The 288,358-nt window shown below is 40.2% G+C and overlaps 11 protein-coding genes across 15 annotated transcripts; 8 read left to right on the top strand and 3 right to left on the bottom strand.

Annotated features, from left to right (window-relative positions):
• The first annotated feature begins 742 nt into the window (after positions 1–742).
• On the top strand, positions 743–34,848 carry fryb (furry homolog b (Drosophila)). Its single transcript, XM_053331107.1, has 65 exons — positions 743–877; positions 2,054–2,107; positions 2,248–2,387; positions 2,843–2,933; positions 3,663–3,742; positions 3,845–3,925; positions 5,504–5,672; positions 6,021–6,113; positions 6,213–6,311; positions 8,746–8,847; positions 9,424–9,527; positions 9,896–10,004; positions 10,629–10,715; positions 11,368–11,539; positions 11,625–11,757; positions 11,898–12,005; positions 12,174–12,300; positions 12,837–13,006; positions 13,093–13,246; positions 13,494–13,580; positions 13,711–13,970; positions 14,182–14,371; positions 14,679–14,803; positions 15,584–15,641; positions 16,027–16,118; positions 16,420–16,592; positions 16,744–16,904; positions 16,993–17,103; positions 17,295–17,449; positions 17,659–17,758; positions 17,889–18,060; positions 18,600–18,856; positions 18,944–19,090; positions 19,302–19,470; positions 19,609–19,699; positions 19,857–19,927; positions 21,136–21,286; positions 22,013–22,116; positions 23,216–23,307; positions 23,439–23,532; positions 23,702–23,921; positions 24,220–24,341; positions 24,648–24,835; positions 25,703–25,797; positions 25,931–26,129; positions 26,217–26,438; positions 26,791–26,989; positions 27,112–27,209; positions 27,344–27,514; positions 27,873–28,013; positions 28,117–28,302; positions 28,433–28,597; positions 28,967–29,041; positions 29,192–29,362; positions 29,576–29,584; positions 29,966–30,171; positions 30,419–30,548; positions 30,635–30,849; positions 31,928–32,132; positions 32,289–32,438; positions 32,555–32,653; positions 32,778–32,861; positions 33,482–33,592; positions 33,996–34,231; positions 34,590–34,848. Exons 1-65 carry the CDS (start codon positions 758–760, stop codon positions 34,846–34,848), a joined length of 9,009 nt encoding a protein of 3,002 aa, XP_053187082.1. The 5' UTR covers positions 743–757.
• A 3,353-nt stretch (positions 34,849–38,201) lies between these two features.
• Positions 38,202–39,637, bottom strand: zar1l (zygote arrest 1-like). Its single transcript, XM_053330999.1, has 4 exons — positions 39,050–39,637; positions 38,837–38,929; positions 38,671–38,745; positions 38,202–38,345 (listed from the first exon to the last, which is right to left on the bottom strand). Exons 1-4 carry the CDS (start codon positions 39,635–39,637, stop codon positions 38,202–38,204), a joined length of 900 nt encoding a protein of 299 aa, XP_053186974.1.
• Positions 39,638–41,285: 1,648 nt separating this feature from the next.
• On the top strand, positions 41,286–77,171 carry pds5b (PDS5 cohesin associated factor B). Of its 3 annotated transcripts, XM_053330995.1 has the most exons (36): positions 41,322–41,346; positions 47,429–47,500; positions 53,601–53,728; positions 54,136–54,339; positions 55,195–55,281; positions 57,421–57,518; positions 58,519–58,645; positions 59,073–59,153; positions 59,867–60,007; positions 60,922–61,037; positions 61,409–61,503; positions 62,406–62,551; positions 63,209–63,360; positions 65,825–65,938; positions 66,058–66,139; positions 66,249–66,297; positions 66,443–66,582; positions 66,900–67,015; positions 67,104–67,209; positions 67,641–67,801; positions 67,981–68,104; positions 68,543–68,701; positions 68,864–68,932; positions 69,175–69,311; positions 69,550–69,673; positions 69,838–70,042; positions 70,759–70,873; positions 71,023–71,155; positions 71,257–71,376; positions 71,760–71,822; positions 71,928–72,073; positions 72,484–72,556; positions 73,699–74,120; positions 74,215–74,295; positions 76,080–76,179; positions 76,287–77,171. In XM_053330995.1, the coding sequence occupies exons 3-36, from the start codon at positions 53,621–53,623 to the stop codon at positions 76,317–76,319; spliced, it is 4,227 nt and encodes a 1,408-aa protein (XP_053186970.1). In that variant the 5' UTR covers positions 41,322–41,346; positions 47,429–47,500; positions 53,601–53,620; the 3' UTR covers positions 76,320–77,171. The 3 variants fall into 3 exon arrangements, with proteins under 3 accessions (XP_053186969.1, XP_053186970.1, XP_053186971.1); XM_053330994.1 differs by lacking the exon at positions 47,429–47,500 and having other exon boundaries at positions 41,286–41,346; XM_053330996.1 differs by lacking the exon at positions 47,429–47,500 and having other exon boundaries at positions 41,328–41,346; positions 53,605–53,728.
• Positions 77,172–79,849: 2,678 nt separating this feature from the next.
• On the top strand, positions 79,850–88,935 carry kl (klotho). The gene is made up of 13 exons (XM_053331579.1): positions 79,850–80,663; positions 81,629–82,059; positions 82,179–82,258; positions 82,372–82,534; positions 83,178–83,283; positions 83,781–83,930; positions 84,282–84,511; positions 85,102–85,297; positions 85,775–85,953; positions 86,050–86,157; positions 86,621–86,726; positions 86,931–87,057; positions 87,861–88,935. The coding sequence occupies exons 1-13, from the start codon at positions 79,947–79,949 to the stop codon at positions 88,193–88,195; spliced, it is 2,928 nt and encodes a 975-aa protein (XP_053187554.1). The 5' UTR covers positions 79,850–79,946; the 3' UTR covers positions 88,196–88,935.
• Positions 88,936–89,123: 188 nt separating this feature from the next.
• rfc3 (replication factor C (activator 1) 3) lies at positions 89,124–92,980 on the bottom strand. Its single transcript, XM_053331651.1, has 9 exons — positions 92,736–92,980; positions 91,344–91,481; positions 90,921–90,988; positions 90,632–90,729; positions 90,251–90,432; positions 90,023–90,159; positions 89,826–89,924; positions 89,676–89,745; positions 89,124–89,584 (listed from the first exon to the last, which is right to left on the bottom strand). Exons 1-9 carry the CDS (start codon positions 92,820–92,822, stop codon positions 89,393–89,395), a joined length of 1,071 nt encoding a protein of 356 aa, XP_053187626.1. The 5' UTR covers positions 92,823–92,980; the 3' UTR covers positions 89,124–89,392.
• A 30,087-nt stretch (positions 92,981–123,067) lies between these two features.
• stard13a (StAR-related lipid transfer (START) domain containing 13a) lies at positions 123,068–148,066 on the top strand. The gene is made up of 14 exons (XM_053331680.1): positions 123,068–123,189; positions 136,470–136,541; positions 137,537–137,618; positions 139,135–139,198; positions 139,949–141,264; positions 141,589–141,759; positions 142,507–142,666; positions 142,865–143,063; positions 143,380–143,593; positions 144,021–144,135; positions 144,801–145,052; positions 145,496–145,713; positions 146,016–146,192; positions 146,281–148,066. The coding sequence occupies exons 4-14, from the start codon at positions 139,166–139,168 to the stop codon at positions 146,396–146,398; spliced, it is 2,973 nt and encodes a 990-aa protein (XP_053187655.1). The 5' UTR covers positions 123,068–123,189; positions 136,470–136,541; positions 137,537–137,618; positions 139,135–139,165; the 3' UTR covers positions 146,399–148,066.
• A 9,155-nt stretch (positions 148,067–157,221) lies between these two features.
• LOC128370836 (neurobeachin-like) lies at positions 157,222–250,735 on the top strand. 3 transcript variants are annotated; one of them, XM_053331004.1, is made up of 62 exons: positions 157,222–157,545; positions 186,572–186,803; positions 189,119–189,219; positions 191,801–191,896; positions 192,158–192,279; positions 195,749–195,875; positions 197,230–197,349; positions 199,218–199,364; positions 204,057–204,254; positions 205,221–205,354; positions 206,101–206,209; positions 209,488–209,640; positions 211,409–211,577; positions 216,248–216,327; positions 216,828–216,890; positions 217,278–217,375; positions 217,987–218,079; positions 220,227–220,335; positions 220,479–220,560; positions 220,766–220,889; positions 221,013–221,205; positions 223,001–223,687; positions 223,921–224,370; positions 224,488–224,705; positions 224,957–225,110; positions 225,680–225,703; positions 226,144–226,227; positions 226,948–227,128; positions 227,784–227,908; positions 228,033–228,101; positions 228,210–228,378; positions 228,697–229,082; positions 229,669–229,805; positions 231,329–231,483; positions 232,462–232,588; positions 233,777–233,896; positions 235,282–235,415; positions 236,091–236,152; positions 237,665–237,729; positions 238,214–238,322; positions 238,555–238,721; positions 239,812–239,936; positions 240,054–240,203; positions 240,297–240,329; positions 240,666–240,802; positions 241,039–241,156; positions 241,912–242,014; positions 242,106–242,221; positions 243,598–243,710; positions 244,006–244,146; positions 244,267–244,386; positions 244,780–244,932; positions 245,075–245,239; positions 246,138–246,227; positions 247,078–247,270; positions 248,224–248,295; positions 248,559–248,714; positions 248,979–249,149; positions 249,326–249,427; positions 249,874–250,070; positions 250,220–250,371; positions 250,645–250,735. In XM_053331004.1, the coding sequence occupies exons 1-62, from the start codon at positions 157,222–157,224 to the stop codon at positions 250,733–250,735; spliced, it is 9,195 nt and encodes a 3,064-aa protein (XP_053186979.1). The 3 variants fall into 3 exon arrangements, with proteins under 3 accessions (XP_053186979.1, XP_053186980.1, XP_053186981.1); XM_053331005.1 differs by lacking the exon at positions 240,297–240,329; XM_053331006.1 differs by lacking the exons at positions 225,680–225,703; positions 226,144–226,227; positions 240,297–240,329 and having other exon boundaries at positions 227,784–227,950; positions 228,036–228,101.
• Positions 250,736–254,206: 3,471 nt separating this feature from the next.
• Positions 254,207–261,545, bottom strand: LOC128371607 (serine-rich and transmembrane domain-containing protein 1). Its single transcript, XM_053331962.1, has 2 exons — positions 261,467–261,545; positions 254,207–254,645 (listed from the first exon to the last, which is right to left on the bottom strand). The coding sequence occupies exon 2, from the start codon at positions 254,638–254,640 to the stop codon at positions 254,299–254,301; it is 342 nt and encodes a 113-aa protein (XP_053187937.1). The 5' UTR covers positions 254,641–254,645; positions 261,467–261,545; the 3' UTR covers positions 254,207–254,298.
• Positions 261,546–269,810: 8,265 nt separating this feature from the next.
• Positions 269,811–273,438, top strand: ccna1 (cyclin A1). Its single transcript, XM_053331586.1, has 9 exons — positions 269,811–269,983; positions 271,267–271,425; positions 271,542–271,761; positions 271,848–271,963; positions 272,128–272,354; positions 272,500–272,704; positions 272,827–272,940; positions 273,052–273,185; positions 273,387–273,438. The coding sequence occupies exons 1-9, from the start codon at positions 269,981–269,983 to the stop codon at positions 273,436–273,438; spliced, it is 1,230 nt and encodes a 409-aa protein (XP_053187561.1). The 5' UTR covers positions 269,811–269,980.
• A 1,531-nt stretch (positions 273,439–274,969) lies between these two features.
• Positions 274,970–280,420, top strand: sparta (spartin a). Its single transcript, XM_053331106.1, has 7 exons — positions 274,970–275,743; positions 277,198–277,392; positions 277,902–278,058; positions 278,288–278,482; positions 278,776–278,937; positions 279,282–279,372; positions 280,177–280,420. Exons 1-7 carry the CDS (start codon positions 274,970–274,972, stop codon positions 280,418–280,420), a joined length of 1,818 nt encoding a protein of 605 aa, XP_053187081.1.
• Positions 280,421–281,591: 1,171 nt separating this feature from the next.
• Positions 281,592–286,342, top strand: ccdc169 (coiled-coil domain containing 169). The gene is made up of 8 exons (XM_053331105.1): positions 281,592–281,668; positions 281,759–281,841; positions 282,041–282,151; positions 282,841–282,881; positions 283,910–284,008; positions 284,524–284,577; positions 285,087–285,160; positions 286,144–286,342. The coding sequence occupies exons 1-8, from the start codon at positions 281,592–281,594 to the stop codon at positions 286,340–286,342; spliced, it is 738 nt and encodes a 245-aa protein (XP_053187080.1).
• Positions 286,343–288,358: the final 2,016 nt, after the last annotated feature.

The following is a 288,358-nucleotide window of genomic DNA, read 5'->3' as shown; positions in this document are numbered from 1 at the left end:
ACAATCACACAAGCCTCCTTTGTTGGCTACTATTGCAGGCATTGCTAAAAGCCTGTGTGTAGGTGTATGCTTGGGTTTTTCCATAAACTGTATTGCTTGACTATGATTCACTGTCATTAGCAATAGTTCATACTGTCTGACTGTGTTGAAATATGCTGTCTCTTAAAGCGCTGAGTTTGTTGTATTTTAAGGACATGTTAGAGACGAAACAGGAAATGCCCCAGCCCAATATATCTCTCTGTCTTCCACTTATGCCCCCTATGCACTCCACCCAACCTCTGTCTATTTTTAACTCTGTTTTTTTATCATCATGACGTCTTAGGAGAATTAATAGTGCCCAGTCGCCCTAATGATGTAATCAGGGTGAGGAAATGAAAACATGTACAAAGCAGTCATTGCGTGTGTGTGTGTGTGTGTGTGCGCGTGTGTGCGTGTGTGTGTGTGCCTGGATAGTTTACCCAGGCAAACTTGGACACATGGTCTACTTGATTTAGTCATGGCGGAGGAGTTTTAACTTAACAGACAGCTGGAGAGAAAACAGAGTGACGTGATTCTGATGTGGATAAATTCTGTTCATTTTTATACATCACAGCATCACAATCACAGAAGTAGGTGTAGCAGCTGTTTTGTAGAAAAAACATACACAACCCCTGACTGACTGACCTGTCTTGACCCCTTCTCAGCCTCTCCAGTGGGACTGAAGCCACCCATCCCGCCAGTCAGTGGAACTTTGGGAGAGAGGAAGGGTCCTGTCGTCATGGCGCCCGTCAACGTGGACCCTGAGAGTAAGCCGGGCGAGTTCGTCCTAAAGAGCCTGTTCGCCAACTTCACCTTGCTTTCCGAACGCAAGATTCGCATCATCATGGCCGAACCGCTGGTGAGTGACGATTTCTCATCTGGTTTTGTCTCTATTTTTCCATCCGTTCTCTCTCAGGTTGCATCATTTAGGTCATTTCAGACATTTTATCTGACCTGTGTTGTCCAGAGTGCCTTTTTATGACAGTATATGCTGACTTTGGTTTTATTATGCAGAGGAATTGATACCTTCAATGTGCCTCTCTGCAAAATAGTATATACTCAGCATCATTACTCAGCATCATAGCTTATTCATGATATAATCTAATTTACAACAGGCATAACACTTTTTCAGTAACTTTTTCTCTCCAGGCATACGGTGAACAGAGCATATCCCAGCTTGCTTTTTATTCTGTAATGCCACAGAGCTAATTATTCCAAAGACTCTGTTCTCCTAAATTTGAAAACTCTTAAAAAAGCACTAGCTGCTAGCTTGGTTAGCACAGTGCATCTATAGTCTATGATGGATTGTGGTAATGCTGAAAATCTGGCTTAAAACCATTAAAACAAAATGTACTTACTGATAAAACTGACCAGCTGACTTCTTAGTGGGTCTTTTCATACACATCCTAAAGCATACACTGCTGTATCATCTAGTTAACTCTTATTTATTATTTAATTTACAGAATGAACATTGTGCTGTATTGAAGAAGACTTGTGATTTAGACCATAAACTCAGTAGAAAAGTGTTAAGTAATAAATCAAGTGCAGTATAGGGTCATTTTCTCATACAATTTTATACAATCTGATTTCTTTTTGCTGGCCATTAGAAAGAATGCAGGTTTAAGTCACTTCTACATTGGATTCAATTTTGTGATCTGTAGCTACCTACCCATCCAAGCTGCTTGGATTCAAACAGATGAAGACATGTGTGGCCATGTACATGTCTTGGATTCACATATTTGCATTTTGTTGCCTACAGGAGCAGGTGTAACCAAATACTGTATGCGTCATGCACTGCAACCTAACCATCAAGTTTCTTATATTACATTTTAGTTTTACTGACAACGCGTGACATAAACTGATAGAAATCCATATGTCAGAGCACAATCCATAGTGATAGTTTTTATATGTTTTATGAAAGGATCATATCATGGTTGATTCATAAAGAACCTAGTATAATATTAAATGTTCAAAATGTCTCCCTGATCTTGTGTCTTCTAAATATTTCCCCTCTGTCTTCTCTCATATGTAACAGGAGAAGCCGCTTAACAAATCTCTACAGAGAGGAGAGGACCCACAGTTCGACCAGGTGTGTGTATCTGACATGGACACATCATCGCCAATATGTGATGCCCCTTTTTTCTCTGTCATCCAAATCTATTATATTTTTGGGGAAGGGGATTAACCTCTCATTCCTTGCTTTCTCTCTTGCTCACTGCTCTGGTGCAGTTGATCAGCACTATGAGTTCTTTAGCAGAGTACTGCCTGCCATCTATCCTGAAGACTCTGTTCGACTGGTACAAGAGGCAGAACGGCCTGGAAGACGAGTCCCATGAATATCGACCCCGGGCCAACACCAAGTCTAAAAAGTGAGAGCACAAACCACACACCCTGTCAATTTAGAGCTTTTTTGGCATCCATCTGAGAGGTTGAAATAGATTTATGAGACAGAAGATGTTTATTTACATAGAGCCCTCTGATCTTGCCACACTTACAGTAGCAAAATTAGTATATAATAAGTATAAAACTTGAATTCCATTGACAAAATTCACAATTAAACTGCACATCACGACACTTAATCGAGAACTGATAACATTGTCCTCTGTGCAGAAGCTAAACAGTTACATAGTGGGCCAGATGGTGCCTACAATTAATTTATTAACAGAAATTCAATAAAAGCAATATCTCATGTGTGACACATATGTGAGCCAATTACAAAGGCAAGAGCAAGAGTGTGCACCTGGGGCCTCACACAGTATCCACACTGCTGACTCTGATCATGACAAATAATGCCTGTCTGTCTATCTCTGTCTGTCTGGCTCAGTGATGAGCAACAAAAGGACTACTTACTGGAGCGGCGGGATCTAGCAATAGACTTCATCTTCTCTCTAGTGCTTATAGAAGTTTTGAAACAGGTGAGTCTCAACTGTGTTTTTATCTCCTCATATGTATTAGCATGAGTGCATTTAACTTTTAAAAGAGGAACATGTGTCCTCAGTATCAGTATTTAAAACAAAGAGCCATAGATAATTTAATCTTTCAATACAGATGCCTGAACAACAATGCAATGGAGTTTAAACAATCACAGGAAGTTAAACTGTTAAAATGTTTTTCTATGATTAACAACACACTTGATATCAGTCATCCAGATGCAGTGTTCCCCAGCCCAGTCATTTGAAACCACAGCTAAATTGAAGCAAATATCATCTACTTGTGTTTGATCTAGTCATGGATTAAAGAAAATACAATTCAGCTTCCCAGCGTGTTGTGTATGGGCAAAATAGGAATGAAGAGCACCTTTTATTAGGAAATATTGCTTGTTTTTTTATACTCTCAACTTTACAATAACTATACCCCCCCCTTCATCCCTGCAACTCAAAACAAAGGGAAAAAACAGACAAGGCAAAACAAGCAAAAAACAAACAAACAGGTGAAAAAACAAGCACTTGATTATGAAAGACAAAAAAAATGCTAAAAGCTAGGCTTGACTGGGGAGTATCTGAAGGTATAGTTTTTCTTAAAAATTGTATATTTGGTTTTTGTATTCAAACTCAGCTCAGTTAAACTGTACCTAATTGTTTTGATTAAATGATAATTGTTAATTGTTATTAAAAGTTTTTACTTAACTTTTTCTTCCATCCCAGATCCCCCTTCATCCTCTTTTGGATGGACTCATCCAAGAAGTTATAAACCTGGCCTTCAAGCACTTCAGATATAAGGAAGGGTAAGAATGATGACATGTTATAACTTAAGTAATTTTCTATTATACGATACAGCACTATACATGGTAAATATTATAATTTTTTGTCTTTACTGGTTTTTTTAGGTATCTTGGACCCAACACAGGCAATATGCACATAGTGGCTGACCTCTATGCTGAGGTAGTGGGAGTCGTGGCTCAGTCCAGGTACACAAATGAATGTTTATACTGCATGTGTGTTTGTGAGTGCGTACACATTATTTGTTTGTATATCTAAAGTAAGTCAATTGTATCTGTTGTCATTCACATAGCATGGATTATTTGGTGTAAATTTGGCTGATTTCCAGTTTGTCACAGAAGTGAATTCTTGTAGAAACACGTTATCTGAAGCTCAGTCAATATAAAGTAATTTTGACAGAAAAAACATAATGACTTACAGGCTTTTAAAATAAATGAATGCTACAACTGCTTTTATTTCAGATGTGACTGCGGTTATAAATGTTTAAACATTTATTTCTGAATAAAATGATTATCTTGCAGTGAAGATAGAATTCTAATCCAGGTCATGTGGCATCTGCGGGCTGATTGGTCAGGGTGGAAAATTGAATGTGTAGTTACAGTAGCTACCTGTCCTCCCATTGACCCCATTTTCAGCAGCAACAGCAATTACAAACTCTGGCCCACTATTTCCATCAGCAGAAAAAGAAACAAATGTTTGTTCTTTCCAGTAGTTGTGAGTTTTGTGTGTGTGTGTGTGTGTGTGTGTGTGTGTGTGTGATGGCAACTGAGGATAATGACACTCCAGATGGTGATGATGGTCCTCTGTCTGTGTAATGTTGTGTTTGATGAGAGATGAGCACTGTTACCATTTTCCAGGAGGTTATTACTGTGATGGAGGATGTGTGGGTTCACTGGGCAGCTCAAACACACACACACACACACACACACACACACACACACACACACACACACACACACACACACACACACACACCCACACATACCAGCTGAGCCATGACATCATTTATCACAGCCATTGATCTGATAATGGGTCAAAGTCAATACTCAGAGATACTAAATCTAGTTTAGAAAATGTGGACTCTCCTGTCTTTTGAATGGTGTTTTTTTCCCTCTTGATTTAATTTTCTTGTTGACTTCTAACTTTCTTTAAGGGCGCTAATATTTGGTCAATAAAGTAACTTTTTCAGCAGTATTTATGTGTAGTACACACAGGGATATGAAAGAGTTGAACATCACATGCATAAACATTCTGAGCACATACTTTATTCTCGACACTATCTGCATTTATCTGTGTCTTATTTAAACACCCAGTGTTTAACAGAAGGTTGATGACTGTTTCACTTATTCAACTGCTGTGGCAAACCCTAAAAAAATGCAGACACATACGAACAAGTGCACGCGCACAAACACACACACATTCCCTCCACATCACCCCTCCAGATGCCATTCTAAATATAGACCAGCAGAGCACTGTTGGTAAAATCTATGTGCTTCATGGGTACATCCACAATCACACACACAAGAATAGACACATACTGTACAAGGAAACAGATGAACAGAGAAGTGAGAGATATCAAGAATTTCTTCTTTTTTTTAAAAAAAAAGGTTATCTAGTTATCTAGTTATCTCTATATCATGACACAATATTAAAAAGTAATTCCATTAAGCATGCTACTGCTCAGCTGAGTCCTGGATATGAAAACATTCATTAAAACTCAGGAGAATAGCACAACTCTTCACATCTGTTAACCATTTTTTATGCAGGTTCCCAGCAGTGAGGAAGAAGTTCATCTCTGAGCTGAAGGAGCTGAGACAGAAAGAGCAGAGCCCCTATGTCATCCAGTCCACCATCAGCCTCATCATGGGACTCAAGTTCTTCCGCATTAAAATGTACCCGGTGGAAGACTTTGAAGCCTCCTTCCAGTTCATGCAGGTAGACATTATCTGTCATTTGTATGTCAACAACAATAAAGGGAGTGGTGTAGGATTCTCAGGGAGACAGACAAACTCTTTTTCTACATATGTTCATGTCCGGAAACAGTTTGTTGCAATCATAGAGTCATCTTATTGTCTACCGAGAAGTTACACAGAAGTAATTAGGGGTTAAGTGCATTATTTATTACCCCTTTGATGGTGATTGCTGTCGTGAGAATGTTCCTTATTTCCATCCCTCATTATGAATCAGGTATTCGAACCCGTGACTTTGCATTCACTAAAAGATCATGAATATAAATTCTTTCTCTCGCTGCCTCTGATGTTCTCTCTCTCCTGTCTTCTTCAGGAATGTGCACAGTATTTCTTGGAAGTGAAGGATAAAGACATTAAACACTCATTAGCCGGGCTCTTTGTGGAGATACTTGTACCTGTTGCTGCTGTAAGTGCATTTCAATTTAATGCTCAGTCTAAGTAATGTAAACTAAAGGAAAATATAAAGAGACCTAACTTTCACATGATCATCTATCCTCCCTACCAGACTGTGAAGAATGAGGTGAATGTACCGTGTCTACGAAATTTTGTAGAGAGTTTGTACGATACCACGCTGGACCTGTCCTCTAGGAAGAAACACTCTTTGGTAAGTTTGGTAGGAATAAAAGGAAACCTTTATTCTGTGTTCTACACTGCTCATCTCTCTTCATTTCCTCTCCATTATCAGCAATTGGTGAAAGCACTTACTGTAACTCTCCAACATATGGGCTTTTATCTTCATGGGAACGAGACTGGAGTGCAGTGAGCAGTACACAGGATAGTTCTGAGGACCTATCAGATGGGCAGTATTTGCCCACAACAGGGAAGCAGGGAGGGGGAATCTCCAAATTAGATGCAGTATATCTCCCTTATTAAGGTAGTGGTGGTACACAAACATGCATTCAATAAAACAACACTGCTTAATTGTCAGGTCTGGTACAAAAACATCTCTTTACCATGGCCTGAAAGTTTTAACAATGAATATAAAGGAAATGACAGAACCAGTTCTGAGAGAAAACTCTGTTAGTACCCGTTTCTTCTTTAATCCTTTCTTTCAAGTCATTGTAATTTAACTTCATGTGTTTTCAGAAGCCTGTTTTAGTGGTTTAATCTTTCTTGTTTCAAGATGCAAACAGTAATTTTCTAGAAGATTCTTGGAACAAGTTGGTTTAAATTGAAATATTGTTATTAGACTCTCAGCTTATCCACAGATTTTAAGAAGAATATCAGATAAAAAAAAAGAAAGAACATTTCTTGGTTAAATTGAGATTTTTTTTGTAGTCCTTGAGAGCTGTGCTAAGCAATGCTGTTTCCCCGGTACACCTTTTGTTTCCACGGCTGGCTGACTCAATCACTGAATAATAGAAGATGACATTAGGGTGCTGTGTTGCATTATTGCTGGTTGCTGTTGATGTGCAATGGGTTCCTCTGGCTGAGACTGTTCTCAGTGCTGCAAACGTGTCACTCAACCAGTAGGGATGCCTCCTCTGACAAATTCCCCTAATACTGCAAGTCACCCATACAATCAAGACTGAGGCTTCACTAAAGACTTGACACACCTCCCTGCAAACATACATTTTTTTCACTTTTTTCAAGCAAACAATGCACAGGCATTCACACGAGTAGACAAAAAGCTGCAATGTCAGAGCAGAATGGACAGACATGAGAGGAATGACAGTAATGTGGTGCATAATTGTTATTCTTTTACATTCTGAGTGCCTTAGTTAGAGGAGACACTGACATGGGAGACAGAAAGATAACAAATACCCACTTTGATAAGGAGTGACAGGTAACCGATGCATTCCTCAAACCTACAATGTCTAAAACCATTCACGACAAGGGTGTACCTAAACTCACACTCATCATTAGTGACACGTTCATGTTCAAGAATGATCTGCATGCAGAGTGTAAAGGGCCCTTCACACGTCACAGTAGACACCAAGTTCCATTCTTGTATGTGAACCTTGTGCTGACAGCTTTGATATATTTGTCTCTTTTATAAACTTGTAAAGATGTTGATGCTACTTTAGTATTTTCTATTAAATAAAAGTGAAAAATGTTTTCCCAAGTGTTGCATTTTCCCTGAAATGGGTTCAACTTTATTTAATTGTCTCATGAAATCCATTAGCAAAGCAAACGTGCAGTTCGCTGTTCTTGTATTAGCTCTTTAAAATGTACTTGATTCCAGAGAGGAGGATGGCGACTCATAAACAACTGGTTAATGAGTAATTGATATGGCCTGAAATAATTGGAACATGATTGTGATTGATGAAGAGCTCAGGAATTTCAGCTTGAACTCAGCGATTCTCAGATTTATTTTGATTACCCCTCTTTAAAAGGGACATATCATGCTTCTTTTAATTTTCTGTTATTTTTATATTGTTATTATGTCAGATGGCTGTAATAAACATGGTCAAAGTAGCGGTGAACAAGGTGAATGTATGTAAAAATGCTCCCTGGAAATCAAAAGCCCGAGCTTCAGCCTACTATGAACACTCAACTTCCCCATCGAAATGACATCCGATTGTTTGTTCCTGTCCACAAACGGCGCCAGTGTGCTGCTGACATTGTCGACTAACATATTTCGGAACAGATTTTAGCTCGAACATGTACAGATATACTTGAGAAGTTTATTTATTTGAGTGAAAAACGGGAAAAAGAAGCAAAACCCTAATGTTGAGTTGGCCAATCGGAGCAGAGTGGGCTCATCGGGAGGGGGGCCTTAAATAGACAGGAGCTAAAACAGCCTGCTACAGACAGTGGCTGAACTGAGGAGCTGCCTAAAGAGCCTTGTTCTTCCAGTAAAGCCTCAGAATAGAAACCTAGACCTGTAAATGTGCATGATACATCTTCATTAAAAGACTGTATATCTTATGAGCAGTAAGTAACTAAAAAAAAAAACTGTTTCAGAATAACAAACGGTACAGTCAAACCTGGTAAGGATAACATTCAATGAACGATGAACTTTGGTTATCCTGGAACTTAATCACTGTTGTTGCCTGTTGTAAATGTCTCCCATCTGTCTTCTCTCCCCTCCCCAGGCGCTCTATCCTCTGGTGACCTGCCTGCTGTGTGTCAGTCAGAAACAGTTCTTCCTTAGCCGCTGGCACATTTTCCTCAACAACTGCCTCTCAAACCTCAAGGTCAGTCTTTCTGTCTATAAAATGCAAATGTAAGACTTACGGTAGTCGGGTGTATTTGCATGGATCACAAGGAGTGTCTGGGACCAGCCAGATTATGTCTCTGTTGTTGATTGATGGGCGCACTCATACAATCGCTATGCAGTCTGCAATAAATTTTTGCCCAGGGGGAATGATTTTGCCAAAGAGTACACGCGCACAACACAGAACCTCACACAACAAACTCTAGCACTACCAGCAACAATAAAATCCTCCATCAGTATGTATTGCCTTGAGGGAAACGCTGCAAGTAAAGAATGCAGTGATTAATGTGGGCTCATAAAGACTTCTATTTAAAGTTTGATTCATCATGATGTAATCACTGGAAAACAACGTATGTACATGTCCATAAGGTACAGTATGTGAGGAATGCCTGGAGGGGTAGTGTTGCTTTTCTCTCAAAAGTCTTGTTTGCCTTATAGGTTCAAAGTTAAACTGTGCAAAGCATTTTTTTGTCAGGTGGAGGTATGTGAGAAACTGTACCTGATGAAACACAGCTGTTTAGAATTCATTTTGTTCTGCACGTGTGTGTGAATGCAGAATAAAGATCCCAAGATGGCACGTGTGGCTCTGGAATCACTGTACCGCCTGCTCTGGGTTTACATGATCCGAATAAAGTGCGAGAGCAACACTGGAACACAAAGGTAACAGCAACATGAGTTATAATATGTTAAAATTGTACCATTCATTTGTCATTATCAAAATATATTTATTTTCAATTATCATGAACAAATGACAATACATAGAAAATTCTGCCAGGAAATATTTTAGCTGTACACACACACACACACACACACACACACACACACACACACACACACACACACCTGGAAAGTGCTGAATCTCTCTTTCTATTGTGATATTGTTTTTGTTTTGTAATTTGGTTTGGTAATTGTGCTTGTTTGTTAAAGTTGATGTAGTAATAATTTGTTATTGTATTGTTGTAGGTGACACAATGATTTTACTCAGGCATTAAACTCATGTCTCAACACTCCCTCTGTTCTTTTCACAGTCGTCTGACGTCAATCACCTCCACGCTTTTCCCCAAAGGGAGTCGTAGTGTTGTGCCCAGAGACATGCCCCTTAATATTTTTGTCAAGATTATCCAGTTTATTGCACAGGTGTGTATGACACTCGCATAAATACACTAACATGCTCACTGCTTTAAGATAAACACATAAGAAATGAAGTGGGGTCTGTTTTGTAAACTTTGTGCAAAGCCAACAATTTGCCAATATTTATTCTGTGCTTGTCTCTGCTATCACTGAGAATAACAAACACTTATTAATTCAAAATTCCTATTTGACACAATTGCAGAAACTGGTCAAAAGCTTAAAAAAATATTATTTTAATACATGCTCCCATAGTTGCTCTGATAATACAGGATTACTAAGAATGGAATTGGAACATTTCACCAGTATCCATTAACAAAATTGATTACATTTCATCTAGAGGCTGTATGAGAGGGAGATGTTTTAAAACTCACTGAAACATTGTCAAAGTGTACAGATTCATGGCTCTTTAACAGCATGTTTGGCATTCAGAATTCATTTTAATGCCTCTTGACCTCAGTGTAAATAACCCAGATATCGATACATAAGAATTATCTCCATTTTCTCATTTTTTCTTTATATAAGCAGTAACATGATTAAAAATGCCCATTATTGCATTATTTATGACAGCAGACTGCCTCACACTGCATTAACTGAAAACCTGTCACACTGGCATGTTTGTCCTCTGTTCAGGAGAGACTGGATTTCGCTATGAAAGAGATCATATTTGACCTGCTGAGTGTTGGGAAACCCGCCAAAGCCTTCAGTCTCAACCCAGAGGTAAGGAAAGTATACACAGCCATTCAGTCATGTGCACACAATTAGTGTATTTTTTGGGCGTGTTACAAGGATGAGCATTCCAGGGTTTTTTTTTTTCTCTCAGTGAGCGAGGCAGGTAAAGAACAGTATGCTCTCTGCTGGAGCCTTGAAATGAAATGCACCAGTGGACTGAATAAACAACATTTCAGATGTTGTTAAGTGGTGTAGTTAGGGTTTATCTTCTGCAATGTGATAACTGCATTCTGGTTATAGGAACAATAACAAATCAAAACAGACATTATAAACAATCAACCAATATTGTGAGTGTGCTCTGGATCATTTTACATTAAGCTGTGTATCAGTTTACAATTAAGGCATTAGGATTGTGAGACCATAGAAATCATTCATCACACATGTATAATTGTTGTAGTTTAGATTGTTTAGCTACTAAAATTACAGATAGTATAAGATCACTTCTAATTAAGAAAAGTAATTCCTTTTTTGAGTAGCAATTAATGTTTTTATCATCCAAAATAAACATTTATATAGGATGGAATCTGTCATCTATCTTCAAACATATGCATTTACTCAAACTATAACAAATTAGCCATTTCTCTTGATAAACAGACTTTGTGGCATAGAGTGAAATTGCTGCACTTTATCTGTGTCCCAGCGTATGAACATAGGTCTGCGGGCATTCCTGGTCATAGCTGATGCTCTGCAACAGAAGGACGGCGAGCCTCCAATGCCCAACACAGGAGCCACTCTACCCTCTGGAAACTCTCTTAAGAAGAAGAAAACTTATCTCAGCAAGACTCTTACTGAAGAGGAGGCCAAACTAATAGGTCTGTGTGTGTCTGCAGGCATAAGAGCTACTTTAATTTGTATGTCGTCTCTAACTCTGTGTTATCATCTCTCTTTTCTCCACAGGCATGTCCTTGTACTACTCTCAGGTGCGAAAGGCTCTGGACAACATCCTCAGACACTTGGACAAGGAAGTGGGTCGTTGCATGATGCTCACCAGCGTCCAGATGTTCAACAAAGAACCAGAGGACATGATCACGTATGTAAAGAGCAGCAACTGTTTTCCCAGTCTTAAGGCTGTTTTGGTGACTAAGGCCTGACAAATGATCACTTTTAAAAATATTTTCAAGTACATTGTCTTCTGAATAAGTGTTTAACTTCCTACTCCATCTTTGACAGTGGTGAGAGGAAGCCTAAAATCGACCTGTTCAGGACATGTGTGGCTGCCATTCCTCGTATCCTTCCTGATGGCATGTCCAAACCTGAGCTCATTGACCTGCTCTCACGGTGAGTCAGAGACTGTCATGTTATAACATGCTAATAATAATTCTTTTCATCTTTTTATACATTTTGAACTGTGTTGGAGTCAGTTAAGTCGTACAACTTAATTTGGTTTTTTATATTTGTCAGCGATGTTCATACAGCTTTGTTCATATGTTGTCATCTATTCCTCAGACTTACGGTGCACATGGATGATGAACTTCGTCTAATTTCCCAGAACTCCTTGCAGAGCCTGTTACTTGATTTCTCAGACTGGAGGGAAGACGTTTTGTTTGGTTATACACATTTCCTTTTGCGTGAGGTAAACCTGACCGACCCACATTATTATCTATTTTCAATTATTTAGAATCACATTAATCACTTCTTTCATGCAGTTCAAATTGACTCATGTAAATACACAACTGTCTCCCTCAAAGCAGGTTGCTACCACATCCCTTTGTGTGCTTCTTTTTATGTGCATATAAATTGTTTTAACTAAAAGACATAACACATTACCTCTAGTTATCTCTCTCCATGGTTAATGATATAAATATATTGATGTAGCTTATCCTTGAAAATGAACATTTCTGCTACAGGAAGCAGGAGTCACAGTCTTAATTCTCTTCTTAGTGGTTTCAATTCAGCCAGACTTGATTGTTGCTTGTGATTTGCCTGTCTTGTTTTTACATGTGATTATGTTTTTGATAACCTGTCTGCAAGTCAAGTTTCCCTTAGGGGACAATAAAAGCAACTGAACTGAACTGAACTGAGGAGCCAAAGATGTTTTCCTATCTGAATTAACAGCATGTACCAGCAGTTGCAGCTGTTCTATAAGTGTTCTTCTCCACAATCTTCCAGGTCCAAGACACCCATCAAGGTTTGCAGGATGCATCTGTGAAGCTTCTGCTGCAGCTGCTCACACAGTGGAGGTTAGCTCTGCAGCTCCAGGGGAAGGTGCGAGGTGGAGTTGAGGTTTGCAGAGTTTATCTACATGTTAAATTACATGTCAAACAAGATGAAATGCAGATGTATTTGTTTTTCTTTGGATTCTAAAATTATTTTTTACTAACGTCTCTTCCCTGTTTGTCTGCTGTCTTCATCAGGCCAGTCCCAGGCTCCCAGAGCGTAGCCCTCATTGCTCTGTTCTCCATGCAGTCGAGGGCTTGGCTCTGCTGCTCCTCTGCTCGTGTCAGATCAGCACGAGGAAGCTGGCAGTCGGTGTGTTAAGAGAAATACGCTGCCTCTTCACAGCTCTAGGACACGCTGAGGTACAGCACAAGAAACTATTCATCAGCTTCTCTCACTTTTTTTTCTGACAAAGCAGAGTTAAAGGAAAATGTTACCAAAGAGAAACAGGCATTTGGTTGGGGGAAAGATGGAAATATGAAAACAGCGGGACAGAAGGAAAGCAATCTGACCGTGATTAGTGATACAGCATATGCAGCCTGTGAATTCTCTCACATTGTATGACGCGGTTATAAAAATAGCTGCCTCTATAAATGTCTTCCCCTCCAGGACGATGACAAACCCATGATAGAGGTCATGGACCAGCTGAGCCCAGCTGTAATGGACAGTTTTGTTCATGTGGCTGTCTCTGACTCGGTAAGTGTATTTGGGATGAGAGTGTATTATTTGGTTTTATACTCCACAGCACAGAACATCTGATCATTTATTTATAATACACCCTTCCACATCACTCTTTAAATTCATCTTCTCCTCCTCCCTCCCTCAGTCCACCTTACCGCTCAGCCACCATGTTGACCTCCAGTGGCTGGTGGAGTGGACAGCTCGACTGGTGAGCAGCTCCTATGACGTCAAGAGCCCGAGCCACGTCTGGATCTTTGCCCAGTGCTTAAAGGACCCCTGGGTGCTCTGTCTGCACATCTTCTTGCGGCAAGAGCATCTGCCCAAACACTGCCCCACCGCTCTGGGATACGCCTGGCCCTACGTTTTCACACGGCTACAGTTGCTACTGCCACTGGTTGACCCCAAGTACATGAACACACAATCATTTATTGTATTTTTTTAGGCATTTAAATGTTAATTGAATAACCAAAATAACACCCAAAACCAAAGACTGCCCTAAAAATGTTTATGGCAATAGAACTGATCATGGATCTCCTTCAACAAATGATACAAGTCAATGAAAGGTTAACATATCTGACCACCTACACCTTCTCCTTCGTCACCTGTGTTTCTACAGCAGCCCAGTGAACGCCAAGAAGACCAGCACGGCCGGCTCCAGTGACAGCTACATCTCTCTGTGGCGCAACTATCTGATCTTGTGTCTGGGTGTGGCTAAGCCAAGCATCATGTCACCCGGCCACCTCAGAGCTTCCACACCAGAAATAACTGCCACCACACCCGATGGCAGCATCACCTATGACAACAAGGTGTTTTTTGTTGTGTGAAAGTATAGTTCCTATCAGATCTGAGGAACTAGAAATGTACTGTATGGGATGAGTTAATAGTTTCCAGATTGTTAAGTGTTGGAATGGCACAAATAGTCAGGGAAAATATTCAGAGATATACAGATTCATATTGACACTGTCATAGCATGAAGTCTGTCTGATATCAAGATTTTTGTAAATTTTGGATCAGTGGAAGGTTGTTAAATGTTGCCCACGGGTATAAACATTTGATGTTTATATATGTGTTCATCTTTGTTAATTTGTGTTTTTGTATTTTATTATCACACAGGTGATAGGCACTCCCTCAGTAGCTTGGCTTTTAAAACAGCTGGTCCCTCTGATGAGAGCTGAGAGTCTGGAGATCACAGAGTCTCTGGTGTTGGGCTTTGGATGCACAAATGCTCTCGTCTTCAGGTAATGGAACAGAATCATACATAAATGCAACATTACACATAGCTCACATCATGAAAGTCAGACTTAGGTCAAGTTTTAAATATTGTTATAACCAATTATGAGTGCCACATAATCCTCAGATGAATGTTCAAGAATAATAACAGAGTTGTTCTTTGACGTAAGCTTTTGCTTTGATAGAAAATAATCACATAAAACTTGAATGACAACAGGGTATATTTGAATTACAATAGAAAATGGATGATGTGCTAGATTTGGTCCTTATCGCTAACATAAGAAAGACGTGGTTCATTAGTCATTTTACGCTCCCCTCTCAAATTACTTATTCCCATCTATCTGCACATTCTCTTCATAACTGAGATGAGTCGCATGCCTCTCTGACATCCTGTGAAGAAAAACAAAACAGAGTCACTGATGTTGGAAAGGAATTCTTAGAGGGACGGAGATGTATCGCATTTTTCAAAGGACAGAGGTTCCATTGTCCATGGGAGAGAGCAACTATTTTTAACCTTAAATGTTTTCTAAAAGGACACTCATTGTTATTAAAGAGATTAAGGTCTCCCCAGACAAATTTCTCTAACATTACTGTATTTGAGGATTAGTCGCTTTAGGACACATGACATTTGGGTTGCACAAGATAGATGTCCGTTACAAACCATTCTGTTCTCTTATATCAGACTCTTATGTCATCCATCTACAAGGAAAGATGATCGGTCTTATTCAGCAATGAAGCAATCAGTTGATGTTTTTTTTTTAACCCCTTCTTATCTGGTGTTTATACAGGGAGCTGGTAGAAGAACTCCATCCGTTGATGAAGGAAGCACTGGAACGTAGGCCTGAGGTAACACTAACACATACAGTAGATAGTAGAAACTGATAGTAACACTGAAACAGGATCAGATTAACTTTATTGATTCCAGACAGGAAATCTGGAAAATATACTATATTTAATATAGATTCAGTATAATGTTACTCCAGATACACTAGTTAATATTGTGTAAAGGTGTATGGTGTTACATAGTTATTATTATTTATTATTTGAATGTTAATCTAAAAAACTCCTAATGAAAATGCTAAGGTTATATGGATATAAACAAAACATATATATATATATTTAAGTATTAACACTGTTTGAATTACAACAGTAGAATTTACTTAGTCTATTTGAGACATTGTGTTTCAGTATAGCAGTAAGCTGAAGACCTGTTTGTGTCGATTGCTTTCAGAACAAGAAACGCAGAGAGAGGAGGGATCTTCTCCGACTGCAGCTGCTGAGGATCTTTGAACTGCTGGCAAATGCAGGAGTTATCAGTGACAGGTAGAACACACATTTATTCAACATTGTGCCCTGTAGTTCTTTTGGTTTTGATCTTCTCTGTACTATATACAGCAACTACTTCTGCTGTTTGGGCTTATGCATTATAACAAATAAATAAATTGTGCTTTTGCTTGTAGATATATATGTATGTTTGTTGAGGGAGCTACAATCCATCAGTCATTTTATTGTTGAAACTTTCTCTCACTAGCCTCCTTTTGTAATTTCTCACCTGCTGATGAAACATGATCTCTGTGATTACTAAAGTTAGATTTCCTTCTCCTCCTCTGTTCCTCCTCTGTAGCACTAATGGAGCACTGGAGCGTGATTCCCTGGCATTGGGTGCCTTGTTCCTTGAGTATGTGGACCTAACCCGGATGCTTCTGGAGGCTGAGAATGAGAAGGAGCTGGATGTGCTAAAAGATATCAGAGCCCACTTCAGTGGGATGGTGGCCAATCTTATCCAGTGTGTTCCAGGTAAATCTTTTTATTACTTTTTTATGATACTATTTTTTTAATAATATATTGGTCTCAGAACAAATGTTCATATATTATAATGTATGTAAATGTCTGTCTACTATTTTGACCATCCATGTCTCTCTCTCACCCTCACACTTAATATGCACAGTGCACCACAGGCGCTTCCTCTTCCCTCAGCAGTCACTGAGACACCATCTCTTCATCCTCTTCAGCCAATGGGCCGGACCCTTCAGTGTCATGTTTACGCCGCTTGATCGTTACAGCGACCGCAACCACCAGATCACTCGGTACCAGTACTGTGCTCTCAAGGTAAGCAGTGCCCACTGTTTTGTTTTTTTCCTTTTATTGCATTCTACAGAAACATTAGTGATGACTCTACTTAACCCTTGTCCCCTAGGCCATGTCAGCAGTTTTGTGCTGTGGTCCGGTTTTTGACAATGTGGGACTCTCTACTGATGGCTATCTCTACAAATGGCTTGATAACATCTTGGCATGCCATGACATACGGGTAGGTCAACTTTGTCAACTGTTATGTTTACCTTTTTTGTACAGTAGCTGAAGCAGAAGTTCAAATTGTTGAATATAAATATAAAGAAGGCTTTTTCACTTAGCACAGGAAGTTATTTGAATCTTATTTTTCTTGTATTTTGTTCTACTGTTTTCTGTTTTCTAATTGTGTTTAAAACGTCATTGCCCTAGGTGCACCGTCTGGGGTGTGAGGTGGTGATCCTGCTCTTAGAACTGAACCCAGACCAAATCAACTTGTTCAGCTGGGCTGTGGACCGCTGCTTCACTGGATCGTATCAGCTGGCGTCTGGCTGCTTCAAGGCCATCGCCACTGTCTGTGGTAACAGGTAGGGAACAGGGAATAAATACATTGTCACATCATTATTATTACTAAAATAATATATTGAGAATTGCTTATGCAGAATGCTGAAAATGTTTTTTAACAATTAAAATGTGATACTGTTCCCTTTGCTTGTGTCCAAATGTCAGTTAACATTTATTTAGTTAGTTGTCTTTGTAAACAGCAACTAATGACCATTTCACCTTTTTTTGCCAGAAATTACCCATGTGACCTAGTGACATTGCTCAATTTGGTGCTGTTCAAGGCTTCAGACACCAGCAGGGAAATATATGAGATTTCCATGCAGTTGATGCAGGTACATACACATATACAGCACACAGAAGACAAAAGTGCAGTTCCAATGATGAATATTTATTCTTCAAAAAGATAACGCAAGCAGTGACAATGCATTTTGAATGTAAAGAATAAATAATATATATGTGCAGGTCCTGGAGTCTAAGCTGTGTGCGTACTCTAAGCGAATGGTGGAGCAAAAGCCTGGTAACATTCTGTATGGCACACATGGCCCCCTGCCTCCCCTGTACAGCGTCAACTTGTCTCAACTCTCCATCCAGCTGGCCAGCATGTACCCGGAGCTCACTCTGCCTCTCTTCTCGGGTAAATACTGAGGGTGAATCTGTACACAGTTTATGCAGTCAGTTTGTTTATCAGCATAATAGAAAGAAATATCCATACAAGAAAAGTGAAAACAAGAAATAGAAGTACTTCATCACAGAATGCAGGAAACAGTGCCAAGACTAAACTCCCATTATGTGTGTTTTGTGGAAAGTGGTATATCCTAACTGCTGATCCAGATATAATAGTAGCTCCAACACCCACTCCACACTATCATGCTTTAACAGCAAACACTGGATATCAAATTAAGGAAGCAGATGTGCTCTCAGAATGCTGTTATTTTGTGACATTGGTGTCAGCTGTGCTTCAAGAGTACCCATTAACCCGCTGAAACACACAAGATGATCTCCAAAGAAGCTTAATCTCTTTGAACCATCTACAGCCAAAACCCCCAAAAGATCATTTTTCTCCCTGAGACAGTTTTCTCCCTGAGACTGGATTTTTTATTTTACTTAACACCTTTAAAGAATGCTAAGCACATAATTGATTTGATTTCCTCTGACTTTGTTTTGCCTGAACAGAAGTGAGCCAGCGTTTCCCAACCACCCACTCAAACGGCAGACAGATCATGCTGTCCTACCTGCTACCGTGGCTCAATAACATTGAGCTAGTGGACACAGGGCTACTCCCCCCTGCTTCCAGCCCCTGCACACCAGAGGAAGAACCTCGCGGGCAGGCACACAGCATGGGTTTGTGCCCAAGTCTGAGGGGTAACGGCTGGGGCTCCCTGCAGGCGACCTCACTGGTGCTCAACAACCTCATGTTCATGACTGCTAAGGTGGGAAGCAAAGTTTGTGCATGTTATGTGAAATTACTCTTTCTTTCCCAATGAACTTCAACTGGATTTTCCTTGTTGCATCATCAGTATGGAGATGAGGTTCCTGGTCCAGAAATTGAGAGTGCCTGGAACGCTCTGGTGTCCCATGAGAGGTGGAGCAACAATTTACGAATCACTCTGCAGTTCCTTATTAGCCTGTGTGGGGTCAGCAGTGATACCACACTACTGCCTTATGTAAGTGTGGTCTGCACACATCGACACACTGCTCTATAGTCATAAACATGGAAACTGAAAGCCATTTTACTCTAGAATTGAAAGTAAAGTAATGTCACATACAGTATAAAGATATTTACAAAAATACATTTTATGCAAATGTTATAAAAAATATGCAGAGATAATATGAAGTGTACAGTATCTCTGATTGGTGTTATATGTGTCTGTTTAGATCAAGAAGGTGGTGATCTACCTGTGTCGCAACAACACAATCCAGACTATGGAGGAGCTTCTGTTTGAGCTGCAGCAGACTGACCCAGTCAACCCTGTGGTCTTGCACTGTGACAACCCTCCTTTTTACCGTTTTGCTGCCAGCAACAAAGCATCCACCTCACAGACAGGTAGAAGGAGAAGTCCCTGTTATAATCTATGGTTTAATCCCAACATTGACTTTTGGCTTAAATTTGTCAACTTTTTACAGATGTATGGTTGACTGTTCTGTATTTCTGAAGATTATCTCTAAAATGTCTCATGTGTAGGCACCACCTCCAGCAGTAACACTGTGGTAGCTGGTCAGGACAACCTCATAGACACAGATGAGAACAAGCTGGTTAGAGAGAGTGAAGAGCGGTCAGTATTTATACATTTTTATATTTGTGTTGTCTAGGGTTTGGAAAAAAATATATTTATATGCACATTTTTCAGTCCTGGAATAAGTCTAGAGCATGTAAGTTTGTATGTAAGTCTATATCTTTGACTTGTAATGTCATGTGTTTTGTCTCACCAGGGCCAGGGCTCACAATAGATTGGAGTCTCGCTACAGCAACAGCTCTGGAGGCTCCTACGAAGATGAAAAGAGTAAGTTGTCTTGCTTCTCATGAGAATGAATGCACAAACTTGCTTGACTTGTACAATGTGTACTCACACACACAGCCCAGAGGGATTCACAGCCATCTGTTATTTGGAAAGAGCTCCAGGACACAGACTCTATCTGTCAGTTCACAATGTTCACCACATAAACTTAAGATAATTGTCACTAATTCCCTCTATATAGTCATAAATGGTCAGAATGAGTTTTAGAGTGACTAAAACAAAGCCTGTGCACATATGCAATACTGTTACTGTACACTGAACATGCTATTTGGACTCAAGCCAAGGCCCACCACTGTCCCTTATTGACACAGATACAACCTCGACCACAGTGATGGTCTATCTTTAGCAAGCATCTGTGTTAGGGTGTTAGGGGGATTCCAGGCGTGAGTCTGCTGCTCTTGTCCTCATGTGACTAAGCAGGGACACATACAGCCATGTACAAGAGTGGGTCTTTTTCTCAAAAAGTGGACTGATACTGATATTTTACTCATGTGAAGCCATGATAATGACACATTATTTTATGTTATTAAGTACTAGTTTTTTTAGGAAAAGTTTTGGGACATTTTGGCAAATCTGCTCTATTGCCGAGAGTTAGATGAGAAAATTGATACCTCTCGTAGATGAGAGTGGCATCAATTTTGGCAAGAAAGCAAGTAAGTGTGTTTCTGAAAATGTCAAACTTTTAATTTAAGCTGCATATGTAACATAACAATTCATACAGGTAGTTCAAAGACTATCTTTGACATAATACAATATCTTTACTTTAATTATTTGCCATTACTGTAAGTACGTTTTAATTCTGATTCCCTTATTCCAATTCTCATGTCTACATAAAAAGGAGCTTTATGCTTGTACTAACCTAATGAAAATAAAACATAATATTGTATTAGTAAAGTGTGTTTAAATATGATAGTGTCAACAGCTACTAACATGCTGAAGAACAGCATTTTTGTTGAAATAACTAGACTGTGATGAATCTCATGTTCTGAACACCACAGGTTTTTAATCAGCTGTTTTGGAATAGTTAAGTTGGTAAATAATCAGTCACATGAGCTGTTTTGGGACTTTTTTGTACTAACAGTCTATGGTCGGAATATTTTAAATAGATATCATCAAGGTTTAGAGATAGATGTAATTGATATATGTTTGGTCAGATTTAAGTATGTATTTATTGACTATTATTTGTTTTATAGATGACCCACTCCCACCATATGCCGGTTGGCTGTTGGGTGTCCTGGAGACCAACCATCCTCAACCGTTACCCATGCCTGTTAACGGAGGCTGCTGGGCTCCTCTGGTTGACTACCTGCCTGAAACCATCACACCTAGAGGACCACTGCACAGGTACACACAAACAGACTCACAGTAGGAACAGTGATGTAGTTCTTGCTATCAGCAGTGGAGCCACAGAATCAGCAAAGCAAGGTATTCTCTCACACACACCCATCACACCTACTCACAGATGGTCTGATAAACCTCAGCACGGAATGAAACCGAGCCAGCTTACTCAGTGTCTGTAACAGATTATTAGAAGAGTGTTTCTATTTTGGATTCTCTGTCTCTCTCAACACCTTAAAAAACATTATTTAAATGAGATGATATAAATCTGTCTTGGAAGTACTGGTTATATTAATGATGCACTATAGAAGAGCAGTCTCTTATATAACATTAATGGGATTCTATGTTCAGACAAATACAGTTTCTTAAGTCAGGGATGTAATGTGTCTGCAGGTCTCACAATTCCAGAAAGATATATACAAAAACAGTTTCTTATATAAGACTAAAATTAATTGCGAAAAACCATTTTTTCCACAAAACTTCAATACATTTAAGAAAAGTAAAACCAGTCAGGGCACAAGTTTTCTTTTGAGTGTACTTGTCTTATTATTAACTGATTTTATTAAAGTGGGGATTCATCTACAATTGCATCTTCATACTTAATTATCAGACAACAGAACCAGCCACTGAAAAGGGTTCAGATCTGACTGGTATTACTCCTCCTGGACACTCTAGCAGGTGTTGTTGATTGTATTGTGCACTCACTACATTTGTGTGTCTGTTGATCCTCAGGTGTAACATTGCAGTGATCTTCATGACTGAAATGGTGGTGGACCACAGCGTGAGAGAAGACTGGGCTTTACATCTGCCCCTGCTACTACATGCCCTCTTCTTGGGTAGGGGTTAACAACACACACACACACATTCCACATAATTACATTTTTAATATACCTCTAGCTTGTAACTGATTAATCGTAAAAACTGGCAGAGGAAAAAAACACAGCCTATCATGTGAATTTTGACCAGCTGCATGTCATATTAAATCTTGGGGAGTATGACATACCTTTGTGAAAAACTGGAGTAGCTGACTGATCAACTGTTGTTGAAGTTCTCCAGTAAGACTTATCTCCCATTGAGAGAGCATGACCTGGAGTTAAAGGAACTTCAACGAAATAGATAAGATCTAACATAATCTTTAAATATCTTTTCAAGAAGGGTGTTAAAACACAAACATACATAAAAAATAGTCTTAAGGCGTGTATTTATTTTTTCTGTGACGTCCAATAAGCTCATTGCGTGACAGCTTGAGGTTTTATCTCCACCCAAACACAGACGTGCAGTTCAGGACAAAGCGTTCTTTTGTGTCACTGCAGACAGAGACATTCCCCAGGGCCTGCATTACAATTTTATTATCTAACAAGCGGACACATACCTACCCTGCCAGCTGTGCAGAAATGTATTATTAATTTACTCTGCATATCCAACATACTAACCCTAACCCTGAGGCTCATAATCATCCAAGCAGCTAGAGTCACTGTGTGTATGACGCTGTTGAACAATCCACATTGTGTTTTTTTTAATGTTTTTTACTGGTGGTGTATAAATGCACTATTCATAGTAACATGTGTAGTGTTCATACAAAACAGGAGATACTATCTCTTTGGTTGGGGGTTGTCCTGACAACCACTGAAACACATCAAGCTGATGCACAATTAGACATTTAAGAGGCTGTACATTTATGAGCACACCAACAATATCTAGAAATATTAAAATTTTAATATATCTTTATCATTATAAGTAATCCATTCTTCAAAAAATGACAAAGTTGTATTTATAGCAGGACAGTTACATATGCAGATAAATGTCAGTGTCATTACAAGCTAGAGCAGACATTTATTTGCATCTGCACCTGCCTGTTACTACACAGTATTCTCTGTGTTGGAGTTTGTGTCTAATCCTGTCCTTGTCTTACTGGATATGTATTTTACTGCCCAGGTCTGGACCACTACAGACCAGAGGTCTATGAACACAGCAAACGTCTCCTTCTCCACCTTCTCATTGCCCTCTCCTGCAACAACAACTTCCAGGTTAGAGTGAGGTTCTTGTTATTTATGCCATTTGAGCCTGAATTAAAAGTGGATTCATACTGTACATCCATCAACAGGGCTTTGGCCAGTATACCCTAGCCACTGAACGTGCCTCTTTTTTGTGTTTCCAGGTGATAGCCTCAGTACTGATGCTGACCAGAGAAATCCGTGACAACAAGACTCTTACCATTAAATCCAGCTACCACACAGAGTATCAACAGTCACGTAAGTAGGAAATACACTAATGTGATCCTAATCACTAATGTAAACTAGTGATCCTGTGACATAGTAAAACAATTATAAACTTGCTGGAAGAGTACAGTACATAATAATATGGTACAGCTGCAGTGCAGTATATTCATAGTAGATTTAATTCTGTATTCTCCGTCATCAGATGCACCTGACTTCCTGCGAGAGTGGCAGGCATCTCCAGTGGTGGATTCCGGCCTTAGCTCCACCTCCAACTCTTCCTCTGCCAGTCTGGGTGGCGGCAGCACTGCGGGCAGTGTTGGAAATTTGCCCCTCGTAACACCTGATGACCTGGAGGACCTTGAAGATACACCCAATGAGACTGACGAGAAGACAAACAAACTCATTGAGTTCCTCTCCACCAGGTATGCAGACCTCTGGTGATGTTTTGGGGAGTTGTAGTGGCATTGCTGCTGGATTTTAGTATATAAATGCTCAAGCAGGTGTGTGTTTGTGAAGTGCATGGAAGTGTGTGTGTGTGTGTGTGTGTGTGTGTGTGTGTGTGTGTGTGTGTGTGTGTGTGTGTGTGTGTGTGTGTGTGTGTGTGTGTGTGCGTGTGTGTGTATGTGTGTAGTGCACATATTTAAGTGCTGGTGTAACATGTATGTGGTGCTACTGGTGGTGGGTATACAGTGCTTGGAGTACTGTCTTGTTGTTGCTCAGAGCGTTTGGGCCGCTGTGGGTGCACGAGGACATCTCACCAAAGAACCCCAACTCCAAGAGTGCAGAGCAGCTCTCCAACTTCCTACGCCACGTTGTGTCTGTCTTCAAGGAGTCCAAGTCAGGTGAGAAATCTCTCATGTTTACTATTTTATTTTATATTAAAAGTGTAGCATTTCTGAGAATCCAGATACTATTTAAAATATTTGTTTAAAGTCCACTTCTGTGTTGCACTACAAAACAATTCACATAAATTCAACACATTGGACAAAAATGCACAGTGAATTGTGTAGGCAAACGTGGACTGCACATCTTCTGAACAACAATGTCATTTGTTAAAACTAATATCTGTAATCTCCAGAAATGCAGTAGTGACATGCTGATGGTTTGAGTGTATTTTTATGTGTCTTTGTACCTATTTGTTTATACAGACTTCCACCTGGAGCAGCAGCTGAGTGATGTGGCCTTACAGACGGCTCTATGCAGCTCCTCACGTCATTATGCTGGACGCTCTTTCCAGATCTTCAGAGCCCTCAAACAGCCAATCAACAACCATGCTGTCTCTGACCTGGTCTCACGTTTGGTTGAGGTGGTGGGAGAACACGGAGACGAGGTGCAGGTAAGAGACAATGGGCCAGATGCAAGAACATGATCGTATTTTTTTCTTAAATTTGTCGTGAGGTGAACCTTTACAAGTGTGCCACGTCGGATTCACCAGACACTCATATCAACATGAAAGTGTTAGTGGTGGAATTAAAGATCCTGAGAAAGCCAAAGAATGAGGATAAAATGAACCGTGCTGTGAACGCTATCTCAGCTGTTGGGTGCACCGTCACAGAAATAAAAACAGAAATGATTTAACATGAATTAGATGCCAAAAACATCTCGCTAGGGTCATCAGCCAGGGAGCTAAACTATAACCTCAATCACCAATATTTCAATTAAATAAATGAAAACAAATGTGAGTTCCCCCAAAAGACATGATATCGTAGGCACACTGCCATTGGACTAGTAGACAGCATAACGTCATCATGTTTTATTGCTTTGGAGAAAGACAGGTTGGTTGTACGTGACAGGTACGACAGGTCTGCACCACTCGTAAATTTTGCTCGAACCTAAGAGGAAATCTACAAGTGAGGTAGGGTCTAGTGAGGAGCCGTTCATTTTCTCGTATTTGAGGCGGGATCAACGAATGTCGATCAAATGCTTCTGTACGCTACTGGACAAACTTACAGCCAATCATATCAACGACAGACGATGACATATTCAGAGCCTGTAGGGAGCAGCACGAACACTTTTATTGGAAAATCGTGAACTTGCTTTCCAATTTATTTAGCACACAATCTATTGCTGCTTTGAACGGTTTTCTTTTGTCTTGGCCATGCTAACTTTCTGAGTGAAGTAGAATCTCACTCGAATGAGAGCATGGGTACACCCAGGCTAGGTGATGATGCTTGTTCGATTAAACAATTTGTCTCTGTTTCAGGGCTATGTGATGGAGGTGCTATTGACACTGGAGTCAGTGGTGGTGAATCTTGCAGAATGTCTAAAAAACAGCGACCTTATGGCAGCTCTAACCAGGTAGGGCTGTGCTCTTTTTCTGTGAATATTCAGAATTTAGGCAGCATGTATATTCATAAAACTCATTCCTAGTAGTTTGATTCCAAGGAAATCGTAAACAACTATAACCATTTTTGCTGGGTCTGATTGATAGGACATCTTCACCAGACTTTGTGACTAGTGACAAACTGATGAACAGAAAGAGCACAGGTCAGTTGAACTTCCCCGGTCCAGGATTTGGTGGTCTGTCATCACAACGCCACCAGCGCTCCTACTCGGTCCCCAAGAAGTTTGGCGAGTGTGGCTACCAGTCGAGCGATCCTCCTCGCAGTGCAACTCTGGATCGCATACAGGCAAGACAGGAAGATTCATGCTGAGTTGCTTGAAGCGACTTGTTGGAAGAGAGCACATCTCACTAATACGTTATATTTAATCTACAGGCCTGCAACAATCATGGCCTCTCGCGAACAGGAAGAACCTCGGGGTCCTGCACATCATCAACCAATCGCATTGATCCCAGTGTTCTCTCGGATCCTGCTCATGTTTCCCATCCTTCCACAATACTGGCCACAGTCTTCTGGGTGGCAGTTTCACTCATGGAGTCAGACTTTGAGTTTGAATATCAGATGTCACTTCGCCTTGTTCACAAGCTCCTGTCAAAGGTAGAGGAGATGAAACTTACTGTTTGTAGCGGGGAACTGTATGGAATTGTAGAAAGTCAAACTAGAAACATATGAGTCTAATAGCCCTGTTAGCTACAAGCCAAACCATCCTAAGAGCCTTGCTCTTGTGCTAGTATGGATGATAATGGTGCAGTTTATTATATTTTTAAATATACAATATACAATACAAGGGAATGCTTAGAACAGCTAGTAGCACTGTGAAGTATTAGCAATGATTAATGCTACATGAGTTTATCTGCTAGCCTTTCTTAAAGAAAATATAAGAGAATGCATTTCAGGAGGACACCACTGTTTTCCAGCATCAATTAAAGCAAAAAACTTTCTTTCCTAGGTGCCCTTAGACAGAGCAGAGAACCGTGAGCGCCTGGAGAAGCTGCAAGCTCAGCTGAGGTGGAGTGGTTTCTCTGGGATTCAGCAGCTTTTGTTGAAGGGTTTCACCTCCCAAGCGACCTCTGACCTCACCCTGCAGCTCTTCTGCCAACTTACTCCAGTCTCCCGCGTGCCTGTCGTCGACAGCTCACAGTCTATAGGTTGGAACTGGGGGTCACATTAATCCTCATCCTGTAGTGTTTTATCATATTTTTTTTAACTCATTCACTGACAAAGTTATTTATATTGAAGTGTTGATGTTTCGCTTCCCCTCTCCCTGCAGGATTCCCTCTAAATGTGCTGTGTCTGCTGCCTCACCTAGTTCAGCACTTTGGCCATCCAACTCAGTTTTGTAAGGAGAGCGCTGAGAGGATCGCACAGGTACTATTCAGTTCTTCTCCTAAGCTTCACTTTAGTAGCTTACTTGAATCAGACTTTATTAGACAACAAAGCAAGCTTGAGAAATTCACATTCTGCCTCTTCCTCTCTCTCATCGCATCCTTTCCTGCTCTCAGGTGTGTTTAGTGGAGAAGAACACAAAGCTGTCCCATTTGGCCCATGTGATGACTCTCTATAAAACACGTTCCTACACACGTGACCCTTTCTCCTGGGTCAGTGTGGTTTGTCGCTACCTTCATGAGGCTTTCTCCGACATCACACTCAACATGGTGACCTATATGGCTGAGGTATGGGCTGATGATTATGCATACTTATTTCTAGGTTTACATGGTTAGCTTTGCCAGAGGGTTGATATAAGGATACTAAACCAAATATTGGGCACAAGTTGACACTGTTTCTATGATACTTGCCATGAATTTGTAGTTTGAAGTCAAGGACAGTACTGCAAGTGGTTTATTTGTCTGTCCAAGTTCATGTTGATATTTTGCTCAAAGATGGCACTGTTCAGTCATCTAGCAGCTGGTTAAAGGATGAGCCGGTCACCGAGAGTCTAGTGTAACTTTTGTAACTTTACACCCGTTGACATTTACCCTAAGCAAGGCTGCATTCTTTGTCGCTCAGTAATTGTCACTCTTTATCTCCTAGCTGCTGGAAAAGGGCCTTCCCAGTATGCAGCAGTCTCTACTTCAGATCATCTACTGTCTGCTCAGCCACATGGACCTGACTGCTGTACAAGTGAAACAGTTCAATGCTGATGTTACAAAAACCATTGAGAAGTTTGTCCAGGTAAGTATCCAAAAAAAGCTTATTCCACTGCTGTGTGTTAATATGAGGCAAAGTGTTGACTGCTATGTCTCTTATACTGTACGTTTGACATGTGATTCAACAGACAGTACACTGGAAAGATGCCTTAAACATCTTAAAGCTGGTGGTATCACGCTCTGCCAGCCTAGTCCATCCAGTGTACGGCCACACACAGGGTGACCTTTCCAACCTAGAGGTCAGCAGGGTGTGGGACGGTTCAGCCAAAGCTCTCCCTGGTAAAACACTGGACTTCACCTTTGACATCTCTGAGGTGAGGAAGAAACTGCTGCTGAAGCTCTTCAAAGTGCCCAACACCCATTTACAGAGGACTACATGTCATAAATGTTATTCAAACTATTCAAACATTTACATTTGGGCGTGCCTCTGCTTTTCCTTGTCAGACCCCAGTGATTGGGCGCCGGTTTGACGAGCTTCAGGGTTCAGGGGGTAGAGAGGGCAAGGCCAGAGCCATGGCTGTAACCCGCAGTACTTCTTCCACCTCCTCTGGATCCAACTCCAACACCATCCTGGTGCCCGTCAGCTGGAGACGACCACAGTCATCTCAGGTAGAGTTAGACCCTACCATTAAGGTAACTTCATATCAAACTATTTGATCTGTCATATTTGTTGTAATATTATGGCAACCAAAAATGCCTCTACTTGATATATCCAATTACATGCCGGCTCACACCCTTCTTTTTTTGACATCAAAGTCATATTTCTCTGCAGATACTTGCCTTCTTGAATACGATTCACAGTTGTCATGTTTACATGTAAATGCAACATTTATAGAAGACCTGCATTCAACTGATTTATGCTTATGATTAATTCTGAAGCAATTAAAAATGAACGAGCCAAGTTAAAGGAAATTTGAGTTTATGTCAATTCCCTCTTGGATTAATACTCTTTTATTTATTGTCATCTTGCTCCTGTAGAAAAGAACCAGAGAGAAGCTGGTGAATGTTCTGTCTCTATGCGGACAAGAAGTTGGACTCACTAAGAACCCATCTGTAAGCTACCACCTGTCTCTTGTTTACTACCTGTAACGTGTGCTTGTTTACAGTGAACAAAAATCTACAATAGGTCACTCTTCTTTTCTTTTTATAATGATGCTCAAATCTATCATTCATTAAATACCTATTTTTGTTCCTTCTCATCAGGTGATCTTCTCATCATGTGGTGACCTGGACATGATGGAGGTACGGGAGAGTGGGGTGTCATCAGAGGAGGGCGGAACCAGAGAGGACACGCTAGATGACACCGCCAGTGAGCAGCAATTCAGGGTTTTCCGAGACTTTGACTTCTTGGATGTAGAGCTGGAGGACGGAGAGGTGAGATTGTTTCACTGTTGTTGGATTCCAATATTGTCAGTTTATTGATTTATAGCACTCTCATTCCTTCCCTTTTTACTTTTAACACAAGTTTAATTTGATCTGCATGCCTTTCGTCAACATCAATATATTTGAAATGTATTTCTCTGCCTGTCCTCGTTGTCTCTCTCTCTGTCTAACACTGTGTCTCTCTTTCTCCCCCTTGCTGCCTAGGAGCTCCAGGTAAGGTCTCTCACAATTAGCACTTACGTTAGCTTTTATCGGCGCTGTGGTGTTGCTGGCTTCTTTTTTTCTGACTAAAAATCAAAAAACAGGAATATTGTGCTTCCTTTGGCTCACAGCTTGGTTACAGAACAACATTTCTGACAAATATGCTGTTTGGCATAATGGAGATAAATTATATAGTAAAATGTTTATGGGATAAAGATTATCATATTGAATGCAAACTGCCTTTTCAGCATATTTTTATGCCATGAATAACAGTTCGCTCTTAGACAGCAGCCATTCATTATCTTGACAGTAAACATGAATGTTCTCACAGCAGTGAAATTCACTGCTACAATTATCTCTGCCTTCCAATATGTATGTGTGTGTTTTATCTAGGGTGAGACCGTCGATAACTTTAACTGGGGCGTGCGTCGGCGATCACTGGACAGCACAGAGCTGGGCGACCTGTTGGAGGAGAGTCAGCATTCAGGCAGCACCCCCAGTCTGGGTCATGAGGATCCCCACGATTCAGACGAGTCCTCAGAGGAAGAGGAGTCTTCCACCAGCCAGAGCCTCTCTCACTCTCAGCTTGTGCGTAGCCTTAACTGTCTGATCAATACAACATTAACATCAGCTGCAGCCTGACAACCTTTCATTTGAGAAATTTGTCGTTGTAATGACCTAATTTGACAGAATAAGTCAATCAAAATTTTAAATTCTATTCTGTGCACGTGTGTGTGTGTGTGTGTATATATATGTATATATTTATATATATATTTATATATATATATTTATGTACGCAGTTGTAACTGTGATTTTCCTGGTTTGCTTCATTTTTCAGACTAACCCCTCTCCATCTGAAGAGACCAATCACACTGATTCTCTGTCTACTTCTTACGACACATCTGCCGACCCACAATCTTTCAATGCCACCACGCCGAGTCAGGGAGCACTCCATGACGATCACAGTGGCTTACATGTGAGGAGTAATACACACACACATACACACATAGTTTAACAGATATATTTTTTACCATCTCTAACTTATCATCTCTGTCCCTTCAGATGAGAGTGTGTGGTGAAGATGAGGACACTCAGGCTCAGGATGACGAACTGTCACTCAGCGCCAACGACCTCCCTCACGGCTCAGACTGTGGTGAGAGCTTCACATTAGAGTTGCCGGGGCAACCTCAGGATCAGCTGGCCAATCTGGACCACAGGCTCAACGCAGACTACTGCCAACCCCCACTGGACTTTCTAGACCCCAACTGCCTGCCCAGGTGAATGTGACAGAACAGGAAACTTTTTATAAACTGGCAGATTGACTGACAATGGGGGATAAATCTGTGCTTAATTGCACTCTATGTGTTTGGAAAATCTAGTGTTTGTGTATACATTGTGTGCCTGACAATAGGCTGAAACCTTGAAGCAACCAAATCACTAAATAGAAACACTGCGGCGTACATGGGTTATGTAAAGTTGCATGCAAATTAACAGTATTTGTCATGCCCTATAATCTGTGTATGATGTCATATTCCTGCTTGTTACAGTCAGTGTCTGAATTAGGTATGAGATAATGTAACCATTTCATGTCACAATTATCCTGTCCAAAATAATTATGATTAACTCTTGAAATGGCATTAACACATACTGGAATCACCTTACCTTATATTTTATTAAGAAACAAATATTTCATAGCATCGTAGGACACATATCCTTTTTCATGAAAAATAAACAAGGACAGATTCAGACTCTTGCTAACACCCAGCAGGTAATCACACTGAGAGGAATAAAATCCATTATGAAAACGGATGTACCTACTCTAAGCATTCACATTCTGAGCCTTAAGCCATCATGACAAATGATTGGATCAAGGCTCCCCCTTGTGGCAAATGGCAATTCAAAATAATGAAGGACATCAATTGGATGGCACGTTGGCGAGCTAGACAGCTTTTTCAAGTTAATTGTCAGGATATTCATGATTATCACAATAATTAAAATTCCCCATATTTAAAGTATCTTGTGTGGTTTTATCCCAGTATAAGATCAAATTTTACATCTTTTCATCTCTAGTCTGAATATTGTTTTTTTTTGTTTTTTTATTGCTGCAGTTTGTATTTGGCATATATTGTGTATTGTGTATGCATCAAATTTTCTGACCCCTGTAACTCATATATTTGGCTAGCTTTAAAAAACAACCAAACACAAACCATACAAACACGACCATATAACCACATCTACCACATCTACATGGCACAGAGTCTATTGCATTATCCACCTCATATTTTTTTTATTTTTTATGAAGGTATCAAAACCTTTTTTTGTGCCCCCATTTCTTTCCCATTTCCATGGCGACAGCTTACGTGATGATGTAGATGACTTGGAAGACCTTGGTTTTCCTCCTCCCCCCTCTCCATTTTTCTCCGCCATCTTGGCAGCGTTCCAACCCACAGTGTGTGATGATGCTGAGGAGGCGTGGCGTTGTCATATCAACCAGCTTGTGACAGACTCAGATGGGTCCTGCGCCGTCTACACTTTCCAAGTCTTCTCATCTCTCTTTAAGGTAAATCACAATGATTTGTTGAAATCATTCTTAATTCCATCACACAGAGCATGTAAACTTTTTTCTCATTTAGACTCTTCATTCATTATTTTACATGATTTACATGTATGTGTTTGCAACAGTACAACAATTCCCCAAACTTTCCTCCTTTCACAGAACATCCAGGGTAAATTCTGCACTCTGACGACTGATGTTGCTACTTACCTCGGAGAGGGCCTAAGAGGCATCGGATCAAAATTTCTCAGATCTTCACAGATGCTCACCACATGCTCAGATTGTCCAACAATCTACATCGATGCCGACACTGTGAGTATTGTTGCCAAACATACAGTAATTGAATTGGGGACAGCTGATGTTGATCAAGTTAATTTAATTGCCTTGAACTAACATTTTCACCTCGTCCTTCTCCTTGTCTTTTCCAGATCATGTCTTATGGTCTTCTCGAAAAGATGAAGTTCAGTGCACTGGAGCTGCAGGAGTATCTGGATACCTACAACACCAAAGAGGACGCAGCTGTATCGGTAAGTCACCCTGTATACGTACATGACTGAGTTAATTATTTCAATTTTTTTTATGCAAATTACATGACTGACAACATTTTCATCAACCCTCCTCTTTTTCACTCCTTCATTTTTTTTCCTTCAGTGGCTGAGGAACTGTAAGGACACATTTCCCAGGTGCCCCGGTGACAGTGTGGTTACCTGTCAGCCTGGAGACTCAGAAGAGAAGGTACGGGCACCTTGTTTACAAGTTACTCACTGAAGTCCAGAGTTTACAGGCAAACACACTGAACATCTGAGTAACTTCTTCATCTGTGCTTCATATCTCTGACTTATCTTTTTGCTTCTCTATAGTTTTGTCACACTGAAATGTTTGCTCTCTTTGCACGTTTTGCTGTGTGTTACCTTTTTTACAATAGCCACAAAGGACTAATGTGAAATTTGAAGTGGCTGTATTTTTATACACAGCTGTTGACTAATTCTCTGTAGACTGACCGTGATTAGTCATGGTTTATACTGTGCTGTGCATGTGTTTGACGCTCTGCTTTCCTCTCACCTTACTCTGACGCCCTAACATGCTCTCTCGCTGTCTAGCAAATGGAGTCTCTTGCAGTAAGTTCTCTCAAACGTTTCTTCTCTTCACTGTCTTAGATCTCTCTTTAATCAACTTCAGTAATTTACTTTCCACAAGACAATCAGCTAGTCTTGTTATTTTGCGTTTGTATTCCTTTGCATGTGTGTGTGTGTATGTATCGTGTGCACTGTTCAGAGTACATGACCTTGCCATTGTGTCAGTGTGTCCTCTGCTGCTGATGAATCTGAACCTGTTTCTATATTAATGTCTTCTAGCAACTGGAGCTTTGTCAGAGGCTCTACAAGCTGCACTTCCAGCTTCTTCTACTCTTCCAGTCCTACTGCTCGCTCATTGGTCAAGTTCACGCCATCAGCTCTGTGCCTGAGGTAAGCCAAATCATAATACATAAAGAAAATAAGATTCACCAAGTAATACATGTAAATTGTAATTTGTAGACAGAATCAAATGAATTATATGCAGATGTTGTGGATGTTTTTCTGCTTGACTGTTGGTTGTCAAAAATGTGATACTTTCATGTTTATTGTGATTTTCACTGTGTACAACAAAAGCCAAATACTGGATTTTAGGTCAATACCAATCTTTGGGAGTGAAAAAAATCACTCTATTATTTTTTTTTTTTTAAACTTTAAGAAAATGCCACTGACCAGGTACAAAAAACACTGGTAAAGTAAATCTTAAGTATTGAACTGAGTGCAAATGTTCCATCTGTGATTACATAAAAGCTCACACATGCACTCAACCACCATCTGTTTCGCTCCCACCTAATAGCTGCTGAACATGTCTCGAGAGCTTACTGATCTGAAGACCAGCCTGCAGGCGGCGGAGGCGGCTGTAGCCACTGACCTGGAACACAAACACTTGGCTCACACTCATGCGCATGCCACTCAGGTGGCAGCCATGGTTGTGCCCAGCTTCCCCACCTCAGAGGCAGCAGTGAAGGCCATACTGGAATGCCTTAAGAACCACGAGTTTACCAAAGCTGTGCGCTATATTCAGGAGTGCAGGTGAGTAACATCTCTGTCTACAAAGCTGAATGCTACACTTGATAAAGGTTAGCAGATGTCCCTGTTACTTTTTCTTTCAGAATTGTATTCTTAGTATGATGGGGAGAACTCTGAGACATCAATTGTGTGTTTATCAAAATAAACTGTTGCTTTATACTCTATAGCTGCAACTCTGACTGCTGTTATCAGAAATCAATAAAGTCCAACACTGTACCTCATCAAAAACCAGCATATGACCAGAAGGCACACATGTACAACATACAGTATTTTACGCACATGCACCCATAGCATAGTGCTCTGTTCATATCCACCTGTCATATTGACGTCAGTACACCTGCTTTTATTTATCTTGTTTCAGGAGGCAATGGCCCAGTGGAGTGTTTGGTGGCAGTTCAGAAAGCGAGGTCCAGACGCTGCTCAATGTATACTTCCGCCACCAGACGCTGGGCCAGACAGGCACCATCGCTCTGGTTGGTTCCCGCCAGGACCTCACTCTGATCTGCTCCAAGCTGCTGGAACTCAACGGGGAGATCCGCGACATGATCCGCCGCGCCCAGGGGTACCGGGTCGTCACAACCTACCTCCCCGACTCCAGCGCCTCCGGGACAAGTCTCTGACAGGACCTCTGGAGCCCCCCACCCCCTCCATCCCCACCCTTACCTCCCCTGCCGCTACAGCCCATGACCCTTCCAAAACCCCCTCCACATCCTTCACTGCAGGTGAATCAGTCTGCTCTTACAGAGGAGGCCCAGCACCCACATACATGGCCGCTGCCTCCTCCTGTATGTCTGCTGCCCCGCCTGCAGAGCTCCAGACATATTCCTGGCTACCACCCTGCACAACACTAGTCCCCACACCACATTTAGACCCAAACCTTTCTCTGCTCTCATCCTCATCCACTGCAGATTCTGATACGTCTTCACTTGATTTTCCCAAACCCCCAAACCTGTTCTCATTGCATAGCTGCTCAAACACACCAGGCCAACCAGATTTTACACTGCCGCACACACAAGAGCCAGGGAGGAGATATCTTGATGAGAACACTAACGTTTATTATCCTTTCAGAGGACACTCATCACATAGTTCACCACTGTTACATTTACACAGCAGCAAACACCTAAAATCATCTCTTACATCTAACACGCTCCCCACCGTAGCCTCAGAACCCACCCTGCTCACATACTCTGACACAAACGCGTCACCCATTGCCCCTCAGGGCTCCCATCTACCCCATTTCCCCCGTTCTCCATACAAGCACTTAAGCCCATCCCCAATTCAACACACGGGCCACGACACAGTGTTAACTCATGCCCCTGCACGCTCCTCATCCCTTCTCCCCATTCCTCCGCCTCCCCCACCCTATCCCGCCAACCCAGGAGAGGCCGCAGCGTGGGGTTGTTGCTGCACCCTCGGTGGTGCAGCTGCGCCCTTATCTCGCTACCTGGGGAAGGTGGGGCATGCTGCCCTGCCCCTACTGAAAGTAGGGGGGCTCCTGAATGATGAACCCTCAGATGTACAGACCTGAGATGTGAAACTTTTACCTTGCCAGAGGACTTTTAGAGCTTCAACCTCTGTGAAATTGACATATTTACTGAAAACTGTAGACTCAAAGAACAGTGACTCACTTTCCAGACATGATGGGATGTGTCACTGAATCCACTGGATACTACATATTGCTGCCTGCTGTTAAAGATGACCTGATGCGATCCCGTAAGGGCGCCAGCTTTGCTTTACGGCTACACGTTGTTAAATTGATGTGCTCCTAATTTAAGTTCTGCTTAAAGGTTGTCAATCAGCATCTACTCTGCTCTGCACCTGAGGACCTGTGAAGGCTTGTAGCTTGGATTTCTAACAAGCAAAAACCTGATTGAACTTGACTGACTGTTGCTGCCTCCTTCAGGATGGACCTAGTTTGCTGGTCGTATCACCAGAGACTGTGAGGAAACTGCCTGTGACACTGCGTGACATCACTGGTTAGGTTTTCGCTCTTGCACTAAATGGAGTTTTGATAATAGATTTTTAAAAATGTTACAGAAAAGGAGGTTGTGTTACTGTTTGTTTTGTTACAGTAAGAGAAAAGGCTGTCACTTTCTCTGAGAAGAAGCCAAAAGCTGGAGTAAATTTTCTCTCCTGTTGTGTCTACTGTTTTGAGATCGCCTCTGGAGGAAATTGTGCAATGCATGACCCAGTTGAATACTTTCTACTGTACTAGCATCCCTTTTGCTCCCTAAAAAGTCTGACCTCTGCAGACTGACTGAAAGACTGATGGACAAAGAGCAAATGCAGGATATTTAAGCCTAATTCCTTATGCTGCCATTTCTGTTTATATTCTGTATCAGTGAACAAGCTTGTCTTCTGACTGCTGTTGTAAACATCGGTAGACTAATCATGCCATTATCTGTGCGCAGCGTACACTCCTGTGGCTAGTTGTAGCATCTTTAGTGGGTGTATACACTGTATAAATCTCACTGTCCTACACTGTAACACGTTGACTTTATGCGTTCACATGCCAAGAGGACGGTGCATGCATACACAAATATTATGTCTCTGTCTCTATACTGTTAATGATTATGGGCACACAATCATTGTAGCATATGTTTGTGTGTGGTTTGTAGTTACCTTACACGTAAGGGAAATGCTGACATTCAGCACTCATTGTTGATGTTCAAAACAAAACTTGTGCTACTACTGAAGTCCAACCCCTCCTGTCATCAGCCCTTTTTTGTGACACCCCCCACCCTTATTTCCCTTCTAGCAGTTACTCGCCCTTTGCTGTACAAATCTTTTTCCTATTTATATCTGATCTGCCATAAGTCACTCATTCAACTTAGGTTTTATATTGATGTTTGTTCTCCTAAATCAAACTGCCATGCATGCATCTTCTGTGTACTGTATGGAGTGTCTGAAATATTTATTAACAGAGTCATATTTTATCTGAAAGATATGTTTGTATGAGGTACAAAAGGGAGCTTTAAGCTCATGCGGGTATGTTTTTGTTTTTTAGTTTCCTGTGTGTGGGAGAACGTGTGTGCATGCCAAACAAGAAATTGCACATTTTTAAAGCTTTTTAGATGAAGACTGTAGTTGTTTTTTTTCACCTTGTAAATACTTTTACAGCCTTTGTGAAGTTGTTTTGAGTTGATGCTCTGTACAAGTTGGTGTCAAAGTAAAAAGACATATCAAAATTATTTTTCTCTGCATTTCATTTATGCAGCTCCTCACGTCACATTTTTCATTTATAAGTACAACTGTAGTGATGGAAGTAGAGGTGCAATGATTGGGCAATGAATAGTTGATCAATAGAAAAATAGTCAACTATTTTTTAAATTGTTGAGTCATTTTTAGGAAAGAAAATTCCCAGCTTCTCAAATGTGAATATTTTCTGGTTTATTTGTTTTTCTTTGATAAGCTAAAGATTTTGTTTACTATGTACTGGTCAGTCACCTAACTATAAAACATATGCCTCAGCACTTATTTTGATTTTTATTGGCACTCAAATGATCCTACATCATTTCTGTATGAAAACCATTTGCCATTTTTTTATTACTTAAGATACTGCTGAGAGCTGCATGACAAAACCAACTACATTCAAGAGATTCTAAGAGTTTGTGCACAGTTCAAGGCTGCAAATTTAATTTGACACTTCCTCTTAATGTACAAGAATTTCTCAAGTTTTAAGATGCAATATTTTTATTTCTTTTTACAAAAATAATTTCATGTTAAGCACCAGGATTAATGAGGGAAACAAAGGCAGCCTTTTTGAGAAGCTGCTTCAAATAAACGACCCAGGCAGAGACTCAGCTACTCACTGACAGGAGAATAGATTAATCCCTCTAAATCAGTTACTTGAGGCAGCTCCATTTGTGACATGTACAGGAACTATACGTCTGCTGGCATGGATTCAATGACAAGCCTGTGGATCTACATGAAAAACTGGTGATTCCAGACCAGAGTGAACATGCAGGGCAGCTCAGATGATGTATTTGAAGCTGTAGGTGGCGTCACAGGACAGCCTCATTCCCTTGCAACGACAACACAGGTCCTGGCGGTGAGGCCTCCTCATGTTGACGTGTCTCTGCTTCTTCTCACAGTTGCAGCAAGTCTGAGAGCAGCCCTGAGACAGAGCGGAGGTGGAAGGAAGAGACAGGAAAGTGAATGAGAGAAGCAAGAGCAGAACAAGTCAGTCTGGGAATATTTATGATCCCTGTTGAAAGATGTTCAAGTTTTAAGAAACTGAAAAATCTTTAAGAGTTTTATCCAGTTTACCTGAGAACTAAATCATGCACCTCTAACAGGTTTTAATCTTTGGGGACATTTTAAAATAAGATTCTCCAACCTATGAGGCATATAATAATATAATAATGTGGAGCTCAATACTAAACCCAAGTATTCCAATGATATTACAGCATTTCATCTTTGAACAAGACAAGAAACTGTACCTTGCAGAGGATGGACTCCACTCTGTACGGGTTAAACCCCACCTGACACTTCCGGCAGAGCTGCTTGTAGTACACCTGTCGATTAGTTCAATAGTTTTATATGCAGACTTTACCAGACACAAATGAGTGCATGTTAAATTATATATTGGCTCAGTAAATAACAGACCTTGCTGGTTCCGGATATGCACCATACATAAGCACTCTCCCACCGGATGTTGCACTTTTTGCAGTGGAAAAAGCCGTACCTCTGCTCCAGGAACTAATGACAAAACAGAAAATCAAATTTTTCAAGGATCATTTGTGCGCAGAGACATACTGTAGCACACACATTGTGATGAGTACATGCAAGCAGTCATCCATGTTCCAAACACAGACTCACCTGAAAGTTGGAGCCCTTGCAGGACTGATGCGCACCTGTTTGGGAGTCTTTCCCTGTATCCCCGCCGCTTCGATCAGCCTCAGCCTCAGCCTCCCTGTCAGACTCCGCATGTCCTGCGGCTTCAGTCTCTCCCTCACTTCCATCATCATCGCACAGTTTCTTGAGGGGGATCCTGCGGTCAAACATCGGCGAGTAGATGGAAACGGGCCTCAGGAAGCGCAGGTTGCTCACCGGCGGTGTGCTGCACGGCGCCGCCATCCAGTCCTGCTTCAACAGATCCGGGCTCTTGGGAGACTTCGAGGGGACATGCTGGTCGCCCTCAGGACAGAACAGCGTTTTGGGACCCAGTGAGCACTGGACGATTTGATCCACTTTGGCGTTTACTTGTACGCCGCACTCTTTGGTGTTTGCTCTCTTGAGTGGAGCTTGCAAACCGGGGTTGACTTGGGACAGGATGGCCTTGCATAGCTCGAGGTAGTTGAGGCCTTGGGGGGTCATGAACCGGCCCTCTCTCTTTCCCCAGCTGCCGCCATGAGCTGGGGGGCCGCAGACGTTGTACAGTGGAAACGTGGATAGGAACCCCTCCATCCTGGAGCCATGAAACCAGTCCAAGAGCCCCTACTGTGATTTATAAATCATTACATGTGGCCATAGTTGCAGTCTTGCATCACTAATTGGTTAATTGACAACAGGGGCGCACATGCAGGCTCTATTCCAGTTGCCATATAGCCTACAAAAATATTTCGTATCCTGAAACTTCAGCTACAACAAGTTTAAAAAGACATAGCCTATTGTCTTCAAAAAAAGCACACAGCAAGCTATTATACACAATATAACGCATTCAGAGGTATGGTGGAATTGCTTTGAAATTCAGATTTAGATTAAGATTCAATATTCATTTAACAGCTTTTATTAATATGTTTATTGCATTGTTTTATTGTAATGTCTGCATCTAAAAACTAAATTTAGCTTAAATGTACTTACCCAAACTCTCATTCTCACTGAGATAGGCCTAGATAATAGGCAAAGGGTCCATGCCAAAATCTAAATGTCTATATTTGAAAAAACACACACATAATGTATCAGTTCCTCGCTAGTTTTCTGCAGTAGAGGCTTATGATTTAGATTTGAAGGGTGTAAACATTATATTGGAGCTCCCCCTATGGCTCATGTTCGCCAGAGACCCATCATATAGGCCTAGCCTACTAGCTGGTCATTAAACATAAGAAAGCCCCTGATATTTAATGCTTGTATTCCCTTTAGTTGGATGCTCTCTAAACCCCTTTAATAAGGTTTTTGTGGAAGTTTGAAGTCATGGATTTTTCAGGATAGTCTGTGAAAGCAGTCAAAACACCGAAAAATAGCAAGTGTAAGCAAAGTTAATTCGCCTATAGGCTAAAATGCATGAGGAACATATATTCTATTACGGAAATGTGTCATGATATGAATTAATACATAAACAGGCCAAAGAAGAATGAATAGTTCCACAGTAGTCTAAAATATGTTTAAGTGTAAACGTTTTCATAGGAAAATAGAAGTGCCCCACTTGATGAAAAGCCTTAACAGGCAGGGACACCTTTTAAAATATGAATTGCACTATTCAGAAGAAGTGGGCTAAATCTGAGGAAATATGCATGTAAGCAAAATGACAACATTATGTTTTATTACGACTCATTAATGAGATCATTTTTTGCGCACCCACATTTGAAATACGTCTGTTGCTGCGTTCCAGTGCTGTCGGAATACTGAAACGTCAATTTCAAAGTAGACGAACTGAACAAGACTTTGACCTACTGTCAAAAATAATACTAATGTAAGGATCTCCATATTCTCTAGAAACACTATTGTGTCCTTATTCCATTTCCTGTTCAAATTTTAGGATAATCTAACTTTCGCAACTTTGTACATGAATATAGAACCAAAATTAGGACAATTTATTTTCTCCTTATTTTGCACCTCCACGTCGCTACTCATTGCTGGGTGAAAAATAATTTAATTTAAGGGAACTAATATTTTATTGATACTGTGCTTTCGTTTTAATATTTAGTAATATTTCTAGACAAACCCTTTTTATATCAAACAAAATGCTTCGGTATTGAATAATATCGAAAGTGGTGTACGACAGCACTTGAAGGCTCATTAGGCCTGCTAGGACTCGTCTATAGGTGGCGCTGCGCTCTCACTGATGGTTTCAACCCATGGGCACTGAATCTATACATATTGGCGCCATTTTGGAGCTAGGAGGGGGAAGAGAGCTGCAGAGGAGGACGCAATTGATCACAATTCACCCTTAACAGGTAAGAAATTGCATAAATAAACGAGCCAATTTGATTGAAACGTTGCAATATTTCCAGGCTCTGCTGCGAACAATGAGATGTGAGCGGGGATGTGTCCGCGGAGCAGCCGGGTTCACAGCGGTAACCGGGGGTTCGTTGCCCGCCTCGTTCGCCTCTGTTCTCGGCACCCGTGTCCGATTCACAGCGCTGGTTGACCTGGTCCTGCGGCGCTAAATGGTTAGCTAATGAAATACTAGCCCGATTTTTGGACTTAATGTCCCGCCGGCATGAGCAAACTACGACTTTAAGTGGTCGTATGACTGGGCTCGGGGCATCAGTGCCGATATAAGGGCAGTTAGCCGGGTGTTTTGTTCGGTGCAGCATTAGTATCTGTCCGCCCTCTGTCACTGAGATTGCTGCTGCTAATGCGTTAGCTCGGCAAGCTAACAGCAGCTAACTAGATTAGCCGCGGTCCACATTACAGCAACAAGGCAGCCTGGCTGTAGTACAGTCCCCGGCCTTCACATGCTGCTGTACCATAACAATAAAGCGCCCTTATCCTTCAAATATTTTCTCTCTATGTCCTCAAACTCACGTTAAAGCTCCGCTGGAAATCATTTCAACATAATAGTAACCCGGTGGCTGCTCCCATGCTAGGAATGATTTGTGTGTTGGACTTTTTTGTGATTGCAGAAACAGTGTTTTATAGCGTAAATGGCTTATTTAGAGGTTGATCGGTTACATAATTGATACATCTATTGGTATACACTACCTTTTCTCATGAGAAGTCAGTGTGAGAGATGATAGGAGCATACCTGGTCTCATGCACCCTTATTGTTATTACTATAGCAAACAACAAAAGGGGTTAAACAATGAAGGAGCGGCTGTTAAAAAAGAAAACAAAGACTAAGATGGTTATTTTAAGAAGTGCACCTTATTGACTGCATGCACCTCCAGGGTGCTGCGGTGGATTTGTTTTGACAAGTGTCAGCCTGTGATAATTGAATGGTGTCATCATCAACGCTGCGGATTGGTCAATGCATCACAGGTTGTAAGAAGTCTGAGTTATCTGATAATAGGGGCACATGAAATAAAGTGTGTTCGTTGTAATACAGTTGTTTTATTTGGAGTTTGTTATCATATAACATTTCATATTTGTATTTTCAGGGCAAGTTTCATATACATTCATGTAGGGGTTTTCAGAACCGGGCTGATTGCCAAGTAGTTGTGCACATAAAATGATTTTGCTTCAGTGTTGTTGTGATGCATAACAGTCAGATATATACACACAATTTAAAAATCCGAAATGATACAAAAAAAGAGAAAAGATAAAATAAATAGAAGAGAAGGAGATTAAATGTACTAAATAGTGAGCAGTAGTAAAACGGTATATATAGTATAATAATAATGATGCTAACATTAATAATAATCATGATGATAATGATAATAGAAGGTGCATTAGTGCAACATGCCATATTATATCAGATATAACAGATGTACTAATGTAGGATTATGGGGTTTTTATGTTAATGTAATGTATAATGTCTGTGGAAGGATAGAGTCCGTGTCAGTGGGGGTCCCAGGGCTTGTTGATGAGGAAGGCTGCAGATGTGAAGAAACTGTTCTCTCTTGCCAAAGGGGGGCATTTCAAAAAGTTTGTTTGGGGTGAGAGGGGTCAGTCATGATCATTCCTGCTTACCTCAGTGTCTCGGAGGTGTGCAGGTCCTGGGGGGACAGCGGGTTGGTGCTGATCACTACGCTGCAGTATGACCATGTCTTTGGCAGTAGCAGCAGCATCAATGTGGATGTTGATGCTGATGGTGATGACGATAATGAGAAAGAGGTGAAGATAGACTCAATGATTGTAGTGTAGAAGAGTATCTTCATTGGCTTTGGCAGGTTTGAATTTCTTTAGCTGCTGTAGGAAATAGATCCTGATCTGATGTTCAACTCCCATTTGACATCCTGGCTGATGATGGTTCCCAGCAAGCACAAGGACTCCACAGAGTTGATTGGGGAGTCACACATGGTGATCATAGGGGGTGGGTGGGGCTGCATTCCTTCTGAAATCCATAAATATCTGTCTGTGCACTGCGCAAAGTTCTTTAGTCCATATCATGCCACCAGATGGTCAGTCTCCCACCTGTAGGCGGTCTCATCCTCACCAGAGATGAGCCCCATGAGTGTGTGGTCTCATCTACGAACTTCAGGAGGTTGACAGACTGAAGAATAGAGGTGCAGCTGGTCGTTTACCAGAAGAAGAATAGAGGGTTAATGACACAGCCTTGAGGGGAACTGGTGCTGATAATGGCGTAGCATCCGTGACGTCATCCATTGGTTTGTTCTCCTGTTCTGAAGCTTCGAGTTTGGCATTTTGACCATTGTCATCTTGGATTTTTGGACGCACGGTTGACCATATTTGATGAGTTGGTGGAGTTAACCCTAATGCTAGCCACTAGTTTGAGTAGCAAAGTCTAGTCTATGGTCAACTGTAATAATGCTGATGCTAATATTTGCTTGTGAAAAATAGGCTTCAAACTATTAAAACCAAAATATAGTTAGTAGAAAGAACATCAAGACTTCTTTAGGGGGTCAAAAAACACACCGAAACATTGACAACTCCAGTGCCCTAAAGCATACTCTACTTTATCGTCTATTTTACTCTAATTGGGACCATGATTTACAAAGTGAATATCATGCTGTAAACTTGAAACTAGCAACTGAGACCATAAACTCATTAGGAAAGTGTTTTCCCGAAGTAATCAATCAAGTGAGAAGTGGGGTCATTCTCTCAGACTTCCATACAATCAGACTTATTTTTGAAGCCAGTGGTGTTGCCTCCTGTTGGCCATAAGAGGTAATGCAGGTTTAAATCCTTATCGCATTGGCCTCACTTTTCAGGCCCATAGTCTGAAAGTCAGAGACATAGTTCCCCATTTTTACACTACTTCCTGTCAGACAGGAAGCTGGTGATTCACCTGCAGGTGAAGTCAGACATGTGCAGATGGGAGAGCTTGTCCTCCAGCAGAGCCTGGACAGTGGTGTTAAAGGTGGAGCTGAAATTCGCAAACAGGATGATCGTGTAGATTCCTGTTCAGGTCAAGTTGAGGGCCATGTTTACCGTGTCATCCATATACCTGCTGGCTCTGTAAGCAAACTGCAGACTTTCTTAATAGTCACTGTGATGGTTATTAAGGTCAAACTTCATCACCACACAGGTCAGGGTAACAGGTCTGTAGTTGTTAAGTCATGTGGTCTTTGGTTTTATGGAGACAGTGATAATGGTGAAGGTCTCGAGGCAGGCTTGAACATGGAGTGTCTCCAGTGAGGTTAAAAATGTGTCTGAACACTGGAGATAGCTGTCAAACACAGTGCTACAGGGTGGAGGTAGACACAGAGACTAGACTGTTTGCTTTGCGGGGGTTCTGTATCTCGAACAACCTGTGAATGTTCCTTTCCAGGATTGAGGGGAGGAGGGGGCCTCTGAGGTGGGCAGTTGTGGAGAGGCCTGGGCTGCTGTTGAGGTGGGGGAGGAGCTGTTGTCTGGAGCTGCTGGATGAAGTCATAGGGGATGGTATCAGGACTGTCCTATTGTCTTTCAAATCATCAGTTGCTCTGGTTGCTGGCCAGTGGAGTGAGGGGCTTTTGGTTTGTAGTTGGTGCATGTATTGATTTATGGTAGCCACTTTTGCTACATTTCTGGTCAGAGTTGGTTTTATATTATTTATTTGTCACCCTTTTTAGATGCAATCCAGATTGTAGTTCTTCACGGTGATTCCGCTATGATTGCATAGGCCTGGCAACAAGGACATCTGCCAGACTAAAAGCATGATTTTAGGTATAAAATAATACCAGATTGCCATCCATTTGAGCAGCGCTGTCCGATACGGGAGTCAAATTCTGTGACATAGCCTGGGAAACTCTTGGTAGCGTTGCGCCGTTAAGTTATAGGGCAGTGCTTAATGCGTGTGTGGTTTGAGCGAGCGGTAAAGAAAAAAGAAACTGAGCAGAAATATGAATGGAGAAGCGGAAAAGGTTAGCAGGAAGTTGTCAGTCTGGCAGTAAATTCAAAATACAGACTACAGTGTGTCAGGTAGAAGAAAGAAGAAAAGTCTCGTCTGTTGTTTCTTGCTGGAAAAGTGAAGGGGGTTAGCCTAACCTGACCAGGATCACTTAAGGTGGACCGACCTTTAATGTGGACCAGCTATTCTCATTTTAGTGTCTCAGCTGCTCAGAAACGGAGAAATGTCTGGCTATTGAGTCTCTCCTAAGTCAACCCAGGGGAAACACTGCCTTGAACTGTATTTTTCCCGACTCAAAGGAAAACTGAGCAAAATCATGTACGGTCAGATTCTTACTCTACATATCCACAGCAGTAGTCTTAGGTATTTTCTCTGTGGTTGTTTGCTTGTGTTGAATGGATGCAGAATAGGAAACATTCCTGCGCTCGGTGCCCACTGCATCATAACCGTAAACATGTGATTCAGCAGTTTTGTCAGTTTGTGAATAAAATGTCTTATGGTTCCCTCTGCACTGTGGTTTCCTTGGAGGTTTACTCCAACCATGTAGTCTCATTCTCATTCCCCCGCTTCTCTGCTTCATTGTTGTTTCTGGCCGACCTTCTCAGAGTTAGATCGAGGCTTACTCCATTCAGAAAATTTCGTCTAGATTCAAGTTTCAGGAGCTTTTATTGTCACATGCACAGCAACACAGTGGCAACATTAAAGATAGTGACATTTGGCTGCTTTGAGCTAAAGTTACAATTTGAGTATATGTTAAATATTTGCTTTTTTTTTGAAAGGAGAGAGAAATCTATTATTTATAATTGCACACTGGTGCATATGTGCAGTATTGCACGTAAATGATAAATTAGGTTTCCGTCTGGGGAAAACTTAACTCTTCTCCTGTTTAGCCTCCCTCACTTTGTGTTTGAGTGCCCGTATGGAGGTTGTTGAGTTCACCATTACCACCAGCTGGCGTCCAGTCCTCTCTGTGTTTGCCGACGGATCTTCTCTTCTCCTTTTATCGCCCACAGGGTTGAAAACCAAGGACGGCTGTGTCAAGGTACGATTTTAGGCTTGGAGGACTGTTCTGTGTATTCGTATTTCTGCCGGCAGCTGTGTTAGAGGGTCCCAGTGGGGAGAGCAGCAGCAGTGGACAGATAGAAAACCATCAGTTGGGCGGGATGAATGTGTTTGACTGTGATAAACAAGTAATGAGTTAAAAGAAGGCCATGTTCAAGAGTTTAGTGTAGGGTAAAGCTTGCCTGTGTGAAATTATTTGCTGCCGCCTCTTATTCAAAGTTAAATATTCCCTAGTGGATGGTATTCAGACAGACCCCCCCCACCCCACACACTCATACACATACACACACACTGACACACTCACACACTACCCCTCCTGGTGAGAAATACTCTACTCTGATTGGCAGAGCTCTCACTGTGTCAGCGTGGTAGACCATGAGAGGGATGGACTCATCTTTGGCAGCAGCTGTGGGGTGGAAAAGAAGGTCAGGAACGAGCAATTTGGCAGCTGGCCAGTGTCCAGTGTGTGTGTGTGCGCATTTGTCTTTCTTATGGTGTGTGTGTGTGTGGTGTGCGCGTGTGTTTATAAAAGCTCAAGTACAGCTGCAGAAAATTGTTTGGTCGTGATTCAAAACTCAGAATTGCGGTTTGGCTTCTGAGTCTAACCCAACAAGTACTTTAGTGGGGCTGCGCAGACCTACTGACTCACACTGTTTCATAATGATCAATTCTCCTTCAGTTATAAACGCAACATGAATGGTGAGAAGTGACAAACAGATCAGTGGTTACAGTTGTGTTGACAGCATCGACATAACTGTTTTATTATCTCTGAGGCTGACCACAAAACACAAAGAAAAGTAGGGAAAAAAGGCTTGCATGTAACTCAGGTGCTCAGAAGCTCTGCTGTTTATAACCGCTGTTTAATCTGGAACCGGTTCTCAACTGGAACAGGTTCCTGGTTCCCATTCCCGGGCAGCAGGCTGGAGCAAGTGATTCCACTCAGGAAAGAGATTGCTTGGAGATCAAGCCAACTTTCCTCAGTAACCCAATACTGCCATCTACTGTCTGCTGCCCTCTAGAAACAGGAGAAGGACATTCAGGCTACACAGCTCACCCTGACTCTGACAGCCTGAACAGATTACTGCCTACAGGTCAGTGCCTTCAGTGTAGGTTACAGCAACTACACACAACCTCAGTGTGTGACCATGCCTGCCTAATTAAATTTAAATGTGGTCAAATAAATTACATTGCTCATTTTCTTAAAAAAATATAACTTATTAAGTAAGTCAAAAAGTAATGTTTGAATAAATTACTGTACTCCTATTCAAAATGGAATAAGCTTGAACCAAATATAAAAATTGCACATAAAATCAACAATACTTCTGCAGAAAAATTAGCATGTCTGCTTTCTCTGGGAGGATCCTTGAACTCTCTGGGCTAATGGTGTCTCCAGCTGTGGAGAACTCCCTCTCAGACGGGGTGGAGGACGTCTGAACACACAAATAGGTTTGGGCAAGATCTGACAAAAGGGTTAGTGTGTGTCTCTTTTATGCCTCCACCAGAGCAGGGTCAGCTGATACAGGGATGGGAGGCAGGTCTCTGTAGAGCTGGACTTCTTGCTCCACTCCCTCACTGATGAACTGGGTGGTCCTTTGGATTGTCTGCTGCAGCTTGCGGTCATCCTTCAAGGCTGTCTTGTGTTGCTGTAAGGGTGGAGTCTGACATTAAATGGAACATAAATAAGTAGTTTAGTTTAATGGTTTGATTGAAGTTTCATATTTTAATCCGTGCCATATGATCATTATAATGAACTGAGTTTCCTTAGTCTTCTTCCTCCTCCACTTCTTCCTCTTCTTCTTCTTCATCACACCATCTCTGTGTCTCCTGCTCTGGGGGCCATCACTGTTACCTCTAATTTAAAAAAGGAAAAAGGAAGACACATCCATCAACAATTTGGGGAACATATGACTGAATATGAACTACTTTAAGTGTCTGCCTTATTTGTAGAGAATTAATAAATGTCAGTCATGATATCTGGTACCCGTGGAGACATCAGTCCAAATCTTCACCATCATGTTCCTCGGGAATGTGGAGTCCCCCTCAAGCACTGAGTAATGGCCCTCCAACTTCTGTAGGATGGGAAGAATCTGACCACAGGTTGGATTTGTGTCACTTGAGACACAGAGGGTGGATGTGTGCAGCACATGCATACAAACTCCTCTGCCTTCCCAAAGTCATCAGTGTCCATTTACTCCACCAGTCTGTAATAGTAAATAATTATAACCATCAAGTTTTAAATCAGCCATATTGAATTAGTCACATAAATCTCCCCTGTACTTGTCATTCTCATGTCGTACTCAGAAATCCTACAAGTCAAAACCAGTTCAACTTTAATGATTTTACATTTTAGGTCTGATTCAGGTGATTCTCAAAATGACAGACTACATGTAGCCACAAGTACTGTCAAAAGAGCCAAATTGAGTGTAATATACCTTCTTTATTGATACGGTTCTCAAAATGACTTCAGTTATAAAAAATGTAGCCCTTCTGTTATTTTGAGCGGTCACTGGTTAGACTGTAAAAATATGTTTTAGATCTGGAACTAAAAAAGCTAACTTGACTTGGTGCATTTTGAAGTCTCTATAGCGTTAGCCTTAATATTGCTAATGTATTAATTAATGCATGTTTTGTGACGATGAGCTGAACTTTTTTTAATGTGTCTACGTCTTTTAACAAAGTCGTGATTAGCTTTTAGTTGTTCAAAGCAATGTTTGGGTGGGTGAATATTACAGGAGAGGAGTCGTCTTATTAAACTCTTTAACACCAAGCCAGTGTATTTTCGCTGCGGGCGCAGCAACTTTCTTTGCCATCTTATTTGCTGGGGTTGGTGACGGCCCAGGAATTGGGTTGCTTTCTTTGGTAACAGTCAGAACATTTTTAATGAGGTAACGATCCATCGCAGCATCCAGCTTCACTGCAGGTTCAGGATTTCACGTGTGTGTGTGTGTGTGTGTGTGTGTGTGTGTGTGTGTGTGTGTGTGTGTGTGTGTGTGTGTGTGTGTGTGTGTGTGTGTGTGTGTGTGTGTGTGTGTGTGTGTGTGTGTGTGTGTGTGTGTGTGTGTGTGTGTGTGTGTGAAATGGAAATAAAGTAATGGCTTTATGTAGGATCAGGATATTGGCCTAAATTGATAAATATAAAATTATCGTTGTTGAGTTCTTTTGGGGTAATTTTTACCTCTCTAACAGTTCTTGGGGGCATTGTGTGATTTCTTGGGGTTGTTTTGCCTCCTTAAGTTCTGATGCTGACTGGAACTACAAGACTCATTAAATATGGATAGCGGCAGAGTAGGGGTGTGTCCAAAAAATCGATCCATCAATTAATATCGATTTTCTATTTAAAAATTCGATATCGATTTTTACAACTTTGTCTTGTATTTGAACTGACATGCTCATCCATAAACTTTATGTGCATTTTTTGAAAATCATTGGTTACATGATGACAACATAATTCAAAATGACATAATTTAAAATGCCACTGGTCTTAAGGGTAAATACACATAGATGCTATCATGCTAGATCCCAGTGTTAGATCAGACTCATGATTTAACTTGACTCTTGAAGAATTTGGTGTCCACACATGATTGCGTGTTAAAAATATTGTCTGACTTACAAAACAGAAACTCTGGGAACATAAAATTGAATCGATATTAAATCGAATCGAATCGAGACCCTGTGAATCGGAATTGAATCGATTCAGGATATCATTGACAATACCCAGCCCTACATCAGAGCTGGATAACAATTTGGTAAACAGAGAGGCACAGTACTCAAATATCTGTTAAAAAAAAGTGAAGACAGAAAAAACCTCTACATCCCATTAAACCCATGAGTTTTGAATTTGTCTGAGCTGTTTTTAACTTTCAGTGGTGAGCCGCCAAAAGTAGTAAATACTTTTTTCCCCACATGTTTACCCAGAAGAGATCATCCAAATCCCTGATGGTAAACAGCACCAGCTCAGTATTCAATAGTTTTTCTGTGTGATGCACCTTCATCAGCCTCACACAAACTTACTAACTCAGTTTTGGAGAGGTCAGCGTGTAACACCTCCGCTCATCAAAGTTCTGCATGTAAGTCACAAAGAACCTGGTACATCAGTCATTGTTCTGCTATAATGAACTAGTTTCACTGGTCTCATTTCACAACTGATGATGTGTAAACTGGCAGCTTTTTATGATAGAATAATGACTTTGAATCCTCTTTAATTTGTTATTGGATCTAATCATGTTTAGATTTCAGCATTTGTACCTAATAGCTGTAAATAACTAAAACTAGGGCTGAGCGATATGGGAATAAATCCTGATACAATAATTTTTTTCATATCAGTCGATATCGATACATATCACAATATAAATCAAATTACTATTTTTGTCGAGCTTAAATGTTCCGTTACTCATAAGTGAGTTGTGAAGACATCAGAAGGTTATTTTTGATTTAAATATAATGTATTTTCTGTCAGAAGTTGAACATGACAGATGTACAGAAGAAAACATCTGAAACAGTTGTATAAACAGGCAGTGTTGGGCAATTACTTATAGTTACTCATTACTTCTACCAAAAAGTACTGAGTTACATCAATGTCAAAGTAAAAGTAACTATTACGTTACTTTTTTGTGTTGGGTGTTTCATTAGGTTTGAATTACTTGCTGCTGATGTGGAGAGGGTCTTTTGTCCGGTGCGCAAGTTGCAAGTGACACAGACATTTTTCCCTTTCACCTCTACAAATGTGAAATGAAAGGCGCTATATAAATACACATTGTTGTTGTTGTTGTTGTTGTTGTTGTTATTATAATAATTATAATGCCTATTTGTCCAATTGGTGAAGGCCACCTTCAAACTCACCCAAGTCGTCATTGTTATGATTACAACCCAGTTAATGAGAGGGGGGGATGTGCGATAGCCACTGTGCACGTGTGTGTGCTCTTTTCTCAGGCCCTTCCTTTCAACTATGTCTTCAGCATTTGAACCTTGATCTGTCGTTGGTCATTTTCAGTCAGCTGGTCGCTCGAGTTCTCGCTTATGATCTCCGTTCACGGTCCCTCACTGCTGCAGCCCAAACAATAGCACGTGTGCTGTGTGTGCTTCAACCTGACTTGACTGGCTCTATTCCAGCATGATTGGTTCGGTGCGGCGCTACTTGATTGGCTATTCTTATGTCTGTCAAAACATGTACGAATGAATTCTATCCAAATTGTATCACTCGTGTCTCATATTTCTATCGAGGAAAAGTTATTTTGCGAAAACACAATTTGGATATTTTATATTGTGAGAAGGTAGAAACAGTCTTTAGTGTTGGGCCTGATTAATTGGCTCAGGAGCTACTTACACCCAAATACTGATTTAGAAGTGATAAGTTGACCAGCTTAATCAGAGCTGAAAAGATTAATCAATTAGTTGATTTAAGAGAAAATTAACCAACAGCAATTTTGAAGAGGTTAAAGTTGAAAGTTTAATAATGTTTTAAGCTAAACTGCCAAAATGTTAGAATGGTTCTTTTAAACCCCCTTAGAAAAGCAATTTGAAGATGCCACACTGTGCTGTAGAAAATCATATTGTAATTTTCAGATATTTGATAGACCCAATGATTAATGAAGAAGCTTTGGCTGGCTTTAAAATCTTTGAAAATTGCTAAATTCTATTTTCACAAGTAATTAACATTAATATTAGCTTGTCTTAAACTATTATTAGTCGCTAAATTATTAGTTATGTTAAAATAAATTTGCAGCACGTAAATGTGTCCTACAGACACTGACATGAAAAGGTGATACATTAAAGTAGAGGATAGTTGGCTTTATTAGCTGTTTCCAGCCACAACAGTGTGAGGCTGGACATTAGGCTGGAAGAACATACTGTTTTGGTTAATTTTCTAGTAATTAATTGGTCAGAAAACATTGAAATATTGTCGGCAGGCATGGGCCTGTATGAGATTCTGCCGGTATGATAACCTTAGGTAAAAATATCACGGTTTCACAGTATTATGATTACAGCTCTAAAATGTGATATTTTGAAATGTCTGTATTTAAAAACAAAAAAAGAAAAACTTTTCCATTTAACTTCAATTTTTAAACAATATATAGAACATGATGGAACATTAGTAAATATGTATTTAAAATAAAAAATAACTGAATTATTTCTAAATAAAAAAAAAAAAAAAAAATTAAAAAATAAGTGCAGTCCTTTTTAACTGAGGTTAAACCTGCAACTCGAGTCACGACATAAATTAATTTCTTTTAGTGAAAACAACACAAAACGCAAATAAATGCAATCACTTAACCTGTGGCTCAAGATCAGAACATAAATAATTTCAAAAAGTAAAAACACTTCTAAGATAAAGATAAATAAATGCAGGCAGGAGCTTAAAACTGAATCTCAACAGTTTTTGTAGACTTGCTCACTATCTTATTGGATGTCTTGCCTCCTCACGCTGCCACGGTCCACAAGTGAAGAACCCTCGACCTGTAGCCTTGCTGTAATGATTTATATCTATCATTCCCTGCTATGTTTCAAATCAAGATTTTTATTTTTAAATACCACATGCCCAGCTTTTCATTGTGCAGAGTTTATTGTATATTCATTAAGTGTGAGTCAGGCTTTAGTTTTGTGTGAAAATACAGGAGTGGAAGTTATATTCCTGTCCGGATGCGTATCTGCCCTTAATATCTTTTTAATAGTCAAAAAAACAGCAGCCGAAGTGAGACAGGCCAGTTAGCAGCTGTTGCCACAAAACAGCATAAAGTGCAACATGACTGATTTGGCCATGAGCAGTACACTAAATTGAAAGTCAAAGCACATTTGGCATCATGTGAATGCCCTAAACATGAATTGGGTGTAATCCTTGTCAGGCTAGTGGCTGCGGTAATGAAATGTGGAACACAATAGTAGCAGCAGCTCACAGTGAGAGAGTCAGCCCGCTCTCTGAATGCAGCAATTTCATCCTAGACTCAGCTTGTAGAAAGCTATTACTGTGCTGTGAATACCTTGCTGAATATTTCAGAGGTTGCTCTATTGCAGACCTTTTTTCTGAAGCTTTGAAGTATTAAAAAGATTTGCCTTGGGTTCCAAATAGTGAACAATGTGCTGCTTCTTGCTTTTTTTTTTATTGAGGTATTGCAATCCTTCAAGATTCTTTCTGTTCTGTCTGTGTCACTTTGTTTCCCCCCACTCTTACCAACTTATATTCCTCTCTTTCCTCAGGCAGTGAAGAGCTAAAGAGGATGGCTCACTCTAAAGCTCGAGCCGCAGATGGGAAGGTGACCTACCCTCCGGGGGTCAAGGAGATATCTGATAAAATCTCCAAAGAGGAAATGGTCCGCAGGCTCAAGGTCAGTCCCTTTATGTCATTCTGCCTCACGTGCATCATCTCTGTTTACTGAGTTGCGAGGTGTCAAGCTTGTCTATATGATCATGGACAGGTAATATCATTATTACTTTTGAAAAACAGACAAGATGTGTGTTTAGTATTGGAAATCAGTAATAGTAGATATTTTTGGTTTTCTTGATTGATATCGCTCTTTTGTAATACTCTGGAATTCATTAGGGAATAAAAACCATGCCAGCCTTCATTAAAATGTATTATAATATTTTTGCAGTCAATAAACATTTATAAACATTTGACCAATAATGGTGGTATAGCATTATTTGACTTTTTTCCTGGTGTAACCAAACACATTTTTCTACCCAACCATTCAGCAAACACATTCAATATTCCCTCATGTCACCCCTCTTTCAGATGGTGGTGAAGACCTTCATGGACATGGACCAGGACTCTGAGGAAGAGAAGGAGCTGTACCTGAACTTGGCACTCCATCTGGCCTCAGACTTCTTCCTCAAACACCCAGACAAGGACGTACGTCTGCTAGTGGCATGCTGTCTGGCAGACATATTCAGGATTTACGCTCCAGAGGCGCCTTACACCTCTCCAGATAAACTCAAGGTAAAGTGATGAAGAATTTGTTTGGGCAGGTGAAAAAATATCAGTCCACTCCACCAGAATTACTCACTGACTGTTTGCTTTCAGAACCCTGTGGCATCAGTCACTTAACATAGACTGATGCAGCATTTGACTGAAAACTTGACATAACTCATACTAAGGTCTAGACGGTATATCAGTATTCATTCATTTAAAGGTATGCATTTTTGTAATACCTTTGGCAAACCATATTTTGCTATTATACTATTCAATGTGCTTATAAAAAAAAAAAAAAAAAGTTAAACTGTATGACAGAATTATTGATATAAACTTGATATATGTTGAAAGAAAGATTTAAAATTGTAGCTACCACAAACAAATGCAGTCTGAGGAAAGTACCTGTGCCTCATACACACATGAAAAGCAGCCATGTGAGCGTGCGTGGCGAATACCTAACACTATGTCCAGTGTGACACAGCAGTATACCACCAAGATGTTGTGAATAATATTGTGATTTGATATTTTTGCCACATGATCCCAGCCCTGGCTCACACCTTTGTCCAAATACTGGCAGGTTTATAGCCATTAGACACAAGTCCCGCTCTATATACAACCCTTTACTTCTTCTGGTGTATTGAAATGATATGTTTTGATGTTTGTTTTGTATTGGGTTTCTATCAATTTGCAAGTCATTATGAACATTTTGGCTGAAAATATTTCTAGCTGTGTTGTGGTGGTGGTTGTTGTTGTTGTTATTGTTGGTTGTTGTTTGCTGTATTTTTAACTTTGTTATGCTGCCGTAAGCAGACCTGAGTTTTGCTAATGACTGCAGCTGTTTGTGCGGAGCATTCACCATCTGCCTGTCTTTCTTGTCTCCAGGACATTTTCATGTTCATCACCAGACAGCTCAAAGGACTCGAGGACACCAAAAGCGCCCAGTTCAACAGATACTTCTACCTGCTTGAGGTGTGTGTGTGACTGTGTTTGTTTGTGTATTATTGGGGGCGGGTTTGACGTGCAGTAGCATTTCATTGAATCAGAATCCAATAAATCTAATTAGGTTTAGCTTTAAAATGTTTAAAGTACAATTATAAACGACTAAAACTCAAATATATGTTAATAACCTGTAGCTACAAGTGAAAATGAGATGAGCAGCAGGAAATATAAAGTGTTGATTTGAAGCTATCTGACACATTGAAATGGCAGCTGTAGTTCACACTTTATTTTTAGTGTAGATGGTGTAGGATTGTCAGTAGGTCTCTCCACTGCTTTGCTGAAATATTTTAACAAGTTTTTAGATGTATTGCCATGAAACCTTCATATTTTCCAGTGGATGAATCCCTCTGACTTGAGTGATCCAGAGATATAATTTGGGGTTTGGACTGAGTGAAATATCTCAACAACATGATTGCCATGAAATTTGGTATAAACATTCATGTTCCCATCAGGATGAAATGTAATAACTTTAATGATCTCCTTTTAATGACTTTTCATACTGCTCTACCATCAGGTCAAATTTGAATTCGCACAGTGTTTTATTTTATGATCTGACATTGATGATGTAACCAGTGGGAGTGATAGTGGGCCTAAATGAGAAGCTTACTACCCAGATGTTTTCTACATTGTTCAATGCAAATAAAAAGAGTGAGAAAAGATAAAAGGCACGATAAAAGTTTTTTTTTTTTTTTTCTGGCGTTTGGGCTTATGCCAACCACCTTTTGGAACCCAATTAGTGGTTACGTTTATATGCACATAGCGAGCTCAATCTTTAACCTGGAGGAAGCCATTAGGTTTTGGGCTAGATGCGGTTTGTAAAGGGTAACAGTTCCCTCAGTATTGTTTAGGATCCTTCTTAAACAATGTTAGTCTGATGACATTCAGCTTGTGTGTTTCGAGCTGTGCTTTAGATTCATCATCATTTGACACAGGAAGCAATTTTCTATGAAAAGAAAGGAACACGTTGAGTCAAAGTGAAAGTAAATACATTTTGTTTGCAAGTAAATTTCCTACTAATTTAAGTTGGTGATTTAAAAGCCAGCATTATAAACAGGAGATAATGGGACAATAGGAAGCAACTGGGAGATTTAAATTGCTTTTCACTTCATGACACAACAGAAATACAGATTATAGCTAACATTGGCCATGAAGCAGTATAGAAAAGCCCTTTTCAGACATGCACTATGTAACATTCTGATTTCATCTGTTAAAGCGATGGCTGTTTGTCAATCAGACATAAGTGTCTTTTTTGTTAATGTTCTAAAAAGGTTCATTCAGACATGACATCTCATATTCATCCCATTCAAGCATTTTCATATCCGTTTCATCATTTAATGTTATTCAGTATTAAATTCTGCTGTCTATTTTTATAACATCTGACAGAGTACAAGCATCAAATGACACGATGTTAAGTCGGAGTGAGAGTCCTAGTTGGATTATTGTTGTGGCCGATTTATAGAATCTCCTCAATAACTTAAAATAGTCTTTTCCACTTTGTGCCATGGTTTATTAATATGATTGTATTTTCTTTGTGGATTAGAGATGGAGACTGAGACATTAAATGTATTCCTATGATTTAAGAAGACAGAAGAAGCCGCACATTTAACCCCCACCCCCTCACTCTGTGGATGTTTGACCCTGCGCTGCTTTACACAAATCTGACTGCACTCAATTTAGACTTGTGCCATGTTGACAGCAAATGTTACAAGTGCTGACCTAGTAAAGACTAGCTGTCATGACTTATAGGCAAAAGTGACTCGAGCATGTATTAAGATGAGATGGACATGTAGAATTGCCATCACAGTAGCGTAAAGAGGTGTAAGATAAAGTTGTTAATGTAAGGAGGAATGGAAACCTCAACCGATCTCAAATAACATGTGGAAAGCATTTACAAAATCTGCCTGTAAAAAGACTTGCTTACTCTTCATTCTATGCCAGACAAAATCTTTGAAAACAACAAAAAGCAACTACGTTTAATTTGGTTTTTAGAGCATATTCAAGTCAAATTTATAAGCAAAACATGGCTTTCTTCTTTCAGCTTTCCAGTATGCTTCTACACTGTAAATGGCACTGTCACTAATGTCCTGCCTCCTCTCTCTCTTTCTTTAGAACATAGCGTGGGTGAAGTCGTACAATATTTGCTTTGAGCTTGAAGACAGCAATGAGATTTTCACCCAGCTTTACAGAACGCTATTCCAGGTCATCAAGTAAGTCCACAGATCAATGCCCACCCGCAGCGTTTTGTATTTGTGTGTCCATATTCATCATGGTGTCTGTCCTTGTGTGAGTTTGTGTAGCTGGCTTTTATGTCAGCTGCAGCAGTCCTAATGTCAGAGCTGATCCCTCGAAGCCATCTCTATCACCTCAATATGTCTCTGCTGCTACATCATCAAACAGCACAGTAGCAGTCCGGGTGTTTCTGTTGCCCTCCCTCTTCTGTCTTTCCTCTAAACCCTCTTCTCCATTTCACTCTGCTGAACACAACCTTGAGGGCTGAATTCTGCAGTACAGAATTTGGCTTTTTGCCATTGGAGCAAAATATATGTGTGTGTGTGTGTGTGTGTGTGTGTGTGTGTGTGTGTGTGTGTGTGTGTGTGTGTGTGTGTGTGTGTGTGTGTGTGTGTGTGTGTGTGTGTGTGTGTGTGTGTGTGTGTGTGTGTGTGTGTGTGTGTGTGTGATGCTTTTGTTTTGTTTTTATGTAAGAAGAATCGAAAAAGCTTAGCTATTCATTTGAATGTTCAGCTAGCTGTGAGTTGTAAGGGGGAATGCATACTGATGTTTTTGTGTGTGTGTGTATAAGTGACACCTCCAGTGAATGGGAGGTAATGAGACTAGTGATGCCTGGCAGTTTTGAGGATAGCAGTCACTGAGATACAAATCTAGGTAATAAGCTTCACCTCCCGCTGTAATGCAGATCACACCCACCCTCTGTGTGATCAGAGTGTTGCAGTCAGTTTCCAAAATGAGAGATCCACCAAGTTAAAAACGCAAATACCTACAAAATGCTGTCTGCCAGTAAAGTCAATCCCAGGCATGTTGCACCAAAAAAATCACTTCCTGAGTAGAAGTGGTGAGGCTCAGTCTAAAATTGTCCAAATGAAAGAAGTTGCTGCATCATTTGGAACCAATGTGAAATATTAAGTCCATAATGAAATTATGCAATGATGCCATTCTTGACCTTTGACCTTCCTCACCTTGTTTCCATAGCAACGGTCACAACCAGAAGGTGCACATGCACATGGTGGACCTGATGAGCTCCATCATCTGTGAGGGGGACACTGTATCACAGGAGCTGCTGGACACCGTTTTGGTCAACCTGGTGCCAGCACACAAAGTAAGTGACCGCAATGTGATTGTGACCAAACAGATATAAACATTTACTTTCATAGACACACACACACACACACACACACACACACACACACACACACACACACACACACACACACACACACACACACAAATAGCCATATCATGAATGTTGGAGCTGCTACAAGTAAAACAAACTGAAGTGAGTTGATATTGTCAGTGGACTGAGGCCAGCATTATTTTCTATCCCCTGTAATTCAATGAGACCCCTGCAGGTGAGAAGAGGTAAAGCAGCATAAAGAGTTTGTATAGAAGTATCTGTGGATGTCTGTGCCTTCTACGAGCCTGCTGACGGGGTTCTTCTGAGTGGAGAAAAAAAAGAGGACTTCTTTTTCGCATGTTGGGTCTTTGCTCTTTGACTTTATTCACCAATTGTTTTCTCGTCTTTCCAGAATTTGAATAAACAAGCATACGACCTGGCCAAAGCTCTGCTGAAGAGGACCGCTCAGGCTATTGAGCCATACATCACCAATGTAAGATTAGGTCTTTGACACACTATTGTTTATCTTATGTCTCAAGCTTGAAAATGGCTGTGTTTTTATTGAGTATGATATACTGAATTTACACCTTTTTATGTCTTTAGCTGGATGGAGCTTTCTGCCTTAAACACCTGATACCTAGCAGTTTTGTACCTCCTGTAATAATCATAAAATCAGGAATTCTACTTCCCACTTTCTAGAGCTGTTGTCTGTAAATCTGCATACTGCAGCGTTAAAGCTCGTATCATGTAGCCTAATGGGAAGAGCATGACACTAAAACTGCCAAGGTATTTAAACCATGGCCAGCCATGCTAGAAATGTCTTGGCACTGCAACTGGCTCACATCTGAGCAAATGATGAAGCAAATTGATATGTTGAATCAGCTGTTGAACATAAAACATTCGATGCATCCCTATATTTGTTCTGAGGCAATTTAAGTGTGTAAGTCAATATATAACTGGGACTAGTAAGCTGTAATTGGAGAAGGATTTTATTCAAAGATGTCACTGCTAATAAATGAACTTGTGGTCTTTTGTTGCCAGTCCTAACTTTCTCCTTTCTCCATTCAGCTAATTTAATGTGTTAAGATGCAACATCACACACAGAGGCCAGGAAAACAAAGCTGTATGTCACAGAAAAGTCCCAGTTTGAGGATCTGTTTTTGTTATCAGTAACTATTATTCCTCCCTCTCTGTTGTCTTTGTCAGTTCTTCAACCAGGTGCTGATGCTGGGAAAGACGTCAGTCAGCGATCTGTCGGAGCACGTTTTTGACCTCATCTTGGAGCTTTATAACATAGACAGCCACCTGCTGCTCTCAGTGCTGCCGCAGCTCGAGTTTAAACTCAAGGTACAGAGACATTAAATCAAAGCATTAATAACCTGGACTGATTTGTTGATCAGAATATATAACTTGAGTATTTTCCTTGGCAATTTGGGGTCATAGTACTACAATTTTATAGCAATTATTCTTTAAAGTGTGCCTATTTTGAGTCATAATTTTTGTCTCATCGTGTTGTTAGTATGTATGTTTTTACTATATGCACTGCAGCATATGAGGACATTATCAAGATACATTATGTTATTATTGTTATTAGATTTGTTTCATTGTAGTTGTAAAGATGGAGGGAGCAGCAAAGCTTGTGTTAATATTAGTCATGTGATTTCTATCAACACACCAGTCTAAAAAGTTCTCTGACCCATTACCCACAGAATTATACATTTTTACCTTCTCTGCAGGTTTTGTTGATTCATATTAGAAAGATAAAGCAGTCAGCCAGTCAGCATAATGTTGCCTCTGCAGTGTCTCATAAAGGCATCCTGCTGACGGATAACGCTCATTAACTGTTCAGAGTGAGTGTGGGTCACTGCTGTCTCCTCAAAATAATAGCTTCGATAAAATCTCTCCCCCACAGACGACACACTCCGTCTCTCTCCCACCGTCGCGCTTTTCATCTTTATCTCTTCTCGTCGGTTTCTCTCTCCCAACTGCTTTTCTTCCTCTTTTCATCCTCGCTCCTCCTCTCTCTCTCTACCTCTTGTCTTCCTTTGTCTCTAGCTCTCATTGTACCCACTGTTTCCTCTTCTCTGCGTCTCATTCTCAAACAAGATTCATACCAAAGAAACTGCCGCCTTCCTGTGTTATGAAAATGGTGATGTTGCCAATGCAGTTAATCTAAACGACTTGGCACGTTGGTCCATTCGACACAGCCAAATCCTGTGAATCATTTCTCTCTCTGTTCCTCTTTGCCTCCGTCTCTGCAGAGTAATGATAATGATGAGAGGCTGCAGGTGGTGAAGCTGCTGGCTAAGATGTTTGGAGCCAAGGACTCTGAGCTGGCTGCACAGAACAAACCACTATGGCAGTGTTACCTCGGCAGGTGGGCTTCAGTGTTGTGACCGTGGCATCCATAGATCCTTAAAATAATGAGAAAAAAAATCTTAAAATACCCCAACTTCATACTCTCAGAGGGATAAAAATGTGTGTGGATCTATGTGTGTTTCTTATTGTTGGTTGTTCATCCTTGGATTCATATATGAGTGAAGTTGATGTTGATGTATGTTTGAGTTTGAGTAGTTTCAGAAATTATTATTTAGATTTGAAATAAGTATGTTTTATGATTCCTTTCTTGCTGTATGAAATCTATATTGATGAAAAAGTCTTAAACTTGGCATATGTATGTTTTTACCTTGATGGATGTGAGCCTGTCACCTTAAAGAGTTGCTGATGTAAATGCTTCCTCCCCTAAAGGTTTAATGACATCCATGTGCCTATCAGACTTGAGTGTGTGAAGTTCGCCAGTCATTGTCTCATGAACCACCCAGACTTGGCCAAAGACCTCACAGGTGAGTCAAGTGAAATGTTCTTTTTTTGTACTTTTAAACAGATAAAGTTGTTTTTGCCACTACATGGAGGTAATGGGACGCTGTTTTCCTCTATGAGAGGTTCTGAGAAGTTCTGCCTCTTTGTCTGATATGTTTTACACACCAGAATGATTTGAATATACCTTATTGAAAAAAGGCACTTTATGGTTACACTGAAAAACATTTTTATGCAGTATGGTTAGTGTGTGTGGTGAAGGCAGTCCAGTTGTGGGGCAAACAACAATTGAAAATGTGCTGATATAGATTTTCTTTTGCCTAAGATGACTTTTAAATGTCAGTATAATTTAAGTTCCTATAGTGAGGGGGGGGGGGGGGGGAGCCTATAATGCACTGCTCACTTGTATAACACTCATACACTTACAAGCTCCTTATAATGCTTATTATTGTTCCTTTGTTGCTTTTATTTCGATTCAGTGAGAAGCAGTTAGGGTTAGTATTTGAATATTTTCATGGGGAAAATATGGATACCAGAGTCCAAAGTGACACTCACTCACTTCAATGAAAATTGCTTGGTTGGCACATAAGTTTGCCTCTGTGCTGTGCGGCCCACTGCACATGCACATCAGCGATTCTCCTGATGGGCCCACAGACTTAACATTAAGAATGAAAGTCACATTTCTAGGTCCATGAAAATTTGAACAATACTATATTCAAAATGTATAATACAAACTATAATAATTAGTGTAGTTTACACTTTGAACCTTCCTGTGAAAGTATTCAGGGACATCTCTTAAAGTGGTAGTCAGTGGGGGGGGAGGGGGGACTTTGTGACTCCGGGATAAATTGGCAGCTCTCCTACTACATCCATACTTAAAGGTGTCAGGGTTCACATCGCACTCACTCGTTCCTGTTTTCTTTCCTAGAATTTTTGAGGGTCAGATCACATGACCCAGAGGAGGCCATCCGCCATGATGTCATCGTCTCTATAGTAACTGCTGCAAAGAAAGACTTATCTCTAGTCAATGATGCATTGCTCAACTTTGTTAAGGAGAGGACTTTGGACAAAAGAGTAAGTGGGCAGATGTTTTTGTGTGTTTGCAAGTCACAGTACTGTTCTCATTGATTTTTAGTAAGTTGTATGTAGGCCGGAGTATCATAAATATGTGGGGTAAAATATCACTCTGTATGTATACATCACTACTAAGATAAGAGATTCCCTTACAAACCTAAATTTTAATTTTCCTAGTTGTAGGTGTCATGTTGGATTTAAAGTGTTAGTCCAAGTCCCCTTTCGGAGTGTTTTATCTAATTTGTGTTGAGACTGTGCTTTAAGTGGCCAAAATGTCGGCACATCACTGACATGATACGTCATTGTCCACAACAGCTCTTTATTTTTAAGTTTGCTTTAGCTTTCTGCGCCTGAGTTTCCTCTTTAGGATTGCTCATCTCTCTACCTATCTATCCTACTTTTGATACCAAAGCAACATGTGTGGTGTGTTTAGCTAACCTAGCTTATTTTGGGAAGTGGGCTTATTGTTCCTAGACGACTTCTGTATGTTTGTTTAGAAATAACTTCATTGCTGTGATGTGAACGCTTCTTAGTACATTTTCAATCAGTAAAGCTTACCGACAATCATCTCATCAAGTTCTCATTTAAATAGATGTCATGACTGAGAATGTCTCTTCTTTTATCTTTTCCTGTCCTCCTTCATCCTCGGCCTATCAGTGGCGTGTACGCAAGGAGGCCATGATGGGCCTGGCATCCATTTACAGGAAGTACTCGCTGCAGGGAGAGGGAGGGAGGGAGGCCTCCAAACAGATTTCCTGGATCAAAGACAAGCTGCTTCATATCTACTACCAGAACAGCATTGATGACAGGTTTGTGTGCATGTTTTCTTGTCTGTTTATATTGAAAACTACAAAATCAAATGAATTTCAAAAAGTGTTTATTTACAGCATCAAAATTAGCTTCTTAACAATGCTGATTGCTTGAACAAACATTTTCTGTTGGCAATGAACCTTAGATTTCTGCACTTCATTTTAATCCATAGATAATCAACTGAATATAGATAATTACATCACATTGATACATTGTAGAGCTGACTTTGGCAACCAAACACTTTTCTGCCATCTCAAACAGTAAAATCAGGTTTTCAATTCAGTCTTTTAGAATCCATAGAGGACTTTTTTTTTTTGTAGACTCAAATCATTTGTTTCTGCAGTGTGACAATTATGTAGGGAAGAATACCATAGAAGAGATACAAATTCATCCACCTACAGTAGCCTCGGGGCACCATAATGCAAAACAGCTGTTTTCATAAGCAAGTGAAATATGTGGGACTGTTTTCTTATCATTTGAGCAGTCAGACTCAGCCCCCTGCAGCATCACTCTCTTCACTTTTAACTGGAAAATGTGTTATTGTTTTCCACCTACACACTCACAACACGGAGCGCCTGCGGTACCTCTCTGGAGGTTGTTTAAAGTAATTCTACAAAATGTCATTTGCTGAAATAGAAGTAAATGAGCCATGCTGAGGCCCAACAACAAAAATGACAACATACATGCATACAAAAACCCCTCCACAAACATCACAGTGTCAGATCTAACTTCAGAAGAGTCATGTTAGTGTTGCCATTATACTGACATTATGACTTTGATATGAGACTTGCGTAAATATTACAGTGCAGACACTGCAATTATACCACGACAAAAACCTAAAACTTCAGGAAAAGTCATGGAATCAAGCAGAATTTTAGCAGCTTGCAAGTTACGGTAAAGTTAGCGTTAGCAGTGTGTGAATGTTGTTTGTGTATAGAGACGTTTGCCACTTTGGTAAGAAGTTGGCTCGACACAAAATATATCACACAAGTTTGACTTACTTGAGGGCAAGTAATTATGTTCTCTATCAGATTCGCTAGCCTGTCTCTCTTTGAATTCCTTGATCATGTCAGCATGTCTGTTGCGAAATGCTTGGCCAAGTTGGACATGTTGGCTCTCTTGGTCTGCGTGGGTTTAAAACATCTTTTACAGATGGGCTTTGTGGTGTCCATTACCTTGCCCTTACTGCCGCCTAATGTAAGCACAATTATTCAATATTTATAGTCTGCTTTGTCAACAAGCCATGGACAGCCGGCAAGAGCAGTTATACTAGCAGCCCCACCTCTCTTGCTGTCACCATGAAAACTGCTGCATGCATATGAGTGAACCACCCCAACCCCAAAAAAAACGGTTGGCACACCCACTGTGTTTGCAGCGAGTGTGCTGCACACATGCACTGCCCGACTGTTGCACATCGACACAACTTATAGGAAGTGCAGCTCTTATTAAAACAGTAATTCTTAAAGCACCGGTAATAATAAAATAGGTTAAAGTACCATTTTTAATGGCAGACTATAGTGATGTCTTCTTAATATCGATATAACATACAACACTTGTCTGTGTAGTTATCGTTTGAATTACTGCTGCAGAGGAGCTGCTCAGCTGCCAACAGGAAAAGTGTGTGTGTGTGTGTGTGTGTGTGTGTGTGTGTGTGTGTGTGTGTGTGTGTGTGTGTGTGTGTGTGTGTGTGTGTGTGTGTGTGTGTGTGTGTGTGTGTGTGTGTGTGTGTGTGTGTGTGTGTGTGTGTGTAAATGAAGCAGGGCAGCATGACATTATTCAGTCATGACCAGCAAATTCTCCCTCATGGCTCCAGCAGATCCATACAATTTTATTTACTTTTTTAAATTTAAGACAATATAAAGCCGTGCTTCCCTTTTTTTTATGAAATGTATTACATTTTGGGATATTGACCTATTTACTAAATTTAACAAAACTCTGATATACAGTATGTGGTTAAAAATTGTGAGGTACAGTAATCTCATTAGTTTAGGGGCATTTCATGGCACTTTTGTTCTTAGGTGTCATCATTTCTGACCATGGTGTAGATAATCCTATAATCCTACAAATGTAATGGTGGGCTAATGACTGCCAGCAGTCTCAGTTTAGACTCACAGGCCGTACCCACACTAGGTGATCCATACCATGCCCAAGCAGGTTTGATTAGTGTGATCACACTGTACCGTGGGTTCAGTTGGACTCAGGACAGTGTGTATGATCGCTAACCGTGACGTCAATGATGCGACTGTCCCATTAAATCACTGCGTTGCATAATTGATAAGGCTCTATAAGGCATGTTTTAGGGCTGTGTGTCACCACGCCCAAAACGATTCCAAATAAGTCACAAAGTAAGTAAAAGTGAGTACGCCCTTAAAGAGGTGAAATAAACATTCAAGGTTAGTTTACTTTGATATTCTTCATTTTTACCATTTTTTCCCCCTTACATTTTCCTCTGCTTTTCCACAGGTTGCTGGTGGAGCGGGTCTTTGCACAGTACATGGTTCCTCACAACCTGGAAACCACTGAGAGAATGAAGTGTCTTTACTACCTGTATGCCACCCTGGACACAAACGCTGTCAAGTAAGTCATCCTCATTTTAACCACACAAGATTAAGGGTGGCAAAACAGGACTTGCCATTTTCAAAAGTTGTTTCCCCTCTCCATCCTTTCTTTGCTTCTTTCTTCTTTGTGCCTCTCAGAGCTCTGAATGAGATGTGGAAGTGTCAGAATCTGCTCAGACACAATGTCAAAGACCTGCTGGACCTAATCAAAAAACCCAAGGTAATGCTGACTGAAGCACAAACAAAATGAAAGGAGTTTGAATTACTCTACCCTTGTCCTGTGTTTCTAAACTATTATTTATGTTGTGTCATTTATGTATTTGTTGTAGTCTGAAGCTTCCAGCAAGGCAGTATTCGCCAAAGTCATGGTGATCACAAGTAAGGAACATCACATTTTAAATTGATTTCAAAAAACTTTCCAATGAAATTTCTCTAAAAAAAAAAAAAAAGATGACCTTACCACTCAGGTTTCACATCTATTCCATGCAGACATCAGCTTTTAATTAATTCTGTGTGTCTACAGGGAACCTGCCGGACCCGGGCAAAGCTCAGGACTTTGTGAAGAAGCTGGCTCAGGTCCTGGAGGATGACGAGAGGATCAGAGATCAGTTGGAAACCTTGGTCAGCCCCAGCTGCTCCTGCAAGCAGGCTGAAGTCTGTGTGGTGGGTATCGATGTTTCTATTTTAACTGATGCCCTTGAAGTCACGGTATCCTGAAATGTGTTGGACTCAATGGACAAATTGTACCTTTTGAATAAAAGCATTGGTGGGAAATGGCTCGAGATGTGCTTGTTGCATGTTGCTTTGTTTTTTATAGCTGGTTTTAAGCACTGGATTGTTACAGTTGATGAAAATTGTGAATCTTTTCAGTAGTTACTTATCTGAAATATTTAAAATATTTTTGTTTAAGAAATATTTCAGCCTTGTAGACCTTGTGATTTATTTATTTATTTTTCATTATTTGTTTGCCACCTTTACAGCGAGACATCACCAAAAAGCTTGGCAGCCCCAAACAACCCAGCAATCCGTTTCTGGAAATGGTCAAATTCCTGCTGGAGAGAATTGCTCCAGTTCACATCGATACAGAGTCCATCAGGTAGGTGTGGGTGTGGGTGGGTGTGTGTGTGTGTGGGCCCATAACACAATTTGACCGTTTTCTATCATTCTCTATCATTGTGTTCCAGTGCTTTGATAAAACAGGTGAACAAATCTATAGACGGAACAGCTGACGATGAGGAGGAGGGGGTTCCCACTGAGGAGGCCATCAGAGCAGGACTGGAGCTGCTGAAGGTAAAACCCCAGTGAGAAACTCAGCTGGAATATCTGTAATCTATTTGTAAATGTAAGAATGAAATCAGGAAATGTCATTTCATTATCTAAATTATAGTCTCATCAATTGCTGCCTACAACTCTAATCTGTGAATTAAATAGACTATTCTCCTCTTTTCTAGTTGAGTTAAATGATTGTGAAATGACAGACAAGATAAAAATGAACATTCAGTGATGGATAATGTTCCTCCCACAGTTTTGCCCTGTAGGTGGGGCTGAGTGATACAAACACATTTGTCACATTCATAATGATGGTGTCAAAACGTCTCTCATCCTTCCAGCAATGTTTATGTTTCGTCAGCTCTAGAGTTTGCTTTATTAATCAGTGCTGAATGTTATTTATGAGATGTTATTCAGCTGTTTGACTGCCCCCCCCCCTCCCTCACACACAGGTACTGTCGTTCACACACCCGGTGTCGTTCCACTCTGCAGAGACGTTCGAGTCTCTGTTGGGTTGTCTGAAGATGGATGATGAGAAGGTGGCCGAGGCTGCGCTGCAGATCTTCAAGAACACAGGAAGCAAGATGGAAGAGAGTTTCCCTCACATCAAATCGTATGTGTAGTTGTCTGATTGCCGTATTAATTTGTACTTGATCTTACAGGAGAATGTATAAATATGTGTGTTTAATCACAGGTAGAAGTCACTGTGTTCTTCATATTTCTGTCTGAAGCTGAACTCTTTGTGACTTATGACAGTGTTTTTAATGCTGTTCTCCTGCCTGCTCCCCCTAGTGTTTTGCTGCCGGTACTGCAAGCCAAAGCCAAGAGAGGCCCCCCTCGCCAGGCCAAGTATGCCATCCACTGTATCAACGCCATGTTCACCAACAGAGACACACACTTCGCCCAAATCTTTGAGGTCAGTCATGTTTTACACACTTGTGAAATGGTACAAAAAAATCATATGTATCTCCATGTTTTACACTTTGCAATGGCTTTATGTCTGTTATGTTTAAAGGATTTGGACATCAGATTAGATTGATGAATGTGCCTCAGATATGTTTTAAAAAAAAAAAAAGCCTGAGGTGAGCTTAATATACACTTCCAGTGCATTTAGTGCACCATGGCCATAGATCTTAGATGAACAACTTTGTTGCAGAAATAGTGAAACTCATTATTTGAATCTTACTATTTCACTAAAACATGAATGAAGACGCCTGGTTCTCCCAAAATTGAACAAATTGACAGATATAATGTGATGTCCATGTGTCTGAGATGTTTGTCTTCCTTCAGCTAACTGTGTGTGTGTGTGTGTGTGTGTGTGTGTGTGTGTGTGTGTGTGTGTGTGTGTCTCCAGCCTCTACACAAAGGCCTCGACCCTGCTAACTTGGAGCAGCTCATCACTCCTTTGACCACCCTGGGCCACCTGGCTCAGCTGGCCCCAGAACAGTTTGCTGCACCTCTCAAATCACTAGTCGCCAACTTCATAGTGAAAGATCTGCTCATGAACGACAGGGTACATGCATCATATATATACAGCATATAAACATCACATATACCAGGCTCATCTTTATACTATGAAACAATATTAACCACAGTTTTAGGGTCAATATTTTTGCTGTCAATCTATTCATATATCATGAAATGAGGCTTGCAGTTTGATTTGTGTTGTCTTTAGATTCCAGGCAAGAAGACAACCAAACTTTGGGTTCCTGATGATGAAGTGTCCCCCGAGACTCTGGCCAAGGTCAGCAGGAGTGCCTTTGAGTGTCATTTCTAACATCATCCAGCCTGATAGCTTAAAATCTCATCAAAAACTGTTATATAATCATTGTATCTTAATCTTTCTGCCCCTTCTGTCTATTTCAGATGGTTTTAGATGTTTTTTTTTTTAAATCCAATGAATAGTTTCAGAGAGACAAATGCGTGTTTACCATCATGTCACAACTTTCACTTTAATTATTTACCAAAACAACCTTCCACCTTCAGATCCAGGGCATAAAGCTGATGGTGAGGTGGTTACTAGGAGTGAAGAACAACCAGAGCAAATCAGGCAACTCGACCCTGAGGATGCTGACGGCTATACTACACAGTGACGGAGACCTAACAGAGCAGGGCAGGATGGGGTAAACAACAAAGCCTGTTCTTGTTCATTAGACAAACTCAAGGTCCTGTGTGTGTATTTGTGTATGTGTTCCAGCTCAGAGGAAGCTTTGTCTAATCATGTAATTTTAAGTGAAGTGATGTATTTTAATGGGTTTTGTGGACCTCAGGGGTATGTTAGGCTTTAATCCCTTAATCGTCAACACATTTTCAGATAAATAAAGTATTCCTTGTTTACTCTTGTCTCTTCTTCCCCTGCAGTAAACCCGACATGTCGAGGCTGCGGCTGGCAGCAGCGTGCGCCTTGCTGAAGCTGGCACAGGAGCCTTGTTATCACGAAATCATCACACTGGAGCAATATCAGCTATGTGCCCTCGTCATCAACGTAAGAACCACTCCTTTTTCATGCAAAGCTCATGCTCTTATTTATTTATTTTTTTTCCTTCTTCTTTCTCCCATATTTCATTCAAATGTATCATCGTCTCTCCTCCTCCTCCTCCCTCTCATCATCCTCTCTGTTTTCTCTGCATCTTTCTCTTCCCTCTTTAGGACGAGTGCTACCAGGTGCGACAGTGTTTTGCTCAGAAGCTCCACCGGGGCCTGTGTCGCCTCCGTCTGCCGCTGGAATACATGGCAGTGTTCGCTTTGTGTGCCAAGGACCCTGTTAAAGAGAGAAGGGCCCACGCACGCCAATGCCTGGTGAAAAACGTCAATATACGCCGGGAGTACCTCAAACAGCACGCTGCCATCAGTGGTAAAATAATGGAATAAAATCTGATGAATTTTCACAAGGCATTTCTTACTGTGTTAATAACTGACAAAAGCAGCTTCAAAATGTATTTAGCCTGAAACAAGCCTTGCATTATTTATAGAATACACTAATAAGCAATTTTAGGGCCAATAACGATTACCAATGATTAACCGTTTTGTTTGTGACCGATTTTAATATTCAGTGATATTAATCTTACAAATACAAAAGTGTGATGAAGACCATTAATATATATTTTTACAGACAGTTATTTTTCTAATACAACACAAATGTTTAGAGCCTAGACCCTAGACCTAAAATAAAGAATACATGGTTTTTGTAACATCTTCATAAAGTTTGTTTTTAAAATGTAAATTTTTGAGGTTTCGAGTTGTGTCCCTAAGCAACAACCACGGCTCTGCATTATTGGACATAATTTTTGTCTAAAAATGTCATTCTCAGATCAGTAGCAATAATGTATTGTTTTCTTATTGGCCCCCAAGTATTATGCAACCCCAATTGCATAGTTTTATTATAAGTCAACTTGACGTACATCTAAAATTGAAATATTTTTGAAACATAATGATTTGAAATAAAGAATATTACTGAAATATATCCACAGATCAGGGAAAAAGGGAATATCAGGGGCTCTGCTGCATAATGTGTAATTTTTTTAGAAGTGTTGAGGAAAAATCTAATATTCACTGCGTATGTATCAACAGACAAGCTGTTCTCTCTGCTGCCGGAGTATGTGGTGCCCTATACCATCCACCTGCTGGCACACGACCCAGACTACGTCAAAGTACAGGACATCGAGCAGCTCAAAGAAATTAAAGAGTAAGTAGTGAAGGGAAAGATTCTGTTGAATGATGAAAGAGCCAAAACTTATAAAAACACTAAATGCATGTTAAGAGGAAACTGTGTCAGTATTTTGGGGGAAATTTAAAAAGTCCTGTACGCTGATGTGACACCTCCCTCCTTGTTAGGGCTCTGTGGTTTGTCCTGGAGATCATCATGGCCAAGAATGAAAACAACAGCCACGCCTTCATTAGGAAAATGGTGGAAAACATCAAACAAACAAAAGACGCCCAGACCCCTAACGATCCCAAAACCAACGAGGTACAAACTGCATCTGCAGCTTCATGCACAGTGAGTATTTAAGTGTACATACAGCACATATTCTTCATGCTGACAAACCTTTTTGTTTCTTTTCTGCACAGAAACTCTACACAGTGTGTGACGTAGCTATGCACATTATCATGTCAAAGAGCACCACCTACAGCCTGGAGTCCCCAAAAGATCCCGTGCTCCCCTCGAGCTTCTTTACCAAACCAGACAAGGTTGGTGTGTGCTGTACAAAGCTTTTCCTCTTGTGTGTTACTTTAGCAATAACAGAATTGAAAATAAAATCAACAAAACATTTTCTATGGTTTTGTCAGTGTTTTAGGGTTTATCCAGTTACTAAGTTATATGCACCTTTTGTGTACATGATATAGCAAATAAAAATATAAACAGCTGATTTGGATTATTTTGCTTGTGATCACATGCCTGCTGCAGTAGCTCAGCATGACTGGCAACATTTTGACTAATCAGATTGTTTGGCAAGAGCAAATCTTTCCATCATAATCCTCAGCTTGTATTTCAGCCCTTTTCTTTTTGTTATAGTTATTGTTGGTTGTGCACAAACAAGCTCTCTGACACACAAGACTGCTTCTCGTTACAGAATTTCAGCAACACAAAAAATTATCTCCCACCAGAGATGAAGTCGTTCTTCACACCAGGAAAGGTGAGCTTAATCAAACCTTTGAAACAGTACATTGTTGTTTTGGCTTAATTAAAACACACATCCCTAACTCAAACTGTTGTTATTTGTTGTTGTTCTTTCCTAAAGCCCAAGTCAGCTAACGTCCTGGGTGCGGTAAACAAGCCGCTGTCGTCAGCAGGGAAGCAGCTCCAGAGTAAAGCTTCTCGTATGGAGACGGCCAGCAACGACGACTCCTCGTCCAACCCAGGCTCCCCACAGCGCAGCAAGACCAGGTATAAAATATGAATATGGAAACACACACACACACACACACACACACACTCTCAAAGACTTACTGTGTTGTGTTGCTGAGTAAGGCACTAAATCCCCTGAAGCGGCAGATGTTCAATTGTTCTGATTTATGAACCTACATAAAAAGCACTCTGGATCTAATTATTAACATAATGGAAAATAATGGGAACAAACTTCCTCACAGCACAGTGAGTGTGGAGTTTTACTGATATATGCTCAGAGAATACACAGGAACACAAAGAGAGGACATTTGTGTCTTGTATCTTTTCTTGTTTCATCTTGTTGCAACTTGAATTGCAGGATGTTTGTGTGTGTTTGTGTGTGTGTGTGTGTGTGTGTGTGTGTGTGTGTGTTTATAATACATTAACAATTATTGATTGCTGTGTTTCAGGCATGACAGCACAGAAATGGACCACAGTGAAAATGAGGACTTCAGCCTAAAGCGAGCAGACAGCATGGACAAGGTATAAAAACGCTTTCATACTGAGATAATATCTACTGTGATAGGAGACTATTATTATAATATACATAATCAGAGTATCATAACTGTCTTTTCGTGGTCTTAAAAGCCATATTATAATTGAGAGAAAATGAATAATGTCACCTGCTAGCTCATCTTATCTACATTACTAATGAGTTTGTCAGACATCATCTGAAAGCTCTTATGTCAGTAATCATTGATTTCAAGGACAAAATATCACTGTTACGTTTTTCTTCAACTATTTGATCAAAACTAAACGAATTTCTCAGCCATAATCCTCTTGAAACTGTTCCTCCCTCCAGTTGGAAAATCATCAGGATTATTTTGACCACATTAACACAACTCTGTTTCTAGGAAATGCAGCTTAGTTTCCTTCTTAATACTGCAACTTAGTCTTAAGAGCAGTTATATCACCAAAATAATAAAAAGTCGAATACTTCTAGTTTATACAATTTAATCTTAATGGCTAAAAAATAAAGAACAGTATAAAATGGAAACTGACATTTTCTTAATCAGTTCTACAGTCAGACCACACAAATGAACAGAAAAAGGATCTGAAATAACAGGGTTGCTTGGGACAAGTTAAATTGGGCGTGTTGCTGTGATCTAGTAAAGTGTTGCCAGTCATAAACCTTTGTGTTGCTGTGTTTTGATTCTCCTGTGCAAACAGCAGCTGGCTTTAAGTCAAGATAAGACTTAAGGCGGAGTGAAGTCAAGTACAGGTTGTGTAAACTATCATTAATGACAGCTTCAAGACCTGTATCACCTTTTCTATTCTGAATTAATAATGTAGCATTTCTTTCTTTTTAAAAAAAAAAAAAAAAAAAAGCTAGAAATAAAGCTATCTTCTGTCACATACATTTCAAATGTTTCCTAATAGTCTACGAGTATGTTAGTTTTTCGGAACTTGTTTCTCACATTGAAGAATATGCTGGCTTTTTAATCTCGACTGCAGTTATGGAAACCAGATCATTTTCTCTTTTTCCTGCTGAAACCACCATTTAGATTTAGGAGTAATGTTTCTTTTGCTCATGGAAGTTTTCTGACTTGAAAAATAGTGTTTCAAACAAGCTACAGCAGCTCACCAGTCAGCCATTGTCAAGCGTTTCCTTTTCTTTTTTACAGGACATTGAAAAGCCCCGAGGTCGCAAACGGGGAGTGACCTCCAGTGAAGACCAGGACAGCAAACCCAAGCGTGGCCGCAAGAAGGCGGTAGCCAACACGACCACAGTGACGGAGTCTGAAGACCAGTGGGACGAGGACAACCGACCAGAAGACGAACAGAATAGCCCACCGAAAAAAGGACGCAGGGGCCGGCCTCCGAAGTCCGCCACTCCCAGTCAGGACACGCCTGCCAAAGGGAAGAGGGGACGAAAGAAGGCAGCTCCTCCTCCAGGGGATGATGAGGAAGAGGAAGAAGAAGAAGAGGAGAGGGGGGAAGAGGGAGAAGAGGAGGCAGAGGAGGAGGAGGAGGATATGAGCAGTGAAAATACGGAGGTGAAGACCAAAGGAGGAAGGCAAGCCCGGGCGCCACGGCGATCACAAGGGTAAGAAGAGAAACAGTTTTACAGTAAATGTGCACAGAAGAGCTGAATAAAAACATACAAAAAAAACATTAAAAACATTTTCTGTGCTCAACAGCTCCGACTCAGCAGAGTCCACACCGCAAAAGAGGAGAGGACGTCCACCCAAATCAGCTCAGCCACCTGCCAAGAAACCAGTGTAAGATGTTGACTAGCTTTGTGACCTTCAAAGCCTTCTGCACTGTCACAAACACACATGCTTACCATCCTAGTGAGGGTTTTGAAAGATTGATGGTGTGAATCAACACTCCCAGATTTCTCCAAGCTCTGGAAAAATTCTAGAAAGTGGAACCTTTTCCTCAAACTAATATATCAGTAGGTCATTAATACACCTTCAAGGTCAACACAATTATTCTTAGTCAAATCAATTCATAAATAAACATCATATTCAGGGTTTCCTGCAGAAAATGTGTTAGTTAAGGTGGTGGGGAGCAGTGAGATAATTTAAGGTATTCTCTGAACTATATTATATAGTAATTACAAGTTATATAGTATTATACAGTTAAGTAGTTAAATTCAGCTTCAGTAGCGTCATGTTTTTGTTGAATGCATCACTCTCTCTCTTCAGGTCTGTTAAGTAAGAAACATCTGAGTGACTTCAAATTGAGGTTTTGTAACATCAGCTGATAAAACGCACAGCACCGCAGCATTTTACACATTGCGCCGCCAATATCACCTGTTTATTTGGAGCCGTTCATATACTCTGAGTCGGTTAGCCTGAAACTTGTTACTATAGTAACGTCACAGTTACCTGTCTGAGGATTAATGTTGTTAATGTTGACATCACATGGCGCTGTTTGCATTATTTTTTTTCTGAGCAGGTTCTGCCTCAGATGATGTAGATTTATGTTTTAACCAGCGGTCTGTGTTTGTTTCCTTAAACTTAATATCACTGTTAGCTTGTCTGTGTTATGCTAGCGGGAGGTACAGAGAGCTACAGGTGTGTTCAGGGTCGAAGTCAGACAGTCGGACACAGCGGTTCCGGCCAGTCTTTTTTTCTCTTTTTTTTTTTTAAATTTATTTCTTTTTAAGACGTTAGTTAAGGCGGCAGGCGTGTGCTGCTTAGGCGGTCGCCTAAGCTGTAAAGTGCTGTGGGAAACCCTGATATTCTCATGGTGGCTTATATAAAATCCAGTAAAAAAAGGCCAAATTCCCCATCATGTGATCTTACCAAACTGCTTTTAGTTACATCCATACAAACATTCTATTGATTTAGGTTTTTGTCAGTGTAAGTGATGGAGGACAAAATTCACATTCACCTTTCTGTGTAAAAATGTATTTAAAACTTAATCTGAAGCTAATATGAAGCTTGAGTTGTCCAAATGAATCAAATCAAGTGGGTATCTTTCCAAGTTTGTCTTTTTAGTGGCCCATGTCTCTCTTTTTGGTTACAATCCTTCCACTGCAGCTGAACAGGGAAACATTATCTTCAGATCATTTGGCCACCTGACTATTGTTATAAATACAACTTGGAACAACTGTGAACCTATCCCTAAATGTATTTTAGATCAAACTACAGTTAAATTACAAGAAATGTTTACAGTTTTATGTGAAATTGAGCTCTGATGCTAACCATGTTGCTTCAATTTGATTCACTGAATGTTGTCGTGAGTTGAATGAAACTGATGAATTCATCATCATGAAGTGCGTCAGAATCCAGATTACAAATAAGCATTTTAAATCATGACTATCATACTGGCAAGAGCGGAGGGTGAATCTGCCAAACATGCATCTTTTAAACATTTTGGCATCTGCTGGGTAATATTTTGTGACACTGTAAGCCAGTAAATCCTTCTCAGTGCTGAACCTGGCTGAAGTTTGTGTCTTATTATTGGTATTGGTGGTATGTAGCCATGTTTCGTTTTTTTATGATAAACTTTAGGGCAGTTAGATTGAATGCACATCTTTCTCTGTGGTATCCAGGCGCGGTGGACGATCAAAGGCAGCTGCAGCTAAAGACGACTCTGAGGAAGAAGATGAAGAGGAGGAGGAGGAGCAGCAGGAGGATGAGCCAACACCGAAGGTACCCACAGTGTCACATGAATAATATCTGAAGAAGTGTCAAGGGATTCATGAACTCCAGTTTCCTGTCTTGAGTTTTAGCCTTTAAATATGTTTCCTCTCCTCTAGGGTCGCAAGAAAGCAGCAGGGCGAAGAAGATGAGCTAAAAAAGGAAGAAAGATGGAGGACAAAAGAAAACGGCGCGTCTACTCTAACGTCATAGAGGATTGACGTAAGAAAGAAAAAATGGACACTGAACTTTTTAACCTTTTCATACGCCGACGCTCCTACTGTTACACAAATTCACACACTTGCATATACCACACGCACACTACATCAGTACATCCGTATCATCAGCTGTGGGTTGTTGCATTGTGTTGCATTGTGATGATGTTCGCCACATTAAGTAGAAATGATTTTAACAGAAAAAACAAACATACAAAAAAAAGCTCACTCTTGTAAATAGTCTCTTATGTCCGTTTCATGTTCTGTTGTTGTGTTTGATGCTGACTGGGGGGATGCTGTTAAAGCCTTTACCCGCTGATATTAAAGTGCTCCCATAAAGCAATATTGCTTATAAATCCTCCCTCTGTGTCCCAATTTTAAAAACTGAAAGAGATTAACCATTATCTTTTTTTTTGTGATGTTAATTGTGTCATCTTACTTAAAAAAAAAAACAAAAAAAAGAAAGAAAAAGGAAACATGCATTTTTGTTTACAGCTCTGTATATTAATACCTTTTTTACCATGTATTGAAAAATTAAAAAAATGTCAGAAACCTGTCCAAATGTAGAGTTGCCTCTGGAAAAGATTGTAGTGTGTGTCTGATTTTTAGGTTTGTACTTGCTGGTAAACAGAAGTCATGAACAGCTGTGGTTGTAATGTTTGTCACTGCTGATTAACTTGGCTCCACATCCACCCAGTCAGATCCTCCGTTGTATCAATATAATTCTCTATAAAACCTGACATGGTTGCTTTCTCTTTATTTTACTTTGATGTTCAAGCTGTTTGCTTGTTAACAGAATCAACTATGATGCCTTCAGGCAGGAGAACAGGCTTAATCACAAAATCAGCTTCAAGTAGTTTATCTTAAGTCATATGATTCAAAAGATGAGTGTTTACATTTTTTTAGTTAAATATTTATAATCAAGCCTTCTTAAAGTATTGCTTTAACTCTTCCCTACATATATTTATTCATATTTATATTTAACTTTCTTCACAGGTAAAATACTTTTATTCTTGTCAACCAAAAGAAATGCAGTGTGAACATCCTCAAAATGTCTGAATAGTCAAAAAGTTTCCAATCAGAAAACTCTCATGCTGTTCAAAGCTCCACATGATAGAGAGCCTGGCAGCTGTGACTGCTGTCATCAAAAGGTATATTTCTAAGAATAATTGTGTGATCTGGAGCTGCTAAATTGATGGCACCATTTTCTGACAGATGAGTGTTTGTCAGTGTGTGAGGTTGGAGACATTCTGTGAGATGACTGGAAAGGGTTTAAGATATTGATGCCAGATCATTTTGTGGAGCTGATCATCGTGAAATGTACAAAAATCTGTCTTTTTATTCACCAGCGTGTACAGAAACGGAGCGAGTGAATGCTGAAAAAGAATTCCATTTGATGCGTCTATTTGTTGTCAGACCAAAAACAGAAGAAGAAAAAAAAAATATGACACCTGAATATTTTGGAGCTTTGCAGCCTACCAGAAGGAATTCATGCTTATAAGGTTCAGCTTTATATAACACAGCAGACATTAACTGACAGTAATAAACATCCTCAATAGACTGAAAAGTTGTTTTTCTCAACTTCAAGTTTGGTTTTGGTCAGTGCGTCAGATCACCTTCCTTGTTTTCTAACATCTCCACATTCAGAATGATCCATCCTGATTTGAACAAGCTCCGATTTATTATTTGCTTAGTGTCAAGTATCTTAAAGCTTAAAGGTCACAGACAGTGTTAAGCATCAGTTGAGCGTGTTCTTTCTATCTTCTGTATGGAGACTAGCATTGCTTATGCATGTACACATGAGATCTGAACTTTCCAGTACAGCTCAGCCCAGTGGAAAAACGCCCCCCCTCCTCCTCTACAGACACGTACACACGCACACTGCTGCTGGTTATGATCCATGACTGACACCATAATCGTATGCTGCTCAGCTGCACGGTGACTCTGTGTTCCTGCGTCCGATAAAAGCACCAAACTCGATGAACGACACTATCCTTATACTCTGTCACTCAGTTTTACGATGCTGTTCAAATTCACTGAACCGAGTGAACACAGCAAACATGCACACTTGTTAATCACTCTTTTGATTGTACAATACCATTTTTTATAGCTTAATTCTTGATTTGAAGAGTTTGTTTATTGAATAAATCCCTCATGTCTTTAGTCTCAGTTTAAGGAAGAGATGAATTAAAATGTATAAATATCCATACTAAGAAGTCTGGGAAATACAAAACCTATGCAGGGCTGTCTTGAGGGCCACTGATAAAAATGTAACCTGTCATGAGAAGAGCAATGATTTATAAAATAACCAACATACTAAACCAAAAATAAAAAGTGTTACCTCACCAGCTTTTAATGCAACTCCTACATTCCTGTTTATACTATTACATTTCTTTGATGTATACATTTTAGGGCTGCAACAAACAATCCCACCCCCTTAATCGATTAGTTTTTTGGGCTTTAAAATGTCCCAAAGTCCAAGGTGAGGTTCTCAAATGTCTTGAGAATGTCTCAAATGTCTCCAAACAACAGTCCACAACCAAAAGATATGTGTCATAAAAGACTAAAGAAACCGGAAAATAATTACCTTTTTAGAAGCTGGAATCAGAGAATTTTGACATATTCTTCTTTAAAAAATGACTCAATGGTTGGCAGCTAATCAGTTTATTGACTAATCATTGCAGCTCTGGTTCATATTTAAATACCCAGCCTGCACAGTCTACTAGTATTTACCCTTTGCTATAGCTATATTAATTAGAACTTTTGTCAACAATCACATTTGATAAATATTCCTTTTATTTTTATTATTTACTCTAAAACTTTTAGGCGTCCCCACATATTTATGCAGGTACTATAAGATGACAAAGATGGCTGGCAATAAGAGGCCTGCGTTTCCAAGCAACCATGCTGAAAACAGGAAGATAATGAAGTAATGTGGCCATGGTGCAGCAGAGTACACTGACTCTGCTGTTTGCATATACCCCCCCCCCCCTCTCCCCCATCATCTTAGGCCTGCTCCCTCCTAACTTGAACTTGATGCAGTGAGAAATGTAGATGAGTTTATATATTTTTTTTTATCTTGATGTGTGTCATTTACATATAGTTATGAGATGATCTGCCAGCAGAGATGTATGGTAATGGTGCTGCAACAGATCATATTAGGGCTTTTTGCACCTGGGTCACTCTTCTGTTTTCTCCTGTGAATGATTGCTTTTCAAAGTCAAGTTAAACTGCTTTTGAAGGAAAAGTCAAATTAAGGGTCCACCTGAGCAGACCGAAAATAAGAAATGTATTTAATTTGAGCACTCTTCATTGATCTATTAGTTACTATTGAGAGACCAACGTGTCCCTGCACAAGATTGATCATTTGAGGCTCTTAACATCATGTTGAGCCTGTGGACCTTCGTGCGTCAGGTGCTTTGGCTAATAATTGATAGATGTAGAGAGGCGGCGTGTGGTGGGTTCACAGCTGGCTGGTTGTGTTCCACAGCCCGCAGTTGAGTCACTGAAAAAAGCCTCCAAGCATGGTTAAGTGAAGACCCGAGGCCAGTATTCACAGGCACCATGAGTGGTCTGCTCGCCCTTTTGATTTTTCTCACCTTCACATGTGGGGCCGCAAAGCCCAATGCTGGTTTGAAAACATGGGGTCGCTTCAGTAAATTACCTTACCCGGGTGACAAGGCTTTCCTCTACGATACCTTCCCCGACGACTTCATGTGGGCGGTGGGCACGGCGGCGTACCAGGTGGAGGGCGCGTTTGAGAAGGATGGCAAGGGTCTCTCCATTTGGGACACTTTTACGCGCGGTGGGAACCGGATGGCCACGGGGGACGTGGGCAGCGACAGCTACCACAACATCCACGCTGACATCCGAGCTATCAAGCAGCTTGGGGTCAAACACTACAGGTTCTCCCTGTCCTGGTCGAGGATATTCCCCAACGGGACCCGCGGGAGTTACAACGAAATCGGCACCAACTACTACCGGATGCTCATTAAGAGGCTGAAGGAGATCCGTGTGCAGCCGGTGGTGACCCTCTATCACTGGGACCTGCCGGATCACCTCCAGCAGAGCCTCGGCGGCTGGAGCAACCCGGAGCTTGTGGGGATATTCAAGGACTACGCCGATTTCTGTTTCCTGACTTTCGGGGATGATGTGAAGTATTGGATCACTATTGATAATCCGTTTGTGGTGGCGCGGCACGGGTATGGGACCGGAGTGGTCGCTCCTGGGATTAAGAACGACCCTGATCTTCCATTTCGGGTTGGACACAACCTTCTCAAGGTCAGAAAAGTCGGATTTTGTTTCTTTTTATATCTTTCTTTTTTCCTTGTCAACTCAGAAATATTTGCAGCTTTAATTTAGTGTCTGTGAAAGTCATAATAATGTCCTCCCTTATCAGAGAGAAATATTTAAATACAAACATTAGCCTTTAGTGTTTTGTTGTCTTACATTTTGTGGTGGAAGAAGTATTAATAATTTACTTGAGTGAATGTAGGAACATCACAGCGTTTTACAATGTCAATTTTACAGAAGTTAAAATATAGTAAAGTAAAATAAAATACATTAAAAGCATTGTGCGGAATGGCCCTTTTAAGGTGTTAAATTCTTATTGCACACTTTGGATGATTAGGACTGATCCATAACATTATTGGTGTTACACCTTTCATACAAAAATGCAGGATGTTTCATACTTAAAGAAAAAAGGAAAATAAAATAAACATGTAAATGTACATAAGGTGGAATAGAAAACCCACTTAATAATATTACTGAACATAAGATAAAGTAAAAATATGGTACATGGAATGAATACCTCATTTGTGGTAATAAAAACGAAGGTATATCACCATGTGTACACAATCTGTAAATTGGGCCTAGGTCTTTGACGCCATAAGCAAACAGAAACCCATTTTCCCAACAGACTCAGACTCACCATTGGTCTTGATTAACCAAAAGAAACCCAGAACATCTACCCGTCATGTTATTGGTGTAGCAAGTGGACAAAACTTGATAAATAGTTGAATGGTTTCATCTATAACAGTGCATTTGATGTTTTTTATAAAGTGAAAAAGAAGTGCAAAGTGGAAATATTCAATAATGTATTTCAGTCATTTAATATTTCAGTATTACTTACACAAAGGTGCAATACAAATAAAGTTTGACTCATTGGTTTTCTTCATTGATCCTTATCACACCTTAACTTCTACTACATACACTGTTTTATACATCTGTCTCTCTCTCTCCTCCAGGCTCATGCAGCTGCATGGCATCTTTATGACCGTCACTACCGACGACGGCAGCAGGGCAAGCTGTCCATGGCACTTGCCTCTCACTGGATCAAGCCCAGTCGCACACGTCTGGAAAGCCTGCGAGAGTGCCAGTGCTCTCTGGACCACGTCCTGGGCTGGTTCGCCCGTCCGCTTTTCACAGATGGAGACTATCCTCCCTGCATGAAGAAGAGGCTGGGCTCACGGCTGCCCTCCTTCACCCAGGAGGAGAGGGAGCACGTGAAGGGGACGGCTGACTTCTTTGCCCTCTCACACGGAGCTGCCCTGAGCTTCCAGCTTATCAACGACAGCCTGAAGTTTGGACAGAATGAGGATCTGGACCTGAGGATGTTGCTCTACTGGGTCAACGCTGAGTACGACAAGCCACCCATCTTTGTGGTGCAGAGTGGGTGGTAGGTTTAGATGTTGTGTTGATTTGTCTCCAAGTCTGTGATATTCCTGTGTGTTCTCCTATGGTTCTGCTGTCTGCTGTGTTGTGGATCGTGTCTCATTTTGAAAGCTTCTCACACAGGTACGTCCTCGGCAACACGAAGACAGAAGACCCAAAACACATGTACTACTTCAAGAGATTCATCGCTGGGGCACTTAAATGTGAGTGATGAGCATAAACATGAAACATTTCACATAAAGCTGGAAGTGAGGAAAAGCAATGCAAGCTGATGTCTTCACACTGAGCTCAAATCTGTCTGTTTTTTGCTCTCCAGCGATCGTCATAGATGGAGTGAATGTGATCGGATACACAGCCTGGTCTCTGATAGACGGCTTTGAGTGGCACAGAGAGTACGGGATACGACAGGGACTTTACTATGTTGACTTCAACACTCCTGACATGAAGAGGGAGCCAAAGACGTCTGCCACCTTTTACAGGTGTTCACATGTTGCAGTGTCATCAGTATTGTTTGTGACGAGGAAGTCAAAATGCAAATATCTGTTGATTTTGTCTGATAATTACAAAACTAATTCACAACAGCTTAGTTCCTCTATTTGTCTACCACGCATAAATCATTGACAGCTATAGTAAAAGGAGCTGATGGTTGCCTCAGTTGAAAAGTATGAAAAGGGGAGAAATCTGCTCCCTTCATTCACCACAAGTGTTATTAGACATCACTGAGTGTTACATATTAACTTTATCCATCAGATATTGCTCTATAATTGTCACATTTGAACTAGACTATAGATATCACTACACTAGATTGTATATATTAGTCTGAATACTGACAGAAAAGGCTTAATTATGTTTTAAATACAGATGCGATGACCAAAACATTGAGCAACCTTTCTGAAATTGTTCTGTATATTGTAAATAGCATGAAATTATTATAAATCTTTATATGTATGAACACTATATGCAACTAGTTTCTAAATGTGGGCAGTGTAGTGCGAATCAACCACAGTTATGGTTCTATGTTTAGTCTTTTTGGCACATTTAATGTTGCCTTACTATTACTGAGATAGTTTCACTCACAGCAAAGCTCCTCCTGAAATGATGATTATTGTTTTTTTCCTAAAGAAATGTCATCCAGAGGAATGGTTTCCCTGAGCTCCCAGAAAACAGACCAGCACAAGGAGTCTTCCCGTGTGATTTTGCCTGGGGCGTGTCTGCTAACTCCATACAGGTAGGTAGGGTGGAGAGTGTGTATACTGTATTTGTGGAGGGATTTGGGGGGTTTACAGAGGACCATAGTGCAGAGGTTGGATAATAATAACCGAGGATACTTCCGTAGAAATAGAGGAATGTGAGAAAACATTAACTATGTATTAACTTCAGAGATTCAGTAAAAGCCCAAATCATTTTTGGTGAAGTGTTGTTACCTCTGCAAAAGCAAAAGAAAACATGTTTCACTTTAATTCTGTTTGTTATTCAGGACTTAAGTCATATTTGTTATTATTTCATTCTCCTTGTCTGAGTTACATTATTTTGAACCTGCAGTTTTCATGGTGAAAGTCCAGTTCAGAATCAGTCACGACAATGAATACTCTCTTAATCATAAACCACGTAACCTCACACACTCTGCCTGCTGAGCTAAACAGGGACTGACTGCTTTTATCAATTTGCCCCATTGGCCTTTATTTGCATTTGCATGTTTACACTGGTTTTCTCTTTATGTCGTAGGTGGAGACCACGCCCAGCCAGTTTGCAGACCCCAGTGTTTATTTGTGGAACATCTCCAACAACGGGGAGCTGATGAGGCTAAAAGGCCTCAGTGCACCACCTTTACGCCGAACCACACACTGCGCTGATTACGCCACCATCCGACAACAGGTGGGTCTGTCTACTAGTGGGACATTTAGCCAATTTAGCCTGAAATATAAGTACAGTTAAAGGGCCTGGGTGGGAAAAAATAACCTATCAAGCACATTTGACAGTGTTCATCAGCTGAGGGAAGAAGAAAAAAACACCACTCTGCACATAGATCTTCTCACTGTTCTCTAATAATTATACCTTCATGTAAACCTTTTTTCACACAGTGTACATATTTGTGAAATAATGAAGGTCTACAATAAAATGAGAAACCCCACAAAGGAACAGTGTGCTACAGTCATTAATCAACATTCCAGTCAAAAAGACTTGTGTGAAAGGCTCTGTAATTTTCTTGTAACTTTCTTTCTTTAGGTGAAAGACATCAAGGAGGTGGGTGTAAATCACTTCCACTTCTTTCTGAATTGGTCAGCTGTGGTTCCCTCAGGTGACGTGGCTCGACCCAACACCACCCTGCTGGGCTACTACCGCTGCTTCACCCGCCAGCTGCTGCAGGCCAACATCACGCCCGTGGTGACTCTCTGGCACCACACTCACTTGCACAGCAGCCTGCCGGCACCGCTACTGCACAAGTGGCTGAACAGGTCTGATCGAGTGACCCGAACTGTGACCAGTTTCTCATTTCAGTTTGAATTGCACATACTATACATGAACGCTGAGCAAGCTTTATGACATTTATAATTCGGAAATCTCCTCAATACCCAGAACAAACTAGCCATCCCTATGATGAACAGTTTATTACAATTTATGGTAATTCACAAACGTTCTGATGTTAAAGTAAACATACAGTGATGTTTGAGAGAACAATCTGTCCCAGTTACTACAAATATGAAGCCATCTTTTATTGCCTGCTGCCATGGTATCATCTGACATATGCAGAGAGATAACGCTAAGCCCAGCAATCACAATATTTGAAATCTCATTGATAATTAAACTGTTTTATGTAATGGCATTTTCAGCTTTATTGACACAATATTTAGTGTTGATATGATGGAAATCTGGTAGGCCATAATTACATTTAGTGTTCTGGGTGTTACAGCAAATAGAAACAGATCTCCTGAGATTTTAGCATGTTTTTAAAAATGATTTATTTCCCAATCTGCTAAGTTGGATTCTTGTGACATAAACATTGCTTTGTAATATATGTTTGTTATATATTTGACTTGTTTCTCAGGAAGACTCCAGAGGCCTTCGCAGACTACGCCAGACTCTGTTACAGAGAACTAGGTGCCCACGTGAAGATATGGATCACCCTGAATGAGCCTAATGATGACAGTGTGAGCTACCAGGATGCCCATCAGATGCTGCGGGCGCACGCTCTGGCCTGGCGCGCATATGACCGCGAGTTCAGACACGCACAAGGAGGACAGGTAAACTGAAGTGTTATGTTGAGTTTTTTCATCTGTATATTTTTCTGCCTCTAAGTGTTACTCTTAATCTGCAAGATCCTCGTTCTTTATTTTAGAAACATTTGTTGCATTAAGCAGTCTTTGTTGTTTGCACTTGGCAGCACAGGGATGTCTTTTTATTGGATTTTCTGCTTCGCTGAGGAAATCTGTGCAGGATTTGTTTTTTTTGTCTGTACTCCCATGTTGGTTTTTCTCACTGCTTGCTACTTCAGCTACTTCTGTTTATTCCAAATAAATGATTCTTTCTGATGTGAGTAATATAAAATGAGCCAGAGAATTTCACCATGGCTGCCTTTGACAATATATTTTTAACAGTAAATATAGTAAATGTAAAGGCTCTCAGGTTCAGGTTGAATCAATTCAGTGAACAGGAGAATGAAAATGTCACAAATGTCACAGATGATCACCTGTACTGCCACATTTTGCGTTGTGTCTTAGGTGTCTCTGGCTCTGCACATGGATTGGGTGGAGCCGGCTTTTTCATTCAGTCGTGAAGATGTAGAACCGGCTAAAAGGGTTTTGGACTTCCGTGTCGGCTGGTTTGCTGAGCCGATCTTTGGCAATGGAGACTATCCTCAAGGAATGAGGAGCTGGCTGCGTCAGCTCAACTCACTTGAGTACAACTTCATTCATACTTCAAACGTCTTATGTATAATGTATGTATTATGTATCTTATGTATTAAATGCTATTTTTTCTGTGTGTTTTTCTGCAGCCTTCCAGTGTTCAATGAGGAGGACAGACAGCTGGTGAAGGGGACATATGACTTCTTTGCCATCAGCCACTTCAGCACCGAGCTGGTGACTCATGCCAAGGAAGACTCGTAAGATGAAACATTCTGCTTCTGCAATTTCTCCACATTAAAGGTGCTACCAGGAAGATTTCGACATTAATATATCATTGCAAGTTTGATGGCCGTAATGTCCGATGAGAATAAAAGAAGGTGAGATATTTTATGCAGTTTTGTGGGATTCACTGGAATTCACAAAGGAAGCCTTTCCAAACAAAACTGCTTTATCAACAAAAATAACTTCAACCTCTCCTCTCATCATCAAAACAAACCTCAAGCTGGTTGACCAGAAACAAATTCAAAACAGGAAGTGATGGGGTGTATGGGAAATGTGGTCTTGTGAAACATCATTGCATCATGCATTCAAGTGAAATTACACAATGAAGAAAGCAAACCACTATCATTTGCCAACAAACATAATTGCAAAGAATTTTCAAATGTTCTACATGAAAGTGGAGGCAAACTATTTTCCCAATTCTTATCTCCATGCCTGCAGGTACACCTACATAGCAAAGCTGGAGGTCCAACACATGAGAGACACCACGTGGATTAGGTCCCCCAGGCCTGTTGTGCCCTGGGGCCTGAGAAAGGCCCTCAACTGGGTGAGAGTGGAGGGATCTGTATCATTGCTTGTTTGATGGCTGGTTGTAATGCTAACTTATGTCTTGCAGTCTTGTTCTATTATGTTACTGTTTCTCTATATAGGTGTTTTCATATTCAGTTAAACACAACTCGAGTACATTTTTGTTTCAGTGTAATAAACTCTCATGGAGAAAGAAACTCACATTTCCATTCTGCTGTGTTAGGTGAGGGAGCATTACTGTGACGTGCCAGTTTACGTGATGGCCAATGGGGTCCAGGAAGACCCAGCCCGCTTCAAAGACAGCCTGAGAGTCTACTACCTGTACAACTACATCAATGAGGCGCTGAAAGGTGAGACTGTTTGTACTGGATTTTATTGAACTGATGTAACACAACTGAGCTGATTATTGTGTGTACTAAGTGATTAATCCTTGGTAGAACTTTTTTCCCTTACTGGTCAACAACTTTCATCATCTTTGCCTCTGCAGAGCTTAATTATTAGACAGGTATTTAGGTCACTGACTCCTGAATAGTCAGCTGCCTCAGATGCACTCTCACATGTAAATATAAACACAGATACACACTTTACGATCAATTGTTGAGTCAAGGTTATTTGTGCAGCAGTTACCTGTCCTAAAGTTTATTAGGTTACACTCAGTGAAGACCTTTGCCTGCAGTTTCAGACGGTTACGTGCGCTACTGTAGCTTTGTTGAGTGTTGTAATGTGTGTGGTCAACACTAACTGGCAACCATCCACAGAAAACAGTTTGAGCCTAAAATACATCATCAACAACACATGAGGCATTTACTTATGCTGCTTTATGAGATCTTTGAATTATTCCAGCTAAATGTTACTTATAAGGCAAAATTTGTGTCTATTTATGGCGAAAATAAACACATAAAAAAGAATGACACATTCTGATAAATACCTAGTAGTTGCCATTTAGTCAAACCAACATTATAATTATAAGCCATTTTCTATTCACTGAGAAATACATTTTAGTAATTACCAGACACTAGTTACTCTCCACCGCTGCATACTGTAACTACTTTTTTAATCTACAAACAGAAGCTTTCTGTTTTTTTTCTGCTGTCACTGACCCAACCAATGAAAATCAATCTTAACAAGTTCATGTTCTTCTTTCCTGCCTCAGCATACACTCTGGATGGCGTTAACCTGAAGGGTTACTTTGCTTATGCCCTGAGTGACCAGAGGGACCCTGGGTTCGGTTTGTACGGCCAGGTCCACGAAGAGGTCATCGTCAAGGCCTCGGTATCCAACTATCGCAACATCATCCAGTTCAACGGCTTCCCCATTCCAGGAGCCGCACCTCAGCAGTGCCCTCACTCGCCCCAGCCCTGCCTGGGCTGCCAGGTGCTGGTCAAGAGGCCCGTGGTGGGCTTCCTGACTCTGGTGGGCTCAGGGGTACTTATCACCCTGGGCCTCATCATCTACTACACAGCCAAGAAACACAAGGAGTGTTACTGATGAACATGGAGCTTTTTCTTCTTAAATAATGACTGTTGAGAAAAAGAAAATGTAGAGGTCGGTCTTGATGTCAGTTTTACATTTTAGTGCTTCTTTTGAACTTTTTGTTAAATGAAGTCTGAATTAGGAAAGTGGTTCAATCATCTTCACATCTAGTATTACTGCCGTTATGTAAAATTGATGTAAATATGTTATAAAACCTGCTAGCTACCTTTTACAGTTTATAAACCCATAATTGTCACAATATAACAGACTAATGTGGATTAGCGGTTTTATAAATGACTAAAGAGTCAAAGCTTAACCCTCCTTCCACTAAGGCTTAGACATTGAGAAGATAAAACAAGAAAAAGGACAATTTAAGTACCTGAACCACAATCACCAAGGAAGCTCCATAGACTATTTACATTTTAGGTTTTCTTAATGCGACTGCATTGAGGGAGATTTGACAGCCACCAAGATAGTCTGACTAATAAAGGAATATCTTATTTTATAGTTTTGCAGTCATTGAGATGCCAAACAGACTGGACACTCATGGCAATTTATAAAAAACACAACTTCATATCATTGTGGTTATTTTGACTAGGTTGTACAGTTTTGTGACTATAATGAGTATTTGTTTATCTGTGATTAGTGCTCAAATTAATACATTTGCTTTAACAAACAGGTAAAAAAATAAACTAAAAAAAAAACATCAGCTGGGAACCTCTGTTGCATGTCAGTCTGTTTGTATGGTCTATGGACTAAAGAAAAAATAAAATAAGAAAAGAGCTTTTGGTCCAGTCACCATCATCAAAAAAAAGAGCAAAACTCATTCCTGTGTAGAATTAGCATTACTGTACTTGTACCCTTAGTGCCAGACTATTGTCAGATAGCACCTTAAGGCAGTGTCAGTTTGGTCAGATATCCACAGAGGAACACCACACTTTGTAAACAAGACATTTATTTTATTATTATGATCTACATTTTTACAAATTATGACCTACTCACGCCACTATCAAACTGCTCTTAAGTATCTTACACCACTGGATCAACAATTCAAAGTTTACACATTTTATAAAGAGCCAAGTTGGTGAGGTGAAATAAGTCATTATCACCATAATAGTCACTGATAAAAGTTGTTAGTGAGAAAAAGTGACATATCAGTAAGAGCTGTTGAACCTCATCGGGAAAAGTATCTGAGTTTAAGTCCATTCAGATTCAAAACATCATGGCATCCAAACCATCTTCCATGAACTTCTTGTAGATTGCCATGAACTTGGCTGTGAAGGCCTCCAGGTGGTAGATAGCTTTGCTGCCCAGCTGTAGTCTGTGTTCGTAGTAAGCTGCCATGTGGGCCACTTCTGTCTTCAGGTGACCATCGCAGTTATTCAGCAACTCTCTGACCAGACCCTGTTAGAGAATTACACGAGGATAGTTAGTAATTAAATCATGATTACTCTACCTCAGAAGTTCATAGGAGGTGAGGTGTAGTAAACAGTACCTTCATGATGATGTCAGGAGGGATGCAGTGAGTCAGCAGCTCGTACAGCCGGGCTCGGACCTCCAACAACCTGGAACAGAAAAAGACAAGGACTCAGCATTAAAATATCTCTACAAATCCGATTCACTTCTCTCTCATCGCCTCACTTACCTCTGAGGGCTCTGCTGGCTGACGATGGCATTTGCCGTTTCTCTGAGGTAAACCTCCCAGTCCGTCTCTGGGACGTCTTGATCCACTGAGAATGGATACCTGGAGAAGGTTGACACAGGCTGAATAAGCAGATACTTTTAAAAGATGGTTGCTCATGTATAGGAAGAAGAATGATGATAAGGTTTGTGCACACTTACTGCTGCACTCTACAGGCCTCACACATCAAAAGGGCTTTGCGAAGGTTGCGGCCAGACTTCTCACTAATTTGCTTGGCTAGCTCAGGTGGGAGAAGCAGACCCTCCTTCTTACAGACTGATGTTAAAACGTTACAAACCTGCCAAACAGGAAAAAAACGAGATTAAAAAACATTTCATGCACACTAATACACTATTTTAACATTATTACTAAAGAATAAACTAAACCACCTCTTCTGTGCTAGGCAGAGGAACTCTGATGGCCAGACAACGGCTCCGAATGGGCCCGATCACTTTGGAGGTGGAATTAGAGTAGAGGATGAGACGGCAGGTGGCCATGTACTTTTCCATTGTACGACGCAATGCATGCTGGGCATCCTTTGTGAGCCTGTCCACCTCTGTGAGCAATACGACTGAGAACGAAAGTGTGCCAGTTACTACAGAGGGAAAGCTGATTCATAAAAGGGAATAATGATCTTCCCATGATTTGTAATGTTTTCAATTGATGACTAAGTTAAGCATCCATTTCTGAGAGGAGGCCTTTATCCTGTTAGGACAGTCGCTCTAAAACATGGTTGAGCTGGTAAAGAGGGACGTATGTGTCTTTCCTACCTTTAAACTCTCTCTGGGTGCTTGACTGGATCTGCTGAGATTGAGCCACCGTTTTAATCAGCTCTTGAATCACCACACGGTCCTGGTTTCCTGCGTCACTGTACGACAGAATGGAAATGCTTAAGTCACATAATATATGTGATTTTTATTCCTTAGCTCAACCATAGTTTAAAAAGTTAGTTAAAAAATACATTAATACCATCTGAAATGTAGTGAAGCAGAAGTATGAAGTAGCAAAAGATGAAAAGTACAAGTACATCCAAACTGTACTTGAGTAAATGAACTTTACCTTGGGTTTACTTCCAAGTGGTAGTTGCTGGCTATTGTGTTGATCTCGATTTTTTTCTTTGAGGGAGCCTGGAGACAAAAACACAAAATTGCAATGTAACTAAGCCTAAATGTATGTGTGTAGAAGTGTGTGTGGATGTTTAGGTAAACTGTACTGCTTGACTGATTCACTGTCAGTAACAATAGTCAAAAGTGCAACATGTGTATGTTTTCCATAAAGTCTAGCTTAAGTTGTGATGGCACACAGTCTCTGATGCTGCAGAAATCTGCTGATTCTCAGAGTGATGAGTTTGTTCTATTTTAAGGGCACACCAATATTCATTTACGCATGATTTTAGACCGTAGTAAACTAATGAAGACTGAGCAGAGATGTCCGGAGAAACTGCAGGTGTGTAGTGGAGTATTTCAATATTGGCCCTCTCACCACGATGGTCTGATGCTCTATGCGAAGCTTCTCCACCCCAGCGCCATACAGCTCCCTCAGCAGGCACATGATGCGGGTCTTCTTCCCTGCGCCTGATGGTCCGTACACCAACAAGTGCGGAAAGTCGCCACCTTGAACCTGAAACAAACAAACATTCACAAAGAAGGTTTTGGTTGATAGTTAAGAGACTCCCATTGGACTACACAGCTGTGCCTTGACCATCACTGAACATTTTGGAGTAAAGTGTTGCTTGACAAAAACTTTAATAGTTAGACTACATTCACAAAAATCTCCTCATGTAATAAATTATTTTAACTATTAGGTATTTGCATTGCACCAATCTAATTTTCCTCAGTAGCAGAATCATCGATTGTTGTTTGTTTTTCATGTAAAAATGCAGAAAACTGTGAAATATGCCTTTTTCATTAGTCCAAGATGACACCATGAAATGTCTTGTTTTAGGTGACCAACAGCCCCAAAACAAAGATATTCAGTTAACTACTGTATAGGGCAAAGAAACCTCACATTTGCTATGTTAAAAACTAAGAACAGTCGACATTTTTGTTGGAGAAATGACTTTATGATTAATCAATTATCAAAATAGTAATCGTTTCAGCTCCACAAGCAATCATGACACTCAAGACCACGCAGAGCTGAACCGTTTAATCTATTAGTTGTTCCAGAGATAATTATTTGGCAAATGTGAACATTTGTTGGTTTGGAGTCAAACAAAACACAATTTGAGTTGATTATGAACGTTTTGACTTTAGAAAGTAGTGGTCAGATCCTTCAATGATCCCTTTTAGATGCAGGTTTGATTCATAGCACCTTTCAGCTGACATTCACATCTCAGTGGAGGTTATTTATTATTTATTAGTGTGTGTGTGTGTGTGTGTGTGTGTGTGTTTTATGGTGTTATACATTTTTTGTGTACTGTGAATGCAATGTATATATTGTTTGTTGTCTGTGTAAATTGATTTGGTGGCAAATATAGTTATCTAGTCTGAACAGCAGCTTGGTAATAATTGATCAACACAAGGTTTGTTTATAGTCCATTAAACCTGAGAAACTGTGAAGAAGACCAAGAGACGTGGCTGAAAGCGTTGTAAACCTTGCGTTGAGTATGTTTTATCTGGGAATTGAAGTTGTTTGGCCTTTTATTGATCAAATGATCACTCGAGGATGAAAACAACACTGTGGGTCATGTTAATGACGCTACCCTGAAGCAAGTGATATGACGGATATTACTTCCTCTAACAAACTAACTTCAAATGATATTTACACTCAACTAAATGAATAAAGTTATCACAGACTGACCAGCACAGGCAATCATTTCTATTAGTAACACAAGCTAAAGAAGCTAACTAATAGTCGGGATAAAGTTTCTCTCACCAGGCTTTTGAGCTGAGATGCTTGATCTTTATGATAGTCGAGTTTCCCGAGAGAAGTCGGTCGATATTTATCCACCCACAAACTCATCTTGTTATGAATTTAGAGGCTGTTATGTGTTAGTGTTGAGGACAGACAACCTGCAGCTAACTCTCTGATATCCCGCGAAATATCATTCACAAACCCGCGCTGCTACGTCCTCTGCAGCTACGGCGACTCAAATGGGACAAACATACTGCAGGAAATCACAGTGAGTTTGCAAAGGCTGTACCATGCTGGAGAACAGGTGCTACTCGTCGGTAAGGTACACCATACACACAGCAGCCCTGTAGCTGGTAATGACAGGCTGTTCTTGAATGCATTTATCAGACTGCTGTATAATGACTTAAGCTGGTTTTCATACAGTTTTAAACACTTCTCATAGCTTTATTCTGCAGTGCAGTCATGTTGAAGGGACATAGCTTCATATTATAAAGCTTGTTCTTTTAACCCTGAAGTAACATGATATTGGTACTGAATCACAGAATAGGCTGTCGCTCTATACTACATTAGTCAGAACCGAAATCTATATATATATATATATATATATATATATATATATATATATCTTATATTGCTCCTTAGACTTGGAGCAATCTGCAAACAGCCTTAAAATTAGATTACCACTACAGCTGTTCAAAGGCATTATCTCAGACCTTATTCTAAATGTTTTTAACGTTACTGTAATCTTATCTGTTTACATGTATGTATTCATCGTTTTATTTTATTTTATGTTTCTTTTGTTTTGCCTAATATTGTATTACTGTTATTCTTTTTTAAGGTCAAGGTCAAGGTGCTTGACACCATTGTAAATGAGGATACTTCCTCAATGTTCTTTCGAGGTAAAAATAAAGGTTAATTATTATAATGTCCTCAGTGTCACAGTCTATAGATAGATAGATAGATAGATACAAGAGGAAAAAACTTAAACAAGGACAATCAAAGCCAGGATAAAACTGTTAAAACAGTATGAAAGATAGCAGCGGCCAATGAAGAGCAAAAATGACGTAATATCCAGCAATACATAATCATAAAGTACTTCATGTCACTGAAAAGCCTCACAGCATCAGGCAAAAACGACCCTCTTAATCGTTCTGTTGGGCATCTTAATTATTGAATTTGCCTCCTCCAGTAGTCCAAAAAGGATGACCTATAGTGTTAATTTTGCATGACCTATGCTATGTTGTTATGTATAGGTATAAGTAAGGATTAGTGCTTATCTCAAAACATACAGCCACAGACAAGACATTGTCTTGTTAGGAGAAAGCCGGAGCGAAGGGCTTAATAGGGACCCAGCAGTTAATTTTGTGCCCGGGGCCCCCTAAGAGGATAACCTGGCCATATGTAAGGACAGTAGAGCAAGGATTGCATCTGCTCTGTTTTGCAGCAGATATGTAGGTGTTTACACTAAAACAGTCTGATACCACCAAGGAATGTGAGACAGTTAATCCCATGCAACAAAAACTAAGTACCACAATGTCACCACAGTGTCATGTCATGCCATAACTAATCAAGATAGTGTGAGCTGGCTCATGGTTTTTGGTGATGCTCATCTTGTGACTGTTATATTGTTATATTGTATACTTGTGGCTTTTCTATAAATTCATTTATTTTTGTATACAGGATTTCAAATCTATCTTATTCTAGGATCACCTTCTTATCAACATTTTGTAGGCATGTATTGTGCATGCCAATGTTTGTTGTCAAAATGAGGTTTTCTGTCATATTTCACACATGATCTACTGCACAGTACAAGATAAAACAGCTTACATAGTGTTGACGTTATTTTTCTGTGGCTATACTTTATGTATACATTTCATGTGCTTTTCTCTCAGTATTTTCCCTCTTGATTGTAGCCTTAAAAAAGACACTATAATAGGTAATTATTGTATTTCTCTTTTTTCTCATATTGTAATATTGTGTCTTTACTTCAGCCGTCATTTCTTCCTTGTTTTCTTTTTCTCTTGCCCGGCTTTTCTTCAACCTGACCCAGATAACTATACCTCTCCATGACAGGAATGTTATACATAGAGGAGCATGTTTCAACAGGTTGGCGTAGCTTGTATTTAAATGCATGTTTGAGTTAAATTAATGTGCATCCATCATCACAGCCGCAATGTGGGACAGTGTCATATCTGGAGCAGGTGGGAGTAGCAGGTGAAGGTTATCAGGTTCCTTCAGGCAACATTACTTTCATAAATATAAGTGAATTCATTAGCATCACTTCTTGTGAATGAGTTTGTTTTGTCCACTCCCTAAATGTTGAATTTTTATAATTCTGTATGATATTTTTAAGACATTTTAAAGAGCCACTTTGCCCTAAAACACAGTGTCACTTATTTCAGTTTGTGGTGCTTATATTGGGAAAATCCTCAACCTTTCATCTCCAAACAATTCGCAACAAGGTAAATGCTAAAGTATAATTATTATAGTTATTTTTGGGAAGATGTAATTTTGCTGAGTTGAAAAAAAGACTGACCTCTGAAAAAATAAACTGAGCTGAACTCCTTTGTATTTGTACAGTATGAATTTCAGCCAGTATCTTTATATCTGAGGCTTTCTAGATAGATAACACAGTAAACTACTCAGTAACTTTACTGATTCTGTGATTGTTGAACTTTTCACATAAATAAAAGACACAGAAAGCAATTTAGATCATCATAACTTCACTCTTGGCTCCAAACAGAAGCCTCCACCTTGACCAGATCTCTTCTTCCCAAGACCTTGAGGGACAAACAGGCCTCAACAGGCAAAATCACATCCTCAATGGGCTTCCCTCCTGACCAAAGACATTCCCTCCCAAAACACAAAAATCAATGTTTGCTGGCAAATGTGTGGAATTCCTCAGTCCATCGGCAGCTTTTTAAGGACCATAAGTCTTGTCTTGTTGATTAAGGCTCAGAGCAGCTTTGCTTTAGTTACAAAAAATATGAGTAGAGAGATTTAGAGAGGATAAGAACACGTTTTAAGCATTACCTCATGTGTTGTCGAGGAATGTTCTCTCAAGTGAAAAATCCTTTGCCTTGGGTGATATTATACAGCAATGAGTGAAAAGCAGGAATGAGGGGAGGAGTGCCACAGAACCCAAGCCTTTTAATCAAGGTCTGCATGTACATCTGAATGTACGCGCAGCTATTTAACTATTTCCTTTTTCTACTAAATGCATACTGTAATTTATCGTTTTTCCCTCTTGGACATGCACGAAGCCTGACTCAAAGCATGTACATTCACATGCACACTCAACATATACTCAATTGCGCTCTCTCTCTCTCTCTCTCTCTCTCTCTCTCTCTCTCTCTCTCTCTCTCTCTCTCTCTCTCTCTCTCTCTCTCTACATACACACACACACACACACACACACACACACACACAGACACACACACGAATAGCTCAAACACCTGCCTGTGGAGCTCCCTGTCTTCTTGCTGAGGTAATGTAGGAGGGAAAAAAGCATTCCTCAGCCCTTTCTTCTTTTCTCCTCCCCTCGCAGCATTTCATATCTTTACTGAAGTAAACTCATTCTTTTCGTGTTATCAGTGTCATACAGCATATAGTATAACAGCGTGACTTGCCTTGGATGGGTACTTCTTTTACTTTCCAGGTTCTTCAGGTTGCTGTGTCGGATGTGTTCTTGGATGACACAACTTCTGTACAAAGACGTCTGGTAAGTTGAAATCTAATGTGCTTCTTTAGAGCATCCTTTAGTTACTTAAATGGTTTTGTCACAGAAGAGGTCAAAGTTACAAATGCCTCTCTGTGCTGATTATTGAGCATCTATTGGGATTCATTCTAAAGCTATTAAGATACTGTACTGTAGTATTTTTTTCTCAGACCAGTTGGCACATTACTCACACAAAAGTAGTGACAAATAGCTCTTTGTTTGTAAGTTTGTAGTAGTGAATGAAACTCTTGTTGGAAAGGATTTGTATAGTTCCATATACTACTGGCTGTGTTTACAATATCATTTTTTCAGGATTTTAAACAATTTCTTAAAGGACACACTTCAGCCTGTTCAAAACACAAAGAAAACATGCCAGGCAAGGAAAGGGTGTGTTGGCTGCAGCCGAAAATATCCACCAGGAAAAAACAAGTGTTTGACAAAAATGCATTTGTCACCAAAAAAGCCCCCTGAAAGCTCCAGAGTGGTACACTGCAGGGTTTCTTTGAAGACAAACTTTGATGATTTGGCATGGGGCAGACACATTTATGATTGTTTTGTCCCAAAATATCCCAATTTAGATTTTAAAAATAGAATCTATTTAAAAATAGATTCTAATTTAGATTCCATAGAATCACATTATTGATACTTTACATTATTTAAAAAGCTGTCATCACATTTGGCATGTTTTTTTTAATTTAAAGTTTACAGCACTTTGAAAGTGTTGCCAGTCAAGTTTAAATCCTAAATTAAATTGTTAAAGTGCCTGCAGGTTTACATTTTTAAAGAGAAAATGACTCATGAGAGAGAAGACCTGTCTCAGCAACAGTATCATCCCTCTTAAGCATTATGTTTAATTCTGTAAGCAAATCCAGACTTGAATCCAGACAGATACATACATTTAAAGAGCTGAATGACTCTGTATTATGCATACATATTCTTTATGGCGTGCACATGTATAAACATGAATCAATTTGCTCAAAATGTTTTTCTCTCCTCTCTTCAGCAGGTATCAAAGAAATGTGGATCAAGCTGTAAATATCCAGTTGCAGCTGCATTTTAGTGGCTTTACCTAAACTGTCAATTCACCAGGCTCTGTTCAAAAGAGCCAGTACTGTGCTTTTCAAACTATAAAAGACTCAACAGATGAGGACTGGTTCCTCAGTGATGCATGAAGGTCAAGTAGCTGCTTTGCCTGTTCAGCAGCAGCCTTACAGGCATACTTACTGTGGGTGACCTCCACGGTCAAGTTCCCCTTCTGACTCAAACCTCCAACAACAAACTGAAAACCATGTCTGAACCTGCTCCTCTGCTGCACTGTACTCCAGATCCCGTGGCCACTCATGTTCAAAGCTTTATGGGGAAGGAGCTGCAGATGGCCAACAGCTCCCCCTGTCATCTAACTAAGCCTGACTCAAAGCAGAATGGACACTGTGAAGGCAGCTGCGGTTCAGAAACGGCTCAAGGAGCAAGTCAGGACAGGGAGGTGTCAGGCCTGGATTGTAGAGCAGCTGTTCACATTAATTCTCAGATGGAGGCAGAAAAATTGAAACATTGTGAAGCCATGTTACCTCAGCAGAAAGAAGAAAACCCCTCAGAGGCCGTCTCTCTTGAGGAATTTCTTTCTGCCTTTTCACCAGTCCTGGACAACAGCTGTGGTAACCATCTGGCAACCTCTGTGAGTGCACCAGAGGACTGTTCATTGGATCTGCTAAGAATAATAAAGCACAAGCCAAGTGCCATTGTATTCTGTGATAATGAATGTAGCACTGACAACCAGGTGATCATCAATGAGAGCTCTGATGGCAGGGAGTCTTCCTCGTCCACCAATGAAGTGGGAGAGGGTGACAGCGACAAGGACGACAATGATATTTTAGAGGCCTTACAATATAAGGAATTCCTGGTCAGTCGTCGCCGTAGAAACTTGAGCACGAACAGGAAGTGCTTGAGGAAGAGACAGGATACCCAGCCTAACAGCACTTCTGGCTGGCAAAAGCCCACCAACAGGGGCAAACCTGAGTTCACAGGTAGCCAGGAGGAAGAGGATATGCCAGAGAACAATGCAAAACAGGTAAGAAAAACAAGGCAGGAGGAGAGCGATAACAAGGCCAGAGACACAAGTTTCTCCAGCCCTATTCAAAGTGTAGAGCTGCCCGAAGAAACTAATTCAGTAGCTTCATGCATAGTTTACAACGCTGCACTTCTTTCATAGCAAACACTAGACTGGAAGCACAGGTGGCATGGCTCAGTTCAACTCAAGTGTCCCAGTAATAACAGCGTGACAGTGTGCCAGCATCAGTAATCATACCTGTGCTTTTCCCACTATGACATGACAAAATGTCCCCTATGAGAAAGGCCAATTTTCTAACAATAAAACCTATTTGTACCACTAGAGGGCAGCAATGTCAAATTGTTCTCACAGTAAATGCTGATTATCTCTAAGTGGCTTGAAGTGATTTTTAAAAAAATTGAGGATCTGGGTTGTTTTGAAAAGTTTAAATAGTTAAAATGCAGTTTTTGTGAATTTGTGAATGTTCAGTACCAACTAAGAACCTGGTTTGTACTGTACAGCATGTTTCAGAAGAGTAGTATTTGCAGACCCACTCCCAGGCCAGGGGTGAGAACAGCAGAGGCTTTTTGAACACTATATCACAGTTTACACAACTTTATTAAACTAACCAAACGAGTTTAGTTTAATTAACAACATTGCATTGCATATTAGAGCTTTGTGGTGGATTAATGGTGCATTGATGCAAAAATGTATGCATGTAGTAGGAAGGTCTCTGGTTTGAGATCCACTGTTCATCTTTGTTGTACGTCATCCTCCTCTCCCTTTCTCTCCGTGTGTCCTATCTGTTGTATATTAATAAAAGCAAAAATATCTATTAGTCAGAGTCCCCATACCATCTGCTTTTCGTACTGGAGATAAACATATTCACAATAATTTAAAGTCATTGGTATTTGAATTTTTGAAGAGAAAGAAAACAATGTGTTTATGTTTTATAAAATGGAATCCAAAAAAAGTTTAGCTTGGCAGGTATACCTTCAATCATAAATTCTTTTCATTTTTCCACTGGACTGTGCTGGCATCTCAAACTCCCAGCATGCACTGTGCCAATAGGCATCCAGTAGTGTGAACGTGCCCCTGACTGCGTTCTCACACCTGTCAGAGCGGCCCTCAGTCACTGGCACGTTCCCATAACAGACCTCTGGCACACTGCACACTGTTTTCCACCGTTGGCCAGAAATGAAAGGATTGCTTCTCCCCGTCCTCCTTTTGTGATGTCCTTCTCAGTGTTCGTCCAAGTAGCGTTTAAAGTCACTTATTGACAGGCCAGAGCTCATTTCAATACCTGTTGAGTCAAAGAGGCCCCTTTGCGGTTCCACATTCTTGGAATATCTTGGCTCAGCTGGTTTCGTCACAGTCGGCAATTTGGGTAACAACTTGGCGAAATGAAATAATTTGAGGAAATCAGAGTAAAAAACAAGTTATCAAAATGAAATTAAAGTGGAATGAGTCTCGTGTCCAGTCTTAAGACAGTTTTCTATCATTTCCCAGTTCTCTAGATGTCTTGATCACTGGTCTGTGGCACAATATGTTTTTACGTTGATAATGAGTGTGACAGAAAATTGTAAAGAAAAGAAAAAAATTAAGGTAAGACTCAAATGTAAAAATGTAGCTTCTTGTTGCCAGGTGACAAAGTGCAACTAGTTATTCACTTCACTTTATGAATGACTGTATTTTCCACTGGTATACTAATAGTATTTCCAGTGGTATACTAAACAGGAAACAGGAATGTGCAGCATGCTTTTCTGGATTTGGCTCACCAGAATTAGTTTGCAAGTGAAGTAACTGCTGCTTACTGTATCAAATGTCAAATTACAGCATACGTCTACTACATTAGAATAGACAACACCAATATAGATTTTCCAGGTTTGAATCCAGTGGATTGTTGTGATCTTAAGAGCATTTGTTAGTGTATTTATGTAGCTGCAGTGACAACATAATATTGATTCATGCACTTTAAATACCTTTCACCTCGAAGAAGCAGAGCATACTTAATGTATCGCAACAAGGACTCACTTCTTTAGCTATTCATACTGAGATGATAACAGGGGTCTTAGCCTTCCCAAGACAGTTAAAGTAATGAAATGGGGTCTTGTAGCAGAGATACTGTGATGCATTAAAAGCTTCATCCTCTGTAAATACTTTGGAGGGGAGCCTATTAATATTTCATGAACTTTGAGAGCACTCTGCTGCGAAAGTGAATGCGTCTGCGTGTATGTGTATGGTGTGCATTTGTATTCACATGAGCACATTTCCACTCTGTGTGTGAGTCTATGCGCGTATGTTCATGTTTTCAGACATTTATGCCACTGAAAAGCTTCCACTCCCAGTGTTCTCCCCTCGCCCCGCGTCTGTCCCCCATACTGAGGTAAAAATAGCACCCTTGCGCACATAGACAGCCCTCTGTGTCCCTGTGTGTAGGAATCTGGAGATGTGGGGGCCATAACACACAGGAAATGGCTTTACTGCCAAGCCGTTACTGCAGATATTTTTTAAACTGGTCAACATGATGGGTTTAGGAATGGGAGTGGACAGAAGGGTGTGTTTGTGTGCATGAGCGGGTGGGTTGAGTGGGTGAGGCACAAGCATGTGTGTATGCATGCATGTGTGTGAGTGAGGGGGCTGTTTTTGGACTTCAAGCTCCTCAAAGGGGCCCTATGTGCTGCTATCAGCCTCTGGGACTCTGGGATTGGCAGCAGAGCCAAGAAACAAAGCAGTTTGTTCATTTCCTGGAAGGGCCAGTGAACAAGTGTCTCAGTCAGAGTCCATGACCAATGGGTGGAGAGCGAAAGAGAGGGAAAGCGAGTGGTTTAAGCATGTGCATAACTGAGCTTTATGAAATGGACAGATATTACAACACATTTACATAACGTTACATTGCTGTTTTTATATGTTGTCAAGGCAGCTTATTCTTCACTGGTGGCTATCTTTATCTTTGGCCTTCATTCTTCTCTTCTATGAAAGGCTTCTGTCTTTGCTGCTTTACAATAATCTCATTGAGAAGGTGTCACCTGCTCCATAGTGTGTGGTACACTGTGTTCCTCAGGCTAGGCTGGAAAAGCTGTTCATCAGCAAGGAGGCAATGAAGGTGGATGAGAAAGAGGAGTATGTATGTGTTGGGTTTAGGTGCAGCAGACTTCTCTGAGACCAGCATACATAAAAGGTCTGAGTGCAAGGTTAACCTCAGAGTTTGCCCCTAAGCCTTATTTACCTGTATCTGTATCTTCTGACCTGTATGTTCAGGCTGCTGCATATGACACCATGACCCTACTGATGAAAAAGTTGGATCAGCTCCAAGACGAGAAGGAAGTCCAAAACGATAACCCCGCTCACTCTGATGCGACCAAAGCTGACCAGGAGCAGCAGAGCACGACGGTAAGTCAAAGACAGTTAAATCAAGTCAACTCTGATGTATTTTGTGGTTCTTTAAAATGTATTGTCCCAAAGTTCTTTAGTAGGCCTAAAGGACATTTTTTTAAATACACCCAAATGACCATAAAATATAAAAAGACTGTGTGGCTTTCTGAATGTAGAATTTCAGACTTATGCAGGATGTAATTTTACGCAGATGATCCATCCAAAGCCAATGGACCAAATTGTTGTTAAGTTCAATAATATATTGTTGTTTTTTTTAGACAAAGCTCATAACTTTAGTAATATTTTACACCATACCATTTGTGGCCACACACACACACACACACACACACACACACACACACACACACACACACACACACACACACACACACACACACACACACACACATACACACACGTTTGTATGTTTATCCTTGTGAGGATTTTAATTGACATCATACATTCCCTAGCCCCTTTCCTTAACCTTAACCATCACAACTAAATGCCAAAACCCAACCCTTACCCTAACCTGAACCTAAACCCAATTGTAACCTTTACCGTAAAACCAAGTCTTAACCCTCAAATTGCCCTTCGAAGTTGTGAGGACTGGCCAAAATGTCCTCACAACACAGAAATATCCTTACAACACAGGAACGTCTACACAATGCTGGTTCTCAACTGACATTGGTTCTTTCAAAGAAAAAGAAAACACACACACACACACACACACACACGCCTCACATATGTTAGACAGAGTCCCTACTTGTGGGTTGCCAGGCTTTCAGTCTTTCCCTCTATTTAATATGGGGTGGATTAATTAGGAATAATAGTTTGAATGGTTTCCAAGCCTGTTGTTTTCCACCATTAAAGCCTTTTATAAATCAGGCTGTTGTGACTCGTCTGGCATCCAGCTGGAGGCAGCATTAATCCCCCAGAAAACCACAGATAGTAAGTGCTGAGGTCATACCAGCTTACTGTCATTTTATTGGTTTATTTAACATCACTTCTGGAAAAAGAACACAGTCAGTGGATGGCTCCTGTGCTGTGCTCCTCTGCTTTCCTCTCACAGGGCTTTCCAGCTGCCTCATTACACTCACCAAGTGCAAATCTGGTAACCTCAAATAGCTCTTAAACCAACAACACAGAACTTCAGGAATTCTTATAAAAAGGCTGTATTTAATCAGGCTAATCTTAATCAAACTGTCTGGCAAGCCAGGAAAACAGCAGTAAAACAGACATTTTTAGCTTCGTGTATCACATTCTGTCAACTATTTTTATGTAACACTACGGGAAATTTAATTTGCAGTGAGGGTGGGATTTTCACAGCAATACATCAAGGTAAAATCCACAATGAAAAACTATATAACTATCAATTAAATGGAATCAAGAAAAATGTTGAGATCAGTTAAGTTCTGCCTGATTTATAGTGGAAGAAAAGATGAGCAGAGAGCCCATTTATCCCAAAAATGTCAAATATTTATAGGGTAGTAAAGATGAACTGACCACCGTCCAAAGCTGTAATGGATGACTGTTTATTTTGTGGTTGGGTAGTAAAAAGCAACCAAGTTTGTGTCCACTGCAGAGTGATGAATTAAGATTTGTTTTAATAGGAAATTGAATTTACCCCTAACCCTCTTAAAACTCTTGAAGACCTTACTGTGTCAGTATCACACTTTCTTTTCATAATCCGCTGTTCTAAGAATGAGATATCTCAACAACTATTGGATAGATTGCCATGAAATTGTGTGAAGGCATTCATGTTTCCCAGAGGATGCTTCCAAGTTACATTGGTGACCCAATGACCATTCCTCTAGTGCCAATGTGAGGTTGACATTTGTGGTTTTGTATGGATGAAATTTAGTACAGATATTATTATGTTCCCCACAGAATAAATCATAAACATTTTTGTTATTCCCTTTATTTTTTTACCTGAAGCCATCATCGGGTCAACGTTTGTCCAATTCTGTGGTCACCTGCTTAACGAATGACATTCCCATCAGCATCAGCCATACTATGTGTTTAGTGCTAGTAAATGTTACCATGCTAACATGCTAAACTAAGATACACAGTAAACATTACATCAGCATGTTAGCATGCTTACACGCTTTGCTCAAAGCACCTCTATGCTTAATTACAGCCTCACAGAGCTGTTAGCATGTCTGTAGGCTTTTGTCTTCTTTTCTGATGAATGCTCAACATGGAAATACAGTCATGCATTATTGTAAATTCAGATGAGGAATTTATTGACTTCCAGCTTGAACTGTGCTTGTTCTGGGGACACAGTGTCCTTGATGATGTTATCTAACTGTGACTGCGTAGTTGAAAAATTGGCAACAGCATCATACCATCTCTATGACCAAAATGTCAGGAAGGGAATTTTCTATACAGAAAGGCTTTGTATGTTGTCATGAAGGGATACACGCACTTCTGGTTTGGATACTTAGGAAGGAAAAACCATACTATTTACAGAGAAAAATGGCATTCCTCCTTTACTTTCAGTTTTATTCACACACACACATACACACACCGACACACACACACATACACACATCCATGTTATCAGCTCTGTGCTGAGAGCGAGAAGCACATCAGCGGGTCTTCACAGTTGAAGTGCGTAGGTTACAGTAACTGAGTCATGAGGTTAAGCAGGGATGGACTTTCCAGTGTTGTCACTGAGCGGAGACACGGAGGGGACGAGGATGGACTAGATAAGAGGAGGGGGTTTTGAATGAGAGAAAGGCAGACACATCACCAAGAGTATCTTATATCTTCAGTCACTCCACACCAACACTAGCTCCACTAAATACTCCACAGGAACTACACAGAGATAAAGTGAGCTGCTGAAGAGACAGGTGACATGAAGACAGACACTGGGGTAAGAGACTAGAGGAGACAGATCTGCACAGAGATTGACATTAAAGGTGCTTCTGTATGTGTTGAGGTTTAGCATCAAAAACATTTTTTTAGACATTACTGTAATTCATTTAAACAAACAAGACCATAAATGAGAAAATTGAGTAGCAGTTTTAATTATTTGTTGATCTTGTTGACAGCATGGTGGTTAAAAAACAGAAAGAGAGTGATGCTCTTCCATTTTTCAGAGTTTCTTACAATGGCAGACAAAAAACCCCAACAGAGTTAAAACATTTATAGTCTTTGGTTAAGTGAATTATAAGAAAAAGAATATATCTGTGAGTATGTCATGATTTTGAGAAACCCAATAGCAGTAAAACTACATGTTGGTGTGATTGGCTACCAAGCATCTTGGCCATGGTGATACTTTTACCAGTAATGTACACAACTGAATTGGTTATAAACTGATGTTGGATATAGCACAATTTAAATTTTTCTGAGCATTTTAAGACTTCTTGTGCATGATGCCTTCAAAGTTGCTGAATAGACTTTATGGTAAGAATGTCTCTGACCAGTATTATTTCCAAGATCAAGGACGATGTCTCAACTTTTAAATCAACACAGCTTCAATAATCAATTTGTGCCTCAAAGGCCAAGAATGAAGACTGCCTCTTTTTTTTTTGTGCCCCATCTGACTTTTATTTCTCTGTCCTCCCAGGGTTCTCCAGATATGATCAGGATGGTGAGCCAAGCTCCGAGTCAGGATCAAGGATCCTCCAGAGCTCCAGACAAACCTGAGCCACTGACCAGGCGCCGCTCGCACCCTTTGACCCGCAGCAGACCGCTGACCCGCTCATCCCTCTCGTCCCCTACACATCTTCATGCTCGACGAGCCAGGGTGAGTCAGGTTGTGTTGGCAGTTACTGACAGCGAGTGTTATATTTTTAGATTGTGTAGTTACATGTTTGGAGTGACTTTGTTGTGTCACATTCAAAAATGAGTAAGCACAGTGAGTGTTTCCAAGAACTTCCTGCTAACCATTAACAGCACAGTTGACAAGCTGATAAAAGGTATTTTGGGCAGATACAGGAATGAAGTTGCGTTTTCAGTTTAGTCACAAAATTAACTGTCTGTCCTGAATTCTTTATTGAATCACAAATGCATCTGGGCTACAGTCTACTGCATCCTCTCCCATGAGAAACCCACTGTGACCTAGGGTTTACCCTCTGATTATATCATCAGGTTACAACTCACAAGCTGATATGGTGTCTGATTTACCTCGGCTTGATCAAATTACAGATTGAGTTCAAACCTGCAGTCTTTCTTGCTCACATCTCACTCTTTAGAAACAGCGTGCACACCGATTTGGAGCACAGCAACATCAAACACTTTGCAGCTGACCCAGCAGACAGCTTCAGAGACTTGTCTGATTGATATAAATTGATCAGTTAACTGTCTTATGTTTTAATGTCTGCCAAACTCAATTTGTAACATCGCTGAAACAAAACTCAAAGTTTCGACCTATTTTGTGTGTAAAATTTCAGTGATTAAATGGTTGTTTTGTGTGCTGAAACATCTCTGCACAGCCTTCTGATGTCTTCTCGTCTTAAATTGAGAATTTCTACTCATAGCTCTTTTTTGTTTGACGGTTTCTTTGAAAACCTCAGTTTACTCCCTCCCTCCCTTCCCTCTATCATCCTTCTGTATCCTCCTCTTCTTCCTCCCTCTCTCTGGGCCTCTGTCCAGTCGGCATGTTCCCTGCTGTTGTGTAAATAAGGTGAAAGTGAAAGGATGAGCTGTGCTCCATTCAGCACTATGCAAGGTCATCTTTCTCTCTGTCAGCACTGCGGCAAAAGCTACCACAAATACCATACGTGTGCTTCTCAACAGGTATCACTGTCAAGCAGGTGAAGGGAGACCAACCATCATTTATCAAGAATTGAGTGTGAATTTTTAAAACAATTATATTGCATTTTTCAATATTATAAGTGACAGGATATTAGATATTAAACATGAAAGTTTGTTTTTGACTTTGTGAATAGTAGTTTGATGAAAAACAAACTCATGGCCTTTGTTACAGCTCGTGTACTCCAAAAAAACATTATATAAATGATTTGCAGGACCAAATTTATTTCATATCATATTAACAGCTTTTAAATTATATATTTGGCAGATCCTATGTACACATTTAAATATTGTCATTTTGATGCTGTTGAAACAAAAGCTTTACTGTTATTGTAACCTAGAAAAGTAAAAAACACAACAACCCAGATATATCTCAGTTTCACAAAGACGAGAGCTGGCATCCCTCTGCACAAAGAGCTACATGCCTTTGGTCGGTGTGCAGTTGATCCTGAAATGTCAGAATTATTAGTTGTGTATGTAGGAGTGTGTGTGAGTAAGTGTGGATACGTAGGTAGAGAGAGCAGCAGGGGCCGTGGGATCAGGCTGATGCTAAGGAGTGGGTTTATTTTCCCCTAACCGTGACTGATATAGTACAGCTGTCCAAACTGATGTGAACACACACACACGCATCCACACACACACACACGCACACGCATGGACACACACATGCATGGACACACACCCACTCACTCAAATTCACAGTTTTCCTCTCTGCTCTAAATTTAGAGCACATTTGTTGGAGAATTGTAGTGATTTTGTCTTTTTGTGTGTTTGTATTTGGTGAATTGTCAGTTTTCTTGTTCTTTTTTAAATAGATATGGATGTATTGTAATCAGGATTTTATTTATCTTACATCAGACCATAGATTGAATCTGTGAAGAGTTTGTAGTTTTGGATAATTTAAACAACTGAAAGTGTGCATCCCTGGTGTGTGAAGATTATATGTGATTAAAATAATGTAGCTATCAAACTATCAGGAACCGACAGCTTGGGGAGTTCATTTGCAGACTATTGATTTGGACATAAGACTTGAATTTTTGTTTTGTTTTCCATAGGTGAGATGTTTTCATTTTGTTGAGCCTCTGACTACAGTGGGCTATTGGTTTGAGAATCAGTCAGTATTGCAGCAGTACTTGCCAACAGTTTACTACAGAATAAATTGAAGCCAACTTTTATAGCTACTGTGTATCAACACACACTTTAATGTTTTGGGGGGAATTCTAGGGGTTTGCTAGTTAGATACTAATGTGAGATTTATACGTGGATTATTGATTATTATTTCAGAATTAATACATTTGAATGACTGATGGCTGATATTCTCTGGTTAGTAAGATTTCTTCTTCTAGACAAAATAGAGCATATCCTGCTATTTTGAAAAAAAAGATGTCTTAAACTTACTGATTGACATATGAAACAAATTGAAATTCACTGCTTTCATATGGAATTTAAATATTAGCCTTTTATTTTAAACTTGAATTGAGAGATTGTTTGTTTCGTCATTTCCAGTATTTGACCTCAGGACTGGGAAAACATGCAAGAATCATCCAGAACTTCCTGTGTAACTGAAAAACTGCAGGTAGCCTATATCATTTGGTAAATCCCAGCTTCTGAAGAGCTTTTTTGGAATGAGGGGTTTCCCCATGATTGTGGCTTCATTCATGATACAGTGTATGTGTCAGGATAATGTTTCATGCACTGAAAAGGAAATGAATCCAGGCTTCTTCACAGGTTCTATGCTGTAGTTTGTCAATTCCTGTAGATTAAGGGATTTTGTAAGGAATGCATATGCATGTAATATGCCCTTCAATCTTCAATTTCCTGTCTTAATATTCCACCAAATGAATATTTCAGTCAAGTGCTGCTGACAATCTTAAAAGAAAAAAAGGAAACAAAGCCTCACGTTGCTCTTGACCTCCTTGTCTTCCCTTGACTTTTTTCCCTCTTCATTTATTTTGATTACCTTTTTTGTCATGTCCCCTTTTTCTCCTTCTCTCTTTTTCCAAGTCAGCCCTTCGACTTTCAATGGAACACAGAAACACACACAGAGACACACGTATTCGTCCGCAATATCATTGCCAATTTCCTCTAATTTGATTGCATCATTTATTATAATTTGAAGCGGTTTTCCTGAAGGTGCTTCAGTCTCATTCATCTGCGGATGTCAGCCAAATATATAACATATTCCTCCTTTTTTGTCTTCTTCTTTTATTTCCAATGAATCTCAGATTAAAATTCAAACAAATAAGCTGTTAGGGCTTGATGGGTTTTCATATGAAGAACTGTGTCTCTGTTGACTGAACCAGATTTGTAATTTGGGTAATTTTCCCAGCGAAGCTGCTGCTGCTGTATAGGGAAAGTTTGTATCAGGGAAACTGAGTCATTGCCTTTGGCTGATATTGAGTTTACATTCTCAGAGGCTTGAGAGTATTCATGTGGATCCGCTAAGTGTTTGTATATTTTCTTACTTCTGTTTTGGTACTGATTGTGTATTTCTTCTCCTTTTTCATATCAGGCTGCAGCAAGTAGGACCAGCGGATCTGCAGGTAAGGTGAACCTTAAAGTTTGAGTGTGTTGGTGTGTGTGTGTGTGTGTGTGTGTGTGTGTGTTATGGAGGAAGGGGTATTTGTCTGCAGTCAGTATCCATTCTGTTGGATTGTTTGCATTCCCGCTTTGGGATAAAACTGGACTTCTGGGAATGTCTCCCACAGGATTCCCAGCCAGTACGTCAAACCTCAACCACCCAGAAGTGATGATATACTGTTTCTACTATAACACACACACACACACACACACACACACACACACACATACACACACACACACACACACACACACACATGCGCGCGCACACACACACACACACACATTGCCTTGCCTGTACACATACACAACACATGCATGTTCAGGTGCATAAACACTGATATTCAGGCAAGTGCCTATAAAAAACACAAACATTTTGCACTTTGAAGTGTTTAATTTGTTGTGTGACAAGACACATAAGCTTATCATCCCTTCACCAGAACAAGTACATAGTCTTTCTCCTTAAAAATATGCACCATATTAAAAGGAACATCAAAGTAAGTTTAATATTTAAAGGAACATTAATATAATTTTTCCCCTTAGTCTTAAATGTTTCTCTATTTTCTTAGGGACTCATGTTCCAAGAGACTGTGGTTCAAGAGTCAGAGAAGATGATTAATGAGTCCAACTCTGACCTCTGGTCATATCTCTTATCCGCAGAGTGCGTCCCTTTTGATTGACATGCACAGGCGTCACAGTGACTGTAGTTAAGTGCAACCCACAGAGATGTCTTGGCGACAGGGTCACATTTGCTACACTGCAGGATTGTTTATTTTTGTGTGTTGTGTTGTGTGTGTGTGTGTGTGTGTGTGTGTGTGTGTGTGTGTGTGTACACATATAGTAAGAGTTGGGGTGTCTCCGATGTAGCAACCAGGGTCACATTACTGTCAATGATAGTCCACAGAGGAGAGATGCAGTGTGGGTAATGAGGCCCCAGAGACTGCAAGGAGGTCAGAGGTCATGATGTCAGTGGCATACAACGAGGGTGGGTGAAAGTGTGTGAGTGTGTGTGTGTGTGTGTGTGTGTGTGTTAGAGTAAGAAACATTTCATTACACCCTCAAACCACTACAAACACGGTAGCTCTGAGAGAGGAGTGTAGATTTGTTTCTTTGTTTGGGCTGTCGTCCTTCAGGTTTGTTTTCTCACTTGATTTTCTCCTCTGATACGAGGAAATACGTTGACAGAAATCTTGTCCAATCAATCAGTGTTTGTCGGCCTGTGTGGTCTGTGTCTTAGTAGCAAAAGGACAGGATATGATATGGACATGTCTCTGCTCACATATCTGGCATCCACTCTCACCCTCTGCCAGATAAACAGGGAATTCCTCCGAGGACTGGTGTTACCTGTGTTTTCTGCTGGGGGGTCTGCTTATCTGGTTCTACATTTTTGTAATTACCCTCAGCATGTGATCTTTTTCTTTGGTGTGACAGTTTTCTTGAATGTCTGTGGGTGTGTGAGTGTGAGAGGGAATGCATGTCATGATGGTATGTGGTTTAAATCAAATCTGACCTCCAGCCACCGAGGAAAGATAAAAGGGTTTATATTCTATGCATTTCTTTTTCTGGAGAATTAATATGCAACAACAGAGGAGTATTTTTGTAAAGATGCTTAAGCATTTTACATGATCTCAAGTTTGTTTGTTTCCATTTCGATTTTTCTGCATCTTAACTCTGTTAACTCCCAAAGTGGAATTAAGGTTGCAACAGTTCAGTTTTCCTGCTTGATGTGACTTCTCTGATGTGACCTGTCAAATATTTGTATTGCCCTAAATAGAAAGCGTGTCATTCAAACACCTAGTTAAATGACTATTGTCCACCATTTGTAAAGAAGAATATGGTTTGAATCGGTTTACCAAACCAGCATTCTTTTTTGTGTGTAAAGTCTTAGTAAATACCAATTTCTAGTAAATAGTAGCTAGTTTCCAACTAGTGATTGACTAAATCAGGTTGCACCAATAACTACAGTAAACCAGTTGCTAGGAAACATCATTAGTGCCATCCAATAAGAAGCAACCATGTGCGAAAACAGGAAGTCACTGTAGCATCAGAGGATAAACATAGCTTTCAAAAATAACAGTTTTAAGGGCCAAAAGATAGAATAAACATAGCTTTGTGAATAGGTATGACTGTTTTATTTCTATCTGCATTCCAGGAGACATTTTCTGGGACCCTACCTGACCACAATTTTTACATTATGAAAACGGTTTCCTCTCTTGGCTCCAGAGATCTAATCACCAGGTGCCTTTACTGCCTGCTCCTTGTGGCTTCTTGGGCGCGCTTATGTTTAACCGACCTTGCCTGCTGGTAAACATCATTTTTCCCACTCTGACCAACACTAAAGTCCATCCTGCACACCTTGCAAAATGCACAGTTTCCAAACATGCAACAGTCCCCCAAGTATTTAAATATTTGCAGAGATTTGTTTTTTTTTTTTTTTTTTTTTTTTGGGAGGTTTTTTTTGGTCTTTTTTCTGCTGACGTCTCATTTACTTCATTAATGTACAGTTACTGAGGTCAACCTTTTAACAGCTTAAGAAAACATCATGTTAACAGAGTTGTTAGTGCCTGTATTAAAAGATCTGAAAATCCTTTTATAGCAGGTTTCAATATTGTTCTTTGGCTCTTGTTAGTGGATATGTCCTTTAGTTTACATTTGGAGAACAGATTGTGCTTTTAAAAATATTTTTCCAGGACAATAATTCATCTAGATACAAATTGAATTTCCTTACCAGTTTTCCGCTTTGACTTTGTTCATGTCTCTCCATCACCTGATGCCTGTGCTGCTGCTTTGTGTTACTCTCTTCTTCGTTGTTCTTGGATCAGTTCTTTCCTTTCTGCTTGTTTTCTTTCAACAGCATTACAACCTGCTGTAATGCATCCTCAATTCTGCCTCCTCTCTCCTGATTCCTCCAGTCAGTCTAGAAATATAAAAAAAGTCTTACATAGCATAACACAGAACTTCAACAGCATTTACGTGCATTTAGTCTCCAATGTGGCCCTGTGTATAACTGTAAAAATACTGCTTGTGACCAAATGCCTTTTACTCATCTAAGCAAGTCACATATTAGTAAGCTAATGTTAGCTTTGTCTAGGCTAGACTAAATTTACTTATGAGCAGCTGGTGCAGTTGGCTTCTGGGGAACACAAGTAAATCTTTCATCTTCCCATGGATCAGAATTTCACTTATTCTTTTCAACTTGTCTTTTCTAAAGCATGTTGTTGAACTGTGGTGTCCTCATGCTGTTGGATTAATGTAATCTTAGATAGATGGTGAGATGTCTTCGTGCATTCTGTAAAAACATGAGTAGGTAACTGGCCTGTGTACACTTAGTTTGTGATTTGGTGACCTGTTTCACCAGTGGATGGAGAAAGAAAAGTAAGATTTCTTTGTTTTTGTTTATCTGAACTGATGGTCTAAAGGATAGATGATGGTTTATGCAGCACAGATTGTCAAGTCAAGTCCATTTTTATTTATAAAACACAACAGAGGTTATCACAGGGCAGTTTTCACAATGAGCAGACTGTACTCTTTAATTTACAGAGACCCAACATTCCCCCATGAGCAAGCACTTGGTGACAGTGGTAAGGAAAAACTCCCCTTTAACAGGAAGAAACCTCTAGCAAAAGTAGGTGGGCGGCCATCTGCCTTGAGCGGTTGGGTGGAGAGAGAAAGGAGTGAGAGAGATTGTAAAACTCTGTGGATTTTTTTTTTTAAATTGTGATATTGGGCCATATACATCGATAAAAATAGATATGACTAAAATTGACTAATTAAGAGATTCGCAAATATTACGACTTGTACAGTATTTCGGCCAGGAAGCTATAAAAGATGAGTTTCTATGACACACTTTGCAGTATATGCATTTGTTTCTCTTGCTGAACACTTGCCTACATTTCATTCTTTGGTATTTTAATCCAGCATATGAATGTAATTTTATCCCAGCTGCTCTGCATTTCTTTCAGACAAGCTGGATGAGTGTCCAGTGCTACTACTGCTTTTGTTGAAATTATCATTCAAAGATATTCTGGATGTGTGCTGCTATTTTAAAAGCAGCTGATAATCTACAAATGAACCAGATACACACTGACACACATTCTCTACATTTTCACTGCAGTTGAGGATTATCAAAAAAACATATAATCCACCAGAATTTTCATGTTATTGGAAAGCGCTCAGGGAGGCTGTGGGTAATCTCGACCTATGGCCCATCAATCCTTTTAGTGTGTCTCTTGTGTGTCTGTAATACGTTTTTAATATGTCTGACTGGAGGGATTCAACTGAGATTCATCTCAGTGTGAAAGTGCTTTAATGTGTATCTACAATATGAGAGTTCAGTCTCTGCACATTGTCATGTGTGTATACTACCACCACTACTACTACTACTACTTGCATAAGATACCTCACACAGAAAACAAGATGGCTCAGCAATTAACTTGCAGTAAACCCTCATAACTTAATGGTTGGGGATTCTTGTGGTCTTAACGTGTGCATGTGTGTGTGTTCGTAGCTGTGATGTGTAGACCCACCCTGGTGCAGAGGTTTGTGATGATAGGAGGTCCCCTATTAAGTTGGTGCTTAGTAAGTGAGCCTGTGTATCCACGTGTGTGTGTGTGTGTGTGGTAAATATTGCAGCAGTGTGCAGCAGTGCTTTAACAAGTCTGGAAGTGGATTTGGCTGTAGTCCCGGCCTCTCCCTCTGTTTCTATATTCACCACACCCTTTTCATTTTCCTCTGTCTCTCTGCCCTCTGCTGTCTCCTCTGACCGTTCAAACTGTAACTTGACCCACACATTTTTTTTAGTTTTGTTTTCATGTCTACATCACTTCCTTTGTTTTACTTTAATTGTTTGCTGGGTTGCTGAGAACACACAAATGCACGCACACACACACACACACACACACGCACACACACACACACACGCGCACACACACACACACACACACACACACACACACACAAACATCATTTATACTATTACACTATCCTGAACCCGATATCTAACCATGACCCTCTCACTAGTCTTAATTCTAACACTGAGTTGTCTTTATTCAATCTCATATTCAAAGTTCAAACCCTCAAATACTGCTACAAAACATGTCATTACAGGAACCTTGAAGGTGCTTTGTCCATACATTTACATATACCTGTTTTGCCCATTTTTAATTTGCACATTAAATACATTTAAAAAAAATGACTGTCAGTGAATTTCATGTCAGTAAATGTTAAAAGTTGCCTTATAATTTGATTGCTTTATTATCAATTTAGTTATCAGATGAGTCAATCCATCAAGGAGCAACTGAGTCTCTTTTTCCTGATGAACAGAGATTAAGAATTTTAAGGGGGTGATTTAGGTTTATTATAACTTTGGTGGCACTTTTGTAGTTTTGTACATCATTCTACATATTTACTGAAGAAACGTGAGCTGTCGCCAGGTTAGTTCATCTTAGTAGGAAGAGAAAAGAGTGAGGCAAAGAGTGATACTATTATCTCAACTGTCTGTTGTAATCATCCATCACAGTTTATGACCAACTATAAACTGAGATTACAGACACCTTCACTTATTTCATTTCCAAATAAAATGGTTTATAATCTCATCATTTGCTTTATTCTGCCTTTTTAGATGAGCTTAGTTAAACTGTTTTCGTTTTTACATCCTGTCTGATTGTCTGACCTCTGGTGTTTGTTGCTCAATTCAACAGCATTCCCACGTCTAAGCTATTAGACTGATGGGTACAATTTATTATAACCAATAGAAATGATGGCCAAACATGAACAGATTCTGTCTTATATACAGCTCCAGTTTGGTACAATAATTACTCTTAATGTTTCATTATAATCACACACTCATGTTGTTTGTGATAATGGGTGCCATGTTTAGTTAATCAGTACATGAGAGCATTGGGATCATGGTTTAATTTGAGCAAAAATAACATTATGTTTGGCAACCTTTAAACACCTCTAATGTGCACATGAAACTCTACTACTTGTGTATTTGTGTGTGTTGGCGTATGTGTTTGGGGGCACATGCTTGAGTGCATATTTGTGTATTGCCTACACACTGGCGTGTTTTGTGTGTGGTCTCGCAACCCTATGCTAGTGCAGAGAAGAGGCTCGAGGAAGGAAGTTGGTCTTTGAGGATTTTCCTGCTAATATGCTTATTTAAACAGCTAAAAACCTCACTACATGTGTACTGCTCCTAAGTGCCTTTAACATGAGACACTCAGCAACAAGACCTCCTATCAGCATGTGATCTGCACTCCCATGACCTGTGGAGTTTCCTCTGTGTCCATTAGCTATTGTTTCCCCTTGTGGTCCTGCCCCAGGTCCTGCTACTTCCATACCACAGCCTGCACCCCATAGACCCCCACACTGCTTTGAAACCCCCATGTCTGTCTCCAAATACCAGCGTCTCCCCCCTCCTCATCCAGTTCCATACATTATACCTCAGGCTGCGTCTGCTTCCCATATCTCAGCCCTTGTTTCCCCTATTTCTCATCTGTATCATCTCTCCTCTTTGCTTCTTTGGTTCTTTGGTCCTTTAACTTTGGCTTTGTGTCCCCCGGCTTCAGGTGGACCACAGTGATAGTCATCTGCCGCTGAGCCAGTCTTCTGAATAGGAGGTATAGATGATGTCAACAGACCTATCCTCAGAGGCTGGACAAGGGAAGTTGTTGTTGTTGTTGCCGTATGGGGAACATACACTCTTCATTAGCTGCTGACCCACTTTCTTGCTCGCACATTTTTTGTCTGAAGGATTTGACCAGAGCAGCATTCCTTGATGGCTGGTGCAGAAATATTAACATAGTGAGACACATTTTAGACTCTTTTCCGATGACACCGATGGATATTGATCCTGAATAATAAGAAAATATGCATTATTTCTTCATCCACTGTACGTTCTGTATTTTAGTAAAGCCTGTTAATCAAACCTAAATGTCAGGCAGGATATTCTGAATAATTTCCACTCAGACATTCTTTTTCTTCCACTGGAAAATCGAATACCTTCAAGCTTGAAACGAAAACGACTTCCTGACTCTATTCTTTTCTTTTCTTTCTTTTTTTTTGCCTTCATTTTAGGTCTACTATTTTCTGATATCCACTGCCAACCGCATGCATTGCTGTTGCAGGGAGCACCTGTCAATCACAGCATCACTCTGATGTGACAAAGTCAAGGGTCAAGTTAACAATATCACTTCAGAATACAAAACAATTTTCATTGAAAAGCATGGATCTATGTATAAGGACATATATTCTCTGTGCAATTGGTTTACTTTTTTTTTTTTTTTACTTCTTTAGCTTGTATTCATCTCTCCATACAAGATTAAAATGATTTAGAAGCAACATTGTTTTTACTGCAAATGTACTTTTTCACTGAATACACAGCTTCAAGTTGATGATGAATGAACACATAAACAGATGTTGTGATGTGAATCCTCCAGTTTTGCACTTCAACATGCTTTTTGAGGAAGTAAGCAACATATAGAATTACTATGTGATTCATTGTAAGATGATTATGTGTGTGTTTGTGTGTCTGTGCATGAATATGTGTATGTGTGTGCTCTTAGGGATCACTAAACACGGATAGCATGTGCTAGGAATTTAGGTCAAGGTCACACAGTGCCATCTGTTCAATGGTTTTATTTAATCTAGAGGTTTCCCCTGTAAGCACACTGCAGAGTGCTAACTGCAGGTAACGAGCTGCTGACAATTGATTTCACAGAATGAGAAATTCTTCTGGATTCAGATGAAGATGATGCTGCATCTGGATTATTCATTTGCTTAATGTTAATTGTGGCAAATCTTTTATTGATTTTTTTATGATTATTTATTGATTTGAGATGGTTGCGTACGTGTGTGTTTGTGTAATTATTACTGCCTATTCTTATTTTTATATTCAGGCATAGCACAGCAAATTTCGTGGTACTTTTATGCAATGACAATAAAGTCTATTCTATAAAGCATTTGTTGAGGTGAGATGCAATAAAAGTATGACGAGGTTGGGGGGGGGGGTGTTTGCATTTGTGTTTCCAGCTCTAACAGTATAGTCAAGTGAGCTGAGAAGCTTGGCCTGAATGACTGAGTGTTGCTGAAAATAGAAGACAGAGACCAGGGAGAGAGTGGCAGGGATGAGGAGGAGAAAAAATGAGCAAGAGGAGGAGGTGGAGGGAAAGGGGGAATATGGTAGCAAGCGGACATGCTGCAGAGAGGGGGAATGTGGTTGGACAAGATGCTTTGTCACAGTCTTTTGATCACGTGATCTCTTGAATCATTGATTAGTATGAACTCGCCAACCTCGACTCTGTGTGCGTATTCAGCTCTGACTTTTTACAGTAGCACATTCACAGAGCATCAGCACAACAGAAATTCAGGGGCAAAAAACAGTTTGACAGTCAAAACAGCCAAATATATTCAAAATCCTAATATGTCAAGAAAAAAATAACAATGCATTCAGTTTTGTGATTTAGAAATACTTATGCTCAGGCTTCAGTGGATGAAAACATAACAGTTATCTCTTCATTGAAGGGAGACTAATGAAAACATACAAGAAAGATTTCTGTCACCATCACATGCAGCCTGTGCAGTATTTCTGACTCTAGCTCATCATGTTGCCAGTTTGATATTATTTCCTAACATCAGATCACCTGGTGTTTGAGACAGGAAAACGAGGGAGAACCATGACCTCCTCCTCCTGCTCCTTCTCTGCCTCTAAAAGACAGCAGCACTCTCCCAAACAGTGCTGTCCATTTCTGTAACCACTGCGATATCTGATTGCTCTCCCGGCGGAGACGCCTATGCTCTGCTGTGTATTTTCTCTCCTGAAAGTCAGATCTCGGGTCTGTCCCAAACATGTCCATAGTGCTGCTTTGATTGGCTGTTTGAGCCCTGGAATGTGTTAGGTTGTTGTTTTGATTGGCTACTGCTACGAGACAGTGTTTTTGTGGTGTTCTTTCTCTGCCTGAGAGTAAAGGTTGACCTCAAGAACCAGCTTACCCTCCATATATCACAGCCTTCAACATCACAGAGGAGAAACACAAAACTGACGCTGGATCAAAGTCACTGGGAAGTTTTGTAGTTTTTCCCACCGAAGTGTTTAATTTCTGACCTGCAGCCTCTGTCCTTTCCACTCATTCTGTCTCACAGTCTCAATCCACATCCACTCCTTTTCTATGATTTCTTTAAGAACACATATAAGAACACATATTTGTTTCTGGAAAAACTGTGACAGTGCAATTAGTTGTTTTTTTTTAAAGATAAAATATGATTTTAGTGTTCCATATTAGTACAATTACCTTTCAAGGCTGTGCTCATCTGACAAAAGAGATAACAGAGATCAAAATGAAGAATTGTAGAGATATATATATATATTTTTTAACTTCTGCCACCCAGTTTGATTGTATTTCTAATTACTTATCAATACAGATAGTGCTACAGCTGTTTGACCAGTGTTAGAAGACTTTGCTTTCTTGAGTCTTTTGTGAAAATATGACTGAAAATATGATTTGAGTCAAGGAAGCTCACTGTTGGATTTGCTAGATGTGGTGGTGAGTCTCTGCTCATTTATAGTGGTTGTAAAAGTCTCAGATGACCTTTTTTACTATAAAATAGGCAATTCTCGTAAAAATATAGAATGAGGAAAAATACAGGGACTATGACTGTCAAATGTAAAATGCAGATTTTGGTTCTTTTGAATTCTTCCTCTCAGATTTTAGTTTAATTTAAAAGTTGAATAGCTTTGTGTGTAATTTTGACACTTATCTGTTCTCTCTAGATATCATCCTTGAAGCCCCTCTTCTGTTTTTCAATTTTTTAAAGGAAAACAAAGAAAATATTGGTGGCATTTAATCTCCTTCTCTCCTTCTCCCCTGAATTATGTCACAGTGTTCTGATTATAAGCCAGTTGTGCCTGTAGTTGGCTGTGATAATGTGCTAAAATCCCTTAATCCTGCAATCCTGCAGCCCACACATGACAGCAGTTGCACAGAGAACAGAGGTCACGATGTGTGTGTGTGTGTGTGTGTGTGTGTGTGTGTATCAGACTGAATACATATGCATCCACTTATGCATTTAAACAATAGTTCATGCATTATTCCTATTTGTGTGGGTTTAACTTTATTTGCATACATTCGCCAGTAATGCCTGTACATAATGCATGTGTCTTCGAGTGTCAAGAAAACTTCAGCGTCGTCATGCCATCGCTCTGTCTGGTGCCTTCAGGGTTTATGTTATACTTCGGTGTTATGCTGTGTTTCATGGTTGTAGAATAACCTATTGCATGCAAATGTACAAACAACATCTCAAATAGTCAAAAAAGTACTCAAACAATCCTGACTCACAGATTATATTTCTATTTGAATTGCTCAATCATATGTGATATTCCTTGAGAGAATGCACTTTTAAAGACTAATATTTGTTTAGAATCATGTCCAACACATGATTTGCTTCCATCTCCTGTGAACCAAGACCCAACAACACTCAGAAACCTGCTTCAGAGTTCAACTAAGAGATTTATTACAACACAAATCTACTGTATATACTGTATACACAGCCATGGTGATATCTCAAATACATCATCATTCAAAGCAAAATCTCACCATATTAAAGAGTAGGATAGAAATCAACGATGCAATCAACCATTCAACTTTTTTAACAACCTTTACTAAGATATTCATGTTATCTCAACTTTGATCTGAACAAACCATTGGAGCATTTTAAGTCTGCCACATAAGATAATGTAATTTCATTTAGAAAGTAGTCCAATTAGATTCTGTTAATAGCCTACAAGTCCATTTAGCAGCCAGAATCATTAGCTTATTGTCTTCTTCTTGAGTACGCGACACTTGTTTGCAAGGAGAAGCCTTTTTTAAAGTATATTTTTTGGGCTTTTTGCCTTTAATGGACAGGTTAGTATAGATAGACAGGAAACAGGAGGCAATGACACGCAGGATAGGACCGCTTAGTGCGGGATTTGAACCGGGGTCGCCTGCTGCGAGGACTATAGCCTCAACACATGTGGTGGGCGCTCCTCCCACTGAGCTAAATTCTGCCACGAGCAGAAGCCTTTTAAATGTTTCATACATAATCATCTGTGAAATGTTGCTTGCTTCATTTACAGGAGGCTCACAGACATTTACATGAGACTTTAAATATCTGTAGCATGAAATGAGGACCTTATTTGTGTATGTCGTGACTCCCTTCAAGCCAGTCGGTGGTTTATCTCACGTTCAATTGAAAAGCTAATATACTGTATAGATGACTTTTGTCAGTCTAGTATTTTCGCTGTTTTCTTGCGATGGCACACACAGGTTCACCGCCTCCTCTCCTGTCTGCTTTTTCAGTCCTCTTCTCAACATGATTACTGCTCTCCCACTCAGAATTCAAACTTGCAGAACTGAATCCAATACTCACATCTTCTTTGAGGGGATGCTTTGTATCACAGTGCACCAATCAAAGCCATACGCCTGCATATGTTGTGGTCTCTTGCCAGCTTGGTGTCTTAAACCCTCAGACAGAGCTGATTCAACAGTTTCAGATTCTTGCATTTGTCTATCCTCTAATCAATATGTAGGCAGCTATAAAGGAAGCGTTTATCTTTGACAAAATATGTCTAATTTTCCAAATTTATATCAGGAATATCTGCACACAAAGCTTAAATCACAATATTCTTGAACCTGACATTGATTGCCATGTATTATCTCCTTATTAAGAAATGTATTTTCTCCTCATCAGCTTGTTGTCAGTTGAGAGCAGCAGCCAATCACAATGCAATGTTATTCTGCCAAACAGTAAAAAATACTGTCCCACGAATCCAAGTCTCCTCCCTTTCATTTTCTTTTTAACCATTTGAGTATGATCAGATGTGAAAGATGCATCTGAAACATGCCGTGTGACTTTGAAATGTGCTCCATCCTCTATTTGAAAATATAATGCTCGTGAATCCCATTACGAGGCAATCTAAATACTAACAAGTTTTATCTCCTGAAGTGTGTCATTCATGTTTTCCTGCTTCCTTAATGTTCTGTATGTCGGTGCGCTTGTCAAACGACCTTTGTCTACCCTCAGCTCCTAGCGTCATTCAGCTACTCATTGCCCTCTGAAACACTTTCCCTCTCATCACTGCTGACTGCTAGCACCACCCATTAATCTTGTGGTCTCAGCAGTGTAACACAGATATATAAATCACTGTGTCTCTCCACAGCTGTACTGTCAGGCCACACCAGGCCATGGCAGGACAGGCTAAGTTAGGCTATGAACTCCAGCATTGACCTCTCCAACATGTGTGGTGTATGTTTGATGGGGAACCAATCTAACTACATCATCCAACAGTACATTTTTAGTTGAAGACGATGTTCTTTATTTATAGCCTCATGATAGTCAACCATACCGGCCGACGAAGCGGTGTTTGGTGTCCAAATAACTGCGGGATACCGCTGACTAGTCGAGATGTCAGGCGTGTTTCGACAGGTTGAAATGTCGAATCAGGTCTCTGCTTATGGATCTACGCTGACCTGGAACTCAACACTCCAAACAGGACATCCGATGGCAGAGCAACGGTGTCAGGCACATGGCAGCTGAGGAGCGTCCTGGGCCGGTCTGATCACTCTGTCTGACATTCCTGAGATGACGAGGGAATAACTCAGAGCTCAGAATGAAATTTCCAAAACTCTTGACCTGTCAGATGGGTGAATGTGACTCACAAAGAGAGACAGCTCAGATGGTTGGTGTTTTTAGCACTTTCACTTAAGACTGACTGGAGCATGGTTGATGTTGTGTACTCTCACTCTTTATCTCAGTTAGTCAAGCAACAGTCATTCAGTTAGTCATATTGTGATGCAGTCACTTAAAACTGTGATTGTTTTTCCAATTTGCTGTTTTATGCAGCCTAGATGACATTAATACTGTAGAATGAAATGTCCAATGCAACTGCAATTTAAAATGTCAAATCTTCACAGAATGCAGCTTCCTTAATGTAAATATTTATGCCAGTTCTCTGTTTCCTGCCACTGTAAATGTTTTTTTTGAACTATGGCTGCTGATAAGACAAAATTAGCTCTTTTGAGACATCAATTTGAGTTTCCTAGGAACTTGTGCAGAGTATTTAAGAGATTTTAGTCCCTAATTAAGCCCAACATAGCCTGTTGCTACAATTTGTAGTGCAGCTGTCCCCTGAGGTCAGATATGTGACTGAATGGCCAGAGATGCTCAGGAATGCTTTTCCTGGCAACTCCACTCAGTTGCAAATTGTGTGCATTTATGTGTGTGCGGCATGACTGTGTGTTATTAGTGTGTACCAAGGGGATTGAAAGAGATCCTTGTTTGGGTGAGAGGGTGGTTTGGGTCTTAGAGAATATAGGCTTGGTGTGTGTGTGTGTGTGTGTGTGTGTGTGTGTGTGTGTGTGTGTGTGTGTGTGTGTGTGTGTGTGTGTGTGTGTGTGTGTGTGAGAGAGAGAGAGAGAGAGAGAGAGAGAGTCCTGTGGAGGGGGGAAACCGCCTCTCACATCTGGCTCGCCTTGTCAGACGTCCAGCCTCACATGCAGAAGTTATGTTGAAACGTTTCTGCACCTTCGCCCTACAAACGACTTGTAGATGAGTCTGGCAGAGGGCTGAGGATAGCAGAGATGCTGGACGAAGAGACACCAGTATATACTCAGTAAATCCTGCGAACGGGACCTGATCCGCCTCCGCTGGTGCAGGAAGGTGACGCAGCGCTAGAGGAGCTGAATACCAGGTGAAGTGGTGACGACCATTGCAGCAGCCAGACGCAGCCGGGGCGCACTTTAAGCTGAGCCAGCGGCGTTTCACAAGGGTTTGAGGAATAACGGGTGTTAACGGAGCGCTGGTTTCAGTCCGGGAATATGTGTCCGGCTGCACCGCAATGACAGCCCAGCGAAAGTCTGCCAAGCTACAGCTGCGGCGGTCGATCAGCGAGCAGCTGCGGGACTCCACGGCCAAGGCTTGGGATCTGCTGTGGAGGAATGTCCGGGAGAGACGGCTGGCAGGTCAGAGAGCCAAAACCGGTGGAAGTGAAACTTATGTTCATATGCGGAGTACAATTTGTTCTCATTTTGATTGACACAAGTCTGTCAAATAGATCCATACTGTGACAACAGAGTGAGTAGTGAACCGTTATCTAAAGGCACCCTTGGTATTTTTTAAAAATTAAACAGACGAGCTGAAAATAGATTTCTGACTACATGGATGAATGTAGCCTATGTGTTGTCCCGGAGGTCATAATTTGCGCGCATTTGTATTCAGACTGTTGTCATTGAAACAACTGAATCATATTTGGATATAGAAGACAAAAGTTTATATTACTGCATACTCTCTGTGTTATGCCAGTATTGTCATGCGCAGCGCGCTCTCTGATATTTTGGGAAGGTCATTGTCAAATTTAGTGCTCAAAACAGCACAGGCATGTGCTGTGGACAGGAGTCCAGCCGGGCTTTCACATGCCAATCGTTGAGCTTGTTGTTCTTGTCTGGAGAATGCTTTAGCCTATCTTTCTTATTTTCAGAGAATCATTTGGATGTATTTGTTCGCATTTTAGATTTTATACCTGTCAGCATGAAGTCAAATATTCTATGTACGCGCCAATGCACCAAGTTTTGGGGGGTCAGTCGGTTTGCTCTATATTTACAGTGTGGCCTGGATGCGCAGAGTTTTAGGTGTCTTGCTCTCTCAACTGTGCGTCAGAGAGGGGGGAGAAGGACAGAAAGTGAGGGCGAGAGATGCAGAGAGCTGCAGCTGTCTCCTCGGTTTAATGTAATTACTGAGATGTGCGCCTCTTAAGCAAATTAAACGATGAACATTCCCACATTCACAGCACCACAATCCACCACAGGCCACGATATTGGTCAAAGCCGTAGTGCCTGCCAGGCGCATTCAAGTGCATAGCAGTGACTGATTGCATGTAGGGCCGGCATAAAGGTACTCAGGTGGTGTTAATTATCATTTTTCAGTATTGCATGATGGGTAATTAACTGTGTGGAATAGTGATGCTTTGTACACAATCAATAGGAGAATGACACTAGTCAGTGATAGTGAAATGGGGCGTTAGGGAACACCTGCTGCCCCAGTAATCCTCTTCTCACCCCTTCATCCTGTCCTCTAGCCATGGCCCAAAACCCCCCTCACCCCTCCTCCCTCACCCCTCACCCCACTGCTTAACCCATCAGCTCACAAGGCGCACAGTTCACATCTGTCTGGATCAGATTTGGAGATGGGGGCAATCCTTAAAATGTGCACATCTGGTCTTACCGTTATGCTGGTATTCAGCAGTGCATTTTCCACTCAATGAATTAGTCAGAGGAAGGGAATATAGCACAGGGAAGTCCATGTTGAGAGCTGGTAAAGTGTTCTTAAATTTAAAACATTATAGTTTATTATTTTATTTATCAGGGATGTTGCCATGTGTACAACAGAAAAACTGTAAATGGGTCAGGGTTTGCTTACAAGGTTAATTTCATTTTAATGTTCCTGCAACACCTTTAAATCAAATACCATAGCATAACGTGCAACTTAAAAATAAGCACATACACAGATATATAATAGTGTGCACAGGAGAAAAGTGCACGAAGCAGAGCACACCAATGTATCAAATAATTAGTTGTCAGATGCAATGCAAATATCACAGATTAAGAAATGTTTTGGAGTCAGAGATGAAATAAAAAACAAAAAACGTATTTGCCCTGTGATCATAAGAAAAGTACAGATCAGAGTCGCTAGGATGAGTGCTGAAACTGACTGGATTTCAAAGGAATGTTTATTGTGTTTATGATTCCGTTCAATCATCTGTATGTTTGTGTGCGTGTGTGAAAACTGAGAACACATAATAGCACCTGGGTTTAGTTGTAATCCCACAGATTTTTAGGTTAGCGGTGGGGGTCGGATCTCCCCTTGCGTGTGGGATTTGTGGGTCTTAATTCCTTCGGTGTGAGTCTTGGTTTGTGTGTGGAGGTGTTTTAAAAAAAAATGTGTTTAATTTTAGAAAACATGGCTACGTATAAATGAATGTACACAGATGTAAACCTTTATACTGAATAAGCTGTTTCCAACTATTCTCAATGTATATGTGATCGGTTTGTCACTTCATTCAACCGTTCATAATGAAAATACTCAGCTAGCTGTGACTAAAACCTAATGATTGCGGTAGGTTGGTTAGTTGAATTGTGGGGCTTAAGTTCGGAACTGGGTGTCTCAGGGCTTACTGCTGAAAGTGAATTTTTTGTTGGTGGCCCTGAATACATTTGAAGACAAAACAAATCATCAGCCTGTGAATTAATAGATTATCTCAAAGCTGCATAAACAAATTCAGGTGGAATCTTTGGTTCAATCCTTGAGCAACATTTCAAAAAGGTACATTTTCTTATGTTTTACCCAAGAAAATCTTCTTCATAGGCAAGTCTTCTTTTAGACTTACAGCTCTAGAACATGCAAGATGCTACTGCATGTTTTATTCTACTGTTAATTGAAGGAACAATACACACATGCCAACATGTCAGTTTTCTATTTGATTTAAATTTTTTATTGCTACATTTTTAGTTTACTATGCTCACAGTCACATTTCTAATCATTTTATATTTTTTGAGTCCATGTGCAGCTTCACATGTTAAGATGTCCTTGATTGTACCTGAGTCTACACTGTTGGTTAAAGATGAGGTGACTGAGCTTTGACAGCCACAGCCCTGGAGCTTGGAAATGCACTGACTGATTCAATTAAAATAATTTAAATTACTTAAAACCTCAGGCGCTGTTTATGCATGATCATTACAGAAATCATTACTAAATGGATTTTTTTAATATCTTTGTAAGCTGGATATCAATAACCAACATCCTTTGCATTTAGGACACACATTAAATTAAAAACATCAGAAGGTATCACAGGGTACAGCTGATTGTGGTTGTGTCACCATCACCTGTATATTTTAATAATCTTGACTGTCACACACCTGTAGTTGAGTTTTCAGTCTCTTTAGTTTGCCTGTTTGATTTCTACCCAGTCTGTAACTGAGACAGAGCAATGCATATTATATTACCGACCATTTACTACAGCCCTTTCCTGTGCCAATCCATTTACACACATCTATTTAGCTCACTCTCACGTAACTGTGTCTGCCAGCCTGCTGGGCCCAACATCAGTCATAAAGTTTGCACTGGTTAATGTTTTGAATGTGTTTTTTTTAAGGAAGTTGGACTGATATACGGAACAGACTAGCATGAAAACATGAAAAGCCATCAAAGTTAATTTGTACTTCCCCTTGAGCATTGAGAAACCTCCTTTTCTCCCAGATTGCCTCAAGAGGGCAGTCTAATCAAATCAAATTACAGATTTAATATTTCACAACTTCACAACTGATTCAGCTTGAGTTTGGACATGTGGTGAATGCACATTTCTAGGATTTCACACTGTTCAGTCACCTTTCTGACTAAAAAGCTGCCATATTGCCCCTCTACTCTGAGATTAGGAGTGTGTGTGTGTACTGTATGTGTGTGTGTGTGTGAGAGAGAAAGACTGCTGACCTGAAATTTACTTTGCTATGACCTACTTTTCACGTGCACCCCATCCCACTCTTACCCCCCTGCCTATTACTGTACCTCCCCAAAAATTAATTTAAATGACCCTGTATCCTTTAGTCTTGGCCAATCACTACTCTGCCAAACTAGGTCAAAGTATGAACTTCACTCCTCTGTCCTCCTCTTGCTGCATTCCATACATTTATCTGCTAACTCGGTTACTGTATGGCAACATTCAGTCACACATTTCAGACAACACAGGTTTTTGTTTTTTTTGGAAATATTGCTATCTTTGTCCAAGGAAGGACTGTGGATGGTGTACATGTGCTGGATCAGTTATGTTAAATGTCAAATGGTTTGATGGTTTGGATTTATAGAGCATGTCTCAATGGCATACAGTCCTACACAGCATTAGTAACAACAGCTTTGCTCCTACATACATTCCTCAGCACACACTCACACACCCACACACTCTATTGTTCTGCCCTTTCTCATTTAGCATTAGGATATGGCCATTGGGAAAGTGTTTTTTCCCCAGGAATATCCCCTCTCTGATCACATCTCCTATCCTAGATATGCCCTTCATACACATATGTACACACTCGCACATATGCCCGAGGCATGTACCAAAGTCAGTCTTTGGCACAGGGCAGTGTTCCCTTAGGTCTCCGGCCATTGGCTCCCGGTCATGTGACCAAAGGAAATTCCTTGTGGAAGCAAAAGTTTGAGAGTCTTCCTCCCATCTCAGCTGAGAGCTCAGCATGTTTGGGTGTGTGGGGAGAACATGGTCTTTCAGCTGAGTCAGGTGGTGTGATGAAGCTTGTGAGTTTGTTCGTCTGTGATGAGTTGAAGGGAGGAGGTGGGTGGGTGTGGAGCAGATTCGTGCTTCCAGTGAGGGCATGTTAGAGGCAGGAATTCAGAAGGAGTGCTCACACAACAACTCATCAGGGCAAGACTGAGAAAGGCTTGCAGGGTAGGTAGGATTAGATTGTGAAATCATGGATGCTATGGACAACAGCACGACTGTTACAGATGTGGACGCTGCAGTAAGAGCGGACAGTGTGGCTGCAGCAGAAAGTGCAGACAGATCAGATCCTCCATGGAGGGAGGAGACAGTAAACAACAATCTGAACAATGCGGACGATCCAATAGAAGCTACCAAAGATGAGGACGTTATTGTTGGTGGTGTTATAAGAGACTGCAGAAGTCTCACTATTGCTGATAGTGTGGACAATGTAGAGAATGCTGACACAGTCGACAACGTGGCCAGTGCTGATCCCACAGACAGTCGGAGTATAGAAATCGATGACAGTATGGATCAAAGCACCAGAGTTGACAGTAACGACTGCGAAAGCGACAATGACACCACCAGTGAGAGTTCCTGTCTGGAGGTTATGACACCTGACGGACAGGAGTATTACCTGAGGCTGGGCGACACTCCTCGACGGCGGTCTGCCCTGCGCCTCTCGCGCATCATTGCCCGCCAGCTGCTGCTCCGGAGGGTGGCACAAGGTAGAAACGCAGAGATTTATGACAAAGTTTGAATGTGTCCATCATTTATGGTTAGAATTTCAGTGTTGTTAGATTTGTGTCTGCAAGGAAAATATATTTAGTTAGTTTTACAATGTCTGTGGCCTGATCACATCTTACCTGAAGAGCTGGATGTTCTCTTAAGAAATGTTTGTATATGTCAATTTAATTAGAATTTTATCCTCCAGATTTGCCATTTTTACAAGAGGGAGGTGGATTGCTACTTGATTTTTGAAATTTGCATAGAGCAAGTTTCCATTAAGATTTCTTTTCCCTTGTAAATGAACCCAAGACTCTTCTCATCTGTTTGTCCATTCAGAGGTAGAAGAGCACTGTGTTCATATTTAAACAGTGTAACCTTTGATAAAGAGAGATTCTGATCGCAGCCTTTTCATGTGAGATACTGTCTTCCTCACTGAGAAAATTTCCAATGTTTGACCTATCCCATAGATGTATTGCACAACACCTAAAATCAACAGACACAACGTCTAGAAGTAGTCAGTCAATCTGTTGTTTTATCATGCTTTTTAAGTATGCTTTATTGGCAAGCACTCACACACTACATATTGCCAATCCTCCCACTCTCTGGCTTTATTCAGTCAGACATATGGAGCCACTTCTCCTGCAAAAATGTCTTTCATAAATCTGAAAGAAGTCATAACAAACCCTAAAGGACTGTTGTGTTATTGTTTTTGTCTATGTCCTCCCTGCCCGACTTGTCAGCTTTGTATTCCATGGTAACTTCCTCAACTTCCTGTCACATGACTTGTGTTTCCCGGGGAGTAAACGTGTAAAGCATACGTTTCCAGATCAGTAGCTACTTTCAGTGTGTTGAGTTTATTTATTGATTTTTAAAAAAATGTCTTGTTTAATCAATTCATATTTTAGTCTCTGGTATCGCAGAAAGTTGAGGCAAAATGCTCATCACAGTTTTTCAGAGCTCAAGATGATGTCTTTAGATTTCTTATTTTGTCCAAGCAACAGTCCAGAATGGTATGTTTGCTAGAAACAAATGATAGATGCCAATTAGTGTTCTATTAATCGACTAATTGTTTAATTGACTAATTGTTTTGGCTCTAATTCAGATGTTTTCTAGATGCAATTTAAGTACATGTACAACAGATCAGAAAATGTGTGTGTGTGTGTGTTGTTTGTATTTGCTCAGATTGACTGTGACACATTATGGTATGTTGGAGGAGTCGTGTCAGGTCTTGTGTATGGTGTTTTCTTTTTCCCCTGGCTAATAAATCAGTGCCTTCGAGCCAAATCATGTATGAAAAATTATACTGTTTATGTAGGGAAGACAGCGAGTGAGCAAGAGATGACAGCTGTAACAGGGCAGGAATGTAGGTGGAGAAGCAAGTTTCTGCCTGCAGGTTGCGGATAATGGTATGACTTATCAAACTTTTATTCCATCTCTCATGTCGTAATAGACCCCCCCCCCCCCCCCCCCCCCCTTGTCCCTCACACATACACACGCACACACCCCACACACACACATTCCAGTTCTCAGCAGCTGGTCTACTCTGACACAGACCTAAATAAGATAGAACTCAGTGACCTAAACAAACTTGTATCTGATACTAAAAGCAATAGTTTTTGATTCATATCTCAAATTAAACAACCTCCCATCATTTATATTTATGTATGCACATGGCCTACATACCAATGGGTGGCATTTTAAAGCAACTATTGCTAATATTTTTATGTTAACATGACTATATGTATTTCTACTACATAGTGTTGCACTGTATGCTTGCTGCTCAGCACCAAACTGCAGACAGACACAGCCAGTGAGTAGATGGCAGGGCTGGGTATTGTTTGAGGTTTTTAGTGAAAAAATGGCAGTGACATCACCTATTAAACAAGTCCTGATTTCTGATTGTGCTGTTGATGAACATTATTCTCTCATCATTCTCTCTGTATAATTTCTTGTTTTCATTTGTGTTTGTGTATAAACTTCGAAAATAGTATACTAAGGTAATTAGATAGTGTGCTATAAATACAGTTAGTATATAAGATGGAATTAGGACACGAGTCTTGTCAGAAGATGTTTCACCACCAGCCACCAGAACAGTTTTAATGCTGCTTGGCATAGATCAGCAAAGACACATACCCCTCTTCACAAAGATATTCCATAATTTGGTGATTTGATGATGGTGGTGGAGAGTGCTTATCTAACTCTGTCCAAAATTTCCAGTGATTTCAGGCATTTCAAAAGTTTTCAGTTGATTTAAAATCTGGTGACTGTGAAGACCACAGCACATGATCTGCCTCATCTTCATACTCATCAAACCATTCAGTGACCCAAAGTTCCTTGTATGAAAGCATCATTTGTTATGTTTCTCCACTCACTTATTCAGTTACTCCAATCTGTATTTTCTTTCAAACATTCAATGGAATCTGTTTCTCGAGCAGCTCTCTCTGAATGTATCTGTTAAACTAAATCCTCACTCTTTATCACTCACCACTACTGACTCAGTCCAAGACAAGTACTAAACTAGCTCTATTCAGCCAGCCTCAGCCAAATAAATAAGTTGTGAATAATAAGGGAGGAGATTAAACGTGGCACCTTTCATCTCCTCCCTGTAACCATAGCCTGAAGCCCTGTAATAATTGGACATACTTTTAAATGCACTGCTGCAACACATTGCTTTAACACCCTCTGTTGGGGAAAAGGTGGCATAACCAAGCACATCACCTTCAGTCTTCTTGCCACATCCTATGTTTCACAGTCTTCACAGCCATTGGTTTTCACACTCTGATCTAATTGATTACCACTTATCATAGGTCCTGTGCATTTAATAGTGATCACCTGCTAACTTACAGCAGTCCTGACATTTCCCTCATACTGTTTAACATCTGCTGTCTTCAGTCAGTGATGCAGAGGCGACTCTTTGCCTCAACCTGCACTCATTTCATGCCATTGTTGATTCTGTTTTACAGTGCATTCCTGAAGGCTCGACATCATCACGTATGAACCATACAGGATAGGACAGACATAAGCGTCTTTAACGTCCGTCCCTCCCTTCCTTCCTCCCTCTCTCCCATCACTCCTCCTCTGCCTTCTTCACTACTTTTTTTTCTTTTTGACCTTTAAACATGACGGACTAAGTGCTTTAGCTTATGTGGGAATATGGCAGCTTTCCAGGCATCCTGTGTGTGTGTGTGTGTGTGTGTGTGTGTGTGTGTGTGTGTGTGTGTGTGAGAGAGAGAGAGAGAGATTGTGTAGCCTTGTATAAGGACTTTTACTGCTCAGCTCATGCCTATTCAGCCTTTACAAACTGTGATTTTTTTTCGCTCTTCTGCCAGTTATCAGAGTTTATCTCTTCAATTGAATTTAAATAAACAGCATTTAAATGTCTAAAATGAGCCCAGACCTCTCTAGTTCTACAATCTGTTACTTCTCATTATCCATTAGTGTGCCTTCGTCTTTCTTACAATTATCCCAGCTGAGTACCACTGACATATTAAGTGCAGGAACTTCCTGTTGCTGTTCTTGGCTCACATGCCACTCTGGACGCATGGGAAATCCAGGGCAGGAAATGATGTCATTCTAGGCACTTCAGAGTCTTTGAGATCTAGTAATAGGCAGACATAACACTAAGAAAAGGCTGTCAGAAATTCAAGGTTATTGTCCTCTTGCTTAGGAAAGAGCCATTAGATGAAACGGGGGAAATGAAAGGTAGAAGAAAGAAAGGCAAATTCTCAGGAGGAAAGCTGTGAAGACATCGGAGTGCTTGTGTTATTTGTATTATGTAATATAGCTGCCACCCTTGTTATATAAGGAATTACCTTCCAGCCCCTTTGTCCAACACACGGATGCCCATATTCACAAACCCACACTCAGTCTGACACACACACACACACACACACACACACACACACACACACACACACACACACACACACACACACATACTCAAACATACTCAAACACATACCATCTGTCTACCTTCCCTGCTGTTGTTCTAGTGGCTTGCTGCCTCTTGTCATATATTCTACACAGCAGGAATGCAGGGACAAGCAATAGACTGAAGGAATAGCACGGTAGGCAGCTTGGATTAGCTCTGTCTGACTGTTTGCATTTGAGTGTTTTGTGGCCCACTAATAACATATTTGTGTACTAATTAATCTCTTGATTAAATTCTGCACAGATGAATACCAGTGCTTTGTTCCCACACTGACAGGAGCTTTGTCACCACTTTGGCACCTTTGTTCACAAACACAAAAGACATGTAGCCAATTACACAGGCACAAACACTGGTGAAGCACACCATTTTATGCTTTTCTAAACAAACTTTATGAGGACAACAATAGCTTTGTAACTATTGATTACTTTTGAATGCAACAAGTAGAAAAGTCAGCATAAATACAATGTGTAACTTGAGCGTTTTGGGGTCCTATGTAGAATTAGGTTTAGATGAAACAGGTGGGGTATTATTATTTGCTGTTTATTTACCAGTGATTATGTACAATACATTAATTGTACCAGATACTGTAAAAAGCTAATTTTCACATGTAGTCATAGAGGCAAGTTGTGATGCACAAGTTTTCAAGAAAAAGATAACAGTTGTAGTAAATTAAAACATTTGAGGCATCAGTATTTGAATGGGGGGGGGAAACAGGACAAAAATCAGAAACCCACAGAGGTATACAGTACGTCCCATGTACTAAATTTTATATTTTTTATGCAACAGACGTCATCACATTTAGTGTGAAGTCAAGTCTATTTTGATTGTGGAGAAGCTAAAAAACACAACTGAACATCTGTACAGACTTAGAGCAGCGTTAACCAAATATATTTTAGCATTTAAAAAAAGAACTATATATTAAACTGTTGCTCCCTTTACAAAAACCTGCTGTAACTGTACACTTTAAACCACCATCCTTGCATTAAATTGTAACATCTTATGGTATAATAAACCTAACAAATTTGACAAGGCTGAAAGGATATGACTGGTGATATTTTTTATTGTTGTTGCTGTCAATGAACTCAATGAAAAGAGCGAAATCAACAATGTGTTTCTGAATACATTTTCCTTTCCCCAGCCCATTAACTGTTTATGAAATATTTTTTTAAATGGCTCATGAATATTTTGTTTCTTTTTTTAAAAGGCTTAGTAATTCCTAAAACAGCTGGGCACTCTACTTTTTTTATTATTATAGTTTTTTAGCAAATGTTAGGCTATTCAAAAAGGAATAAATACTGTATTTGCGGGTGACTATTGTATGCTTGTGAGTATTTATGGCAGGGATATGGTGAATGTGGTGTCAACTCCAAATGGACTAAAGTGCTTGTGTAGAGAAAGATGTCAAACGCTGCAACCTTGTGTCATTAATATGTTTTTAATAGTCTTTGGACAATAATGAAGCTCTATGGCACAGAGGAGGCCTTCCACAGACACATACACAGATAATTGGTTTTGAAGGATTTTACATGGTTAGTTTTGGTTTTGATAATAGGAAAATGTAGAATATAACCTTGTACGTGTTTTTTTTTAAAAAGAGTCTATAATCTTTCAAATCTCACATTCAGTAAATAAGCAGCTGGTGTGGTATGTCTTCCTCCCTGTGGTTTTCCCACAGGGTCTGTCCATCTCGGCTGCCCTCCCCACCCCAGCTGTCTGCCTGTCTCATCCTTTTTGCGTTCTCTGACTCACTGGGGGCAACATCTGGACTGCGCTAAATGTCTGTGCTGATGTGTGTAATGCATGTGTGTACACACTGCACTTTCACACACATTGTTCTGCGCTGCAGCATTGCACAGAGGCCGAGGTCAGAGTCTCCTTGCTAGCTTTTCCAGTAGGTTCAGCTGACATGTGAAGTTAGCGTCCACCAGTCGTCAGTCTGTGACCTCAGGGGCCAGCTTCAACTGGATTTTGTAGGAGCAAAGTGGAAGAGTAGATGAGGACGTTTCAGTGAAAGAAGCAAAGCGGACAGATTGGTAAAGGAAAGTGCTCGAGGGAGTATTTTTGTTTTGAAGGAGGTTGTGAGGGAATAAGACATGGTTGAGAGCAAGAAAGAAGCAAAAAGAAACATTTAAAGTTGAACTTGAAGACAAAGGGAAGGAAATGAAGGGCAGATGTGTATAAAGAGGGAATGAGCAAGAAACTAAAGTAAGAGTGAGGAGACGAAAGTTCAGCATATGACAGGGAGAGCTATAAAAATAGAGATATTGTATGTGGATCCTAACAAAGTAGAAAGTGTGAGAGAGGAGATTGAGGAGAAAATTAAAGGGAAGAGAAAACCTGCATGAGGCAGGCTGGAAGAGGGAGGCAGAGTTGTAAACATAAGGGTTGGAAAGGCAGCAAGGAAGGAATCGCTTGATGGAAATTTGGATAGTAGCGGATGGATTTGGAATGGGATGGAGAGGAAATGTCACTCTGAGCAAAGATATAGAAGCATGCCATCACCTGGACCATGAGGGCGTCAAGTAAGTTTTCAGTTCTCTGCATTTCTTCAGATTTCTTGCCCACCAGAGCGGGAGCAATGGTGAAATGCCGCTCGCTGGAATTTCTCTGTCTTCCAAGTCTATTTTCAGTAGATTTTTCACGATCTACCCTCGTGTTTCTTCATGTGTGATTTAGAGACAGGAGTTATGCTGAGAATGTTGGGAGAGGGATGTAATTGCTGGATTGCGGTGAAAGGATCATTTCCTCTGACCGTTCTCATCTCTGATGGTGAGGACGGAGGCTTTTTATTGCACTGCTGGAACTTTGTCCCCTGTGTTTCTGTGGTGCCTCTGCTGTTGACTGCCAGCAGATCTAAATAAATGAAAGGGACAAGTGAATGTGAATGAGTGGGATTTTGAAAGAAGTGATAAGGGCAGCGACTGCAGAATGTAGGGCAATGCAGGAATGAAGTTGTTGTTAGTGTGTTTTTTTCCCGATGACAATGACATAGAGTATCGTAGTATATTTTATGACTGTGTTTATTGATTGTAATATCTGTGGGTGTTGGACTGTTGGTTGGACAAAGCAAACAATATGAAGACTATGAAGACTATGAATATAAAGATCTTGGGTTCTTAGAAGTTATGACGAGCATTTTTCACTATTTTTACTATTACTGAAATTTACTGACATTTACATATCATTAATTGGGAAAAACAGTCGGCAAGTTAATTATACAATAAAAAAAACAATTTAAAAAATCACAGCCCTAGAAGTTAATAGTATTTTGAACTTAAAATATTTATTTATTCATTTCTTCACTTCTTATTTTGCTCTGTAAGAGACTTTACATTCTCAGTTCTCCATAATTACCGCTTTAGGAGTGGTCTTACTTTCTTCCCACCTCTGCTGCACTGTTTTTTTGGATTGTTTATGTTTGTATATATAAATGTGTCTCATTGTTTATCTTTTAAGTTGGCGTACTTTTGAATCTGCAAGCTAATAGATACTTTTTTTTTTTTTTTTTTAAACTTGTGGGATCGTTGGCACCAAGATCATGCAAATTTCCTTGTCAGCACAAAACTCTGCAGAGTGGTTTAATCAGTGTGTGCTCATAAAGAAAATGCACCCACACACACACATACACACACAAGGAGTTTAGCAGTGTGAGCAATACACATGCTAGCGGAAAAAAGTAGTAAAACAAAATGCCTGTAAAGCGTCTCGTGGTGCTGGCAGCAGCACCTAATGGGGTGTGGTGCCATGTGTAAGACCTGTAAGCCATTTATGCATTAAAAGCTGACATCTAACTGCTGGTATTTTATATATGAATGCATATTATCTGAAAGTACAGGATATATAAAGGGAGTAAAGTGTTTCCTTTGTCCTCTCAAGATAACGTACGTCCTGCACTGGCTCACTTCCAGCTTCCAATCCCATCATTCCAGTGAATTCCCAGAGGAAATTTTTATTCTCTGAGATGTTCCTCCCCCCGATGCTAAAAATGCTGGGATAGGAATACCAGATAAATATAATGTTGTGCTCTTTATTTCTGTCTTCAGCTTTTTTTTTTTCTACGTTCATCTTATATATTTTTAGAGAAGAAATAGTTAAGCCTCTACATAAAGTTTGCGGAAATGGAAAATACATCATTCCACTGCAATTCTGAGAGGGATATTCAATCATGTAGGGACTTTCCTCCCTAAAAATGATGAGCTATCATATGATGGTTTTGGACACAGATGCTTTTTATGATAACATAAAATCCAAAATCTGAGAGAAAAAAAATCAGTATGATCAGTATGTTTATGTGTGCCTCTACTGTTTCTTTTGCTTTGCAGAGATTGAGGCTAAGGAGGCTTGTGATTGGCTCCGAGCAGCGGGATTTCCACAGTATGCCCAGCTCTATGAAGGTCACACACACACACACACACACACACACACACACACACACGTCTCACACATATATACACAGACGCACAGACACATGCAAAATCAGAGTAGCCAGCATTTATCCAGCTGTGTTGTTTCATACAAAGCCTTGCCCCTTCAAAAATCTTTGCTCACTCCATCTTCTGAATTTCTTTCTCTCCCACTCCCTTTTTTATTTTTTCCATCATCTATGTTTCTCTCTCTCTCTTTCCGCCATCCCTCCATCTCTATATCCCCGTCTTCTGGGCCGCTGCGTTCTATTTCCAGGCCTCAGTTCCTGTCCAGAGGGAGGGGTCATGGGAAAGGCCTTGTTATCACTACTGGGACTCTCACAGCTTCTCTGTCTCTCTTCTTTTTTCCACCTTTCGTCCTCAACTCATCCGCCACTCTTCTTCCAGTCATCCCACTGTCAAAGTGTGCATTTTCTTTGTATCTTTCCTTCTCTTTTGCTTACATCCTTCATGCCTTTCCACCTTTCTTTGTCACTCATTCATGTGATGATCATTGAGTCTCATACAGCTGAGGCACAAACAGGAAATGGCCCCCGTAATCTAAGAAGCAGTTCTTAAAATCCTGTAGTCCTTCTTTAGCAGCACACACACAAACACACTGCGCTTCTCTGACAAATGTTTGAGCTCCAGTAATGTGGGGTTATGGATGCCGGCCTCTTGGACTCTGTGGCTGCTCCCGGCACACATGATGCCTGCAGACTGCCACCCCACACAGAGAATCACTAAAATACATGGCTTGAGTCATTCTGGCATTGGCATTGTGTTGAATCCAAGTTATTTCAGGGTTTGAAAATGTGTGTGTGTGCTCTGTCAACTTTAAATGCAGTTGACAGGTGTTAACTGTCGTAGCTGCAGTTGTGCCATACTTCATCAACGGTTAAAAAACTGCTGTCTCCTGTCAGTCATTAACTAACAAAACTCTCTTTCTCCCTTCTTTCCTCTCTCTCCCTCTCTCTCTCTTACAGACTCCCAGTTTCCTATTGATATTTCCTCAGTGAAAAGGGACCACGACTTCTTGGATCGGGATCTGGTGGAGCCCTTATGTCGGTATGGATACCTACACACACACAAACGTGTTAATTGTACATTTAACACCAGTAAAATCACACATTCCTCCTCTCTTCCTCAACGTTCTGCTCCCTGACTTTTCCCTTTGGCCTGGTGCTGACCGCTAATCATTAGATGTCTGACCCCGACTCATAATGAACACCCCATCCCTGTCTCCCCCTCAGACACCCAGGCTTTGATCTGGTCACCTCCCCTCTGCCACACTCTGATCTCCCATTCAAAGAGCAGAGACCCTCAGGGGGGCAAAACAGGGGTGGGGGGCTGAGGGTAATGGGGAAGGAGTGAGGGGAGGCTAGCAAAGTCTACCAGATGGCTTTGAGTGTGTGTTTTTAAGCCCCCTCGCGCACCTTGGCTATGATCTTTCTTTCACATCTCTTATTCTCTTCTCATTGAAGCTTTCCCTGCTTGCGCCAGCATACTTACCCACATGCTTTCCTGCTTTTCCTCTCTTCTCTGTTGACCCCCCGCCTCTCAAATGTCTATGGGAGAGGAGGGTGTGGTAATTATAATGTTAGTAATTTCTGACAGCTTTATTATGAGAGAAAACACATTAGACCCCTGAGATCGGTCTCAGGAGCTGCAAAACACACTCGTATTGACCTCTCTCTTGTTCGTAGCATTACTATAAATCTGTATAAATGCACATTCAACCAGGACGAGCTGTTTGGACCATCCTGCAGCAGAAATACAGGGTGTCTAGGCTCATACATTGGCTCCCTCTGTATACGTTCCCAACTTGAATGTTTACTTTCAGCAAGAAAGAAGACGGTTGATATGACAGTTTGCAACTTCCTATTGGTATTTTTATTTCTAGTTTATATGTAGCAACAAGCAATTTGTTGTATAAGAGGACAGAGAAAGTAAACAGTGTACAAAGGGGGATTTCCTACTGTGATATTAGAGGCTGAAATTTTTCAAATGACAGAGGTCACAAGCCCCAAAACATGTTTTTAATGATCCCATCTTGAAAGGCACAAAGACAGACACCACCCTCTTAACTAGCCTCTGTTCACATACCCTGATTTGCTGTGGCAGGGGGCGAGTGGGTGGGAGAGATGGGTGGAAGACTGAAGACTTTTTTGGTGAGGAGGTTGCTCCCAGTGCTCTTGAGGATGGAAGAGAAAGGGGTGGGGGATGAGGATGGATGACAGATAAAGGGAGGAGGGCGGGAAGTGGAGGGGAGGAGTAGTGTGTATTTTGGGGGAGATGGACTCATCAAGAGTGAGTATCAGTCCCACCAGGACTAATTCCAGAGAAGGAGAGGGAGGAGAATAAGGGGAGAACAAGGGGGAGAAAGGTGGTGTGGTAGAAAGGAATAGGAAGAGGAGATCAAAGAGGAAAATGAAGATGTGAGGCATGTCAGAGAGTGAATGATCAGACAAAGAAGGAGAGATGGCAGTGGTAGTGAGGAGTGAGAGATAATACAGTGAAAGTGACATATCCAATATTTCAGCTCTGCAATGTTTGACTGACTGTGTGTTTGTGTGTATTTTAGACGTCTAAACACTCTGAACAAGTGCGCCTCCATGAAGCTGGATGTCAGCCAGCCCAAGAAGAAAGTAAGACAGTTATTATTTATACTGTAGGCCATCACCATCTTAACTGTGTTGTTGTTTTGCTGGTAAAAAAAAAACGATTTGATTATCATAATGTGTCATAAATTCATTTTTCTTCTTTGCGGAGGACTACACAGTTTCATTTCTGCTCATTGTGTAGCTGATTAGGTATTTGTCTCTGACAACGTACATCTGAAAATGTGATGTTGTGTTCCTGCAATTTATGTTATTTAGACTGTGTTCACATTTTATTGCATTTGCATTTGGTACAGTTGCTTTAAAGCTAATGAGAATTACATTTATGTCATTTAAACTGGATCAAACAAATGCAGTCAGACTTACTATAAGATCTTTGTCTGCTCTAGTAGCAGAAGCCAAACAAAACCAATTTACCCAGCTTGTCTGTTGGCCATGTCACAGTCATTTCCGCCCTCATGGTGCAGCATTTGTAATTATGGCATATGATAAAATCCAGCTGTGACTTCAGCTAATGCTCATATTTATATATTTCTGTGTGGGCTCTTTGAGAGCTCCAGAGAGGTTAAAACCTCCAAGCACAGTGAAGTGCACCATAACGTGCTGTCAGTCAGCAGAGTACATTTTGTTTACCTCACAAGTAGTGCTCATGATGAAGGATGAATCCAATATATGTTATTCCATGTGACAATGTGCTTACTGCTCTTGATTTATTTGTAGTAAATCCTAAATGGATTAGTTATAGAAAATAATTATTCATTATTTTTTTTGCCTCAGGGTGATGACTCTGATGAAGATGACCCGTTGGCTATCAGTAAACGGTGGACTTTCGAGTGGAGTAGCCGACGTTGGTCTCGTCTACAAGACTTCCTGTTGGATAACACCGATGAAAGCAGCCCAACAGGTCAGGGGGAGGGTCTGCACAGCACGGTGAGCAGTGAGAGTGTGCTGACAGATCTGAGCGAGCAAGAGATCACGGAAATCTCCTCCCTCCACAGTGAGGACTCCGCCTCTGCCATGCCTGACTCTATATCTATGGCATCCCTCTCTGCTTCCTACCAACCACCCAGGGACCTTCCACACTACAACTCCCTGCCAATCAAGAGCAGCCGTCATGGGCAAGGACGCAGTAAAGCCAAAGAGTTTTTGCGTCGAATGGAAGCAATGCGCACTTGGGGGCCATCGACAAGGCGGAAAAGTTCAAATCGCAGGCCGCCGCTGGTCATCAGTGGACCAGTGTTGCAGGGGGAGGAGCCTCAGGCGCTGCAGATGCTCCAGTGTACTCCCATCAGCCAATTAGAACACAGCCCTAAACACAGCCACCAAATCCATGATGACATGCCCACTTTCGGCCTTAGTGACGATTGTAAAGATCAAGCCATGGTGAGTGTAAGTCCCCCAAGTGAGACAGTGGTGCCAATTGTGAAGGAGCATGTGTGTACAAAACCTCGGACTGCCAGCAAGAGAAGCAGCATGTACCTGGAGGATATGGAGTTGCCTTCTCAGGGTAAGAGGACTGAAGGACAGAGCCAGTTTGGCAGAAGCCAGTTTCACTCATATGAAAACCTCCTCATACACATCCCCAAAGACCATAAGCCAGGCACCTTTCCAAAAGCTCTCTCCATTGAGAGCTTGGCACCTTCCCCTGGCGACAGGAACAATGGTCCAGAGACACAGTCCCAAACTTCTCCATCCAACAATGGCTTGGGTGGGCCCTGGTCTGGTAAACCTCTGTCTAAGCCGCCCTGTCCGGGAGCTCCACGGGGCAGCAGGGTGAGTGTTTATGACAACGTGCCGGGCTCCCACCTGTACGCTAGCACGGGAGACCTGCTGGACCTGGAGAAAGAGGACAATCTGTTCCCTCATCTAGATGACATCATCCAGCACGTCAGCGGTTTGCAACAGATAGTGGACCACTGGAGCCGCAGTGTGCTACCCGAGGGTGAGACAGGGGAGGGGGAGGAGGAAGGGGAGGGCAGGACCACCCCTAGTGAGGGCGAGAGAGATGGAGTCTCGTTGAATGACACTGATTCCACAGGGACCAGTCGTGAGAGGCGAGATTCCGGAGTTGGGGCGTCGCTGACAAGACCACGGTGAGTAACTGTTCAGGCATTTAAAGGATAATTCTGGTTTATTATGACTTAAGTCTTATTTTTGTAGTTTTGGCCCTAATTTCTATTCAGAATGATAACATTGTAGTCAACCTAGTACCTAGTGAAATCTGGGAACAAAAAGCACTGTATACAAGCCAGTTCAGCAAGATTATCTAAACTACATTATTTAGAGTTAAAACCAAAAGTGAGGACATCCACATTGTCAGTAGTAATTCTACCTTATCATTGGCCTGATAAAGCTTTTGCATTGACTGAATCACTCTGTGCCTCTCGTTACTTATTGTTAATGTCTTCCCATCCCAGTCTGCGATGGCCCAGTTTTAGGACATCTGATCATCTCAACCAGCCAGCATCTTCACTGCAGATCAGTAGCCAATCAGCAGGCCAACTCAGCCTGCTGCAGAAGTTCTCTTTGCTCCGCCTCACTGCCATCATGGAGAAATACTCAATGTCCAACAAACATGGCTGGACATGGTTGGTATACACGCATGCATACACACACACAAGAGTAGAATGTGAACAGTCTGTTATGTAAAGTGCCACTAGAAGTCTTCGAGCGTGTATGTCTCTCATCTTCTCTACAACGTGGCTCATATTTCATGACTTGATTCATAATTCAGGGATTATACAAGATGTGATGTCAGTGTCTGAAGCCATTTTGTAAGATTCTGTATCAGACTAGTCTCACTTTTGTTCATTTTGAATGAGCAATCTGTGTATTGTATTCCAATTGCCATATTTTTTCTATCTTCCATCCCCAAAAGGAAGATACGCTCCATATATGTGTCAGGTTTTGCTGTATCCTCTATGGATATGGACATGATTTTTTCTGCTGTATTTCCTCTGTTCAACCTCTCTGCAGCTTAATCTGTCTGAGCTGAAAACTGCACAATCAACACCTTCACAACATGGTTTAAAAGCCGCATACACATCCACCTCATTTATTACACTACACTGGTAGTTGCAACAACAGGGTTCATTCGTGCTGCCAGTGGTCAAAAATTGGCATTCACATTCTTAGCTGCACATCACAAGCCACGAGTCGCCATGACCCACACACACAGACACATCCTTGTGTTGCTAACGACCAGTCCTGTTTATTTTTATTATGCCCGAGAGGGAAACTTTGTTGACCCTGCATCTACATAAAGAGAAAGATAATGAAAGCATGGACCGCTCTTTCTCTCAAGCACTTCCTTAATAGTTTTCTGTCGCTTCCAGGTCTGTACCCAAGTTTATGAAGCGCATGAAGGTCCCAGACTACAAAGAGAAGAGTGTATTTGGTGTTCCACTCATCGTCCATGTCCAGCGCTGTGGTTTTCCTCTCCCTCTGTGTTTACAGCAGGCCCTCAGCCACCTCAGAACACAATGTCTGGACCAGGTTAGAGAGAAAAACAGCTTTCATAAGACTGAATTAGAGTCTAATGTAGTGCTTATGTCAGTTGTTTTATTTCAAATATGGACATAATACAAACACCTACCTTGTTTTCATTCCCCTATCTCATCTGTAATATCTTTCTCGATCTGCTTTCTCTGATTCTTGTTTCTGTCTTTGTTTAATTTGTTTTTTTTCTCTCAGGTGGGGTTGTTCCGCAAATCCGGTGTGAAGTCACGTATTCAGGCTTTGAGACAACAGTGTGAGCTGTCCCCTGACACTGTAAGCTATGAGGACCAGTCAGCTTACGACGTGGCTGATATGGTCAAACAGTTCTTCAGAGACTTGCCTGAACCTCTGCTAACTAGCAAACTGGGGGAAACCTTCCTGCATATATATCAGTGTAAGTTATCTCACAGCTAACAATCTGGTGTGTACCATGTACTGAAAGACACAGCAAAGGTGATCTGGCCCAAATTATGTGATTGTAAATAGTGAACGTTGCACACAGTTAAAATGAGTGAATGAACTAAAATCTTTTCATCAGTAATAAATGTTTGATGTTTTGTTGTTTTCCTTTTGATGTATGACACACCAATATTTGTAATTGTATTCAAAAATGCAACTGAGTGTGTTTTGATCAGTTCTGGACCTGATTAGCCAAAACTAACAGAAACTATGTTCTGATATAAATGCCTCACTTCTGCTTTTTACTTTAGACGTCCCAAAGGAGCAGAGGTTGCAGGCCGTCAGAGCGGCTATTTTGTTAATGCCAGATGAAAACAGGGAGGTTCTGCAGACGTTGCTCTTCTTCTTGCGCGACGTCACTTCCTTGGTGGAGGAGAACCAGATGACGCCAATGAACCTGGCTGTTTGTCTGGGACCTTCACTGTTCCACCTCAGTATACTGAAGAATGAGACGCTGTCACCAAGGTGCAAATATGACCTCATTAACACGCTAATGAACATTCCAACCTGCAGGGACTGGATTAATAATGCAATGTGTTTGATTAATGTGGGAAAAATTGCTTTTGAAATGAAATAAATTATTACATGGGGCCCGAAACTTTGTATCCTGATTACATGATTCGGGATTTAATTATTTATATCATTTATGTTTCAATTTATATATTTCATGCATTCATAGATGAAGGAGAATAATTATTAATAAAGAAGAAAACAGCTCTTTGCATTTCACAGAAGCAGAATGATGATGTTGAAATTTGCTACCATAAAATCTCCTATGAACGCATATGGAAACTGTTTATGATAGAAGTTGCTTTTACCTTAACTATTATTTAGTGCATTTTCTCTCCCTCCGTGTAAATGCTCACATGATTCATGTTCTCTATTCCTCAAGGTCAATCCAGAGGAAGTACACTACTGGCCGCCCCGATCAGAAAGACCTGAATGAGAACCAGGCCGCCACCCAGGGCCTGGCACACATGATCACTGAGTGCCACCGTCTCTTCCAGGTCAGGATTGATGATTTACGACAATATTTGATTATTTTTATGTTGAATACAGCATGTGATAGGTTTACCGCTATTTCTAGGATTGTTTTCATAACAACAAAAATTATGACTGGCTGACAGGAGTTGTACAACTGTTGACAAAGAAATATTATGCAATCTTGTTTTTATATATAAAATGAACAGATAAAATGAGTAACTATGTGACAACTCCTGCTAAGTTGTTATTATCCAAGGCCATGTTATAATTGTGTATAATGAGCTCATTTCTAAAACTGTATGTCATCATTACATTCACGCTGCTGTCAGTGAAAACCCTTTCAAGCACTTAGGAAAACAGGCTTGATTACTGTGCATTTTCAGTCTAATGTGGTTTGAGGAGTTTAGTTGGATCTTTTTAACCCACCAAAAATCGTTTAATTCTTCTTTCAAAACATGAAAATCACCAATGCTGGAGTTAGATGGACAGTGGGTTATTTTTTGCAAGAGTTAGTGCCACATATTTTATTACTATGCCATTTTACTCTTGAACAAATTTGAGTTCAAATGCAGTATTTCAGATGGAGAAAGGACAACACAGCCATATCAGGCTTTTAAGCTTGGTAGTTTTAGGCCTGAGCTGATGTGGTGTTATGTGACTTGATGCACGTCCTCCGGCTGTTCCCCAGATCCCAGAGGAGATGTTGACCCAGTCTCGCAACTCTTACATGGAGGCTGAGCTGCTAGTGCCTCCACTGGACGAGCTGTGCAAAGCTCACGAGGAGGAAGTGGATGAGGACGAGGAAGAGGAGGACGAAGAAGGATCCTATCATGCACACTTAGAGAGGCTGGTCCAGAACCTGCTGAAAGAGGCCAAAGATAAGAGCAAAGGCTGGGTGTCTCGCTCAACTACTGACCATACAGAACTGGCATTTAAAAAGGTATGTTTGTATTAATTAGGTGAACAGTTATCCTCTCTCTTTGTGGGGTCATGTTGGTTGTGGGATTTCTGGAATATTGTAGTAATTGTAGTAATTTTCAGTACAGAAAGAAAGAAAGGAATTCAGGGAATTTCAAGGTCTTTATAAATGTTTTACACTGGTAACTAAATTATTATACAACTTATTCAATACATAGTTTGTATTACACAGTTATTTTCAGTGCTTACCATCTTCACACTGAGGCACGAAAAAACAGACAGTTTAAATCTGGAGGTTTAGGTCTAGCGTTGATTAAAGGGAAAATTCTATTTTTTACAGACTTTTCTCTGCATGTAAACCCAAATACACACAAATGAGTTCAGTTGTTCAGGGGTTCAAATTTATTTTCTCCCTTTTACACACCGTCACAATTATCTAACATTCATGATGTGTTTGTGTGCAAGGTGGGAGATGGTAATCCTCTAAGGCGGTGGCGAGTGTGTGTGGAGGTGTCAGCAACTCCCAATGATGTGCTGCAGCGGCTGCTGAGAGAGCGCCCCCTGTGGCAAGTCGAACTACAGCAGGAGAAGGTTCTGGAGACGCTGGATAAACAAACAGATGTGTATCATTACTCCTGCCACAACATTGCACCTCAACCCAGCTGTGACTACGTGGTACTAAGGTCAGGAGAAGTGACTTTAAAAATTTCCAAATTTGCATGTTTTGGAAGTTATTATTTTATTAAATTATGCAGTATTGAACAGTGCATCTCAGGTACTGTGAGGAATCAGTAAAATTTCAAAATACTCAGCTATAGTTACAAAATGTTTTTTTTAAGTCTCTCTTTTTCTATTAAAAACAACTTGCTCACATTTCTAAAATATCATACACTATAAAAAGGTTACCTAACAATATCTCATATTCCCATATCAAATGCATCACCTCACCCACAGTTTTTTGCTTTTTGTACCACCGTCTCTTCAGATCATGGCGCACAGACATGTGTAAAGGCTCCTGCGCGCTGGTGGGTGTGTCTGTTGAGCATGACGACAGCCCACGCATGGGTGCAGTGAGGGGGGTCGTGCTGGAGTCACAGTACCTCCTTGAGCCCTGTGGGACAGAGAAGACCAGGCTCACACATATCTCCAGAGTGGACCTCAGGTGTGGGTGGTTTTCAAGTGTTCTCACAGTCAAGATATTAATCAACATTGCAATAGTTAATGTGTGTTATTTGCTATTCTTGTTGCAGGGGAAAATCTCCAGAATGGTACAACAAGGCATTTGGTCACCTGTGTATTAATAAAGCCCAGAGGATCCGTGCCTCTTTTCTGCCGCTAGACCAGACTAGCATTGAGGCCAAGATATGAACATTAGGAATCAAGCTTTATCTTGGGTGACACTGCCAAAGTAGCTGGGCCTGAGAACTAGTGACCTAGCTGGGGAATGATCCAGGCAGTGGACTTAAGAAACAGACTTTGATCTAGGTGTCTTTTTACGCTGCTGTGCCACACTGGGCTTTACTGTTCCATGCTGTACTGAGTTACAATAATTCACACACAGAGAAAGGAAGGGAAGAGTGATTTTTGTTATATATTTCAGTAACAGCACACGAATGAGAATGACTTCTGCATCGGCAACAAAGCACATTTGTTTCCACTTCCCAACGTATAACAACTAATTTGATAATAACATAATTGGTTCATAATGTGTGTTATCAGAAGGATGAACTTGCGTAAACTGAGTATTGTTTCAGTATTTATTGTTTTAGGTCATTCATCCAAATCCTCATCTGAATTAATCCAACATATTGCATATAACAATAACAATATTACCTAATAAAACAGCCAGCACCAGCAGAGATGGTTGCTATAGTGCTTCATTTTATATCATCCCTATCACCTCTACCTGAAGTTTACACATAGCAATAACTGATTTTGTTATATGTATGTTCAAAAACAGCAGAAAATGTATTTACTCTAAAAGTAGGATACCCATATTTGTATTGAATAGGAATCTATGTGAACTCCAACTATGGCCTGCCAGTGGAATATACTGAACTCATTTGATTGAAACTCTGCATTTGTGCATTTTTTCTTATCAGATGTATAATTCAATAGACATGAAAAAAGCAGGACACATTCACCCATCTCTTGCTTTTATTATAGTTAATCAGAAATGACATCTTATGTCTGTAATAGCCACAATTTGTAATTAATTAATCTATATATGAACTACTACATCAGCCTTTTATACCCCTTCTACAAAGCTAGTAGCCTATACTAATATATCCCCATTAGTAAAATGCACTTAATTATGATACAACCCACTACAGATGATAATTTCCTGTGCTGTAAAATATCTCTGCCAATGACCAGGATCAGTTCAAGATGGGTACATGTCAGCGTTACATTGTGAAAAGTGCACTAGTTCAGGAAGAACAAGTACATGAGGGATTTGGATCACAGAGAGGAAAACACTCATCGGGTCCATGTATTGTGTTGGATATCACTGTTGATTTAGTTCTCTGTCACTATTTTCAGTGTTAATCTTATCAAAATGAAATGTTACTTTAAGGTTATTGTCATTATATCTCTGTATATGGTATCATTGTTGCTGTCATGCTCTACAATGTCTAAGACATGTGACCATTTCACTGCTTCTGGGAAGCATGCTCGAAATTGTGCGTGTGTGTGTGCGTGTGTGTGTGTATCTGCATTTTAGATATACGTACAGCCTGTATTGTAAATATACTGTGCCAGCAGATCAAACATCATAGCTTTTCAGGATCTTCCTATCATATTGATATGCTGAAATGTGAACTTTTCACCCACTTACTAAAGCAATAGCAATCTAAAGCTTGCTCTAGCACTGCCTTGGCTTCTGTTTTGTTTCGGCTGTAGGCAGCGTTGCTATGGTGTTGCTATGATACAATATCTCTACAGTGCCACCCAAATCCTGCATGGATGCTGTTTGCTGGGGAACAGTGTGGCGTGTATGTGTATGTGTGTGTGTGTGTGTGTGTGTGTGTGTGTGTGTGTTTGAATATTTGTGTATGAGAGCGACAAAAAGACAGAGTGAGTGAGCTCTCTGCTGTGTGGGGAGAGGCTCCAAACCTAGCTGAGTAGCTGATTCATGCTTGGTTATTTCTGACAAAGTGACAGAAAACAGAATTGTTGTTTCTAAACAAGAGAATTAAAAAAATAAAGAAATCAACAAAAGCATTGTCTTCTATTTGTCTGAAGTTGAACTGTTTTCAATATTACCATGCACAATGTCATGACAGCCACACTAAATACCCAAATATCTACTAAATGATGTTTTCTATTGCTACTGTTGCTGTTCTTGTGTCCATTGAGTGGTGCTGTTGCCCTGCTGAAGTCTGAAGGTCATGAATGAATCTGGAAAGTATGCCATGGCAAATATTTTTAGAGTGAATGAAGACTCATCAAAGCATCAGGGACTTCTCCCTTAGGACATTTTCACTGTTCTTTGTCTGTGTCCTCTCAAAGGATGAATGTAGGAAACTAAAACAGATCAATACTCAATCACATTTACCTACTTAGCTGTGTTAGATGGGGAGTCTTACAGAGGACGATGAAGGTGTTTGAATAAAGACACTGATCTCCAGAGCCTCCCTGTAAGCCAGGGTGTCTGCAAGCACTGTGACAACACAGAAATAACAGAAATGTTGCTCTAACTTGAACCTCATTTAACATGTCAGTGATTTTATCTGGAAAGTAGGGCACATAGTTACAGCTCCTGAATGTTAATGATCCTCTGCACTGTGGGTGCACTTCAGCTCCACTACTCCATGGGATCTGACAAATGAGGAACATCATGTTGCAAATTGCACTATGAAGAAAAAAATAGGATTACTGACAAAGTGAATCAAGCATTGATTCCCAATTGAATCCACTTTACTCCAGAGGAGCAGACTGTTTAAGTGGAGCGGCAGAGGTTTAAGTAGATATTGAAATGATGAAGAAACACACTTTGCAAAACACATGGCAATGTTGGCTCCCAGTATATACATTAAATGTGGAAAGATTGTCATGTTCTTTCACACATGGTGACCCAGCAAAAGGAATTGAGGGTGACCTCCTCTGGAGAAAACTGGAAATGCATGTCCTACTAGTAATGCTATGGTAATAAAGAAAGCTTAGACATAAAGAAGCATTTGCAACACTTTCAGTAAGGCAGCAAAACTGGCTGGAAAAACTCAGAAGTCCGAATTCTAGCCAAGCTGAATTCAAAGGATACATTCCAGAGTTATATTTCATGGCATGTCTACTATCTACTCATGAATGATTTATCATTCCCAAAAACATCTGAAAACAAAAGACTAGAAGACTAGATTGATTGTGGTGACAACATAAAGTCAGATTGGAAGGATGTGATACTGAAGATTCAGGTTGCAGCTACTAACACCATGCCAATGGTGCCAGCAATAATCTACAGACTACTGCTTGTAGATTACTTTAGTCCCAGTATCAGCTGATTAAATTAAATAACTATGAGGGTACACTTGCCATGTGCCATAATGGCACATAATGTGCCATATTCTATTATTCTGTTTTGTCAATCTTTTATGTATTTTGTTTTTTCATGCTTGTCACTGTGCAGAGTTTGTGCATATGCATATTATGTACAGATATTTTGTTACCTAACATAGCTAAAGATTCATACAAAAAGTATTCAATATGTCAGTTTAATAGTACTAATAAGTGATTTTTAAATACAAAATAAGGTGTGTGACCTATGTAATGCTTAGTGCTATTTAAAAAAAAAAGATAAACAGCAATACCTGAAATCGCTTGAGATTACATAAAACTAATAATATCTTTTCTTTTATTTTCCTTATGTTCTTTTCTCAATTGCAATTACAGAAAAATAGATGAGTGATTGAGTCTGGGCTCATTTTAACTCACTTATGTAACGCCCACACTCCAGTCCATAATAACAGAATTTGAAACATTCTGAAGAATTTCTTGACGTTTGCAGTGACAGACTTTGGATGTGAATTATGGTGTTGTTCTTTATCTGCACCATGTTCACATTATGAAAATAGAACAGGGAGAGAGGAAGACAAGGGAGAAACAGATGTTACTCCTCTGAGACCGGCTAATCCACTGTCTTCTTCCAGAAAACCATGATAAGGTCATTAATGAATAAATTATCCAATGAATGAATTATTGATGTGCCCATGTTGGCAGTTGTGTGTAAAGTATCCTTAAGTGTATGACTTGGGATACTATAACCTCTAAGCTATGCACAAATAGTGATGAAGATTCAAATAAATTGGTATTTGTATGTCAATTAATTAGTATTTAGTACAAAAGCAAAATTTACCACTGATGTACGACTACATCACATTTTTAAAAAACTGATCACATTATACCATTTTTACCATAATATATCAAAGCAGATGTGTAATGCAGGTAGTAGCGGTAAGTCAAATGTATTTAGATACTGAGGTCCCTGATCATATTTGTTACTTTTAAGACAAAAAAGTTGAGTATGATGATGGAGAAATCACTACACTGTAGAAGTATTCATTCATAGGTGCGGTTAAGGATAGTTGCAGAGGGCTGGAACTTGTGCACTCAAATGGAATTAAACCATCTTTAATACCATTAATTGCACATTTGCTCTGCTTGCTTTGGTACATAAGTCAAATTGTCTGCCATAAAAAGGGTCTATTATATAAAGTCCATAGCACGATTGAATGAATTCCGTTTAATGTGTTTTTCTAATACTTTTCATGTCTTACAAGTTCAGAAAGTATGACTTATGTCTTTGTTTGGAGCTGAGTTCCACAGAAAGGACGGTGACGAAGCTACAGCACTGAGCAAGTGAGTTATACATGCAAAACTGTTGAATAACATTGATTATCTTGTTACAATGACACATGTCAAAGGGTGGGGGGTGTCAGGCAGACTTTGACAAAGGCCCAGTTGCGTTGGCTAGATGACTGGGTCAGAGCATCTCCAAGCAGAAGGTCTTGTGAGGTCTTCCCAATGTGCAGTGGTCAGTATCTACCAAAAGTGGTCCAAGGAAGTACAAGAGGTGAACCTGCGAAAGGGTCATGGGAACACAGGACTCATGCTGCACATGGGTAGCAAAGACTAGACCATCTAGTTCGATCACTCAGAAGAGCTACTGTAGCACAAATTGGTGCCAGATACCAGAGGACACCTTCAGAGGTCTTGTGGAGTCCATGCATCGATGGGTCAGAGCTGTTTTGGCCGCACGAGAGACCTACACAATATTAGTCCGCTGATTTTAAAGTTATGTTTTGGCTGTTTTTGACAAGTGGAGATGCCATAAGAATGGTCTGTTAGATAATATGCTGACGCCTGACATTATGAGTGGCAGATTCAAGAGCCTGTCACAATCTCAGTTTATATGGGTGGCTGGCATATGGAACTCAATGCTGTTTTAAAATTTTAATATGTAGAAAATAAAACATATATAAAGATATTTTAATAAAAATGTATTTATTTGTCACTTATTTTCATGATCAAATATCACATAAATCATACAAAATGTATGTGTGCAGTTTGTCTTGTATGTTTTACCAAACCAAGTATGATAAAACCTTTACATAAGAGAGTGCTGGAGCCACTCCTGTATAAGTAAAGCTTTTGATAAGTAAAGCAGTGACAGACAGTGCTAATAGTGGGACACATGATCAGGCCACATGGGTGAAAGTCTTTGGAAGTCTTGAGCCCTTTAGTAGGATTTTTAATGTTCTGAAGGTTTGAACAGTGCTTTCCCAAATAATAATTGACTCATCAGGGGTTTGAGGGTTCATGAGGTTCATGAGGTTGAAGAGATTGAGCCATACTGAATTGTTGTCATGTGTATGGAAAATAAGCAGCTAACAAGAAGATGTGTTTATACATTGTTCTCTCTAGTGTAGCTGCACATTTTCAGAGCTGGCCTTGCTAACTCAATAGTCGTCAGGGTTATATAATGCATGTAAGCTTTTCCATCAAAATGACATGCCTGTTTCATCTTAGCTGGGTTATTCATGGCCAATACTACAGTTCAAGAGCCCCACGTTCTATCTCTATCAAAGAGCAGAGTCCTTGATCCCTGGTTGTGACCCCTGTCAAAGAAGTGGCTCCTTCATCTGTGGTGACAGTTTTCTAGACCAAAGGGATTGTTACTAATCAATGCCTCTTAACCATTTTAATAATGAAAATAACAAACTATGACATAGCTTGCATTGGAGTATTTTTTTCCTGTCCATTAAAAGACCATCATCTCTAAAATAGCAATTTTTCTTTGAATAAAGCAAATACGCTTGTTTAACCTTCATTACCACATACTTCTGAGTTCATCTGCAGGGATTCTGAACGGGATTCATAAGAGCAAAGATTGTCTAATCTTCTTAACCCATAGATGAGTGTGTAATCCTTAAATTGGAGCTAAAAGATGAGAATGACCAATATTGAGGTTATGAGATTTTTGCAGGATGACATTCTTTTCCTCTTGTGATCTTTCCCTGAGACTGATTCGTGGATGCTCTTTTTATCTATAAAACTTTGATAAGCTACTTTGTGGTGTCCTTTGAGGAATGTCTTCTAAAATTCCACCAGTATTACAGTTATGGGGTGACAGCAGTAGGGAATTTGGCCTGCTTTTTGAAACTATTTAATTCAAGATTGCAGAGGATCTAAGTAAAGCAGCCAATAAGGAAATCTAGTCTAATGCCTTGAAGAGTTTAGACTTAGAGTTGTTTGATTACTGAGTCTTATATTCTTAAAACATATGAGTAAAACTGCCAGTAGGAAGAGGAAGAAAAGGTTTTTACACCTCTTGTGTTGTGTTTGTTTCAGCTGTTTTCAGTTACTTTTTCTTGAAATATGTGCAATGATCAGTCTATCATTTCACTTTTTTTTACATCAAGATGCTGACATTCATATCCAGAAAATTCCTGAAACAAGAGAAAACCAGCAGCATGTTTTATTTTGAAAGGCTGACCACCATATGACACTAAATAACTTTTCAAGATGGAAGTTTTTATTGCAAAGCAAAAGAAAACAATGTGAAAATTAATGGATTAATGGCACTCTCAGGATTCTTGTAAAAGTGTCTGTGTGATTCTGTGACTTACTGACAAAGAGTGGCAGAGGTTACAATGATGGGGTTGTTTACTCGCCCATAGGTTTGCCTTTACAATGACATGTGTACAGACATTCAGGGACCTCTCAGCAGGATATAGACAAAATGAGGCCACAGCCACTTGTCTTGGCTTCATGCAGTCCAAATTTGGAGTCAAAAGACCAAAAGATGAATTTTTCAGAATTATTTTTCAACAGGTATGTCCATGCGTTTTCCTCAGGTCCTTTTTGGAGACTCCAAATGGACACTTGGTTACCAAAGCTGTATAACCGCAATCAAACACCTATAACTTCACATCCCCTTTGCCTACAATCAAAATCTTGGTCTCTAATGAAAGCTGACGCCATATTATTATTATTATTATTATTATTATTATTATTATTATTGTTACATATAACCATATTTTTTTGTTTGGCCATATCTATCTATCTATCTATCTATCTATCTGTTTATTTTGGTATAAGTCATATGTTAAGTCGAAGAAGAACCAACCGTGTACCAAAATGCCGAGTGCGTAATGATATATGGTTAAACTCTTTTACGCACCGGGCGCACGCCGGTTACGCTTGGAGTTTGTTTATGGACAGCCAAACTTAATAGCTTAGTGTCATCAGAGACATTATAATAAGAGAAGAGCCTTAGAAGGACTTTGGTGTCATACACCGTTGGAAACCTCTGACTATTGGCTAAAAGGTTATCAACTTCATTTCACCGAATATTTCCATAGGCTGGAACAGCTGTCAATCAAAGCCATGTCGTCATTGTTGTCAGTCACATGTCCTCATTGGCTTTGGAGACATGTACTGCCTAATCCTAAACACCGATTGGCTTGTGTGTGGTGTCGTCAGAAGCAGAAGAGGCTCACGGTCGTAAACATCTAGTCACGTGTACTCTGAGATGGACGTGCAGGTCAGGAAATGACGTAAACGGACCGGATATGGTTTGTTATTTGTGTTATTACGTTACGTGTTGGACTAAATACATGGACATATTGAGGAAAGTATTTCGGTTTTATGGAAACGGATTTCATATTTCACAAGAATGGATACTTGGCGAGCTGTACAGAAAGTCCTAAGTCATAAGATGATCGTTTTGGATAAAGGGAAGACTTTGAAGGTATGTAGGCATTATAGCTTTTCTTACTTAGCTCAGGGGCTAGCCGAGCTAATCGCTAATACTGTTACGGCTGTGAGCAACCATATAAGTCGTGAGTGGTCTTGAATGAATCAGGACAATCTAAGCTTTCCAACGATGTACGGCATGAATATATATGTTTAAGGGTTGGTGTTTAAAACATTCAGAAGAACTTGTGGCTACTTCCTAACATCCGTCCCGTTCCGTAGACGGAACAGCGTGCGTTAAGTGGTTAATTAAACTTAATGTGATTCATTCACACTCTAATCAAAAGTCTATCCTCAGTAAATGTTGGAGGATGAAATTTGACAAGTCTGCCTTTTCATTGCCCCTAATAGAAGATACAAAGCTGGGGCAGCAGAGTGGAGATGTTCAAAGTAACATCTTAAATTCAGACCTTATGACATCTATCCTGCTTATGTAACTCCTCAAATCATGGTGTCATTTTTGCCCAGGCCTTTTCTGAATGATCAGTTATTGAAATGATAGCACCTGATTGTAGGCCTGATTGTCAAACCAAATCTAATCGTGACCACTATATAGAAAAAAAATGATCACCTAGAAACAAACTGCATTTTCTCTAGTACGCACTGATCAAACCCTCTCTGACAGATGTCACCTCTGCTGCACTCTCTCTGTCTGATCCTCACCCAGTTCTGGTCCTCTCTGAAGCTCCTGCACTCTGATCATCAGCCCACTCAAAACAGTGGCAATACCTCCATACATCGCTACCAAGGTACACCATAGCAGAGATGAAAATGACTGCTTGCCTGCAAGTACTGCATCTCTACTGGAGGTGAGGAAGGGGAGAGACGGGGTGAAGGAGGGATGAGACAGAGAAAGAATGAGGGAAGGAGAACAATGTTAATGCTTTTACCCAATCACCAACCAGATCCCAGTTAAGACCTTTCTTTCTGCTAAAGAAGTCTTTTGTGGAATCATGACAAAGCTGCAGAAGCAAGCCTTTGTCTGAAAACAAAGAGGAGTGTGTTTGTGTGCAAGAGGGAGCCTGCCATTGTGGCTGTGTGTGTGTGTGTGTGTGTGTGTGTGCGTGCGTGTGCATGTGAACCCGAGTATGTGCACATTCAAGAGCATGGTAGCGTGTGCTAGTTTGAGAAATTGCTTCTCTGAGTGTGTTGGAAGTGTGTAACAGATGCAAGAGTTGTGCAGTTGATGGAGTGTGTGTGTGTGATTGTCTCTTTCATTTCCTTTGTGCTGAAGAAAAAAAACTAGATGGCCTCTGTTCAGCTACAAAATTCTCTAATGATCTCACGTAGCGCATGCACGTGCACCAAATGTGAAACACACACAAACACACGCCAGAAAATGTCACTCCCATGTCACCCTTAACTTGTCACCCCTGTCAACGGTCAGCATCTAGGGAAAAAAATGAGGAGTGAGACAGCAAAGAGACTGCCATCACTGCCTATATGAAAATACACTCAGACAGACAGACAGACAGATAGACAGACAGACAGATAGACACACACACAAACAGATATGCACAGACAGAGTGACGAATCAGCCTCTGTAGTCGCCATGCTAATGGAAATTCTACCCAGCAGATGTGTCCTGTTGGAAGAACACATGGAGTGTGAAACAGGCTTATGTACGCATACAGGTACTAAACCAGTAGAAATGGTCTGAGTGACTTTGTGTGTTTAAGAGATGCTTGCTGGCCAAAAGTAAACAAGACTCAAATGAGTGCATGACATCAATAAAATTCAAAAAATAAATAAAACAAAACACCTAAACATTGTGGCACCATGTATAAACATAGATATTTAAATATACAAAAACATTTGCATGCAAATAAGTATATAAGTGCCATCCTTCCTCCTGCCACACAAAGGCATACTGTATAATCTGGAGCTAATATAAAATATTCTACATAAGGGCCTATAGGAACAAGGGAGGGTGCCTAGTAGAATAAAAGGCACAAGGTGAATGAAGAGGAAACATACTGTAGGTGATGATGTATGAAGGTGTGTGTGAAAAGTGAAAATTATTTTGAGAGAGGAGAAAAGAGGTGAGGACATTGGAGGGAGGGGAAGAGAAGTGAGAAAAGCATACAAGAAGAGATGAGTGTCAGGAGATCAGTCCTGTAGTGCTCCATGAAGAAACAAAAGTAGCCTTCCAGAGTTAAACTGGGGGACAGGGATACAGTAAGTGGGGCAGATGGATGGCTTCTGAATATATAAACAGCATCTGTCTGGAAGCCAGACTCACTAAACTGCATGAACTCCATCTGAATTTCCCCCTGCACTGCACCCAAAATATGCCCACTGGTATTTACTTTTTTGCTCTTTCTTGTTCTAGCTCTGTGTTCAGTTTCTCTTCAGTTTTCCAACCCTCAAGGGTTTTAACTATTAAAAACAAAAACATAATGCGTGCACACACACACACACACACACACACACACACACACACACACACACACACACACACACACACACACACATTAAATTTGCTCTGTATGAACCTATGCATGGATGGCTCCATGTTATTCTGCTTCAGCACCCTTCTAGAAAGTCGACCGTGTGCGCATGCGTGGCTAGAGCACGCTACTGCAGACAGGGGGCGTCAACATGGCGTTCTCTCCTCGACGACCGCACTGACTGCAACCTGCCAATGAGAGAGAGAGGGAGAGAGAGAGAGAGAGAGGGAGAGAGAGAGAACGAGAGAGAGATAAGCGTAGGCTACCATTCTGTCAAGCCTCCATCCTTTTTTTCCAGCCCTATGAATCCCTACACATTTCCAGGAGGATAGGGTGATTTAAGAAGATTTTTTTAAAAACACATCGCTCCCTTGTTTTTCCTGCGCAGTGGATGGTTTTTGTGTGGCAACAGCAGCAGACGCCCGAGCTTGTAGAGCAGGTGTGAGAGACAGCGGCGACCGCTCCTCTCCTCCCTGTTTCCAAGGGGAAATGTCGAGCGAGAAGCCGGTTTCAGTACCACCGGGCTCTGCTTCTTCGCTCACGGACACGGAACGAGACTCCCATCCTGCACCGGGCTCCTCTGTGCAGCAGCAGCAGCCGCCGCCGCCGTCGCAGCAGGTCGCCCCGGGCGCTGGCTCCGGCGCCACCGGGGAAAGGATGGTGTCTGCAGCCGGCTCTATGGTCCTCCCGGCCGGGGTGATCAACCCCGCTGTCCCGATCAGGAATATCCAGATGAAATTCGCCGTGTTGGTGGGCCTGATCCAAGTCGGGGAGGTTAGCAACAGGGACATCGTGGAGACGGTTCTGAACCTGGTGAGTAGAAGCAGGACCAAGCAAGGGTAGAAAACACAGAAAGGCAGCCATAGAACACAGTAGAATCACTGCGCCCTAACCCGCTATGTTTTATTTACGATGCTTCACTCCCCTGGTTGTGTGGCTTTCAGGGGATGATGTCATTTGTTTGTTCGGAGGATGGATGTAGCGTTTTTCTTTTCTGCAGATAAAAAAGGAGCTCACATAAGGAGGTGTGTGTGGTGAGGACAAAATAAAGCTGTATTATTGTTAAGCCCAGAGAAACTGAATGAAGCATGTGACCCCACCAAGGCATGGAGGGTAGTCTGATGATCACCAGCCATTGTTGACTAAATGACCCGTTTGCGGTGCAACAACGAAAAGGCATTTCCAGTCAGACTGTACTATATGCAGGCTATTCTCCTGACCCCGTTATGTACCCTGCATTGATGCATAGGCAGGTTGTAACAAACGGTGAATGGTCGCAATGTTGAGCACAGTACCGAGACCCAAACGGATTTGATTTGTTTTCCTAATGAGCGAAATCCTGCAGGTATCTGTCGAGCACGGAAACTAAAATTAATCCAACAGGGACAAAGGCCGACTAGCATTATGCTATCCATCGACATATGTATGTGTATGAGAATGGCTCAAAATTATGCATAGGCCTATTGTTGAAGGCAGGGCCCTGCATCCTGTGCGCAGAGGAGTGATGTATAGGTAGCTGTGAAGCGGGTTATATTGCTGTACTTCAACTAGCGATGATTTTTATTTGAAAATCAGATCTGCTTCACTTACCTTCATCCCATCTTTACACCTCCATCGGAGGTTTGTGTATGCGATGCTGGGCCTACCCTACACAACACATCAGAGGATTTAATCCAGCTGGGGTGTTTTTTTGGGGTTTTTTTTTGACATGACTAGTGTTTCCCGTTACAAAACAGATGAGCAAAATGTACAGCAGACGTGGGTCTGGAGGTCTAATGCGTTAGGAGGATATAGGACGCGCGTGTTGGATGCTGCCATTCTGTTTTCCCTCCTCCATGCATCAGGCGATGGCGTCTACTGCATGATATTACATATGTGCCATGAAAAGAGGGGGCTCTGATCATTATTCATTTTCTTGTGAGGAAGAATTAGAATAATGTAGACATAATTTATAAGCTGACTTCAGTGCAATGGAGGTTGGCTATTTCAGGGTTTCATGTAGCCAGTGGCCTATTTACTAACTGGATGCTTGGAGCAGGATAGCCAACAGCTGGGCTAAACCATTTTCCTCTCAGTCAAACTGGTGAGCAGTCCGGATTCAGGTCGACTCTCATCTCCAAATCGATTATTGGTACTACACGGTAGAGCAAAGGGGGCTTTGCTGGCTCATCCTGACCTTGCCTCCTTTCCTCATACCCCCCCCCCCCCTTCTCAATGCACAGGCTGATAACCATCTATCCTGTTCCCCGGGCCTCCCTGTTTCACTCTGGAGGGGCTGAGAGGAATGATGCTGCCTGCATAGACTGGCCTGGCTGGGCAGCGCCATGCATTTAAAAGCAGGTGGAGAGGAGGAGGAAGATAGGGGGTTGAGGGAGGGTGGGGGAGGAGAAGAGAGAGAGTGGAGGAGGAGGATGAGGTGGTAGGATGCTGCAGTGGCTATGTGCTCAGAAATCACCAGCTGATGCAGCGGAAGAGGAAAGGTTTCTGGATTGGTCCACATCGGATCAGTGGAAGCTCATCAGAGTATATAACTGAAATACAGTTTTACATAAATACCTGCTTTTAGGCCCACACATTTATTTATTTTTTTGTGAAGGTTGGTCTGTTGCTTTAACACACAAAGGACTGTCACCCTGATAAATTAAAGCAGTATGCGTTGGCCAAATAAAGCTTTACTTTCTAAATCCTGAATTGAACAATCAGTTCTGGTTGCAAAGCTGCCAATAGCTAAGCCTGTTAGGGAATTCTGTTGCCCAGCTCCTTAATTAAAGGAGTTGAAACAAAGAGGTGTGGAGGCAGGAAACCTCAGTGGTCATGCTACTGGTACAATGAGTCCACTGTGACCCAAAAGCTGATCCATTATTCTAGTCAATTGTGGGAGACCACAGCAGCCACATTCTCTGTCCACCATGGCTGTATTGATCAGACCCCCACTGCAGCTCGGGTGAACAGACGGCTTGATCAGATGTGCTTCCTGGTCTGTACGGTGTGATGCTGGCTGTTTGGGTAGAGATGAACTGAAATAGTAGACAATAAAAATCAGCCTGGGCTAGCATGCTGGCTGCGCTGAAGCCGATACAGTGTTTATCTGAACTGCAGCCAGTGTATCCATTAACATATTGGGCATGTTATTGCCTCTAATCATGTAATAATACTGCTTTTAAATGAAAGGGAACGTGCAGATAGAACATACAGTGCACACATACAGAAACATATACAATTTGTGTGTGTTGGGGGAGTGGGGGTTGCTGGCAATGAGGTGCTCAGCTATTAACATTAACACAGCATCACAGTTGTCAAGGCAACACTGCTCTTTGACTGCCTGCTTCCAGACGCTTGACCACCTGGTGCTGCTTTCCACTTCCGGATTTCTATCACAGTACTCTGCCACAGCGTTTCTCCCTTTACTCACTCTTTCTTTGTCCGTCCCTCTTTCTCCTATTCTGTGCTGTTATCGTGAGAAATTCTGTATTTATTGGCAACAACACCAGCACTGACTAACTGAAGAGGGGGCAGCTAGAAATGAGTGATGTCATCAGTGGATAAGCTCATGTTGGATACACACGGGTGATAGATTAAAGTAAAAACTCGTATCTGGTGTCTGGGTGTTTGGCCATTATAAGCCCCCAGAACAGCTTCAGTACTCTTTTGTCTCTCTGAGCTCTGTGGAGAGATGGACAGCACTCTTACAAAAGATATTCTCTCATTTGGTGTTTGAAAGATGCTAGAGAGCACATTTAGGGATGCAACTAAGAATTGTTTTCTTAATTGATAAAGCTGCTGATTATTTTTCTCAATTAATTGTTTTGTCAGATGTCAGAAAATTGATAAAAATGCCCATTATAATTGCCTAAAGCTCAAACGTAACAGAGTAGACACTGTAGACATTGCTTTGTGATCACAAGTCAAAAAGGCTGTAAAATGTCTACATTATTATATGACACTGAGGACAGTATGCTTGATATTATGGTGGTTTGTAGTTTGGTGATGGCTCCACTTACTGGCTGTGTCATCCTTTCAGACGGTCCCTTACTGCTCTGGTGGTTCTATGGGTTGAAACCTGTCATTTTTCTTGTTAATGGTCAGCCAGTTTCTATCCCAGCCTATTTGCTCTGACATGTGGTGATGTTAGAGTAACGTGAGCCAGGTCAGGAGGAATGTTTGACATCTGCTCTATCTTACTGAACGGTACTGTCATTTCTATTCTTTATTTGAAGAGTTGAGAGCTATGTTTCAAATGCATCTGAAGGCAGTACTGTTAGACCCTCTGCTTAAGTACAGCACCAGCTGTGCTTATTTATAGACAGCTTTATCTAGTTGTAATGCGTTTTTTATTTGGGATCAAAACCGCACGTTTGTCTGGGATAGAAAATGATTGGTGACACACTCTGGCACCCTCTCCATCTCCATGCCCGTTCTTTGCTTTTCACTCTCTCTATACTTTCCTTCTTGGTTAGATGCAATATCCTCTGGCAGTGTCAATCCCCACCAGAGCCCCCTTAGTGGTCTCACAGAGTCTCTGTTAGCAAACACCTCATTATTCCTGTCCACACACTCCACAATTACCAAGGTCACCTGATACCAATCCAACAGACGTCAAAGTCAGCACACACACACACACACACACACACACACACACACACACACACACACACACACACACACACACACACACACACACACACACATTAAATTTGACACACACACCAAAAAAAATAGACATCCACTCACTCAGATATTCATATATTGGCAATCAGAAGCAAATTCAAACATACACATGCAGGGGATCACTTATGTGCAACCCCTCCCCTGTGAAGAGTATCGTTGAAAAGGAGGGAAAAAAGAACGAGGACAGTATTTTGAAATAGAGTGTGTCTGTATTTTGTAATTTGTTCAACACTGCAGTGACACCAGGATGCTGATGAATACCTCTAAGATTTATAAAGGAAAGGCCACCCAATTTTAAAACATATTGTGTGACATGTTATTTTTTACTCTGGGTTGGTTTGAATTTAATTTAGCTATGTTCTAATTTTGCCCTGTGGCTGCAGACTTGGTGCTCAGACTAACTATTTCTCTGCAGCGCTATGATCCCCCTGCATGGCCATGCAGGGGAATGACAATGCGTCATCATGTGCTCACACAGCCATGCAGATGAATCTCATAACAAACTTCCCATTAATAGACTTAAATGGTCCAATGAATTATGTGTGGCCGTGCAGGTGTGTGTTGAAAACCAATGATATACCTGTGCATAAATGCAGGAGCTGTCATTTGAAATGACCAGTTTTATAACATTTTCATTTCAGTTTTTCCAGTTTCTGGACAAAAAGTACAGTGTGTAAAGATTTGTCTATATACCTTTTATGCACCACAATATTTGTAGTGTAGCTCAAGTACACAGTGAAAGGTGCTATATGCAGCATTGTTACAGAGGACATATGCACCTAACGAAGTATTTTATTCTGGGACTCTATTGGGATATCTTTGCATGATTTACAGTTAAAAAAGGTCATTTTTTATCTTACACTGGCCTTTTATGCAGCCCCTCAGTTTAGCCTCTGTCTGAAACAGGTTGTTATAGCTCCTGTCTCTTTAAGGCCCCCCTCCTGATGGGCCCACTCCGTTCTGATTGATTAACAAGCAATAGATTTTGACAATGTGAATAACACAACAAGAAAGACCATGGAATGGACAGTTTGTGGGCATGCGAAAAACAATCTGACATGATCACATGGAGGAAGTAAAGGTAACATTGGAAATAGTGCTTTCAGAGTCTGACATTATAGCAGTATAGAAATGACAGAGAATCACAAAAAGCATGTTAAGACCCCTTTTAAAGAGCTCTTATTTTATCTAATGTCAAATGAATTGTGATGGTGGTGTTGTAGTATTGCCATAGAATAATTAGGCCATGGTCAAGATGACAGGCTCTGTGCCTCATTAGCTTTGTTGATTGTGGACCACTTCCACAAAAAGTGTTGTGTTCTGTTAAAATGCTACATGTAACTCCTTTTAACTGTGTGTACATGAAAAGCATATTGGCAGCCCCTGTATTATTTCCATGGGTAAAACAGGCAAAATAATATTGAGAAACTGTAATATTACTTGTATTTCACTTGTACTGATCTGCTGGTGTATCCTCGCTTCATGGAGGAGGGGCTAGCATTAACCTCAGGCTTTTGCTGCAGCAACGAAAAGAAAAGTGTTTATGAAAGAGGATGTACATTTTGTTCATCTTAACCAAGTGTTTTCCAGGGGGGAAAGATTAGTAGCTGTAATGCTGCAGAGAAGCTTAGTCAGTTTGTGCCTGGGGGCTACAGCCAGTTAGCAATGTTAGCTAACCATGACAACAGTCTTGGTACTGACCCAAGGAACAAAAAACAGCTTGAAATGTTATTACATGGCTGACCTGCTACATCAACTGTGTAAACACACACACACACACACACACACACACACACACACACACACACACACACACACACACACACAGATGCTCTAGAAGAGGTGGAGGACAGAGGGTGTGGTTTCCACCGCAAGGTCATGAGGACTTTGCTATCTATCACACAGCTGAGTTGTCCTGACCCCAGTATGAGCCAGAGAGATAGAAAAAGATGATGTGGGGAGGATGCTCATCTTTGCCATAGAAGGAGTGATAGAGAGATGAGAGAAATGATGAGAGGGATTCAGAGAGTTTCAGAATGGAAATTGAAAAGTGTGTGATTGTCCTTCAGGTACTCTTTTCTTCTTGAGTGTAACATAGGTCCAGCTGTATGGTGGTCTGTGGGGGTCTGATGAGTTCCGGCCCCCCCTGTGGAGCCTCATCACACTGTGTGTATCACCACTCCTTCCTCTCCTCTGCTCTTGCCGACCGCAGAGTTAAGAAGCAGTCCTATGGACCTGAGTACACGGAATAGTTTGAACACTCTGTTTGTAACAAAGCACAAAAGCCTGGTCGAGAGTTTTTGACATTTTGAGTTTTAATTGGCCATTTTTCTTCATCAGTCACTTGTCACAGTGTGGGATTAGCCTCTACTGGCTTTTTATGGTTAGTGCTCCTGGTTGAAAGTGAGGGCTGCAGCTTCCACGCTCTGAGGCATGCTGGACAAATCTAGAAACCTTTTTCCACCATGTGGCAAATATCCAGGGAAAGAAAAATAACCAATTAAAATCTAAATGTCAAGTCGTCCCTTAAACGAAGAACCCCATCACTCCCAAATCCTCTTACAAGCAACCCTCTCTATAATGATCTGCTTCAGAGTCAGATCAGTCTTTTTAAGGTGTAATTCTTGGTTTAATTATAATTTCTGTTTCAGTCTTTGTGGCTCGAATTAAAACACGATTTGCATTAAATGCTCACCAGTCTGATTTGTATGTGTGAGTGTGTGCGATGTTAAGTACCAAGCTAAACTGTTCAACTTACTGAATAGAGCGCCTCAATTCTGCTCCACTTTTCTAAATTCCACCTCATCCTCAGTCAGCTGCTATTTCCAGATGCTGGGATTTTTCAGAGGATAAGCCAAGTCAGATTTTTTGGGTTAAGGAAGCTTCTGGGAATGAGGAGAAGACAGAAAAAAGTCCCATCTTTTCTTAAAGACACCTTTTGTTATTTCTCCGTGGCTCCCTCCGATTCACCATTCTTTATCTCCTCTAAGCACATCCATCTCCCTAACCCCTCTGTGTAATCTTGTCCCTCGCTCCCTGACTCCCTGGTTGTGTGAAGAGGCTGGTGGATGAATGTGGATGATCCCTATTGTGAGGAGGTAATGAAGCTGTCTGCACTGCTGTTACTCTCCTGTTTCTTTCTCCACTCACTTTCTCCTTCCACTCATCTTTGCCACATTTCAAGCCTGGAGGGAGACTATTGGCTGTTAACCACACGTCTGTGCTTTCTTCTCACCTCGCTATGTATTTGTAAGTATGGAGGTAGTTGCAGAGGAGCTAGATTACAAAAGAAATGTGGGTCCAATGAGGTAAGGAGTAGCAGAGTAGATGAGGTGGAGATGAGTCTGTACCTTTTTCTATTTTATTTCATTTCTTGAGTTCAGCAAGTATTTTATTTCTTATTTCTGAGGACTCCAAGAGAAATAAATCATTGAACCGCGCTGCAGTGGCTTTTTGAAGTATTTTTGACATGCAAAGAGTATTACAGTGTCTGCTAATAATGTTGTAACAGTTCAACTTGCACTGACGTGCCAGTCACAAATCTATTTCAAATAAATTCCAATTGATCTGCTAGATAAATAGATTTGATGAATTAAACATGAATTTCACATACAAGGCAGATGCTCATTACCAACGACTGAACTTCAAATTGAATCAAACCAAACATTCACACCCGTGTTTGCTTTACTCTTTTAGGCTTTCAATTTAAAATCTTACAGATGTCATTATAAAACGTAGTTATTTTTTGATTGAATTCTTAAAAATGGCTGTATATTGATTGCGTTATTGTTTTTTTGGATGTTTTCCTGGATATTTTCACATGAGAAGGCTAGATTAAGTATAAACTGACAAATTCTTGGATTTGTGTTTCAATTAAAAATCTAAACTAATGAGCTCTAATGTGTAGAGAAAATAAAAGAACTTATCACAAAAGGCTCATCACAAATGGTAACACTGAATCTTTAAACTAAAGTGATAATACTGAGTCATCATCATCACTGACCAAACCAAACCTTTAACTGGTACTCTATCACATTATAAAGTGTACTGTAAATGGCTTGCCATGTACTGAACTAAACATAACAACAAACCAAACGTACTACTGAACAACAGCAGTATGATTGTCCGTGACAAATAAGAGCAATTTGAAAATATCTTTAAAAATTGTCACATTGGCAAAACCAAAAGTAAGACTCAATGCTCCTGAAAATGTCAAATGGTGTTACCACAAAAGAATGATAAATATTGAATATTTTATCTACCAACAGTGTAGTTAAATATAGTTCTACAAATAATTATTTCATTTAATTAAAAAAAAAGGTTCATGATTGTTACCTCATCCCCCAGATTAAATGTAATATTTAGAACAATTGTCTTCCATTACCTTTATTTAAAATAAAAAAATTAGAATGTAAGATCATGCCAAATTTGTTGGTATGGTGTTTTTATTGAGAATTTAGCATTTTTAAGCAAGTTTAATTATTTGGTACAACGATTTTATGGTGTTATGGATTAAAAGCAGCGATTGTTGCTGGATCCACAAAAAATGAATGTGTGAAAGTTATTCATACATTTATTTTCACATTTTAACCCATTTTAAATTTGACTAAACACATGGACACAAACAAAACATCGTTGACCCATGAATGCAATGTGTGAATGCAAAAATATAGTGAGTGTCTACAAATCTTATGTGTAATTTACACCTCAGCATGTGATTAGATCCCTTAATTGATATTTTCTAACAGTGAGAAATGCAACATTTATCATAAATCGAACCTGGTTAAGTAATTGTCTCTTTGTGTTTTTTAAACTGTAACATTATTTCTACTCAATAAATCAAACTACAAATTGATTGTCATTTGTATTTTTAATTCATTTGTAAAAAAACAAAAATGTAAATGCTACAGTAAAGCTACAGTAAGCTTCTGTACATAAATGTTGTTTTCCCCTGCGCTCCCTGTTTCCAAACTATTGTGTCTGGCTGGTTCATGCTATTGTGTCTCTTTTGTGTTTTTTTTTGCTTTTCTAAGATGTATGTGTATGTGTATAGCATCTGTGTGTGTGCATGTGTGTGTGTGTTGGTGTTGGGAGGAGGGTTGTGGGTGTCCTTTCTATGGAATCTTCATACAGCACTTTTGGATCAAAAACCATGTTGACACATTGCATTGTTGCTGTGAGTGTCTGGCACCCCTTCAATGCACTAATCTTCACATTATAACAGGCTGCTTTGTTTGAATCACCTGGTGTTTGTGTGCTGCGCTGGTGTGTGTGTGTCTGTGTGTGTATGCCCCCAACATCACCGAGAGTTGATAAATGAATGTTCCTACAAACCCTTGCTTTAATGTCTTACACCTTCATCTGTACATTTTACACATACACACACACACACACACACACACACACACACACACACACACACACACATACACACTGTTCTTTTCCTTCTTGTAGCTCACATCATTGCCTGGCAGGGGTGATTTTATATTCATGCTGCCCTACTTCGCCTCACTCCCTTGGCTCCTCACGTACACACACACACACACACACACACACACACACACACACACACACACACACACACACACAGTGTCTGCTTTACTGTGAAGTATAGCTAACTGTGTAGCTATTCATCATGCTGCATACTGCAGTGGCCAAACGTTGATTATAACAAACTTTGTAGTGTGTGTGTGTGCGTGTGTGTGTGTGTGTGTGTGTGTGTGTGTGTGTGTGTGTGTGTGTGTGTGTGTGTGTGTTGAAGTTCAGTATTCAACAACTACCCCTAATGTTATTTTATAGTTGGACATCTAGAATCTCCCTGTTTGATTCATCCATCCCTGCAGCATGAGTAACAGTTTGTGTCAATAGTTGTAACAAGTCATTTAACACCATATTAGATAGGTTAGCAGATTCACACTCAATTTCTGCATCCGTATCAATGTATCAATGTATCAGAACTGCATGTTCTTGTCATGAAAAAGACACTTCAGTAATGATTGACAGCTGCGGCTGAAGGAGAGGTTTAAACTATTTTTCAGGGGATGAAGCAGCTTGATTACAGAAGGGCATTGATGTTTTTTACAGTCCAAAGAGAAGAAATGAGCCAATGACACAATATGCTCCTTTCATTGTGTTCCTCTTCTTTTCTTATGATGCTGCTCGATTTGCACTGCAGCAGATCTCGTTTTAGTACTCACAATAAAGTTGGGTCTGTGTGTTCTTGTTCATGTCAGCAAGGGAAATAAGACCAGTATCCTAATCTAGTGTGGTGAGGCCTTATTCGACAATAACATTCTGTGTGAGGGCTGGCTTCACTCAAAGCATTTTATGCCATTGTTAGGGTTCATGATAAATCCTACCTCAAAGTACAATGGGTTTCATCCTGTAGCCACGTGTTATGAAAATCTAAAGTGACTGCTGATTGACATGTGCTAACGTGTTCACAAGTCACCTCACATTTATGTGTCAGTAAGTAAAGAAAAATGTTAGTGAAACGTTCCAGATTCACTAAAACCGAGAGTGACAGCATGCAGGGGCAATGCCAGTGGCAAGATCCTGAAATCAGTAAAGCACATGATTACATCATATAAAAAAGAAAAGTTTTTGTACAGTTAAAATATCAAAAATAGCTTTTCAAAGAGCAGCTTTGAAAGATTTTGATGAGGCAGGTCAGTTGTATTATGCTTTAAATTACAAAAATTTAAATGAATGCATAAGAATTTTTTTGGAGGGGAGGGGGTTGGGTGAATGCCAATAAATAAAGCAAGCTATTACATAAACCAGTAGCTGAGACCCCCAGCCTACACACACACACACACACACACACACACACACACACACACACACACACACACACACACACACACACACACACAAACACACACACACCAAAATCATTTATTGATTCATTCCAAATCTTTATTGGCAAAAATGAACATCAATTAAAATTGTTTCCATTTTTAGAACCTTTACTTTTGATAAATGTCTCTTTTATAGTATAAGCTAAACATTATTATTACTATTATTTTGAGGACTCAACAGAGTAGGCCTAAACACACCTCCTTAACAAAAGAATAATAATGATTCACTATCAGTGTGATACATGCTTAGTCAGCACCTTTACATACAGCTCTGTCCTATTAAGCTCAGACCAATTAACTGGAATGAGGGCAGTTTGTTGCATATCCACATGCAAATGTGAACACCTGTTTAGACACAGCTATACACTGTGTTCATTTGGTCTTCCTTACAATATTGTATATGTAACTGTGTTTGGTCAGTGTGAGTGCAACAGTGTGTCCTTTGACCATCCAAAACCTTTTATATCCATTCTCATGGCAATATTTCTTTGACACTGAATGGGCTTGAAGGTCGGCCAGCTTGTCTTCACAGCTGAGGTATTCATCGTCCTTGAGGCTGTAAATGTAGGGTCCACGATACCTTTGATAAGTACTCGTCAACATTGGTAAAACATGACTTAATTTCATCCCATAGCTAATTCATGGGTCTGGTAAACTTATTGTTTAAAGGTGCAGGCACAGGGGAAATTGTTATAGCTCACTTTTTGACATTTTCCCTACTCTGTACTTCAGTTTGTGCACAAAAGTATTGAAAGCGTCTTTGCTCTGTGCAACATTCAATTGAGGAACCTGCATGTGCTTAGAGAGTGAATATGTCTTTTAGGTATTCCGTTTGGATCCAAAATGCATCAGTCAGTCTGTTGTTGTCGTGGCTACAGTGGTAGACCTAAGAATGGCTTGTTTCAAGTCATCAACGTGAATATATTGCATGTAAATGACGTTCATGGACTCATCAGATACTGATGCTTAATCCAACTGAAAGGCAAAGAGAACATTCCTAAGCCTCTCAGCAGCTGGGTTTGACCCTCTGCAGCAATTTGATCAATTCTGTCTTTGGCAGTGTGGTCAGAGAGCAGGATGGTTTTCACTGTATCCACCACACAGCCTCTTAACAAGTTACAGGTAGGTGGGTTTGATTAGCTGCTCTCTAATATTGTTCAACTGAGCCTTGGCAGTTAATAGTGTACTGTGGCTCTGTGTAAATCACTGTCTGCCCTTTCAAATGCTTTTCTGATGTCTGTGGATCTTTTTGATGGTGCCACCTGCTTATTCCTTTCAAAAAATCCCTGACTTTGACCAGCAGTCCCCTGGTGTTTTCTTTTCGGGTGTCGTTTAATTTGGCTTGGCTTCATGCTGCCATTTGCTAGCTTCTCGCCACAAGTGACTGGTCGAGACCTTTCCTGTCCTTCAAAAACCAGAATGCAGGTAACTCTTGGGATATAGCCTTTTGTTGTTACTTTTGTTGATACTTCATAGTCATTAGTACTTTTACTTTTCTCAGACATGTTGTGTGGTTCCATATTGATGCTCTGACTGCAGGAAAAACCAGGATGAACTAGCTAGTAGGGCTGGGCAATATATTGAAATTATATCGATACTGTGATATGAGATTAGATATAGTCTTAGATTTTGGATATCGTAATATCGTCATCGAGTTGTCTTTTCCTGGTTTTAAAGCTGCATTACAGTAAAATATATTATTTTCTGAACTTAACAGATTGTTCTAGCTGTTCTTGTATGTACCTTTTATCCACTTTGTCATTATATCCAACTATATTTGAATGAGGACCAAAAAAAAGTGAGTGGTTATACTTTAACACAGCAATGTTTAAGCTAACTATCAGCATCCTAACATGCTCATAGTGATGATGTTAACATCCATACTTGTTCACCATGTTCATCATCTTAATTTAGTGTGTTATATAAATGAAGTTGAAGTTGAAGTTGTTAGCTTGGTAACATTTTTTAATAAGCTCCATAGCATTCCTAAATTTCAACCTCATGGTTGCGCCAGAGAGAAAATAAGGGGATCAAGTCATTGCAATTCATTGTGTGGGAATCAGGAATGGTTCTGTGCTAATACATCCGATAGATGTAGTGTTATTTCATCAGATATGTGAAAACTTTGACCTGCTGGTGGCTTTACATGGAAAGTCATCCAGCTCTTGTTGCGACATTGCAGTCTGGACCAAAATGTTGGAACTGACCAATACACAGACCAGTGTTCTGACATTGACATTGGGTTTATTTTTATTTATTAATTCATTAACAAGAGAACTAAAAAAAGTAACTAACACAAAATCGGTCCATGGCAATCTACTCGAATCCTTCCCATGCAAATCCACAAAGTCCACTTTTTCAGAGTCTGGGTCTTATCATCTGCCAAACAGTGAAGGATAGGGTTCCATGTTTTGTAGAACTGAAATGGCTTTTCCATCAAAAAATAGCTTAAGGCCTCCATCGGCCTGAATTCCAGGGCAGATCTGATCCACTGTGTTATGACAGGAGTATGTGTAACAGTACACAATGTCTAACCATGTCAACTAACCTCTTCCTGCAAACACTTTCACACTCACAAACACTGGTAGATGGAGGTGGAGGATGAGGTTTTGCAGCCAAAACCTTGCAGTGGTGAGTCATTGTATTACCCTCCTGCCTTCACTCTGCCTCATCCACTCGCCCACTCCATCACACTCCCTTCCCCTGCCCCCGCCCTGCCGCCGCTATGCTCAGGCTGTGGTTCCAGGAAAACCATTAGATTGGAATATAGAATATGAATGCAGAGAGGAGCACTCCTATAATCAAGTCTTGCTCTGTCTGTTTGTTCATGTTACCTCAAGTGTCACATGTGGACATTTTAGTACAGGCTCAATCACACAATGACAGAATAATTTCTTTCGTTTTTTTACTTTGATTTCAATTTGACATTGATGATTTTAAATAATTTTGTGCTGCTTCAGTACAGGACTGGATTTGCAGAGGGATCTTTTTTTTCGCCTCCAAATGTAATAATTGATGTTTTATGATTTATGAAGTGTCTGTATTTGGTTTTCAGAATTGTCTCACTCACTCTCCGCCCCCATCCTTTGAGTTACTTCTTCCCTCTGATATTATTTTAGATTTTGCAATAGCACTTGCAATCTTTCTGAAATCAAATGTTTATTTTCGTTTCCTCTTGGCCCTCTTGATGATGAGAGTGTTACCTCTCAAGGACGTGAGTGCTTGCTGGTAATGGCCTGTGATATTTGAGAACGGATTTTGTGTTGATATGACCTTTTGATAGGAAATTGTTTTTTGTGATTGAATTTGACATTTGACATCCTCATCTGGGGAGCCCGATTTCCCTTTCAAGGTAGCGATATGGTAACATTCTACAGTACATGTTGTGTGTGTGAGAGTTAGCATAGTAATGTTTTATACTAATGTATATTAAAGTTGGACTGTTGTTGTTGCAAATGTATTTTTTATTATTTCAATGCAATTATACTGGCACAGGATTTGGTCTACCATACAGAACCCCAACTGAATAGCAGCTGCATTCAGTCAATTATCCGTGTTAACTTGGCTAGCACTGTTAGCTTAATATTCAATACTAGTAATCAGTAAGTTACCTTCTGAATATTAGAAATTGCAAATGTGAAGGACTTGAAAGGTAACTCATTCTCATCTTTCAAATGTTAATACTTCCTTACAATTGCATCTGTTTAAGTCATAAAGTTTGAAAGTCTTTCTTAGCTTACTTATATCCATTAGTTATCCATTAGTATCCATGAAAATATCCTCCAGGATGATGGCGCTGTTTGTAAATTATTCCACTGTAATGGGAGCTGTGTGATAAAGTATTAATGTATTAGATCCCCTAAGGTCATGCTAATAAGGCAAACTTCCCAGTGTAAAAACTCGGCATTGGTCAAAATATGCAAAATACATGATTCTGTGTTGATCACCACAAATGCAAGCTTCAAATGGTTCCATCTCAATGTTTTAATCCCAAAGCACAAGCCTCTGACAGCTGCTACACTGCTATTGCTGTGTCTGCTGCACTTCAAAAAACATGGAGTACAAACAGCATGTCTTCACCACTGTCCAGTGTGGAGGACAAGTCTGAAGTAAAGCTACTATAGTGACAAGCCACTAACACAGTAATACCTTGACAGAGAAGCAGCTGAAGGTTTATCAAGAACAGTGTTTAAAATGCTACAGTATTGAGGGCAATATATGGCTGAGGCATCATGGGTCTCTGTGTATGTGCGATTACATTCTCTGGCTGTCTATCTTGACTTGCCATTATCTTGTGTGTACAGTATGTTTGTGCACCATGTGTGGTCTGTGCTAAACAACATACAGTACATCATGCTCCACTAACCCTTCCAACCCAACTTTGTATGTGTGGGCAGTGCACATGTGTGCGTGCGTGTGCATGCGTGTGTGTGTGTTTGTGTGTCCTTCCCAACCCTGTCTTATGATGATGGATTACTGAGAGTCATTGGAGCTGTTTGCAGCCTCCCTTATCCTCCATCGGCCCTGGCTCAGTGGAACAGTACTCTCCATTGTTTCAGTGGATGGTGAACACGCACATGGACGTGTATGTGTGTGCGTGTACTTTCACACATGCATGCACATATCCTATCTGCTGCGACACACACACACACACACACACACACACACAACCAAACAAACAGATTAGTGATCCTGTATTGCCACCAGCCTGGCCTGAGTCAGGTCTGCAGGGCTTATCTGCTGACCTTTGAACTTAGCATCAGCTAGTCTACACCTGCTCCATCTCACCAGCAGACACACACACACACACACACACACGCACGCACGCACGCACACACACATTTCATTCCCCTTCATTGAAAGCCTGTATTCATTCATGGTAGAATATGAAAGATTTAACAGAAATACATTTGTATTTCTCTTAAATTTTGGTCTATTAACACATACTTGATACACCAAATGACATTTAAGACATTTAATACTGTACAATATATAATATTTATGTTTATAGGTGCACAGGAAGAATAGTTCATACTGACATGCAACTCTCAGTTATCTTCTCCTGTCTGTATTTTTTGTATTGATGATAAGCCCAGTGAGGTGTAAGCAACATGCAGGATGCCCTTTAGGACTTTACTTCCTGTCAGCTCCTTTTGAAATGAGCATATATGAGTCGAGTAAGAAGACAAGGCGAGAAGGCCTTGTTAAAGTACTGAATCCCAGCCTTGAGTCCTTCCTTCTGAGGCTCCCATGGTATAACCACAAGGATGCCCTTGTTACTGCCTGTGTTGAGAGGGGAAAACAATGAAAAGGGAGGAAATTGAGTTGCCTCTTGTCCCTGACAGAATCAGCTTTTCCTGAGTGGAAGAGGAAAAAAAAGCCCTGTAAGACAACACCTTGACACCACCACCCCAACACACACACACACACACACACACACACACACACCCCTCTCAAGAGTTAACTTATTCCGTGTTTCTGCTTGCTCTGTGTCTGGTAGGATTCAGTAGCTTGTCTAATTTGTTTCATGCTGTCCTTTCAATGGTACCCTCTCAATCACCACGTCTCCTTGATGCTATTTTTCTCCCTGCTTCTTTTTCTCTTCGCTGGGTTTTCTTTTTCTCTCTCGGTGCCTGTTCTCTCCTCTCCTCTAAGCCTCTTTGTTGCCTGGTGAGAGAAGTTGCTTTTGGTTCTTCTCAATTAAACCATAAGTCTCGAGGTCTTAACACATACCTCATAACAGTTTCTGGTCTGGTAAGTCCAAGGCATTTCAATTGTATGTGTTCCCTTGCTACCACCGATTTTAGATTTTCTCTAAATCTGTGGGGTTGAGTCTCTGAGGAGGGTGGATTTGTGCTCAGGCAGTGATTTGTGTAGCTATCGGTTTGACAGAGATCAACAAAGTTTGTTATTTTGGTGACATCCTTGGCTGCTGGAATGTTATATCACATTATATTTTCCAGAAATGATAAAGCTAACACTGTTGTCAGAATGGTGAAATGTTTTTCTGTGTTTTCAGCGTTTGTGTTGTCAGCTATGGCCACTACCACTGATAAATCTAACCTCTCTGTCCCGCTGATTCCATCCAGTTGTTGTCTTTTTCTGGGAAGGACCTAACCAACACTGCGTGACACGAGACCAACTGCAAACACTCTGTTGAAAAGGCTATAGTTGGAATTGGTATTGTGTTTTATCAAGAGGGATGTAAATTTATTCATGAGAAAGTGCAGTGGATTGTTATTTTATCCGGAAGGCATGACACACACACACACACACACACACACACACACACACACACACACACACACACACACACACACGCACACACACACGCACACTTTCTGTCACTAAATTTAAATGTTAAAGACTTTTTTTTGCTGGGAATATTCTTGTGATATAAATTGAACTCTTGCAGTCATGGTTGAAAAATGGCACTAAATGACTTTTATTGGCAGAAAATTCCTCGACATGATCATCACCATAATCTAATAATTGTTAATATAATTGGCTCACAGCCTATCCATCAAATTAAGCTAATTATAAGCTTATAATGAGCCAGCTGTACATAGTTATATTAGTATATTTGGCATCCTAAATATTAATTATTTTTTGCATTTGTTGTTAACTGATGAGTGTGTCCAACTCTCAACTGGAGTATTTTCTGTCCATTGCTATGCTAGTGAAAATCACTATGAAATATGGATTTTATGTAGATGTTTCTGATGCTGTTGTTTGGCATTTGTGAAGGTTGTGTGAAACTGTAAACAATGTGTGTAATAACTTGTGTCTTGACTATGTGCTATTCATGTGTAGTGTTCTGTAAGACAAAAAGGAAAAAAAATATTTTGAGTTTGTTGCCTAATAACATGTGACATGGCTTATTGCTAGATCCGTTACTAAGCCTCTTTGGCCAATCAGGTGGCAGACATTTTAAACGGCCGTTGGATGAAGTCAGAGTTGTGATCACTTGGCTGCAATCCTCAATCCCTGTAGTGTGTGTGTGTGTGTGTGTGTGTGTGTGTGTGTGTGTGTTCCTGACCTGGATTTTTTTTCTCAGCCATGAACAGTATGGTTGTGTTTTGCTGCAGAGCCTTCAAAGAGTAGAGCTCTTACAGCTTTGGTTTTCTTGTCAGCATCATATTTTGCTGTCACAGATTTTCAGTCCTTGGAAGAAAAAAAAAAAGGATGGTAGTAATACAACAATTAGTACAGTTGCAGTTTCAGCTATTTGTCAATGAAATGTTGAGCTGTAGTGAAGGATTTCTACTTAAGCTTCTCTGTTGTCAGTGTATCTGTCAGCAGAGAGAACAGGAGCTGTCCGTTGTGCTGAAAAGACTCTGCTGTATTTGCCTGTCTGCTCTGTTTATCTGTCATTTCTCTGCATGACTCTCTCTGCTTTCCCAAGCAAACATTCACACCATTACTGTTACTGCGCATTTCCTTTCTGCCCCGTTTGTGCCGTCTGACCTCACTTTCTCAGAGTTTGCCTTTCCTCTCTTGATCTCTCCCTCATTGCTGTTTCTCTGTCCTCTTCTTCTTCTTCTTCTCTCTTCTTTTGCTCCTTAGCCTTTCACTTCAGTAAACAGTCATTAAAGACATTTTTTACAAGCTGCTAATATGGTAATGAAATGGCTTCTCACTATTATTCAATTATTTTGGGATGATTACCCATATCCCTCTAGTTCTCTTGCTCTTCCTCTATCAGCACTTTTTTCAGTCATTCATGGTTGTTGTTGTCGTTGTTGTTGTTGGGAGCATGCATAAGTGTGTTAGTGATGAACTCAGTGTATGTGCGAATGACTAAGAACTACAAGATGTTTTGCAATGAATAGTTTAAAAGGCTGTTGCCCTTTGAATGCTGGGCATGTGTGTGTTTTGGCTGAGTTTGTGCAAGTGTTGGTACACACTCATCTGTATTTGGAGAGTATGCTTTAAGCTTGCACTTGACACGGTTTGAGTCAGATGTTAGAGGCAGGAAAAGGAACACTGAACTGGTCTACGGTGAACTGAAGACTTTCTAGAGGCTTTCATAAAGACAGATCTCAGCAGGTATTACTATCTTATCTCGCCTTCTCTTACTCCTCTTTTATCCCGTTCTCCCTCTTTGGTTTCTGGCAGTTAATAGAAACTGACAAGCCAATACATGGGAACACTCAGTAGCTTTGCTTTTCTTTGAAGTATGTACAGATGCACATTCACGGTTATTTTTGTGGAAAATGTGCCCAGGGTACAGTTCTTGGCACTGACGACACAAATGTCAGTGTTTTGTATCTAATTACAATGTACACTAATTTGCTAAATTGGAGGTGGCAGTTTCTTGATTGGAATTTGTCACCTTGCCTGGGCAGTGCCCTTGACAGGATCTCACTAGCTGATTGGAAACCACCCTTTTTATGCGTATCAGTGTTTACACATACATGACTCTTCCCATATGCCAAATTAAGCTCTAAAATGATGCATGAGTTGAATAGCCAATTTCTATTCAGTCATGGCATTATGACTCATACACAAAATGTATATTCTTAGCACATCATCTAGCTCTATTCTCAAGAAGTATTCACTGATACCTTATTATCTGTATTTCAATTCCTACTTATTTTGTAAAGGTTTCCCAAGAGCTACATTCAAAAATGTATTAAGACATTTGTGGTTGCCAGCTGCAAGTATGTCATTTATTTGCACAATTGTTGTATTTTCTTTTCCTTTGATCTTTTATTGCAAATGCAAAATATTCACGACATCCATTGCTTTGAGTTTGCTTTGCGCTATGGTTGCAAACCAAAATTTGTCCTATACTTATTAAGGGACATAATAAGAAAAAAAGAAATAAATAAATTGTACAGGGAAAAATATGCTAATCCTGTTCCAAGAGTACGGCAGATAAGCGCTAAACCAGACCTCTATCCCAGCTTATTTTCTCTCATTTTCTCTGTATTGGCACTATGATTCGATGACTTATATGTGACAAAGGAATGAGAGGGATGACAACGGAGTTGATGTCAATAAAGGAAATGCTGCATAGAGCTGCTGTATGTGGCTGACGTATCAGCTTGTATCAGTTTGTAATAATCAGCCATCTGCAAATGCAATGTGTGTATAAAAAATGCAATGCGCCAGGCAGGATGCGCATGTTGTGTGACTTGTTCTAGTGTCTGTTGGCTGTTTGAACCTCTCTGGGTGGTTTTAGTCTTCTGGTGGTGGTTAATAAAATCTTAGTGTACACACTAGTGTTGCAAGGGGAAGATGAAAGGAGGAACTATACAGACCCATCAGTCTCAGTCCAATCACAGAGAGTGAACTTCTGTCAGTTCTCCATGAGCCTTAGCTATTTTCTACATTTCACAGGCACATGTAATACAACCCAGGGTAAGGTTGATACATGTGGCCTAAAAGGTATTAAAATATATTTCTCTCACACCATATGCAACATTAAAAACGTAATTCCAATGTATGTATAGGAACCTTATTATTATTCAGCTAAATGCTAATTTCAGCATGCTTAGCATGTTAATGCTAACATGCTGATTAGGGGTGGGGGAAATGTCCGATTCTTAGATGCATCGCGATTCGAACGTGGACGAATCTGAATCAATTCATATACGTTCAAATTTCGATTATTTAAATCTGTTAAATAAAGTAATAGCCTACAGACGGTTCTAAAATGCGGAACATCTCCGGGACATTATGGGGAGCGCACCAGGAGCGGCACGCCTCACAGAGAAAACAAACAAGGCTGACCGCAGCTACTCACCCCACTGTGAGATCCGACCAGCTCCTTCTAATTTAAAAGCAGACGTGTGGAAACACTTCGGCTTCTAAAACGTTGACGGCGGAAGCAAACTGGACAAGAGCCTCGTTATATGTAAGCTGTGTCGCGCTAAAATAAAATACTGTAGCGACCCTGCAGCAGTAATGTTCTTTTATAATGTTAAATGTTCTGAGTTAATTAAATGTTTGGGATTGAATGAGTAGGTGACGGGGACGAGGGCTGTGTGAGTGCGCGTGCTTGTGTGTGTATGAGCAAGCTGGAGGAGAGAGCAGCAGTACACAGTTGGAGTTGCAGCTAAGTCCTTGTTTGTTGGTTGTTTTGGTGTGGTTACGGCCAACAGCTACCTGTACTGTTCAGTAATAAACGCTGGTTTGCCAAATAACTGCATCGTCCTTTCCACACGTCATGGCTGGCGGACGCTACAAACATGAGAATACCTGTTACCTGTGATTCTGTACAATGAAGTTATAACTTTCCAGTTTGCAAGCATTTCCATTAGTTTAATAAAATATAATGGAAATGAACTCTTTTTTTTTTCTTATTACAAATGCACTGTTTTTAAAAATGGCAAGTGATGAATGCTTATTCAGTGAGACAAAAAGAAGTGTGAAAAAGTGCATCAATAATCGTTTTATAATCAAATTGTAGCCCCTGAATTGTAATCGCATTGCGAGGTGCCCAAAGATTCCCACCCCTAATGCTTAGGTTTTGCAGGTATTTGTTTAATTGTTCAATGTGTTAACCCTTGCTAATTAGCATATAACATTTGTCATTAGCAGTATCATTAATTTTGCAGGTATTTAACCAAAGAAGTAGAAACTATGACTCGATGATAGTGCTGGAAAATCTCTCCTGTACCTGTCAGGACATTTAACTTTGAACGAAAAAAGGCCAACATGTTGGTGACACTAGAGGACGAATCAAAAGAATCACCATCAGCATTTCCAAAGCCAGCTCCAGACATACTTTATAATATACTTTTAAATAACAGATATAGTTATGACAGATTTTCTTACTTTAAAAGAAAATGGTGTGAAACATTATCAGATTTTACTGAATCAAATCATTTTATAGCACTGAGGAGATTTAACTGCCCTTTCTGAGACTTGTATCACCTTTGTTGCTTTATAGTGTATTTGACGGGCTCAAGACCCAAAGACTGTCCAGAAACCCAGACTGCACATGTGTTGGGTTAGGGTTACATGTTAACTATAGCAACTATAGCGATGAACTGAATCATTGTTTAAAAGGGAATGTTGAAATGACACTAGTCACTCATAAACATGTGAACATTGTACAAGTAGTATTTATAATTTCATCTAACTGATGCATCATCCATCTGTAATATAACTAACTTAGCATGCAGAATGTGTACTCACATAATGCTACATAAGCAGGAAATGCTACTTTCTGCCCTTTTGCATTTTTTATGGTGGTGAACATTTGCAGCCTACATCAAACATTACTTATAAAGTTCTGATACTTTTTTTTTTTACCTGTTATTGGCCCTGACTGCTAATACACACACACACACACAAACCCGCCTGGTTTGTGCTGGCCTAAACCACCCTTATATCCCCCAGTGTGGATTTATGTAATCATTGGTGTATTTTTGTTGTGTCTGATGTGTGTGTTGAAACCTCACTCTCTGCTGCATACTTGCAAAAGCTGCTCTGCTGGGATTTCTGCAGTGTACTTGACTTTTGGAAAGTCTAAGCTCTGCACTTCATGCATAACTGCTCTTAGATATCCCATAAACTCATGGTCTGTATTTCACTTACTCGTGTGTGTGTGTGTGTGTGATGACTGTGTGATTGTGATTGTTGCTCTGAGTAGTGTTTCATGAGTGGGGGCTGTTTGTCATCCCATCTACCATCTGTGCAGACACTGGTACAAAGGCCCATGGGAAATGCAGTCCAGCGGGCCCCCCCTCCTCCTTCCTCTGTGTCTGGAAGCTGTAGTCAGTCAACATGTCATTGTTGATCACAATCACAGAGAATGGGACAGAGAAACATACACTGCCTTTTCCATTGCAACTCTGGCTACTAACCCAGGGCTCCAGTTAACTTTTTTATTATCCATTTATCTGCTGATCATTTTCTGGATTATTCAATTAAATGTCTAGTTTTAAAAGTGAAAAACATCCAGTGTGATGTCTTGAGATTGGTTGTTTTGTCTGACCAAACCCCAAACATATATTGTATTCTTTGGCTCTAAATATTCTCATTGTCCTCGTTTTTAAAACTCACATAGATTTTCGCCCTAGAGTTTTGAAAAGCCAAGAATAAGAGACGTTTATATTGAATGTGAATCTGAGCGGGTGATAAAGTTAACTGCTGCTCTTATCGATGCTGTTTAGCAAAAATGAGGTCATGCAGAGTGTGGATTATTGAGTGTTTAGTGGCCAGTGTAGCTCCAGTGTAGCTCCAGTGTAATCCATATCTTTTCAGAGATTTGCTATGGACATCATCGGAGCACTAAACCCTCCACTGCACATTGTAAGGCTGTGGGCAATAAAACTGCTCCGCCGCCCTGATAAGAAAGCAAGATAGTATTCAGCCCTCATTTTCTATTTCGCTCCATCAATCCTGTTCGCTCCCTCAAACACACACACACGCACACTTTCCCATCGTCGTTTCCTCCTCTGTCTGACCTGCTTCCTCCTGCCCTTTTGCAGTTCATACCATTCATTCTCTTGTTTGTTTTTTGCCTATCTTTCGGGTCCCCTCTCCCGCTCCTCATATTTTTTTTCCACGCTCTCCTACAATTTTGCTCTCCTGCGCTCTGTTGAGCCCTCTCGGCGAAGCGTTAAGTGTATAATCTGTGATCTCATGTCTAGATGGGCCTCTCGTCTCCTCTCTCACTCAGTGCACAAAGGGACTGAATGGCTGCGGCTCTCTCAGGGGACACAAATGAGTAATGAGCCCCAAACACACACATGCACACACACACACAGAAAACAAACACATACACAGCCTCACACCTCTCTAGCGCACTCCCAGGGGCTTTGAAGTTGCATATTGATGATGCCAGCTCCAAAGGCTCAATTGAATGCACAGAGGCAGAGGAGGTGGCTATTGACCGTCCACTCTCCCTCTCTGACCTGTCATCTCTGATGGCCGTAATGAGCAACAGGTGCCTCTTTGCCAGCGTCTGCCTTGATTGTCATACAATATTCAACAGTCAGTCATAGTAATCAGCCAGCGTAATGGCTTGTTTGATGTGCCATCGCAGCACTTCTGGGCTGTGGTGAGTGTGGATCAGATCGTTTTCAATTAAATAATAATAATTTTAATGAATGTACCAGCTTTTTGAATACACCTCCAAAAGTGGTGTTTAAAGGATAAAATTAAGATGAAATAGACAAAATAAAATAAGAGACCACTGATGGCATTTTTTCCTTTTTCGTAAACGATAAAACACTATGTAATGCATATTCCAAAATCGTCTTTCTTCCAGGAGATAGGGCATTTTTCATGTAAAAGATTGTGATGTGTCACAAATGGAAGAAGCACAGGGGTAAATAAGAACATGGGTGATGGCTGTTTCGGGGGTTCGGGTGTGTTCTAGTTTCCCATATGGGTCAGGATTGTCACACTAGATTACACAAAATCCCAACGGAGAACTTTCAAAAGCCGCTTGATCTTTTTAAGGTTTAAAATGTTTATATACCTTGACAAGTTGACAAGTTACCTGGTAAGCAGCCTCTTTCAGCTAGTCTCAATCAGGAAAAATAAAACTTGAGTATATTTACGAAAATAAATCTTCATGGCTATATTTTTAGCAATGTCTCCACCCGAGGGAACTCATCTCTAACAGTCCCAGTGAATTGCTCTACTTTTTCAGCCCTACAGGATAACACTAGGAAGAGAAAGCAGTGGTTGTTCAAGAGTTTTAAATGACCAGTGTTTAAGTTTTCCTGACAAGTGGCATCCTGTGGACATACAGATAATGGCTGTCCTTTTCCAGAAGCAAAAGCAGAAGGAGCGTGACATCGTCGCTCTATAGAGCTGCAAGAACCTCTCAGGGAGAAGACTCGTCACCAGCCAACAGTTTCCCTAATTAGTTTAAGTTGCCTAAACCTAATCAAACTTTAACTTGGTTTGAGGTGGCACATTATGAAACCGTTATATAACCGTTTTATGGGTCATTTTTGAAGACAATGATAAATTAGCTGTTTTGTTGTTTAAATATGAAAACTTATTGGGATTACAAGATGTACAATAGGTATTTTTCATAGCAGATATTTTGTCTTTGTCATACAGTAGTAAGGTAAAGAGCAGGTGTTACTAATTATAATAACTAATGATGACTCTGTTCTATTCAAGTGTCCCAGTAAGTAATGATGATGTGACAGTGAGCCTGCATGTGTAAAAGGCCCAATGTAATTTAGCCATTGTTATTTTGATCATTTACTCATGTGCTTTTCCTGCTGTCAGAAACATCTACATGAAGAAACGCCCCTCAGAGCGATTCAGGACCGTTTCTGAGCAGTGTGACTGGTGAGAAAGGTACAGACGGACAGAGGCAGTGTTTGTTTTACCAACCTCTTATGAGAGCTGGTTTTGGCTGGTCGAGGTGCCTGCTCATATAAGCTCTTTGTGGTGTAAAACGGTCCTGGCAGCAACCCTTCACCCCTCCAACCTCCCAACCCCCCCCCAACGTCCTCAAACTCCCACATCCCCCGACACAGCTATAACGATGCTAAGCTGAATGCCAGATTCCTTCAGGGCCTCAATGGTCAGGAAAGAATTAGAAATGGAGGAACAGGAAGGAAAAGTAAAACATCAAAGAGCTGATACATGAAGTAAAGACATATCACACTTGAATTTTTTTCTTTTGAGGTTTGTTACACAGTCAACATGTTTTCTGGCAGACTTCTCTCAAGCCCATAAATACTCAGCAAGATGAAGGTTAGTCATCAGTTATAAGTCCAGTGGGAGATATTTTTACATTTCAAACTGTTACTGAAAGTGTTTGAAGGTTAAACATAACACACTCAGTGCTCTGAAAAAATACATTTTCTTTCTAGTCATAACACATAGGAAATATATGATTTCAATTTCTTTTTCTTTTTTTTTTACAGTGTGAGCACAGCTGTATATTCTATATATAGTAGGCATAAACAGTAACTTGCAGGCACACATTCATACACACCAGCACAAACACAACACTTCAACACTTCCTCGAGTGTTTACCTGTCGAATGTTCATAAAACCCTGAGAATGTCGATTGTGGGGAAGAGGTTGTCACTTCCTTAGCAACTGCTTGACGACATGCTGTTTGAGTCATCCACTGGTTTCCTTGCAGGTTTTTTTTGGTAGTTTTTGTGAATGGAACACACAGACATGTGGAGGACGTTGGGGAGCAATCACTGTCATGATGCTGCCAAAACAAACGTCTTTAGCCAGTTGCCAAGAAGACAGTGAGGTCAGTGCTCACATTGCCTCAGAGGAGAGAATGGGTTGCACTGCCAAGCCCCTTGTTTCCCTGCGGCGTGTGGCATAATGCGGGTCCTTTACTATGTGTGTATGTGTGTGTCCTTTAACCAACAGGATACATGTCAGGGTAGTAAAGGGCCTTTTGTGCGTGCTCGCTGATGTGATTACTTGCCCCTAATTGTTTGAGGTTTTCCCGGTATGGTTTTGATGCAGAGACGAGGGGTGGGAGCTGACATTGCAGACATGCAGGGTGGAAGGGAAATAATGAAAAAAAAAAGCATGTTCTCTTTTAAAACGAATTATTAATCCTTTTTCATTGTAGGTGGCGGTGACCGAGATGGTGCTTGAGCGCTCAAGTGTGCTCAAGTGTGCTCAGGCTGTTTGCGATCAGCCCTTATTGCCATCAAGGTCGCATGTTTATTTATACATCAATTAAAAGCTGCACTCGAGCAAATAATGGGCACGGAATCGCTCAAGCATCTATCATTTTTATGGAAGCCACATGAAATGGAAAACATATATTTGATGTGAGTCTTTTCATGTTGCTCTCCATGTTCTCCGATGTTCTTGGTCCAGGCTACTCTTAGCAGCATCGCCCAGATTTTAGTCTCCAGTTGTTGCTTCTGGTGGCGGGGAGATATCATTTTTACTATATTACTACTTGCCTCTTTTTCTCCAACTGTGCCCTACCCCCATTTGTCTCTGTATTGGTCACGAGACCCAATTTGTTACCGTTGTTTGCATCACCCCTCTCATCTTACTGTGATCTTCTGTACACTGGTGGGAAGTGTAAGCAGGGAAAGATTACGCCTGTGCTGTACACATGTAGGTATGCCCCGGGGATATCTGTTACTGTGTTGAAGTTGCGTGCGATTCTACAAAGAGTATTTTCATTGTCGCTGTTTAAGCTTTTGTTGCTTGGTATATCTAGCATCTTCACACCGGCAAGTTGTATAGATGTTGTAGGATACAGGAAGTCCCCTGTGAGATCTGTAATTGGGAACCTCAGAGGAGAGTGGAAAATTTGATGTAGGATGAATTAATTCTTCCTCTTTTTATTCCATTCCTCGTTCAGGGGTGCTGTCTAATCTTTGCTAATGCGTTGGCAGAGTGCACTGGATCACTTCACTGAGAGAGAGAGGAAGACAGAAAGAGAGTGAGAAATGTGAGGCAGCCAGTTGATCCAAGGAGAGGAAAAAATAAGAAGGAGCATGGACATCATGCACTTGGATTGGTGGTGTTGTATTGACCAGTCTAAAACTTGATAGATCACAAGGTGACGTCAGTGAATGGTCTAACCCTTAATGTTAAAGGCCTCACTGGGGCTGACAGCATGTACTGAATGCTGTTGTTGCTAATGATTGCAGCAGCTAATGTTCCATTATATGTCAATATTATATATGACAGCATAGGAAATATGACCCATTTAAATGACTCTATTAATTCCAAACATTTTGTTACTATATATTTGTAAATTACAGGGATGAGATAATCTTAATTGTATTTTTTGCGTATACTGTGTATATTTTGATAAGTGCATAATCACATATAAAATGATTTGACAAATATGATTTAATTAACAATGGTTTAAATGCATGAGAGAGGTTGTTTATTATTACCTTCAGCTCCACAAAGCGTTTCAGTGTCTTTCAGCACATCACTTTAGTTGTATGATTCTCCATTTTTTACTGTTTTGGTTCATTCCCACTGCTGAGATCAGAGTTGTTTTCAGACACAGCTAATGGTTTAAGCAAAAAAGCCCAAAAAACTCACTGGACACTATCTATATTCAAGTCAATGAAGTCCTCAACCATTGTTCAATAAATAAGACTCTAAATAACTTTTTAAATTATTTTTCACAACTTGCTTGAAATAATTAATTTAAACAGCTGAAACAATAAGATGATGATGAATGACCTCATCAAGACACATTTCTACTGGAAGCATTTAAACAATAATATTGAATTCATTCCCAGTACTGCTCACAGTCAATTTAAAGGTTATTGGCCACATAGAAAATGAATTATTGAGAAAAAATCTGATTCAGTTCTCAATTTTGACTGGATGCAAAATTACCCTGAACCTGTTATTCATTGCCACCAGCACTTTCCTTCATTCCTTTTATAAATATTTCATTCAGAACTCTCTCTTATTTTCATCTTATTGTGAAACATACTAGATGTATCCAATTTTTTCATTCTCTGTGTCTGTGCAGAGACTGTCCTCGCAGTCATATTCATCCTTTTCAGTGTCTTTGTTTTTTGCTTCTATGGTCACCTGTAGCTTCCCATAATCTATTGAATGTTGCTGTTCCATTTGGTGCTCTCTTAGCTTGTTGGTTGCCATAGCTACCATATCCTGGATAGTGTTGTATGCTGAGGATGAACTGTGTGGGTATGCGGGTGTTCATGTGATGCATGAGTGAGTGTGCAAGTGTGTATGTCATGCACAGTGATATGAAGGCTGCACTTTTCACAAGTAATTATAGTACATCAGCCATTATGAGACAGGACATGTGCACTTGATTTTAAAAGTATGGTATCCACTGACTAATGCTATCTGAGAGGACAGGGACTGAAATCTGTATTAGTCTGTGTGTGTTTTTGTCTGTGTGTGTGGGTACCTTTTTGTCTTTGCATGGTTCTGTGCGTATCTGAGGCAGTAGAGGGGGACATTTTTATGCCTACTGTGATTTTGCGAGTGATTGTAGTTTACAGAGAAGTGTGCTGTGCTCCTCATATTAGAAAGAGAGAGAGGAGAGGGGGTGGGGGTTGTGTGTGTGTGTGTGTGTGTGTGTGCGCTTGTGTGTGTGTGTGAATGTGAACAGATGAAGGACATTTATTTGTTGCAGAATGTGTGGCCCCCAGCAGAAGAAATGCTTTCCTAACAATCAGCATCCATCAGGAGCCAGGCTTACCTCTCCTATAGACAAAAGGTTAAATGCTTCACTAAATCATTCTCTCTTTTTGTTCTCTTTTCTCCCACTTGCTTCATTACCACCCCCCCCCCCCCCCCCCCAACCTATTTGCCATCCTTACCATTGGTTCCCTGCCCTTTCTTGCTTCCCAAACCATGCCCCTGCTCCCTCCTCCTTCCTCTAGCTGGTGGGTGGCGAATTTGACCTGGAGATGAACTTCATCATCCAGGAGGCGGAGAGCATCGGCTGCATGGTGGAGCTGCTGTCCCACTGTGAGGTGACGTGCCAGGCTGAGATCTGGAGCATGTTCACCGCCATCCTCCGCAAGAGCGTACGTAACCTACAGACCAGCACAGAGGTCGGCCTCATCCAGCAGGTGCTGCTCAAGATGAGCACCGTGGACGACATGATTGCAGGTGAGCAACGGACAGACAGAGGGTGAATTCATGAGCATGCAGTGATACACATGAAGACAAAAACATGGAACTATTGTATAAATAAAATCAAGCTTTGATCACAGTTTCACTGCTCTGCTGATGCTGACATCATGGCTTGTGTGTCAGAAGTGCACTCAGACTCACTTTTACACTAAACACTGGGAGATTTAAAGAAGTGCTTTAAAGGTACCTGTGTGTAATCATCAGTGTATGATGTTAAGTGTGTGTAAAGACTTGTATTGCACTATTTTGTTGCTTTATTTGAGCTTTTCCCACTTATCCTCATCTTTATTGTCTAGGTAGTATCTTTTCAAAATCACAAATCAAGAGCTTAAACTGCATCCAGCAGTGGGTTGTATGTGTAGGTGTGAAAATCAAAAGTAAAACCATAGAAAGAAAAAAGAGAAAGCCACTTGTCATGCTGAAAACATGACATGTCTCCTTCTGGTACAGTGTGTGTTTGTTGAACTTGTCATTTTAGATGGATGAAAACATTCCTGATATTTAACTCTATAGTAGCTGACAATACATGGTTAAGACTGGAACATTAATCTTTAGGAATAACAAAATTGCTTTAGCATACTGTCAAGCACATTACGAGTTTTGCTTAAAAGTATTTTTAGGCATATTTCCTAAAGTTCAGAATCTGCAGTTGAAGATGTCTTTCACTCACCTCAGACTTTGTGTTCATAGCAGACATATTTCATGTGTGCAGGTGTATTTGCCCCACAGTCAGACATTTGTAACAACATGCTGGTGATGGTGCAGCAGAAGCAGAGTAATGACCTCAGTATGCTTCTGTGTGTGTGTGTGCTGCAGATTTGCACCGGTTCTTGATTGCACAAAACAGCACATACACAGCCGGCTCTTTACATGATCATATTGACCTTGCTTTACCTTTAACAATGCCTCGGTGTGCGTATCCTTGCTTTCCCCTCCCCCCAGTGTCCTCTCTGTACAGTACCACCGCAGGATAATGTGTTTTATAACTTCTGTGACTTATTACTGCTCACCACAGCAGAGTATATGGCGCTTAAATCAATTTAATGCCAATTCCCACAGACTCCCTTTCTAAACCTTGATTCTAACCATGATTTTTAAAAGCTATTTGAAATGACCTACATGGATTGATCATGCAAAAAACAGAGCTTAGGGGTTTTGAATCTAGGACATTATGCATCGCGTTTTCCTCTCATACCGAGCACCTCGGTGAGCTAGCCTTCTGCTTTATTCCCTGTCGCTGGACTCTGGCTAATGAAATATTGTGGGAACACTCTATTCATATCTAGCAGGCCTAATGGGAGAGAAGAGCCTTTGTAAGCAGATTGGCTCACTGTGCTGTACCTCTGCCATATCCTCACTGATCTGTTGTGGCTGTTGTGAAGTGAAAGTCAGTGAGGCAGGAAGGTCATTTTGACCAAACAAATGCCTTCTAACACAATGTGCTTTTTAATATCTGATTAAATATTCATAGGGAAATGTGTTTGAAGCCTTGTTTTTGTCAGTTCCATGGCATGTTATCTTTAAATAAGAGCTCATTCTCGACAGGTTGTTAGAGTGTTAGAGGGCCTATTAAAATGTGAAGATCATCTAGTTTCTAGCCTCAAATGACCTGGTGTGGTAAGCTAAATATATAATGAGACAACAGGAAAATGCTTCTTAGATGTTAAGCCATTGGTAATAATAAAACAGTGATATAATGTTTATGGCTGTTTGTTCCCTTTTTTTGTTTTGTTCTTGTGCTTGAGTAGAACAAAGGCCAGGCCACAAACCTACTGTACCCTTTACAGCTGACAGAAGAGTGAAAAATGTGTCACAATGACATGTTGAGAGCTCTGAACACTTGGATTGAACACGCTTGAATTTTGATTCCACTGAATAAAAGATTATACAACACTCAAACATACTAAACGTCTCTTTTTGATGACCTCACCATATTTTATCTGAGTGTCAGTTGAGGGCCTTCTAAATGCTGACTCACGAACACATTTACACACACGCACACAGACACACACACGCACACACCGACACATTTCTGGTCACAGGGACTTTTGGGGAAATTATATAGACTTCATTTCCTGGAGGCTTACCCTAACCTTAAACATCCAACCACTGCACCAAAAATCATCTTTGTCCTAGTCGAGGTCACGGCTTTTGTTCCTAGTTGGTCAAGCCATCACCAATTAACTAGTCCTAATTTGTCCCCAAAAGTAGTCTATGACAGACCACACACAGACATATTTGGGTTGTTTGTTCAGTTTCTTGTGCTCACTTTCCACCTGTGTGTTTCTCAGACCTCCTGGTGGACATGCTGGGAGTCATGGCCAGTTACAGCATCACAGTCAAGGAGCTGAAGCTACTCTTCAGCATGCTGAGGGGAGACAACGGCATCTGGGTAAGCTGGTGGATACACTCTGATGGAAGATGTGTGTGTATATCAGTAAAAATCATATTATTATTGTGACCATATTTTTGTTGAAAAGGCACATCCAAGTGCTGTGGAGGTTAACACGCATAAAAATCACATGTTGAAATAACATCTGTAATTGCTGTTGACATTTCTTTTATGGATGACATTCAAAAATACTCATCTAATCATACTCATCTACCCCTATGAGAGATAATGCTTCAATCCAAACCTCCCTCTCTGATGGCAGAGATCATGACACTGGAAACCCCCCAAATGTTTGTTGTTTCTAGACTGATTTGACTTTGTGAGCTTAATTGGAAGTGGTATTACCTGACTGGAGTGAGTTGCTTTTTATTTCTATTGATACCACATTTCATTATTACAGTGATGGTAAAAGCCCTATTTCACTCTTGATTAATTCTGGGAAATTGCCTAAATTGGTGATTATTATGTCAGTGTGTTTTAACAACAAAATTGACTCATATAAATATATATAATACTCATCAAGTATTTACTGCTAAAGATGTATGAGATGTATCACTGGCTATAATATGCCAGCATACTTTTAATTAATATTTGTGGGAGATAAATGGATTTCATCCGAGATTAATTATACACAATGAGTTTGTTTGTATATGTCATTAGTCTGGATGTTGGTTAATGTGATGGTTAGTAGACTTGAATAATAAAGGATGGTTGTGTGCTGATGTGGGTTTGTGTTTAGGTACTGAGCTAAACTCAGAGGAGTGGATGAGATTGTCACTAAATTGAGAATAGCTGGTAAACCTTTAAAGGAGCCCACGTTAAGTGAGCCGGGGCCAAAGTTGTCTCTAGATTTGTGGCTCACCCTTTCACTTGAGCTGTGTGGCAAGTAAGACATGGGAACTTGGCTTGGGTCTTGAGAAGTGGCAGTATGTATTCATTGACTAATAGCCTAAACTGTACACACTGTTCACAGCTATGCTGCTAACTTAATACTCTCTGCTCCATCTCTCTCTCTCTCTCTCTCTCTCTCTCTCTCTCTCTCTCTCTCTCTCTCTCTCTCTCTCTCTCTCTCTCTCTCTCTCTCTCTCTCTCTCTCTCGCTCGACCGCACACTGCTATGTACAGCGCTATTCCTTAAAGGAGCTACACTACTTGTATAACACATTTTAGTTTATAAAACATCTTAAAACACTTTCTTTTTTTAAATCCCCTGAGCTTACACTTAGTGGACCGCCAGGCTTGCAGTACACTGGCAGAAGCCCTGCATATTAAATGTTTGGATTGATTTGCGAGTGTACGTCGAGACAAGGGCAATTTAGCACACGTTTCACACTCTTATTTTCTCTTGTAATTGACATTATTAATGCAACAGAGGTTTGACTATATTGTTTTTGTTTGAGTGATAGAAGCATGGTGGAAACAATGACAGCCTAATCAGCTGTGAAGGAGAAATGCCCATGAAATAAGATGTGAATTGAGTTTTTTCTGTTGGTGAATCATGGATATTATCACACTCTACATACTGTACTTAAAACCACCATCTTCTAACCCCTGAACAGATAAGTGCCTTGTTCAAGGTCTTATGTTTTCCTGGGCCCCTTCTGCCAGGATTTCCCCCCAATAATATAGACATTTGCTTTATTTATGACTATTGCAAATGAGTGTATGCCCAATTAATATGCAGGAGAATGAAAAAGGGTTTCATTAACAGGTTTTCTCCTTCACTGAAACATCAACATGAAGCCATATTACACCTGATTGCCTCAGTCTTTCAAACTAATACATAGTGCCAGACTATTCACTGTGTAATTTAACTTAAATAATTGCGATGAAATTGGTCAAACTAAAATTGAATTTGAAAAAAAGAGGGTATATACAGGCCAGGCAGTTGCTGATTCATACTTGAGAATTACATTGCTAGGTTTACATTAAGTTTCTGTTAATAAGGTTAATGTCCAGCTTTTAGCTGCTGGGTTTATTTGATTTAGACTGAACCGTGGAGATTTAGGATGGTTTTGTCACGCTCAACATTCTCGTCTCACTGTAGGGTTAGCAAGACTGCGTGGCATTCAGAGTATGTGATACCTTAGCAGCTGCTGATGTTCACCAGTTGAGTCAATATGCCCTCTTCCCCTCTCATCAATCTCTGCTCTACTCAGGCTCCAAGACAACTACCATCAACAACCCCTGGTCACTGATCAGTTGTCCACAGCAAAACCATCATCCATCCCTTCAGTTCCTTCTCCCTGTACCACCTCTGTCCAATAACAAATCCCACCCCATCCACCTTGCCTCTATTTCCCTGTCTTTTCCAATTTCTCCTCCCCCAGCAGCTCTCTCCAGAGACAGATCGATTAAGGGTTGCCATGGTATTGATGAGGTGTTGTCGGGGGAGGGCGGAGGTGATTGAAGAGTTATTGATCCAGTGGGGTTGTGGTAGAGATGTGATGTCACACCATGTTTTTTTTTGCTTTTTTTTATAACAGATTCTCTCCCCTGTGCCTCTAATAGGCGGCATCCGTCATCTACTAAATGACAATCACTCTCTCCTCACCTGTCCTTTCCTCTCTTCTCTCTTCCAGCCAAGGCATGCTATCAAGCTGTTGTCGGTGTTGAACCAGATGCCTCAGAGGCACGGTCCTGATACCTTCTTCAACTTTCCAGGACGCAGCGCAGCGGTGAGACTGACCAATATAGATACATAAACACATACGCACATGAGCCCATTTAACAAAAATAAGTTAAATTGATTCCATTATGCATATCAAACTGCTAAACAGTCCCTTGCAGCATTCTTATTTTAGTCAGTCAGCACATCTTAATTACCAATTTACTCCACCAGTGCAATGACTTGAATGGTGAAAAGGACATGACTGAGACATATTGATTACTAAAAACATTGGCAAGAACTGGTCTGATGTGTGTGTATCCTCTCTCAGGCTATAGCACTGCCACCGATTGCCAAATGGCCTTACCAGAACGGATTCACTATCAACACCTGGTTCAGGCAGGATCCACTCAACAACATCAATGTGGATAAAGACAAACCATACCTCTATTGGTAAGAAGAACAACATTCATCTCAACGTTAACGTAACAAAATTACATTCTTTTATTGGGACTGAAATCATCTTAAAGTTGTTTTTTCTGAACTTTGAAAAAATGAAAACACTTCAGCTCTGTCTAATGACCATGACTCTGTCATTTCTTTGTGCTGACCCACGAAATCATGATGATATTTTTGCCTGTGTCGTTACAGAGGAGCTTAATAGAAGAAAAATGGGATGTAAAACACCAATGGTTAAGAGCAGCTTTTTGTGTCAGAATGATAGAGGAAGGCTTTCTTTGTAGACTCCATTTTCCATTTTCTAGTTTCATTCGTACAGAGAAAAAAAGATTGTAAGGAGATACAGAAACACCAGTTTCTTCACTGGCAGTAGTAATACTGCAGATTTTACTTCCTGTGTAAGGGGTGAGATGTACCTCAGAATAACTGAGAGATCCTGCATAAATTCACTCTCTTACTTTTGCCGTCACCATCAATCTAAACAAAGAAGAAGTATACAGCTGAATACCAACACATCTTCATAATTAAAAGCACCACATAGATCGATTGTACCATGCACTCCAAAATTATCTACAGCATTTTCTAATATACAGCCTCTGTCATTGCTTTCCAAAAGTGTTACAAATCACTGTTCATTTTGTAAATAATGATATTTCATGGTGTGACAGTGCTGTGGTTAAGGTCTGGATTGATTTAGGCACAAAAACCACCTGGTTAGGGTTAGGAAAGATGGCTTAGGGTTAGGAACACTACTCTGACTACTACAAAAATTAGGGTAAGTTAAGCAACCATTTGTTTTCATGAGAACAATAAAGACTGCAACAATCCCAATTATGTTTTGTAAAAAAAAAAAAGTTCTGATTTTCAGTTAAAAACACGATACTTGCAGTTGGAAACGGGAAGTGAACAGCTGTCCCCTGCAGCGAAATCCACTTTTTGCCATCGATATAGCCAACCATTCAACTCACCACCTCCACTTATGGACATTTGTCACCTTTTATTGACGTAATCTAAACTGAATCACTTCTCTGGGTCATAATAACCATAGCCTCTGTATGGTATCTGTCACTCAAATCTTACTACTGGTAATTTTTCCAGACTGAAGTTTCAACCTATAATGTCTTTTTTTCTTTTGAAGGGCTGCTGGATTCAACTAGTTCAGGCCTGTTCACTCCGGGTGTCAAAAGGCATTCTGGTTAAAATAATAAATGACGCAGGTTGAGGGAGAGAGCGTTGAACACACAGCATGAGAAAGCACTCAATAGTCTGCTGCTCAGGTCTAATTATCTCCACATAAGAAGTCAACACGTCACAGGCAAAGTGATCAAATAAGTTTCTGCTCATGACTGCAGTTAGGATGTTGACGATGTTACCACAATCTGCTTATTATATTTTAGATTAGTCTATTAATAGTTTATTATATTAAATATCAGAAAATAGTGAAACAAGCATCAACACATTTTCAGAGCTGCTTGTTTAGTTGGACTAATAGTGACAAAGATATTCCATCTATAATGATATTAAACAAAGCAAAGATCTAACTTGAGAATTTGTGTTTTTTTTGCTTGACAATTGACAAATTAAATAAATTAATAATTTTTTTTAACTGGCCAATTGTTTTTACACTACAACAATGTCTTAAGAGTATTAAAGGTTCAGAAGTCTGTCTTTAAACAAAATTCAGTTGCCCAAATAGACACTGAAATAGGTTTTGTTTCTTGCTGTAATCATTATTCCTGTACATACTGGCTTTTTAATAATTTACAAAAGTAATTGATGGGGGACAAAATCCACAGTCTTCCTGCAAAAATGTATGCAAATATTTTTCTGAAGCTAATATGAAGCGACTCAAGGAGATGCCAAGTTCCCTCTTCTTGTTATGGAAACATAAAGATGAATTAGAGATATCCACTTGATTGGACTCACTCACACTGCTGAAGCCTCACATTAGCTTCAGATAAACTATTAAATACATTTTTGTGCAAAACAAGTACATCATTCAATAATCATCACTTGACTATTTTTTAAAACATTTCTGCAACTTTTTATATATATATTATAGTTTATAATTGAACTCATCAGACTGAATGACACGGGCAGGAAGTTAATATATAAACAGATTATCAATTAGAACATAACTTTAAATGTCATGGTTCTCCATTATGAGTGTTCTGGGTGGGTGCCTACGATCGTCGAGCAGCCTTGGACCTCACTGGCCTCACTGCTAATGTTGTAAGTGCAAGCCGTTACCCACCATGAAGCTTCATTAGCTCTGACCTTTTGTTTAATTGAACTCCTTTACTCCGCTGCTTGGCTTCTTTCCTCCACCTCTTCACTCTGACGTTAACCACTGGCATCACGGCACCTCTATCCCCCTCACAGAGTTAAACTGTGATTCATTACCGACGGAAAGGTTCTGTAAAAGAGGTGCGTAGCTTGAGGTCTACAGCAAGGATGACATGCATCCTCATATTGGCTGGATACCATCACAGAGATGAGCTCTGATCATGAAAAGTGTCAGGATGTAATCCTGTTTCCTTAGTAACCGTTTGTCAGGTTGTCATGGTAAGTGAGGAGCGAGAGGGAGTGCGCCCTCCTCTACTCTGGCCCAGGTCTTATCATCCTCCCCCAGACACAGCTGCTACTCCAGCAGCCTGTCTGATACTGGCCTCCACAGCTGCTTGACGGCCACGATAACACGCTCCTAACATGTACCAGGGATTCACTTGAGAGGGATTTATATCTGCTTTCTGGCCGCGCTGTGTGTGATCCTTTTAGGCTGATTATAGAAGTTAAATGTGTCTTGTTGTTTCATGAAGAAGCTTAGCTGAGGCTGGGTTTTACATCGAGGTTACGAGAGCAGTAAGACAATCATTATGAGGGAAAAATAGATGGAGGGGGATTAGCAGTGTTTCTGCACAACCTGTGATCTGGGACCCTTGGTGCTGCAAAGAACATATTTTAAAATCTCGCTTTTTGTGACTGGTATTGGTTTAAATTATGAGATGCGTCAGTGTGAAAATTACCCTGCTTGTATTTTGGTCGGCAGAATTTCTTTTGGTACAATTTATAAAAGATGTGGAATTTTTTGATGTGGATGATCTTTTGCAGTTATCGTCGTAGCTTGCAGAAACAAAAAAATATCCTATTGTTTACAACAAAACAGGTTTGATAGATCAAATCGGACAATGCACTGTGGTCGAGATGCCATTTTCACAAATATTTGCTTTAACTTCCAAAAATGTATTTTGTTTTATACATCCAAAAATGTCAAGTCATTCAGTTTCAGAAAAATCTAATGAAAGTCCTCATTGCACACTGACATTTGTGCTATTCATCAAGAAATGTTATTATTACTTTTAAATGCAATGAAACATTTTTAAGTGAAGCTGAAACTATTTTCAAACACACACTGAATTGATAAAAGACTGAAATATTTGTAACTCTCTCTGATTCTCTGCAGTTTTCGCACCAGTAAAGGAATAGGTTACTCCGCTCACTTTGTGGGAAACTGTCTCATCGTGACATCATTGAAGTCGAAAGGAAAAGGCTTTCAGCACTGTGTGAAATATGATTTCCAACCTCGTAAGGTAAGACATGAGAAAAGACATGCACACAAAACCAAATCACTCCAAATTGTGCTTTGGCCAGTGCCGACTTTGGCAATCCTGTGCCACTTACTCGATTAGACAGCATCAAAAGTGTGTTGCTGCTCTCTCTCTATCTATCTATCCTTGTACTCACTAGGAGTGTTGATGAGTGGAGATAAGATCTGTCAATTAAGACCCACACACTGCCCCTCTACTGCACCGTCAGCATTCTGCTGCTGTCCTGCACACAAACACGCACTCTTTCATGCACACATAAACACACACACATTCACTTGATGAGATGGCCTTCTGCCGTATTTGCTGACCCAGTGGAATTGTTGCACAGCCTAACAAAGTTCCCAGTGGTTCCATTTGATCAATTTATAAGCCACCATGTCTCACAGCATTTTTATCCACTGTGTGTATGTGTGTGTGTGTGTATGAACACTTTCATGCACATGTTGTATTGTTCACTCACTAGCTATGCATACACCAGCAAAAGTCTAGGTTGTCCTCCCCCGTGCAGCCACCATTTCAGTCGTTTCTCCAGGGAACCTGTGTGTATTGACACCAGGCATAAGATGCTTTGTAATCAATGCACACACACGCACATGCACACACACACTATTAATGGCATAGCATATTAAGATGAGCAAAGGGAAATCTTTGGTTTTAGTAAGAGTCTGGGAAAGTGAATGAATTTAACACATTGTAATCTTCCATGTCTTTGTAGGAACTAACCCTCCTACAAAGAGCTAATACTGTTAGGGAACATTCTCAGGGTGAGGGTTGCTTGACCAAGCCGGACAAAAACATCTTAATAGAAAAAATTTATTTGATCTACAAAAAAAAAATCAAAAATGGATCATTGCACAGCAGGATGCTCTTATGAATAGTTTGTGTTGATAGAGTAATAAATGGTACAGTGAGAACACATTTTGCTCACCACAGGTTTCATCAGGTTTGCCTTACAATAGTGTAGTCAATATAATGGATTTGAACTGTAAGGGAGGCTAAGCATGACAACGTTATTTGTATAGCACCTTTCAAAGACAGAGACATTGCTCTACATAATAAAAGCATTAGAACATTTAAAAGCACGATAAGAAGAGCGACAAACAATTAAATTGGAAAATAAAATAAATTAAAATATGTTACTGTTTCCACCAAATAATACCAGAAAAAATAGAGACAGTGCAGTTCTTAATCAACAAAACACATAAGTTTGGAGTAACTCCCACTTTCAAAAAAAGGAGCCCAGAGACAAAAATGATTCAGTTTGTAAATGTTTGCATGTAAATCATTTTTTTTTTCTTTTATCATCTTTCTGAATGTGTTTTTTTGTATTTTTTAGTGGTATATGATCAGCATCGTCCACATCTACAACCGCTGGAGGAACTCTGAGATCCGTTGCTATGTCAACGGTCAACTGGTCTCCTACGGCGATATGGCCTGGCACGTCAACACCAACGATGTAAGAGCACGCTTATTGGCCTATTAGAGGCATTTTACAGACATCTGTGGAAAACTATTACATTAAATATTTCAGGAAAAAAACTCCACTTGAGATAAATAATGAATTGTTGTGGAGATAATGGCAAAGAGTGGATTATGAATATTGAGTTTATTATTAAATTATCGGGTGAAAAAGCCAAATTTCATTGATCTTCACCAGGTATGCTGCTACCAGTAATATTCTTTCTAAACAACTTCTGTATCAGTGTTAGAAATTCAGCATTAGTCTGGCTCTACTTCACGCTTAAGGAGCCAAGACACTGCCATGACCCGAAACTGAAAGACAAAACTTTGAAAGTTTGAAAGTCCGTGTTTGAAAGTGTACAAAAGATTTGAAACTTTGAAACTAAGTTTTGAAGGTGTATATAGTGTTTTGATAGGCTGAAAAAAATATTCAAATCTCTGAAAACATTATTTTGTATTGGAATTGAATGCAACTTTTCTTTTTTTCTTTTCCTTCTTCACAACTACAGCATTGTTTTTACAGTGTTTCAACCACACATTTTCAGAGTTTCAAATTTGGCACCTTTCTCCCACAGTATAATTTTGTTATCCAGTTTTGAAACCTTGTAAATGGTGATCTGAAAAAACTCTGAAAAAAAAGATTAGAAACTCTGAAAGAAGTTTTGAAACTGAAAAAAAGATCTGAAACTCTGAAAAACAAAGAAAAGTTGCAGAGATTTGAAATGAAAATTCAAAAACAAAATAATGTTTTCAGAGATTTGAACATTTTTTCAGCTCATCAAAACACTATATACACCTTCAAAACTTAGTTCCAAAGTTTCAAATCTTTTGTGCGCTTTCAAACATGGACTTTCAAACTTTCAAAGTTTTTTCTTTCAGTTTCGCTTCATGGCAGTGTATTGGCTTCATACACGCTTCCCTCCATTCGTGATGTTGGCAAACATTTGAGGTTTGACCTCTGCATTCGTCAGCTGGGGCAGAGTTGCCCTTGGGCCCTGTTCCAGCACAGCTTGCCCAAACTCCAACTTCCAACTTTTCCATTTAACAGGGGACAGGTAGTCTGACCTCTCAGTGGCAGCACAACCTCCATTACACTTCTTTCATGGTTGGCTCTTGACATTGCTATAATTACTGAGGGCTGGTGTTATTCTCTGTAAAAAAGTTCTTGGCCTTAGGGTAAAATGTCTTATAGTTATACTTATAGGTCTCAAAATGTTTTCTCAAAAAGGCTGAAGAAAAAACTTATTTTATCACTTTGACAACACAGAAGAGTTCAGATCTCCTTGTGAGCGAGCGCATAGATGAAAGGCCAATGGACACTGAAAATATTACAGCAGGTCCATCTCTTCAGAATGCTATGAAAGTATGAGTGCAAATGAATAATGAGTGAACTCTTAAAATTGTTTTTAGGCCTTTTTCTTTAAAAATTGAAAGCGCAGAGAGAGGAAACAAAACAGGTAATGGAGGTCCACTTACCAGACTTGGACACAGCAGAAAACATTTTCAAGGGGACATACAGTATTATGTGTTCTCTATTTTTCTGCCTGCTCTCTACTTTCTCCTTGTGATGACGTTATGGCTAAGGTTGTTGCTATGGTTATTACACCGGTTATTGGTATGGTCTGCTTGCATATTTCATATTTTAGATGTTAGATGAGTAAACAAAGCTATATTGTGTTGACTTAAGCTATACTATGTAATCATTAATAAAAAATGTCCATCTTTGAAAGCGACTTTCAACAAGAAAGGACACATTTGACTTCCTTACTGATCATTTTTAGTTCCCAAATCCTCTTTGCAAGTAAAATCTGATAGTTTTGAAATGTTATAACATGGCTGCTATATATGTTCTGTCTTTTTCAGAGCTATGACAAGTGTTTCCTGGGTTCATCAGAGACAGCGGACGCTAACAGGGTCTTTTGCGGTCAGCTGGGAGCCATTTACGTATTCAGTGAAGCTCTCAACCCAGCTCAGATCTTCGCCATTCACCAGCTTGGCCCAGGATACAAGGTACACGTATTACCATATCATGCACCATACTTTATATACTCTGCACCCCTTACAGTGCATCAATGTCATGCACCATTTGGCAGGTGTGGAATATCCTGGCAACCTTAAGATTGCATTGTCAATGTTGCTTACTGTCGTCTTTGCCCGTTTACTTTGTCAGCTAGAAGTAGTTGATGCCATCAATCATTCTTTGGCTATCAATCACAAAAGAATAGCCTGTACATTGGTGCCAGGGTGCCCTTGTGGTATAGTGAGGTTTTTGTTGTCAGTTAATGTAAATTGGACTTTGAAATGTATAAAAAGTAGTAATTCTGTGCAGGAGAGGTAGAGGTAATCAAAATGGAAAACACAGCTTCACCACTCTTAACCTTGATGCAAAATTAATGGAACAAATGTTATTGTCCAAAACCAAGCTTTTAACAGGGGGAGTTGTCTTCATGAGAGTAATCTAATAGGTGCAGGAACATTTTTTTCTTTTAGATTAATCCTCTTCCTGTCAGCCGGAACATCTCAGCAGTAGATCATAATGTTGTGCAGCTGCAATACATGCTGTGATGTGTTGTGAGCGAGGGCCAAGGCTGTGATCACCACCCAATTTTCAGACCACTTGTTGCCCAATGAAATGCAAAGGCTAGAAACAGAGGGGGAAATCATAGTTTAAATAGATGAAGCAGATTGAGATAAAAGGGGCAGAACGTGAAACTGTATGGCAACACTATCAACAAATGCCTCCTGGGACATCACAAATTGATGATGTGCAGCAGTTTGAAAGCATCTATGGGGAGATTTTGCCTTTTAACCACTGAGTCTAGACGCTTAGGGTTCTTCTGTTAATAAAAAATATTCAAATGAGGCTTCACAATGTTGAGTTTGGAGTACTTATAGCTTTAGAAATCACCATCTCTGCCTTTTGGCTTGGCTTACGGTAACAGCAGAGGTGCCGCAAAAAACCTTGCCAGCTGTCTTGCTTCTTGTTTTGGCAGACTTGCACGCCTCAGGCCACTTACAGCTTGTTTACGAAGGTGTCCAAAGCTGTCAAGATTTCAGCACCACAAGACTGCACGGATATTTGAGGCTGCTGATGTGCATGAACAGCTGCTGGTTTTTCAACAACTCCTTAGAAATAGAATATAGTGAATCAGAGATTTGCTCTAATTTGTAAGACTTGTTAATGTTGCACTGATAGAGAAACATATCGTCAACATGCAGAGCACACATGCTGAGGATTGCGTGACTCATGCACTGAATCATACATGTGACAGTAGTTCACACCTTTATCTTTCTCACAAACTCTCCTCTCTGACATGATAAGACATATGGCTCTGTATAGAAAAAAAGTTCCCACATCTTCCTCCTAATGATCAGATGCTTGGGATTTGCTGTGTCTCTGCCATGAATACTGATTCCTCTCTCCATCACAGCCCACAGTTTCCTCAGGCTGATCAGCCAGATGATTGCATCTCTGCATGGCGCTGAATGGGCTTCTCAGATGCCCAGAAGAGACCATTAAATGGCTCAGTTGTTTCGAAGCCGCAGGACTCTGCACTGGTATTGTAATGATGAGTACGCAGGTTTTTCAGTCGGCTAAAGGAGGAACGCCACTGGGACTCAGCTTGTGTCACACAGCATCCTGTCTTAATTCGAATATAGGCCGGTCCTTGTTCTCATGACTTCACGCAGATGATGATGTGTGAATGTGACAAGCTTCTGGGGTACTGCCTAATCAGTGGGGAAGAGAACTGTATCTATGTATATTGTACAGTACATGTGCGTGTGTGTCTGCGTGTGAGCACACACGTAGCTGTTTGAAGCCTCTTGGTCTCAGCCACTGTCAATGTTACTGTTCAATAATGAGGAGCAAGAGGCAGACAGACACTCTCTTCGCTCTGCTAAACAAGCCTTCAACACAGGGAGGCTCTTCAAGGTCTTTTCACTCGGCATGGCTCGTGATGGCCGACACAGTGTGTACTTAGTGTGTGTGTGTGTGCGCGTGTGTGTGTGTGTGTGTGTAGTTGTTTCCATGTTCTCCTAATGATGGTAGAAGATGGAACATAACATCTTGTTTTTCTATGTGGGCTGTAGTCGAAAGAAATTGGTATTGTGTTTTTCTCTGTATGTGCCGTCCCTCACGTGTTGCTGAGTGTGTTGCTGCACTCTTCATCAGAAGTCCAGATGTCCTCATTGTAGAGCACTGCCAACAATCTGGCCACAACGTAATTAATGAACCGTGTGAGTCTATGTGGGCACCTGTATTGTCTGCCCCTGTGTGTGTATTTATCAGGGTGCATAATGGCGTTATTGAATGTGTTTTTGTTTTCTACATTTAAATATTGCACTTTTAGAGAATTCTATTCCCTAAAAACTCTGACTTGTATAGGGCTTGGTATCAAACCTCTCTACTACTTGATAGATTTTTTTACTGACAATTGAATTTATGTATAAAAACAAGTTTTATTTTACAACATAAAGAATTTAAAAAAGTGCTTTGGTACTGTATATACTGCAGCTCATGATGAAATGTGCAACATTTCAGATTATACCTAACTGTAGATTTGTAAGATATTTAGAAATCATTTGCCAAAATGTACTTTTTCATTTAGGAGGACTGTTCTTTATTTCTCAGGAGACATACAAACTTAATGGAGCAGTTGTGTGTGTGTGTGTGTGTGTGTGTGTAGGTGTGTGTTTGTGTGTGTGTGCGCTGTTATCTGCAGCTTAGTGTCATATCTGCAGCTGACAAGTGCGACACGGTCGGGAGTTGTCATTTTCATTGCTCTGTGTGTGGTTGTGTAACAAGGTGAGGGACATACTGTATGTGTTCAAGCGCAGGTGTGTAAAGCTCATACGTAAACATTTTCACTTCCTTCACACTTGTATATTCTTCCCGCTGCCTCTCGAATGCCTCCATACTGTACATCCCTTGATACCTCAGAGTCAGCAAAGCTCTCTACACTTTTATCTCCCCTCCTCCTTCGTTTAGCACAGTGACATGAATACAAGCTTGCACGCACACACCTAGTGTACGTTTATACATTTGCACACACCTCATAACTGCACCACAATAAATGGGCTTACATTGCAAAAAAATGTGCATCTTAATAAGTGTATTAATTTCACTTTCAGGCTATTCAGTGTTTTTTTTTCATGCAAAGGGACCACCAACCTTTGAAATAAACCAGAATTTATGTTTGTGATTGATTATCCATGCACACGGCTGCAGCATTCTGGGGTACTTTTAATGGATAAGCTTTTTTAGCACAGCTGTTTTATTGATTAGCTTTTTAACACAGCTGTTTAATAGATAAGCTTTTTAATACTGGATCATCAGCTCTTGTTTTCACTAAAGCAATATGTTCTGTAGTACAATAATAATAATAATAAAATAATAATAAGCATGGTGTTCTAGCATGTAATTACTATTAATTACTGTTGCCAATAATGTTATGTTGACAGAAGTAAGTGTGTGTAGTCATGTGTGCATGTTTGCTTCAAATGCAGATTAGCATTCAGTATTTTTTTTTTGGATAATTACTACCAACACCTCTTCTATTGGTTTATACAAGTGTGTCTTAATTGATTATGATCTTCAGTGGAAGCAAGGAGAAAGCTAAAGTGAAGGGAATGTACTGTAGTACTGTAGAAAACAGCAGATTTGTATTCAGCCCTTGGACTGCGATAAGGATGTTAACGCACTGTGGAGGGGCTGTTTTCCCTTCGACGTCTTCATTGTGCAGGGCACTCTTTGCTTCAGTGTGAAATTTTGTGCTGCATGGTTAAAACTGCTCAGGGCACATTTTCCATAGCAGACCTCAGATGAAAGGTTTAGAACAAGATGGGCCTGCAGGTCTGTGAGCAGCCCGGGGCTTTCCTGTGCAGTCAGGCTGAGCAAGGCACCTGGGGACCCAGATGCTCGGAGGGCAGAGCACCCCTCCTCTGGAGCTGCTGCAAAGGGTAGCAGAGCAACTGGCTGGCCTTTCATCTGCGGGGCTTTTTAAGCGTATCAGCGGTGCCGCAGGATACTTGGATCCGCAGACAGACAGATATAGACATGCTTACACACACACCTACAAACCTACAATTTCTGCATAGACAAAAGAAATGAGTTTTTTTCACATTTTTCTTTAAGCTAGCAGAGAAGAAAGGGTGTCCTTGTTTTAACATACTTACAATGCTTTATATTTGCCCCAATTAACCCTTACTGAGGATGGAAATAACAAAGAAAATTATGCATCACAAAGACATTTTAGATTTCATCAGGATAAGTAGTCTAACAGCTTTTGAAGAAGGCTAAAGTTTCTGTTATTTGTTAGACATAATATAACATAATACAGAGAAATTGAATGACACAGTTGTGTCAGTTTGTGTCTGTACTCTTTTGTGTTTTTTGTTGGTAGACTACAAAGGGAGAATATAAATTTGGAGTGCTGAGTGCATCTCTCCCACACAACAGTCTCTTATTCTGGGCTAATTGAATTAGTGCCCGGGTTAGCGCTGTGTTCATTAAGCTAATGCTGTGTTGTTTACACATGGCTCACGGCGCAATTATACAGACTCCATTTTGGGTGCTGAACTTGTGAAATGCCCTCACACTCCTCTTGTTTCTAGACAAGGTGTTTGTTCCTTTTATTCAAAGTCTTTCTCACACAACCACTGACATCTCTAACTGCCGCCCCTCTTTCTCCATCTCTGTAGAGCACTTTCAAGTTTAAGTCAGAGAGCGACATCCACCTGGCTGAGCACCACAAGCAGGTGTTGTACGATGGCAAGCTGGCCAGCTCCATCTCCTTCACCTACAACGCCAAGGCCACAGATGCCCAGCTCTGCCTGGAGTCATCGCCCAGGGAAAACCCCTCCATCTTCGTCCACTCACCACACGCGCTCATGCTGCAGGTCAGTCTGGCTGGATATTTCTGAGTGACTGTTCCTCTCTAGCCTAGCACCAGACATGTGACTCACTGTCAACATCTCAGAATTTTTCAGTAATTCAAGTATGACTGATTGATTGAAGTGAAATGAAATGGCAGTTTAGTCTCATTATTAGGCTAGTTTGTCACAAGCTGACTCACACCCTCCTCAAAAGCATTTGTGAAAAATCTGTGGTCCAGTATTCCTGTATTTGTTCTGCTCAGTGGACTGTACATGTGGGTATTAACACAAGAATAAAAATAACACAATAAAGCAGATGTTAGTTAAAGACGGGAAAATACAAAATGCAACTCATGTAAAACAGTTGTTATTGAGCCTTGCAGTAAACACCAAAAACAAGACTCTCAAAGTTGATTTAACGCTCTCTTTTCAAGTGTCCTTAGTTCAAGGATGGTGGAGCCCCCCTTGATTATGAATTTTTAAGCAGCACACAAATGCTGCAGCAATTCAGGCTGCAATTACTGTAATTCACACTTACAAAAGAACGGGGGGATCACATTGTATTATAGTCATATAGTTATTTTAGTTAGTTTGTAGAGGTCACATAATCATTGTTTTTATTATTGCACTTCTTAGTACAGGCAACATAAGGTAGTGTACAGAGAGGTACATAAGTGCTATCTGCACTGATATGGAAATGGAAACGTTTCTCTCAGGGAGTAAGTCATGTTTTTAATCAATCTATTAAACTTCAGATTGATGTGTGAAAGGAAGCAAATAAACAATAAAAGGACAATACGTACATCCGTTGTGTAATCCGTTCACAGATCATAACAGATATGGCCCTAATATATTATATCTTTATATATTATATTAATATTATATAGCTCAAATGCTACATTCATGTTAAAATGTTAATATTTATGGAAGTGAGTGTTTCCATACTTAATGTGTCTCTCTTACCACTAACAGTCCATCTTTGTCCCACAGGATGTGAAGGCCATTGTTACCCACTCCATCCACAGTGCCATCCACTCTATAGGAGGCATCCAGGTTCTATTTCCTCTCTTTGCTCAGCTGGACTACAAGCAGCTCAACGACAGCTCTGTGGACACCACAGTCTGGTGAGTGGGCTACAGAAATGAATGGAATCCAGTGGCGGCCTGGAAAGCAGTGATATACATATCATACATCATTTGCAGTACAGTAAATGGGCTGAAACAAGCAATAATACATGCTTTGTTGTTTTAATGTGCAACATCTACTGTAGCTGATCCTGGATTGGACCCGGAGGCAGCAAGGAAAGGGGAAAAAAGTATAAGGAGACTGTGAGCGACATTAGTAACAGACAAATCCTCTATGTGTGAGAATTGTCTTACATCTGAAGGACGAACCTTAGACAATTACACTGCACACTAGAGATAACTGATTATGGAGAGCAGGGTATGTAAGAGTAAGTGGAAAGACAGTCACTAGGTTTTTCCTGGAGTGATGAGCAGCTTTTAGAAAATCAGAGTCTGCGTTCTTTTCTCTCCAAGATTGTCCTGATACCACTCCATCACACAAGCCTTAATGCAGTTACAGTAAATACAGTTTCAGGAAGCTTCTCCACATCATGACTGTTTATCAAATATCATCAGGAAGACTATGATAGGAAACCAAAATAAAACTGATCATTAAAAATAAATGATGGGGAAGGTGAATGCGGATGTGATGTGATGATGCAGGATTCAAGAGGCAGACAAGAAATAAAAAATGAGAGCGGAGTAAATTTTTCAGAAGAGAGCATACATTCTTGCCAACCCTAACAACCTATTGAAGTACTCTTATAATGATACATGTGTGCTGATGATATATGTGTATGTTGCAGTGCTACTCTGCTGGCTTTCCTGGTGGAGTTGTTGAAGAGCTCAGTGGCCATGCAGGAGCAAATGCTGGGTGGAAAGGGCTTTCTGGTGATTGGATACCTCCTGGAGAAGGTTAGTAAAAGGACTCCATATTGAACAGTTTGCAATACATGTTATATGTATTTGTTGTTGTAGAATTATGGCAGAGTTAACCTGATGTGCCAGATGGTTTGTTACACAGAACCATGTGACAAGAAAAAAAAACAACCTGACTGGTGATTGGTTGAACCATCTGTCTATCACTATCCAGTGTTTCCCACACATAGACTAATTCGTGGCGGTGCGCCACAGATTCAACACCGGCCGCCACATATTGCGTTTCGTTATTAATTATTTTTTTAACGCTATTTAAAAAATACGCATCGTATTCGTTAAGCTGCATTTCCTTTCCCTGCTCTCCTTGCGTCTCTGTCACTCACGCGTCTCTCTCACATAGCCTACACACACACACACACACACACACACAGCCCCTCCCCTCCGTGCACACCGTGTGTCTCCATCAGCGAGATCATCCCTAGAAGCGTGGAAGCTGTGCCTTAGTGCAGAGAAGACGGCTGGTGAAATTCAAGAAAGATTGGTATCACGTGCACCTTTATAAAATCACACATTAAAAAGTCCTATAAAATATTTTATATTTTGAATACAATATTGTCCCGCCCGACCCGTACACCTTCTTTATAAAGTTAATTAATCGCAAGTTTGCGGTAAAATATAGTTGGGTTGTCGAGGTCAAAACACTAGCAGCTGTGAATCAAATAAAGTTGTTATAAGTACTGTTATGTAGTTTTTTTTACCCATACACTGAATGTTTGCTGCTTCAATCCAGATGAGTATTGAAAAATATTTTCCGCGATTGAAAAAGAGACGTGTTGAGGATGAGGACCAGCCTGAACCGGAGGTATCAGTCTGAAACAGAGCTGAACAGTCCGACCAGTGTAATTAGCTATGTTATTAATTTGTTTACAATATTTTCAGGCTTCAACCAGTGCTGCTCAAGCAGAAAGACAGGGTCAGGGAGAGAAAGAGATAGATTCGTTAGGCATTGAAGAAAGAGTAGGAGAGGAGGACAGCATAGTATAGTATTTTGTAGAGGTGAAGACATTTGAATGGGGTGTGAATAATTTGTGATTAATATGATAAAGTTGTGTATGACCAATTATTAATGAAGGAATCAGTGGGCGGTAAAGTTGGGTGTGTTATTAACGAAGGAATTATTATTATTATTTTTACACCCCCCCCCCCGGTCGGCTGCTGGCCTACCACCACACATTGCCTTCAGATCTGTGGGAAACACTGCTATCTATCACCACCTGGATTTGTGAAACTGATTGGTCCGAAGCACCGGTAGTGCAGACACAAGCGCATAACTTAAAACTGACGAGATGGATCAAACAGTCTCAACTGTGTGACGTCAGTCATTTGGCAGTACTTCACCTATGGAAGAATTATCCTATCTTTATTCAAGAGCGTAGATTTTCAGTTTGAGAGCATGCTTTTATTCCTTTTCAGTGACACAGCTCCTTCTCATGCTCACATTTATTCTCCTCATGCTCACATTTTGTGCTCGCACTGAGATGTCTGCTGCTTTCTTCCAAAATGTGTGCTTGACCTCAAAAATCATATGCTTGTGCTCACATTTCTTCTTCTTGGTCACAAACATGTCGCTCGCATTCAAATATGTCCTGTACTCGCTCAGATCTAAAGTCCACACGCTCAAATTTAAAGTCTACGTGCTCTGATCTAAAGTCTGCACGCTCAGATCTAATGTGCACGCACTCAGAACAAGCACGTGCTGTCAGATTGAGGTATCTGCTCAGACTAAAGGATGTCCCAATATGGAGTCAAGCTAGAGTGTGGACCAATCAAATGACGTCTTGGGTGCGTTCCTTCGCCCTTTTTGAGCACTCTGTAGGGGCGGGTATATGGTCTGTTTGTAAAACTGCTTCTCTCAAAATACACCAATTTACCATATTAGCCAGCTACTTGAATCATCACCTATTTAAGACGCCAGCATATTTATGTATAATTTATATATATTTAAAAAGAGTTAGATTTTTTTCTAATTTTATATTAGTGGGGTCTATTTTATATACTATAAACTGGACTAGATCTGAGCACGCACAGGAATGCGAGCGAAATGTATGTGTCAAAGAAGAAGAAATGTGAGCACAAGCATATGATTTTTGAGGTCAAGCACACATTTTGAAAGAAAGCAGCAGACATCTCAGTGCGAGCACAAAATGTGAGCATGAGGAGAATAAATGTGAGCATGAGAAGGAGCTGTGTCACTGAAAAGGAATAAAATCATGCTCTCAAACTGAAAATCTACGCTCTTGAATGAAGATAATTCTTCCATATTAACCTCACACACAAGTGAGTTGAAGAGCGAGTTTTTGTGTTTGCTCTGCCTATCTAGCGGACTAACCACTGCTGGGTGATGGAAAACATGTCACTTACTGTGCATGGCTTGTGATTTTTCCCGTGAACGTCAACACTGACAACCAATTCCTAATACTGCAAATACAAAGGCTTTCATCAGTCACTATTGTGTTACCTCATTCAGCAATGAATAGTGACTTAACCTATATTTAATCAAAGGAAAATCTTTGAGATTATAACCTTGAATAACATATTTATTAGTTTACAGTGTAAAATGTACACTTTAGCTATCTACTCTACCACAAATGTGCACAAAGAAGAAGAGACAGAGATCACATGACTTAATATCACACATTGTCTAGCGTCACAGGCCTGGTTGCTGGTGTAAATTAATGACTTGACACCTTTGGTAACCAGTTTTACACTGGCTGTGCTGTAGGCTGTGCTGTAGGCTGACAGCATCTCCTGACAAAATAACCTAAAGAAAACCTATTAAATTAAGATAAAGCTATTTGTAGTTTGAGTAGTTTGAGTTTGTTAATCTGATAATTGTTGGAGTTTGTGTGAAGAAAAGTATACTTATTTCTAACTACATATATTCACTTCAAATGTGCAATCATTGTAGACTGCAGAAAAAACACACTCCACTTTTATGTGGCGCTCTCTGCCAGTCTCACTGCTCTTTCAATTTGTGTCTTCGGGGGTACTAAAATGTCAGTCAGCAACCATGGCAACTACGTATCTACTAAAGCGTTAGAGTGAACTTTATTGGTGCTCTGTTGAAGAGTTCCTGCCCAGTTCTTACATACCTGAGAAAGATAGAAAACATTTTCAGTTTAGCCTGTTAATATGTTTGCTCAAACACACAGTATAAAGATGCTGTTTTAATTCAAAGTGAAAACAACTTTGTCATTTTACATTATTATTCAGTCTGTTTAAATCCCTGCTGATATTTCCCACCTTGTGTCCAGTCATCACGAGTCCACATCACCAGGGCGGTCCTGGAGCAGTTCCTGTCCTTTGCCAAGTATCTGGATGGTTTACCTCACGGAGCGCCACTCCTCAAACAGCTCTGTGACCATGTCCTCTTCAACGCTGCCATCTGGATACACACCCCTGCCAAGGTCTGTTTATTTGTGTGTATCTACTGAATGTGAGTGTGTGGGTTTTTTTTCATGACCTTGCTGCAAAAAAGACACGATGATAGATGCAATAAGGGAATGAGGGTGTAATAGACTCAGAACAGGCATGACAGGAAAAGAGAGAAAGAGAGAATAGGTTTTATGCTTAAAGTTTAAAGGACGTTTTGTCCGAACGCAAGGAAAATTGAGACAAGCAAAGGTTATAAAACGACGAAGAAGGAGGGATGACATCTTTGTGGCAATCGTCCTTTACTGAGATATAACAAAGGAGGTTGCAGGACAAGCAAAGCAAAAGAAACAAAGAGAAAAAGTGACATTTGAAAAGACCCCGGGACAAGAGAGAGATGTGCAGTTCCTCTTTTCCTTCTCACTCTGAACTAGATGTGAGTGTTTCTGGCGTTCCCGCGGGGCCAGTCAGCTCTTGCCTCCATTATTTTCAGAGCTTCCTGACTCCCTGTCTTCTCCCCTCTGACCCTGAGATGTGATTGGCTCCTCGGTGCAGCAGCGCCAGTCTCCAGGGCGTGCTGGAGTTAAGACGTGTGAAAGTGAAAGAAAGAATCCAACACAGCAGAAACACAATCGACCTCAGTTGACACGTCACCACAAAACAGTTTAAACTGGCTCGACTTTGTGATTGTTGACATATTTTAACCTTTAACCTGAGTGCCAATACAGAACGTGTCAGTGAATTACCAGTAAACCACAATGCACAAGGTTCATAATGGGAACAAGGCAAGCATAGTCAATGTACTGAGCAGCAACACACAAAAACATCTTTTAATCCTTTAATCTTTACTTCCCCTGTACCATTCTGCCTCCCATTGAGCTTTATTATTTTCCACTTCTTAGTGTATTATCATCGCCTTCATTATTGGCACGAATAGCCTTGGTCATAAACAGGACTTAATGAAACACTTGAACAAATCATATCTGAACCTAGTCTCCTATCTCTCATAACGTCTCCCCTGCTCACACTGAAAATAAAGACCCTGATTTCTTTACCAGGCTCCTCTTGTAAACATAATCCTCCCATAGACAAAGGAGTGTTTGTTACAGCTTACTGTTGCAGCAGTGCAGCCCAAACTATTGTGCCATCTATGATCAAGCAATTTTCTGGCTTTCCTGCAGCTGAACGGACACCAGATAAACACATCATTTCAACGTGTGAAATGCAGTGTAATGAAGGCCGTTTAAGCCAGCTGAGTACGTTCTCCATTCTAGACGAGCCATGGTGTGGTATGGTCAGGCCATGACGCTCTGCTAATTTCATCCGCTTAAACCTCTACCTCGTTAAGGCTGCTCCTTAGTGTCGTAGTCACTGTAATGAGCTCAGAGACTTGCTGCAGAGTTGAATCTTTGTCCGGATCATGGAGAGAATCGGTTAAAGGAATGTTAATAGAGGGAAGAAAGGAACAGAAGGAGGAATGGAAGGAGGGAAGGAGCAAATGAGCAATCAGAGAGCATCTTATTTAACTGTCAGTGCTGTGTAAGAAGCTCTTCAGATGATAGCTTCAGGCACAGAAACATAAAGAATACCACAAAGCTGAAAACATTGATGTGTTTGCTAGGGGGAAGTTTCCTCTCATCCCCCTGTGGCTGCCTTCTTGTAACAGAACGGCCTTTTGTTCAACATCATGAACACACACAGATTATTTATTCCTCCCCAGAAAGCGTCTGATTGTTCTGCATTTGTACGTTGATCTATGTGTGTGTACATGAACTTAAATATACTGTATATGTGTGTATACAGGTCCAGCTTTCCCTCTACACTTACCTGTCATCGGAGTTCATCGGCACCGCCACCATCTACACCACCATCCGCCGAGTAGGCACAGTTCTACAGCTGATGCACACTCTTAAGTATTACTACTGGGCCATCAACCCGCTGGAGTGCAGTGGAATCACCCCCAAAGGTCTTGGTATGTTATCACATGCACACGATATGCACTCAAACACACATAAAGGTAAGAGGAAGGAAAAACTAGAATAAGGAACGAGAGTCCCCTCCACGCTTCTAATGAATACCTCTAGAGATTTGAAGACGCTACTTCTGACCTCTCATCTATTGTACATTACATAAACTGCACACCACTTTAGCCATTTTATACAGTACATTTCTTGGGTTTCTTTTCCTACACTCAATCTCTTCTTCTGCACATCTTCCTGTTTCTTTCTCTGTCTGAGTGTTTTAGATGTACTAAAGAGCTCTTTGTAACAGCACCAACCTATGCTGTATATTTACAGTGTTTACACATGTATATACATCATAAAAACAATAAGTGCACACACCTACTCATCCTTTGCTCACCCATACCATTGTAAACCCCCCCCCAGTGGCCACTCCACAAGGCTTAAAGGTATTTTAACAAGGCATCTATCCGCAAACATAGTGATAATATCAATTTGTAGCACACATTGAGTATGTATTTATATCATTTATCTATCATCTTCTATGATCAGCAGGTGGCCGTAACAAGTGCCGTCTCAGGGCTATAACATATAAACACATTTAACTTACCTGTATATATCTTTGAGCGGTGGAAGGAAACTGGTTGAACATAGGCTACATGAAGCCTTATGAGACTGAGATTGAATGTGTGATATCTGATCTGAAAACACTCGAGCTGACTCAGCTTGATATAGGATTTCATTAAATCAGCAGCTCACTTAATGGTAGCGTGTGTCTCTCCATTAGTCCTATTTACAAATGCAACAGACCTTTTTAAAACCAAAGACATTACTAGATAAAGGCTTCCATTGATTAGTATATATAGCATGTGAGTTTTTCATCTTTAAATATTCATTTTCTCGGCCACAGTGATGCCATGTTCCAGTGTTAAAGTGGATATCAACAAATATCAGTAATATATTGAAACTAAATGTACATTATTTCTGACTCCACACTATTATTGTCACCTTTACACACTTGCTGAAGATTTCTGCCCTTCCTTAATTGCTTTTAAAATAGACTTTTTTTCCTGTGGAGCTGTGTCAGCTAACATTTCACCTCTGTCATGAAAGTGTAGAGTAGGTAATTTCCATTCTTCGAAATCTGTGAAATTCACTATTACACACTAAAGCCATGTGGCTCTGCTTTGTACAGGGTAATAGATAATGTAAACCAATACTTTGTATTTCATAGTTAAATGATTTGATGTGTGTTTATAGTGTTTGCCAAAAGGAGACTGATTTTTGCCATAATTCTACCCCCACTTACATCAATAAGAATTGATTTTGATTGTATGCAGTTTCTCTATGAACGGTGATTATTTCATTACAAGATGAGCTTTCACTTGTAACATAGCTACTTTGAGAGGTTTAAAAACGGTCAAATCAAGTTCTGTTAACCCTGTTTATTTTAGCTTACATCTAAAAAAACCCCATGAAGACCTAAAGTCAGTAACTGTAGTAATGAGTAGTTAAATGAATGTTTAATGACTTTGGAATGGGTATAGAAATGTGCAAACACATCTCATTTAATGTCAAATGATTACAGCTTCATTAAGTTTCTTCCACACACACATACACCTGCATGCATGCATATAGTGGATGTGAGGTGATCAATCTGTGTGGGTGCTCTTGAGCAGGGATGGGCAGCTCCTTGCAGCAAATGTGTTTGTGTATTTGAGATTGGATAAGGTAATTGCAAGGGAACACATATTTATTTTTTTGAACAAGTTGTTTGGAAATCGTTGCTTTAGAAGAAAAAACATGTTGTGTTGCCTGTGTAGCTAAATATGTGCGAATCCTTTTGTGCTTCCTGTGAATTCAGTGTACGGTCATAAAAAAGATTTGTCCATATTATAAAACACTCCTTATTGTATCAGTGTCAGTGCAAATACTGTTGCCGCTGGGCTACAAAAATGTCGGCTCAGGCCTTTCACTATAATCAACCTCTTCTTTCGCCCTGGACCCTCCACTGACTACGAGTATGCATTTCATGTTGCCATAGCAACAGACAGATTTGATTGGCATATCCAAGGGAGCTTTTGGAATTTCCAATCAAGTGGTTGCCCGGTTTGCTTTCAGTTTGACGATATTGCTGTCTGACTGTTGGGATTTAGCCCCATAAAGAACTGCTGATAACGATAGCAATTAGCCTCAGACACGTACTTAATGGTCTGTCAAAGCTAAAGGATGTGCTAGTTGTGGTTTGTAAGTGTGTGTGTGCGTGTGTGTACTTGACTGTACTGTAAGAGTGTGATATGCATTGATGGAATTAATTTGCATAGTAATGGACTGATATTTCAAACACACAATGAGCTTTGTGGGTAAAAATGTATTCAATTGTGCTCCAGTCTGACGTAATATGGCTGAATCCAAGTCCAGATATATTTTTTGTATTAGTGTATTTTACTGTGCACCTGCTTTGAAACTGGTGAGAAATGCATATTTCATCTACAATTTATTTCACAATCTTGTTGGTTTGAGCTGCTGGAAAATAGCTTTCAGGATCACAAAAAGAGAGAGCTTCTGCACCGGATAAAAACACCTCAGGTCTTTTCTAGTCAGATGCATTGCTTTTGAACTCTGCTACTACATTATAATACAATGGGAACAATGATAGAAAGGCTGAGTGAAACAAGATTGTCGCTAAAAGAAACTACGATATAATAAAGGATTCAAGGATTCAGAATAAAGGTTCAGAAAATATGTGTATGTGCTTTAGTTTTATCATATTTTTTAATTGAATAAAACAACAGTGATTCTGTATGTATTTTTAGTTCTTCATGTTATATTCTATAATGTATTCTAACATGAAGAAATGATTTGTGCACACTGCACAGGCTCACTACAAAGCAAAACTCCTCACAGGTTGTTGCTATGTAGCAGAACAGAGCCACTCATTTGTTTTTCATAACGACAGGATAAAACCAGATCAGGATCAGGATAAAAGGACCGCAGGAGGAAGAAAATGAATTTTATAGAGCAAAAGACAATAATTAATGCTGCCCATGAGAAGTGGTTCAGATGATTGTAAGCTTTATTCAAATTCTCTGTTAACAAAAGACCATTTAAACGGAGGTTGCCTTTGCACACACTCGCCCATGACACAGTGCTGATGCGCAATTGTGATGGATGGCGAGTGTCACCATTCCACCAACATGTACCAGCTTGACAGATAAGGATGATTGATCACAAGGGATTGCTTCAGAGTCATGTTTTGTCAAGAGAAGATGAACAGACTAAGGCACACATTCGTATGATCCAAGGCCAGCAGAGCGTGACAAAAAATTGGAGGGAAAAGCTTCATATCTTCTTCTCTTACACAGCTGCAGTCTTTTATGTTTCCCTTACCTTACTTCAGCTGGCTAAGCAGCCTTGGGTCAGATATCAGTTTAAATGTTCAGAGTGGATTAAAAATAAATACTGTTTGCACTTGCAGTATTCTCCTTTTGTGGCTCACATAAAATAATTCCAAACATCCTGACACAGCGAAGCGTGCCTTGTAAACTCAACAAACCTTGTTTGGAATATAAAAATGAGATGAGATCAGGTAGCTGGTGAGTTTTATTGTGTATTGTGTTTGTTTGTTAATGACGTCTGCAGAAGAGTATTTTGGGAAGATGGAAGATGAAGGAAGGTGAAGGCAGTGAAGGGGAAGGTCAGCCTTGGTTGGCTGAAGTCACCACTGGGATCCTCATTTTAAAAGGGTTGCTCTTATATCATTCTTGCTTTGATCTAAATCGATGCATCTTTTAGACCATTTGGCACTATGTTCCATTAGAAAGTTATTTGGCAGTCGCTTTGAGCTGATTCATCTGAGCCATAAGCTTCCAGCATTTCTGACGTATACATTAAACACCTCAAAAGAGAATGAAATACAACTACATGAATGAAAATGCAATACCAACATCCGAGTTGTAATTTCTCTCCTCAAAAAAGAGCTACTGTGCTACAGTTTCAGTTCTGAAGTCTCTGGTAAATGCAGCCGAATGTCACAATGAACATATTCAACAGTGGGGAAAACATTTTATGAACCTGTGGCGCTTTGTGGCTCATAAAAGACAAAGTAATGAAAGTCTGTAGCAGTCATAAATCACGGCAAAATATAGCTAAATGCCCGAAAATGGTAAAAGAAATCACACTCTTTTAGAAAGCGGCAATGACATCAGACCCACATGTAAAATTGCTTCTGTTATACGTCAGATGCTTTTGTGTTTTTAACTTGATTATGTATTCTTAGCTCACCAAAGCAAACAACTGATCAAGTGCCAGAGCTTTGGAGTAGAAACAGTGGATTACATTGGTTGTTTGGTTTGGATCACTTGGACCATCAATCATTTTTCAGTGAATTGCCTTTTTTTCTTGTATAATCAGTCTGATTAGGGCAACTTTGAAATATCCAGATTGAGCGTTAATGACTGATTTAAAGTATACAGTGCTATCATACTGTGTGCGTGTGTGCGTGCGTGTGTGTGCGTGCATGCATGCGTGTGAGTTTTTCTCTGCTCCCCACGAAGCCTAATAATAATCTAATATCAGTAAACAGTAGGGCTCAGTCAGACTGAGCTACAGACTTACTTGGCTGATCATTATCTTGTATGAAAATTGATTTTTAACAGGAATTTTTTCTGTGTTTGTTTAGATGGACCACGGCCATCCCAAAAGGAGATCATCTCGCTCAGAGCCTTCATGCTGCTCTTCCTCAAACAACTCATACTAAAGGTGCAGTCGTTGATGCTGATAACTATTTTTTCATTACATTTCAGTTCCAGGGATAGACAATAAAAATCACTTATTTCCATTTTGTCTGTTGTTTTTCTACCTCCTGGGGGTACTACTGGCTTAATCTAAAATGTGTGTGTGTGTGTGTGTGTGTGTGTGTGTGTGTGTGTGTGTGTGTGTGTGTGTGTGTGTGTGTGTGTGTGTGTGTGTGTGTGTGTGTGTGTGTGTGTGTGTGTGTGTGTGTGTGTGTGTGTGTGTGTGTGTGTGTGGAGAATCACATTAGAGATCAACAGACTGAATGTAGCACTGTTGCTTTTGTGTTTGTCTGTGTATACTCCTGCAGTAACTTAGATGTGTGAAGTTGTTCCTGCTACATAGTAAAAATGCATCAACCAAGGACTAAATTAATGATTTAAGGAATCATCTGAAGTTAATAATATGTAAATTCAATGATGGATCAAGGATGTTTTGGTGAAAGATGCCTTGTCTGGTTTTAACAGGACCGAGGCGTGAAGGAGGACGAGCTGCAGAGTATTCTCAACTACCTATTGACCATGCATGAGGTAAATGCTAATTTCAGTGTTGAAACAGGCACTGCGAGAGAGGAGACAAAAGAGAGATGGTGAGAGTGGTGAGAGTGGTGAGAGTGGCGCTGGTGGCAAAATGTGCATTATAATTTGTGGGCTGGAGTTACAGTCCACTTAAAGGAGTGAGAGTGTGAGTCAGCTTCGGCGCTTGACAGCATAAAAAATTGTGCAACAATGGACTGAACAGAATGTACTTCTCTGTAACAATTATCTATCTATTTTTGCTCTGAAATAACACCTTCTCCTCCGCAGTCTCCCCCCTGTGCTCTCTTTGTCCTCTTATAACCCTCTGTTCGTCTGTACCGCCGGACTTCCTTTTACTCCTTTGTTCACCTGTTCAGCCATGCTTTCTTTTCTTTTCAGGATGAGAATATCCACGATGTGCTCCAGCTGTTGGTTGCTCTTATGTCTGAACACCCGGCATCTATGATCCCTGCATTTGATCAGAGAAATGGGATAAGGTGAATACCACCCACACATACATATACACATATAAAGATGCAATACCAGAACAAATTTGATTCTAATATCTGAAAACATTTTGTTTACCTTTTTGGTCAGACCTTTGTTGTTTCTATTACAACAAGTAAACAATACACATACAACAGATTGAACACACATCCTATTTAATATTAATTACAGTATGAAAAAAACAAATTATTTAGTATTAATAGACAAAATATATTAGCGTGTACCTGACATAAATAACACTGAATAATAAACTGATACCTTTTAGAGACATTTTTTTTCAGAAATTTGGACTTATGGATTTAAAATGTATAAAATCCAATGTATTTTCTGGTGACTTTCTTTGCTCCTGTCTTTCATTTTTGATTTGTCTGATGAGCAAAAAAATGTTGTGTTTAGTTAATACTGATAGTACATACAGGGCAGCTTGATTTTTCAAAGGGGGATTCCCAGAAAGCACAACTTCACATGGTTGCCTTTTTTGGTTGCTATGGTAACTTTTGTTGCCAGAGAGCTAGTTCACAAATCGTAGTGTTTTCTTTTACATTTTGCCAACATCTAAGGTGGTAGTCCATCACTGACATGTCATCGGTTTGTCTTACAGGGTGATCTGCAAGCTCCTGGCCTCTAAGAGCGAGAGTATCCGGGTCCAGGCCCTCAAAGTCCTGGGTTACTTCCTCAAGCACCTGGGTCACAAGTCAGTACCCCTTTGTCTCTGTGCTTTCTCTCTGGTATAATTCTTTAAGTGGTGTTAGGTGCTCAGCAAATGGTCACTCAGTGAAATAAGAGAAGGCTACAAATGTTCCTAGAAGGGGAAATATTTGCTTCTCACAACATTTAGGTTTGAGAGTGAGAAAACAACAGAAAATCTACAGCGGTGTACTGTCTACTAAGCCTTTGAGGGACTGCCTGTTTGTGTTTACGTAAAGGTAATGTTCCCATCATCATGCCCAGGCGGAATAATCATTTTGACAGCATGCACTGGCAGGGAGGAGGAAGCTTGATGAGCAGCAGTGAATGCTGGGGGATTTATTCATCCCATGTGACTTGCATGCCTCTTGCTGCGCGACGTGGGAGCAGGCTACAGAGCAGCACCTGAGCCCTGCACCTTCAGTATCCCACCTACTTAGCATCTGCCCCAGCCAAACATCCTATAGGGCTTCCTTTTCAGTTTACATATCACCTTAACACTTAACACATAATATTGATCCAGGTAATTAAATAGTGAATAAAACAAACTCCAGACAGGGGACACTATGCTACATACTGCCAAACATTTGTTCTTTAATACACATTAAAATACACTTCATAACAATATGTACATCTATTTAACACAGCTGGTTTTCACATCATGTACTTTAACTTATGCTATGATGGTGATTTCAGGGTGAATGACAATATTTATGCATGCATTATTATATTATTTATGCATTATTGATCACATAGATTATAATAAAACTAGTTTAGATGAGAGTGGGTGCTTTGTCAATGTGTGGTGTTGCTGTTAATATGGATGTTTCTTTATATACATGCATTATATGAATAAGTGCATTTAGCTCCTCTCATATGTGATTGAAATGGGTGTAACTGCATTAATGATTCATCAGTCTCTTTGACCACAAGTGAGCTGTTGTGGCTGAGAGCCTCATAGTCAGTCTCATAAAAAACACACCTTTACTGATCTCTTTCTCAGGGACAGTGGCTTATAACAACTGAAACTACAAGTCAAACAGATAATCATGAGTGAAGGATGACTTATTTTAATCACATGATTAGAAGTTAAGATTTACTCTCTGTCATAACAGCTTCTTCTACAGCGGCCTGGCAGGCCTTCTGTGCTATGTGCAAGATTTTTATAATGGTGGTTTCTTCTTATGACAGTCAAGATTAGTAGGTTTATTGCATTTATTTCCATGTAAAGTATATTATTGTGTCCTTAGTTATACAGTGGGGAGAACAAGTATTTGATACACTGCCGATTTTGCAGGTTTTCCCACTTACAAAGCATGTAGAGGTCTGTAATTTTATCATAGGTGCTCTTCAACTGTGAGAGACGGAATCTAAAACAAACATCCAGAAAATCACATTGTATGATTTTTAAGTAATTAATTTGTATTTTATTACCTATGATAAAAATTACAGACCTCTACATGCTTTGTAAGTGGGAAAACCTGCAAAATCGACAGTGTATTAAATACTTGTTCTCCTCACTGTAGATTTTCTGTTTGATTTTTTTTTTTACCTTAATTTGTTCAGACAGACAAGGGATTCAGTTACTGCACTGTACAGTATGTAAAATATGTCAATTGAAGTTAAATTAAATTTAAACACCATAATGGGAGCTTAATGATGGACTATATATGAGTAAATACTAAATTTAATTTGCTTTTTGTTTCTTATGGCCATTATCCGTTTAATTCTGGCTAAAAAATACTCTGTTAATATTTAATTAAATGGTAGTGTCAACCCTGACTTCTAAGCATCTCAAGTTAAAAGCTTGTTGGAGACATGATCTGTGCCCACTGGGAAGGTTAATAGTTTAAGTTGATAATTTGCAGCCATATGAACATTGACCCAATGACTCCTGCCGTGTTGCCATTCTGTTAATGTCTCTTGTTAATTTCTCCTGTTGGTATTCATTTTTCGCCCTCTTTGGTGCCATCGTAACTGACAGGGCCACATGGTGCCACCTGCCAATATCAGAATGTCATCAGGCCAATGACAATCAATGTCAATTTCAAAACTGTCATTAGTTCTGTTATGAATGGCAAGCTGTGTGTGTGTGTGTGTGTGTGTATGTGTGTGTGTGTGTGTGTGTGTGTGTGTGTGTGTGTTTCCCTGCAGAAGGAAGGTAGAGATCATGCACACGCACAGTCTGTTCACACTGCTTGGGGAGAGACTGATGATGCACACAAACACCGTCTCTGTCACCACCTACAACACTCTATATGAGGTATGTGACTGGTTATCAGTGGTCGACACATACTGTGTTACCATAGCAATAACATGAAGGGATGCCCTTTCAGTCTCTTTTGAGTTAATTCAAGTGAATGTTGTGTCATTGAATTGACTGCCATTAATCTCCTGTCTGTGCAGATTCTGACAGAGCAGGTCTGCACTCAGGTGGTCCATAAACCCCACCCTGAGCCTGACTCCACCATCAAGATCCAGAATCCCAGTAAGTTCAGAACAGTGAAGCCTACATCTTTTTGTCTATCTGTATTCTTTGGTCTGTCAATAACACAGAGTAGTGTTAATGCAAGAAAACAAACAACAAAGCTTGAATTCAAAAAGCTACACTGCTGCCATCTTTTACTTTTTCTCACACTCTCCTCACCCTCACATTTTTCACTCTCATTTGAAATACTTTTTTTCCCACCCAGTGATACTAAAGGTTGTGGCCACCCTGCTCAAGAACTCCTCACCCAGCGCTGAGCTGATGGAAGTCAGGAGACTCTTTCTTTCCGATATGATAAAACTCTTTAGTAACAGCCGTGAAAACCGGCGGTAAGAGCACACAAATAACAAAAATTGCATTTATTCAACAACATGTCATTTGTCTCTTAGAGGGGTTGTTACATTGTGCTCACACTACAGCCCAGTTCACATAGTGTTTGTGTTGTATACCAGCTGCCTGCTGCAGTGCTCTGTGTGGCAGGACTGGATGTTCTCCCTCGGATACATCAACCCCAAGAACCCAGAGGAGCAGAAAATAACTGAGATGGTCTACAACATCTTTAGGATCCTGCTCTACCATGCGATCAAATATGAATGGGGAGGCTGGAGGGTGTGGGTCGACACGCTGTCCATTGCACACTCCAAGGTGACTTTTTAACAAATCACATCTTAATCACAATGTTAATAAAGAGCTCTTTGCATTGCTGTTTTTCTTCATCTGGATGACGGGACAGAGGGTGTGTCAAAAGAATTTTCAGATTTCATTTCATCCTTGGTAAATATCCACTTTTAGTTTAACCCTGTGTCTAGACAACAAACATAGCCTGGGCAGCAGCAAGTGCAGTGTCTGTGTGTTTGCACTGGGGATGTTCATGTACAGTGTTGAGCATAGGTCACACATGTGTTGGAAGTGCTCAAAGCCTGATATACACGATTATAGTGACACACGTAAATTGGGGAAAATAGGCTTGAAGCATAAATGAACGCTTAAGGTTGCGGTTAAATAAGAGAGATGCAACTGAGTCCACACGGAATTGTTGCAGACAGCTGCATAGATTAAAGTAAGAGCATATCTGGTGCATATAGACTCAGAGGTCAGTCTCTAAATGCTTCAGTCATCGAGACTGAGGACAATCTCCCAGGTTTTGTGGGTGGAAACAACTAACTTGTTAAAAAAACGTGCATTGAAGAACCAATCCAAAATATTTACGAGCGCCCTTCATATTGTGGCGATGACATGCAGTTCACTATGGAGGAGAACGGTGAGAGGGAATCATTGCTGGTAAGGTGTGGCATAAGTTTGTTAGCAGCCATTCTTGCCACTATTCAAGCAGCTACCTTGCATTTAGAAATCCCTAGACTTTGGCAAGCAAAGATCTTATTGTGTGGTGTGCTTGCTCTCTAGACACATAGCGTATTAATAAAAAATTGTTCTGTCTAGACTCACCACTTCGTTCTAATATTGAACAAACACATATAAAAAAATATATTCATGAAGAGACGCCACTATTCATTTCCCCACCAAGAGGAGCCTCATTAGACTAGAATACCATGCAGCCATGTAAGATGTTACCTGACTAAATGTTTTCTCATCCAGAAAAACCCCACATTGTCACACTGTTGCAGTCACTATCACTGTAAATTGTGCAAAGCTCACAGATTAATGCAAAATCACAGCCAGGTTTTTGGAGGACGTTAAAAAGCTATTTGGGATATTTGTAAATCTTGTAGAAGCACAGTAGAACTAAAAACAAGGTACATTAGATTGATGATCAGACATTAGTGAATAAATCATATATTGTAGGGAAAGCTTGTGTAGTTTGGTGGAGAATGTCCTTTTCCTTTTTTAGATTTCTGTTTCATCTACATGCAACCACACTTTAGGTCATTATGTTCCTTTGTATGGTGTTGTATTGTACTGTTGAAAATATCAATATTTAACAGCCACATATATAACAGCCATAATACTTTATCCCTCATTTTAGAATCTTTTGACCTACAATTGAACACATATTACTGAGGATATTGATGTGCAGGAAAACTGACATTTTGACTAAGCTGTTTTAAAGGCTGAAAAAAAGTATTGATTTGTACATATTGACTATTGTTAATCGTAATGCTTATTCCAGTGACCTGTAAGGTCATATGAGTCATAAAATATCATACATCAATAATTGATCACCACTCTGTTCATTGTTCAGTGGTGGATATTTAACTCCACATTTTATCATGGTTGTACCAAAATGAGGGGACATTATGGATGACGGTCTAATAGCCCCGTTAGGATGGTGTCCCAGTTTTATCTGTCCAGCCTTTGGTGCAGATGATCTATGAGCCCCATAAGGAGTACCTGGTGGAGAAGTAATTGATGTGAAGTTTTACTATTGTCAGTGCTTATGTTATGATCACATAACCAATTATATCCCTAACATTTGTCACAGGTGACCTATGAAGCCCACAAAGAGTACTTGGCTAAGATGTATGAAGAGTACCAGCGTCAGGAGGAGGAAAATATGAAGAAGGGCAAGAAAGGTTCTGTGTCTACAATCTCTGGCCTTTCCGCTACACCTGCCCCTGTCGTCAATGGCAACCTGGAGATTGACGACAACTCCCAGACACAGACACCCGAGAGCGAGGCCGAGTACAGCGAGGGGGCTGGAAGTGATTCACGCAACCTCCTTGCAGAAGGTGCCGTAAAACGACCCAATGGAGAAGCCCTGACACCAGGGGAGCAGAGTGCTGGTCCAGGGGTGAGGGTGGAGGTTCACGACCTTCTGGTGGACATTAAAGCAGAGAAGGTAGAGGCCACAGAAGTGAAGCTGGATGACCTGGACTTGTCTCCAGAAGGCCTTGGTGGAAGTGTAGGTGGAGGAGGCGTGGGAGGAATAGAGAATGGACCTCTGGTGGAGGTGGATTCTCTCCTTGATAGCGCTTACTGCGCTGTAGTTCAGAACCTAAATGGGAATCTGGCACCTAAAGATGATACACCGGGGTCAGGGGTTGGGATGGGGTCCAGCCTGGGACTTTCAGGAGTCAACCTGGAGGATGATGGGAACATGGGGCCCCTCATCACATTGGCTGATGAGAAAGACAGTGTCCCGAGCAACAATGGATTTCTCTTCAGCAAGGTAGGATTTCATATGAAAATTATTGTCACAGATTAATTAAAATCTTATCTGTGGAGCCATATGTGCCCCTGCTGGCCTTGAAAATAACCCCACTAATCAATCACTGTTTTATCTCTAATATATTATGTCCTTCGTCATTCTACATTCATAAAGAAAAAAAAGTTGTTACTATAGACTAGTCCTAATGTCTTAATCTTCTTCTATATTTTTATTACCCCATTCATCTCTTCCAGGTTGATGAGAAGCTGCTTCCAGCTTTGGCAGCCACAGACCCCCTTGTACTGCCGAGTCCAGACCAGCCTACTCCATCCGGCCCGGTCGCTGCTCACTCCACCACCAGTGCCAGTGATGACCTCAGCCTGCTAGCCCACATGACGAGCTGTAGCTCTGATTTAACACATACACAGAGCCACACTTCTGGGGAACTTCCAGAAGATGGGCCCTTCAAAATCCAGAGCCCCCTGGCTGACATTAGCTCAATTGCTGAGGCTGAGAGCCAAACCCAGATCCAGGGAGCCTCTAGACCAGATTTTCCAGAGGGAGAAGGCACAACCGGGGGAGAGGGAGAGGCTGCGGGGCTTAAGACCGGGGGAGACACAGCCAGCACAACCTCTGATACAGAGAGGTCAGATGATGGCAAGGACAAGGACACTAAGAAGATCCAAACCACTGCTACTACTCAGGTGTGTTTATGCGAGTGTGTACATGTGTTTGATCTTGTTGTTTGAGTTTTATATTATAGTAAATAGTGTACCGAAAGCCATCTGCTGGCTCACTGGCTCTTCGCCCCCTTGTTTCAGGCCCTTCATGGCCGCACTGCAGCCCAGTTGGAGCGGGACCTGCGTGTTGATCTGGGTTTTAGAGGCATGCCCATGACGGAGGAACAGCGCAGGCAGTTCAGTCCTGGCCCACGCACTACTATGTTCCGCATCCCAGAATTCAAGTGGTCTCCCATGCACCAGAGGTTGCTCACTGACCTGCTGTTTGCCCTCGAGACAGATGTGCATGTGTGGAGGAGGTGAGTAACAGGGTTCTACTTGTTTTTTTCACACAAATAAGGCATCTAATGAGGTTGATTAGATCTATAAGCCATAAGCTAAAGCTACAAGCACTTATGTCTTTTTTTCAGTGCATATGGATCACATACATACCTAAGTGAGCCATCAAGTCTTTTTTTTCAAAAAGTGAAGTGTAACCTCTGATGTCTCACTTTTCAAACTGAATGTTTGCAACATCAGTCCACCTCTGAATGAGTTATCTTCCTTTCAGCCACTCCACCAAGTCGGTGATGGATTTTGTGAACAGCAATGAAAATATCATCTTCGTGCACAATACCATCCACCTCATTTCTCAGATGGTGGACAACATCATCATCGCCTGTGGAGGCATCCTGCCTCTCCTGTCTGCTGCCACCTCCCCTTCTGTAAGTGGTTCTATTTTGCCCCTCTGTGGTAGGAGGGAAAACTGCAGGTCAACAACTGCTTCAAAGGCCAAAAGCAGTTTTTAAGGCCTAACTGAAGAGTAGAAGAACATAATAAACCTGATGAAACCCATGCTCTGTGCAGCTGATCTTGCATGATTGAATAGGTTAAAGACTTTGTTGCACCTAATACATTTTGTATCTTTAATCTATAAAATCTTGGTAAATCAAAAATAACTTGAAGAGGATTAAAAGTTGAAGTTTATACATGTTCTGTTGAGTTTGGCCATGAATTAAGAAATGGGTAAACTAATTAAACATTTCCTGGGTTCCTTTTATTTGTATCTCCATATATTTAACTGTCTAACAATCTAACACATCTTGAATAGCATTTGAATCTTTATTTAATCTTTATTCTAATCCTTTTAATTAACAATCCATTTAATTGTTTGCTAAACTATTTATTTTAATTATCTTTCTTTTTTTTCCTTTTTCTTCTCTGTGTTTTATGTATTCTGTGTATTTTCTTGTCTTTTTTGTCTCTGTTTTTGTCTGTTTTTTTGCATGTGCAGAGTTCTAAGAGTAGTGCCAACACTGTAAGTTCAGTTTCTTCCTCTCTTTCTATTCTACTAATATGTTGTTCTGGTTTATTTACCATTGTGACTGACACTAACCCTTGCCTGTCTGACATCCATAGTGTTTCTATTTGTTGTGCTCCTCTGCTGCTAATCAATACTCTCCCTTATATTGTTTTTATCTATTGTCAGTGTGCATTAATCTCTCTGCCTCAGTGTATTTCTTAAAGATATACTGTAATATTCTAACACTGTTAGAATAATATACAACTAAGGGGGATAGAATAGACTAAAAGGTGAGGAGGTGATCCTATAATAGGGGCAAAATTTAGAGAGAGAAGATAATGTTTATTCTGAGGGGAAAATAGAGCATGGAGTATAAGAGAGAAAGCATGAGAGTTTTCAAAACGTCCTTGGGGGTTGCATCTGCTAAGCCTGTCCCATTTGTATCAACACTAAAGAAGGCAGGAGGAGCCGGACCCCAGAGGGGGTCAAAGGGAGAGGAGGTGACCCCTGTTCCTGGGGGAGGAGGCGCAGGGGGAGAGGTGCGTAAAGAGCCTGAGTCTCCCACCATCACCAGAAGAGCTAAGAGCACCAACCCAAGCCTTTTCGTCCTCACCTTGTGTGTCTGTTATTCCCCAAATGTCTGTGCACACTTGCTCTGAAGAGCCTCTAGATGTTTGCACTTTGTCGACTCTCCACAGCCCTGCACATGCTGCTTACTGAAGCAGAGACACAGCAAACTTTTGTTTTGACCCCTGCCATGCTGCCTTCAGATTTATTTCCAATGTGGATATGCTGAAAATTTGGTAGTCAAATACTAATGTTGATGTGAACATCAGAGGACTTTGTTTAATTTACTTTGAAATATACTCTAGGCTAACTGCACTGGTCTCTACACTGGCACTGTTACCGCTAATGGGCCACACTGCTACTGTCACTATCCCACTGTTACCATTACCTGTGTGTCATCAGGCTGTACTTCCTGTTTGTTGTGTAGAACACTTCATGTTGCCAGACTTCATCATACCAGTATGTTTTTTACTTCAGCATGATACTAAAGGTTGTGGTCATGCTCGAGTAAGACCTAGCTGCATCAGTCTGTTAAAAGTTGCTGCTATTGTTTGGGGAAAAAAATAAAAAGATGATACTATTTCAACATCTTCCTCAAACCAGTAAGAGAGCCTCCAGTTCACTCTTTTTTAAATGCTAATTTTACTGAATAACTGGCAAGCTTGTGTTTTTTTCTTCTTCCTTTCCTCCAGACGGAGCTGGAGAACATCGAGGCGACACAGGGCATGTCGTCCGAGACAGCGGTCACCTTCCTGTCTCGTCTCATGGCCATGGTTGATGTGCTGGTGTTTGCCAGCTCCCTTAACTTCAGCGAGATTGAAGCTGAGAAGAACATGTCGTCAGGAGGGCTGATGAGGCAATGTCTGCGACTGGGTGTGTGCTAGTTTGACCAAAACTATTTTGACACTGGGATTAGACTCACATACTGTAGCCTGCAACTAACAGTCATTTTCATTACTGATTAATCTGTTGATTGTTGTTTTCATTAATCTGTTAGTATATAAAATGTCAGAAAATAGCAAGCAATCACAATTCCCAGAGCCTCTTCAAAGTGCCCTTTTGTCTAACAGTTCAAAACCCAAATATATTCAATTGAGAGAAGCAGCAGATCATTGTATTTATGGAACTAGCTCTTGCTTAAAAATAACTTTGAAAATAGTTCTAGATTAGTTTGCTTTCAATTGAATAATCAATTCATGCAATTGCTATTGGCAGTATATACCCACAATGAGTGTGCATTGTGGATGCACACTCAGTATTTTCCTTATTTACTTTCTGTCCTTGAGGCAAACCTGGAACAGTTGGAGTACCTGCTTATTCTGTTCAAAGTTCTGGGGAAGTGAGCAGCAGTAGAAGACTGTCCTAACAGCCAGACTGTAACATGGGTTTGATGTAATTTATCATCTGGAGAATCAAACAAACAATTATAAGAAACTGCAGGATTCATCCCTACTTCAGTTTGTTGTTGTTGTTCCTCTCCAGTATGTGATACTTACAGGTTTCCTCTCTACCTCTCTTTGTCCACCAGTCTGCTGCGTGGCAGTGAGGAACTGTTTGGAGTGCAGGCAGAGACAGAGAGATCGGACCTGCAAGTCCTCTTTAAGCAGCAGCAAGTCACAGGACAGCCTCCACAGTGCCTCCGCAACCAGCAAGGTACTACACACACACACACACATTAATCACATGCACAATAGTGCACACACCACCTAAGATCTGACGCACAAACATGCATATATGTATGACACACCACATTTGACTTTCTGCCTTCCATATTTAGCAGGATCCAGACAGACTCCTGCAGGATGTAGACATCAATCGGCTTCGAGCTGTGGTTTTCAGAGATGTGGTAAGCGTGTATGTGTGAGTGTGAGTGAACAACTGTAAAGAAAAAAAAGGCTGTATAGCTGTTTGAGTGTTGTTTGTGGTCAATAAAATGTGTGTTGTTTTGCTGTAGGATGACAGTAAGCAGGCTCAGTTCCTGGCATTGGCAGTCGTCTACTTTATCTCCGTTCTCATGGTATCTAAATACCGGGACATTCTTGAACCCCAGCGAGAGATTGGCAGGTCCACCAGCCTATCAGGGAGAAGCATTCGTCATGAGATCAACTCCCCAACTAGTACAGGTGATTCTTCTTTTTCCTTCTGTGGCAATATATTCAACATTAGCGGGTAATCTTGGATGAGGCGACCGTGACTCAGTGTTGTTGTAATGAATATTGGCTTCAGGCAAATAACAAAACCTTTAGAATAGGAAAGAAGAGAGTTACTTGGCAGAGAGATCAAAGCTTACCAACAAGGACAAATAGCTGAGAATGCTAAAAATAGACAATATGTTATGTAATATCTTGCACTGTACAGAAAAAAAATCTATTTCTATTATTATATCACTGTTACCAACATAAAATTACATTTCATCTTTTATTTCTTATTCAATTCCCCAGAGCATCCATCTACAACCTTCTCTGACCGTGACAAACAGACCCCCACCCCTGTGGATGACTCTCCCCGGGCAGGCCTCCCCCACACAGACTCAGGCATTGGAGAGGAGGGCCACGTGGCCGGATCCCTGAACGGCTCGGAAATGGGTCTGGGGCTCGGTCTTGGCCTGGTGGGAAGAGAGACAGACAGAGACAGAGACAGGGACAGAGATGTAGGAGGTGGGGGAGGTGGGACAGATCTCTTGTGCAGTCTGTCATCTGACATCAGGAGGTCACAGGAGAGCCTTCTGGATTCTCCCCATAACCCTGGCTCCAACCCCAACTCCAGCCAAGCCCCGCCTTCATCCATCTCCAGTATCAGCCAAACAAACAAAGGCATTAATGTGAAGGTGGGTCCGTATGATCCCCACTTAGACCTGGCTGCTGATGTACAGATACATCCAGATAAACTTTTCATCAGCATGCATCTCAGAATCCCTCTTCAGGATTTCTTTCTGCATCTATTATGTAGAATGATTTTACATTTACTGTAAATGCATACATATGCAATAGATGAATGTGGTGAAAAATGTGTATGCATTTACAGCACATTATTGAATTCACATGTATCTCTAAGTAAGTACCTTCAAATATGGTTTGGATGATCAAGCAACATCTGTATAGTTAGCTACTTGGTTGTGATTGAAGTCTGAATAATCATGGTATCCTTCAGTATGCATTTAATTGAGGATGTAATGGGTTATGTAGAGGTAAAATATCAGATACAGTGGATATTTATGGTTCAAAACAATGTTAGTTTAGATTCTCATTTTGGATTTCTTCAGTAGCAATTATATTTTGCAACATAAGAAATATTGAAATCTACCTTCCAAATAAAATTCTTTTTAAGAAGCAGAAAAAGAGTTGAGAATTAGTTAAGCCATTAAACATCAGCAGCCTGTAGTCACCAGATGGATTTTTGTTTCTGAAATGCAGGAGATCCTGAAGAGCTTGGTGGCAGCGCCAGTTGATGGTGGGGACCTGGGACAGGAGTCTGGACCGACACCCTATCACCCAGATCCTGCCCTGAAGACACACCCCATGCTGCCTATGCAGTTCCACTCCTTTGACAGGTCAGATACAGTTTGACCTACACGGGGGGGGGATGAGATGTCAAAGTCAGTTAGCCTGACACATCCATCAATGTACTGATTTTTCCAGCCAATACTGATCTTTTAGTAATGTGTATTACTATACTGCTGTTTGTTGTAGTGTTGTACATCAGTTATGAAAAAACAATAGTCTGAAAAGTGATGAGTATTAGAAACCCTTTGAACAAAGCTCTTTGGGTGGTAGGATTTACAAGCATACATAATGTTCTTTTCTTGCCAGCAGCCACATTGATTTTTCCCACTTCCCACTTTCATCTTGTGTTCCACCAACAATGCACAGATAAGAGAAGCATAAAAAAGTCAATTCAGCACAATGGCTTGTTGTTAGATTCCTATAGTCACTATGCACTACATATTTGAGAAGAACAAACACATTCGGTTTAAGAATTCAACAAAAAAACCCCAAAAAACAGAAAAATGACTTCTTTTTAGGAGCAGTGATACCTAAAAAAAACATGGCTGAGACAGAGTTGCTTTAATTGTCCTTCCATTTTTTTGTGTTGTTATTGTTGTTTAAGTTGTGATGTGGCTGAATACTAAAGTTATTGGATATGATAGGACATAAAGTCTAAGCAAAGGGTTTTCTCAGCTGTGCAAACTGTTAACGTGTTGATTCTCAGAAGAGTGATAACCTGCTTATCTCCTGTGCAGCTTTTAGTCCCCTTGAACCTGCTCTGTGGCAGTTCTTGAGAGCTTCAGTTATTGATTGAAGACAGAGTGCAAAATAGATCATGGATGACTCCATATCCATCTCCAGGAATGCCCACCCCGATGAATCAAGCCTGTCTGATCGATGCATACAGCCATGACACATCATTAGCCCATACAAATTAGGGGAAAATGTATAATTACTAAGAAACAGTATTTTACATGATCACCATACTTGTTTCTTATCTTTTAGCTACAAGCTTCTAATGTTGAACGTTTTAGAAATGAATCTTAATTTATTGGGCTGTATATCAGTTAATGCATATCTGTATTAAATTAGCAAGCACCTTGTAGACATATGTTTGAGAATAATTTTAAACTTGAGGGGATGATACTCTATTGAATTCTTTACACCAAGTAGAAACATCTCGTTCATCTAAAACAATCAGTGTGTATTTTTTAGGCTTAAGCTAAAAACATCTTCCTAGCTGAAGTTTTGTTTTGTGTTCAGTTTCAAAACATTAAAGGTGACTTGGGGATACTTATTGGACAATATAACAAAATGAGGAATGAGCAATGTATTTCTAGAAGGTTTATGAAAAAACTGTTGAGAGTGATGATGACATGGTTTGGGGATAATAGTTTGAAATCCCAAAACTGACTGCAGAATCATTAACTATCATGTCACACTTGTAGATGCTCTCGGCATTGTCACTAATGATTACAGATGTTCTCACACACTGTGCACACTGACCCAGCAACAACACAGAGCCAAAATATCAGTGAGGAGCATTTAATAAAGGGTGCTGTGCGTGCATGTTTGTCTGATGTTGCAGGAGTGTTGTGGTTCCAGTCAAAAAGCCTCCACCTGGCAGCCTGTCAGTCAATACAGTAGGCACGCCCACCACCAGCGGAGCCGCCACTGCTGGCAGCACACCCAACATTTTTGCTGCTGCGACAGCAACACCCAAGAGCATGATCAACACTACAGGTGAGAGATAATGTGCAGATGTAATACACCTATAACATAGTATATACACCCATGTCTTATTGGCGCTTCAATTTAATTCTTACATCTATATCTCACTCTATATTTTTGCCCTTTGAAGTCTTTGCTCTGCATCTATTCAGTGTGAATTTTATGGAGAGGCAGCAAACAGACACCTGCAGTATGACGAGGGTGTTTGCTTGAACAGCAATACAAATGCTGCTCAATGAAGCAAGACTGAATTTCTTCTCTTTTTACAAAACTCTGATGCTCTATTCTGCTCTCCAACAAACTAGAAAAGAAACCAACTAACCAAAGGGATGGCTTTTCATGATCTGTTTTAGTCTACTTACTTGCCAGATGAATGGAGTTACACATAGCACAATGTGAGATATTTTAGCCATTAGAAGTGAATTCAGTGAACTCTCCTATGCTTGACAATGTGCCTTTTACACAGCTCACTGATTTTCATTTGATACTCTATCCAGAAAAATAAAAATAGGTATTAGAAAGGATTTGGCCCAGATATGTTATTGAATATGAATAAAGGTAGTGTAACGGGATAATAATCAAATATGCATCGGCTAACACGCAAATCAGTGTTGTTTCTACACTGAATCATAATCAATGGATACACTGTAGCAGAGTGGATTTATATTCAAGGCTTTGTTAGCCTGTCAGACATATTGCACTGTATCATACATGCATAATGGACAAAGAAGGGATTTGTTCCCTGGAACGGATTCTGGATATTGATTGCAAAGCTATTTTCACAAACGGGCCATTACCAGAAGACAAGCAGCAGCATGTCCAGTGAAATTCCATTTAAATTGAATTTGGTCGCAATTGATCAGAGACATTAATACATTTCCTGTAATATTATCCTGCACGCTTATCTTGGTCATGCTTGATACATGTTACCATAAGGCTTGTCTAATTTTTTCATCACTCCCTCAATTCCTATCTCTTTGTCCCACCTAGGTGCCACAGACTCTGCCTCCTCATCCTCCTCCTCCTCTTCATCGTTTGTCAACGGTGCCACTAGTAAGAATCTGCCAGCAGTGCAGACGGTAGCACCCATGCCAGAAGACACCATGGAGAATATGAGGTCAGAGCTCTCACCATCGCAAAGCTCTTTATGCTTCATCCATTCACTTTCCTCCCGCATTTTCCTTTTTTTCTTCCCTCCTTTTGGCTTTTGTGTTTTTTATGTTGATTTGTCTGTTTTTCCTCGGGTGCCTGTCCCTTTTCCACTTCATTCCTGTCCCTCTTTCACGTCACTCTTAGGTCTTCATCACTTTCAAAGAGTTCTTACCAGCAGTTTCCCCTCATAGTCATTACTGATATTTTAGGGTTAGATAAGTTTGGAATTGGGAACAACTTGGGTGCACTTACATGCTTTTTTTTAGGCCAACATAAAATCACCTGACATTTTCCCACCTATATCAGGCCATATTATTTTTTAAGAATGTCAGGACCAATGTAAACATTATCCATTTAAACAAACTACAACATTACCTCAAATATTCATTCTTCTGCTAATTTGACAGTTGTAGTGGGGGACAAACAATCACAAAATGTCACAAAAACGCCTGACCCACACAGAGTCATCAGTTATAAAAAGGATATAGGACTGATACCAATATTGCTTTTTATGTACTGATATCAGCCAATAATAATAGTCTTCTAATGCTTTGTAAAAACACTGTCTGTGCTCCCTCACATCCACGCATACCTCCACACATGTCTCACTCAGTTTACACTTACACTATGGTGCTCTTCATCCTTGACATAGCAACTGTGTTTTTATGTCACAATTACAATATAAAGTATGATAATATCACAATTTATGAATCCATAACTCAATAATAAGATTTGAAAATCCATATTTGTAAATGTAAATAAAATTGTTATTAATGTAAATCTGTGTTTTATTTTTGTTTCCATACTTTCTGCAGGCATCTGAAACAAACTGATAAAATATTTAAGATTTATTAAGATTTGCATCACAAGACTGTCTCTTAGAAATGTTAATGACTAGGAAATAGAATTACAATAATCAATATTATATAATTATTTTGTAGCAGTTTGTACTGTAATAATTCTGTAAATGTACTTTCTCCTTAGACATGTTAGACAGTTTGTTGATATGTGCAGTTACGGTGTGTTTCTAAAAGTGCACACACATGAGTGGGTAGATGCGTGCGTGTGCATGTGTTTCTTAATCAGTGTGCATGTCTGTACGTGTGTGTCTGTATGTGTGTGTGTGTGTGTGTGTGTGTGGTTTGTATTGCAGTGCCTATTGTGAGGTGGCGCAGTGTGCGCTGCGCAGCGGTCAGACGCCCCCTGAGCTCAAGTCTTTTAGCTCTCTGGCAGGCTTCCAGGCAGCCCCCCGAGATGCAGGACAGTGTTTTAGGCAAGGAGATACTCGTCATGTCCCCATGCCCCCACCCCTTCCCCCTCTGCCCACCTCCACCACACACCCTCTGCTTCGCCCAACCACTACTAAATGTTCCCAGGGTGCCATGTGTGAAAGGATCTTTTTAGCATCACATTTGGTTTATGCTAGCAGCTCATATTTTTTATATTTAGCACACTCAGCTCTGTCACTTCTGGCATGTCTTCTTACACTAACCCCAAACTCCAGAACAGACCTGAGTCAAACTGTATTTGCAAATAACATCAGTTTGCTTAAAGGTGCAGGGTGTAGAATTTAGTGGCATCTAGTGGAACAGACTTGGCAGAAATTTAATAGAATATTCACAAGAATGTTTTAATCGGTGCATAATTACCTGAAATTAATAATTGTTGTGTTTTTGTTAGCTTAGAGTGAGCACTTTATATCTACATAGGGAGTGGGTCCCCTTTCACAGAGACCACTATGTCGCACCGCAATGTCTCTACAGTGGCCCAGAATGGACAAACCAAACACAAGCTTTAGAGACGGCTTTCGCATTTTTTGCGAATTTCCACCATAGTTTCTCATACATGCTTGAGGGGGGAGGGGCAGGGGAAAGGAGAGGCACACTGCTATCTGCAACAGCACCACTAGATGCCACTAAATCTTACACACTGGTCGTTTGAACAGACCCAAGTGTAACTTTTGCAAATGTCACTCACTTGGCACTCTGAGCAGATTAAAACAAAATAAAGGTTTGTAAACACTAGTGACCCAGGTCTGTTTCATAAATCACATGCTTATACAGCCAAGAATATGCACTTCACTGCCATTGCTGCTCCATATATAGGTCTGCTTTGCTATACTTTTCCTGCCTCACTGTCATTCCTCAACTTAACATAGGATAAAGGAGCATTTCACTCTGCACGTGATTACACCTATACACACACAAAGCACTGATATAAAGATAGATATATATATAGTATTTACTTGGCTTGAGCAAAGGCAAGATGCAATACTTTCCAGTGCAGCTTAGAATGGGGACACATCCCATAATGCCAAGAGTTAGCCTTAAAACTGTAGCACCATCAACCTTTTCTTACCACTACTAACCCAGGCATAGTGCTTCCATACCAACCCTTCATTACATACATTACATTTTTTGCGTCTTCTGTGTCCATTTTTACTTCTCTAAGCCTGCCTTTTCCTGTCTCTTCTGCTGTGTAATTTGTCCTTTGCATTTCTCTCTTGTACCTTTTTCTCACATATCTTTACTTGTTGACTTTTCTCATCTCTTTCTTGCATGCCTGTCTTTCTCTTCACACGCTCTCCTACCCTCATCTTTATGTTGCTTACTTTACTTTATACTCTCCTCATCTTTCTCTCACTTATTTCCACCACAGTATCACCACCAAGCTGGAGCGCGCTCTGGAGAAGGTGGCACCCCTGCTGAGGGAAATTTTTGTGGATTTTGCACCCTTCCTGTCTAGGACGCTGCTGGGTAGCCATGGGCAGGAACTGCTCATAGAAGGTACAGGTGCTGTACACGGCTCCTTTTTCTCTAACTGGCGTCTCTCTGTGGAGTCTCACCATTCACTGTCCCTCACTGCGGTGTGCGTGCGCGTGTGTGTGTGTGTGAGAGAGAGAGAGAAAGGATAAGATAAAAATGAATGAATGTGTGAAAAAGTGGATGTATTACTGTGCGAGTGGTGGAGAGTGAGTGAATGACTTGGTGAGTGTCTTTGAGCTGGCTGCTTCACTCATTCGTCAAGCAGGTATGAAGTCAGTCACTTTGCACCATTTTCAATCAGCTAGCTAGATAATGAAGATATTTTTTAGATCAGATTATGTTCAGTTTTCGTATTAATATGACTGTATTAAATATAACAAATATTACAGATTGTACTAAATGTGATGCATTCCTCCCTCTGCCCACCTGCTTCCTGGTGTCCTGTTTTTGTGATCCACTGTCTCTATGTTCACTTCCTATTCTTTCTCCTTTCTCCCCCTCTTCGCTCCACCCTTGCCTCTTGCTCTACTGTTTGTTCCTGTCTTCTTTGTGGCATGCTTTTATAAACATGACTACAATGACTGTATATATTCACAAACCATGGACACTACAGTGTCTTCTTTGATGATACAGTATGTGTGTACGTGTCAGACAGAAAAGAAAGAGAGGCTCCTGACTTGGCTGTATGTCTCTATTCTGCAGGTCTGGTGTGTATGAAGTCTAGTACTTCTGTGGTGGAGCTCGTAATGCTGCTCTGTTCTCAGGTTGGTAACACCTCACCTCTTCTCTCTGTCTCTGTTTATTGTACTTTGTCAAAACCTGAAAAAGTCTACCTTCATGTGTCACATTTCTAACTCACTATGAAAGCTTGTTTTTATATAATATAATAATATAATTGTACAAGTACACACAGGAAACTGTTGAGTTATTGATCTGCCCTGTGAGGCAGGGTTGACTATGTAATGAACGCATTGCAGATGTAATATAATATCAACATATATGCATCAGCACTCCGTAGTTTCCCCACATTAGTATCAAGGCCATAAAAAGCATTTTCCATATCAATGACATGCACATAAACTTTTCTTTTACTGGATTTTACTAAATTAAATTAGTGGTCCTACAGCACACATTCGTTCAGAAATGAATCAGGGTCATGCACAGTACTTGCATTCAAAGCCAATATCAGTATTTTCCTGAATAACACTCAAAAGAGAGAGTGACAAGAGAGAGGCACTTACCACTAAGAGCTTTCCCCTGATGGCAGAGGTGATCAGTGTTCTTTGTCCTTAAATTTAAGAATTGTCTCCATTGTGTTGGTTTCTGCTCGCTTCTAAGAGCTCTTGACCTTGTCCTCCTCAGTTCTTACCTCTTGCTCTTCTTTTTCTTGAACTGCACTACCATGGTACATACTTTCTTCTCTTCTTTTTTTCCTGCCCCATCTTGAACTGCGCCATCAGACACCTCTGCTTCCTTGGTTCATTTTGACTCAGTGTTTCACTTACAACTGCTTTCATCTTCTAGCACTCTCCACACTGCTCTTTCCTCTCACCACTCCCTTTCTTTCTTTTTGTCCCCCACCACTCTCCTGGCTGGCTGCTCGTCAGCATGTATAGTATTACCCCTGGCTCCGGCCTTGTCTGCCATTAGAGGCTCGGGAAAGCGAACCCTAGCCCAGATATTGATCCTCTGGATGGAGGGATGTAACAGGAGAAGCTCCCACGTGTCCTTCGCAGCCGCAAGAGCTGGTGGAGCTAATGGAGCTTTGATAGTTTGGGGCTTTCAGCAACACTCTTATCCTGCTCAGAAGTCTCCACTTTCATATGCACAAACACATAAAACACTCACAAGCTCTTAGTTGGGTGCATTTTCATTGGCAGTTAGAAAGCTCTTAAAATGTTTCTTAATTGTTATTTGGAGCAGTGTTGTGGTAGTGTACCTGGTAGCCATCGGTTCTACAGTATATGATGATACTGTATATTTCCTCTTAAATAAAGCAATTTTAATCTCTGCAATCTGTTGTGGAAATCATACATAAGGCAATGGAACATAATACTACATTAGACCATCATGGACAATGTTGCAAATTAAAAATTTAAGGCAAATTAATTTAATTATTAACAATAATTAACAATTTTAATCACAGGATTACCTAAAATCAGACATTGCAGACATAATGAGTTTAAATTCCATTTGGGGAAGTTACATGATTTTCTCTGGTTTTATCCATATCAGCCACCACTACCTATTAATTTTGATTTATCTTTTATACTCAGGAGTGGCAAAACTCCATTCAGAAGAACGCTGGACTGGCCTTCATTGAGCTCATCAATGAGGGAAGGTAATCTTTCACACTCACTGATTATCGCCCCACATAATTCCCCATGTTTCACACATTTTACACCAACACTGTTATCAGTGCTTAACAGCCAACAGTATGACAGAGACCTGATGAGAACCTCGCCAAAATAAGTGCAAGTCGAATTATTAAAGCACAATTAAATTTACAGCTGATTTGTGCTGGTCTATTTACAAAGCCGGCAATCTTGTGTTTTTTTGGTTGTGGTTGTTCAAACAGTTATTTGGTACACAATTAAGTTATTAGGTTCATTAAGTACAGTATGTAAAAAAGATAAATATACATAAAAAGAAAAAAGGATATCATACAATGCTACTTTATGTTTACATGCATATGTAAGCTTTAACTGCAAATAATACAACATACTTAAAATTATTTAGAAAAGGTTGCCATATTAATGAAAACTTGCTTATATTCAGTCTCTGTAATCTTTGTTACTTTGTTTTATTTCTCCCACTCTCCCCAGATTGTTATGCCACGCCATGAAGGATCATATTGTGCGTGTTGCCAATGAAGCAGAGTTCATCCTGAACAGACAGAGGGCTGAGGATGTACACAAACATGCAGAATTTGAGGTATCTACAGTATAAGCACCAATGAAATATTATTAACAAGCTATACTGCTAAACTGTATGCTCTATGCTATAATCCCTAAAAAATGTCAGTCTTCTATACCAAGCTGCAGAGTTTGAACATCTCTTCAGTAGGGTTTATTGATTTGATCAAAATCTCAACAAACGTCGCAGTGATCTCCTCATCTCTGATGGTAACACTCTTTGGTTTCTAACTGTTTCTGCTCTTCTCCAGTCTAACTGTGCCCAGTACGCTGCAGACCGGAGAGAGGAAGAGAAAATGTGTGATCACCTTATCAGTGCCGCTAAACACAGAGATCATGTGACTGCTAACCAGCTGAAACAGAAGATCCTCAACATCCTGACCAATAAGCACGGAGCATGGGGGACAATGTCACAGAGGTGAGCCGTGACATTTTTCAATATCATAGCATATCATTTGACAGGAGTTGTTATACTGGTTGAGAGCTAGACCAATTATTGCATATAATGAGAAAATAGGGTCATGTTTGGTCACTGTAACACATTATGCCTGTGTATTAGTGCTTCTATTTGGGTAGATACAGTAGAAGTATTATTGTACATCAATTACACCAAAAATAGATAAAGCCAGTAGAGTGTCATCGGCTTCACATCTGAAAATCTATTTCAAGCTTTCAATTTAGATTGTTGATATGATCGGTGCTGAAATATTGAAGAATAAATCAATAAACCAACACATTTATGAAATAAAAAATGATCCATGTAACGCCCAATGCATGAAACAATCAAGTCTTATTTAAGATCATTTACCATACATCAACTACGGCACACACAGATAGCTGAATCTTAATGTCGTCTCGTAGCTGAGAAAATGATCTCCTTATTTAGCGTCCTCACATGCACACATTAAAACAATGATGGCTTGTTATCCAGATGTGCCTCCAGGCTGGCACATACACTAAGGACATGTGATTTAATTTGAGGACATGTGACATGCAGCATCTGAAATCTTTGGTCCTCATGTCACTGGTGATAAAGTGAAATGCGCGCCACAATGTACTGTACAGGCTGTTAATAAACGCTTTTTTACACTCAGATAAACATTTTAATTACAAGTGAAGTGCTCTGGCCTAGATTGTACTTTTAATATTCACCCCATTAGTATGGTGCTTATTGAATATTACAATCAGATTTGCATGATTAAACTCAACTTTTCATCTCTTTGCTTCATTAAATGTATTTATTTATTTTGATAGAGTGTTTGATAGAACAGTTCATCAAACACATATCTATACTCAAATGTTGCCCTTTATCCCAATAAGGAGGAAACTTTTGACTGCAGGGAATTAGCTGAGGAAGTTACTATTGTAGATGTGACCTGTAGCTTCAGCTATGACTCCAATGTTTAACTTAACAATCACTGAATGAGAACTTCCTGTACAACCAGTTGAAACTCAAACTGCACACCACTGAAGTGACTTACCTTTGCTCCTCCCAACTTTTTCTTCAGCCAATTACATGACTTCTGGCGTCTAGACTACTGGGAAGACGATTTGAGGAGGAGACGGAGATTTGTGCGGAATGCCTTTGGATCCACTCACGCCGACGTGTCACTCAAAGCTCTGGAGGAATATGGTCAGTAAATACTTGCTGCATATTTACGTACTTACTCTTTACTTATTCATTTTACTTACTTCTTTTATTTTACTTAATTATTTTTGCACACAACCCTCACATGCAAAAATGAAACAGGTACAGAGGAAGAGGAAGAGGGGCCTAAGTCGAAGAAGAATTTCCGCAGCCAATCAGTGGTAGCCCAGAACCCAGAGGCAGAGTTAATGCTGGAGGGAGACGATGACGCTGTCAGCCTGCTGCAGGAAAAAGAGATTGATAACCTTGCAGGTAAAATACACACACCTAAAGACACACACACATACACACACATCATGCTACAGTGCGACTAAACAGTAAACCGTGTATGACTTTTGTTTCTAGTACGTTTCCGTCCACGACTTTTTACCTCCAGAGGCAAGTTGGTTGTTTTGCAGATAAACTAATCATCCAGATGATTTATCTGACTCAAGAACATGAAGTCATAACTTACTAAAAACTTATGCTGATCCAAATCAAACAAAGATACCTAATTTAATCCAGTGGGTTCCTCTCTGACTTACACAACTGATGAGTTGTTTACAATGGTCAACAAATAAATAATCAGTCTTAACTAACATTAAATGATTTGTGCCATTATAAGTGTCTATAAGTCTCTTTGTGTGACGATTATTTATAGTTATGTGTCATGATCCTGTCAGTGCTATGAATACCAAATGTAGTAATACCTGAGTAATATCTCTGCCTTCCCAGGTCCTGTGGTGCTGAGTACTCCAGCTCAGTTGGTAGCTCCAGTGGTGGTGGCTCGAGGCACTCTGTCCATCACCACGACTGAGATCTACTTTGAAGTGGATGAGGAGGACCCTACATTTAAGAAGACTGATGCTGAAGTAAGGGCATGATCTCTTTCTTGATTATTGTTCATTACACACACCCACACACACACACACACACACACACACCAGAATCACAAAGATTCAGACACCCATTCTGTGAAGGAGATTGGCTTCACAGTTGTTTACTTTTTTACTCACTGCTTCATTTCACTTATTGATCCAAATAGTTTGGGATTGGTCTTTAAAAAGCACTTTTCCCCATATTAAAATGCTTTTTTCAACTTCAACAGGTACTGGCCTACTCAGAGGGTCTACATGGAAAATGGATGTTCAGTGAGATCCGAGCTGTATTCTCCAGACGCTACCTGCTGCAGAATACTGGACTAGAGGTCTTCATGGCCAACAGAAGTAAGTCTGCAGACTTCTTATTACTTACATGACCATACTCACATTCATTGACTTCTCAGCACTGTATGTAGCTACTATCAGAAGTCCATCACCATAATTCTTAGCCACTGATTTTATTTATTGAATATTTGCCATCAATATCAACAACTCATCACGTCTTTAAATATGTAATGAATCAAAACTGTTTTGCCAAAATTAGCCAATTAGCCAGTTTGTTTAATGCATAGTCACAAGAAAGAAGAGGGCACTAATGTACAACACACTGAGCCAATGATGTAAAATACAACTGATGCCAGTTTGGTGATTACTTTGATGTGTGAGGAATTGGAAATCAAAATCAAAATTCTGTTTAAAAATGAATACAATTGCACCCCGCAAGCAATAAGTAATGAGTACCATTTAAAATTAAAACAATGTTGGGATAAGAACATTAGAAAAGCATAGCAAGTGCAATACTCCAAAGTGAAGTGCATTCACTTTGGAGTATTGCCTCTTTATAGCCTCCCAAGTATGATCATACTCATCTAATCTCTTTCCTTCTGAAATGTGCTTTGTTATTGTCTACTCTAGTTAAGAAAAAAGAGCAATAACAATGACTGTAGATTTAATTCCTACCACGGCTGTTCAAAATAATGTCTCAGTACAAAGTGTTCATCATATTTTTGTTTGGTACCAGTTCAACATAAGTGTTATTACGAGCTTCTGAGTTTTTACTTTTTATATTTTGACTGTATCTTGAATCTTCCTCTCCACAGCGTCTGTGATGTTTAACTTCCCTGACCAGGCCACAGTCAAAAGGGTGGTCTACAGCCTCCCACGGGTGGGAGTAGGAACGAGCTACGGCCTGCCACAGGCCAGGTAAGTGCAGAGTCCAGCCAGTTACTCCACCACTGTTCTGTGTGAGAATATGAACATTTATTTTCCTGCAATGTGTTTGTGTGTTTCCCAGACGGATTTCCTTGGCTACTCCTCGTCAGCTCTTCAAGTCCTCCAACATGACACAGCGCTGGCAGAGGAGAGAGATCTCCAACTTTGAGTACCTCATGTTCCTAAACACTATTGCAGGTAAATTCTGTTATTAGGGATGCTATCCTCAAATTAATATATGGACTGGTTATTGGTCAAACACACAACCTTGTCCTATGTGGTCTGCCTTGCTCTCAAAACATTAATTTCTCCTCAGTGCCTTTCAACTGTGTGATGTGGCATTTTCTAGCATATTTTGTGTGGATTTTACTAATGTGACCTTATGTGGGTGCTCTGACAGCTCCCGTTGTGCTGCGCTGTGCAAAAATAACTGCACTGCCACAAACTGCAGACTCGTCTTGTTTGTATTTCTCTCCATGCACATGAATCAAGAATCCAATGCAAAGAGACATTATTCAAAAACCAGATGAAGAACCTGGAAGAACTACCAGCTCAGCTGCTTTTTCATAACAGTGATTTGTGAATACATATACATTCAACAAAAACACAAATAAATGCATCCAGAATCACAATAAACTACAAAGTAATGTCAATAATGTAGGATTGCAACTAACTTTATCTATTATTTGTTTCAATTAATGGATTGATATGAAACATGCCCATTACAGACATCCCAATCTGCAAAAAGTCAGGAGATCGGTCTAATCAGCAGCGCTTTGCTCTCACATGTGCTGCATTTATAGTCACACATACACACGCATAGTCACTTTCTAGTGCGCGCTCTTGCTCGCTTGCTCCAGATTCCGGGAGATTGGATCTCATTTGCGGGCGTCAGGGAGCCCTACCAATATGCGGGAGACTCCAGGAACTTCCGGGAGAGTTGGGATGTCTGCCATTAGAATTTTTATATCTTTAAATTACCAATTAAGAGTCCAGATCAGATTTAGTGTACAATCATGTACAAGGAAGAAAAGTTTCATGTCCTCATATTTGAAGAAGTTGACACTAGCAAATATTTAGCAAAAGCTAAAAAAATGACAACAATAATTTGATCATTAAAATAGTTACCAGTACATTTTTTCTATTGATTCGATTAATCCTTGCAGCCCTAAAATAATACATTGACAGTCACAATAGCATACATCCTCATTCTAATACCAATCTAGCACTTAATCTGTACTCATATCAGGAAATTACAGTAGTCTTACTAAATAAACAGATTAAGAGCTGATTGATTTGGCGTGCAGGTTTTAAAGCCTGAAAATTGGTGCAATAGCTGTAAATTATATTTTTTGACAATATGACAATATACTACTATGCAATGCCCTGATAATGTACAACTCTGATGCAGTAGTACTGTACATGTTGTAGCCCAGCACATTATCTGTAAAAACAAGACAAACACAGACAGGCCAACACTGTAGCATGTTGTCACATTATGGGATTATCCACTGTCAAAAATATTTAGATAGTCATATTTATACATCCACTTTGTCCTTTTTTGACCCTTGTAGGGAGGACCTATAATGATTTGAACCAGTACCCTGTCTTCCCCTGGGTCTTGACCAACTATGATTCAGAGGAGCTTGATCTCACTCTCCCTGGAAACTTCAGAGACCTCTCCAAGGTGAGAACAAAAACATTTTATATACTTTTTCCAGTTAATTTAATTGGTACTATTAAGAAGAAGCTATAAACCCAAGTAAATGGTAAAATACAGGTCATGCAGTTCCTCAGAGCTTAGCAAGAATCCTCCTTTGTCGCATTCCTATTAGAGGATCGGAATGAGCTTCTTAGTTTTATGATCCAAACATGAATTATTTGAAACCACAATATTATGCTCTCTGACGGTAAAAAAAGGAAACTGCATGTGTGTTCTTTCTTGTATTCATTTGCAATCATTTCTCTCTTGTTTCTTCCAGCCAATTGGTGCACTGAATCCCAAGCGGGCAGCTTTTTACGCAGAGCGCTATGAGACATGGGACGAAGACAGCACGCCTCCTGACCACTACACAACCCTTTACTCCACTGCACATTCAACATTGATGTGGATGCTCAGAATAGTAAGCACCTGCTTCACACACTTACTGTACAGAAACTTTCAGCAGCCTTTGTAAAAGGAAAGCCAGACCTCACAATAAAGGTTTCTTTTAAAATCATTTTCTCTGTTCTTGTGCCTTTAGGAGCCCTTCACCACGTTTTTCCTCAATGCTAATGATGGCAAGTTCGACCATCCAGAGAGAGCTTTCTCTGGCATCGGCCACGCGTGGAGAAACTGCCAGAGGGACACAGCTGATGTCAAGGTAATTTTTCCTGATAGGCTGAATAAATGAGCCATTGAAGTGACTAGTTACCAATAGAATCACCCTGAAATCTATCAGCATTAAGACACATAACCTAGGACACAATAGTGCAGAAAATGTTTTTTTAGGTGAAATGGCACACATTTCTATTAAAATATGTAGTCTGTGCTCTACTGGAATTTGGCTTTAGCTGTCTCCATTGGCTCTGATGGCTTAATCAAATCAAATAAAAAGGCAGTATTATTTTCAAAAAGGTTCAGTTATTTAAGGTACCCTCAATATTTTCAGCTCAAAATGAATTTCAAAAGTTGACTTTACAGATAAGAAGAAAAAGTCAATAATATATAAAAGGATAATGATTGGTGTTAAAATTAACATTGCGTTGCCCATCAGGAGCTGATCCCAGAGTTCTACTACTTGCCCGAGATGTTTGTTAACAGCAACGAGTATGAGCTGGGGTTGCGTGAGGATGGAGTTCCCGTGTGTGACGTAGAGCTTCCTGCCTGGGCGAAGAAACCTGAAGACTTTGTCCGCATTAACCGCATGGTGAGAGTTACATGTGGTCTTTGCTGAAATATAAAGAGCTAAATTGAAAACGTTTGTCTCTGCCTTTAAATTCCTTTGAGAGAGGCAAGAGATCACAATTTCTTGACCTCTTTCTCCTCTCTGCACCTGCTACTCTGTCCAGGCGCTGGAGAGCGAGTTTGTGTCATGCCAGCTTCACCAGTGGATCGATCTAATATTTGGCTACAAGCAGCGAGGGCCTGAAGCAATCCGAGGTCTCAATGTGTTCAACTTCTTGTCCTATGAGGGAGCGATCAACCTAGACATTCTAGATCCTGCGCAACGTGAGGTTGGTTTCCATGACAACACATCACTCTTGTTTGATTCACAGATTAATTAATTACAGTGCAGCCATCACTCCCCTCATGTCCCCATGCTGTGAGATGGTGAGTGCTTTCTTTAAGATCCCACTGTAGCATCAGATGGATGTAGCGCTTATAGCTCTGACATAAATAATTACTATATAGTTTCAACACACACACTTATGGCTGAGAAACGTCTTTTTAAAATGTTTCTCCTTAGAAATGGTACATATATTTAGTTCAGAAACACGGAAACAATAATGACATCACTCAGGGGGTTGTGAACTGGAGCCAGAAGTGACCATATTTGGACAAGGGGGTGAAGCTGATGCTATCACCAGCTGCTAGCTGCTAGCTTGGTCAGCACAGTGCATTTACAGTCTAATGCTTTATTATAAATAACAACAGACACTGAACAAGACTTTTTAGGTGTCCAAAATGTTACAGTTAACTTTCATGAACTGAAAACACACTGAAATAGCGACACCTAAGCCTATACTCTGGGCTCATGCCATAGTTACATTACCTGACCAACATTGTTACCAGAGTAGCAACTTGCCTATGACGGCACCCATCTGTCCCTCAGAGCGGTCACACCCTTGATTATGCATCATTTTAAGCCTTGATGATAATTACTAATGAATTCTATCAAAAATTCACCCCCAGTTCAGTTGTCACAAACAAGTAAATTAGCTGTAGACCAAAATTATTTTTGTATCAGTTTGTAAACATATTTATTCCTACTGTAAAGTTAGCCATTTTAACATGAGGGTATTGCTTTTGGAGCCAGTGAGAACTGCAGTATTTGGCACTTATACTTTGGCTTCATTTTTCAGCCCTGGAAGTTGCCATTTGAGTTAACCTAATTTGTCTTTCCAATTGTAGGTGATTGAGACCCAGATTCAACTTTGTGGACAGGTCCCCTCCCAGCTTCTGATTGAGCCACACCCACCTCGCTCCTCTGCCATGCACCTGGTAAGACTACATCAACAGACAGATCAAATACTATTTACATTTTATTTTTCACAACAGTATTCATGCATATACTTACATATGCAGAGAATTCTTCACTTAAGGCTTTTGCAAGAATCACTAAGTCAGCTGTACTCAACATCTCAGATCTCAGCTGCAGAGCCAGCAAAATATGGAACAAAAATAAGAGAAAATGTTCACCTTGGGAACATAAAGATAGTTTTATTCTTTTTGTAGACAAGTTGAGGAGTTTGAACTGATCTCCTTTTTTGAAGATGTTACATGTGACACTTTTTTGCTTTGAAACTGTATTGTGTGCATTCATTTTTCATGTTTGAACACATTTCAGCCCCACATATCAGTTCATTTTGGCCATTCCCACATACTGTAGATATAAGTGAATTCCATTTCCGAGGTGTTTGGATTCGTGAGATTTTATTACATGCAGTACAAGTGTATGTAATGGTGTTTTTTAGCCTCTCTGTCCCTCCTGCTACCCTTAGCAGAATGAGGCCATTGTGTCTCCACATCAGAGCCATCCATGTCAACCCAAACCTGTCCCAGTCCTGAACCCCGACCAATCAGTGCCTCCACCTCCTCTCCTAGGCCTAGAGCCACCCTCAGTGTGTGTACCTGCTCTGACCCTGCTCTCCCACTAATATACCTTTTCCTTTCCCTCCCCGCTCTCCCGCTTCCTTCTCTGTCCCATCTGTTCTGTCTCTCCCTCTTCCTCCGTTTTCATCCCCCCCCCCCCCTCCCTCCCTCCTTCCTCCTGACCTTCCCTCCTCGCCCTGTCCTTCTCTCTTCTCTCTTCCTTTCTGTCCCCTCTCTCTTTCTCTGTCTGTCTCACCAGTGTTTCCTTCCCCAGAGTCCTCTGATGTTTAAGGATCAGATGCAGCAGGATGTCATCATGGTGCTCAAGTTCCCCTCCAACTCCCCCGTCACACACGTTGCAGCCAACACACTCCCCCACCTCAGCATACCAGCAGCCGTCACTGTCACGTGTAGCCGGCTGTTTGCCGTCAACCGTTGGCACAACACAGTCGGTGAGTGGAATGAGTTAGCATACTGTTATTGTGATGATGTGACATTGCATCTACAGCCATTTCTGATGTAACTTGCACTCACGGCTTCCACAAAATCCCTTAAAACATAAAAATAATATCACAAAAACACTTCACTACTAACAATATACACCACAACTTTCCCCAATGCAGCACCTTTCTGAAACTGTACTGCTATAATACAGTTCATAATATGGCAGAAAGGATTAGTCAATTAATTAAATAGATCAAAATTAATCAGCAACCATTTTGATAATCAATTAGTCATTTAAGATATTTATCCAAAAAAAGAAAACGTACAATTGGTAGTTCTAGCTTGTCAAATTCAAAAATGTTTTAGTTGGTTGGTGGGACAAAAGCAATTTAGAAATATCGCTTTGAACTTGTGATTGGCATTTTTCACTATTCATTTTTTGCATTCAAGAGACTAATCAAAAATATTCGTATTAATCAGATAATGATCGAAACAAAGACTAACTGTGGGAGGCCTGTAATGTTTATAATTCCAGTGAAATGCCAGCTGAACTCGGTGGTAGTAATTAAACATTTTGTTTGTGGTTTTGTTTTGTTGCATCATATCAGTACTCTGATTTGGTCTGCACCCTGGATGTTGACATAGAAATATCTGTTAATTAAATCCTTAATTAATCTCATTAATGACCTCATTACCACAAAAAGCTAGGAGTAATTATTCGCAGTAATGTGATTATGGAGGGTCATGAGGCAGCTCAAGTGACCTTTGTTATCGATTGCTACATGGGCTCTTATGTTTTAACATAAGCCTGCATCAGAGCGATGCTGGCAGCGCTTTCATCATGGAGCACTTGACTAGGGGATTATGTAAGCAAGTGCAGTTTAGCATTCATCCTTTAATGTTTTATGATGTTTTTTTGTATGTACGACTTCCTGTAATGTTCGACCCTTAAACCTTTCAGGTCTCCGTGGAGCTCCAGGATACTCCCTAGAACAGGCTCATCATCTGCCCATTGAGATGGACCCTCTCATAGGTCAGTGCACGGAGATCTCCGCAGCAGATTTTATTGTTTTTTTTTATTTTTAGAACTTATAATAATACATGCTCCCACGTATGCTTACAAAGTTAAACTGTAGAAGGAGTTTAAATTGTGTACAACATCCCTAGCAGACATAAATAATATGACACACTGGAGATTTATGTACATATATTGCTGAGACACAGGGTCAAATCTGGGGGCATTTTTGCATTTGTATGCCCTCATTAAGCCACTAACTTCTTGATCTTCCCATCTAGCAAACAACTCAGGCATGAACAAGCGTCAGATCACTGACCTGGTAGACCAGAGTATCCAAATCAACACACACTGTTTTGTGGTTACCGCTGACAACCGCTATATCCTGGTCTGCGGCTTCTGGGACAAGAGCTTCCGTGTGTACTCCACTGAAACTGGTAGGTTTTGTTCGATTTACAAGATATGTTAAGCATTAAGTGCAGTTGAGATTTACACTTAGTTACCAAGTGATGTATTAGCCTTTTTATTTCTGTTTATGTTCTAAGTACTGGTCCAGACATTTAAACAGGTGACACTAACCTGTTTGACTAATCCTGTGAAGTTCAGTGAAGTGTATTTTTATCCTGGTTGTTAAGAAACCATGACCTTCAAAAATATAAGAGCAGGGAACATGCTGTCATCTCCCTTGTTCTTCTCCACAGGAAAGCTGACCCAGATAGTTTTTGGCCACTGGGATGTTGTGACATGTCTGGCCCGATCAGAGTCCTACATCGGAGGAGACTGCTACATCGTGTCAGGCTCCAGAGACGCCACTCTACTTCTGTGGTACTGGAGTGGACGACACCACATTATTGGGGACAACCCAAACAACAGTGAGTGATGACATGTTGTGGAACCAGCATGTGTGAACGTTTGTTTATAGTAGTATTATAGCAAGTATTTGCACTTACTGTGAGCCACTGAACACCGGTTCAGAAAGCAACACAGGTCTGGAGAATGGAACTGGAGGTTTATGGTGATGTTTCTGTTACTGTCTTTCCTCCTCCAGGTGATTATCCCGCTCCCAGGGCAGTACTGACAGGACATGACCACGAGGTGGTGTGTGTGTCTGTCTGTGCAGAACTGGGCTTGGTCATCAGTGGAGCTAAAGGTTAGTGTGTCTTCAAATGTGTGTGTGTGCCTAAGAGAGGTTTCTGTTGTCTATTTTAGATATATTTGATTATTTGGATAGTTCATATTGAATATTAAGAAAATAAATAAATCATATATTAAAATGGTAGGACCCTCAGATGTATTCTCGATTAACAATAGGCAAATTAGATTTTATTCAGTGTGGTTTGGCTATGCTCAATAGCCCTTTTCTCAGGACAGGCATTATTTCATGTTAACTATACAATAAATAGACTGTCAATAAAAAAGTTCTCACATTGGCACACATGATACATTTTTAAAACCTGAATGGATCAACAAGCCATCACTGGTCTGTCTCAAATTTTAAAACTGCAAAAACATTGTTCATCCTGGATATATTTCTGTTCTTTTACACAAAATGTGATACCATCTTCTACACTTTTCTGCTTTGGTCTTGCTCCTCAGAGGGCCCATGCCTGGTCCACACTATCACAGGAGACCTGCTTAGGGCCCTGGAGGGGCCAGAGCTGTGCCAACGGCCCCGCCTCATCTCAGTGTCTAGCGAGGGTCACTGTATCATCTACTATGAGAGAGGCCGCTTCTGCAACTTCAGCATAAATGGAAAACTGCTGGCCCAAATGGAGGTCAATGATTCCACACGGGTAAGGCTGTTTGTGATCATAGTTACTGTTTTATACTATTCTTTTTGATGAATATTTATGCATGAATACTGTACTTATTCACTCTTAAATAATACAACATACTGTTGTCTAACACACTGGAACTCTTTTTCTTTTTTCCCTCTCTCCAGGCGATACTGTTGAGTAGTGACGGACAGAACTTGGTGTCAGGAGGTGATAATGGAGTTGTTGAGGTGTGGCAGGCATGCGACTTCAAACAGCTTTACATCTACCCGGGTTGTGACGCTGGCATCCGTGCCATGGACCTCTCACATGACCAGAGGTAAACCATTCACGGTGCCACTCTGACAAACAGAAATAGGTGCAGACAGCATGACAATTTATTTATAAGAGGCCAGCCAAAAGTGGAGCTGCATTTTCTTGAGGACTACTGATGTTAGAGAAACTGGGTCACCTCTGCAGAGAATCCTGCATGATGAAATGTTGTCCCAGGCCCAGGGAAATGTGGTATGAGTAAACTGAAATGTATTTTTTATGGAGTATGTGTATAGTTGGGTATACTGATGAAGTCTATGTGTGCTCTCTCTAACCACAGGACTCTGATCACTGGCATGGCATCCGGCAGCATCGTGGCGTTCAACATAGACTTTAACCGCTGGCACTACGAACACCAGAACAGGTATTGAGGTGGATCGCGTGAGGAAGAGGAGACTGGAGAGGAGGAGAGAAGAACAAGAGGGAGAAGAGGTGATGCATTCTGCTGTGTATCTGCAACATGGGGAAACTACAGGTACCGAGAGGAAGGAAAAACAAGTACCTTACAGTACAAGGGGGAAGTTGATTTGAGGATGCGACAGCGCTGATGGAAATACTTCCTCTGTGCACATGTGTATGAACACACACGTGTGTAAACCACAGACACAAAACACCCCTGAAGATACACACCAAAACCTGCTAATAAAATAGACAGACTGCAGAATGGGGTAAAGAGCAAAGTCAAGCAGACCTTGTAGAGGTCGAACATACCCGTACCACTCACAGGTCTGGCGCAGTTGCTGTTCCTGGTACGCTTAATGCTTCACAGACAAAGAACCTATGTTTAGTTTTTCCATTTATTTCTCTTCTTTATCAGTTTCATTCTGTATTCTTTTGTTTGAGGAGAATTATTTGGGTGGAATATAAATTAAGACTCCTTCAATGTGTCTAAACTGATTAGAAATGGTCAGAAATGAACCAGCCCCACCCACTATTCAGAAACCGGTGCTATTGGCTTGATCTTAAATTTACCTTTGAAAAATTGCCTGGGGTTGTTCTTTTATTTCATTTCATTTTATTTTATTTTATTTTATTTTAACGATAATTTGTATTCTTTCTTTTACCCGCAGCAGGGTTAAATTGAATTTTAATGTAAATAAGGCTCTGCTTCCTTCAGAGTCTACACTTGTTCTTTCACTACACGAACTGCGCTTATCACCTTTAATTTATTAATGCTTTAATTTACTTGCTGTATGTAAAATATTGTGTAATAATTATTATAATGTTGACAAGACGGATGGTAATAACGGCGGTGTCAAGGATGGTGATTGTTTTGCCGGAGATGGTAACGAAAAAGAGATCTTGCCAGTGCCACCAAGGATGAAAACCACAAGACGAACATGATTTCCTTTGTATATTTGGTGATTGTTTTGTCAAATATGTACATATAGTCTTGGTTCAGGCTTGGTGGGAGACTTAATCAGCTGAATAAGACTGAAAGCGCAAAGGAAACCTTCACTTACCCACATTTGTTGATTATTTAAAAAAAGAGAATCAAATCAATGTAAAAGTTTGTTTTGTATTTGCACTTTGCACCAATCACATATCATTATTTATTAGCTTGGTTCTTTCTGGTCGGCTGCCATTTTGTTTAGGTCCATTTTCCCTCCGGGATTATTTGTGCATTGATGTTTGTATTTAAAACGTTGAGCTCATGTGTGATTATTAAGTTTTACAACCTCACAGTTGTAAGCAATATCATTGATTCTGTAGCTGATAGAGGTGGGAAGGAGGGAGGAGAGAGGATGAAATGTGAGATGTACTGTATGTGTGAAGCCATCTTGATCAAACGCGCACATGCACATACTCTATCGACAGGTTCAACTTACGTATCCAAAAAAAGGTTAAATATTTTTGGATCTATGAAACCCTAAAAACTATTGTATTCATGTTTTATTGCAAAGATGTAAAATATGACATGTGTGAGTTGAAAAAAAAATCATAAGAAAAATAAAATATGCAAAGAATTTGATGACTTGACTTTTCATTGGTCACATATTCTGTTTCACTAAAGGTTTCCTTTTTGCCTCTTGGCAATAGTGCTGCACAGAGAGAGAGTCAGACATCAGGGATGTGTTCGGAAGGAAGACCTTCCTTCCTTCCTCAATTAATTTTCATTTCAGATGTCTGTTTAATGTTAGTCTTACTCTGGAGCACTTCCTGAGACAAAATTTCCACCTTCCATTTTCAGCGCTAGTGTCCTACTTTCCATCTGTACGGTCTGATCCTGCATTGTCTTCTGTCTAAATCAAATCCAGGAAACCTTTGTGAAAAATAGTTATGAAATCTGCATTATGAAATCTGCGTGAGTCGTGTCTCTTCCAGGTATGAATTAGATTTAATTGCTTGTAAAGTCTTGAGTTTTTAACTTGTTGCTGGAAGTTCCATCACAGGATATTGATTATAGATTCAGTAATTAACTAGACTTACTTTACAGGCATTAAAAATACATGTTCAGTGTGCATGAGAGGAGGAAATTATTAGTGGCATTCATTTGTCCTTGGACAAAAAAGTTAGATTCACAAGGCACAGAGTACAGTAAATCATGCAAAGAAATGGTACATGCAAGTATAAAGGCTGGTGATGCTCAAAGAACAGAGAGATCCAAATGGCAGATTAAATAATATTAAATTCATTCATTTTAATCTTTGCATTGAGCAGTTTCTCTGTGTTTGTGTGTATGTGTGGCAAAACAACATGATCAGTAGGGTCTGCACAACTGCACAATGTTTTTTTTTTTGTTTTTTTTTTAAATATCAAACTAAAACAGCCATTGTATGACTTGTGTCAATCTTTGCAGAAAGAAACTGCTCACAATATTTAAATATAAATGTTGTATCTTGCGCCAAAACGACTATCACTGTTGCTGAAGCCTAGAATACAGACAAAGCAGACAGCTGCACAGGGTTCTCATGCTTCAATCACTATGGAGACTGTGATAAGACTCCATATGAGCTGACAAGCAAGAGAGGGTAATCCGTTACGCCAGCAGACCTGTCTATCCAGATGAGAATTTCATCGTGTAGTTTGTGTCACTTTTGACCTGGAGTGTCTGTAGCTGCAGACAGAAGCTGCCTTCCTGTCAAGAAAAAATACAACCTCCTTGTCTCTTTCTCATTTTTCACCTTCACATCCACAACAGAATGCCCGTCATCCACTTGTGTGCAAATTCAGCCCCAGACTTTGAGGAGTCAAGAAGCATAGTTTTTGAGGTGTCTTATCGTTCATGGTATAAGAGAGCCCCTCAAAGTCTTAGTGAGACGAAGCATGCATTTCTGCACAAAGTTCTTCAATGCTATTTTTAATATTTATTTGCAGTGTAGTCTACAGTTATTATAACACATAATGTACAAACCATCACTCATTTGTTCAACAGTAAATATGAAATGTACAGTACAAGAAATGAATTTACAAAAAAGAGGAGGAAAGATAATAGTTTCTCATTATGCATTTTCCTGTAGAAGGAAGGCAGTTTCTCAGGTTAATTTGTCTTCATCATTGAAATGAGGTTAGGAAGGGCTCAGTCACTTTCACCCCTCAAGACCTCTTCATCACATAGTGAGCTGCATTTTCCTTGTGCCTTCGTAAATTGCATGGACACACCTGACTCGCTGGGCCACCAGGATTAGAATATGCATGCATGGAGAGTCATGCCACTCTATCTCAGCTCCTATGTGGCTGATGATGTGTTTTTGTGTTTGTATATCACAGTGAAGAGGTGCTGGACCTCTTTGTGTTACTTTGTATTACTTTGTGTGTGTGTGTGTGTGTGTGTCTGTGTGTGCTTGCCTGTTGTTTGCATGTGCTGTAAGCATGCACGCATAAGGAAATGCACATGAACATACAGTCAAAAGTTTGGATACACATTCCTTTAACTTAGAACGTGTGTCCAAACCTTTGACTCGTACTGTATGTGTGTATGTGTCTCCATCCCTCAGGTGGACAGTGAGGAGATGGTGGACCTCTGAGACGAGATGCTACAGATCTCCATGTTGGTGAAAGAGCTCCCTCCTTCACTGCTGCAGTCAGGGACTGAGGAAGAGGATGAGATGATGTTCTTCAGCCTGTGGAGGGAGATGATGAGCAGTGTCAGCAGGAATGCCAGCAGACTGAGGAAGAGCCATACGTAAACATAAACATTTCCCTGCCGTCCTGGTGATGAGGCGGCCGCCGATGTTGAAGCAGAGGTTGGGAAGAAACGAAGGAAGGTCCCATTGTCAATTGGAGAGTTTCCAGTCTCATTGTGGTCCACCAGTGGGATGTCCATCCCTGACATCCTGGCTGTCGTATAGTATGGGGTTTGCAAAAAAAGAAAAAGAAAGATGAGTGAGGTTTATTGTAAAACAACAGAGACACACTTAACGTCAATATTCATTATTTAAAAGGCCTGCTGCAGAAATTCTCTTTTGTGTGCTGGAGCTGCCAGGGATTTAGCATCTCCCTCCAGGACACTTCAGCATGGCAGATGCTTGCTGACACAAGAGCTTTCACCCACATCCTCAGAGAACCTCTAAACAGCTTTGGCTAAGTTTAAAAGGAAGACAGACAGCAATTCTGATTCAGTGCCAAACATGTACTGTATTTCAAGTGCCCCAGAAACAGACTTCTCATCACATGATGGTTTCAAATAATAATCATGTTTTTATCCTTCTTGGAGCACCAGTTAGAGAGTTCATTAAGACTGCAACCCACGAAATTGACTTACAAGGACTCAACTATTATTGACAAAAATATATTAAAATGCCTAACCTTACCCGCTTGGCATTTCAAAGACAAATAATTGCCTGAAAACTCTGGGTTTTCGGGGGGATTAAACAGATTATAATGTATGAAATGCTCATAGTTGTGTAATACACGATGTAAGACAAAATATAAAATGGTAAATTTAAAGAGAGTGTAAAGTGAATTCAGACATTTTCTTCTGAACACATTAAATAGGTCATAAATGTATTTCTAAAAAAGGTGTAAAAAGCATTTCAACCATTTAGATTTGAATTGTGGAGCTAGGCTTCACAAACTGTGTTTCAAGATGTCTGTGTTCAGGATTTAGTGGGCGGGTCTGAAAATCACTGCCGCGTTCCCGCCCCTGCTGCTGTAGAGGTATAAATACATTCAGCACACTACTACTACTACAGTCTAAAGTTAGCCAGTTAGCTGAGTTAGCCAACGAGCTAGCAGCTGAGTTAGCAGCAGAATGCACTAGACATAGAGTCCATGTTCCTGGTAGAGGTGGTGATTTTGATTGACAGGTGACAATTGGTAGGGGGAGCGAACTCGGCGGGCACTTGGGAGCAGAGAAAGAGACTGAGTTTTACACAACTTTGAAGCCTAATTTCATATATTTGGTGATTTTCTTAATCATTCAAAGTTGGCAGGGTGGTTAACAACCCATTTTTCTGTGGTATGTCAAACTCAGAACACATAGGCCTCATTCTTACTTTACATGGACTTTAACTTCAATCTTGTTGACTTTATAATTGAATGTTGATGTTACAGCATAGTGTAATTGACTCACTAAAATGTATTGCTGTGAGAAAATATGTAATGTTTAAGGATTCATTTATGGTTAATAATAAAAAATATTAAAAAATCCAATGGATCTGATGTTATTAAACTCACTGACTAGACTGCAGGGGACAGCAGGGGGAGTGCTTGTCCCACTGAATGCCTGTCAGGCTTGGTGCCTGAAGCTGGGAAGGCTCATAAACGAAGGCATCCTTATCTGATGAAATTAAACTCCTCATAATCAGCTATCACAAAGACAGCTGAGAACCAACCCTCCTCCACTGTATATTAATACTGCTAATAACGCTGCAAACCAAATTACCACAAGGCACAAAACTGACCGGAAGGCTGTTATGCAGACAGGTTCAGTCTTTGTGTTGGTGAGGGAGTAAGTAAAAATGAGAGCAAGGCTGTTTTGTATTTGGGTTAGGCCAGCCTTGTGTCTCGACTTGATATATGACAGTGAAGAAAGACTTCAAAGGGAGGAATAATTGACCATGACCAGAATGAAAGCAAGAGGTCAGCACACACACTCTTCATCTCACAGTGGTGTGTGCCCATTTCTGTCTTATCTGCCAGCCCCTCCTCCTCCTTTCTTTCTATTTCATGCTTGTGTATTTCTTCATACACCACATGTGTGCTTGGCCATTTGCATTATATTCAAGGGAGTAGAGAAAATTACAGCACATCCATCATATATATTATTATTTATAGTATAAAACTCTCATTTCCCTTCTCTTTCTGGATGTTACAGTTAACAAGAACTTCACTCTCTTTAATTTACAGCAATACATTACCTTCAGGGAGATACACGGCATACAATAATGAGGAGAGAAGACTTCAACTTGCTCCTCTCTTTCTGTCATTGCATACACTCTTGCCCTGACTCTGTTTTCTTTATCAAACACTCCCAGTGGTCATGCCAGCCCAATGAAAAACTGTCTTGCCACTGTTGATTTATACTGTCTGTTTCTCTCCTGCAACTTTTCTCAAGTCTCTTGAGTTGAAGAATTGATATTCACTGCACAGACATTGCCGTTCCCTCACACTGCTGTCTCTAACAATTTATCTTTCCTGTTTTCAATGTGGTCCTTCCTTCCTCCCTGAAATGATTTGATCATCTGGATCTAAGGTGTATTAGCAAACTTTTCATGAAGAATTTCAATCACTGATGGTGAAAACCACATCTACCCACCTCAAGTCATTTCAGCTCAAAATGTGTCAATCATTCTGAAACGTCCTTGAACATGACACTGAACCTTTACCTGCTTGCTCATCTTACATCACTGCTCTACTTTTCCCTCTGCTCATCCGCTCTGCTACCTTTTTCTCATCTTATCCACTCTCCCTCTCCTCTCATTCCCTCCTACTCTTTCCTGCTCTGTATAGGTTGCTGTCGTTAATGATATGTTGTTTTGAAATCTGTGATCAAGCTTGTTCATTGTGAGCTGAAGTGGCTGATAATTGTGCCTAATGATGCTTTTTGTATCCAGGCAACAAGGTACGTTTGGTTCTTTTTCAAGCTAATCTACTTTAAGAGGGCAGGCCATGCAGTCCTGCTGAGGCTGAGGAGGTCAGACATACTCATGCACACATACACAAACACACATGGGCACACAAATACACACACACACAAACATGTCCACCCACATACTGTATAATAAATACCAGTAGTTCATCTTATAGTTAAAGCTTAGAACATCAAGGCTGATTGGAAAAATGGTCATCTTTAACGAAGAAAATGATATAAAGTATATAGCTTATTAGTAGTTTATTCCTGCTTCTAAATGGTCAGAAAGCTTCATTCTGTTTTCTGTTGAGCAGCAAAACCACAGTTCATTTGCATAACTTTACAGTAACAGGGTTTCCATCCATGGTTGACAGTTTCAAGCCTGTTTCATCTGCTATGTTGCACCTGTGACCACGGCCAACAGTGATACCATGATGTACTGATGCACCCTGGATGTGCACATTGTTTCAGCAAAATGAGAGGTTACACTGCATCCACTGGATTCAATAAAAAACAACAAAAGGTGTATAGTTACTTTTTAAATTATATTTTCCCAGCTGTTGATTTCCCCTGGATCTTTTCTCCAAGATATCAACTTCTTTCATTTTTTTCTGAAGGACTTCGGACAATCCTCCCTTATGCTCCTCATTCTGCTCATCTTCAGTTTCTGTGCTGCTTCTCTCCCCATCCCAAAGCTCGTCTTTGGCCAGGTCCTTGATCAGCTTAGCCAGAACCTCTCACATTTTTGTTCTAAGACTGAGAGAATAACAGTCTGGCTATTGAAAAATAACTGATTTCATTTCATTTTTGGGCTGCTTTTGCCTCATCTGCTCTTTAGACTCTGTAATTAATGACAACTTCAGCCAGTGTTCAGTTAGGGGTCCAAAAAACTTCTAAGAGGATAATGCGTTTCAGAGATCTACACAAATGACGCACTATTTCTGTTTGGTAAAGAAGTCTTGTTTAATCTCACTCAGATGTGATTGAGGCTGCTCTTCTGAAAGCATGAAATTAATGGCTTCTCTGTTAAACTGCCAGACCTGGATAAAGGAATGTAGCCGCTCCTCTCGGGGCTATGTGGAGTTTAACCACTGACACTGTTCTGCCTTTCAGTCTCCTCATTCACCCTTCACCTCTTGAGTTTCCCACTATCAATAGTGTCATGCAGAGGTGCCCTTCCTTTTCACTCTCAGCCATGACCTTTTTTTCTCTGATTATCTTTGTCAGCTTTTTCAGTGTCAGCCTTGCCCCCTCAGCTATGTCAAGAGCTTTTAATATATTCTTTATAGCCCTGGCTATCTCCACCACACACTCTTTATTCCAGGCCACCTTGAGCAAATTTTTCTTCATGACTTCCATAGCTTTCCTCTCTCCCTGCTCCACCTTTGCTTGTGTCTCTACTTCAGCATGTGTTTTGTCCATCACTAGTCTGTGTAGTATCTATAGGCAGTGAGCCTTGAAGCCCACCATTTGTTGTGATCAGTCTCCTTCTTGAACTGAACGATCTCTGCAAGTCACTCCTCAAACAAGCAGAAGAGGCTCTGCTGTTGGCGAATGTTTAGCCAGACTTCCTCCTGAGCTACTTTACTGAGTAGTTTCCTCTGCTCCACTTTTTCCAATTTGTTCCTCAACCTCCATACATTGTTTATTTTTACCTTTTTTTTCTTATCTTACATTTATTATCCACAAAGATGGCTTGTGCTCAAGTTCACACAGTTTTTATTGCACAATGTGTATTTATATAAGGTTTTTGTGAACTGTGTATTTTGATTTGCATATTGGGTTTTAATACTGCATTGTTGAGGGACTGAGTTCCAAAGTTTTTCACTTGTTTCTGCATGTCATGCACATTTGTAATGATAAAATTAGTTTTATTCACTTTTACAAGTGTAAAATGAAATGATATTCAGCTATAATAATACCTGTGTAATGTAACCAGAAAACAAAGCAAATGCTTGTTTTTATAAATGTCCTTATATTTTGTACAGCTAAAACACATTGAAGCTATTCATTTACACATATTCTGTGTGTAGATTGATGTGAGTGTGGCTTTATGTCTCAACATGTATAATTTTTGCACTGTGAGACTGGGATTCACAGTGATTTGTCCAGTCACTGGCCAAACATAGACATCCTTGGATTCTACTGTTTTTTTGCCCTTAATATTTCTAGATTGTTTATAGTCTGCACATGCATATATTTACTAAGACCCAAACTTCCCTGAGCAACACATTCCCTTCAGTTCTGGTATTAGCATGAATAATGGACAACAGCCATGTGTGGCAAAATGTCATGGCATTTGGGCCATATTCATTTGTGTGTGTGTGTGTGTGTGTGTGTGTGTGTGTGTGTGTGTGTGTGCGCGCGCGCGCGTGCGTGTGTGCATGCGTGTGTGTATACATTTTTCATATTGTAGCCTATTCATCTCACATACTTGAACAGACAAAGACATGTTGAGCTAAATTCCAAGGATATTCAGTCACATATATTCCCATATGCGTTACAACTGGGATTTTCACACATGCATGTACACAAGCATGTACAATTCAAGCTCAAACAACAGTCTTCTATGTGATAAAAGTATCCTGAATTTGGAATGTATTAAGTATCTCATATTCTGAGCCAGATCAGCTGAAAAGATCAGTTGAGCTGCGGCTCAACTGCATGAATTCCAATTGCCTCTGTAGCCCTGAATACTGCAGATAACCCATGCTTGGGTCAGATATATGCAGGAATGATGAAAGAATGGAGAAAGTGATCTTTCAATAGGTTTCAGAAGCTCTTAACCAGTTTACCAATTTCTTAGCCAGACACCAAATATTTCACAGTAGTAACTCCAATTTGGTTTGTTGAAGTATTTATTTTAAAATTTCAAAGATTGTGTGCAAATAATGTATTGCAATAAATTGTGAAAAGAGGAAAATTAGGAAAAGAGGTGGAATTTCAATGAGCGCACAGCATAATAATCTAATGTTTTTATTCATTTCTTTTCAATTTGAATGACAAAATCCTACAGGACACCTGAGTGCACTCGAAGCCAAACCAGGGGTCGAGCACCACTGTTCACCTGATATCTGATTCTCTCAGATATTAAATACATGAAAGTAAGGATTTTAAAAGGCCAAATTGGAAGAGAGAGAGATCTGAAAAGTATTACAAGGCGCTTGTTATAACTGACAAAAAGGTAACTTAAGTTAAAAACCCGAGCAGACAGTAAGGAATACTGATCAAGATGACTAGAAGAATTAAAGATTTTTTGGTCAGTGTCCAGTTCAGATAATGAGCTCTTTTGCTTTGATGTCTGAGTTTTTCTGTGTGGGTACGTGCATGCTTGCATGTGTTTTTTTTGTGTGTGTGTGTGTGTGTGTGTGTGTGTGTGTGTGTGTGTGTGTGTGTGTGTGTGTGTGTGTGTGGCTGTGGCTGTTAGTTCATCCCTATGGTGAAATTCTCAAATCTGTTAATTACTCCTGATACATCTGAGTGCAGTTGCCAATGAATTTGATCCGGACTCTGTGTCTGTGCAGCTCATTTTCGGTCAGAGTGTATTGTGAAGAAAACGGTGAGTCATGCTTCATTTTAAGCACAAACAAACCCTGGCCCTGTTCTCACTTCCCTCAAAAGACACTTTTATGTCCTCTCGCTTTTCCTCTGAATCTGGGGGATACAATTGCTCCACTCATTACTCACTCCTTCCCTCTTTTTTCTCAACTGCAACTTAGGATGCCCGCTCATTTAGCAACTTGGTATGAGCTGGATACACAAGTCTGACATGTATTTTCATCCCCCTACCATATTTACTGCATGTTGACAAGTCTCAAGGAACATATGTCTTTCTCTTGCTTTATTTTACAATTTCATCTCACCTTTCTTTCTCTCATTCCATCCTTACAATTGCTCTGCAGGCACCAATAGAGCAGTGAATAAAGTTGCCAGCTACTGAAAGGAAGTGAATAGTCCTTGTTTTCAGAAAGAATACCCTCACACAGCTCAGATTAACATTTGCCCTCACTCTGTCTCCCTTAAAAAAATAATTTTATAAAAAGGAGCCTGAAGCATTAAACTGTTGAAAACAAGAACAGTTACAGACCTTTTTATGTGTGAGGCAGCTGCTCCTCTCCTGCGTTCACGTCGTGCAGAAATCCATCCCGTTGTATTTGGTCTTTCAGCCGAGCAAACCAGATCTGTTGCCCCTGAGATCTTCCCTGTCCGCTCTCTCTCTCTCTCTCTCTCTCTCTCTCTCTCTCTCTCTCTCTCTCTCTCTCTCTCTCTCTGTCTCGCTCGCTCATTCTTTCTCCTGTCTGTCACTCAGCATGGCACACACACACACAACACAGGCACTACAGCTGGAGTAGACATTGTCAGATGTGGATCTTTCCTGTGAATGGGCTCACATTCAAAAGGGAACACACACACACACACACAGATAGCGAGAGACACAGACACAGATAGAGAGAGAGAGAGACACACACACACACACAAATACACAAGGCCTGTAACTGAAAGACTAGATAATGAATGATTTTTTGTGAAGTAGTGAAGAGGAAAAAAGAGAAAGCAGTTCACTCTAACCCTTTCCCACTTTTCTCTCATCGTTGCTCATCACCTTTCAATAATGATCACATCAACAGTAACACTTAGTCTTCTTTTTCTGATACACTAATTTCACTGTAGTGAGTGGTTCAATATGTTGTTCAATATGTAGTTAACACATGCAGACAAATAGCTCAATCTACAGACGTTCAGTCAGATAAATGGTTTGATAAATTAACCAATAAATCACTATTTGTCATTATGTACGCACCCTCCCACACACCCCACGAAATCAACCCCTTTGCTTCTCTCCTGTTTTGTGTGAGGGACTTGGCCTCACTCTCTGCTCTCTGCAAACTGCGTCAGCAGGCAGTATCCAGTGGTGAGCAATAACGTGCTGCCATTGTGCTGGCAAAGCTGAGCTGCTCAGATGAGACCCCAAACCGGCAGATAAATGAGAAAGGGCGGCTCAAGAAGAAAGACACAGCCTTTAACACCTCTCAATTTCTCTGTGCAGCTCTCCTCGCCTCTCTTCATCTCAAAGCTCTTATCTTCCTTCTTTTTCTCTCCTTCTGATCCGCTCTCCAAACTGCATTTCTGCTAACAGCAGCTTGGCACAAATGTTATGTTAAAGTACACAAAGCTCATTATAGGAACTGAACGTTTACTTAGAGAAGGCTACTTACACATGAGACAACAATATTTCCTACTAAATGTTTTGTATATTTTTTGGGGGGGGAACGGTATCTGAAATTCATCAGTCAACATAAAAAGAGATGAGACTATTCTCAAAAGCTCCCAAAAACAGTGACTCAACATTTTGCTCTCATCATTAAAGCGTCAGTTTACTCAAATTACGAAACAACAACAACAAGAGAGCCAGGAAAAATACGTTTTCTCACTCACATCTGGTGATATCCAACCATGCAGATACTACAGATATGCTGTCGATAGATTTTATTATTTTGTTGATAAAAAGTAATTTCAGTTGAGAAAATGATACCTTTTTTTTGTAATTTGGGTGTACCAATCCTTTAAAGTGCAATGTTTGTAAGAGTACATAGTAGTTTTGAAATGAAACACACACTTATTTTGACAAATAATGTTTACTCCGCTGTGATCTAAAGTAAAAATGTATCTGATTCTATGAGCTTGTTAGAACCTTAATTGTCTTCATGAAGGTGTTAATTGTATGGAAGATGACACCTGTCCTTGATCTGTGAAGGGGAAAAAGGCGCCTCCTCCTCCACAGATGCTTCTATATTCTGCCATCTGCCCGCTGACACAGGCACTAGGGGGAAATAGCAGCAGCGGAGAACAGAGAGAGAAGAGATGAGAGGAAGATGACTTAATTTCACATCCAAATCCAGCTTTCACTGACATCACATGGCTGGTATTCATGTGTACTTCAGACAAAAAATTTTGACGGCTGTGAAGAATTTGGGATTCATGTGACGAGCATATATCCATTTCTGAATATTTACTTGATCTGAATAATCCAAATTTAAAAAATGTTGATGAATATTTTAATGAGATGATGTAGGCAGTTTCATTAGTGTTGACTGTGGTGAGAAAGAAACCAAGGACAGTGGAAAACAATATTGCATGTCATTTAATCCTTCCTCTAATCTACACTCTAATAATCCCACTCTGTGAGACAATTTCTGAACAAATCACACAATACGTCACACTCACATGATTCCTTATTGTCCAAAAGAGGAAATATGTTTGTCAAAGATAAGTATGGCTGTGTGCGTGCATGTGGTTGTCTCTGTGCAAACTCCAGTATTGTGTGCTTTTGTGTTCCCTTTGTGTGTGTGTGTGTGTGTGTGTGTGTGTTTGTGTGTGTGTGTGTGAGATAGATAGAGAGAGAGAGAGAGAGTGAGAGAGAGAGAGAGAGAGAGAGAGAGAGAGAGAGAGACAGACAGAGACAGACAGAGACAGAGACAGAGAGAGAGAGTGGACTGAAGGATGGAGATAACAGCTTTGGCCTCAGCTGGCTTTTGTCACTAATCCCAGAAGGCGCAGAAGTGGCCACCGATTCCGTGTCATTCTCTGATATTCCAGCCTGTTCTGACTCCATTCCATCCTGGCGCTGCCCTTGTGAGAACACCAGTCGCTGCACTGCATGTTAATGAGGGGGAGGCATGCAGCAATGGGATGCAAGTGCATTTGGGGATTCTTTTGGGCCAAAGTGAGTGTGCGTGTTTGCCAATCTCATCTTGCTTATCTCAAGCGAACAACTTTAAACTCAGAGATGACGGGAAAGTGTTGAGATATTAGTTCCAAATATGTGCAGTGCATTTCATATACTCTATCAGATAAGCTTCACATCTCCCGGGTAATATGAACCAATTTGCCAGGATACCCACTGAGTGAACAGCTCACAAAAGCAAATTTTAAGACTTTGATGAGTGCAGAAAAGCTGAAGCTTGCACTTATTGTCTTCTTATTGCAGGAGCAACCATCTTTGCATCTCAAATCTTGGAAAGATAGTTACATATAATATATTTTGTCTCCAAGATGTTTGAATTGTTAGGCCATTGTGATGTGATGTGTGTGAAAATCAGATATCAGCCAATAAATGCGCACTACACTCAGCTTTTCGTGTCATGGCAATGTCATGCCAATCAAAATGATCTCCACAGATCTGAGGGCATTGAGCCTAGAAAACAGACTGAGGCAGAACAGTGACACACTCACACATACACACACAGGACACAAGCCTGACAGGCATGTACTTGTCTGGAATAACAATGAGATAGATGGCAATACGATATCAGCATTGTCTCAGAATTATCCCCATATAAGTGGAGGAACAGGCAAAAACAACAGCACCTTTGCACTGTATAAGAACACATGTCTGAGCGAGACAACCAAAAGTGTAGTAAAACCTTTGTAAATCGCTGTTCTTCTGAAACCTTTACCACTAATAGTCTTGGCAATTTGGCCTATCTCTCTGAAGGGTACACTCTAAATTCATGAAAGAGGAGAAGAAAGGAAAAAATATCCTCAAAGTCAGATTCATTTGAATATATGAATAATTTAGTGCACCAAAAGATTTTGGGGCCCTTAAATTGCAAATAAAAAAAGCCCTTACTCTTCAGACATTCATAATTCATATATTCCATGGCTCAGGCATGAACAGACAGGAAGAGATTTGATGCACAACTTTGTCACAGAAGGTGTAGCGGATAAAAGGACAAAGCTGCAAGGTTTGCAGAATGTCTTTCTACATTCCAGTCAGTGAATATTTCTTTCTCTATCTCCCTCTGTCTTCTCTGTCTTCCCCTCTGATTCAATAGGTAATGAATGGAGAAAAAAGGCAGCAACCCCCAAAAAGTAAACAAACTTTCATCAAAGGTTAGTCACATCATTATGGTTAATGCCACATGCTGTGATATCCTATAACATGCTGCCCTATGGCTATAGATTGGTTAAAAAGTGTGTATATGTGTGTTGTGGTGTCAGGCTCTAAGCAGCATAATTATTTCACCATCGTAAGAAACAAACAATAAGTACTCTCCGTCTTGACACAACGTCTCCCCCCTTCATCTCAGAGCTCATTTCCTTTTCATGCCCCTGGCTCATTACAGTGAAGGGCCTTTTAATGGAGCCGATTGGCACCAAATCTTTATGTCATATTCCTTACCAAAAGGCCTTTTGATCCAAATGAGGATCTCTAAAGAAGGCATTATTATATTACAAAGACTGTGTGACTAATGTGACCATCAGACAATGAGAATTATAAATTGATATTGAATCATTTTGTAGTTTTTGTTTTTTTCATTCATGCCTTTTTACTGCAGCACTGATGATTTCTCTGCTTTTATTAGTTGTCTCATGTTTGCCATAAATGTGCCGATGGGCCAGCTCCCTTTTACAGCCAGTAAATGCTACTAATTGCGGCATTTGACCTGATATAGGTCCTTGTAGCAGTATTTGTAATTGCACCAAAATGACTTTAGAGTATTTTTCATGAGATGTATTTTGTCTAAACTACACATGAACCATACTACAGAGTTATCAACCAATCAACATACATTAGACTGAGTTGCCAATAAAAGATGCCATCAGTCAATTAAACTGTACACTGAGGGTGCTGGAAAGCCATGAGCTCCCTTGATGTTGCGTTTCCCAAACAATTGTCTAACCTGGCAGGGTAATTACTTTCCCTCTCACTTTGAGTAGTCATCATGTCTAGACATAATAGAGAACAGAGTGATATAACAGTGGATATCACAATGACTCTCCTGGCATTTAAATGTGCCATCAAATACTACATAACAGCACCAGTTAAGACACTCATTTGAATGTGTGATTCTTAAATTTGGACTGAATTGTGATCAATTAATCACCTGTAAAAGGTGAAGGGAAAACGTCTGTTCAATATGAGTGAAGCTCAGCATATCATGTTACTTATTTCCATCTCTTTACCTCCTACTCAGTAGTCTGTTTCACCTTTCCTTGAATGTACACTGACAGGCCTATCTGTCTGTGCTCAGGTTGTGAGACGATCTCAGCCATGACCCCTCCCACTGGAGATAACACCATTGGAAGAGGGTGCCGCTGAGAGATGAGACACGTCCATCCTCAGCTGGGAGGATTCTTCCTGACTGGATGGAACAGTATTTTAGAGGTGTAGCTCAAACCGTCAGCCCATCTGGCCCAGGCTTGTCACCAGCAATACATCATGCTAATGAAATGGCACCAGCCCAATGCTATCTGTCATAAGCAATCTGCATCTGCTTATGGGAATCAACGGAAATGAGAAAGAGAGATAAAGAAAGAGCAGGTGCTATTTGTATTTGTGTGTGTCTGTGTATAACCTGACTTGGAGTATGAACGCATGCGTGTGTCCATGCCTCTCAGCACAGTGTAAACTGATATCGATTTTGTTTTGAGAGGAGAAAATAGCCACAGCAGGCCACCTTATCCCTTATCTCTACTGGACAAAATAAGTGAGGATATTTCTGTGGAAGAACAAAAATCCAATGCATCTTATCTGTCAGAGAGAAAATTGCTCCTGTTCTTCACTGTAACTTGTCTTTTTTCATCCTTTTTTTTTGGTACTTGTTTCTCCCAGCCTTGTAAAATGTTGGCACATCTATGTCATCTTTACAAACTATGACATTTACATGCATGATTCAGGTGAATACATACATGTTAGTGAAAATCTGAATCTGCAGCTGCATTAAAAAAAGATTGAATGGGACTGAGAAAAATGACTTCATTATCTTAATCTCTATTGTCTCCTGTCAAGATAAAGGTATATGTAATCATGAATGAAAGTCATCCAAAATTAAACATTCTATTAAGTCATGATGTTTCTTAAATAGCTTGAACAAAGTAAAAGTGTTATGTTTTGATGTTCCAGATGTAACTTATGTACTGCCTGATTTTTTAAGTACCTCTTAACATACACTAGAATATCTTTTTTATATTTCCTTCCCTAAGATAAGTGTGTGTTGTTTGACATTTCCTTAGTGATGAGTTTTCAAAAAACTGAGTCAACACATGTGGGCAAGAATGAACAAAAAACTAAAATGAAGCTGTCTAGATTAATATAAAACACAAATAAAAATGTGCACAAAAGGTGAAGGAGCTTCCATCAAATACAGACATCAGGAAAGTATTAATAGTGACAATTGGCTGATGGTTCAAGAAGTAGCATTGTGACCACAAGGTTGGAAATTGGAATCCATAAGCCCTGGTTGCTCCACTGGAGCTGCTGACAAGCGGCATGGCAAGACTGCAGTTAAAGCTCCTGGGTTCCCATATCTGCCTCTTCAATTTATCTCCTGTAGTTCTTGCTCTGACTAAGATATAATGTTAATGTTAATAATAATAATAATAATAATAATAATAATAATAATAATATGCATTCTATATCCCATATATCTAAACCTGGTGCATTCATTTGAGTACTTTGAGTCAGTTTGGAATTTTAATCAGCCAAGCATTTCACTTCTTTGCACCATCTCTATCCCTGAGGAGTTTGACCAAACAAAGGTTCAGTGGTAATTTGTAAAAAATCACATATGTGAAATGTGCCATATGGGCAGTCTTATTTTCATTTAAACACATTCCTATTCTTTGTTTTTTCAGGGGGAATGAAGCCACATGATTAGACTCTGTGCCTGTGTGTACCTAATTTGACAAGCTCTAGATAAATTGTGCATTTGACATAATAACATGTCTGCATGAATTAGGCTGAAAAACATCAGACTATTATACTGAAGGGAAAGCCTGCCATCTGATGGATAATGTGGAACGTACAGGCTGTCTGCTGGCTACTCTCCACCAGGCCAAGCACTAGGATGAAGTGACTTAAAGGGCAATGTCTTTTCAAGAAATAAAATGAATTGAGTTAACCATGCACCAGCCATAAAAAGACTAAATAACAAGAACATTCACAACTGTCACAAAATTACACAGTGTGTGTTTATACAATGCAAACTGATTGTAGTGTCTTGTAGTAAAGGAAGGAAGAATAAAACTGTTGTTACTGACCTCCTTTTGGTTTTTAAGAGAGAAAACATTCACTCTGCTGTGACAAGAAATTAGATGTATGTTTAGGATGTTTGACAGCAGAATCTTAATCATTTAGTCTCCCACTCTGTGATTAATGAGTGCACACCATAAAATCACTCAAGAATGGGGTCATCATCATTGATTTTGATGCAGTCTGTTTAGAAACACTAATCTGAGGAGAACATGTATCACCATGTGATGAAATGACACATCTGACAGTTGGTAGACAGAGGATGACTAGCTGGGCTGGAAGGATAAGATCAAAATCAGAGTAGGTGCTGAGGCTAAGATAAGATAAGAAGGGCTGAGCACAAAGCAGTGGGCTGGTCCAGTGTTTATGATGACAGTGGTGACAATACTGACTCTACTCATCAGTCAAATGCCTATATGCTGTGTGACCAGAATGTGTGATCATTGGCTTCCCCCTGCAGAGAGTAGAGGGGAAGAATAGTATACTGGAATAAAAATATAAGTAATAAAGACAAATTATACTTACAAAAAGGGAAAATAAATACATATAGAAGATAGAAAATATACATATAATGCATTTTAAGGCTACATACTTCAAATACTATCCAAAAGAGGATTATTACCATTTGATAAATATTTAATGCATTTTAGTATTTAATTTATTTATTTTATATATGTCAGTAGTTTCAGGGAACAGTGTTTCATAATGGTTTATTAATTTATTGCTTTGTAAATGATTTACTAGCTTGAGTGATTTTAATAAAGAGTCCAATTCTAGGAGGAAAGGTGCAATTTTAGGTGATGTTTTTGAGAATTTCTGTTTATGAATAAAAAATGTGGCATAATGAAATTAATAAGATATTCTTCTCAGAGCTTCAGAGAAATGAGACTCCAGCTGAGTCCATTTTTTAAAAATATATATTTCACATTCAGAGAACAAGTGTGAGATCGTTTCTGTATAATGTTTACATGTTATGGTCTTACGTAATTTAATTACAAAATAAATATAACTGTTATAAATTACAGTTGCTGAGAAAAAATGTGCAATTAAATTACAGTTACTTATGAAAATGTTGATGATTACAAAGGGGGTTACATCTGAAGTCAGACCTTTACGACTACATTTAACATGACTGAATACATATAGTGACATTACTTATTACATTTTAATTAAGGTAGCTTGGAATCTGTAACCTATTACATTTCCAAAGTAACCTTACCAACCCTGTTACCAAGGTAGAAGCCAAACCCTTTTCCGGTCCTCCTGGGGATTCGTGGCGCATTACGTCCATTACGTTCGGCTACGTCATTGTGCAGAGTTCGGTGGAAACAGCTGATTAGTTTACAAGAAACGTGAAGTAAACTTCCCAGCTAATCAAACGCCAGACATCCAAGAAGCTGCTTTGATCCGCTTCATCGCAGCGAGAGATCTCTGTTTGTCTGCAAATAAGCAACAAAGACAGTCAGTCGTAATTCATCCGGTTAATCACGTGGTTTGAGTGGAGTGCACAATTAGTCGCTTCCACTCTGCCAACGTTAACCAGTTAGAACTCCGCTGGGCCAGGTTATGGTGAGTTTGCAGTTATGAAACACATTTAAAACCGATAGGAAACAATAGTTGGGCTGTGCACTGTGATACACTGAAGTGATGCTGTTGTCTGTAACCTGATTTCTGTTTTTCTACAACGTTTGTGTTGTCTGAGTTTGTGTGTGTCCTGGTGATGGATGGACTTCTTGTAACCATGGTGATGATGTTTCTGACATTTGCAGTGCAGGAGAATTGAGTGGGAGCTATGTTCATTTATCCTCTTTCTCACTTTTCACTGATTTATTGTAGACTTTAAGACTTCATTTGCACACTTAATAGTTACACTGTTTATCCTCACATTTATTTAAGTTGACAAATAAAGTTTAGTTTCTTTGTGGCTTGGTTTTGTACCAGGATCAAGGAAACCAACCAGTATGATTAGCATACAGTATAGCCAGCCTTCAGTATTCCCCAACCCTTTTTTCTCCTGGCTCTTTGAAGGAGAGGTTCACATTGTTTCAAGTCTTTAGTAAAATAATACTCACAAAGGTAACATGAAATGTACACTGAAACAATGTTTGGTAGTTGTAATTGTTCCTCCTTTACTTGCTGTGCAGAGATCCATCTCTAATGCAACTGTAAGGTGGGTCACAAAATCCACAGTCCTCATTGTGCTCAAAAATGAAGCTGAAATGAGACCAAACAAAGTGGCTCTCTTTTTATATAAAACTGTCAAAAGTCCTTAAATTCAAATATACACTCTTTTGTTCCATGTGGCTAACACTGAAATCAAATTATAAATGGATCTCTTCATTGCCAGTATGCAGAGGAGGAAGAAAAGTTGGCTCATGTATTTGGGCATACGAATATAGTTTTCAGGCACATTTGGGAAAATGTACCTATCCTTGAAATGTATGCTCTAGAGCAAAGCAGTCCAATCTTGCAAGAGGTTGCATAAGTCTGTGAGGTTTTATGACTTCATTTTGTTTTCTCTTATTTCATTTGAATTGTTTTTAGAGGCATAATAAATATTATTTTGTTAGTTGAGTTTTTGTCTTGTTTACTATTGTTTCATTCATCTTGTGACTCCTTGGGCACTCCAGACCCCCATATTGTGAACCAAAGGCCTACCTACATATACATACATATGGCTGACTGAAATAGAACTTAATATGGTCCATCTTTCAGGTGCATATAATGATTTAGGCACTGTAATGTTAAACTTTTTTTTAAATTAAGGGTTTATGTTATTTTGCCCTTCCTTGATACTATGTTGACCAGCTTCCTATTTTTCATTCTATCTTTCTTTCTCTCCTTGTATCAAGATGAACTTCAGCACCAATGCCCACTGCGGCAGTCACACTAGCAAAGAAAATATTCCACATTCAAGCAAAGTAGATGCGTCACAAGTCCAGAGGGCCAAACAGCGGACAGTGCTCGGTGTGCTGTCAGAAAATGAGCAGCGGGGTCGATCCCTCAGCCAGGTGGGTGAGAGAGGCACAGTGAGGAGCACTGAATTTGAGTGATTTTCACTTTGGTTGCACCGCACACAACATTTCAACTTAACATGGCAATCACGTTGACTCATTTTTCTCCACAGGGAAGCCACTTTTCCAAACACAGTTCGGTCTCAGACAACTCTCAGCTCACCTTCCTGGGCTGTCCATCCAGCTCGAGCTATGATGTGTATGTCGAAGAGGCTTGTGAAGTTGTTCTTGCGGCTTCTGGTCAAGAAGTGGTTTCAAACAGTTATTACTTAGATAATGAAGCTGCTGCCTTGCAAAATGAAGATTTCAGACTCCTACTGGAGCTGAGTTCAAGTGAGTGTGGCCTCCATAAAAACGTCTACCATGTAAGACTTCATTATTTATTGTGTTCTTTACCCAGCTGGTATTTACACTTGTAGGTTCATGCCAGGATGCTTCTATGAGGTCTGAACCAGATGAATCCCTGATGTCTGAGGACGTGCTGTGTGTGTCAGAGTATGCAGAGGATATTTACCGGCACTTAAGGGAGAGTGAAGTGCGAAATTTTCTGAACTATGACCACTAAATAATTTCTTTGCTATTTCTGCCTATGCTCATATTACTGTATATTGTCTGCATTAAATGCACTGTAGCTGTGAGTTATTGCTCCTCAGTTCACAGCAAACACATCACGATATCTGCTTTTGTTTCCAATGTCAGATGAAGTTCAAGCCAAGGCCAGACTACTTAGAGAAACATCCAGAGATCACTGATGGCATGCGGGTCATCCTGGTGGACTGGCTGGTGGAGGTTGTCCAGGAATACAAGCTTCGCTCTGAAACTCTGCATCTTGCTGTCAATTACTTGGACCGCTTTCTCTCCTGCACAGTATTTGTGAAAAGGGGCAAGCTGCAGCTGGTTGGCACAACTGCATTACTAATTGCTGCGTAAGTATGTTGTGTCGAGAAAGACTTGATACTGTTCCTGTGATTTCACAAAAACATTTTGTCATAGTGGAAAAGAATCTATCTCATGCAGTAGCATCAACTGGATGTTTGACGGCAAGTTACAACCTGATCTGTCACCTTTTAGAAAATATGAGGAGATCTTCCCACCTGAGCTGAATGAGTTTGTGTATATCACAGACAGTACCTACACTAACAAGCAGTTAGTCCGGATGGAACATGTTTTTCTAAAGGTGCTGGCTTTCAAGATGGCAGCACCCACCACAAACCAATTCCTTCGCCTTTTCATGTCCATCCACTCTGTTTGTGCCAACACAGAGAATCTTGCACTGGTGAGAAAAATCGATTGCTCAAATGCCAGCCAGACTGGCTTGTGCCTTTGAATATACAGTTTTCCATGTCCCTTGATCATATTTTGATATGGTTATCTGTTTTTTTTTAATCTTGTTTCTAGTATGTAGCAGAGTTGAGCCTGCTGGAAATTGATCCTTTTCTACAATACACCCCATCTATAGTTGCAGCTGGGGCCTACTGCCTAGCCAACTACTCTATAAACAAATCTCTCTGGGTAAGTTTGTGCAGATCCTTTTTCTCGGTGACAACAGATCCTCTTATGACAATTTCATTTCAAGAACTTGCCAAAATCAGACTTAACAAGCCCAGTCTTTTCATATTTTAGCCTGAAGTTTTACATAACTTTACTGGTTATGCCATGGCTGAAATTGCACCCTGCCTGACTGACCTCCACAAGCTTTACGTTAGTGCAGAAAGTCGCCCTCAACAGGCCATCAGGGAAAAGTATAAGAGTTCAAAGTAAGGTGTAGCTTATAGTTTTTCTAATGAGCTTTTTTTAAAAAAAATGTATGTTGAGACAAGTTTACAGCTTTATATTTTATATAAACTACAGGCCTTTTGGGCACTTTCATGTGTGGTTTCATCTCTGTGATGTCTGTGAATGCTTACAGGACATCATTTTATATCCCTAATGAGTGTCTTTTATATCTCCATTTACAGGTATTGTCGTGTTTCTTGGATCACTCCGCCTGCTGCTCTGCCTGTCCTATAAATCACTGCTTTACCCTTCTTCTGACGATTCTTCCAGAACATAATTACATTTCTTTTTTAAAAAACAGCATACTGTCAGTACCACACACCCCCAGGACAATTTATCTTCCTCTAATAGTTTGAAAATACTACTACTAATAAAATTATTTTTAAAAAGCGTACTTAAGGACTTATGAATTTTAACACAGGAGGTGTTCATGCAAAAGGTGCAGTGTGTAGACTTTTTTTTTTGGGGGGGGGGGGGGGGGTAGTCTAAATCCTATAAGTCGTCAGTTCTAAAATACAGTATAGGCTACTTAGATTTGTGCAGATGTTGTCTTTAAATAATGAATTAAAACATGTCTGTAAGGTCATTCAAAAACATGGTCAAGCATTTTTTGTGCCATAATTTTCATATGTCATAATTTATCTTAGGCTATAACGTCTCACAGTAAATGTGGAGGAAAAAATGTAATCATATAACTTCAAATTGCTGAATAAAGGGGAAACATTGATCTCAGATTTCAGCGCATGGAGTCTGCGGGATTTATTTTGAAAGAGTTGGCCGGAAGCCAGTGTTGTCTGTGGGTGTGTTGACCATGGTGTTGACATACAGTCTATGGGTGTTGACGGCTCTGGTGTCATTGCTGTCATTGCTGTCGGTGCGTCACATTAAAGAGAGTGAAGTTTTCACATTAATAAAAGTACAGAAGTGTGTAAAGCTGAAGGAAGGACGCTCTGAAACCACTTGTATTATTGTTTTTTTTATTTCCGGGAATACTGAAGTTTGGCCGTCAAGGTAAGATAGCTAGTTTAAGATAGCTAGTTTACTTTTTCTTATGATGTTTGGAGAGGTTACACACATTTATTGTTTGATACATTTGATACTAGCATGAAGAATAAATAGGCTATGTTAACCACATTTTAAACGTAAGACTTTTGTTTAGAGAGGACTCTTTAAAGCTAGTAACTTAAGCAGGTCCTGGTCTTGTTGTTCAGGTTGAACCTGATGTGCCCAAACAATTTAAGTTTACACCCGCCAACAATAGGGCCAACATTGCAGAGATTTTTCTCTCATAACTCATCTACTCTTCTGTAATGCAGTCAGTTCTTGACACTGTAGATAATGTAGCCTATGTATGTATGACTATTTCGGTCTGTAATAAAACATCTGAAAGAGAAAAAAATCGTTCAAATGAAGGTCCAGGGTGGTGTCAGTTTTGAGGTCCTTAACATGAAAAGAGTATTAAAACCACTGGTTAATAAGCTTATTTTTTCAGTCGTAGTAGTATAAATTGAAGACAGGTATAACCCATATTTTCTACTCGCAATTGTCCCTTCCTTGTGTGTTTAAAACACAATTTTACAATATCAACTTTTTCAATCCAATCAAAACCCATTAGGCCTAAAACAGGTCCCCCAATAATTCAATATTTGATTACTCTGTTGTAAGAACGTAGAAGAAGCAATTTTGTCACATTTTATACATAATACAATTGACTCTCTCCATCTGTTCTTTCCCCCTAGTCTCTTTATCTGGTTAGCTCCTCAATATGGCTGAGCCTGCTGAGCTGCTGCTCATCAAGGACCAGTACGAGTTGGCGTTTCATTCTTTGAGCCGTGGACTGTCTGCTGAGGAGGCTGGTAAAAGAGCTGAGGCCCTGGAGTATTACAGGAAGGGTCGACAGCACCTTATGCAAGGACTGGAAGTGCCCACTGGGGGGCAGAGGCATCAGGGAGCTGTCTGGGACACAGCCAGACAGCTTCAGCAGAGGATGAGGGACACTCTGAGAACTGTCAGCACCCACCTCTCTGACCTAGAGACCTCTCAGCTGACAACTGGATGCCAGAGGGGCCAACTGCTGATGAATCTCCCTCCTGACCTCTATCCAGACCTGGCACCAAACAGTCAGCCTCCCCACAGTGCCCTCCACCATCTCTACCCCACCATACCTGCTGCCACCCAGAACACAACCTCAAATACAGCTTTCCCTGCTGCTGCACACACACAAATGCTCCCTGCAGTGGCCCCAGGAACTATAGCCATGGCTAACCCAGGGGACCAGCCTCCAGCCTACACACCACAGGCCACAGATGGCCATCGCAGCCTGTCTTATAGTCGTGCTGGAGGCGGCCTTAGTTCAGCAGCAGCAACAGGAGGAGGAGATGGCAACGAGCTCCTTTTCATCCCCTCAGGGGTGCAGATGTTTTTTGTGGCACCAAATGGGCAGGTCAGCTCCCTGTCTTACCCAGGGTTCCTTCGCATCATTACTTTTGATAGTCAGCGTAAGGACTCTGCTGCTGGAAGCTCCTCAGCCTTTCTACATGTAAGTATAGAGTATGTAATAACAAGTGTGAGTATGTTGGGTGTGTCATTGTTGGGTGGGTGTCCTAGAGGCAAGTAGGTGTGAACAGCAAACTGTTCTATTATTAATATGAAAATACACCTGAATGTGAATTGATTAAGTCTCCAGTGCTCACAGTAGGCCAGATGAAACCATTTTAGCATCACCAGACCAGTTTTTAGACTAACAAGGAGTCCCTATGTTGCTGTATTGAGAACTGGTCACAAACACATTTTCTGCCCACAAATCATGGTGTTATCTTGGTGATGTGTCCTCACACAGGCTTATGTCCACTTTGAATTTTACCACAAAATGTTAATCTTATGATAAAACATGTCAAAACTGAGTGTTGAAAGTTGACTTAGATGTAGCATTTTCATTTATTTTCTTGATATACATTTATGTGTACTGATTAATGACATTACATTGACTTAATTGCTTTTAGGCTCCAGAAAATTGTTTGGCCAGATGCTAAAACACTTTATAAAAGTGATATGAAACTTGTTATGTTTGAGGCTTAAATTGATATTATCAAGCTGTCTCGTTGCAAGTCTGTTGTATTTATGTTTTAATAGTATTACTCTCAACTATACCAACAATCTAGGAAATGGACATAACTTGCTTAGTATCTATCAAAAAAACATTTTGAAAAAAGTGTCATATGATTTATTAGCACACACTCACATCCAAAAGTGTGATTTTATCTGCTCTGACCCTGGGTGTGACCTTTTCTTTTAGAGTCTTTTGATAAGCTGATAGTTCAATGTGAGAATTTTTGTAAAGAGTCAATATAAAACTTACAAACAACAATAATGTATTTTGGCACCTCTACAAAGCGTGTATTATGCAGCGGAGTTCAACCCATGACTCTGTTTCCCACCCTGTATTTCAGCCTGCTTTGTTTCTCAGCAAGACAATAGTCCCATTAACAGATGACTTTGCGCTTCTGTTGTGCTGCTGGTCAGTGTCCTGCGCCCTAACAGGGGTCATCCGGTCAGGCGGCATACCAGGGTACGGTGCAGCGGCAAATCTGTATCTGTATTATGTCTGTGTGAATGACTGACATAAGTCCTGATGGGGCTAAAATCCCATAATGTGTCTTTGAGTGGAAAAAACATAGGTCAAAAGGAACAGGGGACCACACTTAAGCATAAGAAGTTAATTGCGCATGAGATGATTTTCAATTTCCATTTTTTGAATTGCTGTTTTGAGAAACAAAGAAGGATTCAACAGAGGCCATTATGTCCTACTTTTCTCATTTCAAAGATCTGAAGTGTTTGCCATTAATTTGAATTGAACCAACTACAACAGCACAGTCATGATTAGTTGGAATTAGTTGGAATGATGACCTCTTTCTTCACCTTTCTCTACCTTGTGGCTAACTTACATGAATGCACATATTAAGGATTCTTTTTTTGTGTCTGTGTGCTTTTTAGGTGTGTGACTGGCTTTACCCGCTGACAACAGACACTCCAGTGCTGTTGGCTAATTCTGGGATCTTTATGTTCCCTGACACCTTGGCGGAGACACCAGGGTCCTTCGTGGGCATTGTGTTGTCTTCTGAACTTCCTGCTGCTGACCGAGAGACGTTTAAGGATCTTATATTGCAACTGGCTGACCTCAGGATCCAGGTCAGTCTTAACTGTCAGAATTGAAACAAATGTAAGGGTGAATGTATGCATGTGCTTTAGTGCAATATGTTTGCGGCATTTTTCTGTGTTTTGGAGAAAATAAGGAATGTTATGGGGTGCAGGTGAAAGTAAACAATTATTGATGATGACTAATTATACACCTTGTATGATCCTGTGTCTCGTAGTGTAAAATATGTCCCTGACTGCTCCACATACTCTTCCATTTACTTTGCAATCTTCTTTTTGTGTCTTAAAAATGTGCTGTTTTAGTTGAAACCAAAAGCTCATTTGTGATAAAGTTGTGGTGTTTGTTGACACAGTGCTTGTCACTTTTCTCTCTTGGCACTTCAGGAGGAACAAAATAGTTTTTATATTGTGGGCAAAAACATTCTGAGCCAGTTGAGTCATAGCATACAGGAATGTACCCTGTTTGGGTGTAAATACATTTTAAAAGAATCTTACTGAGTGTCCTCTCATAATAACTGTGTAGCATATGATTTCTCTGACAGGGTTCAGAGGGGACAGGGTCAGAGGTTATCAACCTGAGTGAGAAAGTTGCCCTTGGTCTCCCGAAGGAGGGAACAGGAGTGACAGTGCCAACAGAGGAGAAGGAAAAACTACCACTTCCAGGATGGAGTGAGAAGATGGCCCAAGGAATCTTGTCAGGTATGTTTGTGTGTGTAACTTCTTGTTGTACACAGACTATGTATACAGTAAGTGTTCTGTCTAAAAAAAGGACCACTAGAGAGTGCTGTTTATCAAGTAGAAGTGGATTCAGTGCTACAGGAAAATGTTCAACTTCCTCTTCATTCTCCTTGAATTGATATTTAAACAAAACATAAATTAAAACAATGACATTACCAACATTCATCACCCAAAACATTTCTCTCTTTAGGAGCTACACGGTTGAGTCAGGGGTTTACAAAAGGAGCAGAGGCCACTGGTAGAGCTATCCATAAAGGAGCATCCAAGATGCGGGACCACATCTCGCCTGAGGAGACCCCCTCAGAGGTCAGCCCCCGTGTCACCAAAGGTCTGCATGCGGCTAAACAGGCCAGCGGGGGTGCCGTGCGAGTCAGCCAGTTCTTGGGTAAGGACTGAAACCAACATGGGAAGGATTAGAAATCAGCCAAAAGAGGATATAATTATTCATACAAACAATACAAGGACCAGAATTCTGTTCAAGACAGTTATTCAACAATTCAACATAACATTTAATTTTTATCTGATTTAAGCTTTAAACTCCTTTGTGAAAACACAAACTGTCTTTGCACATGGCTTTAACTAACTGTGAGAAAGCCTTGATTTTTCTTTCATTTAAGTGCATAATATTAATATGGCCATGTCCTGTACCTAGATGTATAATTGTGTATATATTTACAGTTAATGGCGTGAGCCTGGTGGCAGGACATGTGGCAGAGAAGCTGGGGCCTCATGTGAAGAAACATGGAGCTAAGCTGATTCCAGAGTCTATGAAGACAAGCAAAGATGGCCAAGCTTCAAACCTGGATGGAGCTAAGTTTGTGGCAGCCAGCAGTGTACAAGGTATGCACCAGTATAATGGAAACTTCAGGATCAAGCCACTGTCCACTGATGTTTTTGCTATCTTAAGGTGGACATGGAACATGTTACTGAAAAGTGGAAGAGTACTGAGAGTCTTTTTTAAAAACTTCTTTCTAAGCAGCTTGGTCCCCACTTGGTAGTGTATCCACCACCACTGTAGCCTCAGCCTCTGAGCCTACACAAATTGCTGCAATACAGAAGTATAGATCAAATTTTACAAAATGTCAACATATGTGTTTTGGCATTATAAATGTGTGATTAAAGATTAGGTGATCAAATTGTTTTTACAGTACTAAAAAACAGTTTTTCATTCACATCCAAACCAGGTTTCTCTACTGTTTGGTCTAGCCTGGAGACTGGAGCAATACTTGTTGGTAAAAGCGTCGCAGCAGAGACTGTCACAACTGTGAAGCACAAGTAAGTTCTGATCTGTTTTTATTTAATTGATAGAAATGTTCTGATCATTAATGGATTATTGTCAGTGCCATATTTTGATTCAAGCACTTTTCTGACTCAGTTTCATAATTTTAAACTATGTAGAACACTGGATTCAGAAACTAGCCTGACACCTTGCTAAATGTTTCCTTCTTCTTGGAACGTTGGGAAGCTGATCTGTTTTCACACCTGTCTTTTCAGATTTAGGGGATTAGAGAGTCTATTAAACATGACCAACATATGACTGCATGGGGAGAAAAGGCAAAGACTTTGAACTAACACCTTACCCTGCTTAACCCTTTCATTTACACTCTTTCACTAACTCTTAAATCAGAAAATAATCCTAAATAAGGTGTATTCCAAAACTAATGCAACTGCTAGTACATAATTATCTTTAAAACATTTTCTTTCATCATACTGACTTTGATTTATTTATATCTGGACAAAGAAAGTTTTTTGGCTTGTTTTTTGACTTGGTGTAGTTTAAGCCTCTGGTGTGTGTCTTTCTTGGTCTGTCCATGTCAACTGCAGCTAAATGTAAATGCTTGCTTGTGGTGGGTGGTGGTGGTCTTGCTGTTGATACTGACCTGTATCTCTTTTTTTCCCAGTTTGTTACTAATAAAACTACTACGAAGTGAAACATGAGTATGAAATGTTTTTCTTGGCCTCTGTTATGTTGACAATAGTACCAATATTTCATACTTGCTCCAGCATGTCAAGTACACATCCTCATTCATTTTCTTACACCAATTCCTCCCTAACTTCACCATATTATTCACGGAGAAGGTACGGTGATGATGCAGGCCAAGCCACAGGCACTGCTCTCCAGTCAGTGGTCAATGTTGGTGTGACTGCATACAACATTGATAATCTGGGTATCAAAGCCATACTGAAGACTACAGGCAAGGAGACCGCCAAGGTCATGGTCAAGAATGGACAGCCAGCAGAAAATGGAGGGGAGGAGACACAGAAACAAGGACATGATGCAGAGACTGAGAGGAAAAAAGAGGAGGAAGAGAAGAAAAAATAGGCTTCCACAGGAAATCCAGCTAACGCAGTCTGTAAGGCAATGGCTCACCTCTATATTTGCAGGTTTTTTAAAGGAAATACGGGCCACTCACTCACTATTGTGTTGTATTAACTGTTGATGTAGAAGTATGAAAATTACTAGGGAGTCGCCCAAGTCAAAGTGTAACATGGTGAGTCTCTCTAGGTTTTGTCTTTTTGCATGATTGTTTACACTTTTCACATAAAAACATTATTTTTAAACTAGGATAGACTCATAACATATTTATAGCCTTTATATTGCACGTTTTCTATGACCAAACAATCCAGTATAATTGAGGTGACAATTGCCTGACATAATGTTGAAATCTGTATGAAAGTGGCCATAAGGAAAATACACAAAAATATATATTTATGCAATAACATGCATTGTAGGCTACATTTTTACTTTCATTATTATTAGATATCATGTTTATAAATTATATATCTAGAAAGGTCCTAGAGAGCAAACAAAAAAACATGGAGCGGGTCCCCTTCCGTACCTGCTATAAAGATTTTTTTTGTGAACAACTTTTTTATTGAACCTGCAGGAAAGATATAGTAGCATCCATACAATTTTTATAAACATAACCCCAACCTCCCTCCCTCCCCCACGGGTCTCCCCTGGACCAGTGAAACATCAAGTGTCAGCCCCATATTGTAGTGAGTGGTGTTCCTCCGTTCACAACCCAATAAGTTTATCCTTTATCTGTGCTGCCGCGCCCGACGGTATAGGGACAATTTTATACATCCATGCTTTTGCTACCGTTGCAATGCCATGTTTCTATAGTAGCCCAGAACAGCTCACGTCCGCTGTTTTTATTTGGTTGCAATCTGCAACCTCACCGCTAGATGCCACTAAATCATGCACACTGGCTCTATAAGCGTGAAATTAGTTTGAGAAAATGATGACTTGCAATAAAGTTACAACTACTGACTCTAGGCTTTATAGAGATTTATTAATGTACAGCTAATGGTTGCAATGTGCGAATAGAGTCTAATAGGAGGGTGCGTTTTGGTTACAAATCAAAGAGGTTTTATTTTCATGCCTCCCGTTTATCTTCGCCATCATTTCCGACGGTCCTTGAACAAGCAGGAAGCAGCGGTCTCCATGGGAACGCAGAGGCACAAACTTTTTCTCAGTTGATGCCAGAAACATGAGTGGAGATGGCGACTACAGCAAATACGATTTGGGTCGCCTGCAGGCCGAACTTGAGCAAGAAAGAGAACTTAAGTAAGTATTATTGTGAAGTGACTTTATTAGCTAGAAAGTTACTTAATTTTTATTTTCCACAGCAAACATAGCATTGTCTTTTGATTGTAGAGAAATGCTGAAGGAGTCTGTGTCTGATCTGCGGAGCACCATGTGTGAACTACAAGAAAGACTGCACAGTGTTGATGGGGAAGGTAATATTTAAGGCACAGCTGTTAAATGATTAGATTCTTCACCTTGTCACTTTGATCCAAAGTGGCAGCATGTTAAACAACACAGGTTATATTCACTGGTTACTATACTGTATATCTTTGGTGTTGTGTCTGTAATATGCTGTCCTGCTCCAAATTTGACCATACTCTAACATGTTCCTGTTTTATTCTGGTGCACCAGGAAATGAGTGGAAGACAAGATTTGAGACACAGATAGAGCTCAATGGACAGTTAGAAAGGCAGATCTCACTCATTCATGAGAGACTGGAGGACCTACAAGGAAACCCCATGGGTAGGTTTACAGGCCACTGCCAGATTTTAAGTACATTTGCTGGATTGTATTTGAAGCTAAAGACCTACATGACACAGCTAAGGGCCACCCTGGCTGGTAGTCCTTCCATGTAAAGGCAAATATGATGTGTGGTGCAATGTATAGCAATCTACAGTATGTGAGTCATATGTACAGTCAAATGTAGCGTGGCCTATCAGACCATTAAATGCCCCAATTTGAAAGAAACAGTATGAATTAGTTTTGTTTATTTATGTATGTGGAAGATGTTAAAAAATGAAATATGTAGGCAGCGAAACAAAATAAATACAAATAACTGCAAACTTTAAGGAAACAGCAAAAATAATCTGTCAATATTCGAAAAGGGCATAGGGTGAAGTGAAGAACCTTTCTAGTTCTACCCATTTTTTTTTATACCCTATCAATCGAATCAAAACTTGCATAAATTATGTGTTATTACATTTGAATGGATGATTTTTAGCACACACTTCCTATAGGCAAATAAGGTATGTTTTAGCTGTTCAAAGCAACCTTGCCTTTCAACTGTGTTGGCACATAATAATAACATAACGTAAAAAAATGAAATGACAACATGTTCATTGTGATGTGTTTCATCTCAAGTCAGGTTGCATTCCTGATGCATGCATGCATATAATGCTCCACACGCTGACTTTCACTATTGTTCTTCACAGATCGATTGGCTTCTATCCGATCTTATGATGACATGCCAGTAGTGAGTGTAAACATGTTCATTTTCTATTGACCTTTTTCTTAATCTTTTTTGTTATATTAGTGTTATTTAGTGAGGTTTTTTTTCCAAGAGCAGATTAACAAACCGAAAGAGAAAGAGGACTAGAAGTATATTTAAGATAGATACATACCAGCAGAGAGAGCCAGAGACACAGAATTTGTGACTGGAGGAGATGGCGGGTAGGATGGAGAGGATTGTGATGCCAGCTGCTCTTCGTTCTCCCTTTGATACAGACTGACTACACCAGAGTTTAATCACAGCACTGTAATCATGGGATTACAAACCATGGGAGAGTAATGCACTCTAATTGTGATGCTTTAACGCTCTTACAGTCTAAATATGTATGTTTGTTTGCCTTAAGGCAGAAATAACAGACGCTCATTAGTGCATCCAAGGAGTGACTTTGATCTACGACATTTTGGATTGACGGTCTGTTGACAGTTTGTGAATGTGACACTGAAATAGCCTGAGTGTGTGAGAAGGATATGGATTATTTTTAATTAGTGCAGTAAGGACATACAGTATAAGCACCACAGTGCTGTGTAAACTAAGCAAAACAAGAGCATGCCGCAGTGTCTGCATCTCCAAAGAAAAACTCGAACATTCCTCTGATGACACAGTGAGCCCTTAGCGCCAGACTAATTCCTCAAAATGGCAATTGATAATGCTGCACCTGCAAACTAAAACTGGTAATGTGCTTATTTTGAGAAGAATGAAAATGTTCCAAACCCAGATACAGTATATTTATAACCAAGACTCATAACTCAGCTCTTTACTATTAATCTGATGTCTCAGCTCAGCTGTTATGGATTTATGTGGAAATGTAATAACGTATGCATCTTATCCATGACCCAGCATTAACTATTGTGGAATTGTTTGATCATAGCTAATAGCAGAGTGCAATCTGAGTACACATTGATTTGTAATTAGACATCAGCAATGCAACATCGTTATACTTTGTGGCTTCTTTGTTATATAATAAGCTAGTTAATGGAAAATCTTTGCTGCAGGATACACTGAGACAGTGCTTGAAACTCCTGACCGATGAGAAGTCTGACCTCCAGAGTCATCTGATGGACTGTCATCTCAGGATCGAACAAGAGGGAAAGGTGTGGATCTCAGCAGTTGCTGCTGATATAACAGAAAGTTAGAGGGATTTGTGTTTAGTAGACACAATGTCTGCTGGTCTAGCTTTATTATTTCTCAAACTAGCAGCTTTACATTTTTTTCAGTTCATAAATATTTCCGTTACAAATAACCATCATTAGAAGAGGATTGAAAAAGATTTTTATCTTGCAATCTTTAATTTTTTACATGCAAAATCAAACCCTAACCTTGTAGTTTAGTGACCTGGTTCTTTTCTTTGTTTATTGTTCTGCTCAACAAACAGAGAGATATTAGTTGAATAAAGGTTTAACACGCAGCATGTGCAGCCAGTAATCCTTGTTGTAATCTTTTGCTTATTACCACTGAGGACCAGCTGAAATACACTAATGCACATACACAGCAAACACACAATAAGAACTACACACTAGTAGACAGATTATTACAGACAGACAGAGTAAGTGTAGTCCATGAATGGAAAAGTTTGACAATATGGTCCTATGCTTTTTTCAAATATCAGGCATTTCATAAAACCAATGATGAGAGGCGGGCATATCTTTCAGAAATTTCTAAGGTAAGTATTCCCTTTCATGCATGTCGACGATAGTTCTCGTAATTACTGAGAAGTCAAAGAAGTAGTTATCAACACAAACCTATGGAATACTTGTTATTGAGTGTTTAATGTATGCCACACTGAGGAACAGATATCATTGTTAACTGCTGAAAGGACAATACTGTGTAATGAGCAGACTGGCATGCTCAGCTCTTCTCTTTCTGGCGTAGTTATGATTTCTCATTTATCATCTAGTGCTGTTCTATCTTGTTATATAATGGGTGAGCTCGACCAGAAAGTGTGTCAAGGACTTTTTGGCTTATGCTGCAGCAACTCTGGTTCCTGCAGGGTTGAAACAAGTGCAATCACAAGGAAACTCAAATACATTTCTCTCTTTAAACATTACTGAGACAACTCTTTGAAGTAGTACATTACAGCTTGTGACTAACTTATTCTTGCTGACACAAACACAATGTGCATGTGCCTGGATTAAACTTACTGTAATTACTCATGCATTGTCACTGCTACAGCTGTCCTCCACTCTTGATGCCCAAAGAAGACAATACTCCACTCAGCCACAGAGGATGATAGAGGGCAAACAGAGGTCAGTGTGACACATTACTCACAGGTGATGGACACATTAATATGAACAACTGTGCAATAAATGCAGTTAATGCAACACAATAAACTATGGCCTCAAAAATGACTTTAGGTTTGAATTAACATCTCAAAAAACATCATTTTAAGCTGTTTGAATGCCTTATATTGATGCCACATTAAATTAGTTTTCTTTTTTTTTTACTAGATTTAATTAAAAGGAGCCATGTACAATATGTTATGATACACACAGTAATTGCTGCAATCTCATGTGTTTGTGAACCAGAGACACAGTAAGCAGGTAGCACATAGCTAAAATGATACAGGACTCCTAATACTAAACTATGGATCACCTGACCATGTAAATGCAACATGGAACTGATATTAACTGAGTAACAAACCGGTAAAAGTGCATACAGTGCAGACATCCGGTAAGAAAGCAGAGTCAACAGTTATTGCTTTAAACCAAATTTTGAATAAGGCTAATTTAAACACTGATGACTCCCCCAGATGCAGTGCAACAAAAGGGAACAGTTCTTATGGGAGATATTTTAGGATGTCTTCATTTTATATATAGAACACACTCTACCTGCCATATTCTTACTATATTCACTATGTAAAGTACTGTGGCTAAATATCTTGGAACGTATGTCTAAATTAATTTTTTGGGGATTAGACTCAAGTTTTGTGCACAAGCTCTTAATGTAATGGTGACTCCGGGGCTGGTGGTGTATAAATGAACTCCAAACTAATAAATGAATAAACTTTGAGACATATCTGCAGACCATTATTGCTACAAGATTTGAATTTAGAAATAATTCAGTGGTATTCCAGATTTTTCGGCTATTTTGAAGCACTTTAATAGAAAACATATTTTCTGCATGTGTCTGCTAAACTGATACTTTCTCGATTTTTATTCATTACTCATATGATCATCATTCATGCATACTGTACAGCACTGTACTTTTCTCCCTGTTATCTCTGGCATAGAGGGAAGCAGACCAGCAGGAAGTCGGAGGCTGATTCTAAGACAAGAAAAGAGATAGAAGAAGATGGAGGAGGAGTGCGTGTGAAACGAGGAGGTGGTGGTTCTGGTGGAGGAGCAACGGCAGAGAGAAGAGAAGTTAAAAAAGCCCAACAAGGAAGCAGGTTGCCTACTCTAAAGCACTACCTGAAACACAAACCCTAACTCAGCCTGTTGTTTTAGCCCCTTCTTTATAAAGCAGTGATGTTCCTCTTTTCTGGGTATGCTGGAATGATAGCTATAGAAAACTGGCATATTTTCATATTTCCAGTGCAGGTATGTCCTTCAGCTTTTTATTGCTCTGTTCATATTCCTCAGAGCTTTATTGTGAAGGAACAGTGTAGTGTTTCTACCTATGTGCCACAGTCAGTGTTGTAATCCAGTGTTTATTTTACTTTAATTGATGGCAAATACAATGTTACACTAATCTGATGTTATAAAATATTACATTTATAATGAAATCTGCTATTATTGTTTTCTTACATGTTTCAATAAAAACAGTAACTATAAAGAGAGAAGTGTATAAGGGGAGGAATATTACAGGCGTTCAGTGCAGTGAGGTCATCTTGTAATGTTCCAGAGCCTGCTGAGTCTGACATTTCTAGTGTCACTGCAATTTTTTTAAAGCACCTCCTACGACTCGCATTTACGTAAATCCACCACTTTCTCTGTCTACTGAGCAACCGATCATCCCCCATCCCACCCACCCACTGACCACGTTTATAAATATGGGCGTAAGAAGTCTGTATCCACATGACGCGTAGTAGTGAATATGAAAATTGCCAGAAGCGATTTCATTCGTGTTTGTGAAGAGGTGTGGAGGATGGGTTCAGTTCTTGTCAGCCTCACAATACTGAACTGAAGCATTATCCCATAACAAAGGACATGGTCTTAAAGGCAAGAAAAGCATTCATTCTTCATTTTGTCTTGTCTCTTTGGCTTCCTTTCGTGAACTTCCTTGTTCACTGCTCAGTCTGTAAGTGCAGTGACAACATTTTAATTATCTTATGGATTTTGGCCCTAACTTTGGTTTTGAGGCAAGGAGCAATTCATACAGTAAAAGAGAATTATGCATGGCTTAGTGTATGACTTTGTGTCTACGCCTGGCATGGTAGCGTGTTGTAGTGACAAGGGGACTGGCCTTTAATTAGTACACCCTGGTGACAACAAGCATCAGGCTTGTTGATCTGTCCTTTAGCATAGCATTGAATGCCAATCATCTTCTGAAGAAAATGTCCTCACATGAATGAATAAATAAATAATGTTTTTTAATGACAAATCTGGGTTTGAAATAACCTGATTGCAGTTAAAGAAATTGTCCATACAAACAATATAGCAGTGATATAACCACTACTCCATTTATTTAATGAACCAAGTCCAAAAAGTATCATCTGAAGACATCATCAATTCAGTTCATAATGGTTTAATTTCTAGTGAGGGGGACATTTGTTTGCGTTTGCTGTTATTGACTTTACTGTCTTTACTGTCTTTTTGGTAGAGCACAGTGTGAGTCTGTTTTAGAGTGCATTTTCCCTTTACAGGTCCTCTCATATTTCTGATATGGCTGGCTGATTTGGTGTACAGTCGTAAATGTGCTGCAGTGACAGGTTGTTTGTCTCAGATTAATGACTTCATTTAAAGATAGCCAGTCCACGTTGCCTTCTGAAAGAGGGAGCACATTCACAACATGCCACACTCCCTGCCTCTTTCTCCACTTCCTGTCTTTTTTCTCTCTGTTTCATGCACAAACTCATTTTAGTGCAGTTCACTGCATCCTGCCCATGAATCACAGCCACCTAGAGTAACCACCTAGACAACTTCTGCTGGCAGGTGAAATACGCTGACAAATTACTACAGAATCTATCAAAACACCATGAATCACACCTCTGCTCAAAAAAATGCAGTGTACGTCCAAGTTCATATATGTTCACACTTGTATAAGAGACTCATTTGCAAGTGTGCATGTCACCATGTATACATGTGAGCTACATATGCATATGCATTCGTGGGAGTTAGCTTCCATTTTAACATCTCCAAGATATGTGAGAATTATAGATTTTCATGGCCATCAGTATGTTCACACACCATACTGTGTTATGTGACATTCTAAACAAATGGTTATAGCATAATGAGGTACTGATTACTGACATAAATACAAAGAGTATCTTGGTAGCATCTGTC

This window comes from Scomber japonicus, chromosome 13, assembly GCF_027409825.1.
Source record: "Scomber japonicus isolate fScoJap1 chromosome 13, fScoJap1.pri, whole genome shotgun sequence".
In the NCBI taxonomy this organism is placed as follows: Eukaryota; Metazoa; Chordata; class Actinopteri; order Scombriformes; family Scombridae; genus Scomber; species Scomber japonicus.
This window is presented reverse-complemented; position numbering and strand designations above follow the sequence as displayed.

What these genes read in the sequence shown, in the direction of transcription:
- fryb (XM_053331107.1), top strand. Translation starts at nt 758, where the DNA reads ATGGCGCCCGTCAACGTGGACCCTGAGAGTAAGCCGGGCGAGTTCGTC. An exon ending in ACAAATGCTCTCGTCTTCAG is followed by an intron (nt 14,804 to 15,583) that starts GTAATGGAACAG and finishes GTGTTTATACAG; the next exon opens with GGAGCTGGTAGAAGAACTCC. An exon ending in GACTCACTAAGAACCCATCT is followed by an intron (nt 29,042 to 29,191) that starts GTAAGCTACCAC and finishes CCTTCTCATCAG; the next exon opens with GTGATCTTCTCATCATGTGG.
- zar1l (XM_053330999.1), bottom strand. Translation starts at nt 39,637, where the DNA reads ATGGAGGGGTTCCTATCCACGTTTCCACTGTACAACGTCTGCGGCCCC. An exon ending in GCAAGGGCTCCAACTTTCAG is followed by an intron (nt 38,930 to 39,049) that starts GTGAGTCTGTGT and finishes TTTTGTCATTAG; the next exon opens with TTCCTGGAGCAGAGGTACGG. An exon ending in TGGAGTCCATCCTCTGCAAG is followed by an intron (nt 38,346 to 38,670) that starts GTACAGTTTCTT and finishes GCTCTGTCTCAG; the next exon opens with GGCTGCTCTCAGACTTGCTG.
- pds5b (XM_053330994.1), top strand. Translation starts at nt 53,621, where the DNA reads ATGGCTCACTCTAAAGCTCGAGCCGCAGATGGGAAGGTGACCTACCCT. An exon ending in AGCAGGCTGAAGTCTGTGTG is followed by an intron (nt 66,583 to 66,899) that starts GTGGGTATCGAT and finishes CCACCTTTACAG; the next exon opens with CGAGACATCACCAAAAAGCT. An exon ending in GCGCCACGGCGATCACAAGG is followed by an intron (nt 74,121 to 74,214) that starts GTAAGAAGAGAA and finishes TGTGCTCAACAG; the next exon opens with CTCCGACTCAGCAGAGTCCA.
- kl (XM_053331579.1), top strand. Translation starts at nt 79,947, where the DNA reads ATGAGTGGTCTGCTCGCCCTTTTGATTTTTCTCACCTTCACATGTGGG. An exon ending in TTGGACACAACCTTCTCAAG is followed by an intron (nt 80,664 to 81,628) that starts GTCAGAAAAGTC and finishes TCTCTCCTCCAG; the next exon opens with GCTCATGCAGCTGCATGGCA. An exon ending in CATCAATGAGGCGCTGAAAG is followed by an intron (nt 87,058 to 87,860) that starts GTGAGACTGTTT and finishes TTCCTGCCTCAG; the next exon opens with CATACACTCTGGATGGCGTT.
- rfc3 (XM_053331651.1), bottom strand. Translation starts at nt 92,822, where the DNA reads ATGAGTTTGTGGGTGGATAAATATCGACCGACTTCTCTCGGGAAACTC. An exon ending in CATCTCAGCTCAAAAGCCTG is followed by an intron (nt 91,482 to 92,735) that starts GTGAGAGAAACT and finishes TGTTTGTTTCAG; the next exon opens with GTTCAAGGTGGCGACTTTCC. An exon ending in CTCTGCCTAGCACAGAAGAG is followed by an intron (nt 90,160 to 90,250) that starts GTGGTTTAGTTT and finishes CCTGTTTGGCAG; the next exon opens with GTTTGTAACGTTTTAACATC.
- stard13a (XM_053331680.1), top strand. Translation starts at nt 139,166, where the DNA reads ATGAAGCTGGATGTCAGCCAGCCCAAGAAGAAA. An exon ending in AACAAACATGGCTGGACATG is followed by an intron (nt 141,760 to 142,506) that starts GTTGGTATACAC and finishes TGTCGCTTCCAG; the next exon opens with GTCTGTACCCAAGTTTATGA. An exon ending in TGTGACTACGTGGTACTAAG is followed by an intron (nt 145,714 to 146,015) that starts GTCAGGAGAAGT and finishes CCGTCTCTTCAG; the next exon opens with ATCATGGCGCACAGACATGT.
- LOC128370836 (XM_053331004.1), top strand. Translation starts at nt 157,222, where the DNA reads ATGTCGAGCGAGAAGCCGGTTTCAGTACCACCGGGCTCTGCTTCTTCG. An exon ending in TGTCCATTGCACACTCCAAG is followed by an intron (nt 221,206 to 223,000) that starts GTGACTTTTTAA and finishes CATTTGTCACAG; the next exon opens with GTGACCTATGAAGCCCACAA. An exon ending in GTGCCTCCGCAACCAGCAAG is followed by an intron (nt 227,909 to 228,032) that starts GTACTACACACA and finishes TTCCATATTTAG; the next exon opens with CAGGATCCAGACAGACTCCT.
- LOC128371607 (XM_053331962.1), bottom strand. Translation starts at nt 254,640, where the DNA reads ATGTCAGGGATGGACATCCCACTGGTGGACCACAATGAGACTGGAAAC.
- ccna1 (XM_053331586.1), top strand. An exon ending in CCTACTGGAGCTGAGTTCAA is followed by an intron (nt 271,762 to 271,847) that starts GTGAGTGTGGCC and finishes TTACACTTGTAG; the next exon opens with GTTCATGCCAGGATGCTTCT. An exon ending in ACTGCATTACTAATTGCTGC is followed by an intron (nt 272,355 to 272,499) that starts GTAAGTATGTTG and finishes GTCACCTTTTAG; the next exon opens with AAAATATGAGGAGATCTTCC.
- sparta (XM_053331106.1), top strand. Translation starts at nt 274,970, where the DNA reads ATGGCTGAGCCTGCTGAGCTGCTGCTCATCAAGGACCAGTACGAGTTG. An exon ending in GCTCCTCAGCCTTTCTACAT is followed by an intron (nt 275,744 to 277,197) that starts GTAAGTATAGAG and finishes TGTGCTTTTTAG; the next exon opens with GTGTGTGACTGGCTTTACCC. An exon ending in GCGAGTCAGCCAGTTCTTGG is followed by an intron (nt 278,483 to 278,775) that starts GTAAGGACTGAA and finishes ATATATTTACAG; the next exon opens with TTAATGGCGTGAGCCTGGTG.
- ccdc169 (XM_053331105.1), top strand. Translation starts at nt 281,592, where the DNA reads ATGAGTGGAGATGGCGACTACAGCAAATACGATTTGGGTCGCCTGCAG. An exon ending in GAGCAAGAAAGAGAACTTAA is followed by an intron (nt 281,669 to 281,758) that starts GTAAGTATTATT and finishes TTTTGATTGTAG; the next exon opens with AGAAATGCTGAAGGAGTCTG. An exon ending in ATCTTTCAGAAATTTCTAAG is followed by an intron (nt 284,578 to 285,086) that starts GTAAGTATTCCC and finishes TCACTGCTACAG; the next exon opens with CTGTCCTCCACTCTTGATGC.